General features: G+C 37.3%; 1 protein-coding gene and 1 long non-coding RNA gene across 2 annotated transcripts; both read right to left on the reverse strand.

Annotated features, from left to right (window-relative positions):
* Positions 1-97,725: 97,725 nt before the first annotated feature.
* LOC139032454 (uncharacterized) lies at positions 97,726-228,103 on the reverse strand. Its single transcript, XR_011485006.1, has 3 exons — positions 227,709-228,103; positions 226,927-227,001; positions 97,726-97,830 (listed from the first exon to the last, which is right to left on the reverse strand). It is a non-coding gene; the product is annotated as an uncharacterized lncRNA (long non-coding RNA).
* On the reverse strand, positions 200,992-201,817 carry LOC139032453 (small ribosomal subunit protein eS6-like). The gene has a single exon (XM_070459597.1). The coding sequence runs from the start codon at positions 201,790-201,792 to the stop codon at positions 201,052-201,054; it is 741 nt and encodes a 246-aa protein (XP_070315698.1). The 5' UTR covers positions 201,793-201,817; the 3' UTR covers positions 200,992-201,051.
* Positions 228,104-288,358: the final 60,255 nt, after the last annotated feature.

A 288,358-nucleotide genomic window follows, 5' to 3' on the forward strand; every position in this document is an offset into this window, starting at 1 on the left:
TGGGTTGGGAGCCAAGGTTCATATTTTTGGCCTGAAATACCTACAAAGTGTGTGAAATTAAAAAAAGTATTTAACCTCTCTATTGTTTAGTTCTTGCATCTGAGGAAATGTAAATGTAATGAATTGTTATAACCATTTCACATAAGTATCATCACAGATGTTGTGAGAATTAAAATAATACCTGGCATGGAGTAAGCATTGCTGAAGACTATGGTCATAGTCATTATAATAGTAATTACTCATATTCTAGTCCAACCTACAGTTCTAAAATTCTCATTCTAGTTCAATATTTCAGCAGCTTTGTTTTTTTTTTTTAAGAATCCTCTACCATGTGTACTCAATATGCCAGCAAATTTGGAAAACTCAGCAGTGGTCACAGGACCAGAAAAGGCCAGTTTTCATTCCAATCCCAAAGAAAGGCAATGCCAAAGAATGTTCAAGCTATAGGACAATTACACTCGTTCCACACGCTACCAAAGTAATGCTTAAAATCCTTCAAGTTAGTCTTCAACAGTATGTGAGCCAAGAACTTCCATATGTTCAATCTGGATTTAGATAAGGCAGAGGAACTAGAGATCAAATTGCCAAAATCCACTGGATCATAGAAAAAGCAGGAGAAGTCCAGAAAAACATCTACTTCTGCTTCAATGATTACGGCAAAGCCTTTGACTGTGTGGATCACAACAAACCGTGGAAAATTCTTAGAGACATGGGAATACCGGACCATGTGAAACCTATATACAGGTCAAGAAACAACAGTTAGAACTGGACATGGAACAATGGACATGTCACCCTGCTTACTTAACTTCTATGCAAACTCCATCATGTGAAAGGCTGGACTGAATGAAGCACAAGCTGGAATCAAGACTGCAGGAGAAATACCAATAACCTGAGATATGCAGATGACACCACCCTTATGGCAGAAAGAGAAGAACTAAAGAGCCTCCTGATGAAAGTGAAAGAGGAGAGTTTAAAAGCTGACTTAAAACTCAATATTCAAAAAACTAAGATCATGGCATCCAGTCCCATCATTTCATGGCAAAGAGATGGAAAAGCAATGAAAACAATGAGAGACTATTTTCTTGGGCTCCAAAATCACTGCAGATGGTGACTGTAGCCATGAAATTAAAACACACTTGCTCCTTGGAAGAAAAGCCATGACAAACCTAGACAGCATATTAAAAAGTAGAGATGTTACTTTGCCAACAAAGGTCTTTATAGTCAAAGCAATGGTTTTTTTGTATGGACCTGAGAGTTGGACCATGAAGAAAGTTGAGAGCTGAAGAATTGATGATTTTGAACTGTGGTGTTGGAGAAGATTCTTGAGAGTCCCTTGGACTGCAAGGAAGTCAAACCAGTCAATCCTAAAGGAAATCAGTCCTGAATATTCATTGAAAGGACTGATGCTGCAGCTAAAGCTCCAATACTTTGGCCACTTGATGCGAAGAACTGGCTCACTGGAAAAGACCCTGATGCTGGGAAAGATTGAAGGAAGAGAAGGTGATGACAGAGGATGAGATGGTGGATGGCATCTCTTACAAAATGGACATGAGTTTGAGTGAGCTCTGGGAAACAATGAGAGACAGGGAAGCCTGGCACGCTGCAATTCATGGGGTTGCAAAGAACAGGACACGACTGAGAGACTGGACAAAAACCATGCATACCATGTGCACTAGCTTATGATTTAAAACCTAACATTGAAAAACATATTTTCTCACATAAAGCACTTAAGATAAAGTGACAAGCAAAGGAAATGCCTTCCTGCCCTTATAAAACTTTCAACTGCTCAGAGAATGTAGGAATTGAGATAAAGAAATAATATGCAGTATTGCAAATGTTTTTGGTGGAGAGTATAACTGTGGTGTTGGGGTTGAGGAAAGGCTCCCTGAGGAGGTGGTATTTAAGTTGAAACCCAGAGGACAAGTTAACCAAGTGAGCAGAAGTGATTCAAACAGAATAAAAGGCATGTGTGCAAAGCCAGAAGGAAGAGAGAATGCCAGCTAAGCATTCATTATGACTGCAATGCAGACAGAGAAGGAGAATGAAGTGGGGACTGAAAACTGACAAAATGTAAAAACTATACACCTTGTTTGCCATTTTAGGAAGACGAGATTACATTATGAGGATCATGAAGAGTCACTGAAAGATTTTTAGCAAGGGAGTGACAATCCATTTGTTACCAATAGAAAGCTAGAATTTAGTTTATGCTCATTATCAGAGACACAAAAAGAGCTGAAAGGAATTTAAATGTTTGCTTAAGTTTCTTTTAAAAAAAAATTGTTGTCAGGGGATTAGCTTGAGTAGAGTACAGAAGATCCTAGCATTTGCTTTTACGATCTATCTTTCTTAAATCAAAGGCATTCCAAAATAAATGCTACATTTTCCATTTCTCATGCCCTTTTCAAAATTGCTCCTATATCTCCATTTTCAGGACCACTCCAGGTTTTCTCTCTGTTCCTCTCCTTTCATTCTACTGATCCTTTACAAGATGAATTTGGAGATACATGGTCCAAATCCCCCTTTGTGGAAGTGCCTGATGACAATTTAGGGGAGTGTGGTAAGCAGGCAGCCTTCAGCTGCAGGCTCGTTCTGGGGCTGCCTCAGCTTCAGAGAGCAATCTCTTCAAGTTCTCACCTTTCCCAAAGAAGCTCGTAGTTGGTGTCTGAGAGAAGCAGGGATACAAAAGCCCCAAACATTTCGGCTCAAAGTGGGACAACTCTGTTTGTCCCTAGAAACCCTAGAGATTTGTCCCGGTGGGGTTCCTTAAGGCTTTGTCAGGCCTACCTGGAATTAGATTTTACCCCTTTGCCCAATTCTTCTTTCTCCCCTTTCCTTTCATGGCTCTGATGCTAATAAACCTTTCTCATTAGACATGGAGTTGAGAGAGTCCAACCTGTAAGACTGTGTGTGTCTATTTTCCTCTTCAGGAGACAGCTCTATGAATTCACATAGAAATGAATCCAGTTTTCCAAACTGAATTTAACTTTTCTCTGCACATTGCTCTGATCAAAAGAAAGAAATCCAAGTCTTGTAACTTGACCAACAAAAAATAATCTCTCTTATAAGTTCATGTGAATGGGAGGGAAGGGGGTGGGGCAGGGCAAACCTTTAAAGAATGACATGGACAAAGGACGTGACAAAAACTGGCTGAAACCAACGAGATCCAGGACTTCCCTGGTGTCCTAGTGGCTAAGACTCCCTGTTCCCAAAGCAGGGAGTCCAGGACCTGGTCAGGGAACTAGATCCCACAGGCTGAAGTGAAGGATTTGCAGGCCTCAACTAAAAAGATCCGGCATGCTGAAACTAAGATCCAGTCAGTTCAGTTCAGTTCAGTTCAGTTGCTCAGTCATGTCCAACTCTTTGCAACCCCATGAATCGCGGCACACCAGGCCTCCCTGTCCATCAGCAACCCTTGGAGTTTACTCAAACTCATGCCCATCGAGTCGGTGATGTCATCCAGCCATCTCATCCTCTGTCGTCCCCTTCTCCTCCTGCTCCCAATCCCTCCCAGCATCAGGGTATTTTCCAATGAGTCAAATCTTCTCATGAGGTGGCCAAAGTATTGGAGTTTGAGCTTCAGCATCAGTCCTTCCAATGAACACCCAGGACTGCTTTCCTTTAGGATGGACTGATTGGATCTCCTTGCAGTCCAAGGAACCCTCAAGAGTCTTCTCCAGCACCACAGTTCAAAAGCATCAATTTTTCGGCACTCAGCTTTCTTCACAGTCCAACTCTCACATCCATAAATGACCACTGGAAAAACCATAGCCTTGACCAGATGGACCTTTGTTGGCAAAGTAATATCTCTGCTTTTTAATATGCTATCTAGGTTGGTCATGACTTTCCTTCCAAGGAGTAAGATCCAGTACAGCTAAATAAATACAATTAAAAAACAAAACAACACAACGAGGTCTAAGATGATGGACTATTTGACTTGCAGTAGACCTTGGGCCTCATTATTTGCTCATTATAATATATTAGCATAAACTAGTGACACACCCACCAGTGCCATGACAATTGAGGCTGACCATCAAAGATCAAAAAAGCGAGCAGTGGCCCAATTCTTGAAAGTCTCTGCCCCTTTCCCAAAACACTTGGAATAATCCTCCCCCTCATTAGTCAGTGAAATTACTCAGCCCATAAAAACTGACCATGCCATATTTTGGTGCCTCTCATCTTCTGAGATGGTCCACACTCTGTGGAGTGTGCGTCTCTAAATAAATCCACTTCTTACCAATAACTTTTCCTCTCACTGAATTATCTCTGTAATGAGACATCAAGAACCCCATATTCACTACAAACACATGGAGTTAACTTACACAGGGCAGTCAGAAAGGTAGAGTGAGCCTGTGAATTTTCATATATTAATTGTTTGGTTCATGTCTCTCAGAATCTGAGAACAGTTTCTTCCATGAGGTTGTTCTCAGTCACTGAGGTTTCTGGGGCTGGGCAAAAGGCATCACATCCATTACCCTCTGCCTGTTGTCTGTCCATGTAGGCAAATCCATTTTTGTCCTCATATGTCTTGGGCACTTGTGACTCACTACACAGAACTGAGAGATAAAAATAAAGGAGCTGAGAAGTAAGGGATGGACACTGAGAGGTCGATTCACATAACCAAGAAAGGAAGGTGGGTGGGGTCAGCATGTTTATTGTTTGGTGAGCTTGCTGGGTGGTGGAAGATGTCAGTGGGGAATGAAAAGAACAGAAATGAAAATATAACAGAGTTGGGAAGAAACAATGGAATGTTTAAGAAATATTACTAGGAGTTATGAACTGAATCTCCATTAATATGCATACTAAAAGGAAGGACAAAGACTGTGGTTTCTTCTTATATTGCTTTTTTGTGTTTGGACTAGAACAGACCACCTGTATCAGGATTACCTGGGCCACATTAAACCTGATTCCATGGCCTCAGCTCTAGAATTAATGAATGGAATTTGGATCTAGATCCTCAGTGTCGTCACTCTTAACAAGCATCCTAGGTATTTCTAGGGTACATGATCTACACACCACATTACCTGAAACACTGATATAGTCTAGAAGTCAGTCTTCAAGCAAAAGAAGTTGCCCCCTGAGGATGCACAGACTTACAGGTGATTCACAGGCCTGTATAAACGCATGTAGATCTCTGGTTCAGGCGATCTTCCTGAAAAAATCTGTTGACTACTAGTTCTCCACAACTACCTCTGCTTTAAGTACTTCTCCTGTCTGATAAATCCTGCCAACGTGCATTGTCCTTAGGTATATAACACACAGGCACTAAACAGGGACAATTTTAGAGTACACAGTTGCTAAGGAAGAAACCCAAGAGAATAAGTAAAATATCAGTAAATCCATGAGAAATACTGAAGTTTTATTCCTGCAGAGTCTCAGTAGGATTTTGACTTTCCCTGGCTCCTGACTTGAGCCATCTGTCAGTCTCTCTGACTACCTATTTTTCATCCATCCATCCATCCCTACATATGTCTCTTTCTCTTTCTCAAAATTCACACTGAAAAAGTGGATATGGTATGTGACAAATTAATCTGACTTAAACATTCTCTACTACTCAATTTACATGACAAGTATCTCCATAAAGTGAATGAGTAAAATATGCAAATTCAGAATTTCAATTAAAATATTATTAAAAGTCAATATACTATAAGCAATTAACTAGAAAACTGATGTTGAAACTACTAAACTTGTGTGAAAAACTTTAGGTGACAATTTCTAACATATTAAGACTTAAATAATTTAAAAGTTGGTGCTGGGAAAACTGGTCAACCACTTGTAAAAGAATGAAACTAGAACACTTTCTAACCATACACAAAAATAAACTCAAAATGGATTAAAGATCTAAATGTAAGACCAGAAACTATAAAACTCCTAGAGGAGAACATAGGCAAAACACTCTCTGACATAAATCACAGCAGGAATTCTATGACCCACCTCCCAGAATATTGGAAATAAAAGCAAAAATAAACAAATGGGACCTAATTAAACTTAAAACTTTTGCACAACAAAGGAAACTATAAGCAAGGTGAAAAGACAGCCCTCAGAATGGGAGAAAATAATAGTAAATAAATAAACAGACCAAGGTTAATCTAAAAAATATACAAGCAACTTCTGCAGCTCAATTCCAGAAAAATAAATGACCCAATCAAAAAATGGGCCAAAGAATTAAACAGACATTTCTCCAAAGAAGACATGCAGATGGCTAACAAACACATGAAAAGATGCTCAGCATCACTCATTCTCAGAGAAATGCAAATCAAAACCACAATGAGGTACCATCTTACGCCAGTCAGGATGGCTGCTATCCAAAAGTCTACAAGCAATAAATGCTGGAGAGGGTGTGGAGAAAAGGGAACCCTCTTACACTGTTTGTGGGAATGCAAACTAGTATAGCTGCTATGGAGAACAGTGTGGAGATTCCTTAAAAAACTGGAAATAGAACTGCCATATGACCCAGCAATCCCACTCCTGGGCATACACACCGAGGAAACCAGATCTGAAAGAGACACGTGCACCCCAATGTTCATCGCAGCACTGTTTATAATAGCCAGGACATGGAAGCAACCTAGATGCCCATCAGCAGACGAATGGCTAAGGAAGCTGTGGTACATATATACCATGGAATATTACTCAGCCATTAAAAAGAATTCATTTGAATCAGTTCTAATGAGATGGATGAAACTGGAGCCCATTATACAGAGTAAAGTAAGCCAGAAAGATAAAGGCCAATACAGTATACTAACGCATATATATGGAATTTAGAAAGATGTTAACGATAACCCTATATGCAAAACAGAAAAAGAGACACAGATGTACAGAACAGACTTTTGGACTCTGTGGGAGAAGGCGAGGGTGGGATGTTTAGAGAGAACAGCATCGAAACATGTATATTATCAAGGGTGAAACAGATCACCAGCCCAGGTTGGATGCATGAGACAAGTGCTCGGGGCTGGTGCACTGGGAAAACCCAGAGGGGTGGGGTGGGGAGGGAGGTGGGAGGGGGGATCGGGATGGGGAACACATGTAAATTCATGGCTGATTCATGTCAATGTATGGCAAAAAACCACTACAATGTTGTAAAGTAATTAGCCTCCAACTAATAAAAATAAATGGAAAAAAAAAAGCAAAAAGAAAAAAAGAGTTATGAAGGTTCAGTTGTCTGAATGTTCACATTCATCTGGAGAAATAAAAAGTTTTCATGAAGACATTGTCACCTAAGACATGCTGAAAGGATGCGTGAGAAATGAATAGCAGATATTCTGATTAAAAACAAAAAAAAATATAAATACTAAAAGTCATTATGGTGAAGGATATCATGAGTATGTTGAAAAAATATAGACAATATTCAAGGAATAGGTTTGACCTGAGTGGCTGCAATGCAGAATTTTTAAGAGTAGAAGTAAAGTAAAAATAGGTCAGAAGCCATTTACTGAAGGAACATAAAGATCAAATTAGGAGGATCTACCAAAACTGAGTGAAGCCATTGAGGAAATGATATCATGAGTGTGTTTTCTGCAACTTTTCCTGGATTACAGATCCACAGTTATACATTAAAACTAACACAAAAGAAGCTGTGGTATATATACACAATGTAATATTACTCAGCCATAAAAAGGAATGCATTTGAGTCAGTTCTAATGAGGTGGATGAACCTAGAACCTATTAGGCAGAGTGAAGTGAGTCAGAAAGAAAAAGATAAATACTGTATTCTAACACATATATATATGGAATCTAGAAAAATGGTACTGAAGAATTTATTTACAGGGCAACAGTGGAGAAACAGACATAGAGAATAGACTTATGGACAAGGGAAGAGGGGAGGAGAGGGTAAGATATATGGAAAGATTAACATGGAAGCTTACATTACCTTATGTAAAATAGACAGCCAACAGGGATTTGCTGTATGGCTCAGAAAACTCAAACAGGGGCACTGTGTCAACCTACAAGGGTGAGATGGGGAGGGAGATGGGAGGGAGTTTCAAAAGGGAGGGGATATATGTATACCTATAGCTGATTTATGCTGAGGTTTTACAGAAAACAGCAAAATTCTGTAAAGCAATTATTCTCCAATAAAAATAAATTAATAAAAAAAAATAAAAAGTTATTTCTTCAATAAAAATAAATTAATAAAAAAGTTATTTCTTCAATAAAAAATAAATTAATAAAAAATAAACAGTTATTTCAGTGAATACTTGTCTGTATGTGGGTATGTACTACTCACGTAAATATGAATAATTTTTCGTCTATCATGAAATCAAGTTCAGACTAGCAAAAGGCTCTGCTTTAATCATTTGGAGACATCCATTTCTTGAAATCAACTTTGCTTCAGCATCCCTTATAACTTTGCTCTTATTTGCCCAGGCTAGCTGGGTCCTTGACACATTTAGGGGAAGAAGAGACAGTTATTACCTATAGACCCTGGCCTGATCAGATCAGCCCATAATCTATTGGCAAATACTTGGCCACTTAATTATAAGAAAGAGTGGGAAATGTATTGATAATTCCTAGCTAACATGCTACATCCCAGCTACAAATTCAAGTCAAAAGAAAAAAGAAATAAAACAGACTTCAAAAGACATCTTGAAGCCATGCCACATGAATGAAATTTATTAATAAATTTTTATGGAATAATCATCATTTTACACAGTGAACTTTAATACATTACTAAATTCTGTTTACTATTGCTTTGTTTTTAATGTTTCTCAATATGTTAATTGACATTGCTATGTAATTTTTCTCTCTCATACCATGCTTATCTAGGTTTCATATGAAGACTTTTATATTTTCACAAATGAGCTAGAACATTCCTTTTTATAGTAACTTGGATAGTTTGTTAATTTCTTAAAAATGAACATGATTTAAAAGATGATCACCTATAAAACCTCTGGAAACAGATTGATTTTTCAATATTCTTGAATTGTTTTTAAACAAATAATTCTATTGCTTTAATTAAAATGGGTATTTTTTGGGTTTTCTACTTCTGAAATGAATTTTGGTACATTATAAAATTTTCAAGGAAATTAGGCATTTTGTTAAAATTTTAAATGCATTAGAATAACATTAATTTTTGAGATGTGTCTGTGATTCTTAACATGTTTGCTTGCTTAAACAAAGACCCTGAAGCTGGTCTTCTCTACAAAGCAAGCTGCTCTTCTCCTTTGCCTGTATGACTTGACTCAGTAAACGCGATCTTGCTACATGTGTAGGTGGCCACTGTGGACGTTCTATAGACCCTCTGTGTGCGTGTGTGCACGTGTGTATGTGTGCTAAGTCACTTCACTCGTGTGACTGTGACCCTATGGACGGTTTGCCACCTGGCTCCTCTGTCCATGGAATTCTCTAGGCAAGAATACTAGAGTGGGTTGCCATGCCCTCCTCCAGGGGATCTTCCTGATCCAGGGATTGGACCTGTGTCTCATGTGGTTCTTGCATTGCAGGCAGACTCTTTACCACTGAGCCACAGGGGAAGCCCACAGACCCTCTACCAAGTTTTAATAAGAAATACATGATATACACTGGAAAGTGCTGAGCAGTCATGAACATTTCTATTTTTTTTTTAACACACGCAAAAAAAAAATCGTTCTGGCTTGCTGTTGGACTTTGATAGTGCAAACATAATTGTGGAACATCACGTGACTCTTCAATCTGAGCTGCCTATCATAATCAATAATCCATAAGGCAGAAATTCACAGCAGAGCTATATCACCCAGGTGAAGTGGAAGATTTGAAAATGCATGCAGTATGATCAGGTTTTTAGGGCTTGAGTAGTTGCATGGTACCTGTGGTTCAAACTCCTTGCCAATAGGGCTCTGGTTTAGTTTTTGCCAGTAAGAGACACTCATATGAGACCCAGATGATAACATAAAAAGGGGTGCGTCCTTCTGTAGCCATGATTAATGATACCACTTCCCTGCCTGGAAGTCCATATGCTAACACTGAATTCTTCTAATAAATATACTGCTTTTTCTAGATTAATCTAATTTGAACAGGTATTTCACACTTGTCCCAAGTTACACCACACCTAATACATAGGCCAAACAACTGAGAGAAGAACATTTAAATCTACCGAGGAAGAATGAAAAAGGCCCCCTAAAACTACTGCTAAAGTCTGGAATTCTAAACCAACAGCATCCACCTAATTAGGATACTGAAATATCATATATTCCAAGGCTTTCACTGTATAGATAAGGAATCTCTATATAGTTGCATTTTATGCAATTCAATAACAACTTTGAAAGGAAATATTCTTGCCCTGAATGAAAAAAAGAACACACACCTTCACATGAAACAGTTAAAAGGAAAGTCACCACTCCGTATAGTCTGATATTACTCTGATTCTGTTTATAACTGAGAATGATTTATATTTGGGAGAGATTTTTTTGCCTTAAATATGCTTGTGTTTCTCACATGCTGCTTCAGCAATTTAGTTATCTAATCACTTGCATGTATTCAGTCCCAAGATAGGAGCCTTAGGTTAAAACCCACCTTGTGAATCTCAAATCTAGTCGCCATGGTAACTGTTCATTTTCCACCAGCTCTGTACTCTTAGCTAACTTCAGTATCATGGATTTATTTCTGATGCCAAAGAACTGTGACAGATCATTATGGAATTTTTATGTATATCATAGTATAGTTTAATTTCTTTTCAAGAACTGTTTAATAGGCTACATCTTATAACCCAAAATTCTCCTATTCATTTGGAAAATGTTTTAAGTTTTGAACTTTGATTTTGGTGTAGGCTGATAATCATTTCATGCTTTTAAAACTCCTCATTTGGGCCTTGTGAAGAAGACTTCAAAGAAGAAATTAAATTCTGGGAACATTATTTTACTGCACAGGATAATATTTTTAAAGTTTATAAATTGCCTGTAAACTCACAGTGGTAGAAAATATGCTCACAATCTTTGAATCATTCTGAGTAACTAGAACAGCGCTTCCATACATACTTATTGAAACTGGACATGTCGTATCTCAAGGAAATACTGATGAAAACCCATATAACATTCTCCCAAGTTCAAAGTATCTCTTCTCACTACTTGCTTTAAGTTGCTTACAATCCCCATTATAATCAGCACCCCTTGGAAACATACCAAGTTTCAAGGAAGACAAAGATGCAGCAAGTCTGAGTAAAACATTAATTTAATTCCAATCCATCAACAGCATAATGCTAATACTTTCTACTGTTTTCTGAGCATTACAGTGATAGCATCCTATCTACCATCCAAAACTTTCTACCTAAGTTGTTCCATTTTATACAAGACAACAGTATGTACACACACTTGAACACACATTTATTAAGACACACAGTCTGCACACAATTCCTGTTTTGCTCCATCCCTCCCCTCCTGCTCTCTGCCCCAGGAGGTTGCTTTCCATAGAACATATCAGAGCTCCTTTCCCCTCTTACTTTACAAAGGATTGACGTTTTACTACTTGATTTTAGAAGAAAAGCATAAGAAAACAAGAAGAGAGAACTGTCTTGAAAGTAGCCTTGGTTTCTTTTCTTTACAAACATTCCAAGTGTTTATCATATCATATTACATAAGGGCCACAGAATAAAATGCATTTTAAGAGGGCTGGTAGAAATATGTGTTTTGAAGAAACAACAATATTATACAGACTGAAATATCTTATGATATGCCTCAAAGAATGCTATAAATATTACTAAATCTTGTCTTTAGTTATTTACACAACATTTATTCAGTAATTATTTTATGAGATCTAAATGGCTTTCCAGTCCATTCTGCTGAATTATAAAGTCCTCAATTCTAAAGTGACTTATAAGGTCCTCTATAATAGGACTCCTGACTGCATATTGAGGCTCTTCCCTATGACTTACCTTTGTCTTTAGTTCATGCATTCTTAATACCTACAGATTTTTTACTATTCTCAAGAATGCTAAGCTTTCTCTTGATTCTGGGCTTTATACACAATCCTTTTGCCTAGAATTATCTCCCTCACCCTCAACATGTATTCTTACTTAACAGTTTCTACTACCTTAGAGAGATGCCATTGCTTTCAGAGGAAGCTATTCCAAACTCTCCAGTACTTGCTAAATCCAGCTAAATTTGGGGTTTTCCCAATGGTAGACATGACTGAATCTATTCAATAGCCACACTCCCCTGCCTTTCAATAAAGAGAACTGTTTCGCTGTGGATACCCATCATGATTAATGTAACCTAATCATTAACGTGCTAGAACCCTTCAGTTACCAAACTAAAGAGACATAAAGGAAAAATTAGCTGGAAATGCCAAAGAGGACATCCTTCCTTGTTCCCAGCTCTGGGTGTAGCTGTAGGTAGTTGTGATGTTTATTTAAAGCTGAAGAGCCACCTTAAAACCATGAAAGGAACATTCTACCGAGGGAGGTAGAACAGAAAGATCAAAGGAGACAAGGTCACTGACAACACTCAGAGCCAAAAAGTAACCTGATGCTGCCTACTTCTGAATTTCTTCTTAGGTAAACAGTAAATATCCTCAGGGAGTAAGCCAGTGTTAATTTGATTTTTCATTGTTTGCAGCTATTTTTTTAAAAAGTCCGAATTCATAAGCTTTCCAATATCAATCTGTACTTTCTCTTACATAAGTCACTTTGTACACCCAACCCCATGAGTACAAATTATCATAAGATTCTGGAAGATTTCCAGTGATTACTATAAGACATCATGCGAAGAGTTGACTACAAGACATAGAAGATGGCTAATGCTAAATAAATACTTGTTGAATGACAGTGCAATAGTGAAGAGAACAGATTCTGGAAGTAGACTTTTTGAATTCTGATTCTACCTCTTAAGGACATGCCATGTGGATTAGTTAATTTTATCTCAATAAGCTTTAAATTTGGCATTTATAAAATTCAGATCAATATAGTACCTATCTCTTTGTTTTTAGAGAGTTAAATGAATGAATAATATTATTAGATATTTTTAGAGACATAGTAATATTCAATAAATGTTTGCTATTATGAATTGCCAAGTAGTGGGGTAGCTGTAGGTCATTTCAAGATTAAGAAGATTAGCATTTGGCCTACAAAGAGCTCATAATCTAGTAGAGGACACGGGTATGACAGAGTGAGTTAACTGTTATTACAGAGGTCCTCGTGATGGTTATAATATTAATGGGAATAAGAGCGATGTATTTCTACCAGGGAATTTTGACAAGACCTCCCCAAATAGAAGAGAAACTTTATACTGTAGCCACAACCTCAGCCTATTTTTCTTCTATGTCCAAGTGTAGATAATGAAATAAAAAGAGGCAGAATATCTGAAAGTTCCATCAGAAACCACATCACTTAAAAGTCACTTAAAAGCCCTGTCATTTCTAACTGAAAAATATGAACAGAAAGATAGACAGTGTATAGTGAGTGGAAGGAATTGCCAGAGGATTCTACCCTTATATTTGGCTCTCCCTGCACTTAGCATTTTCCAGCTGGGAAAAAACGGACGGCCATCCTTCTTGAAGATTGTTAACCTTCTTCAAAAAGACTACAATGAGAGACGCCATGTAAACACACAAAAAATAACCCAGACAGCTGAGCCCCTCCAGATCTCAGGGGTGTGAGAATGGGAGACTGACTTAGCAAAGCAGAAGGGTGAAGGGTGGGGGGAGGAGAAGAAATTCAAGGGCCATCTGTCAGCTGAAAGGTTACGGAAAACAGTAACAGCGAGACATCCTGAATCTTGTCTTTTCCTTTGGCTGATTATCTGAATATAACTTTAAACTTGGAGGTAAGAATTGATGCGTTTCATTTCTTTGAGTAATGCTAAAACCACTCACTCACTCAGAAAACAATTAGGATCAATAGTGTCTAAGAGAGCTGCCTTTGCATTTTGGCTTTGCTGCCCTGTACAGATACTACTAAGGGAGCTGCACAGTGTAAGACATTATTCATATGAGTAATTTTTAAGACAGTATGTTCATCTCACAATCTAGAAAAATTAAGGTGTGGGAAATGTCCTAGTTAGTGTTATCCACATGTCTATGAGTTGTTTCTTTTTACTTATTAAAGACCATGGTATCTCACTGCTGGCTCAGACACCACCATGGCTTCCCCTGTGGCTCAGTTGGTAAAGAATCTGCCTGCAATGTGGGAGACCTGGGTTTGATCCCTGGGTTGGGAAGATCCCCTGGGGAAGGAAATGGCAACCCACTCCAGTATTCTTGCCTGGAGAATCTCCATGGACAGAGTAGCCTGGCGCACTGTAGCTCATGGGGTTGCACAGAGTCAGACATAACTGAGTGACTAAACACAGCACATGGTATCTCCCAGGAGCTTTCTCCCACTGGCTCCCTGCCATCACGACGGATGATGCCCTGTACATGTACATGTGCCCACACACTTAAACAACCTTTCCAGCACACTTGCTTCTCAGTTCCATTTCTTCCTCCTCTCCAAACTTTCCTTAACACCCCCATGATCCATGTCCATGAATATACCCTGAGTCTTGTCATCCCTGAAGCCACTCTACTTCCCAAATCATTTGCTCAAATAGCCAAATGTCAGTCTTTTTAGCTTGATTGCTCCACCACCGCCTCTATTTTCAGTTTGTATTTTAAATGTTCTCTACTCAATAACATTAATTTCATTATATCTTGGAATTGTAGATACAAAGACAGAAAGGGGGAAAAAAAGAACATGATCCCTACCTTTCTGATATATAAGATTTTTTAAAAAAAGAAGACTTAGAAAAGTAAATAATAAATTGCAATAGATTCTCTAAATTAAAACAAACAGTTGAAACAGGAAATAATGGTGAAGGGGGACTTAGGTGAGATAAATAGTCATGAAGAAAGGCCATGATGGGAAAGTTGATTTTGTTATGAGATCAAGACAAGAGACAGAAGAAAGTACAGAGTCATAAGGCAAAAAACATCGCTCTGGGTTCTGATTATTTGTTGAGTTTAAAACTCAAAGGATGAGAAGGATTCAAACAATGGACAATTGGCCTTTTGTAAACCCTGATGCAATCAAGGTGACGTCCTCAGCCAGTTTGAGGAGAGAAGCAGATTTTGCCCTTTTCAAGCAGTACGTATGCCAATACCTCCCAACGGTATTTGATTTTCACCTTTTAGAAAAAACGCTTTAGATTCTTTTATCATCCATGGTACTTGGAGACCTCTCACATTGTCTTCATTTTATTCACCAAATGGAAATCAACAATGTTGAGTGGCATCCAACTAATTTCTGGGAATAATATTGTAGATTCTGTCACAAAAGCTACAGATGCCAAGATTTTCTAGAAAACTAGGTTAGTTATGTCCAGGCAAAATCACTCAAGTCACAGTCCTATCCATGTTCTCTAATTTGTTTTTCTAATAATGAGGTCACAAAATACACATTCATGCAAGTAAATATTTTCATTGTTTCACCGATCTTGTCCCTAGTGACAGTTTCACAAAAGGAGATAAGGGCGGTCTTTAAAAGAAGGAACCACATTCTTTAATCTTAGCAGTTGTGCTCCATGCTAACAAATGAGAGGAGGAATTTGGAATTCATCTTGGGAGCTTTCAGGTCTCTGAGTGTTCTGAGTCATGTTTTTCTCATTAGTGAGAGACAGAATTTTAATACAACAGTTTCTGTAGATGTTCCCTCCTTGCTACAGCCAGAGAGCATGCCTTTGTTATGTCACCCTGCTCTGGGGAGAACACAGAACAGACTCATTTATGGGACAGACGTGTGTAGACAATGCTCTGTCTCAAGAGTTCAAAAAGCTCCAGATGTTACTTTAATATTCAAACCAACTTATGGCATTAAAATACAAATCCACATCATAGCAAAATTATTTAAAATGTTAGGTCTTGTAAGGTCTATTAAGCCCAAAAGGAATGCCTCTAGGATTTTCACACATTTATAAGGTGTGTGTGATTTGTTTCCAAGTTCATTAGTTCATTCATTTAGTCATTTAAGAAATAGGTGTTTTTGTGCCTCCTGGGTGCCAGGCACTGTGCTAAGCACTGTAGTTTCACCATCAAATGATGCAAATATGTTCAACATCCTGGAAGAATTTAAAGAACTAACTGGAGAGGGAGGCAGTTTTATTAAACAAATAATTCAATGAAATATTTAATTATAGATTTTCCAGTTCTTTGAAGAACACAGGTTTTTTTGTTTGTTTGTTTGTTTGTTTTGTTTTTTTGAGAGATTAACCTACTGAAGGCAAAAACTGGCTATCAGAAAAGTCATTTTCTAAGGAAAGGGCATTTAAACACCTACATGGAGATCAATAAGAACTTGCTAGGAAAATGTAAGTAGTGATGGGGATAAGGCATCAAGCCTTTGCAGGCTAGCCAAGTGACCAGCTTTTACATGTCCCTGCAAGGAGAGAAAGAACCTGTGCAAACCTAAAACTTGAAAGACATCCTGTGCAGTTGATGCTTGGTGAACAAGTACATGATTTGACAAATGGTACAAGGTATGTTAAAAATTCTGTACCTTATCCTAAGGGCAGTTGCTACCAAACATTTTTAAGTAGGGAAGCTACATATTTTGAAAACCATTATATATTTTAATGAAAGATCACTCTGAGTGTTAAGTGAAAAACAAACGTGGGTATAAAATCTGTGCCAAAAAAAAAAAAAAAAATTACCCCTGCAGTATTTATACTTAACCATGTGGTAAAAGGTCTCCTGCTAAAAGTCAGATAATTGAGCTTAGAGTCCAAGCTCTCCCGTTACATAAGGTATAAAAAAATCTTAGTATACTTTTAAATAACACTAAGAAATAGGGCATTTATTCTGGAAACATTTAATAAAAGCAAGTTTGCAATCTCAATCCCAAACAGGTCATTCACATAAAAAACATGTACGACCTTTAAAAGGACAGATACACATTTCACCTGGCTTGCTTGCCCTGTATTTATACTAGTGCTTGTCAAAGTGGGTTCCCAGACTAGCAACATCAGCATCAAGTGGGAACTAATTAAAAATGAAAATTCTCAGGCCGCTTCCAGACCGACTGAGTGAAGCCCTCCAACTGGCTCTGATACAGGCTTCAGTTTGATAACTGCTACAGTTTGAGAATAATCAATTTATAGAAATGGTGTTCACAAACAAATATCGCTATTTTCCAAGACAGAGATGTTTGGTTATAGTCTATGAATTAGTATCCTTTAAACATTCATAGGCATTAATGTTGGAGGGAGGGACTTCATGTCTATTTTAAGTGATTCATCCTAACTGAAATACCAAATGTTGGTGAGGATGTGAAGACAAGGGAACACTTGTACCATGTTGGTGGGAATGTAAATTGGTGCAGCCACAGTGGAAAAATGTATGGAGGTTCAAAGAACTAAAAACAGAACTATAATATGACCCAGAAGTTCCACTCCTGGGTATATATCAAAAAAACCACAAAAGCACTAATTTGAAAAGATACAGGCACGACAATGTCCACTGCAGCATTATTTACAATTGCTAAGATATGGAAGCAACCTAAGTGTCCTTCAACAGATAAAGAAGATGCAAAAAAAAAAAAAAAGAAGATGCAGAGGATACATATAATGGGATACAACTCAGTCAAAAGGAAAAATGAAATGTTACTATTTGCAACAATATGGATGGACTTAGAGAGCATCATGCTAAGTCAAGCAAGTCAGAGAAAGACAAATACTGTATGATGTCACATATGGAAACTAAAAAACACAACAACCTAGTGAATATAACACAAAACAACTAAATGCTCAAATAAGAGAACAAACTAGTGGGGAGAAGAAAGGAGCGAATGACAATATAGAGATAAGGGAGTAAGAGTACAAACTAGTGTGTATAAAATAAGCTACAAGGATAAACTATATACAGGGAATACAGTCAATATTTTATAATAATTATAAATGGAGTATAACCTTTAAAACTGTGATCACTATACTGTACACCTGTAACTTCTATAATATTGGACATCAACTATACTTCAATAATGAGTGTGTAAGTAAATCAAATGACTCATCCTGCTGATTACAAACTGATTGAAGCCCAGAGAGGGTGAAAGGCTTGGTCTGGTCACAAAGTATTTGAGGGAAAAGATGTTGACATAAGACAAAGTTTGAGTTCTTGTCTGTCATTCATCAATGTGTGACCTTGGGCAAGTTTTTTAACTTTTCAGGACTCAAGTTTCTTCGCTGAAAACTAAGGATAACAAGGTATTTATTCCATACTGGTGCTGTGAAAATTGTTTGAAAGAATAGTGGTGAAGCCTTTCACTCAGTGACTGGCACATAGTAAGCATGCTAATAGATGGTAGAAATTTACTGGTTCAAAGAATGTTTTCCCTTCATACTTTGAGGTTTCTCTGAGTGGAATGTCTTCTAAATGAATGTATACAATTGTTGCAGGCACGATTATACTCATCAGGAAAAGATACATCTGTATCAGTGATACCTTGAACAACTGATAAAATCCTAGAATTGAGTATTTCTCTTCTTAGGACATCAATTCCAATACTCAAGACTCTTGATGACTAGTTCAAATTCCATTTTTAAGCAAGGGAAGATCAAAGGGTACATCTTAGGGGACTGTTGCTAGGTCCATCTATTTGGTATCTTAAGTCTCTTCTACCTAAGCTCCTTCTACTAAGGTGCTTCCCTAGATATGTATGTAGCTGACTTCTTCTTGTTACCCCTACTTTTGCTTAAATGTCCACCTTCTTGTAAAGGACTTTCCTGATGAAATATTCTCAAACAGTCACTATAGAAATTCTTTTAGTTTTATTTTTGTACAAACACCTTATCTCTTAGCTATTGTTTGCTTGTTGCTAGTCTCCTGAGTTGGAAAGTAAGGTCCCTGAAAATTCAAGACTATATTCTCTTTACCTGAAACAGTAGAAGATTAACAGATATTTGTTGAATAACTGATTTGGACTAGGAGCTTACAGGACATTGATAAATTCACCACACAGTGAAGGACTTGATTTGGATCACAATTACTAGTGAGTCTCCAGTGAGAGTGATTGTTAACAACTTTGACTTTACACTCACTCCATCAGATGCTATGGTAAGCACTCTATATGCCTCATATCATTTATGCAGTCTTACAATTCATTAATCCCATTTTACAGATAGAGGACCTGGGGCTTAGCAATGTAATGTTACCTGCTCAAATTTACAGAAACCAGAGGAGGCAAAGTTTCATTTTCAACAAAGACAGTCATACATATACAGATGCTATGTTTTTATCCACTGCATTCCAATTCTTCCACAATACCCCTAAAAGGAGAAGTAATAATAAGATGAATAGTGAAAAAGGAAGAGAGTGGAAACATGTGCTATGACGTATTCACTTTTTTTTTAAATTGAAGTATAATTCACTTACAATATTATATTTGTTTCAGGTATACAACATAGTGATTGAATATTTTTATAGGTTATGATCCATTTAAAGTTTAAAATATTGCCTACATTCCCTGTGCAAAGTATTTACTTTTGAAACAAATTAAGTCCCACCCAGAATTAAGACAAAATATTGACAGCTGGAAACTTGTGTGATGCTCACAGGTTGGGCCCAGTGTTATAACAAGTGGGTCTGATGCTCACACCAGAACCATGTTTCTCCTCCATTGGACATAAAATGTTTCAAAGAACATCAGCATCAAAGAAGGTCATTTTGAGGCCGTCAAAAAGTGACAGTAAAACATAGCCATTATACAACTCACACAATATGTGCACCTCTCTCTTGGCCAAAATGAGTGAGTGGTATTTCTTCATGATTAATTCCTTTATTCTTTTTTATTTTTTAGGATACAAATTTCATTTAAGTTCCCACAGACTATAAATGAGAAGACACTGGAACATATCCAGGGACATAAAACAAGGTACAAAAATTTCACAGTCTGCAGCTACTGAAATCATACAGAATCTGTTTTCTTGTCACCGTGGAATTATGTTAGAAATCAGTATCAAAAGTTACTTGAAAATAACCCATATATTTTTTATTCTCTTGATAGTTCCCTTATAAGTAAATAGGATTTATGGAAATATTTAATCATAGTCTCTCGCACTTTCTGATAGACTAACTTTAGAGCAAATCCTTGCTCTTTTAGATCACCCAATACAAGCCCAAGCCCTTTAATAAGTTATCTTTTACATCATCTTACTGAGACACCTCATGATGCCTTATACTGTGTCTTCCCCTGGTTGCAGTAAGTAATAAAACCACTGGCTCAGCCACAGGCACACTCCTGCGGGTCTTTGGACAGAGGGCACTGAGAGTCACGGTGGCTGATAGAGAATTAGGAGATTAAGGAAAGCGAGTTATTTTTAAGCAGCGGTCTGGGCTTCCTGGGGAGCTCAAATGGTAAAGAACATGCCAGCAATGAGACAGACCTGAGTTCGATCCCTGAGTTGCCCTGGAGAAGGGCATGGCAACCCACTCCAGTATTCTTGCCTGGAGAATTCCATGGGCAGAGGAGCCTGGCGGGCTACAGTCCACGGGGTCGCAAACAGTCAGACACAACTGAGTGTCTAAGTTTTTTTTTCTTTCACCTGGATAGTGTCGGTTTATCTACCCAGTTAAGGAGATTGCTCACTCCAAAAATCCCTTATCTCATATATGTCAGGTTCTTCAAAGCAAGATGTTAGAATTTTCTTTCTTGATCAAGTCACATTATCTGATTAACAGCTATCAAACTGTTTCCCAGATGACTTTGGGAAGTCCATCTTTATGCCTTTGGAAACTCTACTGAATACAAAATGAAAGCTATTAAAAATACACATCCCTCCCACAATGAATTTAATTTCTGCTCCAAAAATTTGAAAAGATTTTTGTTACTTCACTTTGGAAACTGCTTAGCACTAATAAATTAATTTCATTTATGGTTGACTGATTTTTTTTTTTTTTGCAATTATTGCACAAGCCTCGGAGATCATTCACTGTAAGAAATCAAACCTGCAAGCTGCTTTAAAACGTAGTGAAAATTTTACAGATACTAAATCTAGCAGTTAATGATGTTGACATAATATGCTTACTGAAATATTTATTAATTTTTATTTCATGGCTTATTTCAAGTTCATAATTTTGTCTGTGTATTTTTCACATCTCAGATATCTTCCAAGATCCTAAACATTTTCTTTTTGTTTAACAGCTGAAATGACCCTGTATTTGGTTATATGTGTGTATATATATATATATATATATATATATATGTATAGTTGGTTGTTCTTGCAAGTTGTTCAACAGATAGTTCTTGCTATTAGTCCTTAATTGGTGCAAACAGTTTCTCTCATATATGTTTATTTGTTTATCTATTACTTTAATTTATATATACATACAGTTGACCCTTGAACAAGGCATGGGTTGCACAATTGAAGATCCACATATAACTTTACAAACAGCACTCCATATCAGTCGTTCCCCATTCACAGATTCAACCAACACTGGATCATGTATTACTGTAGCATATTTCTTGAAAAAATTCAAAGTATAAGTGGACCTGCACAGTTCAAACCAGTGTTGTTCAAGGTTCAACTGTATTTGATGTGGTATATTTATACAATGGGGTATTCAGTTCGGTTGAGTTCAGTCGCTCAGTCATGTCTGACTCTGTGTGACCCCATGGACTGCAGCACACCAGGCCTCTCTGCCCATCACCAGCTCTCAGAGTTCACCCAAACCCATGTCCATTAAGTCGGTGATGTCAACCAACCATCTCATCCTCTGTCGTCCCCTTCTCCTCCTTCCCTCAATCTTTCCCAGCATCAGGATGCTTTCCAATCAGTCAGCTCTTTGCATCAGGTGGCCAAAGTATTGGAGTTTCAGCTTCAGCATCAGTCCTTTCAATGAAAACCCAGGACTGATCTCCTTTAGGATGGACTGGTTGGATCTCCTTGCACTCCAAGGGACTCTCAAGAGTCTTCTCCAATGCCACTTTCTTTATAGTCCAACTCTCACATCCACACATGACCATTGGAAAACCATAGCCTTGACTAGACAGACCTTTGTTGATAAAGTAATGTCTCTGCTTTTTAATTTGCTGTCTAGGTTGGCCATAACTTTCCTTCCAAGGAGTAAGCGTCTTTTAATTTCATGGCTGCAATCACCATCTGCAGTGATTTTGGGGCCCCCAAAAAATAAAGTCAGCCACTGTTTCCACTGTTTCCCCATCTATTTGCCATGAAGCAATAAAAAGAATGAAATGATACTATTTGCAACAACATGGTTGGACCTAGAGATTATCATACTGAATGAAGTAAGTCAGACAGAGAATGACAAATGCTATATCTCTTTTAAGTGGAATCTAAAAAAATGCTACAAATGAACTTGTATACAAAACAGAAATAGACCCACAGAGGCAGAAATCAAACTCATGGTTACCAGAGGGGATGTGGGGAGAGAGAAATGAGGAGTTTGGGTTTAACACATACACACTACTATATATAACACAAATAATTAACAAGGACCTACTATTTAGCACAGGCAACTTTACTCAGAATTTTATAATATCCTATAAGGGAAAAGAATCTGAAAAAAAGATATATAAATGGATATATAACTGAATCACTTTGCTGTACACCTAAAACTAACAATATGTAAATCAAGTAATACTTCAATAATTTTTTAAAGTAATTAGAACTCTGAACACAAAAGAAGAAATCTCTATGTACAGAAAGTTGCAAGTAGAATGTAAAGTACACTTTTTTTCCCCCAAACAAGCTAAGATCAAGTTGTCAACCTGATGGCCTACCAACTCCATCATCCTTTCAGCGTGTATTGACTACAAATCAGAACATCCACCTTTGCAACCCCACACATCCATCAACCTAGGAAATTAACACTGATGCATTACTACCATCTAATTCTTAGATCTGGTTCAAGTTTTGTCAGTGTCCCAGTGACAACCTTAGTGGCACGGAAATTCAGTTCAGAATTATGGTTTGATTGCCTTTTGTTAGATCTCTTCAGGCATTCTTTACTTTGGAGTCATTCCTCGATCTCACTAACTTTTATGAATTTGTCACTTTGGTTGATTACAGACCAGGTGTTTTCTAAGACTTTCCCTTGATTTGAAGCTGTGTGATATTTTCTCTTCCTCGACACTAAGGCTGCCTCTTTGTGAAGGTTAGCACAGAAGTGAGCTTTGTTCTCATTGCATTGTATGTGTCAGGTAACATTTAATTTACCCCACCACCAATAATGTATACTTTGTGAGTATATGGCTAAGGTGGTATGTGCCAGGCTTTTCTACTATAAAAGCTCTACTTTTTCCACTATAAAAGCATTATAATTTTATATTTGTTACTTTATGTACCTTGTGAGGAGGTATTTTCAAACTCTGTAAACATCCCAAACTTTATTACCTTTTGTTTATCTATTAAAACTATAAGTTCACATTGATACCTCAAATTCCAATTCAGTACCACAGAGGTTGTTCCATTTTTCTCTTTTCTATACTTGTTCTTCCATTGTCTGTCTGACAAGAAGCTTGGCTTTCATTATCCTCTGTATGCATATTATTTAAGCAAATAACTCAGTACATAACCATCTCTATCATTTCAGCTGCCTCAGGCTGGCCTCCTGACCCTGTCTGGGCACCAACCTTGACACTGCGTAGACTCCTACATGGACAGCCTCCCTCCTCTGGTTCAGCCTCTGATTCCTGAATCTGCAACAATTGGCTGTAATACTCTTTCTGCCTTATATAGTTCCAGGAATGGAAGAGAAGAAAGAGGGCTGAAGATAAAAAGGAAGAATAAGAGGAAATGTGTGAAGAAGGGCTATCTGGCATGTTTGCATTTGTATCAATAGGAAGCTTTGTCTTCTAGAACTGCTACCTCCTTCTCACTTCCCTCCCCCACGATTAAAGAAAAGGTTAGCAATATATACTACCTAGTCAGAAGGTCCTTACTTCAGGAGAGGCTTATGATATTTAATTGGCATACCAAATAATTATAAACATGTACGTACCTACCAAATAATTGTTCTATGTTATTATATTTTATATACTTCACTGGGGAAGGACTTAATTATCATAAACTTATTAATACAACTGATATATCATACTCAGTTTTAACATGTTCCAGAGATAATTTGCTATCTCTTATAAAGGAGCACATTTTATGAATGACTTAATTAGATGGATTCAAAATTACCTTCATAAGAAAGTCACTTTCAATTACTTACATTATGTTATCTTTTCTTGAATGGGAGAAGATGGGGGACTTTCAGCTGGACTATCACAAACTGTCATTAAGCTTTTATTAACTTTACAACAACTTCTTACCTCTTAGTCTTGGAGAAGTATGTCATCTATGTTGTCTCTTGCAGTGAGTTTGAAAGATTGAGACAAGTCATAAAGTATCAATGGTGTTCTTAACTTTTGAACTCATTAACACACTTTATTTTAAATACAGATAAAAAAAGTGTACTGCATTTCTTATAGTTACTGTATTAAATTACATAGCACTTGTAAATGCTTACCAGTACCTCGTAAGTGTTTATCAAACTGGAGTAGTATATTCATTACTTGCATAATCATCTCACTACTGAAGGTGAAGTAGGGGGTGACAGAACATAGGGTTTTTGAATTCTAGTTGTATGCTTCATTTTTAGTTCCTTGTTTCCCTGTTTTGGTTTTGTTTTTACATAGCCTAGTTTAACAGTGCCCTTGTCCTCTGTATAACACAGTAGTAATATAATAAAGTACAAACTCTTACATATAATATATAAGCTATAAAAATATACATACTCATTTTAAAAAGAAAAGACATTTAAACTTACAGTCCTTTTCTTAGGAGAAACTTCTTGTCTCGCTTGGATTTCTGCACATTTTGTGAAGAGACACTGACACCTTCCATTCCAAGCTATCTTTTAAAGATATTTGTATAGAAAACAACACTGAAAGATACAGAAAATATCTTTCTGTAGAGTAGAGGGCAGATGTATTTGTAGATCAGGGATTAAAAAAACGGTATCTCCCTTTACGGCAAAAGTTGGGAATGTTTGCCAGCAATGTTTGCTCTCTTATTAAGTCTAGTGTTTCCTAAACTTGGTTTCTCAGCAGTGACACTGACTCATTGGACATATACTGCATTTATCCAGGTCCCCCTCTGCATCACGCTCATGGCACTGGGGAGACAGGGACAAAAAGAACTGCTGTCAATACTGAAACTCGTACCACTTGCTGTGCCATGAGGAACAGCCTTCAGTCTCTGACCTAGGAGTCTTGGGTCCTCTCCATGATCTGTAAAGGTGTGACAGGCTTACTTCTGAGGTGGCAAGTAGGGTAAAATCTTACACTGTCTACAATTATTGACACGTTTTTGCAATATTTTTGATCTTTGTCATATTCTCAGTTCTCACACTGTAGTATCATAAGCTTTCCCATACAAAATCATGGAAAACTATCTTCACTGGCTTTAAGATCTTGCTTTTTCAAAAAATTCACATAATGGACCAACAATAGGTCCATTAGTAGAGAGGATATTTGAGGCAATTGCTATTAATCTAGCTGATCCAAGTGGTGAAAAGTATATAAGTAACATCAAGGAAAGAGAAATTCTTTTTGAGCTAGAAATCTTGTGTCCTCTCTGCATTTCTGGCAGCTTAGCTCTTTGTAATAAACTCACGATGTTGAGATGATCACCTGCCCACTCCAGATGCTCTAAGTGCTTGCTTTAGAAGACCTGCTTGTAGCAAAACTGTCACATTTCTAGGAGACTCACATTTTCAATGATGATCTCTACAGAGCCTAAGAGTAAACATTCTTCAGAACTCTCAGGTTCATTCTATCTGCAACTAAGAACTCCTTCAGAAGGTTTCCACTTTCTAAAAAGATCAGAGAATTTATAACTCACCATTGCTACTAGAAATCTCATGATTTCTATTGAATGAAAGGCTTGGTCACCACGGATTTGAGACTTTAATAAAATATTATATGTAGACAAAGGTCCTCCAAATATAAACTCATTTCATCAACCCAGGACCTTCTGTATACTAATTTCCAATTCATATAAATTCTCAGTAATGTAACTGAGTGCCTCTAAGGATGCAAGTGAAAAAAAATACAGCCATATAGTGAATTTTATAAGAGTATGGTCACTGACAAAGTGGAAGTTGACTGCTTTAATGCAGATATAAGATGCCATTTGTTTTCAGTGATATTGATGGGTCATATATTTTAAGTCTCCAAGAGTAAAGTTCCACATTCTTGGCTAAAAAGGAGTTCTTTGCAAAATTATATACTGCCCTTGGCAGGGTGATGGCAAACATTCATTTCATGAACTCTTTCTGCATGTCTGATGCTGTGCAAGGCCTGAAAGCTACAGCAATATATATAAGACAGACTCATACCCTGCTCCCATTGAGTTCATCAATGGATGAACTAACAATTATCAACTCTAAAACTGTAGTTTCGATAAGTGTGATGTGTGACAGTATGTGATACAAAATTAGACTGCAGGGTGATGAAGAAGTCTTTTGTCATGTTTCAAAGAGCTCCTATTCCAGAGGTCAGCTATTAGTAGGCACTGTTCCTGGAGAGGTTACACAATCACCATGATTCTTCAAGATCAGAAACATGACTGCTGCTCTCATTGCATTTCTTACAATCCTTTTCCACTTTTATCCAAATCTCATCCTACCCAATTCCAGCACACATCATATGTAAGTATAAAATCTCAATTGTGCCACTGTCACAGATTGAATTCCCTAGAAAGCAGACTCTGAGTTTAGGAGGTTTGTTTATCAATACATCTCTTCGGATTAATACATATGGAAGGTAAGGAAAGGAGGCAAGATTGGACAGATGATTAAATTGCACTGCAATACAATCTCAGTGAGGGCTGTAGCTAACTCCATGGAGAGCTCTGAAGATGGGACTGTCCTTTAAAATTGCTTTGAGTTAGAGAGTGGTGGTTAGTTTCCCAGTTGATCAGTCACTGCATGCAGTCTGCTCTAGAAAAAAGGTGTGACCTTGAACAAGGAAGTTCTCTCTAATAAAAGCATCTCTTAAAAACAGCTGTTTGCTGGCATCTGTCTGCTGTAGCACTTCTAGGAACCAGAGGGCAAAATTCTTCATTCTCAAAGGATGTGTGTCATGCATCAAGGCATCCACCATAGCTTATCTCTCTTGTATACAAGTTTCATAAACAGTTTCCTCTATATGAAATAGCCATACACACCATTTCTCTTAGTATCTTTTAACTCCCCATTCAAGTCTTAACTGAAACTTCTTGAAAGTTTCTCTTGATAGACTCTCCCCCATAGAACTCTATCCTTTTCCTACTGTAGACCTTATCATAGTATATTCTAGATGTTTGCTTACTTTCTGGATTCTCTTCAAAATTTTTTGCTACTTGAGGATATAAATTATTCATCATTGTATCATTGATGCTTGAAATCATGGTTACTACAAGGCAGACCATCAATAAACAATGGTTGACGAAATGATTAACAGAGAAAAGGAGGGAAGGAAGAGGGGAGAGAAAAGGAGAAATAGAGTAAGGGATGTGAAGACAATCAAACTACTCTTTAAATTCTGATCTTCTAACATGCTAGCTACATGACTTTGAATAAATTATTTAATCTAATTTTCACTGTCCTTCGTGTATAAAATGGAAATAATAGTTCCCACTACTAGGGTTGTAATGTATCTGTTTCAGAAGAGATGCCAAATGTATTTTGGTTCTTTTTCTCCTCTTCTTCCCTGTGAGCAAGTATGGTAATAAACAAGTGTCTTCTCTAATGCTGAGTCTATGCAAAGAATAATGCATTTTGTTCATACCACATAAAAAATAAAATGTCAACTGAGGAATATTAAGAAGTTAATGTGGTGGAAGTCTGACACATGTGAGGTCTGAAATTAATTATAAAGAAGCAAGTAGTTTATTGAATTGAAGTGACAAAATTAGAAAGTAAGAAAATATTACAATACTGGGTTTTATAGAATCTGTAAAGTCTCCTTCCCTGGGTCTGGGTACTAGGACAACATCTGACTTTTATCACATGAGAACACCATAAAGTTCACAGCATTAGATTTTCAAGTTGAATTTTTTATTTTGCTTGCTTCCCTCAAGTACATGTCATTACGCAGATTTGAGATCCAAAACACTCTTTGAAGGGTAAATAAAAGTCAGATTTTAAAGGCTTCGAATTGTATATCTAAATATTTTTGTTTTATTCTGTAGTCAACTTGTTGAAAGTTATCACCGAACTGTATAACTGGATGCAGAGGAATCTAAAGAGACAATACTGATGAGTGTGCAAAAAGATCACACGGGGCTAGGGTGATCAGGGAAAGATTGACAGCTTGCCCTTCAGAGACCCTCCAGACTTTAAACTGCATCTCATCTAGCTCCTTGAGCAGCTCTTTGCCATCACCCACAGCGCCCCCTGGACCTTGAGGAAAGAGAAGGGTGAGTTGTGGCTGAGGTCCAGAATGCAGCCCGCCTCACTGGTCGGAGAGCTCCTCCACCAGTCTTTTGGACTGGGCACGTACAGAGGATGGATGGTCTCCGAGCCTGAGGAAAGCTGTTGTGAAGAGAGCTTGAGTAGAGCAACTCAAGACCAGCAAAGCAGAAGACTTATTTTTGTCATCCCCTGACATTCTGTGAAACTGCCTGAGATCCAGCTGGCCCTTTATTTCTCACTCTGACTTCACATTGACATCAGTCTTACTCTGACCATCTATTTTTAACATAGTACCAAAGTGATTTCTTTTTAAAATAATATAAGCCATATCATGCCTCTCTTCTATACAAAACCCTCTAATAGTTTCCTTTGTGTGCTGTGTTTAGTTGCTCAGTTGTGTCTGGCTCTTTGCAACCCCATGAACTGTAGCCTGCCAGGCTCCTCTGTCCATGAGGAGTCTCCAGGCAGGAATACCAGAGTGGGTTTCCATGCCCTCCTTCAGGGGATCATCCCTACCCAGGGATTGAACCCAGGTCTCCCGCATCGCAGGCAGATTCTTTACCATCTGAGCCACCAGGGAAGCCCAAGAATATTGGAGTGGGTAGCCCATCCCTTCTCCAGGGGAATCTTCCTGACCCAGGAATTAAACTGGGGCCTCCTGCATTGCAGACAGATTCTTTACCAGCTGAGTTACCAGGAAAGCCCTTTATCACCCATAAAAAAACAAACAAAAAAAAAAACACCTTTATCACTGCTCATGAGACCCTTTTGTGATCAGCCCCAACTCCCTACTCTCTCTCCATGAACTACCTTCCTACCACCTTCATTCTATGCTAACTACACTGGCCTTTTTGTTTTTCTTAATATACCAAACATATTTCCACCTCAGGATCTTTGCATTGACTCTTCTTTCTGCCTGCACTGCTCTTTTCTTGAATATTTCAGTCTTTTCTCATTTCCTCAGTTTCTTCTGTTCTCAACCCAAATATCTCCCTGCCACAATGTTTTTCATTAACTACTAATTAACACTATTATACACCACCTTGCCCCTTATCACATATCACTTTCAAGCCCCATGCTCTTTTTATTTTTCTTTTGACACTATGCACCATCCTATACAACATGTTTTGTTATTTGTAAGCATGTATATTAAGTTTCCCTTTAAAACCAAGAGTCTTGGAACCACAGACTTCATTTTTATATCTCCACCTCTAGCATACAACAATATACTTGGCATAGAATTGGGCCTCGAGGTAATCTTACGGAATGATTACATAAATGAATACACAGATGTCAAATGTTCTTCCCTCCTGCGCATTTGCTTAGGTTTTCATTTCCCATGCATGCAATGCCCTTCCCTTCTTATGCTAGCCTTTACTTCTAATCTTGTCCAAGTCCCATGTCTCCTGTATAATCTGTAGTGATAGTACTATTTGTGGTATGCTTTGCCTCGTAGGAGCCCTTATCTAAAGAGTTTTGAAGGTCAAACATATTTGGCAATCATGAAACACATTATTATTATTTACTAAGAATAAAACTCTAAGGTCCTTGAAGGCAATGACATTCTTCTGTTTTTTTTCTGTATCTCTAGTTTCTTCTTTATCTCTAAAGTTTAATAATATTTTACAGAATCTGATTAATTCTACATATATTTATAAGATCACTGTCTTAACTAATCTTTCCCCAAACAGTACTATAGATATTATCAGCCATGGCTTATTCTGTTCAGGTAAAATAAATTTGGTTTTTGTTAACATAGGGTATTCAGTGTAAGTTTATTTCAATTAAAATGTGCAGTTATTCTGATCCTAGTTCAGTTCAGTCACTTAGTCATGTCCAACTCTTTGCGACCCCATGGACTACAGCACGCCAGGCTTTCCTGTCCATCACAAATTCCCGGAGCTTGCTCAAACTCATGTCCATCAAGTCAGTGATGTCATCCAACCATCTCATCCTCTAGATCAGTCCCAATAACAATTGCCTGGAATTTGAATAACTGAAAGTTTTTCTTATGTATGAAATATTTATAATGATACTTTAGGCAAATCTAGGCCCCTTCTGTTATGTGAAAATGCAGAAAGAAGATAGCTTTCTATGAACCAGTATGCAGGTTCATTAGACATGAAATCTGTCAGTTCCTTTATCTAGGACTTCACAGTCACTAGAATTATGAGAAATACACTTTTGTTATTTGTAAGCCACCCCATCCATGGTAATCTATTATAGCAGCCTGAACTAACACACAGGACTGTGAAGAATTTGACCTTTTTGTGAAAAGCTTTTGAAAATTGTAAGTAGGTGACAATAACTACACCATGGATAACCATTGCCAACTCATTATAATTTATGTTGTAAATATTCAAGCAATTCCTCCTTCACTAATATATTCTGATATTGGTGGTGGTCATATCTTAACACAGGAAAAAGATGTCCAGTACCCCAAAAGCATGCTGTTAAATAAGCGTGTCACATGGATAGGTAAGGGAAGAGGACGAACAATACTTTTATACCAGAGCAAGAGACAATTAGAAAGCATCATTTTCAAGGGTGCCGAGAAGGTGAGCTAAATAAAGGCACACTAAATTAAATATTAATTAGGAGCCTGGCAGGCTACAGTCCACAGGGTCGCAAATAGTCAGACACAACTTACTGACCCCACACATTAAATTAAGTATAAAACAAAATAAAGCACATACTTATTGAATGTACATGACAGACATATAGCAAGATTATAACAAAACTGATGATTATCACTGCTGTACTTATATATATTTCAAATAGATTTTATTGATTTATTAAATAGAAACTGTATACAATTTATTTTTAAAAGGCCAATTTCCAGATTGAAAGGCAGTGTTCTCTACAAATATAGACTATTTCTTGCCTATAAATGGCCAAAGTTGAGCCATGTAATCCCAATATAATTCAGAAGTAGAAAACACAGAATGCCATTTTAACCAAGCAGCAATTGTTTTCTATATTGCTTACAACTCATATTTGGAGCTACATTTTGGTCACGTTCACCCACACATCTTTCTGGGAAGAAACAAAAATTGGACCCCTGATTAAATGTGGTAAAGTAACATGCCATTTGTATCCTCTTTTCTAAGTGACAGAATGTGAGAATATATAAAAAGTATATACACTTTCAATAACAGAGCAGAATACAAAACAACAGAAAGTTGGAAATTAATTGAGTAGTGACTGACTTAGAAGTTCCAAAAAACTTAATCTTAAAATAGAAATGAGAAAGGCATTCCCAATTCACATTTCAGAGCTTTAAATGGCTTAGCAATTGATTGCATAAAGTCAGTGGATTTACAAACAAGAGACTGTTGAAAATCTGTTTAAGAAGTAATTTGACTCCCCAATCCCATGCCCATATCTATCCAACGGTGTATTGGTTCTCCCATTCTCCAGGAGAATGCTGCCAGGTTTCTGGAAGGGCTATGATGCTCACCACGCAGGAGGCTGGCAGTCTTTTCACTGGCAGTTATCACTTGACTCCCACATACACCTTGGGTATAGAAACAATCCAAAAAGTCACTGACACTGGAGGCTCACCAAGGAAATTACACATTCAGACACCCTCACAGTAAGGATGACAGTTGATAAACACCTCCTTCCACAATGGCAGAAATCCCAGTGGGTGTTTCAGTGCCTCTGCTCTCAAGTATGAACCAGGTATCACCAGACAGCTAAAGAAAGCATCTCACACGAAATGCAGATAAAAATGAACAGGAAAATAGACCAAAACCATTAAAAAAAATCTACTAGAAGATATTTGCATATTTAGGGAAAATAATTATTACGTTTTGGAAAAATATACTCATTTATTGATTGGTTTAGCTGAGAATAGTAGTTTAATGGCCATAGTATCAACACTGATAATCTAGGGACAATATAATGTAGTAGATAAAACATGGCTTCTGGAGACAAACTTCTCGGGCCTGCAGTTTAAAAGACTTTGAGAATGTCATTTACTAATAGAACACCACTTACTTTTATCCAACCCCTCTGTGCCTTGGTTTCCCTTCTGTAGAATATAAGAAAAAGTAGTACTTATGTCCTAGACTAGGAAATAATGTTTGGAGGATTAAATAAATATTTTTGAAGTTTGTGGACAATGTCTGACACATAAAAGGCACACTAAAAATGTCAGAGATTTAGCATTTTTGGCCTAAACAAAATGATGATGTAAGTATAATACTAAGAATAAAGGAGTAGAAGTGTATGTGTGTATGATGGAGATGAAGGTGGAAAGAAAGGGACCTAAATATTCATTTTCTACACTGGGAAAGTCATCCCTAACTGTAAAAATACAAGCAGCAACCTACATATGCTCTTTCAAAACACAGTGGTATCGCTCACATGAAAAGGAAAAATGTTTTTCAAGGGACCAAAAACTGGGGATAGGAGTAATTGAAGGAATACTAATTCTGAAATAAAATTTGAGAACTATGTGATTTGTTTAAACATAGGCAAGCATGACTTTGATAAATTTACTTAGAAAGTGCATGTATAATATGAAAAAGAAAGTAGCCCTGGCAATGTTTAACTTCATATTCTGATATGATTATTTGTCATCTTAACCATTTGTCTGAAACTTGTGAATTGCATGAATTTTTCTTTGGGCATGAAGCCCTCTTGCTACTTTTAGACCCTGTATTGATCTCTGCACCTCTGAGTGCTAGTCACAGCAGCTGGAAAACAAACACTTATGGCAAAGGTTTTCTGCTTTACAATGTGAGCAGTGACACCTGTGCACTCTCTCATTGAATTTTAAGTGGTTGAAAACTTCATTGCAGAACAAGCTAAACTATTTCCAGGGTATGGTATTACAATAAACAATCCCCTTAGTTGAACAGCAATAAATTTTCTACCCACTAAACACCATGACCCATAAGACAATGGGTGAATTATGACCACTTGCATTTAAAGGAAGGAGAACAAACAGCGCAGAAACATTAAAAAGGAATTACGTGGCTGAGTCTTTGCCTTTCACCCAGGAAGGATATTATGACTCAGATGGTATTATCTATAGTCATGGAAAGCATATTCAGAGAAAATTACTCAAATTACCAAAAGACAGATTTACTTTAGAAAGTTTGGCACTTCAAGACCCTAAGGAAAGAAAGGATGGAGGAGAATATGAGGAAAGCATGCATTTTTCTTGAATAATTCTTGGAAGCAAGGTATTAGATGGGCTCGGACATCGAAAACTAAAATCTGGGAGAGAAGCAACAGGAACATAAACAAGCAAAGGTGTCCCTGGTGGAAAGAACGGCTGGCGCTCAGCCTTGGATGAGAGTGGTCATACAGAAACATGGGTTTGAAGAAGTCAGAAATAAAAAATTTACATCAAAAAAGACATTTTGAAATTTTTGAGTATTATTTAAAGGAAGAGAGGCTTGGTGAAAGGGAGGGAGAGAGGGAGAGATGTTTGGGGCAAACACTATGGTCCAGCCCCACAGGCCTCCTTTTTTGGTCTCCAGGCACAATGGACTCTTAAAGAAGTTTTCAGCTATTGTATTTTAGCATAACTTCATAGGCTTACAAAACAGTAGGGATGTCTCTTTCTCTATGCCCATTACTAAGTTCTAGTAATACCATCTCCATCAATAAAGTCAACTTTGCAAGTGGGGATACATAAGAATTAGGTCTCCATTTTCTGAAGAACTACAGAGAGTTTTCAAAAACAAATTATTTTATATTCAAAAGCTAAGAGTTCTAATTACCATTCTTGTTATAGCTTAACAGATTAATATTTACTGGGAGAAATAAATATGATTTGGGTAATTTGTACAGTGGCTTTCTGTAGAGGCAAGGAGGGCATTTTATTTCTATTTATTCTTACCTGGACAAAACCCAACAGTAAAGCTGATGGCTTCAAAGCAGACACTCTGATTGGAATCTGAAGCCATGTCCAGTGCATTAGCTGCCGGAGACTGCCTTTTACTCAACACATTTATTTTCTTGTTACTATAAACCATTTTAGAAATTTTGGTTTGTATTAGTCTTGTTATAGTTAATTAAAATGGGAAGAAAGTAAAAATGTGAATTATGTGTTTTGTTTAAGAATACTTATAAACAGTTAATAGGATATTGTAACCTCTACATTCTCAAGTTAAAGGAAACAAAGTCTTACTGAATGACTGCTGAGAACTCTCCTACTTTCAGAGGAAGGCAGTCATATTTTAACTACTGCAATAACAAAATAACCCATGTATTTTACTTACAGAATTGATTATAATCATTAGCTTAATTTAAAAATCAGATTTCTTTTTTTTTATTGTGTATGCTTTTCCCACAGCTACTGACTATTGTGATACTGGCAAATTGATGAGTTTCTGCTATAATTTGTCTGGCTAAGTATCAGTTTCCACTACTGAGAAATGTAATCCATATCTGATGCTCTATGGGGCTTTCCAGGTGGCGCTAGTGGTAAAGAACCCACCTGCCTGTGCAGGAGATCTGATGCAAGTTTGATCCCTGCGTTGGGAAGATCCCCTGGAGAAGGGCACGGCAACCAATTTGTACTCTTGCCTGGAGAATCCCTTGGACAGAAGAGCCTGACGGGCTATAGTCCATGAGGCTGATAACTTAATAACGGTAATGATATGCCAATTTTATATCTCATGCTCTTTGTAAATGGATTGACTGTGAAACAATACAGATATCTGCTTCACAGTCACAGGACAGTACATTATTCATTTTAATGTAGAGTCAGACCCTGAACCTCATACAAGAAAGGCTGTACTCACTGACCCCTCCGCACCTGAAACATAATAGTTCACATATAGCTTCACCTAATGAGTGTAAGGAACATGAGGAAATGGGGTTTGTTTTGAGGTCATCTAATCATTTTCTTTGATATGCAGATATTTTAAGACAATATAAAACTACTAAGGTCATCTTATAGTTGTGTGTGTCCGTGCATGCATGTGTGTGTGTGTAGCTGCTTGATCTCTTTGTGTTTAATCAGAGCAGTAGTAGACAACTGATGCTGTTTTGATCACTATTATGAAAGACTTTCCTATGGGACAGGCATTAGAATCCTGGGGCTATCCTTGATAATGATGAGAGAGTGTGAAAAAAATATAGCTTCTGACTTTCAGAAGTTGTCCTGACACTCACAACTATGTCATATTATTCTATTAGACACAAATATTTTCACAAAATACCATCCTCACACAAGGGTATTCTGAAACTATGATAAAATTGAGATCACTTAATTTTGTCTAAGCACAATAAAAATAATGTCAATAAACCACCCATAAATAAATGCTGCTTCTTCACTAATCACTTTTCCCCAGTCTCATCATTCCTCCCTAGAGATAACCCAAGCATATCACCCTTTCTGGCAACACCCAATCCAGAGAAAATCCCCACTTCTTTAGACCTTCCTCCAATTACCTGACCAAAGCTCAAATCCTATACAGGTTCATTCTAACACCCTCTTACTGAGACAGTCCACAGTTCCCCGGGGTTGTGTGTTCTCCCCTGTGGAAATGAATAATAGGTCCAATTTGTTCAGCTACAGGTATGTTCCTGGAGGTCTTTGGCTAGAGGGCACTGATAATGACAGTAACAACAGCAACAAAAATTATCTATCGCTCACTTTACTACAGCCGCAGTCCTCCTTGCTACACTGAATGCAACACACACCCCCTCCTCAGAACACTGGTTCTCATTTTGCCTGGATAATTATTTACTAGACATCTGCATTGTTCCTCTCTAATTTCTTCCGTATCTATCTAAAAATGATCACTGGATAATAAGCTGTTGCAAAACTTAGGGGTTTGAATAGCATTATTCCATTCTCACTCATGAGCATGTGGATTTTCTGGGGGTCTAATGAGCTAGAATGGGCTTGTGTATGTTTCCTGCTTCAAGCTATGGGCTCCGCAGGATTGCGAGTCCCACTGTGCACTGCGCTCACAGTTTCATGTATATTGATTCTGTATGGAAGGGACAATAGTTATCTACAAGAAATGGTCTTATGCAAATAGTAGAGCCACAAAACAGTATTCCTCACTGCACAAGCACATTTCAAACTTTCTCCATATCTGCTAACTCTCCATTAATCAAAACAAGTCACATCGTCGAGGCTAAAATCAAGCAAGAAGCAGGGTAGTGGACTCCTCCTTTGGTGGCAGAACTATAAATTTATATGACAAAGGACGTGGATATAGGGACAGGAGAAGAATTGGGACTAGTATCAATTAACTCAATCTACCGCAAGATTTCTGTATAAATTTTATATTTAAAGAGAGAACTTTCTCAATCACTCTAATGAATATCACAGCTCCTCCGTCCTCACTGCTTCCTTTCATCAAGCTTTATTTCCATTTGAAGTATTTATCACACTCTGATCTATGTGTGTGAAATATTGTATCTGACTGTGTGTAACATATACAGAATTTGTCAACCCGCCCCAACACCACCCCTAAACATACACACAGGGTTGCAAGCACCAAGGAATACAGAATTTGGTCTGACTTGTTAACTGCTGAGTCCTCAATTCTGAAAATGCACCTGATACTTATAAGATACTACATTACTATTGAGGACTCTGGGATCTTAAAGCCAAGAGATTTTACAAAGACAGACTCTGACACTTCAATAAGTAGATGATACTATTCCTTTATTGGCCCAAGGTGGAGATCACTGGGATTCTATAAAAAGAGTAATAATTAAACTATGTATAAAGTGAGACTATTATTATAGCCTTATATATTGAATTATCATTCAGTAGAAATGAATATTTTAAGATGATAGAAAGAGAAAGGTTAGATGACATTTATTAATTAAATAGTGAAAGTTAAAGTCACTCAGTCGTATCTGACTCTTTGTGACCCCATGTACTATACAGTCCATGGAATTCTCCAAGCCAGAACACTGGAGTGAAAAGCCTTTCCCTTCTCCAGGGGATCTTCTCAACCCAGGGATCAAACCCAGGTCTTCTGAATTGCAGGCAGATTCTTTACCACCTTAGCCACAAGGGAAGCCCAAGAATACTTGAGTGGGTAACCTATCCCTTCTCCAACTGAGCTATCATGGAAGCCCTTATTAATTATAAGAGGTCTATATTTTATTTACACAGACTATTTCCAATTTAGAAATTATAATACAGAAGCAACAAGGATTGACCTAAATCTAACAGAGGACTAAAATAGAAAAACAAATATGATTTTCAAAATAACTATATAACAACTTTACTCTAGATAAGGTTCAATTTATATTGTTTTTCTCATAATGTCCAACTATCTTTCTCTTAATGACTATAAGGGCCATTTGTTTCTGGACATTTCACTGAAAAATAATGATAACTCATAACATTCACACACCCTGCTATGTCAATATGCATGATAAATTTGACAATGAATGACATTCTTTTTCTCTCTGAAATTTGTTGAGATCCTTTTCTTAATATAGACAAAAATGTAGGTCTAGCTACATTATAAGAAATTTCAGTAATATTTAGAAGTCTAGCTTAAAAATTATAAATTTATTATTAATCATTTGATACATCATGAGAAATGCTGGACTGGATGAAGCACAGGCTGGAATCAAGATTGTTAGGAGAAATATCAACAACCTCAGATATGCAGATAACACCATGTCATGGCAGAAAGTAAAGAAGAACTACACAGCCTCTTGATCAAAGTGAAAGAGGAGAGTGAAAAAATTAACTTAAAGCTCAACATTCAGGAAACTAAGATCATGGCATATAGTCCCATCACTTCATGGCAAATAGATGGGGAAACAATGGAAATAGTGAGAGACTTTATTTTGGGGGGCTCCAAAATCACTGCAGATAGTGACTGCAGCTATGAAATTAAAAGATGCTTGCTCCTTAGAAGAAAAGTTATGACCAACCTAGACAACATATTAAAAAGCAGAAAGATTACTTTGCCAACAAAGGTCTGTCTAGTCAAAGCTATGGTTTTTCCAGTAGACAGGTATGGATGTGAGTGCTGGACTATAAAGAAAGCTGAGCACCAAAGAATTGATGCTTTTTGAACTGTGATGTTGGAGAAGACTCTTGAGAGCCTCTTGGACTACAAGGAGATCCAACCAGTCCATCCTAAAGGAGATCAGTCCTGAATATCCATTGCTGAAGCTGAAACTCCAATACTTTGGCCACCTGATGCGCTGACTCATTTGGAAAGACCCTGATTCTGGGAAAGACTGAAGGCAGGAGGAGAAGGGGACGACAGAGGATGAGATGGTTAGATGGCATCACCGACTCAGTGGACATGAGTTTGAGTAAACTCCGGGAGTTGGTGATGGATTGGGAGGTCTGGCGTGCTGCAGTCCATGAGGTGACAGAGTCGGACATGACTGAGTAACTGAACTGATATAAAACAGAACTAAAATAAAGATGAAAAATTTACTTTAAAAAAATTCAATCTTTAAGAAATCTGAGTCAATATATTAAAACTATTTGGGGACTGAAATTTTGCTAATATTTCAGAGGAGAAATTAGATGCATTTCAAGAAAAAAAAAGTGTTTGAATGCTTATAGATGGCATTTTAACTGGTCTGCACAAAGTGAAACAGTCGTATTTGGAAATATAGTCATAGGATGAAAATAACACAAATAAATTATTTTTTTTCCATTTTGAAATCAAGATTTCTTGGCACCAATGAAGATTTTGGATTGTCCAAGTTGCTGAAATATAGGATCGGGGTTAGATATGTTTTATTTTATTTTTTTACATGGAGATATTTTTATTAAGAAATTACTGTTTTTAAATTATAATATTGATGAGCAAAGGAGCCCATACTAAGATTCGCAATGTCACAAACTCCAATACAGATTCAATGCCTCTGAAATGGTCACCCGGCCTCTCAGCACTCCAAACACAGTGAACTCCCTATTTCCCAAGACACTCCATGCTAATTCTGCTAATCTCATTCGCTGAAAAAGTCTTTCTAGTCACTCCCCTGGAAAATGAAAAATAACACACAAACTGCAAGGAAGTCTCCTCTATGTTTACAACTGCAAAAATAAATAATTAAAATCAAGACTAGGGTTCCAAAAGCTGGTCCCCTCAATTTATTTGATTGTGAATATTTGCAAAAGTTTTCTTTCAGAGTTTTTGTTAACAGTATGATTTAGACCTCTTTTTAAAACTATAGAAAGATCCAGAAGAAGAAAACAATGCTGGCAAGTATGATCAATAAAAAGAGCTTATACTATGAATCTAGGATTTTAGACCATATTTGAGGACACCAATTCAGTTGTTGTATTACATAAGAATCATGACTGAGGTGTCTACATCTACAAACTGAAGAATATACACTATTCATAAAGAAGATAAAAATGAAAGATGGTAATTTTATTCATGTCATTTATTCATTTATTATGTATTTCCTTATCAAGCATTTATTACATGTCAGATCCTATGTTAGGCACCTAATATTTCACAACAACAGGCTTTTATAAAATCACTATAGCTGTATAGCAACAGAGACTTTCCATCTAAAAGGTCTTGATACCAACCTAGTCAAAGAGATATAGGTACAAAATTGACTTTTACTAATAGGAACCCTGATGCTGTTGCAGCATCTCAGATTAAGAATGAGATTCATTTGCTGGTGCAATAAGTTGCTGAAGGCAGCGGTACGGAAAATGACTGCAGAGCTAAGTAAAGCCCTGGTGACTGAGCCATGGCATTAGGTTCTACTCAACCGAGTTGATGGGCACAGAATCCAACACTGGCTCTTGATAAAATCAGCAATTTTTCAACCAGTTAATCATGAATCAGACAAACACTGTCTGAAAAATATACCTTAGTGTAATCTACAAGTATTAACCTCTGTTTAGCTTTGAGATACAAAATTAACTGGACAGTCCAATATTTTGTCTTTTGGATGACTTGTTTTTCTGAATATGACACCATCTGTTACTTTACTGGGAGACATAGGTAAAGGTGGCAAATATTTATTTAAAATGGTCATCCTTTTCTCTTAGACTTACTAAAGATAAAAAAATTACAACTGTAAGGAGCCCTAACAGAAATTCCAATCCCAGAAAACCCAGAAGGGAAACCTTTCCCTGAGCAATGGCTCTTTACTACTTTGAAAGAAGAGAGATTTTAATTAAAATAATGATCTTGCAAATCTTTCACCTACATGAAATTTTTTTAGTTAATAATTTGTGTTACATAATGGGCTGTTTGAAGCTTAATTGACTATGTAGAAACCATGTGTTCAGGGTCCCTGGAACTATCTGATATTCACAGTTGTATACATTTTTCTCAATATACTGGTAGATGATCTGTGTTAAAATAATATCCTTGGAGTGCACTATCAAAAAGAGACTAATACTTTTATGAATATGTTGTACTGCATGAGGTATCTCTTTGTATACTTCTTAAAGATATATTAACATCAGTCATCTACCTCTTTTAAAGTATGGAAAATTTGCAGATAAGATAAATAAAACTTACTAACATAACAATCATTATTAGAAAATAAGCTAACACCTTGCATAAACTCAATGTACCCCATTATCCAGCTATCTATACCATTTTTTTCACCACGTAAGGATCCAGAAGATGATGTTACCCATAATTTTGTCCTCTAAAACTTGAAAACTTTGAACTGCACTGATTCTACCCAAATACCCTTAAGACTTGCAAAACTTTTTTTTTGTCAATTATTGTTCAATAAATTAGCAAAGATCAAAACCTGCATCTTTGTTTAGACCAGGAATCAACAAACTACTCTAGCAAGTTGAATTTAGTTTGGTGCCTTCACTGAGTAAATAAAGCTTTACTGGACTACAACCATACCTATTCTTGTACTTACAGCCTATTACTTCTTTCATGAAAAATGACACAGTTAAATCGTTGCAATAGGGTCCTGGCCTATAAAGCCTAAGATATTTACCATCTGGCTATATACAGAAAAAAATTTTGATCCTTGGTCTAAACTGCTTACTCTATTTCAATACTATTCATCAAACCTTGTAGCCCTTCCTTCTAAGTAAATGAAACTTTATTTCATTTATAAAGGAGAAGAGAGATTTTAATTAAAATAATGATCTAGCAAACCTTTCACCTACATAAAGCCTTTTTAGTTAATAATTTGTGCTACATAATGCGCTTTGAGATACAAAACCCATTCTCCCTTACTATTGCCTCTGGTACAAAGCTAATTCAGTTCCTTACTATACATAAATGAATGAATATGACATCTTAACTGGCCTCATGTAGTCCAGTATGTATTCATAATGCAACTTGTGAATAAAAATGTCTATTTCCATATCTCAGCCTACTGAAATGCTATACTCACTTCAAGACCCCACTCAAATGCTTATTTTTGTGTGAATTCTCTAGTTCTCCTACCTACTCTCTGACAGAGTGATTTTGCCTATTTTCTGTGATCTCACAGATTTAGTTCTTAAGTACATTACGGGATTCATCATATTGTATTGAAACTGTTTATTTACATCACTGTGTCATTTATCATATCCCAAGATTTTGGTGAGCACTATTTCTTACTCATCAGCAATTCAGTTATCTTTTATTTAAAAATGCTTATTAGATACCAACTGTGGCAGTTTTTCTTACAGGGAATAAGCATTTTTAATTGCAATTTGAAAGATCCATGAAAAAGTAAAATAGAGAGTAAGTAAAAAGCATGCTTAGAGTCTGTTTTAGCTAGGGTAGTCAGAATAGGCCATTTCAAGTTGGTGATACTGAGGGTATTTTAGGATTTGAATTATGAGAACGAGGTGGGCAAAGCTCTGAGATATAGCATACTATCTCCCCATGGCTCTCCCTTAGAGCAAAAAAAAAAAAAAAAATTAAAATAACAAGTGTATAGTCCCTGAGATTAAATTGATTTTGACAAGTTATATAACTAGAAATAAGGACATTACAGTGTAAATGATCAATTTAAGAAGCATATAGGAACCAGATAATAAGGAATCTTGTAATTACCTTGTACAAAACTGTTATTTTCCAAAAAGAGTTACAACAAATACCGTCTCACAGGTTGTTCCAGAACCATGCTGCTTTCCCCATCAAGAAATGACATCCGGCAGTGCTATTTCCAGTTTTTAAGAAATCTCCGCACTGTTCTCAATAGCGGCTGTACTAGTTTGCATTTCCACCAACAGTGTAAGAGGGTTCCCTTTTCTCCACACCCTCTCCAGCATTTATTGCTTGTAGACTTTTGGATAGCAGCCATCCTGACTGGCGTAAGATGGTACCTCACTGTGGTTTTGATTTGCATTTCTCTGATAATGAGTGATGTTAAGCATCTTTTCATGTGTTTGTTAGCCATCTGTATGTCTTCTTTGGAGAAATGTCTGTTTAGTTCTTTGGCCCATTTTTTGATTGGGTCATTTATTTTGGAATTGAGCTGCAGGAGTTGCTTGTATATTTTTGAGATTAATCCTTTGTTTGTTGCTTCACTTGCCTTTCTTTTCTCCCATTCTGAGGGCTGTCTTTTCACCTTGCTTATAGTTTCCCTTGTTGTGCAAAAGCTTTTAAGTTTAATTAGGTCCCATTTGTTTATTTTTGTTTTTATTTCCAATATTCTGGGAGGTGGGTCATAGAGCATCCTGCTGTGATTTATGTCAGAGTGTTTTGCCTATGCTCTCCTCTAGGAGTTTTATAGTTTCTGTTCTTACATTTAGATCTTTAATCCATTTTGAGTTTATTTTTGTGTATGGTGTTAGAAAGTGTTCTAGTTTCATTCTTTTACAAGTGGTTGACCAGTTTTCCCAGCACCACTTGTTAAAGAGATTATCTTTTTTCCATTGTATATCCTTGCCTGTCACATGACCCAGCAATCCCACTTCTGGGCATACACACCAAGGAAACCAGATCTGAAAGAGACACGTGCACCCCAGTGTTCATTGCAGCACTGTTTATAATAGCCAGGACATGGAAGCAACCTAGATGCCCATCCGCAGATGGATGGATAAGGAAGCTGTGGTTCATACACACCATGGAATATTACTCAGCCATTAAAAATAATTCATTTGAATCAGTTCTAATGAGATGGATGAAACTGGCGCCCATTATATAGAGTGAAGTAAGCCAGAAAGATAAAGACCAATACAGTATACTAACACATATATATGGAATTTAGTAAGATGGTAATGATAACCTTATATGCAAAACAGAAAAAGAGACACAGATGTACAGAACAGAATTTTGGACTCTGTGGGAGAAGGCGAGGGTGGGATGTTTTGAGAAAACAGCATCGAAACATGTGTACTATCAAGGGTGAAACAGATCACCAGCCCAGGTTGGATGCATGAGACAAGTGCTCAGGGCTGGTGCACTGGGAAGACCCAGAGGGATGGGGTAGGGAGGGAGGTGGGGGGGGATCGGTATGGGGAACACATGTAAATCCATGGCTGATTCATGTCAGTGTATGGCAAAAACCTCTACAATATTGTAAAGTAATTAGCCTCCAACCAATAAAAATAAATGGGAAAAAAAAAAGAAATGATATCCATGTCAACTTCACGTGTATCTAGCTTGGGCTTTCTGACTGCCTTGAGTAATACAAGCACAAGTGACACTCTACGAACACTCAAACCACACAAAGTGATAGAATTTCTGCCTGGTCCTTCCACAGAATGCTCACCCTTGGAACTCTGCTGTCACAACAGAAGGAAGCTCAGGCCACATAAAGAGCCCCTTGTGGAGGGACACTCGGCTCCTGGCTCTCAGAAACGATTCTTCCTAGCCAACAATGAGCACCTAACTGCTGTCTTAAAGAGGTCTGGTTGCAGCAATAGATAACTGGAACATTTATTTGGGAGTTAACTTCACTTCAAAAATCTGTGCCTGGGACAGATCAATGAGTGAGAGTTGCTCAGCTATGTCCGATTCTTTGAGACCCCAAGGGCTATACAGTCCATGGAATTCTCCTGGCCAGAATACTGGAGTGGGCAGCCTTTTCCTTCTCCAGGGGATCTTCCCATCCCAGGGATCTAACCCAGATCCCCCTCATTGCAGGTGGATTCTTTACCAGCTGAGCCACAAGGGAAGGGCAAGAGTACTGGAGTGGGTAGCCTATCCCTTCTCCAGAGGATCTTCCAGACCCAAGAACAGAACCAGGCTCTCCTGCATTGCAGGCGGATTCTTTACCAACTTAGCTATCAGGGAAGTCACAGATAAGGCCATAATTAAATCAACATGGATATTAATGGAATCACAGAAGAAAACACAAATAAGCAAGCAGTAATTGCAGAAAATTTTTGCTCTGGGTAAATGAAATCAGGTAATCTCAGTGATGCTAACCTTAGGCATTTCTAAGTGAAGTTAAATTTAAACATTTATCATTATATTTATCATTTTGCAATAGACTTCATTTTTTAGAGAAGTTTTAGGTTCACAGCCAAACTAAGTAGAGTGTAAAAATATTTCCCATATACCTCTTGCCCCCACACATGTGGAGCTTCCTCCTCAATTATCAACCTCATTTCCTTAATTTTACATTTGGAGACATCAATTTATATTTTATAATTTGGTTGCTATAGAAACAAGTTGAGTTACATTACTGAATATTTCATACATTTTAAGTACATTCTTATTGAAGCATGACACACCTAATAAAATATGCACAAACAATAGATATACAGCTTACAGAATTTTACAAAGAGAACACAACTGTGAAGAGATTAATAAAACAGAATATAACCAGCAGTTCAGAGGCCTCTTCATGCCACTCCTACCTCCCAAATAACATCTAAAGTTGATTTCTAACACATAAGTTAATTTTGCCTGACTTAAAATGTATGTAAATAGAATTGTACAGAACGTACTCTTTTATGATTTTTATTTTGCTATAGGTATGGAGATATTTTACATTAACTCTCATCACTGTACAGCATTTCACAGCATGTAATTATCAGCATTGATATACCATGGTATTCATGATGAACATTAGGGCCATTTCCAGCATTATTTAGAAAGGATTGCTACTAGAAATATATCTAGGAATAGAACTGCAAGATTGTAGGCTTCATATATATATTTAAAAAGATATCACCAGAGTGGTTGTACCAATAGAAATATTTGTCTATCTCCAGATAATGAAAATTATCTGCTATGCTTCCTCCTAGAAATAGTTTGCAATTTGATTCACAATTCATCTAAAATTGATTTTATGTATCAATATCTATTTTTCCCATGTGTATCAAATTTATTCTATGCCACTCGTGTAATGATATCATACTATATGTTCTTGTGTGTGTGTCTGACATTTCCCATGCAAATGCTTATGATATTTATCCATACTATATTATTTAATTATAATTCACTGATTAGTAGTTGGATAATATTTCAATGCATTGTTTATCTATTTATTCATTCATTCAATTATACTGTCATTTATTTATTCACTCTAGTTAGAAACACATTGGGTCACTTCCAGTTTCACTGTTGTTCAGTCACTAAGTTTTGTCCGACTCTTTGTGATCCCATGAACTGCAGCCTGCCAAGTTTATTATAAATATTGTTTCTATAATCACTTTTTTCTTTAGTGAGCATATACACACATTTCAGTGGGTACATCGTCAAACTGATGAGTTCAACGTCATGCACATGCTCTGATTTAGTAGATACTGTGAAAGAATTCTCATACGGTTGAGTAGTTTTACAGTCCAAACACCACTGAACAGGTATTTTGCAAATTTATAATTCATCAAATGACTTTTCATTTATCCTGTCTTAAAGTTGCTCCTATAGTGGTGAGTTATGGTATTCCTTGCCATTTCAATTTGTATTTCCCTAATAACTAGTAGACTTGAGGATTTTTTTAAACATATTTATTGGTGATTTAAATACCTTCTTTTGAGAAATGACTATTCAAAACAATTGCCCAATTTTCTATGAGGGTATTTTCCTTTTTCTTATTAAGTTTTAAGATTTTTAAATATATTCTGGATACAAATCTTTTGAGTTATGTGTTATAAACATTCTCTTACCAAGTAGTTTATACTTTTTTTCTCTTAGTGGTGTTTCTTGATTAGTAAAATTTTTAAATTCAATAGAAATATATATATGCATATATTTTTATTCTATTTTTTTTACTTTTTAGCACTTTTATAAAATTTAAAAAAATATGCTAATCTCCAAGTTGTACATATTCTCTTTATTTTTTATTTTAAATAGGCCACATATTTATGAGGAATAAAATCTTACCTGACACTTTATAAGAGCCAGAGTATGCCATATAGTTTTGAACTATATAATTCTGAAAACATATACAATTTGTGAGGGTCTACATCAAACTCAGCTATCATCTTTTCACCAGTAAAATATCTTGAAGCCACCCACTCCTACCAAGTTCCTAGAAGAGATGATCATTTATTTCATGTTTAGCATTTGATCAAACTTTCAGATGATCTTCAAATTTGAAGGAGCTGGGATGGCTAGTTGTATAATGATCTTTGTATTTCTGAGATTTATTTTGCCAAAGAAGGACTAAAGATCCAAAACTGTACAGTAAAAGGAACTGAGAAGTAAAAACAGACTATGATTTCCTAAAGGTTTTGGATTGCTTAAATGCTTCCACAGGGTTTTAGTCTCACTAATTAAAAATCCACCTTAGAAATGTAAACTGTATTCAAAGATGAGTTTGACAAAAATTAAAAGTATGCTCCCCTTCTCAATGACAGATGCATGAGAGATTCACATAGAACAGATGCCTGGTCACTCACACACATTCCTTATCATTTTCCAACACTTCACACTGAGTGATTTTGACTGTCATTTGTTCCGGACCAAAGACTTTAAGGCCAGACACAAATGTCTTTTAAACTGCATCTGATTAATATCCCTCAACAGCATATTTGTCACTTCCAAAGACTCCACATGTTGTTCTCCAAGGCAAACCTACTCTGGACTGATCTGAAAATGAAACGAGGCATGGTGAATAAATACTAACAGAGTTAAATGTGACTGAAACTCAGTAATCCTCAATGATGGAAATTCAACATTAAGTTCCTAAAGCAGAAACATAAACTAAAATTTTACTTTTTCTGTTTGCTTGTTTTCAAACTCCGGGTTCACTAAGTAAGGTGGTATCACCAATGTATAGAATTGATCAATGAATAATAAACAATGTGTTAGGTCATATGGAGTCCTACTTGACTATTTCCATTCATTACTAAGAGAAACAAGATCAAGGGTATAATTTGGCAATGTTTGGCATAGGCAACACCTCAGTTTTTTATTACTGTTTCAAGGTCTCAATTCTATTCTTCTCAGAAAGAGTTTTGTGAGAACTTAAGCACAAGAACTCTTTCAGCCTTAGAAATTACATTTTTTCTTTCATGAGTTATCTTTGACCTTCAAGTGAAAATGGATGCTATCCACTAACATTTAAATACTATACAGATTCATCTTTATAAAAATCACTTTTGCCTCATGATATTATGAAAAAACAGTTTACTCAGGGAAATGAAGGAAATAAAAATAAATTCCCTGGAACTTTTAAGGCATTTTCCTAAGTTCACCCTGTAAATATTTCCTATTTGAAAAGATAACAGGAAAGCATTTTTAGTTGATATTGTCAGATTCTGAGGCTCTGGATAGAGCAGAAGTAAATTCTCTAGACCATTGCCAGCCTACAGAAATATAATCCATGCATCCATGAATAGATCTTCAGTCGTGTCTGACTCTTTGCAACCCCATGGACTATAGGCCCACCAGGCTTCTCTGTCCATCGGATTTCCAGTCAAGAATACTGGAGTGGGTCATCCTTTCCTTCGCCAGGGATCTTCCCAACCCAGGGATCAAACCAACATCTCCTGAGTCTCTTGCATTAGCAGGCAGTTTCTTTACCACTGAGCCACCTAGGAAGCCCATGCTAGCCACAAATATGAGCAACATAGATCATTTTACATTTCTAGTAGCCACACTAAATAATATTTTTTAAAACAGGTAAAATTAATTTAATATGTTTTATCTAGCCCAACATATCAAAATATTATCATTTCAGTATGCAATCACTATAAACTATTAGTAAGATATTGACATTTTTGGATACTATTTAAAATCCAGTATGTTTTTACACTCCAAGAGCAAGTAATTTGGATAAGCTACATTTTAAGTCTACAGCAGTTACAAGTATCTGGTTACTACCAAATTGGACAGTGCAACTGTAAAATATTTGCAGCAATACTTGGCATAAAACCTAGTCTTTTATATCCATTTATATTCTCTTTATGTCTATTCTTTCTAATTGTTCTTTCTGCCTTTCTTTTCTTTTTTGAGTCACCAGTCTTTCTTAGCTCTTTTTATTTTTAGATTCACTAAACTGATTTTCCTTCAAAAGAGACTATTGCAATTATAGAATTTTGATAGAAACACATGGATTCTAAGACACATATAGAATTGCTTAAAATTAGTGACAATTAGTTTGCTATAAAGTTTTCTTTTAATGGTAATTATTTTTGCCTGGGATAAAGCTATGTCCGTCATTCATAAACTATTCAAACTTAGGCAAATTAACTTTATTCATTAAATTTCAGGTTCCCAGTCTTTATAATAGAGGGAGACAATATTTCCTCATAGAACTGTTAAGAATTTCATAAAGTCATGCTTATATATGTAGTTAAAGACCTCATACATTATAAGCACTTAACACAAATAGATAAGCTTGCTGTCATCTAGGAATTTTTCATAAACTGGAAAGCACAGGTGTTTTCTTTGTCTGACTTTTTCATTTACCTTGAGAAGCAAAAAAGATAATAAGCTCCTCCAATTCAAAGACATGCTAAACAGAAATCTCATTTATTCAAACTATTTCTCATTCAAATAGCAATGCCTCACTGATGTTTTTAAACATAATAATTTCATTCACATTCAGAAAACTGATATTTTCTAACTCATTCTGAATATTTTCATTGCATTATACAAGAAACTCAACTTTGAGATAAGATTTTATGGTCTTCCGATCCAATAAAATCTGATTGAAATGCTATATAAAATTTCATTTTTAAAAATTTTTTAGTAAAAGAGAAATAATATTTAAAATACATGCAAGTTCTCAAGTAGTCAATAATTTCAATTAACTTAAGATGTTTTCCTGATTACACTAGAGATATGAAAGTATGCAGTGCAATCTATTTCATTTGGATCTTATAAAGATTATTTTTGCCATTTTTATCTAATTATGCTTATACATCCTTCTACCCCACTCAACAAATCCATTCTTCACAAGGTACTTATTTTTTTCAAAACTTTAAATCAGATCTCATTTGTATAGCAGAGACCTCATGTTATTTTTAGAATGAAATCCAAAGTCTCTAAGGGGTCTTACTGATCAGACTCTGTCCTGCTGAATTCATTTCTCATCAGTCATCACTATGGCTCATTCATTATATTCATCCATACTGGTCTTTCTCTTCTTAAAAATCTCCATGCTTGATGCTCAGTTGAGGCATTTGTACCTGGCTATAGTCTTTGCCTAGAATATTCAGCTCTATCTTAGTTATCATGGTGTTCTAGTTTCAAATTTCACCACTGAAAAGAATTTTTCTCTGACCAAACTAACTAAAGAAACAACCTAATTCAAAGTTAAAGTATCCTTTACCCAGAATCCATCATTCTCTAATCAACTGCTGTTCTCTTTACAGTTACTTTCACTTAAGTATTTGCTGACCTATTTAAGGGATTCAGTCCTCTACTTATACAATATAAAATTAAATATAAATATTCAATTAAATATAAACCCCTCAGGTGAAAGACCACATCTATCCTATTCACCACTGAATCCCCACACCTAGGGGTTGAGTAATTAATAAATCCCTTACAAAGGGACAGTGCTGATTTGGATGGTCTCATTCCAAACATTTAATGGGTGACTCCTTGGGGGATAAGAATTTTTAAGGTGATGGATGATCTAGTAAGCACGGAGGAAGTAGGAGCCCCGTCTTGCTCGTGTTCCATACAGCCTGAGGACAAAGAACCCTAGGAAGCAACCTGAGACATTGCTTTACTTCCTCAAACACCCTCTTCATCACTCTTCCAGGGTTATCAGCTCGTTGGGGGCTACTTGCCCCTAAATGAAAACTGAGTGGCAAAGAGAAGGAGTGAACAGTAAAATATAGTGGAGGAAGATGGACAAGACATGGATCTAGGCTTTAGGTTAAATGAATCTAAACAAACTGCATAAACTCTGAGCTTCAATTTTCTCACCTATTCCATAAAGGTAACAGTCATACTTGACTCATAATGTTGCTGAAGGGAGTAAGTTACATAGCCATGTGAAGTGCCCAGTACTCGTTAGCCGTCCATCAGAGAAAAATGTTTTACCTTGCTTAGTTTCTAACTACTTTTAATCTGATTCCAGGAGGTGTGACTTGAAAATTTTATCTCAGTGGATTTGGGTAATGGAAGGAGAGGATTTCAGATACATTTATATAATCTATGTTACAATCTACATCTAAAATCCCCAAATGAAAACTTAAAGTAGCTTTATTTTCCTTTGCTCTTTTTTTTTTGCATAAATCTCCTTTAGGTCTTTGTATAGAGAGGCAGTGAATTAGCCAAAGCAGAATTTATATATTCCACAATTTTCTTTCAAAATTAAATTATAATTCATTAACACTGCATTATGATAATTTCCAAGAGCTATTTCATTATGGAAAACCAGTAAAGTAAATGCATACCATTAAGTTTTCATGCATGAATACATATAAGTATATATTTTGTCACACAAAAGCAAAAGGTAAAATAAACAGACCTCTGATGAAGAGGGAAGTAAAAATTATTTCCTTAAAAATTAAAGAAAATTATAAACTTTAGGTGCCACTGTAGAAGAATTTCATGACTCAAAAGATTTTTCAAACACAAAAGCAAAACCATTTAGTCTTCAGAATCTCTCTCTGAAAGCAAAACCATTCTTAATAACTGACAATCCTTTAGATGTACTTTGGATGGTAAGAAGGCGCTATATTAGTTTATGATTTTATAACAGGCAAAATGGTTAAAAATTCTCTGGAGCTAGAGCGTCTCTGTCAACTCTTTCCCCCTGAGTTGCATCTAAGACATTCACGAGGTGTTAGCCACAATGTCAATGTGCAGATTAGCTGAAGGTTTATACACAAAGCTCCTTCTTCCTTTGTGTACATAAACTGAAGGACAAAACTAATCATTCAAATCGCCATTTCAATTATATGGAAGAAAAAATAGTTGAGAAGGCTAAACAATGATTAAAGAGAACACTGTTAACCAAGAAAGTAAAGTTTCAATTTTAATATGATAGCAGATACAAAATAAAAGTGTATCTGTTTTTAAAAGGACATTCTGTCAGTGCATATGAAGAAGCTATAAACTCTTAAGAGTGGACCCCCAAATATGTTTACCTATAGATACGTATATAGGACATAGATAATATTTCATGAATTATTACTAAAATCAAATGTCAAATACAGCACATTAAACATTGTTTTTCTATTTATATAATTTAAAACAACCAAGGTGATTATCCCTCTACTTTCCAAGCCAGTGTGTGGGCATCCTGTAGAATTAATTATAGGTTCCATTTGCAATGATGGAGCCAAGGACAAAGTATTGAACCTTATTGAAGTTCTTAAGGTTCTTGCTATAGAAATAGTTTTCAATTTATACCCTTCCATCACTTTAAAACACAAAGCACCTTTGGAAAGTGTTAATAATTAGTCCAAAATTTTGTAATACGCCACGAAAACGTGGAGCTGTAGCAACGCGGTCCCATGGGACTTAGGGTCCACAGATAAGAGCTGGAATTGCAGCTCTGTTGCAGACAGCTGTGTGATACTACTCAGGATAATTAAAGTAAGTTGTCAGTCGTTTAAACAAAAAGTAGGGATGATAAAGGAAACTAATCTGAGGTTGGTAGTAAGGATTTGAGAGATTACGTACTTGTGAGGTTTTGGAGGTATATACCAGATTTACACAGAGAGTCCTATAAATGGTAGTTTAAGAAAAAAAGATGACTGATGTATAGCATACATGCCAAATGTGCAAAAATCATACATTTACAGTTTGATGAATTTTAAAAAATCTTTCAACAATTTTTGAAGGTTACTTTCCATGTACAGTTACTACAAAATATTGGCTGTGTTCTCATGTTAGACTCTACATCTTACACCCGATAGCCTGTGCCTCCTACTCTGCCACCCCCGTGTTGTCCCCCCAACACAGGTAACCACTAGTTTGTTCACTGTATCTGTGAGTATGCTGCTTTTTTGTTATATTCAATGGTTTGGTGTACCATTTAGATTCCCATGTAAGTGATATTATACAGCATTTGTCTTGGTCTGACTTATTTCACTTACATACATTTGATAAATTCTGAGGATACACTCAAAAAATAATTTTATCCTTGTTGGTATCACTATTTCTGTTCTTAAAATTTACATGAATGAATTATGGATTACATGCTCTTTGTGTCTGGCTTCTTTCATTAAACACTATGCTTACTGTAAATAAATAAAGTTGGTGAAGTCCTTCACACCTTACACAAAAACAAACTTAAAATTGCTTAAAAACTTAAATATAAGACAGGATGCCATAAAACTCCTAGAAGAGAACATAGGCACAAAGTTCTCTGACATAAATCATTTCAATGTTTTCTTATGTCAGTCTCCCAAGGTAATAAAAATAAAATAAAAAATAAACAAACAGGACCTAGTCAAACATTAGCTTTTGTACAGTAAAGGAATCCACAAACAAGACAGAAAGACAACTCATGGGCTGAGAAAATACCTGCAAGTAATGTAACTGACAAGGGCTTAATTTCCAAAATATACAAATAGTTCATACAACTCAATAATGACAATAACAACAAAATCACCCCAACAAAAAATGAGATGACATAAACAGACATTTCTCCAAAGAAGATATACAGATGACCAATAAGCACATAAAAAGATGTTCAACATCACTATCAGAGAAACATAAATCCACACTACAAGGAGGTATCAGCTTATACTGGTCAGACTGGCCATCAATAAAATGTCCACAAACAATAAATACTTGAGAGGGCATGAAGAAAAGGGAATCCTCCTACACTGTCTGTGGGAATGTAAACTGGTACAGTCACTGTGGAGAAGAGTTTGGAGGATTCTTAAAAAACTAAAAATAGAGCCTCCATATGATCCAGTAATCTCACTCCTGGGCATATATCCAGAGAAAACCACAATTTGAAAAGATACATGAACCTCAATATTCACAGCAGCACTACTTACAGTAGCCAAGACATGGAAGTGACCTCAATGTTCATAGACAGATGAATGGATAAAAAAGGTGTGGTACCTATGTACCTGGAGAAGGAATTGGCAACCCACTACAGTATTCTTGCCTGGAGAATCCCATGGATAGAGGGGCCTGGTGGGCTACAGTCCATGGGGTTGCAAAGAGTTGGACATAACTAAGCAACTAACACACACACATATGTACCATACCGGGAGAAATACCAATAATCTCAGATATGCAGATACCACCAACTTTATGGAAGGAAGTGAAGAGGACCTAAAAAGCCTCTTGATGAAAGTGAAAGAAGAGAGTGAAAAAGCTGGCTTAAAACTCAACATTCAAAAAACTAAGACCATGGCATCTGGTCCCATCACTTCATGGCAAATAAAGAAACAAAGAAATTAGTGACAGACTTTATTTTCTTGGGCTCCAAAATCACTGCAGATGGTTACTGCAGCCATGAAATTAAAAGATGCTTGCTACTTGGAAGAAAAGCTAAGACCAACCTAGACAGCGTATTAAAGAGCAGAGACATTACTTTGCCAACAAAGGTCCATCTATAGTCAAAGCTATGATTTGTCCAGTAGTCATCTATAAGTGTGAGAGTTGGACCATAAAAAAGCTGAGTACTAAAGAATTGATGCTTTTGAACTGTGGTGTTTGAGAAGACTCTTGAAAGTTCCTTGGACTGCAAGGAGATCAAACCAGTCAATCCTGAAGAAAATCAGTCCTGAATATCCACTGGAAGGACTGATGCTGAAGATGAAATTCCAATACTCTGGCCACCTGATGCGAAGAGCTGACTCATTTGAAAAGACCCTGATGCTGGGAAAGATTGAGGGCAGGTGGAGAAGGGGACAACAGAGGACGAGATGGTTGGATGGCATCACCAACTCAATGGACGAGTTTGAGCAAGCTCAGGGAGTTGGTGATATACAGGGAAGCCTGGCGTGCTGCAGTCCATGGGGTCACAGAGTCAGACACGACTGAGCAACTGAACTGAACTGACATATGTACAATAGAATACTACTCAGCCATAAGAAAGAGTGAAATCATGCCATTTGGGTGACATGGATGGACCTAGAGATTCTCATACTATGTGAACTAAGTGAGGCATACAAATGTCATATGATATCACTTATATGTGTAATCTAAAGTATGATATAAATGGACTTACAAAACAAAAACAGACTTACAAGACATAGAAACCAAACTTAATGGTTACCAAAGAGGAAGGTTGGGAAAGGATAAATTAAGAGTTTGGCATTATTATATGTTCATCTGTCCATGGACATTTAGGTTACTTCCATGTCTTGGCTACTGTAAGTAGTGTTGCTATGAACACTGAGGTGCAGGTATCTTCTCAAATTCTGGATTTCTCTGGATATATGCCCAGGAGTGACATTGCTGGATCATATGGTAGCACTCTCTCCACACACACACACACACACACACACACACACACACACACACACACGTATACAAGAGATAAACCACAAGGCTCTATTGTATGGCACATTGAACTATATTCAATATCTTATAATAATCTATAAGGAAAACTAATATTAAAAGGAGTATATATGTATATGATATATAACTGAATCACTTTGCTGTACACCAGAATTGAACACAACACTATAAATCAACTACATTTCAATTAAAAATAAAAATAAAAATTTTTAAAGAAAAAATAAATACTATGCCTATGATGCATGTTAATGTTAAGCAGTAGCAGTTCTTTAATTCTTTCTACTTTGCAACATTCCTTTGCATATTTATACTGCAATGTTATTATCCATTTCATCACTAATGGACACCTGAGTGATTTCTACTTTTAAAATTTTTAAAAAGGTACTTCTGTTTACATATTTGTATATCTCTTTTGATGAAACTATGTATACATTTATATCAGATATATATATAAATTAGAAATAAAATTGTTTTATCACAGGGTATATGTATGTTAAATATAAATACATAATTCAGAAGAGTTTTACCTAGAGGCCATGCAAATTTACATCTCCACCACCAGAGTATGAAAATTCTAGTTACTCCATATCCTCACCAATATCTAGAAACAGTAATCTATTTGACTTGAGTAATTCTCCTAAGTATAACTGATGTACAGTAACAACATATATTGAAAGTACAATTTGGTACCTTTTAACATATATAAATGCATGTATATTATATGTATTTGATATATATATGTGTGTATATATATACAACTATCATGACAAATAAAACAATAAACATCACTATGACCCCTAAATTTCCTTGTGCCTTGTATCCCTTAGTAATCTGTACTGGCCTATCCACTTTCTCCTACCTCTTATCCCAGAGCAAATAGTGACCTGCACTCTGTCACTATAGATTGCATGTTTTAAAACTTTTATAGAAATGCCACCATTCCGTATAAGTCTATTCTGTTTGGCTTCTTAGCATAATGATTGTGGGTTTTGTCCATTTTACCGTGGGAATCACTCACTCATCCCCTGTTATTGCTGACTAGGAGATGCCAGAGTTCTCTACTCATTTACCTACTAATGGATATATGACTTGTTTCTAATTCTTGGCTACTGCTGCTATAAACGTTTATACACAAGTTACTGTGTGAATGGACACTTTCATTCCTCCAGGGTAAACGCCAGGGAGTGAGATGGCCAAGTCCTCCTATAAGTGAATGTTTTATCTTTAGGAATGAGCCAAATTATGTTCCAAACTTGTTGTGCCATTTTACATTCCCATCAGCAACATGCAAGAGTACCAGTGACTCCACATCCTGGCTGACATTTGTTATGAACCATCTTTTAATTCTAGCCATTTTAATGGGTGTGATTTATCATTGTGATGATATTTTTATCATTGTATAACATCTTTACTGGGATATAATTCATATGCCATGAGAATCACCCATTTAAATTGTGGAGTTAAGGTATTTTTAGTATATCAACAGAATTGTCCAACCATATTGCTATCTAATGGCAGAACATTTCCATCACTGGAAAAAAAAATGTATACATTAACAGTAACTAATAATTCCCCCATTTGCAGCCACTAGAAACTGCTAAGCTTCTCTTCATTTCCATGTATTTATCCACTGTGGACTTTTCATAAAAATAAAATAAAACAATATGCAGACTTGTGTGACTGACTTCTCTCACTGAGCATAAGGTTTTCAAGATGCATCTATGGCAGAGCAAGCTCTGAATCAGGTCAAAGACAAGATCTGTGAATTAAGTGTTTCCAGGGAGTTTGCAGATGAGTCAAACAGTGAAAATATTCCAGGGATGGGATTTCTTGGCGAGTTCTATACCTGATCTGTGGTTTCCAATGGTTACTAAGCAGCTCGCTTTCACAATTGCCAGTGTTGTAAGGGTGTTGGTGTTCAAAGCTACCAGTGGAGCTGGAGAGAGAGGGAGAATAGGGCCATTTACAAAACCACAGTGTTTGCTATTCCTACCATGATCCAGTTGTTTCTCTTGGACAGAAAAAAAGAATCCTATGATGTTGCAAGTATTTGGATAATTTCCAGACTTCTGAAAAGTTCATTCTGGTAATTCTGGCCAGTGTCTATATCACTTCCATGGAATAACAAATTTTGGGATGTCCTTACTCTGTCAGTTTGAAAGTACTTCTTTAACCAACTGATTCTATTGTGTGAAAGTGTCTCTGAAGTCCTAAGTTAGTTGCCCCTATTTGGCTGTTCAAATTCACACAGGCTCCAAAGACTATTTTTAAAATGCACATTCACACTGTTGCCTCATATTCTGACATATATTTGCACAGTATGGTGGACACAGAATGTATGAAAAAGCCACCCAATTTTACAATACTCTTTCTGACAAGTTTAAACATGAAGTTGCCACATATATTTGAAGACAAGTAAGTTTCAAGCTACTTAGAGCAATTCTTTGATTTGTGAGCTAAAGTTTTATTAGGATTCCTCTACATATGGAATTTTATTTCCCACCTGAGGCCTGTCTGTCCTTTTCAGTCTACTACAAAAGTTAAATGTACAAGTTTTGGTGGCCCTGTTTGGGGGGATGGAGGAGGGCATATTTCAAATAGTTGGTACAGATTGATGGTACCAGAGACAGTTGTTTTTTTGTTTTTGCTTTTTAGCTTATTTAAGATGACATAAAACAAACATTTTATTTACCACTTCTCAGGTAAAGAGTCCTTTTTTTTTTAGTTGCCAAAAACTAGAAAGTAAATTGAACTATATATAAAATCTAGCTACTTTTAAATGCTTTAAATTGTCCATCTGACCTAAGTTAGACTAGTCTTGCTCAGTTTCAGAATTTAAAGGATTATATACTCTTTAAAGAAGAGAGGACAAAGTTCTGATCTTTCTTCCTTCAGTGAGTTCTAGTTATAGATCATATTTCCTGTGGTGCCTATGACAAAAGCAAATAAAGTAGAACCTCTTTGTAACTGACATCAGTACCCATGAGAAAAGATCAAAGCATATTCTAGATCCAAAGGTTTCTATACACAATATTTAGATATTAGAAGATACACTTATGTAATAATAGTCCACCAATAACTCATAGCAGTGAAGCATTCAAATTTTATAAGGCATTCATATTCTTTAGCAACTTTATATTTCTTTGGGTTTTCATGGCCAAAATATTTTATAGGGGAAAGAAAATATTTCATGGTTTTATTAATAATGTTACTAATATTTCTTTAAAGTTTTCTGGTCTTTTTCTCATAGACATTTTTAAAAAATGGAGACAGGGAGTGATTGATAGAGAGGAAATGGTGACGGGGAAACTAGAAGTCATTTTTAGTACTGAAATCTTTTTCTCTATTCTTTAATCTTTCCATCTCAATAAATATAAAACATGACTTCCATATTTAACTTAGAAAAGACGTTTAAATTGCAGAGAAGAACATACGATAGAAATACAAATATACATGAAACCACCATCAAATGTACAAATTTTCTCACATTTATTTCACATCTCTCTCTCTTTCCTTATGTATCTGAAATAAATTATTAAAGATGAGATAGACATCCTTTTTGTACTCCTTATCATCTTATTATCCTCTCTATTTTTTCCAGGTATAATAACTCTCACAAATTCAGTGTTTATCCATAGTTGTACACCTCACTCCAATTCTGTTTTCAGGACCATTGCATAGTATTGTCTTTTTTTTTTTAATTTACCAAAATATTTTCTTATCTCAAACCTTTTTCAATGGTTTTCTTATATGTGTATATGTATCTGCAGTTTTCTTTTCATTTGTTTCCAACGCAATATGAGAAATGAGAAAGAAAAAAATGACATTAACATAAAAAGTATTCGTTCTGTATAAAAAGTAATAAAACTGAAGAGATTGATCTCAAATTATACTTAGGAACACTAAAGTGCATTAAGTTGTACAAGTCAAAAAAAAAAAAACAGGAAGCAGAAAAATGCTTTGGCAGAGCATATTATTTTTATTTACCATCTTGGAAAAGAAAAGAGCATGTCTGACTCCAGGCATCAATATTCTACATATAAAAGAAGTTAATTTGTTTACCTTGCAAAAAAACTGGGAAAATACTAAAAAGCTTAATAATTTAAGCTTTACAAATTTTGCCATTAATATATGTTTGCCATTAATATTTATTTTTAAGGATATTCCTTGGAAGAAGTTGTCTCTGTTAGTACTGGATAAATAGCTTATCTATTCACCTCCAATTAATTAAAATATATTTGAATATTCATGTCATTTATTCTAAAGTGGACCATGTAATAACACTGCATTTCTCAAAACCATGGACACTAATGAGTATTTCTTGAGCACCTATTATTTGGCAGTAAGTAAGCAAAAGGAATTAAAACAGTGAAAAATAACAGGGAAAGTCTTTCCCTTGAGGAAGTTAATATTTTAGTGAGATAAGAGCAATGATAACCAAAGACATAAATTTTTAGTTGTTGTCATATATTCCAAGCTAAAATAAATTTTAATGAAGCAGCTAGAGAGTTGGATGCCCTCTTTAAGAAGAGGTGGTCAACCAAGGAAAGTCATTCAGACAAGAGGACTTTTGAGTTGAGACTTCAAGGAACTGAAGATTAAGCCATGTTACAACTGCATACATAAATCTAAATATTCGTATAATGAAGAAGAAAAAGAATTACTAAGATAGATAACATAGGAATCTTGAGGTCTAAGTAACTAGTAGACTTCCTAAGATAAACCCCTGGTTTTATGTGAGTGTTAGTAGGCTATGTGTTCTAATTTATCCTGAATCCTACTGGCCTGGTTCCTGTAATTCACATTTTGTATGAAAAATAATTGAAGAATACGTTTGAACAGAATCTGAAAACAACATTCTATGGGTCATACAATCAATACCTTCATTTTACAAATGAAGAAGGTGAAGCTCTATTAGGTAGATTACTGACCCAAAGAAACAAAGCAGAAACCCAACCAGTCCTTGCTGGCCCCAGAAGGCAGTAATCTTGTCACTTCTATTAAAATCTAAAATCGACCTCAGCTTGGCATGACTGGCTTCCTGAACATTGTAGAACGTGCTGCTTTAATTTCTGCCTCAATGCTCTTGTCCCCGAGGTGCCCTTGCCAGGACTGCCTCTCCACTATCTGTGAATTTACCCACGACAGTCTCAGCCTCTTAGGCAACCACTCTACCTTCAGGGGTCTCTTTCTGTGATCAGGCTTCTGCGAAAGGGCTTTGAATCCTCCCCTGGAAATCCTAGATTTCATGTGTGGTTGAGACAGTGCTGACTAGGCAATTCTAGAATTCTTAATTTTTCCTGTTTTGTGATACTAGCCTTACCTCTGTGTCCTGAACATTTGGACAAAACTGTTGTTCTGAGTTACAATCTAAGAAAGCTCATTTCTAACCCTTATTACTATCTTCACCTCATTTTTCACCTTCACTTCAATAATAATAATATTTTGTGTGTTTAATTTTGAGACAGGTGTAATGTGTACATATTATTCTTATGAGTTATATCAAACTTCAGTGTTCATTTCCAATGGAAAAATATATCCAGCCCCTCATTTCTACTTTTATTTTAACATTGAAACATCTTGTGACCCATTACTTAACACTGAAGGCTAAATTATCAGTACAGTAACTGGCTATTCTCTCAGCTTTCTCACAGAATGAAAGTTTGACTTTTATTCGCATTAAAAGTTAGTGTCCAGTTAACTGATTAACTAATAATTTTACATATTAAGTACAATTTGTGAATGGCAATTTGGAAGCAAAAGCAGTATGACAACTTAGGAGTGGAATACAGAAAGGTATTTTCATAGAAGTTTTTGATGCTTTATACTTATAGCCAATTTATTTTGGTTGGAAGATTATTCTTATTAATAGTAATAGTAACCTGACACAGTGATGAAAATAATTTTCTCACCGTTTTAGATAAAAATATACATCACCTCTAACTGTCTGGAGGCAAAATTAGTATAATGTAGTTACTGAAATTTGTAGAGTTTTTCACATATGTTAATTCATAATAATTTGGATTTTAAAATGGAAATATCAACTCTCATAAGGTATATCATTAACTAGAGTAAGTTTTATCAAACTCTGTAGTAACTACATAGCAGATGTTCATTACATTCTAGTTCCTTCTCCTCATTTATGCATAGAGTAGACACCATGGAGACTGAAATATGATAGTCAGATTGTTGTATTTAATATTGCAGGCTCTGGCATCCCAGCACCAGCAGTGGCTAGCTCAACACACTAGAAAAGTCTGTAAACATATAGTTGTGAGACAAGCATAATTATTACTTAGAAACAGAACTCTAGAATTTCTAAAAGGATTACAGATGGGACCTAACAGGTACACAATTCAGGAAGTTCTGGAATAAAAGACAGCAGCAAAGTTACTTAAATTAAACTAAGAGGAATGAGCACTGTTTTTGACCAATTTGTAGAGGCTAATAAGGACATACACAAAAAGAATATTCCTAAACTCCCAAGAAAATAAGTTTGATATCTAATGCTTTAAACACACAAGATTAAGGAAATATTTTTAAAAACCATTTAGAGAATCCCAATTCATATAATTTAGGTAAATCTTTGGCAAATGAGACTATTTAATAATTTGGGTTTAACAAAATATCTATGATTTCTCTGATTTATCAATGTTAAATGTGATACAAGACTTTAAAACATTCTAAGTATGCTTTCTAAATTTATAAAGGTTTTCAGATAAAATAAACTAAAATAACACCAAATTAATGCTGAAGATAATGAAAGGCATAAATGTGTATCTCACTAGATTGAATAATTATTCAAAGAACTATTTCAACAGCAATTATTTTTTACAGTATATCAGCTTGAATGTAACTCCCAAGATCTTTAGGTAACTTAAATCTTGAACTGATGTTAAATTAAGTGAATGGATATTCATTAGATGCACAGATCATTTCCAAGTAAGAAAAAATACTAAAACATTGATTTTTAAGTATGATTTTGTTTACATGCTTTTGCTTCTCTATTTTTATATACTACACAGAGGTATCTTTGAGTGTGCTACTGAATATAAGTGTTTATTTATTTGCTATTTTGTCATCTCTGCCATTTTAAGAAATCATACAGTTCTTTATGACTATAGAAAACTGTTTTACATGTATTTATCAGCTCTGCAAGTCTGTTAAAATAAAAATGTGTGACAAGACATTCTTAATTATGCACATCATATCTTCCCCTAAACAAAACAATCATAAACTGGGTTTAAAATTCTCTTTTGTTGTTTTCTAAATCTCTTTACACTTATTGATGATCAAACTTATTGATGATCCTAAAGAACTCTTCTTTTTATGTGTGGATGGATAATGATTAATGATATTTACTGATTGCATTGGAAATTAAAAGTGAGAAGTACACTAAACATTTATTGACTTGAAAGTAGAAATAATAAATTACTGATATTAATAACTAATATTATGGGGTTAGTTCTAAGCTCACAGATACCCTGAGATCTGTCCTAAATGTATGTTTGTTTCAGAATACAAGTCTGGAAGCCTATAAAATGTGCTAACATCTTAGGAAATTTGTTCAATTTTTAAGGGCTTGTCCTCTTGGTTTGCTGTTTATTGCTTTAACTAATTATGCAAGGTCATTCTTTTCTTTGCAATCTGGCATGACAGCAAAGGTTCTATAAATTTTTGGATATTGACTTTATTAAGTCCTTGATTATTTGAGAAAAATAAAGCTTCCTTAATTCTAAGATTATTTACAATCATGTTACTGTATATGTTTATTTTTATATTTCATTATTACTTTCAAATGGGCTTCCCTGGTAGCTCAGATGGTAAAGAATCGGCCTGCAATGCAGGAGACTCGGGTTCCATCCCTGGGTCAGGAAGATCCCCTGGAGAAGGAAATGGTAAGCCATCCCAGTATTCTGGCCTGGAAAATCCCATGGATGGAGCAGCCTGGCAGGTTACACCCCATGGGGTTGCAAAGAGTCAGACATGACTGAGCGACTAACACACACACACACACACACACACACACACACACACACGTACATTACTTTCAAATAGGTAGCCTATTATGATTCCTCAGGCACTTATGGCTCTAAATTAAATTTTTAAGCTACATAAAAAATTGATTTAAACTTTCTGAATTCAAACTTTATGTAAAATAAAATACAATTTTCAGGCTATCTTTTATACCCAAAACTATCTTTGACATTTCCCATAGAAATACCCTGGGAAACTGCAGATTTATGTTTTTCACCTTGTGAAAAGAGAAGTTCTAAGCATAATTAGTGAATTTGATTTATTACTATTTATGAGTTTCATTGAAAGCATTGTCAAGTGGAAAAGCTCCTCAGCCTTCCATAGGTTAAATTTATATACTTAAAATGTTATCAATATAACTAACTTAGAGAGGGCATGTTTCACAAGACATTTCCAGATATTAGTCAATGTCCTTGCTTTCTAGTATGTTTTATCATTAGAAATACCGAAAAAATAAAACATAGTGAGAAACAGTTCTGTCACACTCTCCTGTATGCATCAGAGTCTTCGTGGTGGTTTGTCTGATGGTATTAGGCAAACAGTATGGTGTCACCAATACTTGGTCTAGCCTCTTCTAGGCCAGTAATTTTCAGTTGATCATGCACATCAGTATTAACAATGAAGTTTTTGTTGCAGTTGTTGTCTGATACTAATATTAAGACTTCAGACAAATTGAACCTTTTAATAGTCTCTATATGCTTTATGGTGTTGATATATTCTTAGTAAAGACTTGATAAGTAAATAAATATATATTTTTGAGTTATTATGTTATATATAAAATTTTTTCTTTATAAAAATTTTGTCTTCATTTTTATAACAGATGTAATGTTTCCCAGATTCTTTGAAAACATCCTTACTCATTATGCATAGAAGATATTTTATCTAAAACTTTTTTGAACTGACCTTATTATCTACTTTTACCCCACATGCCACAACATCAGTCTAATTTTGTCAGATACAATATTCTTGTTATGAACTGTCATCAAACTTTTCACTTTTGAAAATTATCAGTAATAAACCACAGCCACTTAAAATCTTTGTCATCTACAGATAGATTATATTTTACTTTGATCCTTTCCTGAATGTTTTGCAGTTATAAGCCAGAGTTCTTATTGTACTCAAAGACAAACTATTCCAGAGTTACGTGAAAAATACCTGGAAAAAGTTCCAGGTATTTCAAAATTGGAAGAATGGACTCTTGAGTACAAATATCTGTAGCCTCTTGCAGACATTAACATCATCTAAGGATGCTGAATAAGAATTTCCAGAACTCTGTAGTTAAAAGTGGTAGAATTCACCAGACTCTAACACAAGGTACACTGGAAAAAGTTAACTACATAGGACTAAATGAATGTTATCTGTTACACATACAAACACATATAAAGCCTTTAATTTGGAGCTATCTGTAAGTCCTGATGATTTAATATTTTAATAGATACATTGGTAGGCTGAAATGAAACTTTTAAAAGTGATACATTTTTACTGACATCTAGAAATTCAGAAACTCTAATTACATCCCTTTACTTTTCATGGTAGTATAGTTATTTCCAGAGGTTCTTTAAAAATCTGTCCTCCTTATTTCCAAGATATAATTGGAAATGTTGGTTATGCAACCAAAGACTTGCCTGGAACGTCATGTTTAAGAATGATACTCATATAATTGGGTTTGCCCAGCCACTTTTTTTTTTTTTTTTGGTTTTATTTTATTTTTTTTTCCATTTATTTTTATTAGTTGGAGGCTAATTACTTTACATCAGTCCTATATGCAAAACAGAAAAAGAGACTCAGATGTATAGAACAGACTTGTGGACTCTGGGAGAAGGCGAGGGTGGGATGTTTCAAGAGAACAGCATCGAAACATGTATATTATCTAGGGTGAAACAGATCACCAGCCCAGGTTGGGTGCATGAGACAAGTGCTCGGGCCTGGTGGACTGGGAAGACCCAGAGGGATCAGGTGCCCAGCCACTTTTAAGGCACTTTATAGACCCAGTGCTTACAAAGCCCTCACAGGAAAAGTGGTCTGGTATCTGGTTATAGGATCCAGTCTTACAGGAGGTGAGCAAGGTTATTTCCAGGAAGGCCAGAAGCAATGGGATATTTTGGATCAAAAAAACAAAATGTGCCCCAATTCATATATATATATTTATATATATATAAAATAAATATATATGTGTGTGTGTGTGTGTGTGTGTGTGTATACACATACATATATATACATATATAAAGCAGGTGAAATCTGGAGCATTTATGTCCTAGCTTCAAAGGGTAAAAAGCAAATTTAAAAGTCCAATATGAGACTGTTTATGAAAACATCCAGCACAGCAAACTTAAGAAGGCCTTCATGGTAAATGAGTGCTTTTTCTGCTCTTATGCAAATAACCAAGCCAAAACTAAGAAGACTGGTAGCTTTGTGATCAGACAAAAACAACTTTCTATGATTTTTTTTTTTTATCAGAAGGGGAAAAGACTATAGGGAAAATCCCATTCTTCAATGGAAATTATACACTGCCTGAAACAAATCTGTGTCCTCTCATTCTGTTTCTCCGGGCTATCACACAGCACTGTAAACTGTAATTAACTAATAGTGGTTTGGAGGAGCCCTTCTTCAGGAAGAGAAGACAGGCACTGAGGACAGATGCCAGCTATTGCCACCAAGAGCAACAGGAACATAAATTTCTCCCCCATCTTCAGAATTCATCTTAGCCTCCCCACACTTCCAATGTTCTCTCTCCTAATATGTGAGGCTACTTGTTTCTTAGCTTTCCAAGAGCTCTTGTCAGGAATGTTGCCTTCTACCAGGTCAATTTAACCTTGCTAGCTGAAGCTAGATAGAGTACAGAAATTGGAGAATAGGTGAAGGGATTCTTGAGCCAGGCTCTGGGACTCAGCTTTATTATTTGTTAAATTTTAAAAGATCTGAGGCTTTTATAGCAATTTGCCCATCTCTATATTTTCCCTAGTAACAAATTATATATTATGAGTATACTCTTCATTTTTAAAAAGGATATCTGAGAACCTGAGAACCTACCATAACAGAACCAGGATGGTAGTGGATGTGAAATGTTCTTGTCACCCTACCTCCTTGGGCAGGGTCTCCTCTTAGAAGACAAGAAACTTAACAGTAGCTGAAACTAGCACCTTTCTGCTTTATTATGTCTGAGCTACTTAGATGCTGTAAACCTCAACCCCAAACTATGGCAGAGACATAAAACACCATCGTTCTATTAGAAGAAATAAATCTATTACAAAGGAAAATATTTGTGGTTAGGTTAAACAGTAACCAGTCTTTTTATGGGATTTGCTAACGTAGCATGCTTTTTTTATGTGGTTTAAATTTTTCTTTGGAAGATTTTTTTTTTTTTCTCTTCAAGAGTAAGACTTACAGGCAGATTATAAGTGACACAACCCAAAGCACACTGTCCAGAGCAGTAGCAAAGGAAACTCGAGGAACCTAGCATCCAAGGACACTGGTTCTCTGGAAGCATAGAAGGACAGTTACTGGTTCTTGACTTCTCCTATGTTTTCAGGAATCTGCACTTGTATCTAACCCGCTTTCTGCTTGCTTAGGAATTTCAGGCCCCCAGAGCATGCTTAGTTCTGAAAGAACTGGCCTCTGTCTCTCTCCCTTGCAGGAGGAAGGAAGGGGACCTGCAATCACAGCAATATTTAGCTATGGTCCTACCTGGGCCTCCCCAGATAGCTCAGATGGTAGTCTGCCTGCAATGGAGAAGACCTGGGTTCAATCCCTGAGTCAGGAAGATCCCCCGGAGAAGGAAATGGCAACCTGCTCTAGTACTCTTGCCTGGAAAGTCCCATGGATGAAGGAGCCTCGTGGGCTACAGTACATGGGGTCATGAAGAGTCAGACATGACTGAGCGACTACCACCACCTGGGCCTGATGGACTTCTCTGTGTTGACTACGTTCCCTTGAGGTCAGCTCCAAGACTAGGATTGGTCCTGACCTTCAGCATCTCCACTATCACAAGACCAGACTATCTGGATCAGGGCCTGGGCTCTGATCAGAAGGTAATACTAGTTCGTTGTGAAGGATCTGTTGACTCTTCTTTGTCCTGAGACAAACCCACTGTAATAGGTATCTCTCCCCTCAACTGGGTTCACTTTTCTGAAGATCTTAGTTCCTATGGGGAAGGATCTGATATGTCTTTCTCAAGAGGGTCTCTGTCCTGGGCAAGGGAGCTTATCTGCCCTCTGGTAGGGGAGATCCCCAACCCTACATCCCCTACTGAATTCTCTTCTGATTGGAGTTCTCTTTTTGTTCTTTTGGGTCTAAATCAGTGTCCTTTTTCTCAGAAACTAAAATTTAGGGACTAATACTTTCACCTGTTGAGTCAAAGTGAAGTCGCTCAGTTGTGTCCAACCCTTTGTGACCCCATGGACTATAGCCCACCAGGTTCCTCCATCCATGGGATTTTTCAGGCAAGAATACTACAGTGGGTTGCCATTTCCTTCAGAGGATCTTGAAGGTCAGGGGATCTTCCTGACCCGGGGATCGAACCTGGGTCTCCTGCATTGCAGACAGACTGTTCACCATCTGAGCCACAAGGGCGCCCTCTCTATTCTCCACCTGTCTAATTCAGTCACACTCTGCCAGACTGTATTTTTGGCATAAGGAGCGAAGATTGAAAAATATGTTTTCTCTGTTCCCCAGCCTCATGTGCCTCTGCAAATCCATGGCCAGTATCAAAGGGAGGAGATCTACCTCAGAACTGCCCCCGCTTTCCATCAACAGGTATGGTTAGTGAGAATACTACCCATGGCGTGCAGCATTTGTTTTGTGATCACTTATCTATGAACTAAATGATGTCTGAGGAGGGAAAGGTTATTAGGTAAAGAGGCCAGGATTGTACCTTTCTCATCTGATACAACTATACAGATTAAGACCCTTAATAGGACCTATTGTTTCTTCCACACACAGCCATATACTAGCTAGGTGAAGCTTTACTCGGAATTCTTGGAAATGACCCTGTCACTTTCAAGGTCATCAAAGGCTGGAGTGTTTGCAGGATTTTTTTGCTCATCCCCAGGTCTTTACTCTCAGAATTTCCTCTTTTAATCTCAGATTGTCCACAAAATCTGGTGTTATGATGGATCAACCCAAAGAATCCAGCTCCAACTTGAAGTTTGCCCTCAAATTCCGCACAGACACACACACCCCCACATACACAAAAGCGTGACTGAGCAATACATCCTCAAGTAAATACATCGCAAGAGTGACAAAGCAGGAGAGAATGTGCTAGCATTCTCATGGAAAATTCTTTAGCAACCTAAGAAATTGTTTTCATGGCCTTTTGAGGTGCTCCACCTCTGAGAACACCCTGGGGGCTATCAGGTCACCTTATCTTCCCATGAAGTACCTACTCTGCTGACTCCCTTTCCCAAGGTCTCTATGACCCCTAACATTTTTAATTCTTCTCCCATATTCATACTGAGCAGCCCAAGTCTCCTACATCTTACCCTAAGCCACACACTCAAACACACCACAGTGTGGAAAGTGACTGAGAATTTCTCCTTAGCAAAATACAATTTCTTATGAGAGAACCTGGGATTACACACAGCAGGACTTATGGTTGTGTTGAGTTACATATAGAGCTATTTCCTCTGTGAATGGTTGTTTGATTTTTCTCTTCTATAACTTCATGCAAACAACTGCTTGCTTTCTAATATTTTCAAAAGTAAATATTATTTTTCTGTGTGTATATATTATATACATATGTCTACACATGATCCATACATAAAGCAGAGTTGGATTAATGGCAGTTTCATTATTAAGATTACAAACTACCGAAATCAAGAACTATCTCATTCACTTACTTTGATTTCCTCAGTTCCCCTTCAATTTTAATGAACCTTGGTCTAGGACACTGCACTTTCCACCTATTTGATCAGGTTTTATCAGATTTGACAACTGCTTTCTTTTGGCCATTCTTTCCTGTAGCAAAAGCTTCTCTATAGCCAGCTCTCCACAAAAGTTCAAGACTTCAACTTGTGCCCTGCTTCTCATTTACTCTGGCCCTACGGCAGAAAGCTTGTCTGTTTAGAAAATTCCCTCATACATCTTAGGATCTTATGTATGTTAAAGACTCAATGTTTAGATTTGGAAGTAAGACATCACTGAGTTCAAATCCCAGTTCTGGCACTTATCAGTTATATGAATTAATATAAGACATTTTATCGCTTTGATATTCGGTTTTCTTATATACAATATGGAGATTAACATCTTTATCTAAAAGGATCTATATACACACACACGTACATGTGCACAAGTATATAGTCATAGGATAAAGACTTCTAGAAAAGAGAAAAAGAGGAAAACCTAGCAATATTGTTTAAAAATATAATAGAAAACTACCACAGTGAGAGTAGTGTGGTTCCAAAGCAGAACAAGATTTAAAAAAAATAAATGAAACACAAATGAGTTCACAATCAATTTAAAGATCCTCAGAAATTCTGTGTTTGATTCAAGTCATTTCAAGTAACTGGAAAAAATTTACAGTCAATATATTCCATTGAGGAAGATGGGATTTTCAGAATGATGAAATGTTCAGAACACCTGGGTACTGACCTCTCTCTTCTCCCCCTGGTGAGAAAAGAGACCTATTTATTTTCATAAATTTTCTTTTACTGATAATAAAGGCCACAAACAAACGGCAGCTTTGTTATGGCAATAACTCAGCTTTCAAGGAACAGCAGGCCCTGGAGGGTTGAGCAGTGAATCACCCACAACTGCCTGACATAGTCAAGACTCTGAGGGAAGAAGGAGGCTCCCATGGGAAGTGCTGTGTCCAATCATGGCATGGAAGGGGAATCTTCTTTTCTATATTGTGTGAGCATCTCTGAAAATGTGCTATTTCTTCCTATGAATCATTTGCCCACCATACTAGCTGAAGAATCCATCTATAGAATGTTAAATTAATTCTTTACCTCATTCGTTCTATGAAAATTAGTATCAGTCAAATCAGATTTGAAGATAAAGAAAAAAGCACAAAACACTGGAGATTTTGTTCTTAAGCATCAGAGTGGGAAAGCTTTTCTAAATAAACTATTTTCAAGAATTACTGATCAACTCAAATACATGGGGAAAACATTTCTTTACATGGAAAAAGATACATATATACACATACATACTAAATAAGCCAAAGACACTGCACAAACTGAAATAAACTATTTTCTACCAAATATTAAAGGATTTATCTCCTTAATGTATAAACACCTCTTATAAAACAAGGAAAAGATAAAACATTCACTAGGAATAAATGACTATATGGCAGGAACACAGCTCAAGAAAAAGTAATACAAATAATTTTAAATCTTTGAGAAAAATGTTCAGCCTTACTCATAACGCAAGAAGTCCAAATCAAAACCACAAGTTGATATTTTTAAAGTGCCTGACTGGCAAAGCTAAGAAAGTTTAATAAATAACCATAGCAGTTAGCATGTAGGTGATAAGGCGCACTCACTTATGATCACTATGGAAGATAAATGGTCCCAAACACCACTGAAGATAACTCCATGGTATCTTTAAAAATCTGAAAGGCGTATGTCTGCATCAACAATTTTATTCCTAGTGAAAGTCACTCAGTTGGGTCTGACTCTTTGCGACCCCATGGACTATACAATGCATGGAATTCTCTAGGCCAGAATACTGGAGTGGGTAGCTGTTCCCTTCTCCAGGGGATTTTCCCAACCCAGGGATCAAACCCAGGTTCCTCCATCTGCAGACAGATTCTTTATCCCCTGTGACACAAGGGAAGCCCAAGAATACTGAAGTGGGTAGCTTATCCCTTCTCCAGTGGATAGTCCCGATCTAGGAATCGAACCAGGGTCTCCTGCATTACAGACGGATTCTTTACCAACTGAGCTCTCAGGGAAGCCTGTTTATTCCTAGAAATGTATCCAAAAGAGTCACTTGTAAATGCAAATTGAAGAATTTAATCATAGTAGCTCACTGCTGCAAAAGGTTGGAAATAACAAAAATATTTACTAAGAAGGACCTAGTTAAGGAGAGGATGCTCATGCTGCATTAAGCTGTGCAGGAGTCCAGAGGACGAGGCAATTTCCACGGAGGGATGTAGAAGCTCCAAAAACATACGAGAAGTTCAAGGTGAAGGCAAGTGTTTATGTAAGTTACAGCTGTTTCACACGCTAGAGGCCCTGTATCTCTATGTTTATATATTTATCTATCTATCTATATATATATATATATATGCATAGCCAACTTCTGGCAGGGTACCCAAGAAACTAGGAAAGTTAGTAGTCAATGGATAGTGTTACTGGAGGGATAGGGAACAAAAAGTAAGAGGAACTACTTTTTTAATTGAATGACTTTTTGTTTTCAAATTAAACACTATGAGCACCTATTAGCTTTTCAAATAAATGAATAATGAAATAACAAACATATATAGTAAATAGAATAGTCATCCATAATAATTTGAGCATAGAGGAAAATGTCAGGAGATGCATGGGTGCTTTTTCACCTATATAAAAAAATATATTAATTCCAAATGTTGTGTGTGTGTGCATGCATAAATACGTCTCTCTGCTTAAAAAATATTTTTTCTGAGACTGCTTTCTTATATATCATTTTATCTTGGTAAATTAAAATTCAGGCAAATGAATTATCAACACTAAATGAAACAAATGCTTTGTTTTGAAAAAATGCTAAAGAATAACAACACCAAAAATTATATTTAGCTTTTTTATTATACTGATGTCTTATTAAAATTTGTTTTCTTCATCAAAATTTGTAAAAGGTTTGGATTATTATCACAGTTGTTAATTTTCTGAATAATACTTAAAGAGCTAGTGATTAATTTTATGGTTATACTCTAGATTTTACACTATTACTTAAGAAAAATCTATTGAATACAAATTTAACCTGATAATTAGAAGTATTCAAAAATTATCTGCTCATTTTTCATATTTTTATTTAACTTATTTTATAAACACTTTGACTACTTGGAGAATAAAATTATCCTCATGAGTGTTATGATTAGAATTACCAGAGTTGTCACTGTACTCAATTAGCAAAGATTTCAAGTAGATCTTTAGTAGTGAGTTAACTGAATTAAGCCATGTCTTATTCAGTGGCCAAAACAATATCATTTAAATGCATGTATATAAAGTACCAGTTATTTTATTTAAAAAATATTCAAAGATAGAATTATTGTTTGTAGCAGCGTTTAAAGAAATTTGACTTATTTTATAGCCAGATCTACATCAAAACCTTTGTAATTTCTTTCTTTTTTCTCTCTCCTTATATCCTCCTTTTCAAGGGAGGAATCACAATAGTTAACTATGAAAGGAAAATAAGACTGGATATTCAACTTTTATATTTTTATCTGACTGTACTATTTAAATTTTCTATCTATAGTAGATAGAGTAATGGTATGTCATTTGTATTTGTTATGGGAAACATGTTGAGTGGATTTCTGGGAAAGAGGTTATGCACTCCTCTCTCCCTCATTTTTTATAGTTTTATAAGAAGATTATGACAATGAAAGCAAAGCATTTTGCAAAAATATTGAAAAGCCTGGATCCTATATGATCACTGTCTATGTGATGATTTGAAGATCTCAAGATAATGGTAAAGACAGGCAGTTTGTCGGAGAAGAGGTGACCCTGGGAGACACTGACAGAGGAACAGTAAAATAAATGAGACAGAGAAGGAAAGACAGCCCACAAAGGGCACTTTCTCATGTCATCTACCTGAATTTCAATCCCCAATAGGACAGGGCCAGGGCTCTGCCTGACACGTCTCAGGATCATTTTACCAAGACATCACTAGTTGAGCGTTAATTCTCTGGCTAATCAAGCTTGCAGCAGCTTGGGGAGAGCAGGTTCTGGCTGCCAGAGAGAACCCTCAGTGAGTAGGAAGCCAGGGCAATTGTGCATGGTGGTGGTATGCCTAAGGAAGTACAGAGGAAGCTTCAGCACTAGCTTTAATCCTTGACACTTACTTAGAGTGATGGTGCACTTGATCATCACCACCAGTACCCTCAAGTTTCAAGGGAGTCTTCCCTCTCTAGTGCCCAGTCTTATGACTCCTGAGCCTTGGGTGCTGGTCAGGTTCTCTGGACAGGACTTGCCTGGAAGGTAAGTGAGCCAGCTGGACGAAAGACAGACCTCAGGTCCATCAGAGGTGTGGTGTTTCATTCACGTTTGCCTCTATGGAAGGTATTCTGCTTCTAGAAATATTCTCATCTTTTGTTTGGGGATGCTACTCCACAGACTTTCAGTTCATATGAATCAGGATGAGAACACGCCTATTTAAATCAGGACAGTTTAAATAAGGGCAGATTAAATATGGAGATCTTTGCTAAGAATACCAGAAAAAATATTACATCTTTGCTGTGGAACTGAAGTTGGAAAGATTTTGCCCTGGTACCTCTGTTTGCTATTATGTGATCACAGGAAAAGATCCTCTCAGAATGGGTGAGCAGAGCTGTGAGCTCAAGAGAAAGAAAAATTAGGTCCTGAGCCATCATTCAGAGGTACATACAGTCCCTTTCATAGCCAGTCTAAGTGACAGGAATCTCTTTAAATAAGTCAGTTGGAGTAAGACTTTTGGATTTTGAATTCAGAGATTTCTAAATGCAATATTAGATTATCAGATGATTATAATATCTAAACTAATATTAACATCCTATTTAAAGAATTTTTGGCAATAAACAAGTCTTAAATAAACAGAAACAAGTGTGACCTTCGGTAAGTTTTTAAAACCTTTTAGTGTCTTAGTAACCTTAGTAGTATACTGAAGTAAATCACTATGATGACATTATAGAGGGGATGTAAGTAAAAGCAAAAAAAACAAACAAAAAAAAAAAATACAACTAATAAAAGTGTCAGCTGTAAAGTTTCTGTCACATCATTTCATGAGCTCCATGAGCTCTGGTATCTGTTTGTTGATCACTGTAAGCACCAATCATGCTGCTTGCACATAGTAGAAAGTTGAAAGTGTTAGTCACTCAGTCGTGTCCAACTCTTAGGAACTCCATGGACTGTAGCCTCTTCTGTCCATGGAATTTTCCAAGTAAGAACACTGCAGTGGACAGCCATTCCCTTCTCCAGGGAGGTCCTGCACATAGAAAGCCATCAACAAATGCATGGATAGCAGAAAGTAGAAGTGACAGTCAGAAACTGAACAACCGTCATGATACTAACACCATCAGAAGACACTGGACAGCCACGGACAACCAAGACAGCCCTGCTGGTAGGTGTGCCTGCTGAAAATGAGCTAGGAAGAGTGAGGAAACAAATAATAAAATGAGACTTATACATAGATATTTTCTTATATACAGTATATGCGATATCATATTCTAAAGTTTTGACATCTTTGGTTATTACCTTCAAAATAGCGTATATGGGGTAAGGTTGCCCACTGGTCACTATTTTATGAAAAAAACATTGCCAGACTATATTTCCTTGATTACATAGCTCTTTTAAATAAATGTCTTTACTCCTGAAGAAAGACTCATGACTAAACCCCTCCAACATTTTCCCTTGGAAGCAGTGTCTTGTCTGTGCTACATAACTCTGCTGTTAAAGGGACATTTGGGGATTATATGCTGAGTATATGCATGACACTACCTTGGAAGTAACTTCATTTTATGTCTCTCAATATGAGCTGGCTAGTTTTACCATTATTTTTGAGTCATGACTCAAAATTAAATACCATTTTTTAATGTTTCCCTCCCTCCACCAATCCTAAGGTAGAATACCACTGAGAATCAGTGTTGAAGGTGTGGCCTTATATCACATGGAAAGTGCAGGATAGAGCCAGGGTAAAAACCCGCATCTCTATAATCTAAAACATTCAAGGACTAGGTCTGTCCCTAAGATCAAAAACACAGTAAAACTGAAACTTCTATTTTGATCAGGTAGCCAATTCAAGTATTCAAGAATCTACTCATCCCACTATACCAGATTCTCACCTCTTTAAGGGCTATTTCTTCCTTTTAGCTCTGCTTCCTCTTGTTACGTTCTCAGAAAACAGGAACTAATTTCAATATATGTTCAGTGATTCACTGAATAAATATTTGTTTAGAGCCTAAAACAACAAGCCACTGGGCTAACACTGATTAAAGTAAAACATATATAATGAAAATCATAAACGGCCTGCAACAGGAATACCAATAATAAAATTGCAACACCCACTTTTTGATTTGTCAAAGTCAATAGAAGAGTATTTTACATCAGTCACCTGGATGACTCAAATTGCTATTCCCAGAATAAACACTTCGTTTTTTCAATAGCAGGCCTTTGATGGAGCAAAATGGGATCATATTTGACATTCATGGGGTTTGGCAACTGCCATCACTATTTAATCAGATACTTATAGGCATTCTTCATTTGTTATTACTGTTTCAAATTACAAACAAGACAAATATCAACAAGTATTCAATACTTTGGGCTAAAATCAAAATGAATTCAATGGATTATATCAGTCGTATACCACCACACAAACTTCTGTGTCACTATACTCTCAATAATACTTGCTCCAACACAGTGGACAAAATTCTAAAAGGGTAACTTTCCTTTCTTATTTACTAATAATCACAAAGACCACATTTCACTGCAGATGAACCATCTATCTTCAACTTCTGACTTTTTTTTTTCCCTTTATGTATGAAGGAATTGAGGAGGAATCAGAAAATAAAAGTTAAGCATTCTAGCAAGAAGAACAATTATTCTATTGATTTTCTATTTAATCTCATAAAATACCTTTCTTTTTCTAGGAATTCCCTTTCTTACTCCAAATGACACAAGACTTTTGCAATACTTCAAACTAAAGTGTGGATTATAGTATTACAATTGTTTTATAAAAGGTCAAAAATCATTTTCTCTTGTAAAGACTGCTGGCCCAGAATCAACATAAATTTTTAAATTTATACTGTTTAAAATCAATGAATATATATGTGAATATACATATTATAGGATTTCATATATTCATATGCAAGATATTCTTTCTTTCTGAAATGCACTAAAAAACACTTAAATTTCTCAAGGGTACTGACTAAGTCTTCTATTTTATTTTCAGATTATTACTACAGTACTTATATTAGAGATAAGGAATACAAGAGTGGCATTCAATTATAGCTTACTAACTATATATGATAAAGGAAAATTTAAAGGCTCTATTGTCCACAGAACACAAACTACTTAACAGTGACAATCTGTATAGGCTTGTATAATAATACTAATTTAGAAATGCATAAAACAATAAAATACTATATAAGTATTGATATTATAAAACACCTAGTGCAATATAGGGCTTGCCTTGTGACTCAGATGGTAAAGAATCCTCCTGCAATGACCTGGGTTTGATCTCCAGGTTGGGAAGATGCCCCGGAGAAGGGAAAGCTACCCACTCCAGTATTCTGGCCTAAAGAATTCCATGGACTCTACAGTCCATAGGGTTGCAAAGAGGCAGACATGACTGAGCGACTTTCACATTCACATACTATGCCCCTAAGACTCAAGTAGAGCATAATACTAAGAAATTGTCCAAATATACTTTTATTCATCTATATATATATATATATATGCATATACATAGATAGTTACTTTACAAATAGCTTAAAAAACTGATGAAAATGTAGAAACAACCAAGTTGGAACAATGAAGTTACTTCTCAGAGAAACCTCCAAAATCTCTATTTCCTTAATTATAGATTATAGAAAAAAGAGCAAGGCATTATGACTACAACATTTTAAGGAAATGAAAATATATCTTCAAGATCCCATGTGAAAAACTCCCTACTACTTAAATTATTTTTCTCAGTAAAAATGATAGGCTTTTAAAATGATAGGAAATAAAATATGTAGGTTTTTGAGGGAGAAACTGGTATGTAAAATATATCAGAGCTAACTGGAGGTAATTCTAACCATCAGAGAATCAAGAATCTATTTGTGTGAGAGATACATTTTAAGTGGTATAAATACATGACCTACTTTATTAGCTAAGATACATTTATCATCAAACAATAGAAACCAATGGTAGCAGCTGCAAGTGGATGGATATCTTATTCGAGTAATACTGTAAGTTCATAGGGCACTGGGAGTTTACAGATTCAGACAGAAAACAAAGGTGCATGTTAGGATAGACAGATATTGAACAGAAAACATGACTTTTTTCATTTTATGAGAAAAAGTTTGGGTACCCCTGCTGTAGCTGATGCAGTGAATGATTTCTAAAAGTCTCCTACAGAATCCTTGCATCATTTGTTCAAGATTAAAAATTCTGGGTACTCTTAGCAAGTAAGGTAAGTACTTAGGTACTGCAGCCTACCAGGCTCCTCCGTCCATGGGATTTTCCAGGCAAGAGTACCAGAGTGGGTTGCCATTGCCTTCTCCGAAAAATTCTGGGTAGGAATATGCAATTAGCTAGGCTAAGTCATCTTTCTATGCCCTGACTTTTTCATGTTGAAGTAAGAATCTGATCCTTTTAATTTACTTCTAGAACATGCAGTACAACCTTACACCAAAGCTACATGAAATGCAAAATCCCTTATCTAAAGGAAAAGGGGGGTGAATACTATAGAGACACTTTTTTTGAAAAGCAAATATTCACTATACTTAGACAAAGTAGTAAGAAAACCTTTTTTCCATTTTATAAAAAGATCATTTTATAATAATCTTCTAAAGTTACACCATTTGTTTATATACTTGCTTATCTATTTGTTTAATTTGTACTTTGTCAATTTAACTTGCTTGTTGTCATCAATGGCTAACACATAGGTCTCACAAGAATCAGAACTTGTCTCTCTGGTTCAAGGCATTGAGATCAGACTTTGGTAAATCGACATTTCGGTTCAGTTCAGTTCAGTCGCTCAGTCGTGTCCGACTCTTTGCGACCCCATGAATCGCAGCATGCCAGGCCTCCCTGTCCAGGATCAGTATTTATTTGTTGAACTATTTGATCAATAAAGGGACACTAATGTGTGGAAAGTATCACTTCCCCAATTTCTTAGCCCAATTCAATCCTTCTGAGTCACTTTTGACACAGTTCTGTGGTGCACTTTCAACCTCAAATAATTGTTATGACATAGAAGCCTTGACTAAAGAGATGGAGAGCTTCCCACACTGTGTTTTAACAGATTCAGCAGTTTTATTTATACATCCTCTTATAGAAAGTGAATTTCTGACCTACTTTCTCTAATGATTAGTGTGCTGAAGTTAACAATGAATTTGTGATGTTGAAAAATCACATGTAAAATAGATGCTTTCTCCTGGTCGCTCTGACATTATTTTGAGTTTCAAAAAGATTATTCAAATACCAATGATATTTGAAAGATAAATGTAAACTGGACTTCTTGCAGTAGCTTCCACACTGAGAAGTTTCTAACATCTAATTCTGAAGAAAGAGTCAACAGTAAAGATTTGAAAAGGGTAATGATATTTATTGTGGCAAAAATGTCAGAAATATTCGATTTTTTTTTTTGTTTGTGGGTAGACATGGGAAGATAAACAGATGTCAAGATTTAGGATCCGTATTCAATGAATTCTGGTGATGTTTTCTGTCTAAAACTCTTTTATCCTTTAATACCCAGTTCCAGGTTCAGGTATGTAAAAGGCTTACCTGAACTTTCAAGGTGACCTCCATTCCATGCTTCCATTACATCCTACTTTATTTGTAAATTTACCATTTTATTTTTACATTAGGTTTATTTTCTATATTTCTCTACTCAAATGCTATCATTCCAAATGCACAAGCCCCATCTTATTGTTATTTATGTCCTTAGAACCTAGTTCAATATTATACAGTATTTACATTTATACAGTACTTACAGTTCAATACATTATTCTTAAAATTAACTGGTCTAAGGTACATATAGTCATGTAACTTGCTGCAAATCAATGATAAGCCTCTTCCTAGGTTATCTGAAGAAATGTAATATGTTAAATAAGACCATGATTTCTACTCCTGAACCTGAAATTAAATTCTCTTTTATTTAAGTAGTAAATATTACAAAGTGAAAAAAATAAGTAGTATGTAAATAATCAGCAAGGACCATCTCCTAAATATGAAAATAAAGTTCACAAACAAGATAACTGTCACCTTTTCTCTTTTAAAGAGATAAGAAAGTTAGCACACAGATGTAGTCAGGCAACAGAAAAAAAAAATGGAAGGAAAAAGAACAGAGGGAGTGAAAGGTAGAGAAAAAAATAAAAGTTCATCTTTGCCAATGCACCTCAAATGACTCAGGAAAAAATGGATAAAGGCAGAAAATCCCAGTGGCACCTTGTTTATACCATGGTACTTTTAGATCATTTTAAATGAGGCTTTCAGAGTTCTCCAGAAAACAAACTCTGTCCTTCTCAAGGTTCCTATATTTTCAAGATGCTTCAGGACATCTAGTAATTTTTGTAAAGTCTTTGCCCATTAGTAATTTACACACATCATAGTCTTTATAAATGTAAAGAAAAAAAAAGTATTCATAATTTAAAATCTTTTTCAAGTAATTTTTATATTTTATCCTACTCAAGGCTTGGAAAAATATTTCTTTTATTTACAAACTAGTTATTGAGTACTCTGTGTATCCCATGTTAAATGTCATATTGAACAAAAGTACACAGTTTAAAAGTGAACATTCTCTTTAACCCCAGGCCCCAGTGTTCTAGGTCCTATAGTGAGGGCAGCAGAGTTTCCTTCTGCTCTCTGGTGGATGTGAGGCATGAGGGAGAACTACCATTGTTTTAATTTACTGAGATGATGAGTTTGTTGATTTGCAAAGTATAACCTAGCCTATTGCTTTACATGAGAGTTACATCTCCCATAAAATAAAAAAAAAAATTCTTTTATTTTATAATTTTGTATCATTCAAATTCATGCCACCATAGATAAAGAATGCCTCCTGCCATATCAGTAAACAAAGGATGTTGTGGCCATAACGTCATCAGCCACTGCAGTCACGCCTCCTCCACCCCCATGGATGACACAACCTGAGGGGATTCCAGATGGGGAAACAAGGTATCGGCCCCTGATGCTTAAAGGAAGATTTCAGTGAGCCCAGACTCTTCCATCTCACCATATACAGAAAAGGGTTAAATTCATTAACTTGAGAAGTCTGCTTTTCTGTAATTAACAGTACCTGGGGTGTGTGTGTGTGTGTGTGTGTGTGTGTGTGTGTGTGTGTGGGGTGTGTGTGTGTATGTCTGGGGGGGGTGTGTGTATGTCTGGGGTGTGTGTGTGTGTGTGTGTGTGTGTGTGTGTGGGGTGTGTGTGTGTATGTCTGGGGGGGGTGTGTGTATGTCTGGGGTGTGTGGGTGTGTGGGGGGGGTGTGTGTATGTATGTCTGGGGGGGTGTGTGTATGTCTGGGGTGGGTGAGTGTGTGTGTGTGTGTGTCTGGGGGGGGTGTGTGTATGTCTGGGGGGGGTGTGTGTATGTCTGGGGGGGTGTGTGTATGTCTGGGGTATGTGTGTGTGTGTGTGTGTGTGTGTGTGTGTGTGTGTCTGGGGTGTGTGTGTGTATGTCTGGGGGGGGTGTGTGTATGTCTGGGGGGTGGGTGTGTGTGTGTGTGTGTGTGTGTGAAAACTCTCCTGTACATCCTGGCTCTTTCTTTCTCTCTTTGGAACAACCCCTCAGAGCTGACTAAGAGGCTGCCTACCAAGTTTCAGTCATCAGCATGCCCATCAAGTAGTAAAACATAATTTTCAACTAAATCATGCCTTTTTTTTTCAGTTGTCATTGCTTTGTATTTTTCTATATCTTCTTTTTTTGACTTGGAAAATCACTGATGTTAGTCCATTTTAACTCACTTTATTCTTTTCAACAGATTTATGATATTTTACAAAATTAATGTAACATAACTGATACAGTGAATTGACTGAAAGAATATAACATATAGTAGAAGAGGACTCCATATAGACTCAAACTTCCATAAAAAAAAAAAAAAGGTGAGTGAATAGCATGGAAACTAAGGAAGATGGAGGATTCAGAAACAAGCCTAGGGTAAACCGAAGATCAAAAGTGGTACACTAAGACATGAAGTAAGTCTGCTAAAATGTAAAAGTTAAGAAAGAAACATAGACAAAAGCAAGGGAGAGTTACTAATTACCTATGAGAGAAGTTGTCTTTTTGAAATTTATATTGACACTTATTATATAACCAGATAGAGTCACCTATTTAGGGTTTAAAACATACGTGTAGAGCAATGATAATAATACAGATAAAAGCAACCCCTACTACCAATGGAAACCTAGTATGTGCCAGACACCGTGCTCTGCACCAAGTACTGGCGCTGAAGCTTGAAAAGGTCTCTACAGCCAATTTCATCCAACTCACTCAGTTGGCGCACATTTTCTAGATTCCTCTTTCACAACCACACGTAATCTACCAGTGAGGTCTATGGTCTCTACTTTCAAAATAGATTCCAAATCTGACCATCTCTCATCACTTTCATAGTTCTCCTCTAGTCCAAGCCATCTTCATTTTTAGAAACAATTAGTATCTTTCTAAATAGTTTCCCTGCTCCCACAGTAAATGGTTTCAGCATGTAAAGCAGATCATGGTGGTGCCAAGTCCTGTCCGACTCTTGCAACCCCACGGACTGTAGCCTGCCAGGCTCTGTTCATGGGATTCTCTAGGCAAGAATACGGGAGTAGGTTGCCATTTCCTTCTCCAAAAGCAGAGATGTACCCCTCTTTTTCAAATAATTCTGATAGATTCTCAGTTCGGAACTATGATTCTAATAAAGAAGTATTACTCAGAGGAAAAACGAAGAGAAAGATGATGCCAAGGAATCACCTCAAAAGCAGTCACAAAATCCTAATAGTCAGGTTGTCCCATCAAAAATGATAGAACTGCTGACATAGCTCACTAGATACAAAGAGTCAGACAGCAACGCGAGCTGTTGGGATTTGGGGGAGCTGTGACGTGGGCACATGAACTTTGTCTGTACCGAAGTGTTATCACCTGCCACAGGCAGCCACCCAGGTAACCCTAGACTCGAAAGGCTGATGAAAAAGTACCTGCCTCAGGACAGCAGCATGGTTCAATTAACAGCAAGAGAATCACAGAGGAGACAGACAGGGAAGACTTCAGGAAGCTCATCAGAGGACTACGGCACAGGAGACAACAGCAGATCAGAGAGCTGCTGAGACATATATTAAGTTGACCAGCCAGCAGCACTAATGGAGGGTCAGAAGGAATTGATGGTGAGTCACTCGCAGGCGCTGTGCACAGCTGCTAGCAGCAGGAAGAGCTGGCAGGGTGAGAGGAAGGCGCAGCTAATCAAACTGTCCAACGTGCTGATCAGACAAGCGGTGGGATCAGACAGCAGGGGCAGGAGATTCAACTGCAGGAGGATCAGAGGGATGGGAAAGGCAAAGACAGAACAAGGTCAGTCAGGGATCTGGAAAAGGAGTGCCCGACTGGGCGGCAGGCTGACGAGCCAGCTGTGACAGCTCCCTGCACAGTAAAGGGAGCCAACCGTAGGAGTGAGGAGGGCTGAGGGACAGGGCGATTTTTAGAGCCCAGGAATCTCAGAGTCAGAAGAGCTAATCGGAGCTGACAGCAGCTCTGCAGAGCTGGGGGTGGGGCTGGCTGTGGGTCTGCCCGTGCTTGCCGGCCAAGGGTTTATTCTCCACACCACAAGCAGAGCATTCTGCTCAGCTCCTTTCTCCACTCTCCCAGGGCTCTGGGGACTGTGATTTGAAGTCTCCTTGACAAAGCAGGGCAGAGGCCAAGTCTCAGCTCCTGTCAATAAAGTGCCCTGGACGAGAAACAGAGGCTCGCTCTGGAACCCTGGCCAGCCTGACCCACCAGGGCAGATAAACACACAAACACTCCTTTTCTTGTTCATTCTTTCTTTCTTCATTTTGAAACATAAAATCATGCATTATTGGAGAAGGTGCATAAAGGATTCGGAAAGTAAAGGTTTAGGTCAAAAATACAACACATCTTAAATGTGTCAGGAACTTCTGTTCCATGGCCTTTAAGCTTCAGGTATAGTCACTCCCTACACATAAGCATTATGTTCCTTTTTCCCTCCATCAAACCACTGCAAATAATTTTTTTTTTCTGTTAGAATACACCATAAGAAACACACACAACCTTAAAACTGCAATCTTGTGGAGTGCTTTATGCAATAGATTTTGTAAAAGGAGAAAATATATGTAAAGTTTGAAAGCCTATTTTCTTACTATTTTTTTCATGTTGATGGCTTTTAACTTTCTTCTAATATAAATCAATCACCTTCACACCTATCTAGAATGTTTAGACAGCAAGCTGGCTTCCTCTAACCTATATTTTTCTTATTTGTGACAGCTTGAGAATTCAAATGCACATAATATAGTTAACAATAATATCTATCTTTTTTGAGTGATTAATTGGAAAAATGATATGAGGTTAAAAACTATTCACATCCCCACTTTGCTGGGGAATGAAGCTCACAGGTTAAGAAGTTTAACCAAAGTTACACACTAGCAAGTGGATAAGCTGATCTCAGCTGCCATCCATTTGCCTACTACGTTGCATGGCCTTTGTGTTTCCAACAAAATTAAAAGATGCTGGATGAAAACTTGCATAGATTTTACTATTCTTCTCATTTTTATTATCTTCAAGAAATAGACTAAAGGAACCTTCTTTGCCAAGGCTTAAAATTTCTGTACATTATGGAAAATAGTCTGCATACATTGAGAATGTGGTAGGTGACATTCTTACAAGAAGAAGTGAGACTGCTATATTTGGAAGGTGTGAATTAAAGAATGTCCTTATTATATCACTTCTGACCTCCTGTATCATCTGGATAAGAATCTGACCAAGAAAGAAATTAAAAATGTTATTTTAATATATGAAGTAATTTATTCAATATTAACTGGCCTTGAAACTGTATAACTAAAACAATGTGTTCCTAGAACAGGGACAGACAGGTTGATTAATGAAACAAAATAGAAAATTTAGATTCAAGTAAATATAAGATTTAAATTAGTATAAAGGTGACATTTCAGATGGCCAAGGAACAATGAACTTGCTAGTGGTTTGGGGTTAATTTTCTGACTATTAAAAATAGTAAGATTCTTGTGTCAAAAACAAAAACAAAATGTATTTCAGATAGATTAAATTTAAAATTGGTAGAGTCTATGTTGGAATATGGGCTTCCCAGGTGGCTCAATGGTAAAGAATGTACTTGCCAACAGAGGAGACACGGGAGATGCGGGTTTCAATCTCTGGCTAGGGAACATCCCCTGGAGGAGGAAATGGTAAGCCACTCCTGTATTCTTCCCTGGGAAATCCCATGGACAGAGAAGCCTGGTGAGCTACAGTCTGTTGGATTGCAAAAGTGTTGGACACTACTGACCATATGTGCATGCTTGTTGGTATTCACTTTAGCTGATAAGTATAAAAATTTTTATAACGTTCTTGACTTCTCACTTAACACTTTTACTTTCAGGGACTGTTCATCACATCATTGTTTATTCTAAGAAAAAGGAAAGATTTATAATAATGTAATATCAAACAATAGGTGAATCATATAGTGTATACTCATAAAAATGGGCTACACTATCATCACTACTAATAATTTGTGCTGCCAGACTCATCTATTACCTTTGTAACTAGAAAACAAATGAAACCATATTTTAATAAAATATACAAAATTTATTATACATATATATATTATACACACATATATATACATACACATACAAGTAAATTACAATAAACTACTTGAATCCAGATAGGGCATTTTTGGTGTTAGGGTCAGTTTGATTCCAAGAGGGGCCTAGAGTGGTTAACACTGTAACTCACACTCAGTAGATACACAGTAAATATGCGATGGTGTCAATTATCACTATCCTGAAAGCATTCCATAATTTTCCAAAGTTAATTAAAAAACATCTTTGTATCATCATGATCCTCTTTGATTATGCCTAGTTAAATGTTTTTACCATCCAAATTGTTAAGCTTTAATACACCATATAATTTTTATATACTGTAGTATGTACTATTTTCAGTCCAAATGTAAACCAATGAGTCAGAATGACTAAGGAAAGCTAGGAAACATGGGGTGGTTTTTTCATCTTTCCAATGTCTCTTTCCTGACAAATGGAGTCCAATGAGAATTTCTTCCCATATGGACTTCTGAAGGATCTGTTATTATCTCAAACATAGCTTTAAGTGAAAATCAGTCTCAGTATGATTCTATTCCATTATACATGAGTTTTTCAAAGAAGCAGCATATTTTATTTGCTTGCTTTTTCTATAGGAGATACAGAGAAAAAAGAAATATTATTCCTTCATGGTTATATGACATGAATAATTATGACTATTTTAGTCAATGACTCAAATTTCAAGGTGCTATACATGAGTCATACTTTGGAGATCTTGAACAACAACAAAAAGAATCCTGAACATTGGTCTAAAGGATACATTGATTTAATTGTTTTGAAATATGAATGGTATCATTAATTACTAATTCACAAGCAAGCGGGAGGAAACACAGTCAAACTCGTTTAATTATAAGCAGTGTGCCCATTTCCGAAGAATATTGATCATTAGAAATAATGTGATTTGATAATCTAACTTGGGTGTATTCACTCAGAAGATAGCTAATTTCTAAGAGTATAATGATAGGTTTAAAGACAGGAAATCACTATCAGTGTGGCAGACCTTTCAGTTAATTTTTGTTTGCTTATTATTTTGTCATTATTATTATTTTTCACTACGAGAATGGAATAGTGTGGAGGAAATTCATGATCTGTAATACTGATGGTTTAGGGAAATAATGCAAGGACATGGAATAACTGATTGAGTCTGGACTGAATCCAAATTATCATTAAACCAAACAGACTAACCTATTAGAGGTATAACACATACATTTATAGTTAGGTTAATGGAGGAATATCTACAGAAGGAGTAGCAGACTCAAATACTTGCAGGTGCTGGGAAAGTATCATAAATGTGCATACTGAGTTGCAATCATTAAGAATGGTGAACAGTGTCAGAACTTACTTAAACCTTCAAAATTCAATTAAAGTAACTGTGTTTGGGAGGAGAGGGGTAGATACAAAAGACCACTTTCAGTTTAGAGATTGCTATTTCTGATCTGACAACATGTCTAGTGAATGTAAATATATCCTCAAAATGAGGGACCCAGACACTGGAATCGCTGTGGCATGATAACCATTCTGTGACCAGTTACTTTGTTCTTTACACAAGAGGTTGGGCATTTTGACACTTGCTGAGGAAAGGGGTAAGATATACATAATTCCCCAGAAGCTGATCGTTCCAGGAGTTTATAAGTTAATCTATATTAGATTGCAATTAATTAGGATAAGTGCTATAATAAATGGAAGTACAGAGAAGAGGGGCATCTACTGCAACTAGGACTAGTGAAATTTGCCTCACGTCATTAAGGATATATAAGAATTACTCAGCAATGAATATGAGAACCATGATATTGAATAGTTTGCCTTGGAAATGAACAGAGATCATTCTGTTGGTTTTTCAGATTGTATCCAAGTACTGCATTTTGGACTCTTGTTAACTATGAGGGCTACTCCATTTCTTCTAAGGGATTCCTGCCCACAGTAGTAGATATGATGGTCATCGGAGTTAAATTTACCCATTGCAGTCCATTTTAGTTCACTGATTCCTAAAATGTTGATGTTCACTCTTGCCATCTCCTGTTTGATCACTTCCAATTTAGCTTGATTCATGGACCTAACATTCCAGGTTCCTATGCAATATTGCTCTTTACAGTACTGGACCTTGCTTCCATCACCAGTGATATCCACAACTGGGTGTTGTTTTTTCTTTGGCTCCATCTCTTCATTCTTTCTGGAGTATTTATCCACTGATTTCCAGTAGCATGTTGGGCATCTACCAACTTGGGTAATTCATCTTTCAGTGTCCTAATTTTTTGCCTTTTCATACTGTTCATGAGGTTCTCAAGGCAAGAATACTGAAGTGGTTTGCCATTCCCTTCTCCAGTGGAGCATGTTTCGTCAGAACTCTCCACCATGACCCGTCTATCTTGGGTGGCCCTACACAGCATGGTTCACAGACAGTTTCATTGAGTTAGACAAGGCTGTGGTCCATGTGATTAGATTGGTTCATTTTCTGTGACTGTGGTTTCTGTCTGTCTGCCCTCTGATGCCTTCTCTCAGTGCTTACCACCTTACCGGGGTTTCTCTGACACTGGACGTGGGGTATCTCCTCATAGCCCCCACTCCTGACCTTGGACATCAGGTATCTCCTCTTGGATGCTCTAGCGCGGTGCAGCCAAGGCAAACCATTGCCTGGTTTCCAAGGCAAACCCTTCAACATCACAGTGATCCAAGTCTATGCCCTGACCAGTAATGCTGAAGAAGCTGAAGTTGAATAGTTCTATGAAGACCTAAAAGACCTGTTAGAACTAATACACAAAAAATATTTTCAATATAGGGGACTGGAATGAAAAAGCAGGAAGTCAAGAAACACCTGGAGTAACAGGCAAATTTGACCTTGGATAAGAACGAAGCAGGGCAAAGGTACATAGAGTTTTGCCAAGAGAATGCACTGATCATAGAAAACACCCTCTTCCAACACCACAAGAGAAGACTCTACATGTGGGCATCATCAGGTCAACAGCGAAATCTGACTGATTATATTCCTTGCAGCCAAAGATGGAGAAGCTCTATACAGTCAGCAAAAACAAGACTGGGAGCCAACAGTGGCTCAGATCATGAACTCCTTATTGACAAATTCAGACTTAAACTGAAGAAAGTAGGGATAACCACTAGACTATTTAGGCATGACCTAAATCGAATCCCTTATGATTATATAGTGGAAGTGGAAAATAGATTTAAGGGACTGGATCTGATAGACAGAGTGCCTAATGAACTATGGACGGAGGTTCGTGACATTGTACAGGAGAGGATCAAGACCATCCCCAAGAAAAAGAAATGCAAAAAAGCAAAATGGCTCTCTGAGGAGGCCTTACATATAGCTGTGAAAAGAAGAGAAGCAAAAAGCAAAGGAGAAAAGGAGAGATAGACCCATTTGAATGCAGAGTTCCAAAGAATAGCAAGGAGAGATAAGAAAGCCTTTCTCAATGGTCAGTGCAAAGAAATAGAGGAAAACGACAGAATGGGAAAGACTAGAGATATCCTCAAGAAAAACGAGAGATACCAAGGGAATATTTCATGCAAAGATGGGCTCAATAAAGGACAGAAATGGTAGGGACCTAACAGAAGCAGAAGATATTAAGAAGAGGTGGCAAGAATACACAGAAGAACTGTACAAAAAAGATCTTCATTACCCAGATGATCACGATGGTGTGGTCACTCACACTTACCTAGAGCCAGACATCCTGGAATGTGAAGTCAAATGGGCCTTAGGAAGCATCGCAATGAACAAAGCTAGTGGAGGTGATGGAATTCCAGTTGGGTTATTTCAAATCCTAAAAGATGATGCTGTGAAAGTGCTGCACTCAATATGTCCCCAAATTTGGAAAACTCATCAGTCGAAAAGGTCTGTTTCCATTTCAGTCCCAAAGAAAGGCAATGCCAAAGAATGCTCAAACTACCACACAGTTGCACTTATCTCACACACTAGTAAAGTGATGCTCAAAATTCTCCAAGCCAGGCTTCAACAATACGTGAACCGTGAACTTCCAGATGTTCAAGCTGGATTTAGAAAAGGCAGGGGAATCAGAGATCAAATTGCCAACATCTGTTGGATCATCAAAAAAGCAAGAGAGTTCCAGAAAAACATCTATTTCTGCTTTATTGACTATGCCAAATCCTGTGATTATGTGGTTCACAACAAACCATGGAAAATTCTTAAAGAGATGGATATACCAGACTACCTGACCTGGCTGTTGAGAAATTTGTATGCAGGTCAGGATGCAAAAGTTAGAACTGGACATGGAACAACAGACTGGTTCCAAATAGGAAAAGGAGTACGTCAAGGCTGTATATTGTCACAATGCTTATGTAACTTACATGCAAAGTACATCATGAGAAACATTGGGCTGGATGAAGCTCAGGCTGGAATCAAGATTGCTGGGAGAAATATCAATAACCTCAGATATTCAGATGACACCATCCTTACAGCAGAAAGTGAAGAAGAACTAAAAAGCCTCATGCTAAAAGTGAAGCCTTTGACAAAATTCAGCATCCATTTAGGATTAAAACTCTCCAGAAAGCAGGAATAGAAGGAACATACCTCAACATAATAAAAGCTATATATGACAAACCCACAGCAAGCATCACCCTCAATGGTGAAAAACTGAAAGCATTTCCCCTGAAATCAGGAACAAGACAAGGGTGCCCACTCTCACCACTACTATTCAACATAGTTTTGGAAGTTTTGGCCACAGCAATCAGGGCAGAAAAAGAAGTAAAAGGAATCCAGATAGGAAAAGAAGAAGTGAAACTCTCTCTGTTTGCAGATGACATGATCCTCTACATAGAAAAACCTAAAGACTCTACCAGAAAATTACTAGAGCTAATCAATGAATACAGTCAAGTTGCAGGATATAAAATTAACACACAGAAATCTCTTGCATTCCTATACACTAACAATGAGAAAACAGAAAGAGAAATTAAGGAAACAATACCATTCACCATTGCAACAAAAAGAATAAAATACTTAGGAGTATATCTACCTAAAGAAACAAAAGACCTATACATAGAAAACTATAAAACACTGATGAAAGAAATCAAAGAGGACACAAACAGATGGAGAAATATACCGTGTTCATGGATTGGAAGAATCAATATTGTCAAAATGGCTATACTACCCAAAGTAATCTATAGATTCAATGCAATCCCTATCAAACTACCAACGGTATTTTTCACAGAACTAGAACAAATAATTTCACAATTTGGATGGAAATACAAAAAACCTCGAATAGCCAAAGTAATCCTGAGAAAGAAGAATGGAACTGGAGGAATCAATCTGCCTGACTTCAGACTCTACTACAAAGCCACAGCCATCAAGACAGTATGGTACTGGCACAAAGACAGAAATATAGATCAATGGAACAGAATAGAAAGCCCAGAGATAAATCCACGAACCTATGGTCACCTTATCTTTGACAAAGGAGGCAAGGATATACAATGGAAAAAAGATAACCTCTTTAACAAGTGGTGCTGGGGAAACTGGTCAACCACCTGTAAAAGAATGAAACTAGAACACTTTCTAACACCATACACAAAAATAAACTCAAAATGGATTAAAGATCTAAATGTAAGACCAGAAACTATCAAACTCCTAGAGGAGAACATAGGCAAAACACTCTCCGACATAAATCACAGCAGGATCCTCTATGACCCACATCCCAGAATTTCAGAAATAAAAGCAAAAATAAACAAATGGGACCTAATGAAACTTAAAAGCTTTTGCACAACAAAGGAAACTATAAGCAAGGTGAAAAGACAGCCCTCAGATTGGGAGAAAATAATAGCAAACGAAGCAACAGACAAAGGATTAATTTCAAAAATATACAAGCAACTTCTCCAGCTCAATTCCAGAAAAATAAATGACCCAACCCAAAAATGGGCCAAAGAACTAAACAGACATTTCTCCAAGGAAGACATACAGATGGCTAACAAACACATGAAAAGATGCTCAACATAACTCATTATCAGAGAAATGCAAATCAAAACCACAATGAGGTACCACTATACGCCAGTCAGGATGGCTGCTATCCAAAAGTCCACAAGCAATAAATGCTGGAGAGGGTGTGGAGAAAAGGGAACCCTCTTACACTGTTGGTGGGAATGCAAATTAGTATAGCCACTATGGAAAACAGTGTGGAGATTTCTTAAAAAGCTGGAAATAGAACTGCCATATGACCCAGCAATCCCACTTCTGGGCATACACACCAAGGAAACCAGATCTGAAAGAGACACGTGCACCCCAATGTTCATCACAGCACTGTTTATAATAGCCAGGACATGGAAGCAACCCAGATGCCCATCAGCAGACGAATAGATGAGGAAGCTGTGGTACATATACACCATGGAATATTACTCAGCCATTCAAAAGAATTCATTTGAATCAGTTCTAATGAGATGGATGAAACTGGAGCCCATTATACAGAGCGAAGTAAGCCAGAAAGATAAAGACCATTACAGTATACTAACACATATATATGGACTTTAGAAAGATGGTAATGATAACCCTATATGCAAAACAGAAAAAGAGACTCAGATGTATAGAACAGACTTGTGGACTCTGGGAGAAGGCGAGGGTGGGATGTTTCAAGAGAACAGCATTGAAACATGTATATTATCTAGGGTGAAACAGATAACCAGCCCAGGTTGGGTACATGAGACAAGTGCTCGGGCCTGGTGCACTGGGAAGACCCAGAGGGATCCGGTGGAGAGGGAGGTGGGAGGGGGGACTGGGATGGGGAATACATGTAAATCCATGGCTAATTCATTTCAATGTATAACAAAAACTACTGTAATGATGTAAAGTAATTAGCCTCCAACTAATAAAAAAAATAATAAAAAAATTTTAAAAAATTAAAAAAATAAATATAAAAATAAAAAACACACACACACAAAAAAAATAATAAAAATAAAAGTGAAAGAGGAGAGTGAATAAGTTGGCTTGAAGCTCAACATTCAGAAAACTAAGATCATGGCATCCAGTCCTATTACTTCATGGCAAATAGGTGAGGAAACAGTGGAAAGAGTAGCAGACTTTATTTTTTTGGACTCCAAAATCACTGCAGATGGTGACTGCAGCCATGAAAATAAAAGATGCTTACTCCTTATAAGGAAAAGTTATGACCAACCTAGATAGCATATTAAAAAGCAGAGACATTACTTTGCCAACAAAGGTCTGTCTAGTCAAGGCTATGGTTTTTCCAGTAGTCATGTATCGATGTGAGAGTTGGACTATAAAGAAAGCTGAGCACTGAAGAATTGATGCTTTTGAACTGTTGTGTTGGAGAAGACACTTGAGAGTCCCTTGGACATCAAGGCGATCCAAGCAGTCCATCCTAAAGGACATCAGTCCTGAGTGTCATTGAAGGACTGATGCTGAAGCTGAAACTCCAATACTTTGGCTACCTGATGCGAAGAATTGGCTCATTTGAAAAGACCCTGATGCTGGGAAAGACTGAAGGCAGGAGGAGAAGGGATGGCAGAGGATGAGATGGTTGAATGGCATCAACAACTCAATGTGGACCTGAGTTTGAGTAAACTCCAGGAGTTGGTGATGGACAGGGAGCCCTGGCGTGCTGCGGTTCATGGGGTCACAAAGAGTTGGACATGACTGAGCGGCTGAACTGAAGTGAACTGAACATGAGAACAACCTCCCAGGCAGGCAGGAACACAGCATGTTAGTTAGTGGTTAGTGATTATTTAGTAATTAGTGTTTCTTATCTTTCCCTTCCATTCTTCACTTCTCAACCTACAGTACTTACATATGTAAATAGATAGATTAGATAAAGAGAGAGATAACCCCTCAATAAATTCCCATTATTATTACAATGGGACTGTAAAAATTGATATTTGGAATTAGTCAGACCTGGGTTCAAACCCTTAGTAGGCAACTGAAAAGTGGAAGTGAAAGTCACTCAGTGGTGTCTGACTCTTTGTGACCCCAAGGGCGTTATAGTCAATGGAATTCTCTAGGCCAGAATACTGGAATGGCAGCCTTCCCTTCTCTGGGGGATCTTCTCAACTCAGGGATTGAACCCAGGTCTCCCACACTGCAAGCAGATTCTTTACCAGCTGAGCCACAAGGGAAGCCCACAAGGTAACTGGAGCTGAATTCACATTCTGCTGTCTGAGTTTACTAGTTATGTGACCTAGATTATGTCACAATAACTCACTAGGCTTCTTTCCTTATCTGTGCAGTGATGATATTACTACATGGGGCTATCGTACGGATTAAATGAGTGATGCACATAAACCCCAGTGCCTACTATATAGCACATACATACATTCTTAGAAATTTTTTAATTGCCAAGGAAAACAAAACTCAGTACCAAGAGTTAAGCAAAAGAAAGAAAGAAAATTAGAGCAAAGGAAGTGGTATTAATTCATCCACATCACTGCTGTGTGTCAAATTTGGTAATAGTCATTTCTTTCTCCCTAGAAAGTCAGGGGCACTCAGACGTGACTCACAGATGCCAGTCCTAGGCTCAGGAGAGGAAGGTGAGTGAGTTGGTGGCAAGACCCTGAGTGGGAGCGTCCCTGAGTGTCAGTGAGCCTTGAGCTGAGAACAGAGCAGCTTTTCCTTGCTGTAGATCTTATTTACTGAACATCGGCTGGGATGATGGGTTTGGGTTTCCTGCACTGTCTTTCATCAGAGCTCTGGCAGGCTTCCTCATCACCTGCCCTGTGTTTTCCAAACGGGCTTTTTTTTTTTTTTTCCTGTGGCATCATTTAAAATTAGAGCCTTGGTTCTTGCCTCATGGAAGAATGATTCAGAATACCACAGCTGCTTTTTTAAAATTATTATCTTAATTTGTTTATTAGAGATCACCTTCCATCAGGGTACTTAAAAGAACTGGAGGAAATTTTTAAAATCTGAAATGTAGAAAACGTTCTGGGAAAAACAACTTATGTTTATTTTTCAGGTAGCTTAAGACAGAAATGCCAATGTGAGCCTTCCAGGATAATGCTTACCTTTCCTAGAGTGTGGCCACTCTTAAAATCTAAAAGGTAAATGCTATGCACACAGTGTTCAATAATTGATATTCTGTGCTATTTATCATGGAATCCAAAGGGTTTCCTTCCTTCCTACCCTCTGAGTCCAGAAAACTAACGGTTCCAACCTTGTGATAAAACAAATCACTCATTCTTGTTGAACTGGGGCTAATAATAAAAATTGTTAGAAAATCATGCTATGCATGTAAGTTCACATCTGAGAACTTTAGCATTTTTTCACATGCCTAGAACACATTGGCATCTTTAATTCTTCCATAATTAGTAGAAAAATATTACTTATAAATAGCATGATAGTGTATATATGAGGAGATTTTTTTTTTAAAGACTAGAAATAAGATAAGATGGCCTGGATATGTATTGAACTTTATGGACACTCATTAACAAATGCTTATTGAGTACATATTATTCCAGATCATGATCTAAGTACTGCCCTCACGTTCCGTCTTTTAAAATGAGCATAAAAGTCACAAGGTCAAGTACCGGTCACTATGACAATATAAATGTGTATTTTAAATTGGAAAATCATATAGAAAATTAATCTGTCAGTATTCATTGTAGCTATTTTTTGGACTGTGTACACTGTAAGGCAAAAAGTGCCTCCTGCCTTATGAAAGATGAAAACGGCAGTTTCTGTGAAGCCTCTTTCATAGCCATGAACCAGGCACAGCAGCTAAAACGCCACCAGGGGGATGAACTGGCCCTAGAGCTAAAGGGGCCAGGAGGGCTTTTGTTCAGTTCTAGTGCTAAATGCAGGAGGACTCGCTTCCCCAGGGCCGGGGGATAGGAGTGGGGCTGGCACTGCTAAGGGTTCTGAGCCTTGGGACCAGTGTGACAAGCTTCAGCGAACAGGACTTGGTGATCACAAGTGCTCCTCAGTTCTGCACTGGCCTAGGACACACAGTCCCAAGCCTTATCCTTCAACTTGCTCAGTTATGCTGTTACCCTAAGCTCTTCAATATCCTGTCAGTGCATTTGTTTTCTGCATTAAGTAACTACAGATGATTTCTGCTGCTGCTGCGTCCCTGGTTGATATAAAGGGAGCAGTTAAGTCTTTGATGGTTTTAAAATGCCCTAAACCTATGGAAGATGCCACACAGGTACCACCCCGGGCCAAGCAGGAAACAATAAAAGAGCTCTTCTCTCCCCTCAGAGGTTTTCTGACCTCTCGTCAACTACCATGGACAGTACCATTCTGACCTCTGGTTCTTTTACGGTGAAGAATCAAGTTCAAAAGACAGAACAGTGTGCTGGGCAGCACATACTAAGGTGTCTTCTGAAGAAAACAGTGATCTTTGTGATGCTGCATGAATCAGGTAACTCTTCAATCAAATAACTTTAGAAAATGATGCATACACATACACAAAACAGATAGACAATTTCTATAAACAGATGCAGCAAAAAGATATTTGTAACTTTGTACCTTGTACCCAAGCTTCTTTTCAGTACACTTATGGAAACTTATCTCCCAAGACATTAGTAACATTCCATCATACAGCATTCTTGTTGAATACATTTTTAGACACAAGTCTAAAAGTCATCTTATTTAGTCATCTTACTTTGGAGGAGATAATCCGAAAGGAATGCTATGCATGTTTGCCAGGAAAAAGAGCATGGAAACAGGATGTATATCACATATAACTAGGGACATAAGGCACGTTTCTAAGCTTTAATTCCCTCTTCTGTAGAATGGGGTTAATGACTCCTTTTTCCCAGGGCTGTGGTAAAGAGTGACTGAAATAATGTATATGCTGCTGCTAAGCCACGTCAGTCGTGTCCGACTCTGTGCGACACCACAGAAATGATGTATATAAAAGTCAACATACTGTCTAGCACATTGTGGGACATTTGTGTTGTACAAAAATTAAATGAGGATTATTAAAATTTAAATTATTTAATGTTTGAAAATGCCTGAGTATAAACTCAACCACCTACCAGGTGGTTAATAAACGGTACAAGCTAAATTGCTTTTCCCTCATTGGTAAAAGTGAATTTGGCCAAAGAAGATCACTACAGTGTATTGTCGAATCTCTCACTAGACTGTGAACTCCAGGAGCATAGGGGTTGTGTCTGCTTCTCATCAGCCTATTTCCCCGACCAAGCATCTAAAACATAATATGCATCATTTTTTGTACATTGTTGATTAAATGTCCCTCTGTCATGGATTTACATGTGTTCCCCATTCCGATCCCCCACCCACCTCCCTCTCGACCAGATCCCTTTGGCTCTTCCCAGTGCACCAGGTTCGAGCATGCTAATTCATGTCAATGTATGACAAAAACCACTAAAATATTATAAAGTAATTAGCCTCCAACTAATAAAAAAAAAATGTCCCTCTGTCTTAAACTTCACAGGGCATAGAATCGAGATGCTTCACTATCTACCCTGTAGATATAGTGTCAAAATTAACTATCATAGAAAGCACATTTTCTAAAATTTACATTACTCAGTCAGGTTCCAAAAGCATTTACCCATCAAAACTTTCACTGATTAGCAAAAGACAAAGAAATGAGAACATCCTATTTCTGATTGAATTAAAGAGGCATATATTGGCATCTCAACAAAGGTGGAGATTGAAAACTTGATTCTGAAACATTTGAAGACTTTCCCATTAAGCAACGATACACTCTCAAATCCATAAATACCAAATTGCTATCGACAGCCAGGCAGAACAGCCTAACCAGTTTCATGGAATTACTTTTCAGTATGTGGAGTACAATCACACAGAGAACAGCAAATTGATCAAAGATGCTGAGTTCTAGGGCTAAGGAAAAGCAGCAGCTCAGACCACAGGGTCAACACAAAAGTTCAGAATATCTGTTGATGGTTTGCATTTTGCAAAATTCCAGATTGAATTTTTCTTATTTGGACTCTACAATATTTCTGTGAGGATGAGAATACCAGCTATGATCCTTAGTTTATATTCATCAGCATGAGTAAATAAAAAATAAGAATTTGCTATGTTAGGCCACTGACATGTCTTGTTTTTGTTTCTTTTTTTTACTGTAGCATAACATAGATTAACCTGACAAGGTCTCACAGATGAAATGACTAATTTGGGTCATTTTTCTGAGGCTAATGGGGAAGTACTGAATTATATTCAAAAGAGCAGAAATTCTCAGGTATTTTCCTTTGGGAAAATTATTTTGTAGTAAATACTTGAAGGAATGATGATGAAAGTGAGGTTAAGAGAGAAGTCTTCCACAGAACCATTCATCCTTCCAGATCACTGATCCTCCAGACTGTAAGTTACATTCAGGCCCCGTAGCTTCAGAGGCTTTGCCATGTCAATGCAAGGTGTCCTCATTCATCACAGGACGAGAAGAGGAACGAGGTAATTTTGCATGGACTTTAATCCCTCAGCACAAATGTAACATTATTCATAGAGCTCACCCAACTGGAAGGGAGGGGAGGTATGTAGCACATGTGTAAATGAACATTTGAGGAGAACCACTGTCTTCTTCATCTCCTTACCTGTATCACTCTTCTACAAGCACTGAGCTCTCAGCCCTACACATTTTCTTGGAAAAAAAAATCCTCCTTCCTCCCTTGGGCATTGAGATACCTTTTACCTCTGTGGAGAGTAGTCTTTCCCATTCTATTCCATTTCCCTCTCCCCCAACCTTTTTACCTAGTTGGTTTTCATTTGCTTGTAATCTCAGCTAAGCATCATCTCCTCAGAGAGCATTTCCTCAAACTCCTCCCCTCCCACAAGTACCATTATAGGAATATTCTCTCTGGAAAATTTACTATACTTTGTAGATTTACGTTTCTTGTTGAGAATATCTGACCAAGTCTTTCCTATCTGACTAGAATGGAGACTGTAACAGGTCATGAAATATGTTGATTTCTTATTAGCATTATTTCCTTAGCAGATAGAAAAATAATTGGCATATAAATGAATTCAATAAATATTTGTGAAATGAAAAAATAAATAAGGAAGACTTTGATGTGCAGAGGCATTATAACAGATGATCAAACCCACAACAAATTAGTAATAAAGTCAAGACTCATACCTGGGTCTTCTGACTCTAAATCCCATTTTTTTCTGCTGGTTCCCAGTTGCCTAAATTTGGAAATGTGCCATTTCTTGGAAGGAGAGCACTGGAGACATCTCACAGACTTTACTGTCAAAAAGAAAAAAAGAGATATATTTTCACCATCTGCTTTCACAGAGCCCACAATTTGGGGTCCTGAGATATCTTTGGGTGTGTGAGTTAATTACAAAGCAACCTCTATCAACTTAAAAAAGAAAAGGAAACTGCAGTTAGAATGGCAGCCAAGAGAGCTTTTAAAGTGTGAAGACAAACAAGTATTTGCATTGTGGCTTCTATTGTCCTTCCATGTTTATTTTCAGACTGTGGGGACAGACAAATAGCATAGCTTTATCGTGAGTCACCCTTTCTAAAAACAGAATTGTATTTACATGAACAATAGTTATTGGTCCAACTTGATAGTCAGTAAGGTTGAAAACCAGCCTCAACTGAGTGGATAACTTTTTCTGTTTTTGTGGATCACCTGGAGTGACATGAAATCTTGCTATTAATCAGTCACTTAAAATATACTATTTTGTAAAAGCAGACACAGTCAATGGGAAAAGTATTTCAAAATATTTTAGAAGTACAGAGAGGAAACCACATTTCATTTGAAATTCTACCTCCAAAATATCATAATCCTGCTAACATCTGGGTAAACATCCTTTCCTAAAACTCTCTCTCCATAACCTGTATGCTTACAAAACTGTTTTCAGATGCACAGTCAAGTCAGGCAGGGCTGGAAGAAGAAGCCTCTGGTTTGAACACTAACTCTGCCACCTACCAGCTGTGTGACCTTGGACAATCACTTAACTTCTTTAACTTCAGCTTACTCCACTTGTAAAATTATGCCAGTATTTGCATGGCAGAAGAGTTATAAAGGTACAATAAGTTATGCCCAGTACCAAGGACAGTGCTAGACATGCTTAGGTATCTTAAGGAAAAAACCCACAATTTCCCCCAATGGGGGAAAGATAGATAGACAGTGGTATCGGACACAAGGTTTGATGTACACAACTAATTAGAAAGTGGGATGTGGAGACCACAGACACCTTACAATGAGCATTGCAAAGCCAATGCCCTCAGCTACTTTGTGATCAAAACTGGTGAGTGCTGAGGCTCAGCTGGCTTTTAGACAATTCGGAGGATTAAACCCAATGAAATTATATGGAAAGTGACTTTGCAAAAATAAAATGTATTATAGAAAGACATTATTTATTGAGCAGTGTGAGGTAAGGAATTATGCTGAGTCCTTGACACCCATTACTTCATTGAATCCTCTCAGCGTGAAACATGGAAGCTGCCATAGCCAGCACATTTTGCAGATTAAGTAACTTGAACCTAGCAAATTTAAGGAATCTTCCCAAGGATTTACAGGTGATAACAGAGGACCCAAGTCTGCAAACTCCAAATGTGAAGCCCCGAATCACCGGTCAGCACTGCTTTGAGAGGCAATGAACGTCAGCAATTATTGTTTAAAATCCTGTAAAAATGTGCTTATAAAATAAGTCACAATTTTAACAGAAAAATATAATATTTACTTCATAGACAATGAATTTGAGATCTGAAAGGATCCATTGTTTGCTATTGTCTGATAACATGCACAACAGTAGAATGATAAAACTGGGTGTGATCTTCCATTCCTACACTGCCCCAAATAAACTGATTTTTGGAAGGAGCAATTCACAACTCATCAGTTAAGAATTGTTGCCCAGAAAAACAGTGAAAATTATTTTGCACACCTAAATTATACTATATACTCTTTCAAAAGTCATATGATACTTATGAAAATCTTTAACATGGAGGGCAGATGTTACAATCTCTACTTATAGAAGAGTTTAGATCACAGATTCAATTAGTATTAGAAGAAAATCTAGACTTTTCCTATTTAAAAACCAGTGTTCTCTTCATAATATCTGATTTTCTCTCTCATGGGAAAAAATCTTAAAGTATTTTAAAACCCTTTCACCTACACTGTCAAGTCCTTAAGCAAAAAATTTAAAAGACACTTTAAAAATATTTTATACCTAAGCTACAGAAAGTTTTGGTTTGAGACACTACCATACGTACCTCAAAGAGCTCTGCTTGGTGAGTTTCAACAAAATTCTAAATGAGATTTATGACAAGGCTTCTCTGGCTGTAATGGAGTCTTCCTAAATGAAGAACTTTTCCTATAACTTTGTGAGATCTACACTTGAGGCACTTAGGGACTATTTTTTCTGAGTAATCAAAATGACTGCCTTCAGCACAATGAATGATATTTGACTTTAGAAAGAAAATGCAATTAACTGACTCAAAGTACAATCATTCTAAATTAATCAAGAGTAGACAGACATTAATTCAGAAGGGGAAAATCCATCAAAAGCAAAGCAAGTTAAACACTGTAGAATCATTAATATCCATTTCACAAGACTGAATGCCATTAGCTTTAGTCAGCCAACAGCCTAGCACAATCACTTTCTCTTCCTTCTACCACTGGTCCATGGAAAAACAAAGCTTACTGACTTTGTCTTTAAACAACTTAATTTGCTTCTCATTAAGGGCTGTGCTAACGCTCATAATGGGTTGATCTTTAAATGAAAAGAGCTTATTAAAATAAAAAAGGGCTTTTATTAGAAATATTTAACTTTGATGTAAACTTTTGTTTTGATGTGAACAACTTATTTATAGTTTTTCCCCCTTAAATCTTTATGCCCAGTTTGATTTACTCAAAGAAATACTTAGAGTTGCCTGTGACATTCCAGGAGTAAAAGTTGTGGATCCAACTGAGCTTTGTGGAATAACGTGTGTGGATGTCTGTGTGTGTGCGCACACACACAGGTTCAGGAGTCTCTGGCTCTTTGTGACCCCCTGAACTTTCCCTTGTAGCCTGCAAGACTCTTGTGCCCATGGGATTTTCCAGGGAAGAATACTGGAGTAGGTTGCCATTTCCTTCTCCAGGGGATCGTCCCAACCCAGGGATCGAACACATGTCTCCTGTCTTCTGCACTGGCTGGCAGGTTCTTTACCAACTACACCAACTGGAAAGCCACACAGCTAAAAAGAAAACGTGGGATAGAACACAAATTCTACCATCTCTCATGTCTATGTTATAAGGAAGTCACTGTTCCTCTCTGAATCTCAGTTCTTTTTATCTGTACAATTGGGTAACTATATAACATGCCAAGAAGCTGTAAGGTTTAAATGAAATAATGCATGTAAGAGTTTTGTAAACTCTGAAATGATACAGTAAGGAGTTTCTGAGACAGAGTGCCATAGACTGGAATCTTGGTTTCTGCAGCATATAAGTTGTGTGGTCCTGAGTAAATTGCATACCACTCTGGTAGCCTATAAAAAGATAACAATAATACCTAATAATCCTGTTGTGTGAGATACTAATAAACACTCAGAAAAGTTACTATCATTATTATTATTAGGCTTACTAAATCATTATACTTTCCCACCCCAACATAATGAGATTCTTAGACAGTGAGGGGACGATAATAATGGAAAGTATAAAATATAATACAAGAAATCCTGGCAGAAACAAAGGCAAAGGCATAGCAGGGATGAGAGATGAACACTCTCTGCTAACTAATGTGATTATCTGCAATTCATAAATTTATATATTTAATTATTTTTATGGAGTAGTAACTGCTGGGAATAAAGAGACAGAGATTTGCTGTTGGGAACCATATCTACTCAGATAGATAAAAAGTTAGGTGACAGAAATTCATATTTATATACAAATATGCAGATAATAGCAATACGTGAACTGTGAACTATCCAGATGTTCAAGCTGGTTTTAGAAAAGGTAGAGGAACCAGAGATCAAATTGCCAACATCTGCTGGATCATCAAAAAGCAAGAGAGTTCCAGAAAAACATCTATTTCTGCTTTATTGGCTATGCCAAAGCCTTTGACTGTGTGGATCATAATAAACTGTGGAAAATTCTGAAAGAGATGGGAATACCAGACCACCTGACCTGCCTCGTGAGAAACCTATATGCAGGTAAGGAAGCAACAGTTAGAACCGGACATGGAACAACAGACTGGTTCCAAATAGGAAAAGGAGTACGCCAAGGCTGTATATTGTCACCCTGCTTCTTTAACTTCTATGCAGAGTACATCATGAGAAACGCTGGGCTGGAAGAAGCACAAGCTGGAATCAAGATTGCCGGGAGAAATATCAATAACCTCAGATATGCAGATGACACCACCCTTATGGCAGAAAGTGAAGAGGAACTAAAAAGCCTCTTGATGAAAGTGAAAGAGGAGAGTGAAAAAGGTGGCTTAAAGCTCAACATTCAGAAAACTAAGATCATGGCATCTGGTCCCATCAATTCATGGGAAACAGATGGGGAAACAGTGGAAAGAGTGGCTGACTTTATTTTGGGGGGCTCCAAAATCACTGCAGATGGTGACTGCAGCCATGAAATTAAAATATGCTTACTCCTTGGAAGGAAAGTTATGACCAATCTAGGCAGCATATTAAAAAGCAGAGACATGACTTTGCCAGCAAAGATCCATCTAGTTAAGGCTATGCTTTTTCCAGTGGTCATGTATGGATGTGAGAGTTGGACTGTGAAGAAAGCTGAGCACTCTAAAATTGATGCTTTTGAACTGTGATGTTAGAGAAGACTCTTGAGATTCCCTTGGACTGCAAGGAGATCCAACCAGTCCATCCTAAAGGAGATCAGTCCTGGGTGTTCATTGGAAGGGCTGATGCTGAAGCTGAAACTCCAATACTTTGGCCACCTCATGCCAAGAGTTGAATCACTGGAAAAGACCCTGATGCTGGGAGGGATTGGGGGCCGGAGGAGAAGGGGACAACAAAGGATGAGATGGTTGGATGGCATCACCGATTCAATGGACATGAGTTTGAGTAAACTCTGGGAGTTGGTGATGGACAGGGAGGCCTGGCGTGCTGCAATTCATGGGATCGCAAAGAGTCGGACATGACTGAGCGACTGAACTGAACTGAACTGATGCGAATAACAACTATATTATATACACATTTGTAGCTTATATAAATAGGTTTGTTTACACACCATATTAAATAGTAATTTTTAAATTAATCAATAACATATTGCAAGGTAGCATACAGTAAAACTGAAACTATGATGGTAAGTATTTAAGCACAGGAATGATGCCTGTACTAAACTGTACCGAGTGAATTATTTCACCCACAGCACGTCCTTAAATATATGAATATCAATGCAAGTTTCATTTCAAAAACTAGATTCTGAGGACTAGAGTTTAGCATTCTGCCTTTGTTTTCTTTGCTTACCTGAACTAAAGATAAGGGAGATTTCCCTAAAGAAAGCTGTCAGTAAACGTCAGCAAACTGGATTTCACTCAAGCTTAAAGTCCTTTGATTCTAACCCCTTGGTATATTACGTGGCTCAGGAGTCTTTGTCTCCAGCTACTCTGGTATACACACATGATCTATGGACAGTGTTATATGGAATGGCTTCCATTTCCCAGACATCCCATTCTGTCATACCACCAGCCCCATGCATAAGCTGTTCTCTCCACCTGGCACATCCTTGCCTTAGTCATCTAGTGAGCCTCTACTCAACCTTTGACCGCTCATGTAAATTCTCCTTCTTTGCATTGCAGGAGACCTACACTAATCAGATGAATCATCAATTCCTTTGTCCAACTGTACTTTGACATCATGAATTATCATATTGCAATCCTCCAATTACCTACCTATCTTCTCCACTGGCCTTCAAGTGTTTCAAAATCAGAGACTGTTTTTTTCTGTCTTCATGTTCCCAGGACTAGCAAATAGTAAGTACTTTACAAATAAATGTGTAGTTGATTCTTTCAAATAACCCTAGTCTTAAATCTGTCTGCTGAGTTACGTGAGATTAGAAGGAAACCATGTGTGTTGAATAATGTCAGCTAATATCACTGAGTATTTATCATATGTCAGGTATGATACTGTTATTAACCCTGATTCATAAGTGAAAAACCCTTAGCTTAGAGAAGTAATGAGATAGTCCCAAGGTTATTCTGGTTGCCTATATAGGACAGAGCTGGGATTTAAACATTGATCCATTGACTTTGAACCATTAAATGGTCAAATGAGAACTGATTTAGGGTGATCTACCCAACTGTCACTCTGTTTAGGAAAGGGCACCGATGTGATGATTCAGAACTGTGCAAGCTTTGTGCTATGGAGAAGAAAATAAAGGTGAACAGAACCACCTACACGGCTGCTCTTAACAACACATGTGCTCATTTTATTAATGGAAATACAAGGGAGTTTGCTCTACTTGGCAAGGTTAAGACAATCTGGTTAGCTTTAAGAAATTAAGATTCTATTCTGTCTGTTTCACAGAAAAGAGCTAAAATAGAATATTCAATTGCCAACACAACCGAATAAGGGAGATAATTATTTTTGTTAAATGTCACTAATAACTAATGGGGAAAATTCCATTTTTGTTAAACATGGGAAAATGTGTGACTAACAGCTGAGTGACAAAAGTGCTTAATCATCACTTATTAACTGATGACTTTTTAAAATCAGAAATGCATCTCGTTTATTATTTTAAAAGGAAACATATATTTGAAAATAAAAGACAGAGCCCCATTAGAAAGGACAATGAAGAAACCCTAGAGCCTAGACCAGAATATTCTTACTGAGTAAAAAGGTGCTTCAGGAGAACTGAAGACATCACTGGAAATTCCATTTGTTCTTTATTTGCATCCCCTACGTTTCCATGTAAAGAGAGTGTTGATCTCATCCTCAGAAGTTCTGCTTGACAATCACATGCATGGCAAGCATCAGGAAGATTACTGAGGACTCTCTGAAATGCTGTGGCTAAAGGCTTCAGCCTGTGGCTATTTAACAACTTTGAAAAGTGTATCTGTTTTGTTTGGAATCAAGCTTCCTCTTTTGGAATAACAACACTGCAGAGGTAGCCAATGATAAGAACAGCAACTGCCAAGGAATTATATGTCTACAATACCTACTTAAATACATAAATGCCCATGTGCATGTGTATACGTTCATACACACACGTACATACATCTGCTTGTTCTAGAATTCCTACTTAGTATACTATCATTGAATGGTATTAGTTGCACTGATTTTTTGAGAATGGTCTTTTTTTCTTGTTATTGAAAAGACTGGCAAGATGCTCACTGGTCCCATTTTGTCTTCATGGAAAAAGAAAAAGACCACATTTCCCAGCCTCCCTTGTTAGGTTATATGGCTGGGTTCAGGTCAAGAGAACACGAACAGAGGCGATACCGTGCTGCTTACAAGTCTATCAGAATATCTCGTCCCATTTCTCTCCCACCCCCACCACACGCCCACACCCCTTTACCCTGTCTGCCTGGTGATGGCACAAGGCTGGCCCTGAACCTCAACATGATGGAGACATAACAAGTGAGCAGCTTGGGTTCTAGCATCGCCACTTGGAAAAGAATCCCCAACCTACCTCAGGTTTCCATGTGAATGAGAAAATAAACTTCCTCAATAAGCTACTGAGGCCTTCAGAATTTACAGCTTCACCATCGACTGCCTATTCTGACTAACAGAAAATCTGGCACAAGGTGTGGTGCTGCTTTCAGAAGAGCCTGAATTAAATAGCATTTCCTTATCTGTTGGTCAGCAGTCATTTAAAAAAATCAATTATCAGATGTTATAAATATGTTGATCAATGATACTCACAGACAAAGCTTTGCTAAAATTGTTGACCCAGAATAGCACTTCTATGTCCCCAGCACTTCTAAAAAAGGAGGACTGAGAATATGATGCAAGTATTTGGTGTAATTTTTTCTTTAATGTTTAATTGGAGGGTAATTTCTTTACAATGTTGTGTTGGTTTCTGTCTTATGACAACATGAATCAGTCATAACTATTATATATATCCCCTCCCACTTAAGCCTCCCTCCCACCCCTCACCCCATCCTGCCCCTTTAGGTCATCACAAGGTGTCAAGCTGGGGTCCCTGCCCATTTGGGAAGGTATTACAGGAATGAAGAAAACTCCCAGGAAAGAATGGGTCAGTTTACAAACACAGATGAAAGTGAATCAACAGCACGGGAACTGAGGGTTTCTCAGACTACACATGAGAGGAATAGGATATGAAAAGACCGAGAGATGAAGACCCAGTGGAATTTCTTAGTGGCTCAAAGAACACTTCAAACTAGAAATTATGCCTTCCTATTAAAACAAAGAAAAAGGAGAGGCATGAGATTTAGAAAGCACAGAAATAAACTAGATATGTGAACTGTGTTTAGAAAAGATCTCCAGGTACAGTTTCATTGTATAAAGCTGAGTAGATTTAAATATATCAGAAGTCTTCTATTTAAGAAACTGTATTGCCAGAACAACTATATACCTGATGCTTAAAAAACGATGACTATTTGAAACTTAAGAAATCTTTGTTATCTGTCCTTCAGTATCTAAACTTTTAGAGCAAGAGCTAGTCTATTCAAACTTCCACAGACCAATGATTGCTTTACTTTTCACATTCTTTCAGTTTTTGAATGAAAATACTTATTGCCAATATCCTGATCCAGTTTTCTTTAACATTGAAATATATGACAGTGGAGGGCAGATCAGTTTTATTTTTATTTCATAGGTTACCAGTCCCTAGGTCACTAACTACATTCAGGCCTTATGAAGAGGACTGAGCAACACTGTTGAGGGCCTGGTTAGGATTTAGAACTGTCATCCTTGTGAAGAGGTAACTTTTTATATATATGGAAGGAAGAGAAATGGTTGGGATAGGATTAGAAGGGTGTACAGGGTACTATGGCTGAGACTGGCTAGATACTCACTGTATCATTTCTTCTTCTTGGATATAAGGAAGGCTATTTCCCTGCAGTTGAGACCATACGACTGATTTCTGGCAAATCCAATGTGGTCATAAATGATTCATAACATCTGGACATGATCATAACACATACTGATTGATATTCAAGGTTATCTCTAAGTCACCCTTACATTTCATGTCTATTACTGATGACTGGATAAAGTCAGAGTGAACTGAGACCCACAGGATGCAAATAGCTTGTGTTTCTGCATTACTATTGGGAGAGAAACACTTAACCTACATCAGACTGATCTTAGCAATAAAAACACTTTTGTTGTATTACGCCCCTAAGGTTTTTGCAGTGTGTTACTGCAAGATGGCTTAAGCCTAGCCAACTTGTAAACTTTCACTATGTGGGGGGAAAAAAAATCACTAATCACCTATACTCCATTATAAAATAAAAAGTTAAAAAATACTTAGTCATGATACATTATGCTGTCATTATTCCACTGGACTGAGTTTCTTAATATTCTGTTTATTAAATCAGTAAAATTTTGACAGTTGTTTCTCATAGCATCTCATTAGGAGATGGAAATAATTTTAATTGACCACTATATTGTTCCAGGCACTGCACTAGGCATTTTAAAATCCTTTCTAGTTTCATTATTTCTACTTTAAAGATGAGAAGCCTGAGAAACAGAAATGCTATAAGACTTTTTACTTGACTGGGTACTTCTATCTTATACCCAATCTTCCTTTTTAAAATCTTAGACTTCCTTTAGGGCTATGTTCCATTGTCTAAGTAGGGTTTTATATTTAGACCTCAATCTAAGCTCATCCCCATGTCTATCAGTACAATTAAGATGTAATCCAGTCCGATCACAACGAGTTTTTAATTTTAGAAACTTTCATTGAGATCAGGGCAATTAAGACACTCTTTATTCTACATCTTAACTATGGATGGGTCACTGGTTAAACATGCCAAAAATGGTTTTTCAAACATAGAGAAAGAGTATTTACATATGAGAAGAGGCAGAATGAGAGATGGAAAGGGTACTTACGACGTCATTTGAACTTTTATATCTTGGGGTCTTTTTAGATATATATGTAAATATATCCAAATACTCTTGTTTGAAACAGTAAACCTCCATTCCACTTTCTGAAGCATGATGTTGGTTTACTCTTAATGTTCAATCTTATGCATCCTAAAATTTAACTAATCTCAGCTAGTGAATTAAGTATTAATCTTCAGAGCACCATTTTTCTTCTCCTTTCTTAAAGTTGTCTTATCTTCAACTTGATGAAATTATCAGTCAGTCAGTTCACTCACTCAGTTGTGTCTGACTCTTTGCCTCCCCATGAACTGCAGCACACCAGGCTTCCCTGTCCATCACCAACTCCTGGAGTTTACTCAAACTCATGTCCATTGAGTCAGTGATGCCATCCAACTATCTCATCCTCTGTCATCCCCTTCTCCTCCCACCTTCAATCTTTCCCAGAATCAAGGTCTTTTCAAATGAGTCAGTTCTTCACATCAGGTGGACAAAGTATTGGAGTTTCAGCTTCAGCATCAGTCCTTCCAATGAACACCCAGGACTGATCTCCTTTAGGATGGACTGGTTGGATCTCCTTGCAGTCCAAGGGACTCTCAAGAGTCTTCAACACCACAGTTCAAAAGCATCAATTCTTCAGTGCTCAGCTTTCTTTATAGTTCAACTCTCACATCCATAAATGACTACTGGGAAAACCATAGCTTTGACTAAACAAATTATTGTCGCAAAGTAGTGTCTCTGCTTTTTAACATGCTGTCTATGTTGGTCATAGCTTTACTTCCAAAGAGCAAGCGTCTTTTTATTTCATGGCTGCAGTGAGCATCTGCAGTGATTTTGGAGACCAAGAAAATAAAGTCTCTCATTGTTTCCCATCTATTTGCCATGAAGTGATCGGACTGGATGCCATGATCTTTGTTTTTTGAATGCTGAGTTTTATGCCAACTTTTTCACTCTCCTCTTTCACTTTCATCAAAAGGCTCTTTAGTTCTTCTTCACTTTCTGCCATAAGGGTGGTGTCATCTGCATATCTGAGGTTATTGATATTTCTCCCGGCAATCTTGATTTCAGCTTGTACTTCATCCAGCCTAGCATTTTGCATTATGTACTCTGCATATAAGTTAAATAAGCAGGGTGACAATATATAGCCTTGCCGTATTCCTTTCCCAATTTGGAACCAGTCTGTTGTTCCCTGTCCGGTTCTAACTGTTGTTTTCTGAAATATGGTTTGTATTAAATGAAACTGTTTGTTCACATACAGACATTTATAGAGTAGCAATTATACACTGGGCATTATATTAGGGAGGAAATACAAAATAAGCAGAATCAAGAGCTTTCAGTCTTGATAAGACATAAACAATAACCATGAAGCTTTAAGAGAACTGCTAAAAGCAAAGATAACCAAGTGCTAAATTATGAATTTGGTATTGATCAAACTCAGAGAACATTAAAAACCTTAGGACTAATTGGTTCAAAACACTTCTTTCATTGCAGTATTTCATGATTTCTGCTCAGTATATTTTCCTTCCATAAAAATTTCAAAATTCCCTTCTTAGTTCTCTCTTATTTTAATCACATGCTGTCATTATCTCTATGTCTATGACAAAAAAAGGAAAGTAATTTATAAGAGACACTTGATTACATGAGGAAATATGATGTGTTGGTAAATGTTTAATAACTACCTCTCTCATTTTTAGCACATGTCCATTTCCAAGGCATAAAAGCTACCACCAGGAAAGATTTCAATCTACCAACATGAAATCACTAAATCCAGAGTTAGAGGGGAAAAATGCAAACAACAGGGTCTTGACAGCTACTAGAAGCCAACTCTAGAGTAATACTGAATATAGTGGTTAAATTTTCTAAATTGTTTTAATGTTGTAACTATATCAACTCATCTTCTCAACTGACAAACATTCTTTTTAAAAAGTTCTGTGTATGCATATGTGTGCCTGTGTGTATGTATACATGTAGATAAACAGAAAAATGAAGGGAAAATACAAGTCAAAATGCTATTACTGGTTATTGCTAAATATGAGATTATAGATAATTTTTATTTTCTCTGAGGTTTTTACTTCTATTTTTCAAAGATTCTGCTATCATTCTATATTACTTAATAGAAAATATATTTCTTTAATAAAAGAGAAACAGCTTTAAGCCTGAATTTTATGTTTCCCTATTGAAAATGTTCATCTGACCAAAAAAAAATCTACAGCATAATCTTTGTACAAAGATGACAAAGTTACTTATGATACATGTGATATTGAGCATCTTGCCTGACCATTTAAAACTAATACTTTTTTTTTCAAGATCTGTTTATTTTTGGCTGTGCTTGCTTTCCTAGTTGCAGCAATGGGGCTACTCTTCTTTGAGGTGTGCGGGCTTCTCACTGCAGTGACTTCTGCCGCAGGGCACAGCTCCAGGTGACCGGGCTTCAGCAGCCGCAGCGTGTGGGCTCAGTAGCTGCGGCTCCCCGGCTCTAGAGGGCGGCCTCAGCAGTTGTGGTGCATGGGCTTAATCACTCTGGGGCATATGCGGTCTTCCTAAAGCAGGGACTGAACCCGAGTCCCCTGCATCGGCTGGCGGTTCTCAACCACTGTACCACCAGGGAAGCCCAAACGAATATATTTTAAAATGTAATTCATATACAGTCTACCTGGATTTATGCTAAATATGAAGATTTTCATGTAGGTATAATAAAAGCAACATCATACTGAGGTTGAGTCTGGTAATTACAAAAAAGCTATTAGAAAATGAATAATCTGATCCACATAACATTTTTGCTGTCACAGAATCAAAAGACTCTAAGGAAAGATTAACAGCAAAGATATATAAAATCTCACAAAACTATCTACACCACAGCACCATCGTCTTATCATAGCACTCAGATTCAAGGAAACTAATTGCTTGGTGGCACTTACATTTTAAAAAGACTCTCGCGTTAGGCTAGTAACGAGATAAAACCAATGGGCTCACAACTGAGTTTAATTAACATAATGTTATATATGAGGTTTTGCCTGTAAAGTAAATACAGTAAGTTACTCTGCACATATTTACTTAGGAATTTCCTTCAGAATTGATTGCCAATGAAACTTGTTAGTTAGTAGCAAGGGCATACAGGTAGGTCATTGTATTCAGCAGATATTAATAGGAAAACAAATTGCCAAAAATGAAAACTAAACAACAAAGGAAAAAGACATTGGACAATCCTTCTAAATTAAAATATGGAAAGATAATAAGGGGTGAAAAGTACTACTTATGGCAACTTCATATCAAAGAATAAATTGCTTTAGTTCTGAAGATGAATTTTAAGGTTGAATTAAATAGTTGCTCTCATTAGTTGTGACTGGCAGTTCAAACATGAGGTAAATTTTTGCAAGAGGCATGTTTTCTATCTGGCATTTGAGATTGCTCAGTGATAAATACCTAGTGAGGGCCATAATGAAATATCAGACTTCTAAACAATAAAGACTTCTGACAAAATAGTCATGAAATTCTATGTTACATTAATCCTCTGATACTTATTTCATAATACCTTGTCAAGTGATTTTTGACTCATTTCAAGTACTTTGTATTCCTTCAAAATTAGTCTAGAAAAGTAGGACATATGCTTTATTTCATAATTAAAAGGTGGGTTCAGAGTGGGAGAGATATTTATAATTGTATTCAGAATATATTAAATATTTTCCTTAAATATCAATAAGAATAATGCAGAAAACACAATGGATATATGTCAAAGACAGATTATTCACAAAAAGCACATTCAAAGGGGTAATGTAACAAATAGATAGAAAGAGATTTATCTTCATTATTTATCAGGAAAAGTCCAAGTAAATAAAATTAAATAAGAAAGCATTAGTTTCTGGGTCATGTTTGACTCTATTGCAACCCCATGGACTATAGCCCACGAGGCTCTTCTGTCCCTGGAATTCGCCGTTTCCTTCTCCAGGGGATCTGCGTGACCCAGAGACTGAACCAGGGTCTACTGCATAGCAGGCAGATTCTTTCCTGTCTGAGCCACCATGCAAAGACTAACAGAGTTTTACCAAGAGAACACACCAGTCACAGCAAACACCCTCTTCCAACAACACAAGAGCTACACACAAACATCACCAGGTGGTCAATGCTGAAATCATACTGATTATATTCTTTGTAGCTGGAGATAGAGAAGCTCTATACAGTCATCAAAAACAAGACCTGGAGCCGACTGTGGCTCAGATCATCGGCTCCTTAACTGCAAAATTCAGGCTTATATTGAAGAAAGTAGTGAAAACTGCTAGGTCATAACCACAGCTATGACCTAAATCACATAGCTTATGATTATACAGTAGATGTGACAGATTCAAAGGATTAGATCTGGTAGACAGAATGCCTGAAGAACTAGGGGCAGACATTTGTAACATTATACAGGAGGCAGTGACCAAAACCATCCCTAAGAAAAAGAAACACAAGAAGGCAAAATGGTTGTCTGAGGAATCCTTACAAATAGCTGAGAAAAGAAGAGAAGTGAAAGACAAGGGAGAAAAGGAAAGACATACCCAACTGAATGCAGAGTTCCAGAGAACAGCAAGGAGAGATAAGGCATGTCTTAAGTGAATAATGCAAAGAAAGAAAGGAAAACAATAGAATGAAAAAGACTAGAGATCTCTTCAATAAACTTGGAAATACCAAGGGAGCATTTTATGCAAGGATAGGAAAGATTAAAGGACAGAAATGGTAAGGACCTAACAGAAGCAGAAGATACTAAGGGTGGCAAGAATATAGAGAAAAATGTACAAAAAGTTCTTAATGACCCAGAGAACCATGATGGTGTGATCACTCACCTAGAGCCAGATATCTTAGAGAGTCAAGTCAAGCAGGCCTTAGGTAGCATTACTATGAACAAAGCTAGTGGAAGTGATGGCATTCCAGCTGAGCTATTTCAAATCCTAAAAGATGAAGCTGTTAAAGTGTTGCACTCAGTATGTCAGCAAATTTGGAAATATTAGCAGTGACCACACAATGAGAAGAGTTCAGTTTTCATTACAATCTCAAAGAAGGGCAATGCCAAAGAATGTTCAAACAACTACACTACTGTGTTCATTTCACATGCTAGCAAGGTAATGCTCAAAATCATTCAAGTTAGGGTCCAAGAGTATGTGACCCAAGAATTTTCAGATGTACGATATGGATTTAGAAAGAGGCAGAGGAACCAGAGACCAAATTACCAACATTTGTTGGATCATACAGAAAGCAAAAGAATTACAGAAAAACACCTACTTCCGCTTCCATGACCATGCTAAAGCCTTTGATTGTGCTTTTGAACTGTGGTGTTGGAGAAGACTCTTGAGAATCCCTTCAGCTGCAAAGAGATCAAATCAGTCAATTAAAAAGGAAATTAATCCTGAACATTCATAGGAAGGACTGATGTTGAAGCTCCAAAACTTTGGACACTGGACACGTGACACGAAAAGTCAACTCATTGGAAAAGACCCTGATGTTGGGAAAGATTGAGGACAGGAGGAGAAGGGGGTGGCAGTGGATGAGATCATTGGATAGCATCACCGACTCAATGGACATGGATTTGAGCAAACTTCAGGAGATGGTGAAGGACGGGGAATTCCAGCGTGCTGCAGTCCATGGGATCGCAAAGAGTAGGATATGACTGAACGACTGAATAACAACAACAAATGAGAAAATCATCATGAGATAGGATGTGCACACTAAAATATCTAAACAGGAAATAAAATGATGGAAAATGCCAACTATTAGTGGAGATGTGGAACAGTAGAACTCTTACACACTGCAGGTGGGCACGCACATGATAAAAACACTAAAGCATAAATGTGGCATACTGTAACCTAACAATTACACTCTTTTAATTCATAAGAGCAGAAATGCTTTCCAAAAGACATATATGAGATGGTTCAAAGACCACTCTATAATTTTCCCAACCTAGAAACTACCCCCAGTAGCCATTAATATCAGAATGGATAAATAAACTATAGCATTTTTACAACAGTGAGAATAAATCTCATTACATGCACAATTATGGATGCATCTCACAAGCATAAGGCAGAGTGAAATACACCAAAAAAATAAGGAATGCATATTATACACAGATTGTATGTTTTTACTTATACAAAAACTGAACTTCTGCTGTTGTAAGTCAGGAGACTAATTATCTTCGGATGGTTTGTGATCAGAGGGGAGTATAAAATTGGGTTGGAGGGAGCTTCTAAGGGGCTTGTAATGATCTGGGTGTTGTTTATATGGATGTGTTCATGTTCTAAAAGGGCATCAAACTGTATGGCTTGTGCATTTTTTCATGTTTATATTTCACTTCAATAATATATTTTTTAAGTAGAACAAAAATTTAAAGATATAAAAGAAATCTGCCTTGGTCACAGAGTAAGTTAGGAGGAGTCAAAATATAACCAAATTCTGACTTCCTAGCCCTTAGAGCTTGATTTTAGATACCTGAACAGAGAGCAAAGAATTTCTTTTTCTTTAGAAGCTACTATTTTTTTTTCTAGGTACAAACTTACACAGTATTTGTCAATATAAGCAGTATGATGTAGTGGGAAAAAGATATTCCAAACTGCAACAACCTAGATTCAAAATCTGTTCCTACTCTTATTATTTGTCTTAAATTCTCATGGTTTCTGTTTCCATAGAAAGAAGTGGAATAGGAATACATATCTCACAAGACTGTCATTGGAATTACCAAACACGTTCTGACATAAAAGCACACAATCAATAAATATAGTTATCACTCTTTATGTTGTTAAAATTAGATTCAATTAAGGAAATTCTGAGTTAGTCAACCCTAAAAAATTACAGCTTAATTAAGTAATAGCTCTACCATAAGCCCATGAGAGCAAGAACCCACTGTATTCCCAGGAGACAGTACAGTTCCTGGAACATAGTAGATACTAAGTAAATGTCTGCTGAACTATCAATGTCCCTTTGTCATGCCTTTGCCATGCTTCCCAGCTTGTAAGTGTTATACTATAAATACAATGGCTCAAAATAATTGAAATATAGTATGACCTCACAGCAAGATATTCTCTCATGTATGTTTATACTACTTAGAACAAGGCACAATCCTGTCTTTTATGCACAATCATGTCTTTTATACTAAAGAGTACACTGACAAATATGTTCTATATGGGAAACAAATCTATATAGAAATGGAAACAGTTGCTCTTTGGTGTGGGCAGTATATTTTATATTAAAATATTTTTAAAGAGTTTTATGGAGAAGAAGAGTAAAACATTTATTCTGCTTGAAAGTCTCATCCAATTGGTCTTCAGGCCTGAATTTGAAAATAACTTTTCTATTACTAATGACAAAAAACCATCAACTCTAATGGAAAACCTTTCAGAAGAACATGTAAAAAGATGTTCTTACAGCAGTTTCATTTAGCATTAAAGGATTCATAGTCAAAAATGTGTTGTACATGTCTATTAAACAAATTTCAAAACAGTAAAGTCTAAAAAATGTTATTACTATTTCCTACGTGTCTCCAACGGAGATCTATTGTATCGTGCCTTAACCAAATGTATATGATCTCTGAACTATCCCCATCCTCTCTGCACCTCTATGTGCAACACACACACATACACATGAATTATTACTATTCTGAAGAATGTACTTTGAAAAGAAATAATTTAGAAATACTGCAAATGTATTCTATTATAATGAATATTGGACAATATTCTAATGAGATGATGCTGGTCTAGTCTTAGGTGATTCAATTAGTCAAACCTGAAATTCTTTCCCACTTTGAAATAGGAAGGACTACAGAACCTCATTTAATCACACTGGTTGGAAAATGTATATGTTCTACAGAAATTTCTTTTTGTTTATTCAGTGAAACTTTTCCAAGGCATAGTTATTACTACTGAGATAAAGAGAATTTTCTCTGAAATTCTGTTTCAGTGCACACACTTGTGCTAGCTTAGGTCCAAATTATATAATTTTAGAAAATCCAGAACTTCACCTACCACAGACCTTCAACATCACTCCCTACACAAGTGGCCGCAATGTCAATTTTTGAAGGAAACTTTGCAAAAAGGATAGTTGCCTCTGATTGACTCTTTTAAGCAGAATAAAGGTTGAAGAAAAGAAAAACAAATATTTTACTACACTCTATAGATGTTTGAAGACAATGACAGGTGTTTCAAACTCATCTTTTAATTAGTAATGTAAGAACCAGTGGTGGCTCTAACAGCTGGGTAATTAAAGTACTTATTGACTAAATTGATTAATTAGAATGTAAAATTCAAGTAGCTTCTGTTTGCAAGCAAAATAAGTCTCCCATGTATCTAGGCTATATCAGTTTTTTTTCTCTTTTCTTATCCAATCTTCAGAGTCACAATGGAGAAAATGTCACAAATTCTAAGAAAATATTATACTAATGTCTTAATTTGAACCATCTCTCTGGCACTGGGGATGGAACAATTTCTATCCCTAGAATATTATGAGACTTTCACTTGCCATGATTTTAGAATGTAGGTGACTAAAAGGATGGGGGGACAGGTACTTTCCTGGCAGTTCAGTGGTCAGGACTCACATTTCTACTGCTAGAGGCACGGGTTTAGATACCTGGTCAGGGAACTAAAAACCCACAAGCCACACAGTGTAGCCAAATAAATAAAAAAAAATAACACATGTTCGGGAAAAAATTTTAAATAAATAAGTAAAAGGATATGGGAAGAAAGCCTTGGATCCTCTAAGACATGGAAAACAAAACAAGGAAATCTCTCATAAAGATACCAATCACTAAAATCCAAAGAGATTCACTGAGATAGAATCTTTCCATAACACTGTACTCACCAACTCCATCACCACTACCAACCACCACTAACAGCATTAACAAATTAGCAAAAGTTCCTAAAAAGCTGGTCTCGTGTTCATTTAATATGGTGGTTGTCAAAGTTGAGTATGTGCCAAAATCATCTGGAGAATATATTACAAGTTTTTAGCCCTACCCTGAGACTTTCTGGTCCACTAGATGTGGGATGGGTCACAAGATACTTTCTTTCTAACAAGTTTCCAAGTGATGCTGTTGTGCCTGGTCTGGAAGCACACACTTGGAAAGAATCATTTAAAATATTTTAATATGATTTCACTCAGTGAAATTTAATGCAGATCTAATTATGATGTAAATATAGTTGTTCTGAGTTTATTTTTCAAAATTCAAAATAGGATAGCATGACAGTCAAATGTGGTAAAAGGAATAACTACATTATAATGGATGCACATGACTACAGTGTCCATGGGTACAGTATAACTCAGCCCCGACAGTGGAGACTATACTTGGTTTGGCGTCCCTCTAGGCCAGTTCAGTTAATTAAGAACCTAAGAGCAATCTATTTCCTACTTGTAACCCTCACTATATCTACTCTTCTGCCTCTTTCTGATAGACAGTTTATATCTTCTTCCTTTGTCTGAAATACACTCCTTCAACACACATGATTAATTTCTACTGTAACTATAATTACAACTGGAATTGAGAGTTCACCTCTAAATTCACCTTCTTCAAGAGGCCAGTCTTGAAATATTTCTTTGCACCTCTAAAATATGCTGGGTGCTCTCCTTTCTTCATTTAGAGCATGCTGTGTTCATCTCTACCACAGCACTTGCCAGAGAATATTATAACTTTCTAAGTATCTGTCCCGTGCATGAGACTGTGAGCTTCTGAAGAGCAAGAATCTGAATTTACTGGAGTCTGTATTTCCAGGCACTAGAATACATCCTTGACAAAGTTTCTGAATTAAAACAAAGTTTCTTTTATTTTAAAGCTAAGTCTGGAGATTCTGTCTTATTTTATGACTTCAGTGAAATAGCTTTGGACTATGAATTTACTTGTTCATTCAAATTTTAATTGTCTGATCTCTATGTGCAAAACATGATAGATATATTGATGAAGAAGCCCGTGAGATCTCTATGTCTCAACATTTGGTGGAGATGAAAATGAACAAAAGGAAAATTACCAAATAGTATGACAAAAGTTTTGATAGGGGTAGTAGACTCCCACAGAATTATATATGAGGACAAATTAACCCAAGCATGAGTTAAGAAAGGATTCCTAAGAAAAGTGATTTTCTAAACTGGTGATTATTGTGATAATCTGGTTCCCTTTGGTGTTTTATGTATTATTTTTATATGCTCACATTGAGCATAATCAATTATCTATAGGTCCACTGTTTGGGCTTCCAGAAAGTTGTACTTAATGTACAATGAAAATCAGAAAGCATAAATTAATTATGTGATATTACATATTTTAACTTTTTACATAAATAATTCTGGTCCTTTGTATTAGGAATTTTAAAATATTTTTCCCTTTGCCTACCCTAGATTTTTGTTAATTCATTTGGCATGCAAATCGGCAGATTTGAAACACTGATTGCTTTCGTTATAACAGTTATTTCTTCAAGCATGTTTAACTGTCAAACCATGCTATTTTGAACTCTGAAGAATAAGATTACTTGGAAAAACTGTATTTGCATTATAATGGGGTTCACATTAATAATAAGGTGATTCATTACTCCTTTACAATCACCTTTACCTTTGAATTGTCACTTTAAAGCTTAGACATCACAGTGTGGTCTTCTGCATCAAAAGTATTGGCATTTAAGATCTTTATCAGGCATCTAAAACAAGGCAGGGGCTAGAGGTACAGAAAAGGGTGAAGAGCATAAGAGCAAAAAATAAAATGGAAAGCTTCAATTCACATTATGTGAATAATTCACAAATACCAAATTGGTTTTTGAACGTTCTCCCATCATCATTCATTTTCCTCACTTGGAATTTTTTTCTCTTCAGTTCATTTTATATCCAGTATATCTAACAGGAACAAAGCAAGAACATATTAAAGAAGATATTTTATTTCCTCAGGCAAAAAGAAATACACATATATTATTAAAGCAAGAGATATAAGACAAGTGTGAAAGGTTAAATCTACCTCCTTTCTAATGTCTCTAGGTCATTTTTTTATTTCTTTCTGGTCTGATTTAAGAAACAGTGTTCTTTTGGTTTCTATCCCTGGCTGCACATTAGAATCACATGATGTGGTAGGCAGATATCTAAGTACTAGTATCTATGTACTACGTATCTCCTGAAGATATCTATGTACTAATCCTTGGAAACTGTGAATATGATTGTTTACAGTGTAAAGGTATATTAAATTGGAAAATGGGATTAAGACTGCTAATAAGCTAACCTTAAAATGAAGAGATTGCTCTGCAATATCTGGATAGATCCAATGTAATCACGAGATCCTATAGAAGTTCAAGAGTGATTCTAAAAAGAGAAAACCAGAGAGATGACACCATAAGGAAGATTTGGCTTAATTTACTGGCTTTTACTGGGCCACCAGCCATTGAAAGCAAGCAGCCTCTAGAAGCTAAAAATGGCAGGAAAACAGATTTCCTCTGGGGACTCCAGAAAGGAATGCATCCTTCCAACACCTTGATCTCAGCCTGGTCAGATACCTGTCAAATTTATGACCTAAAGAGCTGTAAGATAATAAATTTGTAAATTTGTGTTCACCACTATGCCTGTGGTAATTTGTCACAGCAATAACAGAAATTTAATAAATCTAGGGACCTATTAAAAATCCTGATGTCCAGATCACACCCCATATCAATTACATGAAATTCTCTGGGGAATGTGGATGGGGGAAAGGATGAAATCCAGGCATCAGTAATATTCTAAAGCTCCCAAAAGGATTCCAATGTGCAGCCATATTTCACAACTGCTGCTTTAAGTATTCTCAGTGGTTTCCACAGAGTCCTAAAATGCCTCAGAATGAACTCTTCATTGTCTGTAAGGCTGGGCCCATATGATGCAATGACTCACCACGTGTGCTTCCAGGAGCATCAAATATCATCTTGAAGCTTATTAGAAACATATATAATCTGGACCACAAACGGCCCAGCGAGTCAAAATCGTCATCTTAATACCAAATGTAGATGATACATCAGCAGATTAAATTTTAAGAAACAGCATGCACTGGAAGTTGCCTTCCTAATCTGGAATGGCTCTACTACTTATAATGATCTTAAGTTACTACCTAAATAAAACATTTTACAAGAGGCCTGCAAGGCTATCAGTTCCTTGAAGAAACACTGTTTTACTCCCTTCTTTCTTCTTTCCTCTTTTTCCCTGCTTACTTTTCTTTTTTCTAAATTATTTAAGTGGAGGCTAATTACTTTACAACATTGCGGTGGTTTTTTGCCATACACTGGCATGAATCAGCCACAGGTGTACATGTATCCTCCCATCCCGGAACCCCTCTCACTTCCCTCCCCAACCCAGAGGGATCTCTGGGTTGTCCCAGTGCACTGGCTTTGAGTGCCCTGTTTCATCTATCGAACTTGGACTGGTCATCTATTTTACATATGGTAATTACACATGTTTCAATGCTATTCTCTCAAATCATCCCACCCTCATCTTCTCCTACAGAGTCCAAAAGTCTGTTCTTTATATCTGTGTCTCTTTTGCTGTCTCGCATATAGGGTCATCATCACCATCTTTCTAAATTTCATATATATGCATTAATATACTGTATTAGTGTTTTTCTTTCTGACTAACTTCACTCTGTATAATAGGCTCCAGTTTCATCCACCTCATTAGAACTGATTCAAATGTGTTCTTTGTAATAGCTGAGCCATATTCCATTGTGTATATGCACCACAACTTTCTTATCCATTCGTCTGCTGATGGACATCCAGGTGGCTTCCATGTCCTAGCTATTGCAAAAAGTGCTGCAATGAACATTGGGGTACATGGGTCTCTTTCAATTCTGGTTTCCTCAGTGTGTGGTTCTACATCCAGTTTTTTTTAAGAAATCTCCACACTGTTCTCCATAGTGTCTGTACTAGTTTGCATTCTCACCAACAGTGTAAGAGGGTTCCCTTTGCTCCACACCCTCTCCAGCATTTGTTTGCAGGCTTTTTGATAGCAGCCATTCTGACCAGTATGAGATAGTACCTCAATGTGGTTTTGATTTGCATTTCTCTGACAATAAGTGATGCTGAACATCCTTTCATGTTTGTTAGCCATCTGTATGTCTTCTTTGAAGAAATGTCTGTTTAGTTATTTGGCCCAGTTTTGGATTGGGTCATTTATTTTTCTGGTATTGAGCTGCATGAGCTGTTTGTATACTTTTGAGATGAATTCTTTGTCAGTTGCTTTGTTTGCTATTATTTTATTCTATTCTGAAGGCTGTCTTTTCACAAAGCTTATAGTTTTGTGCATTGTGCAAAAGCTTTTAAGTTTAATTAGGTCCCATTTGTTTATTTTTGTTTACTTTGGGATGTGGGTCATAGAGGTTCTTGCTGTGATTTATGTCAGAGAGTTTTCTGCCTATGTTTTCCTCTAGGAGTTTTATAGTTTCTGATCTTACATTTAGATCTTTAATCCATTTTGAGTTTATTTTTGTGCATGGTGTTAGACAAGTGTTCTAGTTTCATTCTTTTTAAAGGTGGTTGACCAGTTTTCCCAGCACCAGTTGTTGAAGAGATTGTCTTTTCTCCATTGTATATTTTTGTCTCCCTTGTCAAAGAAAAGGTGTCCATAGGTGCACTGATTTATCTCTGGGCTTTCTATTCTGTTCCATTGATCTATATTTCTGTCTTTGTGCCAGTACCATACTGTCTTGATGACTGTAGCTTTGTAGTATAATTTGAAGTCAGGAAGGTTGATTTCCCCACTTTCATTCTTCTTTCTCAAGATTTCTTTCGCTATTCGAGGTTTTTTTGTGTTTCCATACAAATTGTGAAATTATTTGTTCTAGTTCTGTAAAAACTACCACTGGTAGCTTGATAGGGATTGCATTGAATCTATACATTGCTTTGGGTAGTATACTCACGTTCACTATATTGACTCTTCCAATGCATGAACGTGGTATGTTTCTCCATCTATTTGTGTCAACTTTGATTTCTTTCATCAGTGTTTTAGAGTTTTCTATATAAAGGCCTTTTGTTTCTTTAGGTAGATTTATTCCTAAGTATTTTATTCTTTTCGTTGCAATGGTGAATGGAATTGTTTCCTTAATTTCTCTGTTTTCTCATTGTTAGTGAATAGGAATGCAAGGGATTTCTGTGTGTTAATTTTATATCCTGCAACTTTACTATATTCACTGATTAGCTCTAGTAATTTTCTGGCAGTGTTTTCAGGCTTTTCTATGTAGAGGATCATGTTATCTGCAAACAGTGAGAGTTTTACGTCTTCTTTTCCAATCTGGAATCTTTTTATTTCTTTTTCTTCTCTGATTGCTGTGGCTAAAACTTCCAAAACTATGTTGAATAGTAGTGGTGAGAGTGAGCATCCTTGTCTTGTTCCTGAATTTAGGGGAAATGCTTTCAATTTTTTGCCATTGAGGACAACGTTTGCTGTGGGTTTATCATATATGGCTTTTATTATGTTGAGGTATGTTCCTTCTATGCCTGCTTTCTGGAGAGTTTTTATAATAAATGGGTGTTGAATCTTCTCAAAGGCTTTCTCTGCATCTGTTGAGATAATCATACGGTTTTTATCTTTAAATGTTTTAATGTGGTGTATCACATTGATTCATTTACGAATACTGAAGAATCCTTGCATCCCTGGTCATGAATATGATCTTTCTAATGTGTTGTTGGATTCTGTTTGCTAGAATTTTGTTGAGAAATTTTATATATATGTTCATCAGTGATATTGGCCTGTAGTTTTCTTTTTTGTGCCTTCTTTGCCTGCTTTTGGTATTAGGGTGATGGTAGCCTCACAGAATGAGTCTGGAAGTTAACCATCCTCTGCAATTTTCTGGAAGAGTTTGAGTAGGATAGGTGTTAGCTCTTCTCTAAATTTTTGGTAGAATTCCCCTGTGAAACCATCTGGCTCTGGGCTTTTGTTTGTTGGAAGATTTTTCATTACAGTTTTGATTTCCATGCTTGTGATGGGTCTGTTAAGATTTTCTATTTCTTCCTGGTTTTGGAAGGTTATACTTTTCTAAGAATTCATCCATTTCTTCCAAGTTGTCCATTTTATTGACATGTAGTTGCTGATAGTAGTCTCTTATGATCCTTTGTATTTCTGTGCTGTCTGTTGTGATCTCTCCATTTTCATTTCTAATTTTGTTGATTTGATTCTTCTCCCGTTTTCCATTGACAAGTCTGGCTAATGGTTTGTCTATTTTATTTATCTGCTCAAAGAATCAGGTTTTAGTTTTGCTGATTTTTGCTGTAATATTGTTTTTTTATTTCTGATCTGATTTTTATGATTTCTTTCCTACTACTAACTTTGGGGTTCCCCATTTTTTAATTTTTCTAGTTGCTTTAGGTGTAAAGTTAGGTTATCTATTTGATTTTTATCTTTTTCTTGAGGTAAGTTTGTATTGCTATGAACCTTCCCCTTAGTACTGCTTTTACTGAATCCCATAGGTGTTGGGTTGTCATATTTTATTTTCATTTTTTCCATGCATATTTTGATTTCTTTTTTATTTCTTCTGTGATTTGTTGGTTATTCAGAAGCATGTTGTTTAGCCTCCATGTGTTTGTATTTTTAATAGTTTTTTTCCTTTAGTTGACATCTAATCTTACTACATTTTGATAAAAAAAAAAGATGCTTGAAATGATTTCAATTTTTTTGAATTTATGAAGGATAGATTTATGGTCCAGGATGTAATCTATCCTGGAGAATGTTCCATGTGCACTTGAGAAAAAGGTGAAATTCACTGTTTTGGAATGAAATGTCCTATAGATATCAGTTAGGTCTAACTGGCCCATTGTATCATTTAAAGCTTATGTTTCCTTGCTAATTTTCTGTTTGGTTGATCTGTCTATAGGTGTGAGTGGGGTATGAAAGTCTCCCACTATTATTGTGCTACTGTTAATTTCCCCTTTCATACTTGTTAGCATTCACCTACATATTGAGGTGCTCCTATGTTGAGTGTATATATATTTATAATTGTTATACCTTCTTCTTGGATTGATCCTTTGATCATTTTGTAGTGCCCTTTGTCTCTTTTCATGGTCTTTATTTCAAAGTTTATTTTATGTGATATGAGTGCTGCTACTCCTACTTTCTTTTGGTCTCCATTTGCATGACATATCTTTTTCCAGCCCTTCACTTTCAGTCCGTATGTGGCCCTTGGTTTGAGGTGGGTCTCTTGTGGACAGCATATATAGGGGTTTTCTTTTTGTCCAATCCACCAGTCTTTATCTTTTGGTTGAGGTATTGAATACATTTAAGGTAATTATTGGTAAGTATGATCCCATTGCTATTTACTTTGTTGTTTTGGGTTTGAGTTTATAAACCTTTTCTGTGTTTCCTTTCTAGAGATGATCCTTTAGCATTTGTTGAAGAGCTGGTTTGGTGGTGCTGAATTCTCTCAGCTTTTGCTTGTCTGTAAAGCTTTTTATTTCTCCTTCATATCTGAATGAGATCCTTGCAGGGTATAGTAATCTGGGTTGTATGTTTTTCTCTTTCATTACTTTAAGTATATCCTTCCATTCCCTTTTGGCCTGAATAGTTTCTATTGAAAGATCAGCTGTTATCCTTATGGGGAACCCCTTGTGTGTTATTTGTTGCTTTTCCATTGCTGCTTTTAATATTTGCTCTTTGTGTTTGATCTTCATTAGTTTGATTAATGTGCCTTTTCACTTTGGTTTTATCCTGTTTGGGACTCTCTGGGTTTGTTGGACTTGGGTGGCTATTTCCTTCCCCATTTTAGGGAAGTTTCCAAGTATTATCTCCTCAAGTATTTTCTAATGCCCTTTCTTTTTGTGTCCTTCTTCTGGGACTCCTATGATTCAAATATTGGGACATTTAACATTGTCCCAGAGGTCTCTAAGGTTGTCCTCATTTCTTTTAATTCTTCTTTTCCTTTTTTCTCTCTGCTTCATTTATTTCCACCATTCTATCTTCCACCTCACTTATCCTCTCTTCTGCCTCAGTTATTCTACTGTTGGTCCCTCCAGAGTGCTTTTGATCTCAGTTATTGTGTTATTCATTATTGACTGGCTCTTCTTTATTTCTTCTAGGTCCTCGTTAAACATTTCTTGCATCTACTCAATCCTTGTCTCTAGTCTATTTATCCATAACTCCATTTTGTTTTCAAATTTTTGGATCATTTTTACTATAATTATTCTGATTTTTTTTCAGGCAGAGTCCCTATCTCCTTCTCCTTTGTTTGGTTTGGTGGGCATTTATCATGTCCTTTTACCTGCTGAATATTTCTCTGCCTTTTAATTCCGTTTAGATTGCTGTGTTTGGGTGTCCCTTCTGCAGGCTGGAAGTTCATGGCTCCTCTATTGTGGAGCCTGCTCTCTGTGGGTGGGGTTGGACTAGTGGCTTGTCAAGGTTTCCTGGTTGGGGGAGTTTGCGTCTGAGTTCTGGTGGGTGGAGCTGGATCTCTTCTCTCTGGACTGCAATGAAATGTCAAGTAGTGAGTTTTGGGGGGTCTATGGGTTTGGCATGGCTTTGGGCAATCTGTCTTTTAATGCTTATGGCTGTGTTCCTGCTTTGCTGGAGAATTAGCATGGTGTGTCTTGTACTGGAACTTATTGGCTCTTGGGTGGAGCTTGATTTCAGTGTAGGTATGGAGACTTTTGGGTGAGTTCTTGTCTATTAATGTTTCCTGGAATCAGGAGTTCTCTGATGGTCTCAAGTTTTGGAATTAAGCCTCCTGCCTTTGGTCTTTCAGTCATATCTTACAGTAGCCTCAAGACTTCTCCATCAATACAGCAGAGATGATAAAACATCTAGGTTAATGGTTAAACAATTCTCCACAGTGAGGGAGACCCAGAGAGATTCACAGAGTTACACAGAGAAGAGAAGAGGGAGGAGGGAGATAGAGGTGACCAGGAGGAGAAGGGGGAGTCAAAAGGGGAGAGAACAAACTAGTCAGTAATCACATCCCTAAGTGAAAATGGATACTGAAGATTAGATTCTTAAATGTACAAAATTGATAACAAATAACAAGAAGCAAAGATTAAAAATGTAGAATAGAGATTAGACTCTCAAAAATACAGTAAAAAAATACAAAACAAAATCAATCACTAAAATTAAAAGATATAAATTTATATGAAATTTCCTTTAAAAAAATAGGGTCTTTTTTTGGGTAAGGCAATAGGTTATAAAAATTAAAATTAATGGAGTAATAAAGAACTTAAAAACTTTTTAAGTGATCATAGTAAAAATATATCTAGGAATTTCTCTGGAGCTGTTGTGGGCAATGTGGGGTCAGTTTGGTTTCAGATAATTCCTTGTTCCAGCTTAGGCCCCCTCCAATGCATGGTCAATGTTAACGACAGGATTTTCATCTGTGCACCTGTCACTTCCAGAGCAGTTCCCACTTCTTCCTCTGTCTGCAAGTCTCTTCAGTGTCTAATTTCCACCCTGACACAGGGGGCAAAGGTGGTCACTTACTTAGGCTCACTTGTTCAATCTGTTGTGAGGACGGAGGGATGGTGCAAACAAATAAAACTGCCATATATGGGGAGCGCTTGCATTGTATGGGCCACACTGGGTTTGCCCCAGCTCGAGGCAGTGTGTGCTTTCTGGGCCTACACTGCTCAGGCTCCAGGGTGCGCTGCAAGGGCGCTGTCCGAAGTGGGCCTTGTGTTTCATACACTCCCCAGGCCTAAGTCACTCAGGCTCTCAGGTACCCTGCAAGGGCACAGACCTGGCTGGGCATGCGTTTTGTGCCCTTCCCAGGTCCGAGCAGCTTAGGAAACCAAGCGCTTGGCGAGCGCACTGTCCCAGGTGAGCCATGCATCTCAGTTACCTCCCTGGTGCCGGCCACTTGGTTTCCCAGGAACACCTTGGTTTCCTGGGTGCACCGCAAAAGCACCATCTCAGATGTGCCGTGTGGCTCCTCTGGGGAGCTGATCTCAGGCTGCAACCCTCCTGGTGGATGTCAACCATCCAGGACCCCAGGAAGATGTAGCTAGCAATTGGGAGCCTGCTCACAGTTTTGTGGAAGATACCATCTCTGGGGCTGAGATTGCAGCAGCCCCTTGCCTTCCAGCTCTAGCTGTCACACATTTGCCTCTCTGCCCCAGGGGTGGGTAGGGGATAGGGGCCTGTACACAGCCAGCTAGCTCTCCTTTGGTATTCCCTCAATCCTTTGTTCTGTGAGTGGGCCAGGCTGCAAGGTGGAGTCTTTCATGGGAACTTTCTCTTTTCTTTTTTTCTCTCTGATGATCCCTCAGTTTGGGTTGCTATCTCACATAGTTCCCTCAGAATGTCCACAGGGCATTCAGGCCCAATCCTTACCCTAAGCACCGATGATGCAGCCGGCACCTCCCTGCCCAGCCCCCAATCGCTGGTGGCAGATGCGACCATCTGGGCTAATTCTCCACTGGCAGTTGAGATTAGGCGTGTAGTCTATCGTTTTTTGTGGGTTTTTTTTTTTTTTTTTCCCTCATGGTTATGTTGCCCTCTGGTATTCTAAAACTCCCCACAGACCTGCCTGTGAGAGGTTTTCCCAGCGTGGAAACTTCTCCATCATGACTTCCTCCCCAGGATGGGTCTCCATCCCTAACTCTTTTGTCTCTTTTTGTCTTTTATATTTTGTCCTACCTCCTTTCAAAGAGAATGGGCTGCCTTTCTGGGTGCCTGGTGCCCTCCGCCAGCATTCAGAAGTTGTTTTGTGGAAGTTGCTTAGCATTCAAAGGATCTTTAGATGAATTTGTGGGGGGAGAAAGTGGTCTCCCCATCCTATTCCTCTGCTATCTTGGGACCACCCTCTCTTTCTCTTAATCTCTCTACCTTTCTCTCTCTTGTTTATCCTCAGTGCCCAAGACGCTTCCTTTCTGACTAACTGCCTGAAATAAAAATAATTGTAACTGCAGCAATGATAAAAATAACACGTGTGCCACTATGAAATAAAAAAGTAACAAAATGTACTCTCAGACTCTACCTCTTTAAATTCAATATTCTATTTCTCTTTGCCACAGCCTAATTTATCTTATACTCTGGAGATGTGGATTTCAAGGTTTATTAGCTTATGTTAAAATTCCTAAATAATTTCAGACCTCTCTTGGAATTTTATTCCCATGAACAAATAGATTCAAATATCAGAAATCTCTTGCTACATAAATTTACATTTCTTTCATCATAAATTACAATTATTTAAATCCAGCCTCTGTGGAAAGAATCATCCTATATTGGTAGAACTGTATCATTTAATTCAAATGTTTATTCTCCAAAATGGGGCTGAAGAAACCAGTGACAATGATATAGCAAGATGTGAAGGTAAGAAATATGAGACCATAAATTGTGCTGCCATCCCCTTTCCTATGCCCAAAGAAACATCATCAATCCCCCAGGAGTCTCTCCCAAGTCTGACCTCCAGACTTATTTCTGAAGTTTTTCAACACAGCACTTTTGACAGCACCACAACTACGTGTTTTTGTTTTTTACCTTAATCATTTTGCTTAATCACTACAAAAAAACAAGGAACTAGTTGTTACTATTCCCATTTCACAAGAGAGAACGCTAAAGCCTAGAAAGTGAAAGTGTTAGTCACTTAGTAATGTTTGGCTATCTCTTGGAGAAGGCGATGGCAACCCACTCCAGTTCTCTTGCCGGGAGAATCCCATGGACGGAGGAGCCTGGTAGGCTGCAGTCCATGGGGTCACTGGGAGTCAGACACAACTGAGCGTCCTCACTTTCACTTTTCATTTTCATGCACTGGAGAAGGAAATGGCAACCCACTCCAGTGTTCTTCCCTGGAGAATCCCAGGGATGGGGGAGCCTGGTGGGCTGCCGTCTGTGGGGTCACAGAGAGTTGGCCACAACTGAAGTGACTTAGCAGCAGCAGTAGCTGCAACTCTATGGACTGTAGCCCTCCAGACTACTCTGTCTATGGAATTCTCCAGGCAAGCATACTGGAGTGTGGTGCCATTCCCTTCTCTAGGGGATCTTCCTGATCCAGGGCTTGAAGCTGGGTCTCCTGCATTTCAGACAGATTCTTTACTGTCTGAGCCACCAGGTAAGCCTCATAAAGCCTCAAGGGCATCAGTAACTTAACCAAGATCATAATGCTAATAACAAGGTGAAGGTTTTCCTGGATCCAAGGCCCATGCTGTGAAAACTCTGTTGGCAGCAGTGATATGACATGATTTATTGGCCCTTGGAATAATAAGAAGCCACATATAAAAGGAATTTCCCTTGAGAAGTCTTAGAAAAAAACTTGGTGGGTCAAATTGACCACCAGAATGCATTTAAGCAGACCATGCTGATGTACTGCTTATGTGATACCCAGCACTAAGAAACAAACCATGCTGGTTTCAAACCACTGGTCTATTAGGCTGAATTCCAGTTATTTGCTGAAACCAAACCAGAAATTCCCAATTACCAGGGAATCTTTATAATGTGTTTACACATACTCTGCCACTTGCATAGCACTGCTTTTTCACAGCATCCAGTATAATTGAGGAGCTAAAATGAACAAGAGGAGGCATTATCCCAATAGCCATCATCTATCTGTTTCTTTGGAGGGAGGGAAGGGGAAAATTCAGAGTTAACCTGCTACACTTAATATGCAAGTATGAACACATGGCTTCAGCTCTGGGATCATTATCTTGCACAGTTCCTCAAAGATAGGTCTGCCTATTAGCTAGTTGGCAAGGCCCTCTGTCTCCCACTAAAGATATATCTGAAAGGCTGCTTCCATAGAAAATGCCAAGCAAGCTTGACGGTCTTATATCCAGTAGATGCTATAAGTCATACCCCTGACCCATGCACAGGGAGACAATATCTGTGGAGACAGAATGACGCAGTCTGTTCAGCACGCCACTGATTTCTAAGATGCCCCCAAACAGGGAAAACAGAAGTTAAAGATCACTGTCAGTTATGTGATAATTAAAATGGTTTTATTAAAAGGCCAAAATTAAAATTCAGCAATGCCAAGCTTTGGATCAGCCCTGGGTTTGAGCCCTGACTCCAGCAGCTACTAGTTTTGTGATATTAAAGTCTATGCTTCAAATTTTCCTTCTATAAAATGAAACAATACCTAAGTCTCAGGGTTACTATTTTTTTTAAGTAAGTTAATTTATGAAAGTACTTAACATGCTGTGTGGAGCAGAACAGACCCATAGAAAACATTAGCCTTGTTAGCACTTCCTTTTCTGGGAGCCAGAACTTCAGATTATTCTTTTCCCATCCTCAGTTGCATATATTTCATGCCCTGTAAGTCAACATGTTCAGGGCCATGTATTTTCACCAAGTACCTCATGGAACAAATTCCTAACTACAGTTAATGATTAATGCCCACAGCTATAGCCTTATATGAAAGATTTTTGTTGCCACATAATACAGTGAAATACATTCATTAAGGAGTGACAAACTTCCACAGAGTTCCTACTGTGAGAAGTTTCTGTATAAACTGATAAGGGAAAAAGATTAAGACATAATGTCCACTCTAGCGGCACTAACATCCAGCAGGAAAAACCATGTTAACTGAACCATGTACGACATACAGCCATATGAAAAGGCATGTGGAGTACAGAGGTGTGATCAGGAAATGAATTGTGGACAGGGCAGTATATCAGCTTGAACCATAAGTAGGATTTTAACAGGAGAGTAAGGGACAGATCAGGCAAATAACCTGGACACAGACTAACAACTGAGAACACCAACATTTAGATGGTTAATGTTCTGACCGGTAGGAATTTAATAAGGTGTTTGTACCTGTCAGGAGGATGACAGAAGGGTATCAATATAAATATCTGTTCAGGAAAAGATTAAAGTCTGCACTTAGTCAGTCATGCCCAATTTTCTATTCTGCTAATATTAGTGTGCAGAGGCTGCCAGATCTTCCACTACTCGTCGGCAACGGTATGAGGGTGCATATGCATTACAAATGCATTTCAGCACATGACTTGCATAAGCAAAGACTTATAGAGGAGGTATGCTCTCTGGAACAACAGTGTGAGGAGCTCTGAGGTACTCTTGCCAGCAAAACAAAGATTTTATTGTAGAAAAAGCAATCATTTCAAGTCTATGGAAATAGTCCTAAGAACATAGAGCAAATGAAGAAACATTGCCAAGAAAAAGCTTGGTATGAAGAGTGAGAATCAGTAGTATTTGAATCAAGACTTCCTTTCTCCCCCAGCCAACCGAGCCTGATGAAAGCACCACAGCAAAGCCCTGCAGCCAGGAATGCAGGGCTCACCGTCTCCCCTCCCCCATAAGGAGATATCCAAGAGTACTTCTGGAAATCACAGTCAACTCTGGGGTGCACAAAGTCTGAGCACATGCACGAGCCTGGACTCACTCAGGAGCGACCTGAGTAGGATGTGGGGCTCACTTGAAAGCATCCCCCAAGCCACAGAGCCATCAACCTGGGGAACACAACGCCGTGTCACAAAGGCTCAACTCAACTTCTGACCAGAACCCAGCTATAAAAATAAAACACACCAGCTACTAGGATTCTGGACAAGTAGGAATGACCAATGCTCTACTCTCCCAAGACTGATTAGAGAGGTAACCACCAAGTTTTAGGCTGAATGCAGGTCAAAAAGAATGTAAACATCCTGAACAGTGGTAAAAGCCTATACACTAATAGCCAGTATTAAAGGGTAAAACTCTTAGGGACTGAGGGGACTTGAGCATAATCTGTGACCAATAAATGGTTTAAGCTGCTCACGACTGACCTCTAAGGAACCAAACCAAAAGATTAAAGTAAAGAAAAAACATCTGAGCAGGGATATCAGAGGCTGCACGCTGCAGAATAAACAGACCTCACAGAATTTGTCACTTAAAAAGTTTAAATTTTAGCCAGTTAAATAGCAACAATAACCTTCCATCCCTCCTGTAGGGGATGTGTATCCACTGTTGCTATAATACACTATCTACAAGGTACAGTTTTCAATATAAAGTTAAGAGACATCCAAAGAAGATGAACATTTCCTATACATAGGAAAAAGGCAGTAAAATATAAGCACATAAACATGCTCAAAGAACCTAGAGAAACTGTGCTTAATGACAAGGTAAATGTAGATGACAAAATAAAAAATATCAGCAAACTAAATTCAGTAATATATAAAAAGAATTATACATTGAGGCCAAGTAGAATTTATCTCAAAAATGTCTGGTTAGGTTAGGTTTCTTCTTTTTTTATCGAGGTATAGTTGATTTACAATACTGTATGAGTTTTAAGGTACAGCACAGTGATTCAGTTATAATTTTATATTTTATACTCTATTTATAGGTTATTAACTTATACTGAATATCACTCCCTGTCATTTACAGGAAATCCTTATTACTTCAACATAGTAGTTTGTATCTGCTTATCTCATACTTTCAATCTGTCCCTCCACCCTTCCCTCTCCCCATTGGTAATTATAAGTTTGTTATCTTTGTCTGTAAATCTGTTTCTGTTTTGCACATATGTTCATTTGAATTACTTTTAGACTCCACATATAAGTGATATCACACAGTATTTGTCTTTGTCTGACTTATTTCACTAAGTGTAACATTTTCAAGGCGTAACCATGTTGCTGCTAATGGCAACATTTATTTTTATGGCTGAATAATATTCCACTGTGTTTTGTGCGTGTGTGTGTGTGTGTGAGAGAGAGACATCTTTTTAAAAGTCAATTATCTGTTCATGGGCACCTGGATTGTTTGCATGTCTTGACTACTGTACATAGTGCTGCTATCAACATTGGGATGCATGTATCTTTTTGAATCAGAGCACTCCTGGGATTCTGGATCATATGGTAGTTCTATTTTTAGTTTTTTAAGGAAACTTCATAATATTTTCCATAGTGTATCACTAGTTTACACCCAGAATCAATTAGAATAACTATATCAACTGAATAAAGGACAAGAACAATATGATCATGTCAGCAAATATAGAAAACATTGTATAAAATCTGGTAACACTTCATGATTAAAAACAAAAAAAAAACTATAAATAGAAGCCTCAAACTATTAAAAAAGACTTCTATAAAAACCCCACAACTATCATAAAAATTAATGGTGAAAGACTGAATGCCTTCTCTCAAGACCATGAAAAAAAGTAAGGATGTCTACTCATTCCATTCTACTCAACACCGTACTATGGGTTCTAGTCAGGACAATTAGGCAATAAAAGGAATCGGAAAGAATTCAGGATAAAAGGTAAGATGTAAAGCCATCTATATTTACAAATTGCATGGTTTTGTACAGATTATTTTTAAAAATGCACAAAAAATATCAGAACTAATAAGTACAACAAGGTAGAAGGAAACAAGGTCAATAAGCAAAAAGCAACTGTATTTAATAGATAAACAACAAGGACCTACTGTATAGCATAGGAAACTATATCCAATTATCTTTTAATAACCTATAATAAAAAAGAGCTGAAAAGTAATATATATATGTATGTGTATGCATCACTTTGCTCTACACCTGAAACATAGTAAGTCAACTATGTGCTGCGCTGTGCTTAGTCGCTCAGTCGTGTCCAGCTCTTTGCAACCCCATGGACCATGGCCTGCCAGGCTCTTCTGTCCATGGGGATTCTCCAGGCAAGAATACTGGAGTGGGTTGCCATGCCCTATTCCAGGGGATCTTCCCAACTCAAGGATCGAACCCAGGTCTTCCCCATTGCAGGAGGATTCTTTTACCATCTGAGCCACCAAGGAAGCCCATGAATATGGGAGTGGGTAGCCTATTCCTTCTCCAGGGGATCTTCCCAACCCAGGTATTGAACACAGGTCTCCTGCATTGGAGGTGGATTCTTCACTAGCTGAGCTGCCAGGGTAGCCCAAGTCAACTATACTTCAAAAAATCAATTGTATTTATATATGCTAGTGATGAACATCCCCAAACTGAAATTAAGAAAGCAATTCTATATACAATAGATCAGAAAGAAAAAAAATATGTAGCTGTACATTTATAACAATAAAAATTGTATACTAAAAACTACAGAAAACACTGTTCAAAGTAATTAAAGGTTTAAATAAATTGAACAACTTTTCATGTTCATGTGTCAGAAAATGCAATATTTTAAGACATCAGTAGTATTCAAACTGACCTACAGATTCAGCACATTTGGTATTCAAGTTCTAGCTGGCTTTTCTGCAGACATGACAAGTTGATTCCAAAATTCATATGGAAATGGGAGGGGTGAAAATAGCCAAAACATTCCTGGAAAATAAATTGAAGAACTTACATTTTCCAACTTTAAAACTTCCTAAAATTCTATGATAATAAAACAATGCAGGACTAGGGACCTCCCTGGTGTTCACTGGTTAAGACTCCACGCCTCCAATTCAGGGGATGTGGGTTTCATCCCTGGTTGCAGAACTAAGATTCTATATGCCACATGGCATAACTAAAACAAGACAAAAACAAACAAACAAGACACAATACAGTATTACCATAAAATAGACTCATAGATCAATGGCTAATTGAGATTGGGAAAAGGGCCAAGACAATCAAATAGGGACAGAAGTCTTTTCACAAATTGCACTGAGTTTCTACTTGTCAAACAGTGAAGCTGAACCTGCACCTCACATCATATGCAAAAGTTAATGTTAAGTGGCTCACAGACAGAAACGTAACAGCTAAAATATGTAAATCTTGGAAGAAAACAGAGTAAATATCTCCTTTTTTACTTTAGGATAAGCAATGGTTTCTTAATATGATACCAAAAGTATAAGTGGCAAAAGAACATACAGATACATTGAACTATAACAAGATTTAAAACTTTTCTTAGGTACCACTTTTATGGCAGAAAGTGAAGAAGAACTAAAGAGCCTCTTGATGAATGTGAAAGAGGAGAGTGAAAAAGTAGGCTTAAAGCTCAACATTCAGAAAACTAAGATCATGGCATCCAGTCCTATCACTTCATGGCAAATAGATGGGGAAACAGTGGAAACAGTGGCTGACTTTATTTTTCTGGGCTCCAAAATCACTGCACATGGTGACTGCAGCCATGAAACTAAGATGCTTACTCATTGGTAGGAAAGTTATGACCAACCAAGACAGAAAATTAAAAAGCAGAAACGTTACTTTGTCAACAAAGGTCTGTCTAGTCAAGGCTATGGCTTCTCCAGTGGTCATGTATGGATGTGAGAGTTGGACTATAAAGAAAGCTGAGCACTGAAGAATTGATACTTTTGAACTGTTGTGTTGGAGAAGACTCTTGAGAGTCCCTTGGACTGCAAGGAGACCCAACCAGCCCATCCTAAAGGAAATCAGTCCTGACTGTCCTTTGGAAGGACTGATGTTGAAGCTGAAACTCCAATATTTTGGCCACCTGATTAGAAGAACTGACTCATTTGAAAAGACCCTGATGCTGGGAAACATTGAAGGCAGGAGGAGAAGGGAAAAACAGAGGATGAGATGGTTGGATGGCATTACTGACTCAATGGACATGAGTTTGAGTCAACTCTGGGAGTTGGTGATGGACAGGGAAGCCTGGTGTGCTGCAGTCCATGGAGCCGCAAAGAGTCAGATATGACTGAGCAACTGAACTGAACTGAACGTAGATGAACCTAAAACTATGCTGAATGAAAGAAGCCAGTCACAAAAGTCTACAAATTACATGATTAAATTTATATTAAATGTTCAGAATAAGCATATCTGTAGGAAGAAAGATTAGCAGTTGCTTTGTGCTACACGGGACTGTGGTACAGGGAAGAAGGAATGACTGCTAACAGGTACAGAATTTCTTTTGGGGTAGGTAAAATGCTCTATGGGTAGGTTGTTATTGGTGGCACAGTCCTATGAATATACTAAAAACAGACTTTTATACTTTCAATGAGTATTTTTATAACATATCAATATCTCAGTAATCTGTTTGTAACATATATAATACTAAATATACTTCTAAGTATGCATTTAATACATTTTAATTATCCATATCTTAGATATATGCAAATAGATAATGTATAAGCTATATTTATCTGTACATACGACATGCTTATAAATTTAAGTATGTATTCATTTAACTTCTCTTCATTTTATTAACACATTTAAAGGTTATTTTAACATAGATAGCATGATGATCTAGTCTATTGTTCTGAAAATTAGCTTAAAACATAATAACCATAATGAGCTTTCCCATCCAGAACATATAATTCTATTTAATTTCCTTTTTGGCACTGTAGTATTACATATTACTGATTTACCATAAACTGTTGAACTATTCCCTTATTGATGGACTTTAAGTTGCTATTCGTTTTTATAAAAAAAAAAGTCATTTTGTACTTATTTATCTGTACAAATCTATCCATTAATATATTCCTAGAAATGGACTTCTCATATGGTTCATACTGTTCATGGGGTTCTCAAGGCAAGAATACTGAAGTAGTTTGCATTCCCTTGTCCAGGGGACAACGTTTTAACAGACCTCTCCACCATAACCCATCCATCTTGGTTGGTCCTACACAGTATGGTTCATAGTTTCATTGAATTAGACAAGGCTGTGGTTCATGTGATCAGACTGGTTAGTTTTTTGTGACTGTGGTTTTCAGTCTGTCTGCCCTCTGATGGAGAAGGATAAGAGGCTTATGGAAGCTTCCTGAGGGGAGAGACAGACTGAGGGGGAAATGGTCCTGTTCTCATGGGAGGGGCCATGCTCAGTATACACTCAATATGCCAGCAAATTTGGAAAACTCAGTAGTGGCCACAGGACTGGAAAAGGTCAGTTTTCATTCCAATCCTAAAGAAAGGCAATGCCAAAGAATGCTCAAACTACCACACAACTGCAATCATCTCACATGCTAGCAAACTAATGCTCAAAATTCTCTAAACCAGGCTTTAACAGTACATGAATCGTGAACTTCCAGATGCTGAAGCTGGTTTTAGAAAAGGCAGAGGAACCAGAGATCAAGTTGCCAACATCCGCTGGATCATCAAAAAAGCAAGGGAGTTCCAAAAAAATATCTACTTCTGCTTTATTGACTATGCCAAAGCCTTTGACTGTGTGGATCACAACAAACTGTGGAAAATTCTTTAAGATATGGGAATACCAGATGACCTGACTTGCCTCTTGAGAAATCTGTATGCAGGTCAGGAAGCAACAGTTAGAACTGGACATGGAACAACAGACTGGTTCCAAATAGGGAAAGGAGTACATCAAGGCTGCATATTGTCACCCTGGTTATTTAACTTATATGCAAAGAATATCATGAAGAATGCTGGGCTGGATGAAGCACAAGCTGGAATCAAAATTGCTGGGAGAAATATCAATAACCTCAGACATGCAGATGACACCACCCTTATGGCAAAAAGTGAAGAAAAACTGAAGAGTCTTTTGATGAATGTGAAAAAGAAGAGTGAAAAGTTTGCTTTAAAGCTCAACATTCAGAAAACTAAGATCATGGCATCTGGTCCCATCACTTCATAGATGTGGAAACAGTAGAAGCAGTGTCAGACTTTATTTTCTTGGGCTCCAAAATCACTGCAGATGGTAACTACAGCCATGAAATGAAAAGATGCTTGATCCTTGGAAGGAAAGTTATGACCAACCTAGACAGCATATTAAAAAGCAGAGACATTACTTTGCCAACAAAGGTTCACCTAGTCAAACCTATGGTTTTTCCGGTAGTCATGTATGGATCTGAGAGTTTGACTATTAAGAAAGCTGAGCACCAAAAAATTGATGCTTTTGAACTGTGGTGTTGGAGAAGACTCTTGATAGTCCCTTGGACTGCAAGGAGATCCAACCAGTCTACTCTAAAGGAAATCAGTACTGAATATTCATTGGAAGGACTGATGCTGAAGCTGAAACCCCAATACTTTGGCCATCTCATGCGAAAACCGACTTATTAGGAAAGATCCTGACACTGGGAAAGACAAGGCAGGAAAAGAAGGGGACGGCAAGAGGATACGATGCTTGGATGGCATTACCAACTCAATGGACGTGTGTTTGAGTAAACTCCGGGATTTGTGATGGACAGGGAGGCCTGGTGTACTGAATTCCATGGGGTCGCAAAGCATCGGGCACGACTGAGCTACTGAACTAACAGATTGTGAAGTGGACTTATTAGGTCAAAGCTTATGCATATATGAAATTTTGATAAGTGCTGTAAATTTACTAAAATACTATAAAAAATCTCTATTCCCAATAATATTGGAAATGAACTACAGTGTTTAAAAGAAAGGCGTTTGTGACTAAACCATGTGGATTTATATCCAAGCTCTACCAGTGTTAATCTGGATTATTTTGTGAGAAATGTTTGACCTTTTAGGTTCCATAAAGATCATGTTAGGATTGACAATATGCTGCCTAGTTCACTGTAAATCTTCAATTTAAGTTATGTACTATTTTTAAATTCATCATGATCAAGTTTCCTATTTCTCCACATTGTACCGATAGAATATCACTTTATTAATAGATTTCCACTTCTGATGGAAATGAAATTTCCATTTCCATTACTGATGAACAGTAAAAAACAATCTTATATTTAGATAGTGGATCCTGCAATCAGAATACCTGAACATCCATCACTATCAAAGTATGTGAACTTGGTCAGACTAATTTTTTTATTTTTTTTTCTTCAGACCACTTTTCTGGGTAGCAATGTCTGCATCTCTAAAATAAGGATATAATTTTATATGAGGAGCATGAGTTAATTAAATGCTTAGAAAAGTACTTTTAACCACAATTAATAACTAATAATTTTTATTTATTTTATTGTTATTTTTCTGATCACTCTCACCACCAAAGAGGTTAATATTCTATTAGCTAATTTTCTTCCTTAGTAACATGCTTATGGAATATTGCTATTTTCTTATTTATGTGTTGGAGCTCTATTATAACTACCAACACTTTTCTTGCTATAAATGTTTTAAATGTTTTCCCCTGACAGTTCACTTGTCTCTTCACTTTGTTTAATTTTATTCCATTTCTTACTTTCCCCTATACTTTGTTTGTTTCAAACACCTGGCTTCCTAAATGTACTTTGAACAGATTTTGCAGTGGCTGTACCCCTTGCCAACAGTGTTTTTCCCCAGATGTTCACCCTCCACCTTCTCTAGGTCTTTGCTCATAAGCCCATATGTCACCTCTTGGTGAGGCTTACACTTGTAGTGTAAATAATTTCAACACACTTCCACTCCTGCCAAAGCAAGGCAAATCAGCCTTCCTATACTGTTCTTTTATCACAGCACTTATGAATTTCTAACAGACCATATTTTTTTTTCTCCTTTATCTTTTCTTTTCTACTAAAATTTAAAATTCACAAGAGTAGGTACTTTTATTTGCTTTTATTATGTTCCCTAGGTATCCTCCAAACCTAAAACAGTGGTTTGTACAAGTTAGGTATCTGAAAATACTTGCTGAAATGAATCAATTATGGTTACTTTTTTCAAATAAGCTTTTAATGGTATATGTTATCAAATTGGAAAAGAGATATCTTCATGAATACATGTATCTTTATCTCATATTGGCAAGGTATGTATACTCCAAGATTGAGCAAATACTGTCTTTTCTTATTATACTTTCATAATAATTATCACTATTGATTTATACTTATATTCTAGCTCCAAGTAGAGTTTAGTTTGGGCAAGCAGAAAATGTAAAAGCTTTTTTACTGAAAAATTAGGTGAACTAACAGCAATTATCAAACAGTTCATTCTTTACTCACTGATAACCAGCAGGACCTTTATCAATAAAATGTTCAGTCTCATTTATACAGATTTCTGAACTCTATTTTCTTTTACTCTACAGTAAATTTATTCATTTTATACCTAATGTTGTAACAAATGTGTAGATGTTTTGGGAGACAGCTGTTCCATATTTACTAGTTGAATCCTTTTTGATTTCTAAGAAAATTCATCCCCTAAACTTCATTCAGCTCTTCTATTAGCTGATATTACATCCCCCATCTGTATATTCTGCATCACAACAGTTTCATAATTTCTTTTATTTATTTGATATTGTGAGGTTTCTTTTACTTAATCATTCAAGTTTATCTTCTGTTTGAGTCTAATCAATTACATAAAACTTTTACTGACATATTTTAAGGTTTCATATTTCTTAGGAGCTCAAAAGCATACATGGAAACTAAAGAACATTATATAGTAAAATTAACAGTTGTGATAATTCCAACCAGAAAAGGAAATAAAAACATTTCTCAAAACATTTTGAAAATTTGAAATATTTCAGAATTTTTTCTGAAATAATCTTTAGTTAGTTAGTTAGTTAGGTCACTCAGTTGTGTCCAACTCTTTGCAACCCTGTGGACTGTAGCCCACCAGGCTCCTCTGTCCATGGGATTCTCCAGGCAAGAATACTGGAGTGGGTTGCCATTTCCTTCTCCAGGGAATCTTCCCCACCCAGAGACTAAACCCAGGTCTCCCGCATTGCAGGCAGATGCTTTAGCTTCTTCTTATGTATGCTATTAAGCTCACCCATTTTTTAAAAATTAATTTACTCAATTTCCTTTCTAGGAGTGCTATTTGATACTTTTAAAAATGTGCCAGGTCATTTTTATGTTTTCTTGTCTCATATACATAATTTTCCAGCTTGTCTTCTATTTTTTTTTTTTTTTTTGGTCTTCTATTTCTTTAAATACAAAAAAAGCCTAATTTTACAATAGCTGTTCTGGTAATACTAATAATCTGAAATCTGAGTTTGTTATCTCCATGTATTCTTATAGAGGGGTAGAGTAATGCACTACCCAACGTAGTCACACCCTTTTTCCTGAAACTGTGAGTATGTGCCTTACATATATGACAAAAGGAGCCTGGTTAAATTTAAAATTCTGAGGGGAGGAAGCATGATTAAATTTGCACGACATGATTAAAATTTTGAGAGGAGGAGATTATCTTGGATTATTGCTGTGGGCCCAGTTTAATCACAAGCGATCCTTATCACAAGAAGGCAGGATGGTCAGAGACAGAAGAGAAGATATAATGATGGGAGCAGAGGCAGAAATGATATGAAGGTGCCATGACCTAATGAATGCAGGTGAGCCTCTAACTGTTGGAAAAGGCAAGGAATGAGATTCTCTTTTAGAGCCTCCTGAAAGAACACAGTCCTATTGCCTCCTTTATTTTTAGGACTCAACCTCCAGAACTATAAGATAATAAATGTATGTTGTTTTAAGCCACCAAGTTTGTGGCAATTAGCAACAGTAGGACACCAATACAGTTATCTGACAATTTCTATTTCTGGCCCCCTTTTCTTATGTGTTTCATTATTTTTTCATCATGATTTCCCTATAAATATTTGTTTTCCCTGAAATTATTTGCAAGACATTTTCATGACTTCCCTGATGGCTCAGAAAGTGTCAGCCTAAAATGCAGGAGACCTGGGTTTGATCCCTGGGTCGAGAAGATCCCCTGGAGAAGGAAATAGGAACCCACTCCAGTACTCTTGCCTGGAAAATCGTATGGATGGAGGAACCTGGTAGGCTACCATCCATGGGGTTGCAGAGTCAGACACGACTGAGTGACTTCTCTTTCTTTTCTCTTCTTTTCTTCTCTTTCTCTCTTTCTTTCTTTCTTTCTTCTCATGGCAGAGGGTGAAGGTGAGGTCTTCTGAAGAACACTTACCTCTATCAAATCCAGTCTACTGTAAAGCATTTTCATGTTGTGACTTTGTATTTGGAACAAGTAAATTGCCTTGCTTATATTTTTGTGCCTTCTCTTTTCCATAATATCATACTTTTTCCTCCCAGATCTTACTTTCTGTCCTCATGTCTTTGGTTGTTTGTAAAATAAAGCATCAGTGCAGCATGATAAGATAGATGGAATGGTTTGTGAGTAGGAGTACAGTGCTCTGTAAAAGACCATTTTCTCCAAAGTGATGCCCCAAAACAGTTAGGAAGCAGAAAGGTTTCTAATAGGTTGCTTGAGAAAAGAGCAGGGGTGGTCTCTAGGCTTTCACATAGTTATCTGTTACTTTTATACTTATCTTGCTCCTGCTTTATGGTCACTTCCCCCCCTCTTTGTTGCTGTCTTTGTGTTTGTTGTTGCTGTTATTGCAATGTCCTCTGCATTTCATTTTACCTACACTATTTAAGAAATCCAAGGATTTAGAGGAAGTAGTTTGAAGTTAAAATCAAGAAAGAAATGGTGGCTACATGCAATGTAAGTTTTATGGATACCTGAGAATATTATGTCATCATTAAGCAAATGCCAAAGGATGGCAGTACTTTGCTTTCCACAAAGAAGTGGATTCCATATTCATACCATTTCTAAAGGCATACGCTAGGATGACTCGGAGTTTTTTCAGGCTTAAAGATTATAAACTTTCTCAAGAGTCCTCAACCAAAGACGGTTGCTTCCTTACTACCACCTGTGTAGTAGCAAGAGGCCAGAAAGAAATCAAGCTAGGGTATGGTAATTATGCTATGGATATCTTGGTACCCTAAAGGACATTGATTAGTCAGCATTATGAAACTACCAGGCAAGTGATGATGGTGGCTTGGATCAGTGTGGTGAAAGACGTGGTAACAGATAAACGAACTCATTTCTTAGAAGGTGAGATTTCAGTATATTGTGATATGGAATAGAAATCTCTGCCAAGTCAATTCTGTGTAGAATCATTTCTGCCTGTGTAAAGATAAGTTCTATAACACTTACGCTGCTGGAGGAATACCTATGCCCAATAGGCAGATCAATTCTGAATATGACTTAGTGTATCACCAAGGACATCAATTTATTCTAGTTCTAGCTCATAAAAGTGACCTCCTGACTTCCTAAATAAATACTTTTAGCTAAGCACAATAACTAACATCTTCAATACCAGAGATACATAGCTGAACTTTTAATGCACTTCTGAATTTTAAAATAAACGAGCAAATATTTGCTTCAGTTTCCACAGTAGTTATGGATAACATCCTAAAGGTGTGGTAAGAAAGGAGAAAGCACAGCAGGGTTTAAGGATTTTCAGAAGTAACAGTCCTATTTCCTAGACCAGATTCAAAGTGGGAACAGAGAGGAGAGTGATTGAGCACAGTGACTTCAACATGACTTAAAATGTAGAAAGCAAGAGAAGTATTGATCTTTACTCCTTCTATCAAAAACTACAGTCATAATTTACTGTTCTGCCTTCTGAGTAAGCACCATGGCAGGAAAGCAAGAAGGAGGGCTCACTGAAGCAAAGCCAGAAAGACTTTTTAGCTACAGTTAAATTAGGCACAGTTATGTGTTAGTATATTATAAATTTATCATTCACTTCTGTGTGCATCAGACATGGAGTCAAAGTCAAATACAAACTCTACCCCTTAAGGAAATGGCAACCCACTCCAGTATCCTAGCCTGGAAAATCCCATGGACGGAGGAGCCTGGCAGGCTACATTAGTTCATGAGGTCACACAGAGGCTGACACAACTTAGCGACTTCACTTTCTACTTGCTTTTTCTTTTTTTCACCTTAGCTAACGTAATCTCAGCCTGTTTTACCTTCCTTATTTTTAAAACAGATATAAAATGAATGAATACCTTGGTAAATTTTTTTGAGGATTATAAGGTAGTGTGTGCCAAGCATACAGCACAGTGCCTGTCATACAAGAAGAATTTAACAAAAGGATCTATTAAATTTTAATATTGTTATTAAATTTTGCATAGTAAAAAAATGCAGTAGGCAAAAGATCCATCCCACTGGTTCCATGGAATCCTGAAAAATAAAACATTATGTCTGAATTTGCATCTTTTCACATAGTCAATGAAATGTTGTGCAAAGATAATAAATCTTCTACCTCCCTCATACCAAAAAAATAAGGGTCTAGGACATATACTCATGAATTGTGTCATTACACAGATTAGTAACAGTACAGTTTTAAAATTCAATGTATATTAATTTTGTGACAATATATATTAAAGAAACTTAGTAATATTTTATGAATAGCAATCAATATTATGATAGCAATAAATATTACCAAAATGTATAAACTGGGATCATTCTTAGTTCACAAATCCCAGGGGAGGGAAGAGGCAAATTTACTTATTAATTTTACACAGAAATATTTTACATTTAATGATTGAACCTAATTCAAGTGTTATTCTGAGCATCACCTTAAATCATATAAAAATCTCATGACTGTGATCATCATTTCATCTTCCTTTAGTAGCTATCATTTAGCCTTGTTTTGTTCATCTACTGAAATATTATTACATAAAATTGGATCTCACTGTCCCCTATGCTCACTTAAAAAAAAAAAGGTAACTAAGATAACCCTCAGTGTACATCATGTATACTTTCTGGAACAGGAAAGAGAATGCCTAAAGTGCGAAACTGAAGAGTTGGTATCCTGTTGGGAGGAACTTTTTCCCAGTTGCAATAGTAACTTGATGAGGTTGCTATTATTTTCCACAATTTTTGTTTATTAAAATGATTTTGAAAGACAATGGAGTGGACAGTGTATTGACAATCAGGTTAAGTGGCTACATAATTTAATTCTCTGAGGGGAAGGGCAAAGCATAGAGAAGGGCTTTTCGAATGGCACATGCTAAAGCAGACAAGCTTGGAAATCTGAACAAGCCTCCTCTGCATTTGACTTAGTCCTCTTCCTAACAGCCATGTGACCACTCAACACTGACTGAGCACTGCGAAGGAAAGGGAAGTATCAAGTTGTTAACTTTGTACTATCAGTGGTCAAGGTGGCACACAGGAAAAACAGTAACAAAACAAAGACATGAGTGGTGTGGCAATGTTCACAGAGCCAAATTTTCACTTCAACATAAGTCACAGAGCTAACACTACCTCAGAGTGTGAGAGAAACCTTTATGGATGGATATGAGACTCGTTTTGAGTCTTGAAAGATAGGAGAATCTGATTATGTAAAAGAGAGTCAGACAAACTTGTGTTTAACTTTTTGTTCCACTATTTACAAGGTAGTGACCCTTGGAAAATCTAGGTTATGTCGTTACATGTTGGAGTAACACTGGAATCACTCACGTGAGTTCCTTGCGAGATTGCAGGAGATGTATGTAAAGTGCCTCACACACATATAGACTGTCACATAGCAAATTCTCAATAGATGGTGGAAACCGGCTGTTTCTTTTATCTAAACTATTATCATCAATTAAACAAGGACAACAACCTCAGAAGATTATGAGCTGGAAAGCATCTAACAGAGTAACCAGTTCTTCCAAATTTAATACAAAATATTTGCAGATGCATCTGGAGATGGGCTGAAGGTCAGTGTGTTTATAAAGGCTTATGAGAGAAAAGCATAAATGTTGAAGGAAAGTTTAGTGAAACAAATACAAAAAAATTCTTAGTACTGAAAGATGTTGGGTAAATGCTTTGAGGCCTGTAGGTACTTTGTTTTTGTATTAGATTAGCAATGTGGTTAATCATTTGTAGCAATTGTATTACAATAATATAATGGCCCCCACATGAGGTGTAGACAAAGATTCTGAATATACAAGCCTGCGCACCGGAGTGTAATGGGGGCATTATTTCCTTTGGGTAAGATTAATTTCTCTTGCATGAAAACATCCTAGTGCTTTTTGTTTCTCAATTCGACATTTCTAGTGGAAATAATTTATGGTAATACAGGCAGATAGCACAGAGCATGTAAGGAACTGAAATAAATTTGAGTCTCAAATGAGAAAGGTTGGAGTGTTGACAATAGCAAGATGGTTCTTAGGAAATGGAGCAGTTCTCATTATTTTTCCTCACTGATCAACAAGGGACTTGGCTGAAAAGGATGGTTAAGTGGCTGAAGTTTTAGTTTTTACTTCTTTCTCCTCCAGTGAGACAATTACTGACAAGGTCAATTAGTTTTTCCAAATCCACAGATAAAATTCCATGTAGTTTACAGCATAAGGTATTGTTAGAGCAAGTTTCAAACACAAGTTTATCTGTCAGCTCAATAAGAGCATTAAAAAGAGGCCATGACAATGTTGTCTTTTGGTTTCAGTTTCAATTCTCTTTTTTCCTTTCCTGGATTTGAAGTCACTTGAAATTAAAATGAAGAATTTGAGACATTTTTGCACACTATATATTTTGAGATACATGTTATTAATAAGGTATAAACTCCAGGCAGCTGAGCTAAAATAGTTTTGCTAGAAACAAATCATGACATTCAAGTTAAAATTTCACCTATATATTAAATCTGTATTCCTCCACAAGCGAGGTTATATTCAACCTCTAAAAATTATTGATTTTAATGAATAAGAACAACTGAAAAATTCAATTCTAAAATTATATTTAATATATAATTCAATAAACAGAGGGAAAAACCATTTTGTAGACTTTTCTGATTGTTCATATTTTGACTTAAGCAGGAGCTGGTTCTAACGGTAGCAGCTAAGATTAGTCACATATGCCACAGGTATCTTTAGCCCAACAGAAGCAACCATCACTAGCTGATCATGGAACATTTAATCCTGTTGAGTCTGGATCCACCCATAGAATCTACTTTAACCCAGAACTCCAGTCAGTTGCAAAAATTCATCCTTTAGCACCTATTACTATTACCTGCCTTTGCCAAAATAATTTTTAAATTGGAGAAGAAGCAAACACAAATGGTCACTACAACCATGTTTAAATTGTCATAATTCTGAACAAAACAACAAAATAAACTTGAACACCACATATTCCCTCATGCGAGTTTTGAGTATTGTATTTTATGAAGATCATCATCCAAATGCTTCCCATGATTAAGGATGCAGTATCAGTGCCCTGTAAAGATGCTCTGTGACTCTGTGATGTTTTATGATAAATATTACCAACAATTTAGTGTGCATCTAAACAATTTCTGAAGAAACAACAACAACATGCTCAGTTTCTGTTTCTGAGACAAATAAATACAATAAAGCAAATGCTTTTGGATGGATCTTCTTCCTGCATCCCACATAGAATCCTGTCAACATTGAGATACGGTCTGAAAGAGACTTCAAAGGGAATCATCCATGCCTAACAACAACTGACAACCATTATCTTTAGCATAAACTGAATATGTTTCAAACAGATACACTTTTTTCAGAGCAGTTTTAGGTGCACATCAAAACTGAGAGGAAGATATAGATATTTCCCATACAGCTCTTGCCCCTACACATGCATAGCTTCCCCAATTATTAACATCTCCCACCAGAGTGGTACATTTGTTACAACTGACGAACCTGCATTTACACATCATAATTATCCAACATCTATAGTTTACATTATGGTTAACTCTATGTTGTATGTTCTATAGGCTTGGACAATTATATAATGGCATGCTAGCAAGGTTATGCTCAAAATCCTTCAAGCAAGGCTTCAACAGTATATGAACATGGAACTTTCAGGTGTATGAGCTGGACTTTAAAAAGGCAGAGGAGCCAGAGATGAAACTGTCAACATTTGCTGGATCATAGAGAAAGCAAGGTAATTCCAGAAAAAATATCTACTTCTGCTTCTTGACTATGCTAAAGACTTTGACTGTGCAGATCACAAAAAATTGTGTAGAAAATTCTCAAAGAGATGGAAATACCAGACTTTTTTACCTGCCTCCTGAAAAATCTGTATGCAGATCAAGAAGCAACAGTTATAACATTACATGGAATAACTGACTGCTTCAAAATTGGGAAAGGAATGCGACAAGGCTGGATACTGTCACTCTGCTTATTTAACTTATATGAAGAATAAATCATGTGAAATGCTGGCTGGATGAATCACAAGTTGGAATCAAGACTGCTGGGAGAAATATCAACAACCTCAGATATGCAGATGATAACCACTCTAATAACAGAAAGTGAAGAGGAACTAAAGAGCCTCTTGACAAAAGTGAAGGAGGAAAGTGAAAAAACTGGCTTAAAACTTCACATTCAAAAAACTAAGATCAAGGCATCTGGTCCCAACACTTCATGGCAAATACAAGGGGAAAATGTAGAAGCAGTGACAGACTACTTTCTTGGGCTTCTAAATTATTTTTTGCAATGTGGGAAGATCTGGATTTGATCCCTGGGTTGAGAAGATTCCCTGGAGAAGGGAAAGGCTACTCACTCCAGTATTCTGGCCTGGAGAATTCCATGGACTGTATAGTCTGTGGGTCGCAAAAAGTCAGACACAACTGAGCAACTTTCACTTTCCAAAATTATTGTAGATGGTGACTGCAGCTATGAAATTAAAAGATGGTTGCTCCTTGGAAGGAAAGCTATGACAAACCTAGATAGCATGTTAAAAAGCAGGACATCACTTTGCCAACAAAGGTCCATCTAGTCAAAGCTATGTTTTTTTTCCAGTAGTCATGTATGGATGTGAGAGCTGGACCATCAAGAAGGCTAAGCACCAAAGAATGATGCTTCTGAATTATGATTCTGAAGAAGACTCTTGAGAGCTCCTTGGACTGGAAGGACTTGGACTGGACTGATTTGATCAAATTAGTCAATCCTAAAGGAAATCAACCTGAATATTCACTGCAAGGACTGATGCTGCAGCTCCAATACTTTGACCACTTGATGCAAAGTGCCAACTCACTGGAAAAGACCCTGATGTCGGCAAAGACTGAAGGCAAAGAAGAGGGCAGCAGAGGATGAAATGGTTAGATAGCATTACTGACTCAGTGGACACGAATCTGAGCAAGCTCCAGGAGATAGCAGAGGACAAAGGAGCTTGGCATGCTCCAGTTCACGGGGTCACAAAGAGTTTGACACAACTAAGCAACTGAATACACACACACACATGCACACACATACATTTTTACATTCATAAAAAGATGCCATCAGTTGATAATTCAGGTTTTCTTAAGCACTTCAATATCACGTTAAATACTACTTTATGTATAATGAGGTGGGAATCCTTAAAGTATCTATGTCATAGATTGCAAGATCACAGGTATTGAGATTTGGAGAACTATAATAAAATTTAGAAATAATTTAAATGAGTAATTATAAGAACCACTAAATGTAACATTAGAATGCAGATCTCCTGATTCTCTGATCAGTGTAATTATTCACTACTTTTCTGAAATCTAACAAATAACTCCTATTTTAAGTTGGTAACAGTCTAAATTATACTTAAGTAACATTCTTTATGATGTCATCGAACACTAGATTAAAGTAGAGCTTTACTTGCTGTAGTTGGACTCATCAGCAGAAATTTTGTATTTCCTATGCCATTTTTCCTTGAAATATTCTGAAAATTATTTGATTGGGCCAATCTTATTTTAGAATAAAATATAATTAATCTGTTTGGAATATTTGCTTTATAAATTGCTAGGAATCCTTCTGACTAAGCAATGAAAAGTTCATTGTCTCCACTTCTACAGCTAGATTAATACCGAGAAAATATTCTTCCTCACCTCCAGCTGTATCTCCTAACAGGAATACCTGAATAGCATCATAAAACAAAGGAGGTATGGTATGATCACACTGGTATAACAGTTATTAACTAGCCAAGAGTGAAGGTAAGAATCTAAATAAGGATTTTATTACTCTTTAGTCATGAACTATAAACTTAGACTTGAAAAATAACATTAATCACCCCCTTTTTTTAATTCCTATAGATCTTTAAACTAGGTTGAGAAAATAGATGCATAAGACTTGATCAGAATAAAAGGAAAGGCTTGGTTTAAGAGAAACTATACAATGCTTGATTATCTGAAAATTACTGAGTGCATGCTACAAATAAGACAATGCATCTGTGGCTACAGGGCACCTATTAGAGACTGTAATGGGTCTCAAGCCAGGCATCTAGTCTCCTTTCTCTTCATCTCAGGCTGCCACTGCAATGACTGGAGATAACTGGCTCCACTGTAGGTTAGCGTCCTCAAAACAGTTTCACAGTCCTCTTAGTATTTTTGTAGTTCCCTATTTCATTTTAGACATGTATGACTTAGACCTTTCCCATTTTCTTCAACTGACTTGCTCATTCCTGGTTCCTCTTCTTTTTGTTCTAGACAAAGCAGTGTCTTCACAGAATCCAAAAAAGATACCTGGGGTAAATTTCTACAATATAAAACTACTGCCTTGATATCTAAAGCTTTCTCTGTTCCAGGCTTCTGTTTATTTATCAAATATACCCAGCATTCATTTATTTATCAAATATTAAGTAACACTGAACACTTATTATCTACCAATTACTATGCTACTCCAGATATACAATTTCGTTTTCTAGCCTTATGCCAGATTATAAAAATGTTTACATCCATTGATCCCCCCTGATTCAAAAGATGACTGGGCTGTGAAACTGGCATGCTGCAGTCCCGGAGTCTGAACACGACTTAGCAACTGAGCAACATAATGGCATGCACGCATCATTACAGTGTCACACCAAGGAGCTCCGCTGCGCTAAATGGACTTAGTTTGTAGAGGGCTGTAAAAGATAAGTAGTACAATGGATGGGGAAGGAAAAACAACATCAACAATTCTTCACTGCTAAGAAATTATTATTTACTCTTGAAAAATGCTGCAAGGATATGGTGGATTCAATGGAGAAGCTGTGGACATCTGAAGAAGCAGAATCCCTTTGGTCTTTACAATCTCATACAGCAGAAAACTCTCAGAATCTCTTTACATTGCAAGATAAATAAATATAATGAGAACTTGACAGATATAAAGGGTCAAGCCTGGGAAATGAGAGTCAATTACAAAAACGTTATTTATTCATAGAGTGGAATACTGCTTAGAAGTTACAAAGAATGAACTACTGACACATGCTAGGTTAAGAATTCTTTAGATGGACATGCTATCAAGATTTTTTATGACCAGATCTTATTTTTACACATTTTATTTGGTTGATCTATAACTGACAGTGATGCAGTAACATGACCCATCAGAATTCTCAATTTTTCAACTCTTCCTATAGCTTTATTGACTATTTTCTTTGTGTTTTTGAAGCTACTAGGATCACACAAGATAAAACTGTTATGTTTCCCTTGGGAATTTATTCTATTGTAAATGAAATATTATAACTTTATTATGTTATGACTACTTATATTCCCAGTGACACATTTTTGCTGGTAACTTTTTATATTAATAGTTATTCAAATTTTGTTTTGTTTATCATTTTCCTGTGAGATTTCTTTCTATTCTTGTACATTCAATATTCTGTCCTTGTGTTTCAGATGAATCTCTCATAAGCAACATGCTTGATTTTTAATCCAATGTAATAATTTCTGTCACTTAGTTACTGAATCTATTTTTTTTACAACCATTGTGATTATGGGTGAATCAATTTCTTTCTAACATATTTTGTGGGATTTTTGTTGTTCTGTTGTTGAACTTTTTTCTGTATTTCCCTTGCCTTCTTTTTTATCTGTTACCAACTCAGAAGTTTTAAAATATGATTTGTGTTTAACTTCTAAGATTTTACAGACATATATCATTTTGAAGTTACTCAGTTTCTTCATATTCTATACAAATGAGATATGTTTTAACTCTGTTTGCCTCTATGCTAACATGTATGTTATTTTTCCCCAATATTTTAATTATTTCATTGTTTATCACCAAAAATTAAGGATTCTAAGTACAGACATATCTCATTTTACTGTGCTTTGCAGACATTACATTTATGAAAAAATGAAGGTTCTCAGTAACCCTGTGTATAACAAGACTACTGATGCATTTTTTTCCCAACAGCTTTGGCTCACTACCTATCTCTTTGTCACATTTTGGCAATTCTTATAATATTTCATATTTTTTGGTTATTAATATAATTGTGAGGGTGAACTGATCAGTGATCATTGGTGTTGCCATTGTAATTATTATTTTTTATTTTTAGTTAATGTATGCACATAATGCTATCACACATTTAACACAGTATAGTGTAATCATAACTTTCATAAGTACTGGGAAATCAAAAATTTCATGTGACTAGCTTTACTGTGATATTCACTTTATTGAAGTGGTCTGGAACTAAATCTGCAATCTCTCTGAAGTATGCCTATTCTGTTTCACAAAAAAACTGTCTATATGTATCCCATGTTCACCAATTTCTGTACTTATTTTTCCTCCATGCAACTGTCATCTTCATGTTACTTCCCCTATATCTGAAGCTTTCTTTAGCAAGAATCTGTAACTGTTAAACATTCTCAATTTTTGTTCATCTAACAATATCTCTAGTTCATTTTCATTCTTGAAAGATAACTTGCCTAGACACATAACTCTATAACGACCAATTCTTTTTCTCAAAATATTGATTAAATTTTGTCAGTGTTTAATAACTTCCTTTATTTTCAGCTGGGGGCAGAGATTGCTGTACTGTCAGAGACATTTATTTCATGCTACAATTATTTTCTTGGCCCAACATTTTCCAGAATAAGCTTTGCAATTAGGGTTAGGTGAAGGCTGAAAATTTTTGTTTCAGATTTTTTTTAATGTTTAATGTCTTAATATTATTAAATACATATCTTCTGACTTGAGGTCTCTAAATAGCATTTTTATTATTTTTTTGGAGTATAGTTGATCTAAAATGTTCTGTTAGTTTCTGTTGTACAGCAAAGTGAATCAATTATTCATATGCATGTATCTACTCTTTTTTAGATTCTTTTTCCCATACAGGCCATTACAGAGTACTGAGTAGAAATCCCCGTGCTAGACAGTAAGTCCTTATTAGTTATCTATTTTATTTATAGTAGTGGACAAGTTCTGAAGGAGAAATAAGATAAAACATAGTTATTTATCATCTTATTTAGAAACACATCAGGGAACAGAACTATTCCTTAGAGACCACAATGCCTGATATAGTATCTGATATACAATGCACTTTCAATAAATATTAAGACATTAACAAAATAATAGATAATTGTGTCTTTTCACTTTCCTTCTGTAGTTGATTCCCTTCAGAATTATTTGTTGTCATATTAAAAAAATAAATTAAGCCTAACTCCAAATAAATTTACAATAAACATGCACTGAATATTAATGATGTTATATGCTATTCCTCCCTTTAGAATTCCCACTTTTACAGATAAAAAGAGTAAGAGTTTCTTTAATGATGAAATTTTAGGCATTAGGCAAAGGGTAGTGGGTAGATAATTTCAGGACAAATTATCTGTCCTGCCCAGGGATCACCATTTAATCTGCCAAAGTATAAGTTCACTCTCCTATATTCAAAATTTGTCTATCATCAATAATCAGCAGCACTTCAATTTAAGAAATGCAAGAAACTGGGAAGAAACAAGAACCTAATTAAATCAACACAGCAACCAGATGGACGAGAACAACTGTTTATTCCTTGATAGCCAAATATTAACAGGTACAGAATATGCTTTCAATAAATGCTTGTTGAGGAATGAATGAATTAATGAAACTAATGGATAAAAATCTTATTGCATGAAACCAAAGCATTTTCATAGACAACAAATAAAATAAAAAAATCTAGCGTTCAAGCGTTGGTTTAGGCATGTCACTCCCAAATGGAAGCTTAATTTGTAAAGCAGATCAACAGAACACTCCAGCTCTCCTCCCAGGTCATCCCTGAGCTGTCAAATCTCTATTTTTGGACAGAAGGAATCTGAGACCCAGAGAGAAGGTCTTGCCTGTGGCCGAACACAACAACTAGCGTGCACTTTGCTGGACTCCTGCTCCTCTCACCCTAGCCCAGTGCTTTTGCTCTTTCACCTTAATGCCTCTGTAATGTTACTTGAAGTGTTCTCCTGGGCACTGGGATCTGAACAGCTCTTTATATTTACTATTACAATAGCACTGCAAGTGACTCCTTGCAAAACTAAAATCTCCATGGGATAACAACTTCTCCTGGTTCTTTTCATTCTTAGCTAAACTGAGCTGGAATAATCTTTAAAAAAATCCCCAAGACAGCAAAAACACTCTGTAAACAAGGGTATAGAGGGTGGTAAAGAATTACTTTTTTCACTTGTCTGTAAAACTCTAGAATTAAAGGTATTTACTGTTTGGATTAGGACATTCAAAACAGTCTGGCCTCGACCTATCTGAAACATTAAAGAAAAAGGCAAGTTCGTTCACAAAAGAGCATATACTGAATCATCATTTCCCCTTCTGTAACCTGAGGATTTGGGTTGTTGTGGGAATATGTTTAGAGAGATGAAATAGATTTCAGGAAACTTGAAACATAACTATAATTTTAGAGTTCATAAAATATTGCAAATGCATTTATTTCTTCTGAGTTCAACAAAGACCAGATGTTCCTTTGGTTTCAGGGGCATAGAGTACACTGTATGAGCAATAAAAATCTCCTAATAGTCTGCCAGACAAATAATATTTGTCTTAAATTATGCTCCTTAAGACCTTAAAGGATACAGTCACAGGAGAAATGAATCCTAGATGGCTGCAACAAAGTCCAAAGCAATAACTTCTACTGTGACCATCATCGACTATCCTGGGAATCTGGAGTCCTCTGGCAACACAGGAGGATGGTACTGATCTCAATTTCTTCTGAGATTGAATTGATACCATGATTCTTGTCATATTTGCAAAGCTAGGCTATGGTATTTTCACCCTAGAACACACAGACACACAATTTTTGATCCTCACAGTCTTTCACAGTTCTTATCTAACTTCAACCCCCAACTTCCTTTATGAAAGAAACAAGACACAAAATAATGGTGGCTCCACCTGAATAAAGGATAGATTTTTTGGGGCATTTTATCTCCAGAACAGAGATCTGATACTGCCAAAATTGATCCGTAATTCCCTGCCTTATAGTCCAATGTTAGGTACTGAAATAAATGGCCTTCTAGCATGCTGAATGAATCTGACAATCTTTTCCTATTTTAATCACCATAAAAAAAACATATGGCATAATAAGCTGCTTGTGCATTTTCAGGAATGATTGGGATATGAGATCAGTGAGGAATTCATTCTCAATTTAAAATGTGTTGCCCTTGATATTGTCAAATTACATTCTTTAAGAGTTCTATGTACCTTCTGTACTTGCTCATGAGTACTTAAAATTTGCCAGGTAAATCTAGATCTTACTCAATTACTTGGCATGAAGAGTGATATTTGGGTACTCCCCACCAATATATCAGATGAATAGTGAATTATACAAATCTTATATTTCAGTTAGGAGATTAAAAAAATGAATTCTAATAAAAATGAGGGTAAATTATTACTATGATTAATAGATTAATATATTGCAGATGACAGAATGCCATATCTAATATGCCTGATTATAGATACAAAATGAGAATAATTATTAACCAAATTTGACTTGCCTCCACTATCCTTCCCTATGAATGGTATCTCTTAGAATAGCTAAATCCAATTAAAGCAATTTTTATTGTCTCCTTTTTTCCTTTAGCTGTTTTAGCAAATAACACTGTAGAGGATATTCCCATTTTACTTCTGACTCTACCTAGATGTGAGTTACATATAATAAAGCTTGCACGATGAATTTCTTGTATATAATAAACAGTGGTTGTGCAAACTCCATTTTGAACTTTACTTATTCTCTGTTCTGGGTAATATTTTGCAAACCCACTTGGGTGGCTGTGTGAAGTTGTCTACATGCTCATATGAATTATTAACAATAGGAAAGATATCTACCTATTAAAATTACACACCTAAAAAAATGGTAATTTTAACAATTTGAATTTAACATGTTAAAATAGAGGGGAAAACTTTCAAATAAAAGCAGTTATGATATTTGGACAGACAGCTTCTTCTGTATTCAAGTAAACGTAGCTCACTGTGGTAGACAGAATAATGACCACCACCTCTACACGCCACCCCAAAATCCACACAAAATGTCCATACCTGAATCCCTCAAATCTGTCAATATGCTATGGTACATGGTAAGGGTGAATTAAGGTTGCAGATACAATTAAGGTTGCCAATTAGGTGATCTTAAAATAGGATTACCTAAGTTGACTCACTGGAAAAGACACTGATGCTGGGAGGGATTGGGGGCAGGAGGAGACTGGGACGACAGAGGATGAGATGGCTGAATGGCATCACCGACTCGATGGACACGAGTTTGAGTAAACTCCGGGAGTTGGTGATGGACAGGGAGGCCTGGTGTGCTGCGATTCATGGGGTCGCAGAGTTGGACACGGCTGAGCGACTGAACTGACTGACTGACTGAAGTGGATCTTCCATAATTCAAGGGTCTGAAAAGGTGGAAGAGGGAGACAGAAGAGCCTGTGTTAAAGTGATTCAACATGAGAAAGACTTGATTTGTCATCATTGGTGTGTGATGATGGGAAGCAGCTAAATATGAAGGAATACAGGCAGCCTTTTAAAACTACCAAAGCTAAGAAAATAGATCATCCCCTAGAACCTCCAGAAGGAAGACATCTTGATTTCAGCCTGGTGAGACCCATTTCAGACACTACAGAACAACAAACTAATAAGCTCATAGGTAAGTTTTTCTAGGAACTGATCATCTTCCTACCTTTCCAAAAGCCTTCCAGACTTCCAGACATGTACTAGGTTAAAATAAGAAATTTTGACTGCTTGGGCAAAAGCTAGTGCTTTATTGCTTCCATTACTCTTTTCATTAGTAGCATTTAACACCAACTGAAATGACAATATTTTTTGTTTATTGCTGTTTCCATTGATATAATGTTAATTGTAAGAGGACAGGTCTTTAACTCATTGTGTTCATCAGGTCAGTGCCTAGAACAATGCCTATCACATATACTATTCCTATTATTTTACTTTCCTTGCCTCAAGAGTGAACTTGGTGTTCTGTGCATATTCAGTATGTACATGTACTTACCACCCAGATATGTATACTCACTGAGTTCCTCCCAACAAGCCCCCTTTGTGTGTGCATGCTAAGTCGCCTGAGTCATGTCCAACTCTTTGTGACCCCATGGACTGTAGCCTGCCAGGCTCCTCTGTCCATGGGATTCCCCAGGCAAGAATACAGGAGAAGGTTGCCATGCCCTCCCTCAGGAGATCTTCCTAACCCAGGAATCAAACTCACAGATCTTGTCTCCTGCAGTAACAGGCAGGTTCTTTACCACAAGCACCACCTGGGAAGCCCAACAAGTCCCACAGGGAATTTTTAATGTCAGCACAGCTGGAAATATATGCGATCAAGATTTCATTCTGAAGAAAACAGTGACCATCTGATGAATAAAGATTTTCTTATTTTTTCTTATGGAATGTCTTCTATTTTAGTGAGTTGCTATAAACTCCTACCTCCCCTGACCCATTGGTACCTCCTAGGAGATGATCTTTGAGCTTTTGGAATGCTGTCTGATAAGAGTGTTTCTGTATACCTGAGGCACTGGACCACGTTATACCTATCTGACCACAGAAGTTTAACCCAAATATGTGATTATGGTGAATACATGATTTTGCTTTAGGCAAGCGAATTTCTGAGTAGATAGAGGAAAGACAGAAGGATGCTGCATGCCTGCATTACTGAGCCTAATAAAAACCCTGGTAACCAAGGCTGGGGTGAGATTCCTTCATTGAAAATACTCTGCATGTGTTATCTCACATTCTTGCTGAGAGAATTAAGAGCATCCCCATGGTTCTCCTCCAGGATGAGAATCTTTGTGTCTGGTGTCTCCCAGACTTCACCCTATGTACCTTTCCCTCTGCTGATTCTACTCTATGGTTGACCCTATAGACTCTAGACTGTCAATAAATAACAGCATAATTTTAAAAAAAAATCATATTTTCACATATACTGCAAAAGACAAACATGTAAGAACATTATTCAAATAATTCAGATAAAAGTCTGCCAAATTAAAAAACAAAAGAAAAACAGCAAAGGAAAACTATTTGGCTAATTCACCAACAGTAATTGCTACATCAAAAGAGACTGAAATAATATATTTAACTTATTGAGAGAAAATAAGTATCAGTACTAAAGACCACACACATGCCTCAACTAAAGATCCCACATTCTGCAATACAGACTGAAGATCCCACATGCTAAAACGAAGGCACAGCACAGCCAAATAAATAAATATTCTTTTAAAGAAGAATAAGGATAAAATAAAGATAACTTCAAATTTATGACAAATAGATGGGGAAACAATGGAAACAATGAGAGACTTTATTTTCTTGGGCTCCAAAATCACTGCAGATGGTGACTGCAGGCATGAAATTAAGACACTTGCTCCTTGGAAGAAAGCTCTGACCAACATAGACAACATATTAAAAGGCAGAGACATTACTTTGCCAACAAAGGTCCGTCTAGTCAAAGCTATGGTTTTTCCAATAGGCATGTACAGATGGGAGAGCTGGACCATAAAGAAAGTTGAGCATTGAAAAATTGATACTTTTGAACTGTGGTGTTGGAGAAGACTCTTCAGAATCCCTTGGACTGCAAGGAGATCAAACCAATCAAACCTAAAGGAAATAAGTCCTGCATATTCATTGGAAAGACTGATGCTGAAGCTCCAACACTTAGGCCACCTGATGTAAAGAACTGACTCCTTGTAAAAGACCCTGATGCTGGGAAACATTGAAGGCAGGAGGAGAAGGGGACAACAGAGGATGAGATGGTTGGATGGTATCGCCAACTCAATGGACATAAGATGAGCAAGCTCCAGGAGTTGGTGATGAACAGGGAAGCCTGGCGAGCTACAGTCCATGGGGTCACAAAGAGTCTGACATGACTGAGTAACCAAACTGAACTTCAAATAATTAAAAACAGCGTTTCCCATAAATCTACCCTTCTTAAATAAACTTTTAAAAAATACTCCAGAAGGAGGACTGATTTAAAAAAAAGGAAAAAATTTCTGAAATGCAAGAAAAAAAAGTGAAAAATGAAAATTTAAAATATATGATCAATACAAACAAATGCAGTATGCCCATAGGCAAATTTAGTAGAAATAGGACTTGACTAAATTCTAGATTTTACTGTACAAGTACCAGAGACATATGTAGACAAATGCAAAAACTGCTCACTTTCTCTATTGGTAAGATAAAGATGTTCATAACTCTCTATCCCAAGGGTTGTCCTGAACATATGAGAGATCGTAGACATGATTCCACTTAAAATCTAGAGAAGGATACTGTAATTATCCAAGTTAGCTATGTTACTTTGGTCAGTTTCTAAATGGGAGGGAGATCACATTGAACATTTAAACAACTACCATAAATAATTTTTAAACAAATTCTGAGGTGAAGGAAAGGTGCTCTCATTCTCAGCACTAGCAAATCTTAAAATGGACTAATAAACCGAAAATTCTGAATATTTTAAACCCAGGTGGTGCAAAACAGTGATCTAATAAATGGGTTAGAGAGAAGGAAAAGGGAAATAACATCATTGATAGAATCAACAGACATTTTTACCTTTCATAAAAAATTCAAAACAGCATTTAACTGAAAAGTTAAATCTTTCATTTTCCCCATTTTTGGTTTAATATATATTTTGCATTTAAAACAGAATCACTATCCTCCTGTGGAAATGAAAGTAAAATAGTTTGTAAATAGCCTTTTGGATGTTCTGATAGTCATGACAAAACAGACATACTGAGGCATCTACTGTTGTTACTCTGGTAGCATTTCATGGTAAGCTCATAAATTAGGAGGGATATTTCAAAACAGGAGGAAACCAGAGCATTGAACAGAAGCATCAGAAAGCATTAAGCAGTATCAGGCCCATTGCTTGAATTATTCACAGTGAGGAGGTGGCTGTGTGTGTTTTTATCTGACTGAAATTAGAGATAAAGATGAGTGTTTAACTCCTTTATTTTATATGATAAACCATACACTATGTGGTTGAGAATTTAAGAAGCTTAAAATTAATGTGTTGAGGAAGAGGGAAGGACACATTTTAATACCTAGTATACAGCAGAAACCTGAAATGTGTTAAAATTACACATTATTCTTACCATCTGTTCTGTTTACATAACATCAAATGGCATATCATTTTCTTTTTTCATATTTGAAAATGCCCCCTCCCCCACAGTGAGTTCTTAAAGGCAAACAGAAAGAAAAGAGGTTTTTTCCTTTTAATTTTAGTGAAACTGTAACTCCAATTGGATTGTTATAGCTTTACATGTGAAAATATTTACTGCATCTTTGTTTGTAATAGGAAAAAAACCAAAAGCTGAACAAAATGGCAAATGACTTAAGAGTTCATCAGAAGGATGTAATGTATCAATATAATGACAGTATGTGCATTATTTCAGTTCAGTTCAGTTCAGTACTCAGTCCTGTCTGACTCTTTGTGACCCCATGAATTGCATCATGCCAGGACTCCCTGTTCATCACCAACTCCCGCAGTTTACTCAAACTCATGCCCATCGAGTTGGTGATGCCATCCAGCCATCTCATCCTCTGTCGTCCCCTTCTCCTCCGGCCCCCAATCCCTCCCAGCATCAGGGCTTTTTCCAATGAGTCAGCTCTTCACATGAGGTGGCCAAAGTATTGGAGTTTCAGCTTCAGCATCAGTCCTTCCAATGAACACCCAGGACTGATCTCCTTTAGGATGGACTGGTTGGATCTCCTTGTATTCTTTAAGAAGGGTGAAATAATTCTGTACATTTTTATTTGCAATGAATAAGTCAATAAGTGAAAAGATAATTAGCAAAAGAAATCATATGTGTATTTCGAAACTTGAGTTTATACACTCTCAAACATATAAACGCAGGTTTGAAAAATACACATATGACTTCTTGCTTTTGTTAATTGCTTTCCTAGTATCCACTCACTATCTCTTTGCAATAGTATCTTAAATTTTATCTGGAAAACAGGGACAATGAGTAGCTTAAGTCTATAGATTATATATATATATATCTTAGACTCCTTTCCTACTGTGATTCAAGACTGAATACAAAATGCATAAAGATTCAATATCAGGATTTTTGCTGGGAATATTGGGAAGTAGGCTTCCTAATTTTGACCAGATATATGCTTGACTATGAGTGTATGTAGCTCCTAGAGCTGTTAGTCACCATTTCATTCTCAAGAAGTCAAAGTCCACAAAGAATGGGACCAACCAGAGGAGCTAAGAAATACAGAAAGAAAACAGTCTTGGACAATCCACTTGAGCCATGGACCAAGCCTCCCCTGAAGCCAGTTTGTGTTCCCCACTTTGCTCCTGCCACACCCAGTTCACAGATAAGTATGGCCATGGAGGACAGAATGAAGCAAAGCAAAAATTAGAGATCACTTCAAGAAAATTGGAGATACCATGGGAATATTTCATGCAAAAATGGGCACAATTAAGGACAGAAATGGTATGGACCTAACAGAAGCAGAAGATATTAAGAAGAGGTAGCAAGAATACACAGAAGAATTATACAAAAAAGGTCTTAATGACCCAGATAACTATGATAGTGTGATCACTCACCTAGAGCCAGATATCCTGGAGTGTGAAGTCAAGTAAGTAGGCCTTAGGAAGCATCACTATGGACAAAGCTAGTGGAGACAATGGGATTCCAGGTGAGATATTTCAAATCCTAAAAGATGATACTGTGAAAGTGTCCACTAAATATGCCAGAAAATCTGGAAAACTCAGCAGTGGCCACAAGACTGGAAAACATCAGTTTTCATTCCAATCCCAAAGAAAGGCAATGCCAAAGAATGTTCACACTACCACACAACTGCACTCATCTCACATGCTAGCAAAGTAATGCTCAAAATTTTCCAACTGAGGCTCCAACAGTACATGAACTGTGAAGTTCCAGATGTTCAAGCTGGTTTTAGAAAAGGCCGAGGAACCAGAGATCAAATTGCCAACATCCGCTGGATCATTGAAAAAGCAAGAGTTCCAGAAAAACATCTACTTCTGCTTTATTGACTATGCCAAAGCCTTTGACTGTGTGGATCACAACAAACTGGAATATTATTCAAGAAATGGGAATACCAGACCCCCTTACCTGCCTCCTGAGAAATCTGTATGCAGGTCAAGAAGCAACAGTTAGAACTGGACATGGAACAACAGATTGGTTCCAAATTGGGAAAGAGAGTATGTCAAGGCTGTATATTGTCACCCTGCTTATTTAACTTATATGCAGAGTACATCATGCAAAATGCAAGACCAGATGAACCACAAGCTGGAATCAAGATTGACAGGAGAAATATCAATATCCTCAGATATGCAGATGACACCATCCTCATGAGAAAAAGTAAAGAGGAACTGAAGAGCCTCTTGATGAAAGTGAAAGAGAAGAGTGAAAAAGCTGGCTTAAAACTCAATATTCAAAAAACTAAGATCATGGCATCTGGTCCCATCACTTCACAGCAGATAGATGGGTAAACAATAGAAACATTGAGAAACTTTATTTTCTTGAGCTCCAAAATCACTTCAGATGATGACTGCAGCCATGAAATTAAAAGACGCTTGCTCCTTGGAAGGAAAGCTATGACCAACCTAGGCAGCATATTAAAAAGCAGAGACATTACTTTGCTGACAAAGGTCTGTCGAGTCAAAGCTATGGTTTTTCCAGTAGTCATGTATGGATCAGAGAGCTGGACTATAAAGAAAGCTGAGCACCGAAGAATTGATGCTCTTGAACTGTGGTGTTAGAGAAGACTCTTGAGAGTCCCATGGACTGTAAGGAGATCAAACCAGTCCATCCTAAGAGAAATCAGTCCTGACTATTCAGTGGAAGGACTAATACAGAAGCTACAACTCCAATATGTTGGCCACCTGATAAGAGGAACTGACTCACTGGAATGGACCCTGATCCTGGGGAAGACTGAAGGCAGGAGAAATGGATGACAGATGATAAGATGGTCGGATGGCATCATCAACTCAACTCAAATGGACATGAGGTTAAGCAAGCTTCAGGAGTTGGTGGTGAACAAGGAAGCCTGGCATGCTGCAATCCATGGGATCACAAAGAGTTGGACACAACTGAACGACTGAGCTGAGCTTGTGATATGGACACCAGGTAGGAAGAAAGTCTTCTTTCCCCATTCAGTCTTCTCTAACACCACCCAGGCTGGCAGGAGAGGGTTTTTTCATTCTAGTCTGGTAAGGGTTTGTCTAGGCTCCCACTGATAGCCTTGGGAGAGGGGCTGCAGATTTTTCTGTGGCCTTTGAATGAGGTAGGGCAATAACTGTCTAAGTATTTTCTTTCCTACTAGGCTAACCCTTTTTGGCTTTTGGCTGGAGAGAACAGGCATTTATTGGGGCTTTTTTTGTCCTCACTCATTGGAATTTCTGGGTTGCTGTCCTTCCAGCACTCCAATCTGTGATGTTGGAGCAAAAGGAAACTGAGAGAATGGCAGCTCCTTTCCCTGGAGTCTCCTAGTAGGTGTACCTTCTTTCCTCCTTTCAGAGTCTTCTTACATTGTTATATACATGTAACATTTAGGTTCTTTAGCTACATTTAGCAGGAGGACAGGTAAAAATTGCATCTGTATCTTGAAGTGGAAGTCCCCACCTCGTGTGGTTTTTACTTCATCTACATTTGCTGGGGCTGTCTTTATTGCCCAGTGTGTTGTCTGTCTTCATGATTTTTTCCACGGGTGTATGGTAAGTTGCTTCAGTTGTGTCTGACTCTTTTGAGATCCTATGGACTGTAATCCACCAGGCTTCTCCATCCATGGGATTTCCCAGCAAAAATACTGGAGTGGGTCACCATGCCCTCCTCCAAGCGATCTTTGCAACTCAGGGATCAAACCTGCATCTCTTTCATTTCCTGCACTGGCAGGTAAGTTCTTTACCACTAGGACCACCTGGGAAGTCCATAACTTAAGTGGAGTGTGTATTCTTTGATTGTTAGTTGGAGTCCATTCATACCAATTACGCCAATTTCACTTGTAGTTTTGTTTAGATCTATAGTCTTACAAAACACTATCTAATGATGTGACACAGAGTCTTTCAATCAGAAATAGGGCTTCTAACAACCTAAATGAACATCAAAAATAAATGGATAAAGATCAACAAAAGATGATATGGTGCCATATATACTATGGAATATTACTCAGCCATAAAAAAATAATGAAATGCCTTTAGGAACAACATGGATGGACCTGGAAATCATCATACAAAGTCAGACAGAGAAAAATATATTACTTCTTTGTGGAATCTAAAAACAATGATATGAATGAACTTGTTTACAAAACAAAAACAGACAAGACACAGAAAACAATCTTATGGTTACTAAAGGGGAAAGGCAGGGCTGAGAAGAGATAAATTAGAAGTTTGGGATTAATAGATACACGCTACTACAAAAGATATAGATATATACAGATATATACATACACATATACATATATAAAATAGCTAAACTAGGACCTACTATATAGCACAGGATGCTATATTCAATATCTTATAATAACTTATAATGGAAACCAGTCTGAAAGATAATATATACATACATATATATGTATGCACATGTATGTATTTTTACTGAATCACTTCACTGTATACCTGAAACTAACACAATACTGAAAATCAACCATACTTTAAAAAAAAATTGAAAAAAAAAAAAAAGCAGGGTTTCCAAGAATTTTAAGGGTGTTGCCCCTTAGGAATGGGTTATGGTAGAGAAGTTTTTATCCAGAAGACATATGTCTTCTGTGCCTTTTGTCTGCTGCAGTGAACCCCATTAATCATCATAGGAGATGCATAAAAATCCTTTAAGAGAATCATATATGCAGTGTCAGATATTCCAGCTCAGAGGAAAAGGGACAAAAATATTACAAAAAAAGGAAAAAACCTGTGGAACACCAAACTTTTACAAGCCAGAAATAGGTTGAGGAATCTACTTAACTGAAATCCTGTGCTGCCTTTCATGGCCAAGAAAGGGTGATTCAAAGTTAAACAGGAGGGAAGGTGACAGGGCAAATCTTTGAGAGAATGACACAACATGAACTAAGACTCAAATGGGTCCAAGATGGCAGAAAAGTCAACTTCAACTAGACCTTGATCCTCAGTAAAGCTCATTTTAACATGTCAACAATATAAATGACACATCCACAGCACCATGACAGTTCCGAGGCTGACCATCAAAGACCAAAATGTGGGGGTGGTCCAATTCCGAGAAATCTCCACTCCTTCCCCAAATGGCTGGACTAATCCTCCCACTTACTAGCCTGTGAAGTTACTCAGTCCATAAAAGCTAACAAGACCACCTTTCCAGGTCGCACTCCCCTTCTGAGGTGGCCCATATTCTGTGGAGTGTGTTTCTCTCTAAAGTAAACCCACTATTTACCTATCACTTTTGTCTCTCACTGAATTCTTTCTGCATTGAGACATCAAGAACCTGAGCTAATTAGGTCATGAAACTAGGTCTGTGATCTCATCTGGAAGACCATGTGTTTTGGCTGGGTTTGAGCCCCAGTCATGTGGGTGAGAGTTTCAAACTGGGTTTCGGCTTGATAGGAATCCCAGCCATGTGAGCTCAAGCCTCAAGCGGGGTTTTGGCCAGGTTTGAATCCCAGCCTTGTGGGTTCAAATCTCAATCTGAAAAAAAATGGTTTCAAGACAGCAAAGTGTAATCTACCAAGAAGCACCAAGAACTCTGACAGTGGAGTAAAGGCTTTGGAGAATCATTTCTAGGAAGCAGTCGGAAGTTCTCGAATTTACCCTTTTTTCTTTCTTTCTTTTTTTTCTTTTTAATAATTTCTATGAATCTGTGATTCTTTTGTGCTTATTATTTTCTCTTTCCTGGGACAGGAATGTCTTATGTTGGGCATGGAGCAGCTATCTCTTTACTCCACAGGCCTGCAAGTTCAAAGGAACCTCACTCTAGGTATATAGCAAGTAAAAAATTGCATGCAAGAAAACTCATCTATACCTAGACTTGATTTACAAGAGCTAACACTAGAGGTCATCTAATGCTGTGATAGAATGAGACTTAGGCTTCCCTGATAACTCACTTGGTAAAGAATCTGCCTGCAAACTCTGGGTTGGGAAGATCCACTAGAGAAGGGATAGACTACCCACTCCAGTATTCCTGGGCTCCCCTCGTGGCTCAGCCTGCAATGTGGGAAAACTGGGTTTGATCCCTGGGTTGGGAGGATCCCCTGGAGAAGGGAAAGTCTACCCATTCCAGTATTCTGGCCTAGAGAATTCCATAGAGTATATAGTCATGGGGTCGCAAAGAGTTGGACACGAATGAGCAACTTGGAGAGAGAGAAAGAGAGGAAGAATAGGAGGGTGTGAGTGTATTTTGCATGCGGTGGGGGGAGGAGTTGAACCATTTGAGCTGGAGGGTAGACTCTCATAAGCAACCTGCCAGATGACTACCAAACTGGGGTCTATTTCTCTCCTTCCTCTCCCTACCCAGTCTCCCTTTCCTCGACTTTCTCCTTTTTCCTCTCTCCTCTCTCAGATCCCATTCTCTGGAAGAAGCTTTGTTATGAGCAGCCTTCATAAGAGCCCCACAAGGTAAGCAAATGAAGCCTCCTGCCAATGACTCAGCTAACCTGGTCCTAGATTCTCAAACCTAAGAAACCGTGAAATAAAAATTGTTGCTCACACCAGCCAAATTTTAGGTAATGTGTTACATAGCAATAAGTAGATAATACTCCAAGCTTTCTCAATTTATATAACCAGAATAGTTTGCAAAGAAGGCATGAATTTTATCCACATATTTATTTCAATGATATTATTCTTATAAATGCATTAAAAATGTGAATTGGTCTCACCGTCACTACATCTATAATTATGGTTGCTTCCTGAGCAAAAGGCAAGTTTTTCCTCATGTGGTGGCATGATTCTTTGGGTAGGACATATGATTATTGCAAAAGTCTCGATAGTATTATAATTTATGCGCCAAACTTTCCTGTGCTTCTCGTTGGCCTTCGGGGGAACTGGTGACTGACTAGAGAGAGGAGATGTTCTCTCAATTCACTGTTGCCATGCGACATGGAGCATGGGTTTTGTCTTATTATCTTATACTGCTGCACATACACTCTCAACTGTCATGCTAAGCTCAGTAGCAATCAGGTACCCTTATATGCAGTCACTCGTCTGCTTTTGTTGACAAGTAATAATTTGGGTTTGTGTAAGATGACCCATGCAAAGCAGCCCTCATAGGGTAACAGGTGATTTAAATGGGGTTTGTTTGAAACAAATCCTTGGTTTCTAATCAGTATGCAGCTCGGAATGACATGATTTACAGCATTTCATACTTTCATCCTCCATCACTTCTTTCTTCCTTGTTTGCAATCATAACAAGTACTACGGCATACTGTAGAGTTTATAAATAATTCTGGTGTCTTTATGGGGTTTAAGGAAAAGGTGTTTCTTCCCCCTACTTTTGCTTTAAAAAAGTAGAGATTGTTACCATTATGCCTCATGCACTTTGATTAAAACTTTAAAGCCTAAACTAAACTATCTTTCTGGCATATATTTCAACAAACTCTTAATGTTCAGCTTGGCAGAATATGTTTTATGGACATATACTGCCCTCTATAAAGATGTGGTGATTATGTGTCTAGGGACAGAGGAATGGAAGCCCTCTCTGCAAGGCATATACACTGAGAAAATATATCATTAATTGAGCATTCTGCCACCTATTTAAGAAAGAAAATAGACTGTCAGATATTCAATGTTTTTTGTTCCTATTTATGCTTTTTGTCCTTGTACCTTTAATAGAAACATTTAATCTTCTACGTTGTGTCTTTCTCCAAATCTGTCTTTTGTGCCATTTATATTCAGAATAGATATGAAATGAACTTATAAATCATTTAATATTTTTTTGCTGGATATCTTTCTGAAATGTTATGTATTAGCTGATCATACACTAAAAGGCTTCTACAACCATAGAAAAGGAAGTACCTGTTCAGTTGAGATTTCAGAAAGCAAGAGGGGCAGTTATTCTAGATATCAGAAACATAAAACGAGATGCTTGAATATATTTACATATGTAATTATACAGCTATTACAATACTTTTAAATTTTATTAATACTTAAAAAACTTTACACCACCAGGATGAACATCTTTCTCTATTTTTTCTTGACTCCTGAAGTCTCTCAGGAAATATATTTATCTATATTTCTATTACAAATAGTGTTCAATACAGAAACTTGTCAGGTGGATGTCAAAAAACTTAGAGCATTCTGAGATGGTACAGATTTGCTCTTCCATCCAAAGTAACACTGTGAAATGACAGAAGCAGAGGGAGATAAGGCTCCTCCTGGTCAGAGTAGATTTCAAGGTAATGTTGACAGTTCTCATTCCACTTTTCCAAGTCTGATTCTCTTCCAGGTATTTCCCAAATCAGACAAAAATGACCATGAAAAAACACATATTAATAATCAAACTATACCATAAGGAATTATAAATAAGCCCATAAATCTATTCCAAATCTGTTCTTCATGTTCTGAATAAAATCTAATAATACATTTGGTGTACTGTACATGTTTAAAAAAACCCATAGTAATATTAATAAAAGGAAAAGAATTTCTAATACCAAGAAAAAGCATTTTTATATATATACTTGCTCTCACTTCTTATCAAATTATCTGTAGTAAAAGATCAGTGATTTTTAGTTTATTTTTAATTTTCAATTCATTGTATATGTATTTTAGTGAGATATAATTTTAAAACAATTAATTGTAACACAAAATACAAGTAAAATACAGAAAATACAAAATTTTAGATCAGGCAGATGTCAAGGTAATATCCAATACAAGGTTTCTAAACGCTGTCTCTCAATTTCTATAAGCTGCAACCTCTTGAAGAATTTGTGGAGTGACACTGGTACACAGCAGACACTTTGAACAGTGAGGCTGTAACTGATCTAAAAGGATGACTCAAGGCAGTCCTAGGGTAGGTGATAAGGTACAGACAGTACCTATCTCTTCTCCAGGATCTCCTTTTGCCACAGATTTGTCTATGAAAAGAAAAGTTACTTCTACTTAGCTTTTGTTTCAGATAAATGGAATTGCCTTCCATTATTCATTTGAAATAAATGTTTAATGATAAGCTACATTTTTTTTTAATGGGAAGAGCAGAGTAAAAAGACCCTGAGGTCACCTCCTCTCTCAAGTCACAACTGTCTGTAGAACCACCATTAATGCACATGACTGGAAGATAATGCAAATGACAGAAGATCTTCTACAACTAAAGACACCAAGAAGGAACCACAGTGAGACAGGTAGAAGAGGTAGACTCGCCATATATCAAATCACATACCGCCCCGCCCTCCCCCTCCACCCCGGGTCATTGACCCACAGACTGGAGAGTAATTCTATTGCAGAGGTTCTCCCATAGGAGTGAGAGTTCTGAGCCGCATGTTAGGCTCCGCAGTCTGGGGGGGGGGGGGGGGGGGGGGGATTCAGCAGCAGGAAGATGAGACCCCAAAGTATTTGGCTTCAAAGGACAGTGAGGCATAAGTACAGGAGCCTCACAGGACTAGGGGAAATACAGCTTTCATTCTTAAAGGGTGCACACAAAGTTTCACATGCAGTGAGACCCAAGGGAAAAGCAGTAATTTGATACTAGGTGCCTGGGCCAGACCCACCTGTGGACTTAGAGAGTCTCCTGGGTAGATTAGGGGGAGGCTGTGGCTTAGCCATGGAACAACAGACTGGTTCCAAATAGCAAAAGGAGTACATCAAGGCTGTATATTGTCACGCTGCTTATTTAACTTATATGCAGACTACATCATGAGAAACGCTGGGCTGGAAGAAGCACAAGCTGGAATCAAGATTGCTGGGAGAAATATCAATAACCTCAGATAGGCAGATGACACCACCCTTATGGCAGAGAGTGAAGAGGAACTAAAAAGTCTCTTGATGAAACTGAAAGAGGAGAGTGAAAAAGTTAGCTTAAAGCTTAACATTCAGAAAACTAAGATCATGGCATCTGGTCCCATCACTTCATGGCAAATAGATGGGGCAACAGTGGAAACAGTGGCTGCCTTTATTTGGGGGGGGCTCCAAAATCACTGCAGATGGTGACTGCAGCCATGAAATTAAAACATACTTACTCCTTGGAAGGAAAGTTACGACCAAACTAGATAGCATATGAAAAAGCAGAGACATTACTTTGCCAACAAAGGTCAGTCTGGTCAAGGCTATGGTTTTTCCAGTGATCATGTATGGATGTGAGAGTTGGACTATGAAGAAAGCTGAGTGCTGAAAAATTGATGCTTTTGAACTATGGTGTTGGAGAAGACACTTGAGAGTCCCTTGGACTGCAAGGAGATCCAACCAGTCCATCCTAAAGGAGATCAGTCCTGGGTGTTCATTGGAAGGACTGATGCTGAAGCTGAAACTCCAATACTTTGGCCACCTCACGCGAAGGGTTGACTCATTGGAAAAGACCCGGATGCTGGGAGGGATTGGGGGCAGGAGGAGAAGGGGACGACAGAGGATGAAATGGCTGGATGGCATCACCAACTCAATGGGCATGAGTCTGAGTAAACTCTGGAAGTTGGTGATGGACAGGGGGGCCTGGCATGCTGTGATTCATGGGGTCACAAAGAGTCGGACACGACTGAGCAACTGAACTGACTGACTGACTGTGGCTTAGCCTGGGGACATAAAGACTGGTGGCAGACACTCTGGGGAACATTCAGTCTGGTGAAAACTGCTGCTGCTGGAGTCTATCTGGAACTGCCCAAAAGCCTGCATGCACCAGTGCTAGGACATTTCAGGCTAAACAACTGGGCAGGGACCCAGTATAACCCATCCATAAACAGGCTGTCTAAGGGCCACAAGACAGCCTAGACTCAGCTCCACCAACCAGGGGGCAGGTACCAGCTCCTCCCACCAGGAAGCCTGCAAAAGCCTCTAGACCAGCCTCACCCAGCAGGGGGCAGACACCAGACACAAGAAGACTCTAGACCTTATCCTGGGAGCAGCTGGGCCCTGGTCTTGCACACTAACAGGCCAACTCAACCTTTGGGAAACCATGGACCCAATACCCAACTGTGTCAGCATCCCACCACAAACAATCTGAAATGAGATCTAAAATTCTTATACTCTATGTCAAGATTCCAGCAACCACTACCACCTGAGAGTATAATCAAGACTGAGCTTAGGATCTGGCTTCACCTGTCACTGGATGGACAATAGACCCAGAGTCCTCAAGACGCTGACTCCACTCAGCAGGGAGCCAGTACTAGCCCCAGGACCCACTAGGGTTCCATAACCAGTGCCTCCTGACCAGACTTCCCTTAACAGCACCAAGCAGCATCCACACAAGGCCTGGTAACCAACAAGACTAGGGGCAAACTACAGGACTGCCCGCATAGTCATCCCACCATAACAGAAAGACCTACAGAGCCCTCTTAGGGGGAAGCCCTAGAGCATAAAGCTTGCGTGATGAGAGGGGAATGTACTGCTGGGACACACAGGATTCCTGCTATAGAGATACAGTTCTCCAAGATCGAGAAATGTAACTAAACTACCACATACAGAAAAATACAAATAGCAGTTTCAACAAAATGAGGTGGAAGAGGAACATGATCCAGACTAATGAATAAATTAATGCCCCAGAAGAACAAAGTGAAGTGGAGGCAGGCAAAATATCCAAGAAAGAAATCAGGACAGTGATTATAAAGAGGATCAAAGAACTTGGGAGGAGAATGGATGCACAGGGCAAAACACAGAAAAGCTCACCAGTAAAGGCAAATACAAAGGTAAGAAACCAACCACACAGGAGGATAGTAGGGTATTTAAAAGACAAAAGCAGTAAAATCATCTATATCCACAACAAGCAGTTAAGGGGTACATAGAACAATTACATGTAAAACAAACTATCAAAAATACTTTTTTAGTCATAGAGGGAGAAGAGTACAAATGCAGAGTTTTAAAATTCATGTGAAATTAAAATATATTTATATATGTGTGTGTGTGTATATATATATTCATATTCTCTGGTAGCTCAGTGGTACAGAATCTGCCTGCCAAAGACCAAGACAAGAGCAATCGCTGGTTAAGGAAGACACCCTGGAGAAGGAAACGGCAACCCACTCCAGCATTCTTGACTGGGAAATTCCACAGACAGAAGGAGCCTGGCAGGTTATAGTCCAAGGAGTTACAAAAGAGTCAAACAGAATTTAGCAACTGAACAACACTGCTGTTGCTGCTGCTGCTGCTAAGCCACTTCATTTGTATCCAAATCCATGCAACCCCACAGACGGCAGCCCACCAGGGTCCCACGTCCCTGGGATTCTCCAGGCAAGGACACTGGAGTGGGTTGCCATTTCCTTCTCCAATGCATGAACGTGAAAAGTGAAACTGAAGTCACTCAGTCGTGTCTGACTCCCAGCGACCCCAGGGACTGCAGCCTACCAGGCTCCTCTGTCTGGGGGATTTTCCAGGCAAGAGTACTGGAGTGGGGTTCCATTGCCTTCTCCTGAAAAACACACACACACATACGTATATATATATACATGGAAAACTCAGCAGCGGCCATGGGACTGGAAAAGGTCAGTTTTCATTCCAGTCCCAAAGAAAGGCAATGCCAAAGAATGTTCAAACTACCGCACAACTGCACTCATCTCACAAGCTAGGAAAGTAATGCTCAATATTTTCCAAGCCGGGCTTCAGCAATATGTGAACCATGAGCATCCAGATGTTCAAGCTGGTTTTAGAAAAGGCAGAGGAACCAACATCTACTGGATCATCAAAAAAGCAAGAGAGTTCCATAAAAAAACATCTATTTCTGCTTTATTGACTATGCCAAAGCCTTGGACTGTGTGGATCACAATAAACTGTGGAAAATTCTGAAAGAGATGGGAACACCAGACCACCTGACCTGCCTCTTGAGAAATCTGTATGCATGTCAGGAAGTACAAGTTAGAATTGGACATGGAACAACAGACTGGTCCCAAATAGGAAAAGGAGTATGTCAAGGCTACATATTGTCACCCTGTTTATTTAACTTATATGCAGACTACATCATGAGGAATGCTGGGCTGGATGAAGCAGAAGCTGAAATCAAGACTGCCGGGAGAAATATCAATAACCTCAGATAGGCAGATGACACCACCCTTTATGGCCGAAAGTGAAGAACTAAAAAGCCTCTTGATGAAAGTGAAAGAGGAGAGTAAAAAAGTTGGCTTAGAGCTCAACATTCAGAAAACTAAGATCATGGCATCTGGTCCCATCACTTCATGGCAAATAGATGGGGAAACAGTGGAAACAGTGGCTGCCTTTATTTGGGGGGGCTCCAAAATCACTGCAGATGGTGATTGCAGCCATGAAATTAAAACATACTTACTCCTTGGAAGGAAAGCTATGACCAAACTAGACAACATATTAAAAAACAGAGATGTTACCTTGCCACCAAGGTCCATCTAGTCAAGGCTATGGTTTTTCCAGTAGTCATGTATGGATGTGAGAGTTGGACTATAAAGAAAGCTGAGCACTGAAGAATTGATGCTTTTGAACTGTGGTGTTGGAGAAGACACTTGAGAGTCCCTTGGACTGCAAGGAGATCCAACCAGTCCATCCTAAAGGAGATCAGTCCTGGGTGTTCATTGGAAGGACTGATGTTGAAGCTGAAACTCCAATACTTTGCCCACCTGATGGGAAGATCTGACTCATGTGAAAAGACCCTGATGCTGGGAAAGACTGAGGGCAGGTGGAGATGGGGATGACAGAGGATGCAATGGTTGGATGGCATCACCAACTCAATGGACATGGGTTTGGGTAGACTCCAGGAGTTGGTGATGGACAGGGAGCCCTGGTGTGTTGAAGTCTATGGGGTCACAAAGAGTCAGACACAACTGAGTGACTAAACTGAATTAATACATATTTATACATATATACATATGTGTACATACACATATGTATATATGTGTGTGTGTATATATATATATTCTGTATAGCAGACTATATATTTTAGTCTGCTATTATAGTCTGCTATTGTAGTCTGCTATATCATCTGCTATTCAAAACCTCAAGAAAACAACAAATCTAAAATCTATAGTAGATACTTACAAAAAAGAATCCACATAACACTAAAAAGTCATAAAATAAGAGAACAAAAGAAAAAAAAACTAAAAACAATTAACAAAATGGCAATTAAAAAATATATATCAATAATTACCTTAAGTGGAAACAGACTAAATGCTCCAAACAAAATACACAGACTTTCAGAATGTATTAAAAAAAAAAGCAAGACCTGAATATATGCTGCCTATAAGATACTCACTATAGATCTAAAGACAAATACAGTGTCTTTAGAAAGTGTCATTGAAAGTGAGAGGATGTGAAAAGGTATTCCAAACATAAGAAAAAAAATGCCAGAGCAGCAATACTTATATGAGACAAAATAGCCTTTAAAATAAAGACTATTTCAAAAGAAAAAGGATACTACATATGATCAAGGGAATCAATCCAAGAAAAATATACAACAGTTGTAAATATATATGCACCCAAAACAGGAGCTCCTCGTATAAGGCAAGTATTAACAGACATAAAAGGAGAAACTTACAAAAACACAGTAATAATGTGGACTTTAACAGACCATTTACCTCAATGGACAGACTGAGCAACTGAGCATGCACACAGAGCACTTCATATAAAAGCAACAGAAAACACATTCTTTCCAAGTGCACATGGAACAGTCTCCAAGACAGACTATGTGCTAGGCCACAAAGCAAGCCTCAGGAAATTTAAGGAAAGTGACATCATATCAGACATCTTTTCTGATAACAATGCTATGAGATCAGCAATCAGATACAAGAAAAATGCTGCAAAAAAGCACAAACACATGGAGACTAAACAATATGCTACTAAACAACAAATGGATCACTGGAGGAAATAAAAAATACCCACAGACAAATGAAAATGAAAACATGACAATCCAAAACCTATGGGATGCAGGAAAAGCAGTTCTACATGGGAATTTCATAGTGATACATGATTACTTCAGGAAACAAGGAAAATTTCAAACAACCAATCTAAACTTATACCTAAAGCAACTAGAGAAAGAAGAGCAAAACCCAAAATTAGTAGAAGGAAAGAAATCATAAATATCTGAGCAGAAATAGAGGCTAAAAAAAAAAATAGAAAAGATCAATGAATCTAAAAGCTAGTTCTTTGAGAAGATAAAACTAAAATGATATACCATTAGCAAGACTCATCAACCATGCAAGGGAAAGGACCCAAACCAATAAAATCAAAAATGAAAAAGAAGACAAAATCAAAACCATATAAAGGATCATAAAAGACTACCAACAAAAAGAATTTCAGAACCAGGTGACTTCAAGGGGAATCCTGCCAAATCTTCACATAAGAATTAACATGCACCTTTCTGAAACTACTACAAAAAACCACAGTGGAAGAAATACTTAAAAATCATTCTATAGGCCAGCATCACCCTGATACCAAAAGCAGACAAAGATATATTTGGACACACATATCAAACTTACAGACCAGTATCACTGATGATGACAAATGCAAAAATTATCAAAAATACTAGCAAACTGAATCCAGCAATACATTAGAAAGATCAACACCAAGATAACTGAGATTTATTTCAGGAATACAAGGGTATTTCAGTATCTACAAATCAATCAGTTGAAACATCACACTACAAAATAAATAATAAAAACCATATGATCATCTCAATAGATGCAGAAGAAGCTTCTGTTAAAACTTAGCATCCATTTCTGATTTAAAAAAAAAAAAAAAAAGAATCTCCAGAAAATGGACATAGGGGAAACACACCTTAAAATAAAGGCCATATGACAAACTAACAGGGAACATCATACTCAATAGCAAACAACTGAAAGCACTCCCTCTCAGGTCAGGAGCAAAATAAACATGCCCACTCTTGCCACTTTTACTGAACACAGTTTGAGAGGTCCTAGCCACAGAAATCAGTGCAGAAAAAGAAATAAAAGGAATCCACACTGGAAAAAAAAATGTCACTGTTTACAGGTAAAATGATACTATACAAAGAAAATCCTAAAGCTGCTACAAGAAAACTACTGTAACACATAAATAATTTAGGTAAAGTTACAGGATACAAAATTAATATTGTTGTATTTATATACACTAACAATGAAAAACCAGAAAGAGAAATTAAGAAAAAGGTCTGATTCACCAGCACATCAAAAGGAATAAAATACCTAGGAATAAACCTACTTAATTAGGCAAGACACCTGTACTTTGAAAACTCTAAGATGCTGATGAAAGAAATTGAAGATGACACAGATATAAAAATATAACATGTTCTTAGATTGGAAAATCAGTATTATTAAATATCCGTACTACCCAAGGCAATTACAGATTCAGTATAATCTCTAAGAAATTACCAATGGCATTTTTCACAGAACTGTAACAAAAAAATTTAAAACTTGTAAGAAAATACAGGAAACCCCAAATATTCTTCCTGAGAAGGAACAGAGCTGGAAGAACCATGCTCCTTGACTGCAGACTAGACTACAATCATCCATCCAGTGTAGTACTGGCATAAACAGAGACATACAGGTCAGTGAAACAGGATAGGAAGCCAAGAAATAAACTCAGACACATATGATCAATTAATCTATGAAAAAGGAGGCAAGAATATACAATAGATAGTCTCTTCAATAAGTGGTGCTAGGAAAACTGGACAGCTACAAGCAAAAGGATGAAATTAGGATATCATTTAACACCATATACAAAAATGACTCAAAATGTATTTAAAAAATTAAATGTAAGAATGGATACTATAAAACTCCTAGAGGAAAATACAGGCAGAAAACGTTTACATAAATCACAGAAATAGTTTTTATATCCATCTGCTAGACTAATAGGAAAAAGAAGCAAAAATAAACAGGACCTGAATGAACTTAAAAACGCTTGCACAGCAAAAAACCCCATGAACAAAACACAAAACAATAACATATGGAATGGAAGAAAACATTTGGAAACTATGCGACCAGCAAGGGATTAACTTTCAAACCTCACAAATAGCTCAATATCTATAAAACAAATATCCAATCAAAAAATGGATAGAAGATCTTTACAGATATTTCCCCAAAACAGACACAGGTGGCCAGGTAGGCACATGAAAAAATGTTCAGCATCCCTTCACATTAGAAATATTTAGATTACTTTTAATAGATGCCATGGCAATGTATGAACTGCAAATATCAAATGATGTGTAAATTTCATACTTGATACAGTCTCATTATATAAAATTTAAATAGTTAAATTTATAAAATTTAAATAGTTAAAGTAGTTCTCCCCAACCAAATTCATTTGTAATACTTCCAGGCATAAAATCATTTAGTGGGATTTATACCTCTGAAAAAATTAGAGTAAAAAGCAACTCCTCACCAGAGCCTTACTGAACTACTTGAACATAACTTTCATCTGGGGAACCAGATCAAGATGGCAAAATAGAAGAGTATAGAGTTCACCTTCTCCCACAAAGACATCAAAAAATATATCTACATGAGGAATAATTCTCACAGAATACCTGCTGAACACTGACAAAAAAATCTCATAATACCAAAATTTGAAGAAAGCTCGCCATGTAACTTGTAGGCTGAAAGAAGAAAAAAAGAATCAGGATAGGACCTGTAGCCCTGGGATGCAGTTGTGAAACAGGAAAGGTTCCCTGATTCTGAGAAGCCCCTTCACCAGTGGAGAGATCAACCAGGACAGAAAGGGAACTTCAGAGACTCAAAGGAGAGTGCAGCAGCCAGTATGCAGCAGGCAGAACAGAGAAAAACCAGCACAGAGGGTTCCTGCCACCTTGCTACCTTCCCCAGGCCAAGACACATGTCTGCAGGGACCTGTCAGGCTGGGTGCTAAAACTCAAGCTCCACAGGACGGACCTGGGGGGAAGACTAGGATCAGCTGCATGGAGATAGTCTAAGGGGGCGGGGGTTGCTGTCTGCCACAACCTGGGGTGTGTACAGAGGAGCCTGGTTTGGCCACTGAACACCCACAGTTAAAGTTCATGCCTGAAGGGAGGGCTGGATCTCACAGGAGCAGGTTCATTTCAACATGTACATAGTGTCTGTTCCTCTGCCTCTATCAGCTCTAAGAGGGCATAAGTGCCTTTGAGTTGCCCACATGTGGGGGCAGGGCTGGAAACTGAGCCAATCCACAGGGGCCCTGCAACTTCAGAAGCAGTACAAAAATTTGAGTGTCGCAGCCTCTGTGGGATCCATGGATTCACACACAGCACGTGGCGTTGTAAACTCAGTGCCTGCAGACCCTCAGAGCAGAATACTGGTGATTCCATGGCTAGAGAGGGTCCAGCTGCAGGCTCTATGAGCCAACGCCCAACGAGGTGAGGACAGAGTCCAGGCTGACTCAGTACTCCCCTAGCGGTCCAAGTGTGTGACTCCAGAAGTCTCAGTGTCTAACCTGCACCAAAGGATATGCACTAGTGGCTTTCTGAACACAATGGCTAAGGTGTAACCAGGCTGACTGCCTGAATTCCCATGGCTGAGGCAGGGCCAAGACCAGTGCCAAAAACAGTATACTTTATAGCCCAGACACGGTGACAGGTGGTACCACACAGCACACTTACCAGCGGATAACTTCTGTGGAGGAAAGCTTACGACTTCCTCTCCCAGCAGGAGCACTCCAGTTCCATCTACCTCATACCACAGTTCAGAAACAGATCTGGGGGCATCTACAGCAAAAACTTGGGAGCAGGTCCTACCCCCAACAGAGCTGTGATAACAAAGAGCAAGGAGGAGGCCCCGGACAACATTCAGTGCAGACAACATTTCAACGTACACACTGAAAAAATGCCCTGGAACCAAAAACATTTAAGTCAAGGAAGAAGAGGCGGCAAGAAGACACAGAAGGACTGTACAAAAAAGATCTTCACAACCCAGATAATCACGATGGTGTGATCACTCACCTAGAGCCAGACATCTTGGAGTGTGAAGTGGGCCTTAGAAAGCATCACTATGAACAAAACTATTGGATGTGATGGAATTCCAGCTGAGTTATTTCAAATCCTGAAAGATGATGCTGTGAAAGTGCTGCACTCAATATGTCAGCAAATTTGGAAAACTCAGCAGTGGCCACAGGACTGGAAAAGGTCAGTTTTCATTCTAATCCCTAAGAAAGGCAATCCCAAAGAATGTTCAAACTACTGCACAATTGCACTCATCTCACACACTAGTAAAGTAATGCTCAAAATTCTCCAAGTCAGGCTTCAGCAATACGTGAACCGTGAACTTCCAGATGTTCAACCTAGTTTTAGAAAAGGCAGAGGAACCAGAGATCAAATTGCCAATATCCACTGGATCATCGAAAAAGCAGAGAGTTTCAGAAAAACATCTATTTCTGCTTTATTGACTATGCCAAAGCCTTCAACTGTGTGGATCACAATAAACTGTGGAAAATTCTGAAAGAGATGGGAATACCAGACCACCTGACCTGCCTCTTGAGAAACCTGTATGCAGGTCACGAAGCAATAGTTAGAACTGGACATGGAACAACAGACTGGTTCCAAATAGGAAAAGGAGTACATCAAGGTTGTATATTGTCACACTGCTTATTTAACTTATATGCAGACTACATCATGAGAGACGCTGAGCTGGAAGATGCACAAGCTGGAATCAAGATTACCGGGAGAAATATCAATAACCTCAGATATGCAGATGACACCACCCTTATGGCAGAGAGTGAAGAGGAACTAAAAAGCCTCTTGGTGAAAGTGAAAGAGGAGAGTGAAAAAGTTGGCTTAAAGCTTAACATTCAGAAAACTAAGATCATGGCATCTGGTCTCATCACCTCATGGGAAATAGATGGGGAGACAGTGGAAACAGTGTCAGACTTTTATTTTTTGGGCTCCAAAATCACTGCAGATGGTGACTGCAGCCATGAAATTAAAAGACGCTTACTCCTTGGAAGGAAAGTTATGACCAACCTAGATAGCATATTAAAAAGCAGAGACATTACTTTGCCAAAAAAGGTCAGTCTGGTCAAGGCTGTGGTTTTTCCAGTGGTCATGTATGGATGTGAGAGTTGGACTGTGAAGAAAGCTGAGTGCCGAAAAATTGATGCTTTTGAACTATGGAGTTGGAGAAAACTCTTGAGAGTCCCATGGACTGCAAGGAGGTCCAACTAGTCCATCCTAAATGAGATTAGTCCTGGGTATTCATTGGAAGGACTAATGCTGAAGCTGAAGCTCTGGTACTTTGGCCACCTCATACGAAGAGTTGACTCATTGGAAAAGACCCTGATGCTGGGAGGGATTGGGGGCAGGAGGAGAAGGGAATGACAGAGGATCAGATGGCTGGATGGCGTCACCAACTCGATGGGCATGAGTCTGTGTAAACTCCAGGAGTTGGTGATGGACAGGGAGGCCTGGTGTGCTGCGGTTCATGGGGTCGAAGAGAGTCGGACACGACTGAGTGACTGAACTGAACACATAAACTCTTCAAGAACACAATGGAAAACTGTTTCTCTTAAACTCATAGTTAAAGAAAGATAAGTAAAATGAAGAAGCAGAGGAACTACTCCCAACTCAACAATTAAGAGAGTTCCCTTAGAGAATATCTTAAATCCACAAGATCCCCAAGTCCAAAAAGGAGGTAATAAAAACACTGAAGCAATTAAGAAAGGCTATCATTAGAAATGTAGATCACAGTTAAAAAAAAAAAAAGAAGCAGTAGTAGTAGGAAATATAGAGGTGCCAATTAAAATTAGGAAACTCATTTGCAGAGACAAAACCTCCCCTAAAGGACATAAATGGTGAACTGCATGATGCATAAAAATAAGAGATCTGCATTACAGAGTAACAAAAACATCACATAATCAGAACAACAGATAGAAAAATAAGTGAAAAAAAAAATGAAAGCAGCATATGCACTTTATGGGATAAATCCCAACACACATAATAGGAATCCCAGAAAGAGAAGAAGCAGAACAGGGGATCAAAAATACATTTGAAAAAATTATGGCTGAAAACTTCCCAAAGTCAAGAAACGAAACAGATACCTGGGTGGAGGAAGCACTGAGAATTCCATATAAAATGAATCCAAATATAGCTACATTAAGACATATTATAATCAAAATGTGTGTGTCAGCCACTCAGCTGTGTCCAGCTCTTTGCAACCCCACGGACTATAGCCCACCAGGCTCCTCTCTCCATGGAATTCTTCAAGCAAGAATCCTGGGGTGGGTTGCCATTCCCTTCTCCAGGGGATCTTCCTGACCCGGGTATTGAACCCAGGTCTCCTGCATTGCAAGCAGACGCTTTACCATCTGAACCACCAGGGAAGCCCTAAATTAAGTATCTGTTACTAGATATGTGTTGTCTCGTGGCAGTGGTGGTTTCATCACTAAGTTATTCTGACTTTTTAAACTGCCAGGATCCTCTGTCCATGGAATTTCCCAAGCAAAAATACTGGAGTGGGTTGCCATTTCCTTCTCCAGGGTACCTTCCTAACCCAGGGATCGATCCTAAGTCACCTACACTGCCAGTGGTTTCTTTACCACTGGGCCATTCTTACCACCACGCCCCAGGATATAATCAAAATGGCAGATGTAAAAACAAAGAGTCACTTATTAAAACAAGGAAGCCTCCATAAGGTTATCAGATGATTTCTTAACAGAAATGCTGCAGGCCAGAAGGGAATGGCAGAATATATTCAAAGTGCTAAAAGGGAAAAGAAAACCTGCAACCTAGAATAATATACTTAGCAACATTACCATACAGAATAGAAGGTGAGAGAAAAAATTTCTATCAAACAAAAACCAAAAAGAATACAGCAATACTAAGCCTACTGTAAGAGAAATAGTGAAAAATCTTCTCTAAATAGAAAAGGAGCAAGAATATATTGAAAAGAGAAAATCACAATTAAAAAGTAAATCACTTATAGCAGTACACAAATTTTTTAAAATTTAAAACACTGTAAAATCAACAACTACAATGAACAGCAAAATGATAAATATTTAGATGGAAAAGAGGACATCAAATATGAAATATGGGGGAGGGAAGCAAGAAAATGTAATTTTTTTTAACTCTGTGCTTGAACCAATATAACTACCAGTGTAAATGTATATATAGTAATAAGTTAGCATACTTGAAAAACACGGGAACCAGAAATCAAAAACATACAACAGATTCACAAAAAACAAAAAGAAGAAACAGAAAATAGAAAAGGAAAACATCAAACCACAAAAGGAAAAAAAAGTAACAAGGAAAACAAAATCCCCTGGAAAACATACCTTAAAATAGCACTAAATACATATGTATTAGTAATTACCTTAAATGTCAATGGACTAAATGCTCCAATCAAAAGACACAGAGTGGCAGATTGGATATAAAAATAAGAGCTTATAATATGCTGCCAACAAGTGACTCAATTTAGGACAAATGATGATGCACAGAGACTGAAAGTGAAGCAATGGAAAAAGAACTTTCATGAACATTGAAATGACAAGAATGGGGGTAGCAAAACTCATATCAGTCAATATAGACTTTAAAACAAAGGCCACAAAGAAAGCTAAACAAGGACACTACATAATGACTATAAGGGGCTTTCCTGGTGGCTCTGTGGCAAAGAATCCACCTGCCAATGCAGGAGACAGGAGTTTGATTCCTGGTCTGGGAAGATCCCGCATGTCATGGGACAGCTAAACCCATGTGCCACAACTATGAGCCTGTGCTCTAGAGCCCAAGAACTGCAACTAGTAAGCTCATGTATCACAGATGTTGAAGCCCATGGCCTAGAGCCCAGGAAAATCCGCCACCTGAGAAGCCTGAATACTGCAGCAGAGAGTAACCCCGCCTGCTGCAACTAGAGAAAAGCCCCCTGCAGCAACGGAGACCCCGCACAGCCAAAACCAGATTATTTAAACAACAAAAAGGATCAATACAAAAAGAGGATGTAATATTCATTAATACATATGCACCTATTATAGGAACACCTCAATTAAAAAAAAAAGTCTTAACAGACATAAAGAAAAAAAACTGACAGAAATACAATAAAAGCAGGAAACTTTAACACCCCACTAATGTCAATGGATAGATCTTCCAGATCAAAAAATCAGTAAGTAAACAGAGCTGCTAAATAACACAACAGAGAAATTGAACTAATTTGATATTTTCAGGACATTATATCTGGGGGGGCGGGGTGGGGCGGGAAATAACATTCATTCCAATGCACATGGAACATTCTCGAGGACTGACAACATTCTAAGACACAAGACAAGCCTTAAGACATTTAAGAAGATAGAAATTATTTTAAGCATTATTAGTATTTTTTAAACCAAAATGTTGTGAAACTAGCAAGCAACCAAAGAAAGCAAATTAAGGGGGCAGTGGGGGATAAAGGCTACATGGAGACTACATAAATGTTACTAAAAATAAGTCAATAATGAAATCAAAGAGACAATTTAAAAATGCCATGAGACAAATCACAATGAAAACACAATTTTTGCTGGGATGCAGCAAAATCAGTTCTTCACAGGAAATTCATAGCAAAAAAGATCTCCCTCAAACATTGAGAAAAATCTCAAACAACATACCATCTAAATCTATTAGAAAAAGAAGAATAAACAAAATGTGAAGTCAGAAGACGCAAGAAAATAATTAAGACCAGAGAGGAAATATACAAAATAGACATCTAAAAAATTAGGGAAAAGTCTCCAATGGAACCAAGAACTGTTTCTTTGAAAGGATAAACAAAATCTAGAAACCTCTGGCCAGACTCATGAAGAAGAAAGGAGGACCCAAACAAACAAAATAAAAGATGAAAGCAGAAATACAAAAAGCCATAGGAGAATACTATAATCAATTTGTATGAAAAAAACTGGACAACCTCCGAGAAATGAATATATTTCCAAAACCATGGGCTCATTGAAACTCAATCGAAGAAATAGGTAATTTGAAGAGACCAATCGCTAGAAGTGAAATAGAATCTGTTAAAGAAACAAAAAAGAAAACCTCTGGAAATAAACCTCCAGGACGAGATGACTCACTGGGGAATTCTACAAAACATACAAAGAACTTACACCAATCTTTCCCAAACTCCTCCAAAAAACTGAAGAGGGAAAAACAGTACCAAAATAATCTATAAACCCACTGTCACCCTGATACCAAAATCAGACAAACACAATACGAAAAAAGAAAATCATAGGTCAATATCCTTGTTGATAAGCCAATGTAATCAACAGCACAGAAAAAAGGTCATGCAAGACAATCAAGGTGGGTTCATAGTAGGGTCACAGAGATTGGTTCAACACATGCAAATCAATGTGACGTACCATGCCAACAAAAGAAAAGACAAAAACCACATGATCATCTCAACAGAAGCAGAAAAAGTGTTTAATAAAATTATATACCCATTCATTATAAAAACTATCAAAGTGGGTATAGAGGGAACATATCTCAACACAATAAAAGCTATTTATGACACACCTTCAGCCAACATTAACACTCAACAGTAAAAATCTGTAAACATTCCTGCTAAAATCTGGAAAAGGACAAGGATGCCCACTATTACAACTTTTAGTCCACACAGTATTCAAAGTTCTTGCCACAGCAAACTGACAAGAAAAAATAAATAAATAAATAAAGTTATCCAAGTGGAAGGGAAGAAGTAAAATTATCATTGTATGCAGATGACATGATACTATATATAGAAAACCCTCTAGACTTCACACAAAAACTACTAGAACTGATAACTGAATTCAGTAACAAGATAATTAAAATACATAAGATACATAAATTCGCTGTACCTTTGTACTAACAATGAAATATCAGAAGTTTAAAATCCCTTTTAAAATCACATTTAAAAATACTTAATAATAAACATGACCAAGGAGATGAAAGGCTTATATACTGATAACTACCTAACACTGATAAAGGAAACTGAAAATTATTCAAAAACAAGGAAAGATATCTGATCCTCTTCAATAGGAAGAATTAATATTGTTAAATGATCATAGTACCAAAAGCCACATACAGATTTATTATTATCCCTACTAAATTACCAATGGCATTTACTACATAACTAGAGAAAATGGTACTAAAATTTATAGGGAACCAAAGAAGACCCAGTATTGCCAAAATAATAATAAGGAAAAAAAAAAAAACCTGGGGGCATAACCCTCCCAGACTTCAGATAATACAATAAAACTACAGTAATCAAAACTAGCAATAAAACTACAATAATCAAAACAATGTGGTATTGGCACAAAAACATACATGCATCAATGGAACAGAAAAGAGAGCCCAAGAATAAGCTAACACATATGTGGTCAATTAATCTGATAGAGGAGGCAAGAATATAGAATGGAGAAAACACAGTTTCTTCCAGTAAGTGGTGTTAGTAAAACTGGATAGCCACATGTAAATCAATAAATCAAGGATGTCAGAACATACCCTCTCTCCACACACAAAAGCAAACTCAAAATGGAATCTTTTAAATAAAAGAAATGGCACCATAAAACTCCCAGAATAGAACATAGGCAAAACATTGTGTGACATAAATTGTACCAATGTTTTCTTAAGTCTGTCTCCCAAAGCAATAGAAATAAAAGTAAAAATAAATAAATGGAATCCAATCAAACTTAAAATCTTCTGCACAGGAAAGGAAATCATAAACAAAATTAAAAAACAACCTAAGGACTGGGAAAAATATTTGCAAACAATGAGACAAACAAGGGCTAATTTCCAAAATATAAAAACAGCTCATACAATTAAATAACAAAAACCAATCCAAGTAAAACATAGGCAGAAGACATAAGTAGACATTACTCCAAAGAATAAATACAGATGGCCAATAGGCACATGAAAAGATGCTCAACATAATTAATTATTAGAGAAATGCAAATCAAAACTATAATGAGGTACCACATCATACCAGTCAGAATGGCCATGATTAAACAGTCTACAAATAACAAATGCTGGAGAGGATGTGCAGAAAAGGGAACTCTACTACACTGTTGGTGGGAATGTAAATTGGCGAAGACACTATGATCAACATTGTAGAGGTTTTTTGAAAACTAAAAATAGAGTTGCCATATGGTCCAGCAATCCCACTCTTGGGCATCTATCTAAAGAAAACACTCATTCAAAAAGATAACTGCACCCAATATTCACAGTAACACTATCTAACAGAGCCAAGATATGGAAGTAACCTAAATATTCATCAACTGAAGGGATAAACAATTCATCAGATGAAAGGATAAAAAAGATTCTATAAACACAAACACACACATATACATACATACTACTTGTCCATAAAAAATGAAATAACGCCATCTGTTATTTATAGCAACAAAGATGAACCTAGAAATTATCATATTAAGTAAGTCAGAGATAGAAAAATATATGATATCACTTATATGTGGAATATAATACATAACACAAAGAACTATTTATGAAACAGAAACAGATTACCAGACATAGAAAACAAACATATGGTTACCAAAGAGGAGAGGGTGAGGGATAAATGCAGAGTTTGGGATTAGCAGATACAGACTACTATTTATAAAATGGATAAATAACAACGTCCTATTGGATAGCACAGGGAAGTATATTCAATACCCTATAAAAATCATAATGGAAAAGAATATGAAAAAGAATATACATATGTGAATCATTGCTCTACCCAGAAACTAACACAACACTGTAAATCAACTATGTATATACAAATAAATAAATAAAACTTGCAAGTATCACCTTAAATACATTTTGCTCCCAAAACCCACCCTTCCTGCTTCCTGTGTTTGTCTGAGACTTGCAAAGATCACCTGATATCAATGCCAACTTCATTCCTTTTCAGACAACCTAATCCTAACATATGTTCATCAATATCTTTATCTTAATCTGTCACAGTATGCTTAATGTTTAAAATTTATTTGGCAATGCTTTAATAATTCCCATGATTTTTTTCTGAACTTGATACTTCCCCAATGGCTGAGCAGTAACCAGTCTACCTGAAATGCAGGAAACATGTGTTTGATTCCTGTGTCAGGAAGAACCCTAGAGAAGGAAATGGCAAGCCACTACAGTATTCTTTCCTGGGAAATCCAATGGACAGAGAAGCCAGGTGAGCTACAGTCCAGTTCAGTTCAGTTCAGTTGCTCCAATTCTTTGCACCCCATAGACTGCAGCATGCCAAGCCTCCCTGTCCATCACCAACTCCCAGAATCTACTCAAACTCATGTCCATTGAGTCAGTGATGCCAGCCAATCATCTCATCCTCTGTCATCAAATTCTCCTCCTGCCATCTATCTTTCCCAGCATCAGGGTCTTTTCAAATGAGTCAGTTCTTCACATCAGGTGGCCAAAGTATTGGAGTTTCAGCTTCAGCATCAATCCCTCCAATGAATATTCAGAACTGATTTCCTGATGGACTGGTTGGATCTCCTTGCAGTCCAAGGGACTCTCAAGAGTCTTCTCCAACACCACAGTTCAAAAGCATCAATTCTTCAGCACTCAACTTTCTTTATAGTCCAACTCTCACATCCATACATGACTACTGAAAAAACCATAGCTTTGACTAGACCAACCTTTGTCTCTGTTTTTTAATATGCTGTCTATGTTGGTCGTAACTTTTCTTCCAAGGAGTAAGTGGCTTTAATTTCATGGCTTCAGTCACCATCTGCAGTGATTTTGGAACCCCCAAACTATAAAGTCTCACTGTTTCCATTTTTTCCCCATCTATTTGCCTTGAAGTGATGGGACCGGATGCCATGATCTTAGTTTTCTGAATGTTGAGCATTAAGCCAACTTTTTCACTCTCTTCTTTCACTTTCATCAAGAGGTTCTTTAGTTCTTCTTCACTTTCTGCCATAAGGATGGTGTCATTTTCGTATCTGAAGTTATTGATACTTCTCCTGGCAATCTTGATTCCAGTTGTGCTCATCCAGCTCTGCATGTCTCATGATGTACTATGCATATAAGTTAAATAAGCAGGGTGAAAATATACAGCCTTGGCATACTCCTTTCACAATTTGGAGCCAGTCTGTTGTGCCATGTTGCTTACTGACCAGCCTACAGATTTCTCAGGAGGCAGGTCAGATGGTCTGGTATTCCCATCTCTTGAAGAATTTTCCACAGTTTGCTATGATCCACAGTCAGTTGCTTTGGCATAGTCAATAAAGCAGAAATAGATGCTTCTCTGGAACTCTCTTGCTTTTTAAATGATCTAATGGATGTTGGCAATTTGATCTCTGGTTCCTCTGCCTTTTCTAAATCCACTTGAACATCTGGAAGGACACAGTTCATGTACTGTTAAAGCCTGGCTTGGAGAATTTTGAGCATTACTTTACTAGACTGTGAGATGAGTGCAACTGTGCGGTAGTTTGAGCATTCTTTGGCATTGCCTTTCTTTGGGATTGGAATGAAAATTGACCTTTTCCAGTCCTGTGGACACTAGTGAGTTTTCCAAATTTGCTGGCATATCGAGTGCAGCACTTTCACAGCATCATCTTTCAGGATTTGAAATAGCTCAACTGGAATTCCATCACCTCCACTAGCTTTGTTCGTAGTGATGCTTCCTAAGGCCCACTTAACTTTGCATTCCACGATGTCTGGCTCTAGGTGAGTGATTATACCCTCATGATTATCTGCGTCATGAAGATTTTTATTGAACAGTTCTTCTGTGTACTCTTGCCACCTCTTCTTAATATCTTCTGCTTCTGTTAGGTCCATACCATTCTGTCCTTTATTGTGCCCATTTTTGCATGAAATATTCCTTTGGTATCTCTAATTTTCTTGAAGATATTTCTAATCTTTCCCGTTATATTGTTTTCCTCTATTTCTTTGCACTGATCACTATGGTAGGCTTTCTTATCTCTCCTTGCTATTCTTTGGAACTCTGCATTCAAATGGGTGTATCTTTCCTTTTCTCCTTTGCCTTTTGCTTCTCTTCTTTTTAGAGCTATTTTAAGGCCTCCTCAGACAACCATTTTGCCTTGTTGCATTTATTTTTCTTGGGGATGGTCTTGATTCCTGCCTCCTATACAATGTCATGAACCTCTGTCCATAGTTCTTCAGGCACTCTGTCTATCAGATCTAATCCCTTGAATCTATTTGTCACCCCACTGCATAATCGTAAGAGATTTGATTTACATCATAGCTGAATGGTCTAATGGCTTTCCCTACTTTCTTCAATTTATGTCTGAATATGGCAATGAGGAGTTCATGATCTGAGCTACAGTCAACTCCTTGTCTTGTTTTTGCTGACTGTATAGAGTTTCTCCATTTTGCCTACAGTCCATGGGGTCACAAAAGAGTCCAACAAAACTTAGTGACTAAATAACAACAGCAAATGTATATCCAGATTTAGCACAATGCTATGTCCACAGTTAAAGCACTTTCATGTATTTCAAAGACAAATGGGAAAGTAAGAAGAATGAATAAGAGTAGGGCCTTATGGGAAGATTAAGATAATGAGAGAAAAAAGTAAATAATGAGGAAATGAAAGAGAAGTAAAGGAGGAAAGAGTCAAAGGAAAACCAAAAAGGAAAACTGAGTCTTAAAAAAAGGCCACAAAACTAACTTAGAAAATGAGCAGTACCCGATAGTTACCTCACACAAGAACAGAACAGTGCCTGTTCCCACCACCTGGACTATAAAATCTTTGTGGAGTAGAGAGGAGAGTATACTCTATACCCTTAGAAGGGTATTATATCAGGAATGGAGGGTAATTAACCATAGACTAATCACGTCTTAAGTTCAAGACCCTAAGAAGCAAATCATACCAAAGTAAATTCATTCAAATTTATAGGAAAGAAAAAATATTTGCTGGCATTTGGTTAAAAACAGGCAAACAAAGGAGCAGGGAAATGATTCATATAAGGAGAAAAATGAATCAATCAACACTAACCTGGAATTGAAAGTGATATTAGAATTTTCATAAAAATAACAATGTGTAAGTTATTATAATTATTTCTATAGTTATTAAAAAGGTCAAGTAAAGAAATGGAAAATATTTTTAAAGACATAAATTAAATTTCTAAACATAAAAACTATTATAATATCTGAGATGAAAAATATATGGATCTGGATTATGGCAGATTAGATATTGCAAAAGAAAACATTAGTGAATTTGAAAATTATTCAAAATATCACTCAAAGGAAAGCCATAATTTAAAGAATAGAAAGTGGATTAGGGAACAGTGAGGCAACTTCAATAGGCCTAACATATATGTTCTGGGTTGGCCAAAAAGTTCGTTTGTTTCTGTAACATCTCGTGGAGAAACCCAAATGATCTTTCTGGCCAATCCAATAACTGGAGTTCCCAAAGGAAGAAAACAAAGGTATCAGAAAAATAATTGAGAAAACAATGATCCCAAATTTTTCAAGAAGCTCAATGAACCCCAAGCACAAAAAATATAAAGAAAACAACATGAAGGAACTTCATAAACAAATTGATCAAATCAGTGACACAAATATTTTTACATATTTGAGAATTTTTTTTAATTTTAAGAAATAAAGCAAGTACAGAGAGCAAAAAAATAAATAAAAATAGTAGCAGATTTCTCATAATCAATGTAAATGGGAAGACAGTAGATTGATATAATTAATGCACTGAAGCAGTATATCTGTCAGCTTACAAGTTTATTTAACATATGCAGAGTACATCATGAGAAACGCTAGGCTGGAAGATGCACAAGCTGGAATCAAGATTGCCGGGAGAAATATCAATAACCTCAGATATGCAGATGACACCACCCTTATGGCAGAATGTGAAGAGGAACTAAAAAGCCTCTTGATGAAAGAAGAGAGTGAAAAAGTTGGCTTAAAGTTCAACATTCAGAAAACTAAGATCATGGCATCTGGTTCAATCACTTCATGGGAAATAGATGGGGAAACAGTGGAAACAATGTCAGACTTTATTTTTGGGGGCTCCAAAATCACTGTAGATGGTGATTACAGCCATGAAATTAAAAGATGCATACTCCTTGGAAGGAAAGTTATGACCAACCTAGATGGCATATTAAAAAGCAGAGACATTACTTTGCCAACAAAGGTCCGTCTAGTCAAGGCTATGGTTTTTTCAGTGCTCGTGTATGGATGTGAGAGTTGGACCATGAAGAAAGCTAAGTGCAGAAAAATTGATGCTTTTGAACTGTGGTGTTGGAGAAGACTCTTGAGAGTCCCTTGGACTGCAAGGAGATCCAACCAGTCCATCCTAAAGGAGAGCAGTCCTGGGTGTTCATTGGAAAGACTGATGTTGAAGCTGAAACTCCAATACTTTGACCACCTCACGCGAAGAGTTGACTCATTGGAAAAGACCCTGATGCTGCTGGGAGGGATTGGGGGCAGGAGGAGACGGGGACGACAGAGGATATGTCTGGATGGCATCACCGACTCGATGGGCATGAATTTGAGTAAACTCTGGGAGTTGGCGATGGACAGGGAGGCCTGGCGTGCTGCGATTCATGGAGTCACAAAGAGTCGGACACGACTGAGCGACTGAACTGACTGACTGACTGACTGACAAGTCTATACACAGTGAATGTGCAAAAACTTGATCAGACATAAAAACATTGAAAGAATTTATAAACAGCAAACTAGACTAACTGTAAAGATTACAGGAAGCTTTTCAGGTGGAAGAAGAATTATATACATATGGATACAAATAACTGAAGAAAAAATACTAGAAATGTTAACTACTAAATATGTATGGCTTTTCATGTTTAAAGCTCTTTTAAAGGTAAATAAATTTTTAAACAAAATAAAACAATGATGTATAAGATTTATAACATATGTTAAAGTAAATGATTGACAACAATAACAGAAAGGCTCGAGAGGAGAATTGAAAGTATATTCTTTTAGGATTCTTATACTGTGCATGAAAATGCATAGCATCATTTGAAGATAAATTGTGATTTAAATCAAGTATACATTGTAAACCCTAAAACAATAACTGAAGTAAAAGAGCTGCAGCAAGTCAAAAATGTAAAGAAGCTAGATATATTTAAAATTCAAAAGAAGTCAGAAAAAAAGAGTAAAATGGAAGCAACACATGACACATGTAGAAAACAAATACAAGAAGACAGATTTAACAACCACATCAACAGTCACATTAAATATAAGTGGCATAAATATCCCAATTAAAAGTAAAGGCTTATCACGTTGGATAGACTCTACTATGTGCTATCTATTGGAAACCTGTTTTAAATGTAAAGATATACTCTAGCTAAAAGGATAAAAAATATATTTCACTAAAACTAAAAGTTAGAAGTGGTTTTATTAACATCAGATGAAATATCTTGCAGAGAAAGAGGAGTACCACATATAAAAATTATTTCATATTAGTAGTCAATTTGTCAAGAGGACATCAGTATCTTAAAAATGTTTGTACCTAGTAACAGAGCTTCAAATTACAGGGACAAAAACTGGTAAAATTTCAAGGAGAAAAAGACACAAAGAGAAAAAAATAATCTGCAACTGTAATAATAGATTTCAATACTCCTCTCAGTGACAGAAAAGAAGGAATATATAGAAAATAGGAAAGGATATAGAATATTTGAAAACAATAAATATAGATTGAAGGAAACAACACCTTATTTGCAAATCTTAAACATAACACTTGAGAGTATAAATAGTAAACTATTTAGAAACCTTTTTAATTCAGAGAAAAGAATGAACACACTGTTACCAAATTCATTCCACAATGTTAATCTCCTTGCAGAAAAGATTATATGTCACAAACTGTAATAAAAATAGTAGCTGAAGAGTGATAATTTAAGCATTTAAGACAAAACACCTTTACTAGTTAAGATAAAATGCTTGTAAGGCTGTATTTTTCACTTTATACATCTTTATACACAACTAACCGTGCAATATTACTCAGACTTTACTCTGGTCTTCAAATTCCTATTCTATTCCTTCTTGTCTCTCCTCCCATCATCAATGCCATGGCCCCATGTATTTTTCAATGAATCAATCTGTATAATTCATATTTTTGTAATCAGACACAAATGAGTATTACAGGGTTAATTTCCTGAAGCAATTACCTAGAAAAATACAAAGTTTCCAATCTGGGTTTTGTTAGCAAAAAGTTTTTGAATTTACATGTTTGTATGTTTATGCATATATCTGTACATATTTTTGTATAGACTAAATCTGAAAACATTGACAAAAATCTCTTAATAGTGCTTACTTTTATTATATTTGGGTACTTACATAAGTTTGCCAACTCTTTTTTTGTCAGTTTGCCTTCAGAAGTGAGTCAGTGTCTATATTTAATTCCACAGTCCAATAAATAAACCGAGAAGTTAAATATAAAATGTTCTAAAATTAAAGGTTTCAGCTTTGAGAAAATAGTAAAGCAATATGATTTAATTGTGATACATATAACTTTATTTTTGAAATAAAGTATGCACACTAAAATATTAAACCTATAAAACTAATAACATGAAAAATAAATCTACCATTGTCCTGCCCTCGGTTTCCCATTTTTATATGAAGAAGCAAAAACTTACCTTATCTAAGCCTCAAAATTTTCAGCTATACAACTGGTATAATAATCACTAATAATTCAATGCCAGTAACTGGAAATTAACATCACTATGGTAAGACAGAGGAGACAAAACTCACATCTGTGATGCTCAGTATTATTATATTATCTCAAAGCTCACCATTTATCTTTTCCACATGGGTTAGATCAACTCTGTCATGTTAACTAATCATAGTGATTATTACTGCTACTTAACACATGTATAGTCTTTGTCATATTCCATTAACTATCAAAGTATTACCATTACCTCATGCATTTTATCATCTCATATAAAATATAGGAGAAGCTTGCAATATACCTTATTTTTTAGGCTATTTTATCATATATACTTTATAAACATGCAGTTATCTGTTGTGTTATACTATTTGCTTGAAGTGATCATTTATTTAAAATAAATAAATAAATAATGAAAGAGTGAGACAGAGGTTCTTCTCTGTATACACTTCTGTATACACTCTACTATTTATTATTTCTGGTGACTCCTATTTAATTATGTAAATTGAAATTTCCTTTAAGGCAGATATTCTGGTAATGAAGTACTCAATATTTAGCTGAAAATGCCTTTATTTCATTTTTAATTCTGAAAGAATTCTGTGAACATGGAATTGTCTCTTTAGAGCTATCTTTGAATAGTTTGAAGCAGTTGTTTCACTGTCATTTACTCAACAATTGTTTCTGTTGAGAAAGCAACCACATTTTGGATCACTGTACTCTTTATATGTAATATCTAAATGTTCTGTGGCTACTATCAATATTTTATCTTTATTTTAAATTTCAGCATTTAGTGATGTGTATAAGTATAATGGCTATTGTATTTATGCTCCTGCACTATTGTATTTTTGGAGCTATACATTGGGATATTTCACTCATTATTTCTCTGATTTTTCTCTTCTTCATTACCCATTCTTCCTCTTCTCTCCTTCAGGAATTCTAGTTATACATATAATGCAGCATTTTATGTTTATACATGTAGCATTTCATACAGGTTTATAAGATATTTTTTTCAGTTTTGTCCTGTGTTCTTCAGATTATATAATTTTTAATCATGTATTCTCAAGTTCATTGACCATTTCCACCACTGCTATTCTTCTCTAAACTGTTCTAGTTAGTATTTTTTTAATTATTTATTTATTTATTTGGCTGCCCCAGTTCCTAGCTGCAGTATGTGAGATCTAGTTCCCTGACCCCTAGGGATCGAACCCAGGCTCTCTGCATTGACAGCACAGTCTTAGCCACTGGACCACCAGGGAAGTCCCCTGTTCTAGATAATATCAGTTACTGTACTTTCTAGTTTTAAATTTCTATTTTTTAATAGTCTTTCTTTTTAATGACATTTGACCTCTGTTAACTCACTGTGGTATGTATTTGAATACATTTGTAGAAATAGATCTTGAGTTCTTACATGTTAATTATGACCTCTGGTTACCTCAGTTGTTTCCTATCAAATGTTCATTTTTTTGAATACAGGTCACAAAATTCTGAATTTTTACATGTCTAGTAATTTCTTGCTATATATATTTTGAATTTTATGGATGTTAAGCTTTAGAAAATTCAGAAACTGAACTTAGAAAATTTACACTGTGTTAAGTTCCTCTGAAAACTTGTTTCTGTAGGCAGTTAACTTGGCTGTATTCATATTCCAATTTGTGTTCTTTGAGAGGTAAGCCTCTGAACTCCGTAGAGTTCCTCTAGCTTCTAAGGGCTAGAGTTTTACCACGTCCTGTTAAGTCTCACTTAGATACACAAGTCGGACATGACTGAAGCCATTTAGCAGCAACAGCAGCAGCAGACAAACATAGTTGAGTCCTCATCCAATGACTGGGATGAATTAAATGTAGATTCTTTGGTATCATTCCTTCTGTCACTCTCCTTCCTGGACCTGACCTACACTGGAATCTCTTAAAACTCCAATACTTTCTAACCTCAACCTATTTCTTTTTGCTATTCTAGATATATTTTGCTCTGGTTTCTCCCAGCTTTTGATCACTTTTTAGTACCTTCAAAGAGCAACTTCAGATATTTTGCTGAGATTTTATTTTTCTGCAGAGAGTAAGTCTGACCAAGTCCCTTCCTCATTTATAGAATCCAGAAGTTACTCTTCCATTCCTAGAACCAGAAGCTTGTTATTTATTTTAGAATTAAAAGTCAATCTTTTCCAACTTTGTTATGTGGCTTGTATATGTAACTGTAAGAATTTCTTAACTGCTAGAATTTGAACTCTTATATGATGTCTTAAGTGTGTGTGTGTGTGTGTGTGTGTGTGTGTGTGAGAAAATGTTAAATTTTGCAAGGTAAAGAGTGTATTAGTTAATGAAATGTATACATTTCAGTATACATTCAGTAAAACTGTAGTTTTACTATTATTTCTTCATCTTTCGAAGAGCTTTCTTAACTATTTCCTGCTACAGTCAATGACATTTTTCTGATCTCTGGCATATAGATTTTACTGATGATTTTACTAACATTTTCCCTGGAAAAAATATAAATTAGTCAAAACCAGGCTATTAGAATAGATTTAGTGTCTAATAAAAATGGAGATTTTCATATGGTCCATTGGTTTTAGTCCAGCCTGCTTTTCTCATTCCTGACTACAGAATTAATGTAATTGTATGAAAATTTTTAGTTATAGATTCCAGACTTTTAGCAATTCTAAAGGGAAAGAGAAAGTAAAAAAGAGACATGAAAGTGAGTTTTTAGACAGTAGCTCTGTGAAAAGAACACAGAAAATATAGAAGAAATCTTTGCCTAGTTCAAACTTTGCTAGTAATTTCAGAATTTTATCATCTTCATGGTCTTCAAGAATTGTCAATATTTCATTAGAGAAAAAGAAAAAAGCAATGTGTACATATTTTAAAAAATAAAGCAAACTAAAAAATATAACTATCATCAATTTGAGTTCCATTTCTCCATATAAATTTTCAATATTAGTCTGAAGGTTATGTTGGGCTAGGAAAAAGTCAGCTGGGCTCCCTACGAAATTTTCATTTTTACATACATGCTATCCACAGATATAAACATATCTGAAGGAAACCATTTTGCCATCAATCAACAATCACATAGAAATTAAAGATTTTACTAAAGTAAATGAGAAAATATGTCAGAGGATTTCATTTCAGAAGCTAAATGAGTTTATCATATATACTTCAAGTATTTTTGATCACTATATATATTTTTCACTATTAAGTATACTCATTTCTAGAGTGAGAAATTCAGCATATTTGTATATGTACCTATGGAATAATAAGTGATGATAAAATGATTTACACTGAAGACATTTAGATTAAAATTGTAAAAACTTGTTCTGTAACTTCACAATTAGTTGAGGAGACAGTTCTAAATCTTAGTGTTCAGAAAATAGACACTTTATTAGAAATTAAATATGATAAAAAATTCAATTTGCCTAGATAAAATTTAGAAACTCAATGATAACCAGTTGCAATGTCCTAGAGATGCAAAAGGAGGTTTAAGAATTTTGGTATAGACTTTCAGAGTTTGGGAGTTGGGGCAAAGCTCTGCCTAATTTCACCTTTAAGAAAAAACAAGATTATAAAATGAGACATTAGCCCCCAAAAAACTGGTAATGAGATGCTAAAAGAACCATAAGGAAAACTTAAATATTGAGGAATAAGTTAATCTATAGATCATCATTTGGTCTTTTGAAATTGGGATTCCTTACATAAAAGAAAAAATTTGGCCTTGAAGGATGCATTTTTTGATTGTTTCAAGCAGTGCCCTTTGGCCACTCTTCAATTATCTATTTCAGTTATTCTCAACAACAAAAGCTATAAAAAAAAAGATCCACAGGAGACAGGTTGAAAGGGAAGAGATGAGATCAGGTACTGAACTGAGACCCTAAGAGGGGACACAGAACAGGAGGGTGATTATACAGGCCTGGAGATCTTGGCGAGTGCACAATCTGAGCCACATACTGGACATCTCAGCCCGGGGTCTGACACTAGGAAGACGAGTCTCCTTTCCTGGTTTTGAACAAGTGGGACTTAAGGAAGAGCTATAGGAACCTAGACTTCTCTTGTGGAGAGCTCACCATACCTGCTGACTCCTGGGAACAAGCAGAGGGAGCAGACTGAAGCACCTGCCACTCGGGACAGGTTCTCAGGATCACCTCGGAATGCACTCTGGCCCACGTCAAGTGCCCCTCTGACATCTCTAGCTCTGCGGCAACTTCCCCCAGAGCAAAGACTAAAGAGTGAGCAGCTGAGGCGAACGAAACCAGCTCAGACCTGGCACTGATCTGAACAGGGCGAGGGTGGCCATTATTGCTGCTTGCAGAGGTGATGGATGGGCAGTTGTCTGTAGCTCTGACTGGTAGGACCACCCCAGTGAGCACCTAGCCTGCATCAGGAACCAGCTGTGGCCCCTCACTTCAGTACTGTTCCCTTCTGAGGCAAAGGTGTCACTTCTGTGAGTGGTAAGAATGCACACTTACAAGAAGTGGAGTCAGCTAATCTCCAACCCTCAGGGCCACAGCTTCAGCATCTTGGGATCTGACCCTGCCCTGAGGGCAGTGATGGCCACTGAGAATAGGAGAAGCCCCGGGTCACACCTGGCTGTGGCTCCATCCCCTACATCTCCAGCTCTGCCTCATATCAAGGTGACAGCTGCCAGCACACCCTGGGGGAAGGTGTGAACTTTGCTCATTTCAGATTCACCTCTCCCACCAAAGCCGCTGGGCACACATAAACTACATAGAGACTCTCACACAGAAACATATCTCTTACAGACTGGGACTAGTTAACTGCTTCACCAAATTTTATAAAGTTAAACAAAATGAAACAAAAGAGGGATTTGTTTCCAATGAAAGAGCAAAGGGGGAAAAAAAAAAAAACCTGAGAAAAACAACTTATGAAAAAGAGAAGTAATTTACCAGATAAAGAGTACAAACTATTAAGGATGCTAACTGAACTTGGAAAAGGATAGATGAACACAGTGAGAATTTTAACAAGGACCTAGAAAACATAAAGAAGAATCAGTAGGAGCTCAGACAAATGAAATTTTGGTATCAGACAATGTGAATGTTTTATGGAATCTGAGAATTTAGATTAGATAAAACAATGCCAGAAAAGGAGAGACAAACTCAATTTGTTTCAGAGATAGCATCATTTGGAAAAAGGAAAAGCTTCTCTAAGAATTCATAATCTGCTCAATTACAAGTTTCTCATTTCTTTTGCCTTTATCCTTATGGCCTCAGATACTAAGACATGTCTACAGGTATTTTTAAAGAATTTAACAGTTCTCTGAAAATATTAAAAGCAGATACAGGTAAACAAACATCAGGAATACTACATCAATATATCATAAAATACAAAAGACACATAAAGTGGTAAGTTCAGTGGGTATAGAATACATTCATAAATATGTAGAACAGAACATTATCATTTTAGTAATTGATATTTTTAGATATTTATAGAATGCACACTCAATGATGTCAGAATACACTTTCTTACCACAAACATTACAGAATCCAGAAGTAGTCCCATACCTATGTGGAAAGCAGACTTTTATCAAAGGTACAAAGGCAATTACATGGAGAAAAAAATAGCCATTTCAACAAATAGAGCTGGAGCAACTGGATATCTTTAGATTTAAAAAAGGCTCAAAACAGACATACACCTAAGTCTAAAATCTAAATAAAACTATAAAACTTCTTGATCAAACGTAGCATAAAATGTTTGTGACCTTATGTTAGGCATAAAGAGAAAAATAACTCCTCAGTAAAGAAGAACATCAATATGATTAACAGCAGATTTCTAGTTTGATATAACAAAGCCCTGAAAGCAGTGGAATGACTAAGAAAAAGGGACGTGAACCAAAAAGAATTCTATATCTAGCAATATTATTCTCCAGGATTGAAGGTGAAATAAAGGCATTCATAGATAACCCAAAACTAACAAAACCAATTGCTAACAGACTTGGTTTATAAGAAATAATAAAGGAATTCTTTGAAAAGGATATTCTAGATAATATCTTATAGTAACTATTGTTTCTGATTTTTATCCCCCCATCCCCCAGAAGGTTATTGCTCTTTTTTCTTGGTTTATTTAGTAACATGGCTGGACTACATTAATGAAATCTCTCACAATGTGTTACCTGAGGTCTTTGCTTAGTTTAGTTTTATTATTGTTGTTGTTACTCTTATTTTAAATGGGGCTAGCTAGGAGTAGCCTGTGTGACTGCACTGCAGGGCCAGGACGAAGGTGAGATCAGTAAGGAACCTTGAGGGAAATGTAAGGAGGTATTTGCTCTCAGTATTGTGCAGAGCAGGACTGATGGATGGGTCCACGCGTAGTTTTAGTAGCACACTCAAAGTTAAGTACTTTTCTGTCTGCCCCCATTTTATTTTTGCGAGAACTTCTCATGTGTGCTTTACATGTATGTGCAGCCTCCTCATGCTGGTAATATTTGGATATCTTGAACTATATGGATTGTTTGATGCAAATCTGCACAGCCTTTTGTCCATATTCAGATATACTTAGTGTACCAAAGCTGTCCGTGGCTAGCTCACCTCCCAGATTTTCCTGTTAAATCCCTGTTTAGTCTATGGCTCGGCCATTTACCTTGACTGGGACTGAAATCTCAGTCTAGGGTATTTTCAGGCCTTTGTTTTTCTCTGCTGGGTACAGGGTTTCTGCTTTCTACTCAATTAATTGATCCTTCTCCAGCATCAATACTGCTGATTTTCTCAGTTTGTCTCTCTCTGATAGAAGCAAACTGACTGCTAAACTGGAAAGGAAAGCAGATGGGAACAGCTCCAGGCAAGAATGCTACAGACACCCACTATTCTTAGCTGAAATTTAGTAGTTTCTCATGAAAAAAAACAAGCAAAAAAGGCATTTCCATTTGCTGTATGCATTTGGCTAAATTCCAGAGAACCAAAATGGCTGTTTTTGGCAGTTTGGTCAAACTATATATTTACTTTTGAGGAAGATGATTTGTCAGCCTCATTTGGACAAGCCAGAAGTAGCCTTGAGGGCTCCCCTGGTGGCTCAGAGGGTAAAGAATCTGTCGGCAATGCAAAGACCTGGGTTCAATCCCCGGGTTGGGAAGATCCCCTGGAGAAGGGAAAGGCTACCCACTCCAGTATTCTGACCTGGAGAAATCCATGGACTGTATAGTTCATGGGGTCACAAAGAGTCAGACATGACCGAACAACTTGGCTACTATAAGTAGCTTATCTTCATTTGATCATTAGGACATATTTTCTTAACCCATGATTTGAGCCTAATGTTGCTTAATGTGTTAATTGCATATGACTTTTACAGCAGTCAAATGATATATTTATGATTTTACCAGCAAGCATTTATGGCTGCCTCTATAGTACCTAAAGCTATTTTTGAAAATTTGTTTAATTCTCAAAAAATCCTCCTTGGTTATGCATCCTAATTATTAATTTCAGAGATTATAAAAGAATTTAAGAGGTTAAGCTGTCCAAGCACACAGTAAGAAAAAAAAAAATATCCAAAGCCTAAACTTTCAATACCCACATTTTGTCACTGACATTGTAAAGTATGAGAGTAAGATGTTTTTCATAATGTCTTCCATATTCTATCTCATTCTCCAGATATTTAGAGGAGTTTTCAGTCACTGATTTATCTACTGGGTCTTTGTTATCTTTATCAGCTCTGTGTCTCAGAGTAGATGGATAACCTGTAGATATAAATAGGAGCAGAATTTTCAGGGCAAAGGGCAACAAGCCAAAGAGATTTTGATTAGGAACCTCAAGAGCTATGGCATAGAAATCACAGCACAAAAGAGCGCATGGCCTATATAGCTGTCATTTTGATAAAGGGATTTTTTTTTTTCCCTTTGGGAGTGGTCAGAGTTTATGAGTCATCTCCCATCAGCTGTCTGGAATTTCTTTCTGATAAAGAGTCTTTGATGTGTGGAGAAGCAAATCATATTTTCCTTTCCATGCCACTGGATCTGCAGAATTGAGGCTGTATCACACAGTGTTTTATTTTCTTATTGTTATTTTTTTTTACCAAGGTCTTAACAGACATACAGAACAGATATTACTGGGAAGAATGCAAACAACAACCACCACATAAAGCCTGAGTGATGAAATGAAAACATTTTTCACTAGAGGTAGATAAAACACATGGAAACAACCCTCCCACTTCATCAGCTTATGTCAAAGCTTATTCCCACGCGGCCACAATGAGCCCACACACTTGAAGCCTCATTTGACATACACAAATACACTCTGGATCCTTTGCAGTAACAATTGTTTACCCTACACTATTCAGTCTCCATTATGTCAACATTAAATAAGCATTATGTCCAGCATAAAGAACAATGACTGCCCTTTAATTCAAATGCCATTGATCCTCTACTTGTTTCTGAGGTAAATGTCAGTCAGGACAAAAAAAAGAAAAAAAGATGCACCAGTATTAAAAGTGGATGTGATTGGGTTGCAAAGCACTTCTTTTTTTTTTTTTTTTTTTGATGTCTGATCTTATTTATTTGTTACTCTTGGAACATCTCATTTTTGACTGGACTCAGAAGTAGAAGCTCTCAGAGAGGACAGCCTCCGTCTCTTGGCAATCTGTTCCTGCCGTTTTTCTTTGGCCTCCTTCATCCTCTTGGCCAAAAGTTTAGCATATTCTGCAGCCTCTTTGTTCTTCTTAGTACGCTGTTTCTTCAGAGCAACACGCCGGCCTTTGTATTGCAGAACTCGTGCAGTCACGAGACACTGAATCTTGGGTGCTTTAGTCCTAGGTTTCTTACCTTCTTTGTTTAGGGGCTTTCGCACAACATACTGGCGGACATCATCTTCTTTAGAGAGATTGAAAAGTTTGCGAATTCTGCTAGCTCTTTTGAGACCCAGGCGAGGAGGCACTGTAGTATCAGTGAGTCCAGGAATATCCTTCTCCCCTTTTTTCACCATGACCAAGTTGACAACACTCAGATTGGCATCCACAATGCAACCCCGTACAGATTTGCGCTTTCCCTCTCCAGTCGTCCTTGGTCTGTAACAGGAATGCCCCTTACTCAGTAGCAGGCGAACTCGGCCATGGGTCAAGACACCCTGCTTCATGGGGAAACCCTGCTTATCGTTCCCGCCCCTGATTCGGACCACATAACCCTTCCATTCTTCACCCAGAGCGTCAGCAGCAACTTCTGTGGCCATACGCTTCTCGTAGAAGGTACGAAGTTTTCGTCCATCGTCCACTTCAATGAGCTTCTGGCAGCCAGTGGCCGGGAAAGAGATGTTCAGCTTCATTCTGAAGTGGCCGGCAGCCTCCGAGGCGCCACGGAAAAGAGGTAAAGCACTTCTTATTTCTTGCTTAAAGTGCTTGGGCTTTATTAGTGATGCCCTAAAGCACACTCCCACAGGGAGGCAGCGTGGGTTCAAATTCAGCTCTGCCATTGCTACTTCTCCAGCACTGTCCTAACTCTGTTAACTCCCAGGCCTCAGATTCTCCACTGTCCTGTCTACTCTAACCCATCTCACAACATTTCAGGGGTTCAAAATGATAAAATGTTTATAAAATCTAATAATAGTAAGTGCAAAATCACTATATAATTACTGGTTCCTGTTATTTTGTTAATGAAGATAATTCATATGAAAATTCTGATTTGGTTCTCACACTGAGACCCTGATAATCATTTTTAAGTATAACTTTCAGAAAGAGCTAACTAAAATCCTGCATTTGGAGGTTTGACTTTATTTTTTTAAACTGGTGATCCACAATTAAAATATATTGTACAAGAAGGTAAGTCACTGTAGGATTCAGACATATCAGGATACAAAGAAAAAACTCCATTAATGGGGAAAATAAATCAGCTGACTGTGAACTGTTACATGTTGTAGGAAAAGAGTATTAGTTTTAGAGTTGCACAGAAGCAAATTCAAATTCTGATTCTAATTTATACCTAATTTGTACCTGTGGAAACATAGGCAAGATACTTAATTGAACCTCTGTTTTCTCATTAGTTAAGTGAAAATAACAGAAATGCCTATCATCTACTGAGTATTCACAAAGTACAAAGCACTATATTAAATATATGTCATTTAATTATTCAGGAATATGCAATGAAGCAAATTATATTAATATGCCCGTTTTATAGAGGAGGAAATTAAGGCTTTCAAAGTCTGAGTGTCTTACCAAATTTATAAAGTTGGTAGATGGGAGAGCCATTTTTATACCCAACTGGCTTGTTCTAAAGGCTGTATATTTAACAACTATATTAAAATGTCTGCTTACCTCTTTAAAGTGACCATATATGTGTTTGTCTGTTATTACTGTATACAGTATAATTATTTGTAATAATATACTTATCACTGTATGGATATTTATTATATATATAAACTAGATATGTTACCTATTCAGTGTCTTTCACAAGCATTAATAGATAGCCATTCTTACTGATAAACTCTTTTAAAAAGACTTTAAGGATTTTAACAAATGTATTATTAATTGGGCTTTACTCCTTAAACTCATTTAATTCCAATGAAAAACGTTTTGAAGCAAATACAATGATATATTAATTAGATTAATTTTTTACAAAAAGAGAGCCCAAGCAATTGAGTGAGTTTCTCTGGATTATATAGCTACTAAGTAGGAGAGCTGGAATTTAAACTTGATTTTCTAGCTCCAGTATACAGATGTCACTGTATCACACTGGGGATTAACCTATGCTCCATGGTTTATAAATGTATTTTTGACAAATGTTTTGTTATCAAACTATTAGCTTTTTCTTCACTTTTTAAAAAAATTGTATTTTTCATTATTTTTTGAACATACACCAGGAGTATGATTAACACATGCCAGGGAAGGCAGAAAAATACCTTAGCTATTAGCAGACATTTTCCTCTAAACCCATGAATAGTTTTAATGAGACATATGACACACGATAGACATCCCAGTTTCCAAGTGTCTACTACTGAAGACGTCCTGTAATCATAACGTTCCCACCTTATTCTTGCATAAAAGGATACGTGTATACTACAGATGAAGCTGTCAAAAACTATAATTGCTAATGCAACATCAAAGTAAATTGGTGTGATCCTAGGTAAATGAGAAAATCCAGAAATACTATATGTCACAATATATTCTAAGCTATTGAACTTATTTGAGAGTCATCACAGTTTTGACTTGTGAAGGTAAGCTGACCCAGACAAGGAATCAGAATCCACAAGCAGACATTTACCATCTCATCATATATAACCCTGGGTTTTTCTGCATTGATAAAGATGCCAGCAAAAGCATGACTTTCTGAAGTGGTTTAGAAATCAGAAAGACCTGGTACAAGTCAGATACCCATCCCTACTTAGCTGAAAAAACAAAGGCAAGCCACTTAACAATTCAAGTCTCGTTTATAAGATATGAAGCTGAAATACTGTGAGAATCACATGAGACAAAGCATACGTATAAAGTGCAGTACAGTCCCCGTTAGCTTCTTATTAACAGCTTCTCTTACCTGTCTGGGGTAGATTTTTCTGAATTTCTCTGTTTGCTAAACATAACAAGATATTCACTGTTAATATTACAAATCTTCCTGACAATGGCAATGAATTTCAGTTAGATAAAGGATTATAAAATTTTTAAACTTTTTAAAAGGATTTCTATTTTTTGGCTTAGACTTTTAATATTTATTGTTTGTCTTGATATGTGGCAGACCTTTACAGCATATATGGGGTATAGAAGTTGTGGAGAAGGTAACTAAAATGGTTAAGAACTACTTCCCAGAAACTTATAATTTACAAAATTACTCCAAAGGGAGTGCACTATGGTAAGTTCTAAGTAACAGATAAATAATAGCCATGTTACAATATTCTGAGAGAAAAAAAATTGTCTCTTTGAAAGAATTCAGAGCAGAAAGCAGGCTTTGAAGAGTTGAACATGAAGCATCAGAAGGATATTAAAATGGAGGAAATGACCAAGTAGAACATGAGCCAAGTTCTTGGGAAGGGATAGATTACAGGCACCAAATGAGAACCAAGAGTAGATAGTAAATGCTGAAGAACTGAGTGCAGTGGAGACTGGAAAAAGCATCAATTTGTGCCATATCCAGGAGTATATGAATCAAACAGGTCATTTCCCATGGCTTACGGGGTGTACTCTTGCTTGGAAAATCTCATGGACAGGAAACCTGGTGGGCTACAGTCTACGGGGTTACAAAGAGTCAGATACAACTTAGCAATTAAGCACACATGGGGTAAAGTCATAAAATCACTTTAGGAAAATAACTACCAAAAAACTCAAGACAGGGCTCGGTTACAACCTAGAAGGTAGGATGGGGAGGGAGGTGAGAAGGATGTTCAAATGGGAAGGGACATGGGTTAAACCTATGGCTGATTCATTGTGATGTTCAGTAGAAAGCAATGCAATACTATAAAGCAAAAGATCTGTACTCTTAAGACTATAACACAATGATGAAAGACATCAAAGATGACAGAGAAAGATATACCATGTTCTTGGACTGGAAGATTCAATATTACCAAAATGACTATACTACCTAAGGCAATCTACAGATTCAATGCCATTCCTATCAAATTACCAATAGCATTTTTCAGAGAGCTAGAAAAAAAAATTAAATTCATAAGAAAACACGAAATACCCTGAATACCCAAAGCAATCTTGAGAAAGAAAAATGAAGCTGGAGGAATTAAGACTCCCTGGCTTAAGTCCACACTACCAGTATGGACCATATTGTTTTGATTCTGGCACAAAAACAGAAATATAGATCAATGGAATAGGACAGAAATCCCAGAGATTTACCCACACACCTATGGTCAATTAACCTATAAAAAAGAAGGCAAGAATAGACAATGGAGAAAAAAGTCTCTTCCTTAAGTGGTGCTAGGAGAACTGAACAGCTACCTCTTGGTGTTATTCAAAAGTATAATGGCACACATTTATCATTAATTATCATACAGAGTATAGTTAAGAGGCGACATTGTCTTAAGAGTGCTCATAGGCATTAATTTCCCCATATTTTTTCAAATAAAGTCAGTTGATATTGTGAGAGCTTTGTAATCTCTTTTCCTATTGATTGTTCTTTCCCCGAAGCAAGCTTTCTGAGACACTATACTAGGCTATGGGAGGAAAAATAACTTTTTGTCTTCTTGCTTTGTGTCTTCCTACATGGAACCTTGACCTTAAGCTGGGGCAAGGGTGGTTAGGTTGCAAGATTTTCAGTCTTCCACGCATGAGGTAGATCTCCTGTCTTCTAAATAGGGCCAGAAGGGGAGTCCCTGAACTCTCAGTTGCCTTCCTCATAAACTTAGCCCCTTCAGCTTGAAGGAGATGAGCAGTGGTTGGGAGCCTGTCTCTCTCAATGATCTATGGTAAGCCCTGATTGGGAGCTGAGGGGACAGGAAGCCCCATCTTCTTGACCACATCTGCCCATATACATCGGTGGAGTGCAGCTTCCAACAAACAGTTGGAAGAAGAGGTAGAGAATGGGTCATGGCTCAAATGTCAGACTCTTGCTATTCTTACTGAGTTTTAATACATTTTCTTATATAAGTGTTTCTTCACTTTGGTATGTACTTGGTACAGTTTCCAAAAACTTTAATGGATTGCTTTTTAAAAGTTTTCCCCAGGTTTGCTTGCTTTTCTGGGGAGTTGGTATACTGCCATCCTGGAAAAGAAATCCCCTTCCCTTTTGAACTTACTCTGTATTTTTTGCTCCTTTTTCTGTAATATATTACAGTATTGCTATGTATATGGAGCTAGAGGCTCAGGGGTTCACATATCAGACCAAAAACAGGCTTAGAAGTTTTGTACCTTAGAGCTAATTCTCCCAGACATTCATGCCATAATATGCATATGTTAATCATTTATGACACTACATTGATATAGAGTATAATTGCCACATGCCAAAGGTTAAAAGAACTAGTTGATAAGGCAGTTAGGCTTAGATTCCAGAAGGTGTGACCCCTGGTCAAGCCATTATTTCTTCAACAGTTCCTAACATACCAGTGTTTGGAAGGATCTAATAAGTATTACTCTAAGGATTGTAAACAGTCTAGATGTTAAATATCCAGTCAATTCTCAGAGCGTAGCTCACTTACAAAGGTATATTATAGTTGGTTGAAGTCTTCCAGGAGTACTGCAGAGTCACCTTCATTACTCTGCTTCCTGAGGCTTCCTAGCCAGCAGGCTCTCCTTCTGTGCCTGCAACTCATACTTGAGTTAGGAGAAATTCATGAGCCCTTTATGCCTGTATCTCAAGCAAAATCTTAGAAGAAAACCTTATAAAAATGTCCTAATATGCTCCTGATCTCATAAGTTCCCTAACATTTGAAATCCTTCCCCTTATCTAAAATAAATTTCGACTGCAGCATTCCTATTACGAAGGATACAGTAAAAAGAGATAATTGGTAAAAAGGATACAACATGGACATACACAAAATCCTCATTTATGAAGTTTTGAAAACTAGAAAAACAGACACAAACAAACAAATATAAATCTATTTTCACAGGCAATATTCAGGTGATCTAAGATCACCTATACCTCTTATGATGTCTCGGTTTTTCAATACAGCCAGGCTCTTTTAAGAAGCAGCTACACAATAAAAAATAATTCCTTCACTCTTCAAACCTAATATTCCAAACAGTCATAGTGACTCAAGTACATATTTAAGAACTTTTTTAGTATATTAAATATACTCAATAAAGCATTCATTTGTTTTTAGATATTCTGTGAAGTATATTCAAAGGCACCATTTGATACCATTTTCTATGAAACAAGTTTCCACTGTCACTGATGAAGAAATGATCTCAAATTGGAATACAGTTTAACAGATTGGTTCTATTCTGAAATACCCACTGTCCCTGAATGGATTGGTAACTAGTGAGAAATAACCAAGCTTTACATAGTAAAAAACACATCTCTTAAAAAATTTTCTGCCAGAGAAATTTCTCTGTCTTGGAAAGATGGTGACACTATTCAATACAGAGGTGAAATAAAGTATTTTTGATGGGCAACTATGGAACAGATAATTGAAATGTTCAAGACAATACAAATTCTGACAAAAAACACTTTTCTGGGAGAGAAAGTATTCATTTAGTTCTTGAAGTTATTTTAGTCTGAAAAGTCTTTGATTAACATGTAAGTTTCTCTATTCAAAAAAAAAAAAGAAAGAGAAGTAACTCAAGCTCATCAGTTACTATGTTAGAAAGGGTTCTCTAAAGATAAGGTACTTCAAAGTATCACAAAATAATCAACTAGAATCAGCTGTCCACAAAACAGAAAACGGGTTTTGCCTCAACAAAATTATATTGTATACAGTGTGAGGTCAGATACGAAAAAATGATGGGAGAATTCATAAAGATTATGAACATGCAATTGGAAGGTTGGTACAACAGTGATGACAAAAATAGAAATAGTGTGCAGGAGGAAGCAATAAAGGTTTAAGGGAAGGTGATGGGTTTGGTACTAGAACTCTACCTGATTGTGAAAATTTAGGAAATTATCATGTACATATACACAAAGATGTAGAACTCATTTTATATACTCTCAGTAATTCATGTACAATTCACATCAATTATATAACTGTACATATGTATTCATGTGTTATTTCTGTGTAAATATGTGTCTATATATACATATATGCATATGCCCATGTCTATGCATGTGTGTAAACCAATAATCGCTGGGGACAATACAGTGTTCCTCAACAGATTTTGGATTGTGATGGAGATAAAATAAAATTCTGGATCTGCTGCCTACTAAATGTGGGTAAATTATTTAAACTTATTCGTCTGCAGAGGCCTCATCTAATATTACAATCCAAATGGAATTACTTGTGAGCAGAACATAGTAAGCACTTAGTGCAATGTATGACACAAAAGTATTCAATACATGTTAGCTACATGATATAGATAAATACAAGTTAAGGACATGAGTGTGTTATCAATATATTTATAGCTACTGAGCTAGTATTAAAAAGTCTTAATCACTGATTATGAAAATAATTTATTTCTCATATTCCTTTAATACCTATGGGGAAAAAAGGTAAACAGCCTTTATTATTTGAGTTTTTACATATATACTTTAGAACTATTTATAAGATATATATATATATATACACACACACACACATATATAAATGAGATAGGTGAATAATGATTTGACATGATGTTTTTTACAGCCCTGGGTATGAATATAGACCTAAGTCATTTTTCTTCTTAATAACATACTCCTTACATGTTCATCTATAGCCAGAGTAAAAAGCACTATTAGTGACATGGTTCCATAATTTCACATTTGACCTTTGACACAAAACAATTAATCTAATTCATAAGATCAAAGCTTGTGACAGTAGAATTTTCTAGAGATTTTAAGATATGATTTAGTGAATCCTGAAAGTATGTGAAATGGAACATTCCAGGTACATAAGCATGAAAAGTCAAAGTGTCAGTTGCTCAGCCTGTCCGACTCTTTGTGACCCCAGGACTGTAGCCCACCGGGCTCCACTCTCCATGGGATTCTCCAGGCAAGGATACTGGAGTGGGTTGCCATTCCCTTCTCCAGGGGATCTTCCCTACCCAGGGATCAAACCTGGACCTCCCGCATTGCAGGCAGATTATTTACCATCTGAGCAACAGGGAATCCCATTCCATGTACATATATAGTGATTATTTGAACACCTAGGTATCAACTCTGTATTTTACACATACAGACTTGTATAGCTGTGAATATACTAACATTAATTCTGATAAAGTTCTAATGAAATTATTGACTAGCTGGTGCAATTTATAATCAAGAGGACTTGAATGACACTGATGTTCATGTTTGAAAAGGCCTATGTAGTGGGTTTAGATACTGTGGTTACAATAAATGTCAGAGGTACACCTAACCTACAAAGATAACATTTGAAATGAGCCTGTTTTTACTTTGAAATTTGTCACCTTTCTAAAGGACAATCCTGGGTCCACTGGCTAAATTCTCTGTTATTTTTTTTTACAAGAAGAGGATAGAATAATGAACATTATTTAGTCCCTATAAATGGCAGAAAGAATCTCAGAGATTATTGTTTCTACCTCAATAGGCTCTCAAAAACATTGACAGCAAACTCACAGATTTATTTTGATCATTAGTTACCCTCATGCATTAGACAACTGAACATGGTTTACACCCAAGAGTTCTTTAGTGTTGAGCTCTTACAAACATGGGAAAGATAACATATATATAACTTTCAAATCATAGAAACTTTTTTCTTTTGTTTCATCAAACTAGTCTCATGCCCTTGGAAATATAAAACTATAAATGTGGTGACTTGGGAAATAACTTATTTTTAACTCAATTCAGATTAAAAACGATCTACTAAAATTATCTTAAAAGTGAACATTAGTATAAACTGAATCTCAATCTGGAGTTTTGGGTGATGATTAATTAGATTTTTTTCTCCTCCTCTCAACTGATTGTTATTATAGCTTAATCAGGCATTTATCAGTATCATGGAACTAGATGTAAATTTGCCTTCAATGATTTACAGTGATTTTATTACTTCATTTCCACATTAACTGTAATTGTTGCAGTAGAGAGTGTCTCAAGCCCTGACAATGACATCTGATGTAGTGCCACTAGAGGAAGGAAGAGGCTGCTATCTTCAGTAGTCCTCTCTTCTTACATTATGCTGTGATTTCACATAATTCAACTGTATAGAGAAAAGGGAAACAGGGAAAAAATGTTTTTGACATTTTACTTAAAACAGAATACTTGGATACATCATTTGATTGGGTTCAAATGCAAATGTCTAAAGAAACCAGACAGATTGTCTCTAATAACTGGTTTATGGGAACAGGGAAATCAGAGTGTTATTACTTTTAAGGGGGCATTTCGGTTCAGTTCAGTCGATCAGTCGTGTCTGACTCTTTGTGACCCCATGAACCGCAGCACGCCAGGCCTCCCTGTCCATCACCAACTCCTAGAGTTAATTCAAACTCATGTCCACTGAGTCAGTGATGCCAACTAACCATCTCATCCTCTGTCTTCTTGTCTCCTCCTGCCTTCAATCTTTCCCAACATCAGGGTCTTTTCCAATGAGTCAGCTCTTTGCACCACGTGGCCAAAATATTGGAGTTTCAGCTTTAACATCAGTCCTTCCAATGAACACCAAGGACTGATCTCCTTTAGGATGGACTGGTTGGATCTCCTTGCAGTCCAAGGGACTCTCAAGAATCTTCTCCAACATCACAGTTCAAAAGCATCAATTTTAGGGTGCTCAGCTTTCTTCACAGTCCAACTCTCACATCCATACATGACCACTGGAAAAAGCATAGCCTTAACTAGATGGATCTTTGTTGGCAAAGTCATGTCTCTGCTTTTTAATACGCTGTCTAGGTTGGTCATAACTTTCCTTTCAAGGAGTAAGCATATTTTAATTTCATGGCTGCAGTCACCATCTGCAGTGATTTTGGAGCCCCAAAAAATAAAGTCAGCCACTCTTTCCACTGTTTCCCCATCTATTTCCCATGAAGTGATGGGACCAGATGCCATGATCTTAGTTTTCTGAATGTTAAACTTTAAGCCAACTTTTTCACTCTCCTCTTTCACTTTCATCAAGAGGCTTTTTAGTTCCTCTTCACTTTCTGCCATAAGGGTGGTGTCATCTGCATATCTGAGGTTATTGATATTTCTCCCAGCAATCTTGATTCCAGCTTGTGCTTCTTCCAGCCCAGCGTTTCTCATGATGTACTCTGCATAGAAGTTAAAGAAGCAGGGTGACAATATACAGCCTTGGCGTACTCCTTTCCCTATTTGGAACCAGTCTGTTGTTCCATGTCCAGTTCTAACCGTTGCTTCCTAACCTGCATACAGGTTTCTCAAGAGGCAGGTCAGATGGTCTGGTATTCCCATCTCCTTCAGAATTTTCCACAGTTTATTGTGATCACACAGTCAAAGGCATTGGCATAGTCAATAAAGCAGAAATAGATGTTTTTCTGGAACTCTCTTGCTTTTTTGATGATCCAGCGAATGTTGACAATTTGATCTCTGGTTCCTCTGCCTTATCTAAAACTAGGTTGAACATCTGGAAGTTCAACGGTTCACGTGTTGCTGAAGCCTGGCTTGGAGAATTTTAAGCATCACTTATACTAGCATGTGAGATGACTGCAATTGTGCAGTAGTTTGAGCATTCTTTGGCATTGTCTTTCTTTGGGACTAGAATGAAAACTGACATTTTCCAGTCCTGTGGACACTGCTGAGTAGTCCAAATTTGCTGGCATATTGAGTGCAGCATTTTCACAGCATCATCTTTCAGGATTTGAAAAAGCTCAACTGGAATTCCATCACCTCCACTAGCTTTGTTAGTAGTGATACTTCCTAAGGCCCACTTGACTTCACATTCCAGATGTCTGACTCTAGGTGAGTGATCACACCATCGTGATTATCTGGGTCGTTAAGATCTTTCTTGTACAATTCTTCTGTGTATTCTTGCCACCTCTTCTTAATATTTTCTGCTTCTGTTAGGTCCACACCATTTCTGTCCTTTATTGAGCCCATCTTTGCATGAAATGTTCCCTTGGTATCTCTACCTTTCTTGAAGAGATCTCTAGTCTTTACTATTCTATTGTTTTCCTCTATTTCTTTGCACTGATAGCTGAGGAAGGCTTTCTTATCTCTTCTGGCTATTCTCTGGAACTCTGCATTCAAATAGGTATATCTTTCCTTTTATCCTTTGCTTTTCGCTTCTCTTCTTTTCACAGCTATTTGTAAGGGGGCAGCAGGTCTCAGACTCCAACTCAATGGGGCCATCAAGAATGGAGTCTTATGTGTTGATGTAGCTACCGAATGCTCCAGAGAAACCAGATATCTGAATCTGTGTATGTGTGTGAATTCTTCCAATTCACAAAGTACTAGCTCAATTTTTTTAAAATACAGCTTACTTTTCTTCCCTTATCTCCATTCCATTTCCCCCTCAAAAAAAGTTATAGGTATATCTTTTTCAGAAGTCACCAATTTGCAATCTCTATATATCATTATTATTATCTATATTATGTTTCTTATCAACAGATCAGTAATTTAATCAAGGTTTGTTGTGAAAATAATGAATAATGTATTATAGAGTTATGATGGATTTATTAATAGCAGTAAAAGTGGGAACATTCTACACATAGGTTGCCTGGTTTAGTGGAAAGAGCGATGGTTTTGAAGACAGTCCCTCTTAGTACTCCCACATAGGACTATAGGAGTTTGATTTTCCTAGAGTTCTAGACTTGGGTTTTTCCATCTGCAAATAAAGATAATACTACTGACATCTCAGAATGACTGTGAAGAACAGAAGTGATACATATTCTAAGTTCACAGAATAATAATAGGTTTGAGTACTATGTGTTAATCATCCACTCATCCATTCATTCACACAGCCACATTACACTCATTCATTTATTAAAAGTATCTATGAGATGTGAATGTGAACTGCATGCCAAGTACTGTCTTAGGCAAACTGTATTTAAGAACACAAATAAATTTCAGTTATTATTTGTTATAGAAATATGGGAAGAAAGTAGCAACTGAGATAGAATGATGGCAGAAGTGATAATGGGGTTGGCAGGAAGATGCAATTTGGATTTGACTTCTAAACCAAAATATGAAAATGAAGCATTTTCTAGCAAAACAGAGTTGGGATAGGATTATTTTTTATGTTGAAAGGCTCAAGAAGTTAAAAAAGGCTCCAGAAGCCTCCAGAGCTTAACTCATTAAAGAGGAATTGAAAGGATGACAGAATTATATTAATATTGCATGACAAATACAAATAATCTCAACAAACCTTCCCACTGAGCTGGGAGTTGACCCACAAATCTTCTCAACAACCCATTCTCAATAGAATTATATTGGCATACAACATAGAACCTATTTGTATTTATCTCTTCTTTTTTTTTTTACTTTTCTAATATTCTGATTTTATTTCTAAAATTTTATCATGAGGATATAGATAATGCTTTATTGTGTGTGTGTGCTTAGTCACTCAATCGTGTCTGACTCTTTGTGACTCTATGGACAGTAACCCACCAGGCTTCTCAGTCCATGGGGATTCTCCAGGCAAGAATACTGGAGTGGGTTGCCATGCCCTCCTCCAGGGTATCTTCCCAACCCAGGGATCAAACCCAGATCTCCTGCACTGCAGGCAGATTCTTTACCATCTGAGCCACCAAGGAAGCCCAAGAATACTAGAGTGGGTACCCTATCCTTTCTCCAAGAGATTTTCTTGACCCAGGAAACCAAACCAGGGTCTCCTGCATTGCAGATAGATTCTTTTCCAGCAGAGCCACCAAGGAAGTCAGAACTAATAATAATACACCACTCTGATGCAAATGGTGATAACAAATTTGGGCAAATATAAGATTCAATGTAATAACCAAAGTGAAATTGGAACAGTACACCATCTACTAAAATGATGGGAGCTAGAGAGTCAAATAAGAAAGAACTGTACTAAAGAAAATAAAGCAAAAACATCAATGAAAATTAAACACTATATAAAAATGCCCAAAGATGATGTATTCCTAGACTGAAATCACCATAAATAAGATCTAGCTACCATTACAAACACTAATACACATACTCTACCTCCTTTCACAGGTAAGTCACCCTCCTTCCTTTGTCCATTTAAATTTTTTATGAAATTAAATCACTTTTAATAAGATCAAATAATTTCAAATTGTAACAGTAGTAATTTATTTGTAATCAGCTCATAATATGAAATATCATGCTAGCATTTTATTTTTTCATTTATAAGTTCTTCACCTATGATGTATAAGATGGTCTGTTTACAGCTGGGAAGACAAATATAAATAAGAACAATCTCTATTCCAAAGAATGAATAGAATATGGCAACATGGATGGACCATGAGATTATCATATTAAGTGAAGTAAGTCAAAGACAATATCATACAATACACTTACACATGGAATCTAAAATATAATACAAATAAACTTACTTTAAAAAACAGAAGCAGATCCAGAGACTTAGAAAACAAATTTATGATTATCAAAGGAGAAAAGGGCAGGAGGGATAAGGTAGGAGTTTGAGATTAACATACACACTATTATAAATAAACAACAAGGACCTGCTGTATAGCATAAGGAACTGCATTCAATATCTTGTAATAACCTATAATAGAAAAGAATCTAAAAAAGAATATATATATAACATATTTTATATATATATATAATATATATACAAGCAAACTGATCTCTTTGCTGTATACCAGAAACTAACACAACATTATAAACCAACTATACTTCAATAAAAAATAAAATAAAATTTTAAAGAATATCCAGATAAAATAATTATGGTACTGAAAAAAAAATTGTTGTCAACAGGAGAGATCAATAGGAATATTTGCAATAGAAGTTTGATATTTTAAAGATATGGAACAAATATGATAGAGGCAAAAGGAGGTAAGGATTTAATTCTTGCAGAGAATTCACAGAAGGTTTTTCAGAAAAATAGTGATTTAAGAAAGGTCTTAAAAATGCACACGAGCTTACAAGTTGATTCTGTAATATACTACCGAGATCTTCAGCTTTTAATATAGAAATGTAGAAACAAAAGACAAAACAAAGCATTATATGTTAAATACTGAAGTATGCTGTATTAATTACTAAATATTATTGGTGTTCAAGAAAGTTATGAGCAACTATTACTGAAGAAACCTTCTGAAAAATTGATTTGTGTCTTGTAAGGTGTTCATTCTAAGATAGAAAAACCATGGGAAAATCACTGAAGGTTACACAGTTTATACCAAATGAAAGAATGACTCACAATTATGGGGACAAAAACCACCTCAGCCCACAAGTTCCTCCTGTTTCCTCCTGCTTTTACAGATGAGCTGTCCACACTGTTATGAAAAGCTAACCCTTCCATTTATGTACCAGATCCCACAATCTTTTGCCTAATCAAGAGCACTGATCCTGAAGTTTCCTCTCATCATCTTGACACTATTTCTTCTCTCTTTGCCAGATGTCTTCTCTTGACTTACATACATACAGTAATTTCTATCATATAAACAAGGCCTCTATTTTTAAAATTTTTTTAACAGCATCATCTTTTATGATTTTATTTTTAATTAATTTAACTGGAGGATAACTACTTTACAGTATTGTGATGGTTTCTGCCATACATCAAGATGAATTGGCCCCAGGTATACCCATGTTCCCCCCAATCCTGAACCCTGTTTGATCTCCCTTCCCACCCTATCCCTCTGGGGCTTTAGGTGCCCTCTTTCAGGCATCGAACTTGCACTGGTCACCTATTTTACATATGGCAATGTACATACTTCAGTGTTATTCTCTCAAATCATCCCACCCTCACCTTCTCCCACTGAGTCCAAAAGTCTGTCTTTACATCAGCAAAGTGTCTCCTTTGCTGCCCTGTGTGCAAGATCATCTTTCTAAATTCCACATACATGTATTAATACACAGAGCATTTGTCTTTCTCTTTCTGACTTACTTCTCTCTGTATAACAGGTTCCAGGCTCATCTAACTCATTAGAACTGACTCAAATGTGTTCCTTTTTATAGCCGAGTAATATTCTGTTGTGTATATGTACCCCAACTTCCTTTTCCATTCATCTGCCAATAGACATTTAGGTTGCTTCCATGTCCTACCTATTATAAACAGCCCTGTAATGAACACTGGGGTACATGTGTCTCTTTCAATTCTGGTTTCTTTGGGGTGTATGCCCAGCAGTGGGATTACTGGGTCATATAGCAGTTCTATTCCCAGTTTTTTTAAGGAATCTCCACACTGTGCTCCATAGCAGCTGTACCAGTTTGCATTCCCACCAACAGTGGAAGACGGTTTCCTTTTCTCCACATCCTTTCAAGCCATTTATCATTTATAGACATTTTGGTGATGGCCATTCTGACCAGCATGAGATGATACCTTGTTGTGGCTTTGATTTCCATTTCTCTAATAATGAGTGATGTTGAGTATCTTTTCATGTGTTTATTAGCCATCTGTATGTCTTCTTTGGAGAAATGTCTGTTTAAGCCTTTTGACCACTTTTTGATTGGGCTGTTCCTTTTTCTGGTATTAGCTGCATGAGCTGCTTTAAACAAGTCCTCTCTGACCTTGTTTCCCCTTTCAAGTAATACCAACATTCCATTTACTTTACATCAAAACTCTTCCAAAGTCCTAATATTCCTTTTATCCAATGTTTCTCCACCAATTCAGCCTGTTGTCTCCAATCCTCCATCATACCTGCTGTTATTAAAGTGACTGATGACTTCAAATTATCAAAAGGAATACCTAAGCCTCAGATGTCATCATTGTTGAACTTTCTGCACATTTAACATTTCGTATGTCCTTATTAAATAACTTTCTTCTCTTGGCTTTCAAAACACCATGTACTCCTGGTTTCCCCCCTTCCTTATTGTCAACTCTTCTTTGCTCATTTAATCTCATATCCTCAACCACTAAGCAAAGCTCAGTCCTAAATTTTCTACTCTTATCAATGCAAATTACCTTGTTGATTTCATCTAATCTCATTGTATTTAAATCCAATCTATAAGATAACCCTTACAAATTTAGTATCCTAATCCAAATTCCACTTCTATGAGCTTCAGTTTTAAATGTTTAACAATTTATTTGATGTCTCCACTTACATGCCCAATAACAGACATTTTGAAATTATTATATTTCAAACTGAGTTTTTTTTTTAATTTCACCCCATCAGCCTACCAAAATTTTTCATTATCTTATCCATCTTAGTAATTGGAATCCTTTCAGTTCCTAAGGCCAAACCATTTGGATTTATTCCTGATTTTAAATTAACTAGCAAAATCTATTGCCTGTTCTTACCAATACATTCAGAAAACTCATCACTGATAGTACCACTCTGATCCAAATCAACAGTATCTCATGCCTCAATCATTACAGCAGTATCTAATTGTTTTCCCATCTTCAGGGACTGTACATTCTCTTAATGGTAGATGATCCATTATCTACATGATTATTTAAAATGTACCTCAGAACATAATCCCATAACCCCCACATAACCACTATTTCACTCAGAGGAAAAAGCCAAAATTCATGCAGTGCCTTCCATAAGCCGACATGGTCTAGCCCCTCACTGCCCCTCTGATTTTCTCTTCCCCTCTACTCCATCACCCTACTCCAGCGGCACTGATAACCTTGCTGTCTCTTCATACCTAAGGGCTTTATGTTCACTCTTCCCTTGCCTGGGATATTCTTCTCCAAGGTATTTACCATCCGTGGATCAATACTACTGTTCATTTCATTCAGGCCTTAGATCAAATATCATCCTTTCATTGAGCCCTTTCCTGCCCATCCTTCCCTGTCCCCTTTTCCAAGGTCATTCCTTTTTAACCCTGATCACTATCTATGTCTATCTACCTACCTACCTATTTATCTGCTGACTGCTGGTTTTCACGAAGACAGGGATTTCTTCTTGTTTGTTTTGTTCATCTACTGAATCTCTGGTACCTAAAAAAAGTTTCTGGCTCCTAATAGAAAATTAATATTTGTTTAATGACAATGAATAAATGAATGGACCAGTTTTAGGGAGGTTAAAATGCTATGGAGTTTTAATAGTGAGATATAACTATAATAATCCTATAAAAGTTACTTAGTATATAAGCTATCGATGTCAGTGTGGAGAACGTCAAATTTAAGTCTCTACAGAACTTGTGGCACGTGCAAAATAGAGCTGTGTCGCTGTCTAGTTGGAGACCAACAGGCTCGCATTACTCTAGCTGTCTTTTCTTTTCCCTGCTGTCTCACCGTGTCCATGGTTAGCCAGATGGCTCTACACAGTGCCTAGACACAGCACGAAGTAATACCAAAGCACATCATGAGAAACTCATGCTCTTTTTATTTTGTCATTCTTCCTTTCACAAATCTTGCTTTTTAACTAAGAGAATAAGGGCTTCTGAGACAGAATTTTCAGGGAGCAACCATATTTACAGGTAGGATTTTGGTTTTATTATTTCTGCCAAATACATATTTTTATACAGAGCAAAGAATACTGGTCTTCCATTCGTATTCTTGGCATAAAGTCCACCTCTAAGATGCAGTTATTTAATAAACAAAAAATGAATTGAGGAGAAATGTTGAGTGATTAACAATTTTTTGACCTGTAAATATGGCAAAAATAATTAAGGCAATAAAAGAGTAAGTATATATTTTAAAATGTCAGTGGAATAGGCAAATGACTATGTTTGAGAAAATGGTGGTTATTTATCTATCCCAGATTGAAGTATTTAAACAATAATATTGTTTGGGGCCTAGCATAAAACTTCAGAAAAAAGGACAGACAGACATAAAATAAATCTCTTTAACTTCTCTGTGGATCCCTTGAGGCACAGCAAGTGGTCTTTAAAATTAGTTAATACATGTCTAATTAATGAGGCTTGGTACTTGAACATCTGCATTTTGCTCATTTATTTTCCTTCTCCAACAGAATAAACCTCTGAACAAATTGTATATAATAGGGTCAATTAGTAGAGAAGAAGCCTGAACATCTTTAGAGAAGATGTGAGAAGGTATGGTTGGCTTAAGATTAAAACTAATTGTCTTACTTCATTTGTTCTCATTTCTTTTTCTCTGCAAGTTTAAATAAAGTACTCATAAATTTCAGATTAAAACAAAGAAAAAGCCAAGGTAAATTTATGACAAAGATAACAGCACTGTGTTTTGCAGGCCATTTACTTCATTCCAGCCTTTTCCTTATCTGTGGTGGTTAGGAAGCCTGAGCAAAATTTCCAAGAATTAAACATATTTCTAGATATCTCGTCCACCCAACTCCCCTTGGAGACAGAAGTTATCATTGTCTCCCACTTTTCAATATGGTCGTGCTTCCTATAATCTTCTTATGATACCATTTCTCTCCTCTGAAACTGACACCTCCATTGTTCTCTACCACACTGTATTTTGAAGCCCAAACAAGTCCAAGCTCCTCACGCAGACTTCCTAGATGATTCTCGCCACCAGGACCTTATTGAGCTCTCTGCATTATCATTTTCAATAACAAAATTAAAATTTGGTTATGAACAGGCTATTTTCTGTTGCACAAAATTAGCAATTTATTGTATACAGTTTTGTTCTCAACCATCACTTCATGTATCTAACATGTGTCTTTTAATTACTAGGTTATATCATGTTACTTTTGATCCCTACAGAACTTTGTGTGTGTCATGCACAATCATCCCATAAATTCATGATCTTGTAAACCATGTGGAACACAGATGTCAGTAACTTACATGTCCTAATTATGTAAGAGAATGCCTGCATGTATTTTGAAATTCCTGTTCTTGCTGATGAAATGCTTATATTTAATAAATGCCCAGCTGTGGCAGCTAAAATTAACACATCTTCCTTTAACGTTAAGTAGAATTCTCTGTAAGCCTGCACTGGAGCGGAATGTAGTATCTGCCAATTTTTAGAACCTCTAGGAAAATAGGGCACCTTTTAGCACAACTGACAGAAGCATCAGTGTGTCTAACACTGGAGGCTTCACCTTCCTAAATTTGTAAGTATTATATAATTATATTCATAATAATGAAACTTACCATTTAGTGATACATTTACTGGGTTCCAGAAACTTAAGAATTTTACATGTGTAAAAATTGTATCATCCTCCTGACAACTTTATCAGATGGTATAACTGTTTCCCTGATTTTACAAATGAGTAAACTGAGGCCTGCATATCACATAAAAGAGCCAGAAATAAAACTCAGGCTAGTCCATTCTAAAGTTAAATGCATTAAAATATTAAGACCTTAGTCAATTAACAAAAGACAACAAGGTAACCTCAGTGAGCGAACATATCAATAATTCAGAATCACCTATCACGTCCCAATCAACCAGTTGCCACTCTACCTTAAGGAAGACTACCCCCAAGCAGAGCTTCTATCACCAGGAAGCAAGCGATATCAAAGAGCGCCTCCTTCTCCTCTCTGTTTCTAACACACTTGTTCTGCCTTGGATGATCCTCTTTCAGTCCTCTTGCTCCATCCCACCATCTTCCTTCTTTGCTAGATTTTAGCTGTATCTTAGAACCATTACTTACCAATATGCTTCAGAAACATTCCCTACTAAGTACAGATGTGCCTCTCTACACATACCCAAGTCACCACACTCCTTCAACTGAGTATATTAATAACATATGGAGTGTCCTTTTTCTATGGGAGACAACTACTCACTACCAAATTCACTAAATTTCTTCTGTATGTAAAACATAATCCCAGCAATTGTGAAAGCCACAGAACATCATGACAGAGCTTCTATCATCATGGATTCTAGACTCTGCATTTGAATCTATGAAGGAATATTCGTTTCCTATCGCCGCTACGACAAATTATCACAAATTTACTAGCTTAAAATAACATGAGTTGATTATCTTACAATCCTGCAGGTTAGAAGTCCAACACTAAATTCAAGATGTAGTTAGGGCTGTGCTTTTTTCAGGGGATACACCATTTTCTTGCACATTGCAGCTTCTAGATGCTGCCCACATTCTTTGTTTCATAATCCCTTCCTCCATTTTCAAAGTCATCATCTTTGCATCTCTGTGCCTTTCTTCTATAGCCACAGATCTCTCTATGCCTCTCTTCTTCTGTATCTTTCCTCCAATTAAGTACCTTTGTGATTATACTGTGGTACCCTGGATAATCCAAAATAATATCCTTATTTTAATGTCAATTGATTGAAGGTATTAAGTCCACCTGCAATCTCAAGTCTACTTTGTCAGGTAACTGGTGTATATATATATATATATAATATATGTATAATATATATATATATATATATATATATAGAGAGAGAGAGAGAGAGACGTTACAGGAATCAGGACAAAGACTTTTTTCTTTATGGAAATAGCTCTATTCTGCTCATCAAGAAGGGTAAAGGAGAAGAACATCAAAGGGAAAAGGATCCACAGGAAAAATAGGACAGAAAAAAAGAAAAACACAGATTTTTCAGGGAACAGTCAAGGATAGAATTCCCACCTACTGTTCCTTCAAAATATCTTGCAGACCTTACAGATTACTGACAAGATTGCAAGAACATGAATATTTTCTGTATGGCGGTCTCATTTTTGAAACTAAGTTATAAAATATTAATAAATAACTAGAGGGGAAGAGAGAGAGAGGTGAGTGAAGGAAATCCAAGAGATCAGTCTTAAATGCTATTAAGTTAGCAGATTTACTCTAGCCAAAACTTTAAATCCTGATCTTTCTCTTGTAGTTTTAGCACATCAATACAACTCTTAGAAAGTAGGCATTACTCAGTCATTAAAAAGAATACATTTGAATCAGTTCTAATGAGATGGATAAAAGTGGAGTCCATTATACAGAGTGAAATAAGCCAGAAAGATAAACACCAATACAGTATACTAACACATATATATGGAATTTAGAAAGATGGTAATGATAACTCCATATGCAAGACAGAAAAAGAGACACAGATGTATAGAACAGATTTTGGACTCTATGGGAGAAGGCGAGGGTGGGATGTTTCAAGAAAACAGCATCGAAACATGTATATTATCAAGTGTGAAACAGATCGCCAGTCCAGGTTGGATGCATGAGCAAGTGCTCTGGGCTGGTGCACTGGGATGACCCAGAGGGATGGGATGGGGAGGGAGGTGGGAGGGGGGTTCAGGATGGGGAACACGTGTAAATCCATGGCTGATTCATGTCAATGTATGGCAAAAACCACTACAATACTGTAAAGGAATTAGCCTCCAACTAATAAAAGTAAATGGAAAAAAATTTAAAAAGAAATAAATAAGAAAGTAGGCTATCTTCAACCAATACTCAAGCAGTGCATGAGCGAAAGAGACAGAAAGAAGGGGAGGAGTGGGATGGGGTAAGTGTTGCCTACTGAGATGCCAGCTTCAGCCCTCTTGATGTCCAGGCACAGAACACTTGTTTAGACCCGCTAAGGGCCTCTGACTGGAGTCAAGATATAGAATGTTGGGTTCTAAGATGAAGAGCATGGAGTTATACTTGTGATGGACCACACATCTGCACAGTACTTTTGGTGAGAGATCATACAATCACTTTTAAATAGTGAGAGCATCTGAAAGAAGTCCCTGGACAGAAAAAAGTTCATCAATATTATTAACAGTTTTTCTTTATCTCTTTAAAATAAAATTACCTAAATTATCATCAAGCTCAAAGACCCAAGCAGGCTATGTCATACTGTTTAGCATTTGGTCGTACATCATTATCTACTATTCTATAATTGTTCTGCAACCTTGACATCTTCCCAACTCACTTACATGCTCTTTAAGACCACCTTTTAAAAAAGTTCTCATGCTTCTAGCCATACAGATTAGTACGCAATGGATGTAAACGAATACAGCTGAAAGGTCCTGGTCAAAAATACTACCCTTGAATCAATTTATATTTCAAATGCAATCATTACTCAAATATGTTTGAACTTTATGGGGGGCTTCACTGCAACTACTGCAGATATTTATGATCATATTTGACATCATAGTACAGCCAGAAATTACAAAAGGAGTAATACTACCATATGCTGCATAATGACCGTGTGGTAGAAACCATTCATTTTAAGTATTCTGTAGGCATTATCTCCTTGTATCTTCATCAAAACTCTAGATCACAAATCACTGTAAAATTTAAATGAAGGATTTACCTAAAGTCCTAAACACAGAATCTTACCCACCAATGATCAGTGAAAGGTGGCAGAATATATAACACCAGAACATGATTGCAGGAGTTTAGGACATGCTACCCCCAAAATATGCCACTTTGGTATACTGATTATTTTGCACTGGAAGCACTAGCAATTCAACAGCAAATTCAGGGAAAGGCTTTCTGTGAACTGCTCTTGTCTGTCTAAAAACATAGTCTCCAAAAGAAAACCAGCGGTCACAGATCCCCTCCCCTGGAGTTTCATCCCCCAAGAAAGATGGACTCTTATCAGAGGAGAGATGACTATAAATTGACACCATATCCAGACAAACTTTGTCTCAAACTGTCACACCTCCCATCTATTCTTCGAAGATCCTGTTTAACTTTCCCTAGAAGTCATTCACTCTCCTCTAAGAGGCCTGTATTTCCCCTTCCTTTTATTAAGATGATATTTAATTCTGAATACTAAGCCACTTCAGGAAGTTAATAATTTTTCCCTGGGTATCTCTCATAGGTACATGAGCTACACATGTTAATAAACTTCTGCTTGTTTTCTCTTGTTAATAATCTTTTAATGCAGGGGTCTCAGCTAAAAATTCAAAAGGGCAGATGCAAATTTATTTTTCCTCCTTTACAATCGGCCGTCAAAAACTGTCAGCTACTTTTTAATTTTTATACTATATCTTTCGTGAAAACAACTGGAATTCAATAATTACAGTGACCCATTTCTGGGTATTTAATAAAAATTAACAACACAACAACTAACAAGACATTAACAACGGAATAATAAGTTATTCCAACCTGGTATGGCTCATTTTCTTGCCCCTGGATTCTTCCTAGTATGCATAAGCATTCGCAGTTTTTCCCAATGAGAGCAGACAGCTTGCTTAATTTTATTTCTGTGGAATCAAAACTATTCCTTAACTAAAGTTTTTAAGTGAAAGGCCTTGGTTGACTGAATTATAACAACCAGTCATTTCAAAGCATCAACTAAAGCAATGTGAGCCCTCAGAAGAGCTGAATGTATTAATGAAATGGCCTCCCCATGGAGAGAAATACAAAAGAGTCCTATTTTCTCTGTTTGAAAATAAAGCATGCAGTTTTCAGGGGTCCAGACCATTAAAAAAGGATGATGCTTTTGCTCTTTGGTTTGGAGGACAGAACAATTAGGTGGTGGGAAGCACACCTACATATCTCGGGTGAGGGTGTGTCAGAAAGACCTACTTATAGTTTTGGAAGGGTGAGCAATCCATGCAGAACCTGAGGCAAGTAACAAATGAGTCTGAGTATCTTTGAAAAAATGTTGCATACTATAGCAGAACTTGAAAGAAAGTAGGCTTTTCTTTAATTTTTGGAATTAAGTACAGTAGTAATTGCCATTATAATTCATCTAGCATCAAAGCAAGCTTGTGGAAAAGAGCTTGGGGTGCTGTTCTTCAAAGGGCTTCTTTATTTCTCAGGATTTAGCATTGCCCTTCAGCCAAAACCACCAAAGAAGTCTCACCTGCTATTTCAGTGTAAACTTAAAATATTAATGGTGCTGAAGAGCAGTACTGCCTCTGGAAAGGCATCTATCATTTTGCAACCGTATTTTACTGTCCAGGGAACTGAGATACTTCAATGCTGAAATGGAAACTGGTGGGGGAGGAAGGGCAGATTTTCTACTCCTTTTCAATCCATATTTTTCATGAAAGTAGAACTATGAAACTCTTTTCCCCCCCAGACTTTAAGACCCCAGGGTACATTTCAAGTCTTGAATATCTCTACCTTGTTCCATTTTGCTTTCACAGCTCTTCTTCACCATCTCTGCAGTATGAGAGCAAAATTTTAGAGTCTCATTTTGATATACTTCCTATTAGGACAAGTAATAATTTCAAGTAGTAGGAAAATCACCTGGGTAATAAAATACCTCACTTTATATATTTAAATAAAATGATATTAGTTTTGAGATGATTGAAAAAGAAATAATTTACTTTTTAGATTGTTTTTACATCCATTTTACTTCATTCTTTCACACTATTCACTAAATTCATAGGTGTGCCAATAATGAAAATATGTTGGAAAACCATTCATTAAACCAAAAGACATAAAAAACCAACTTTGGTGAAAAATATTACCCTCTTTCATATACTGATTTAATATTTTATTGAGCTGTCTGCAGTAACATACTAGCAATAATAATAAAAAACAGCATCATTGAAAATTTACAGTGGCATTGTAATGAGTAAGTCCTTAGCAGCCATTATTTTATTTTATCCTCATAGCAAACTCTATGTGGAAGGTACTATGTGTTATTTCACAAATGAGAATAACGAAGCATAGTATGGCTTAAAGTCCTTACCTAAGATCACACATGTACATCGAAGTCAGGATTTGAACCCAGGCAGGAAGTGTGACAACCAATGACCACACTCTAAAGCTTATCATTCAGTTTGAAGAGGATGTCTATGTCTTTTCTTTTCCCATATGGGAAAATGGAATGAGGAAACGGAAATCTGGTATTTAATAAAAACTAGTGTGCACAAAAGGCTTTCCAGGTGGCTCAGTGAAAAAGAATCCTCCTGCCAATGCAGGACATGCAGGTTTGATCCCTGGGTCAGGAAGATCCCCTGGAGAAAGAAATGGCAACCCACTCCAGTATTCTTGCCTGGGAAATCCCACAGACAGAGAAGCCTGGTAGGCTACAGTCCACAGGGTTGCAGGAGAACCAGGCATGACTTAGCAACTAAACAACATTGAGATCGTATCGTTTCATCCTGGTGCCTTTGTTTTTGTATAGCACAGAAACAGTGAGATGTTTCTAAAATGTTGGAGGTGTTCAGGTGCTTTACAGTATTAACTCACTTAATCTGCATGATAACCCAATTAAGTAGATATTGTTTTTATACCCATTTTCCAATGAAGCATCTTCAACACAAAAAATTTTGGTAATTTACTGAAGATTATGAAGCTGGTAAATGGCAACATATATTCATACATACTTCCCCATAGCCAATGTGAATCTCATTATCAGTTCAATGAAGTGGATGTTTCCTACACTGAGAGGAGACTCTTTTATTAATACCTATGCCCTAACCAAGGCAGGCTGGTATGTGACTCAGAAACTAGGTATTTCTGTTTTCTATCCTCTGGGACTCTTATTGTTTTTTCACAAGGTTCACTGGACTAATTCCAGTTTCTTACATAATTGCTAAGTTACTCCTAACTTAGTTCTCCTTACTTACTCCTAACTCCTAAGTTAGTTCCTTGTAAAACAGTGGCCTTCATAGTTGTCTAAAGAAAGAAAAGCCAGTTAAGCAGTTGTATATAAGTGAGCAATGGTGGAACAGGTTTTTCTCCCTGGAAGGTTTCATACCAACTTCTCCAATGCTCTAAGGAATGCCTTTGACAAGCTGCAAAATCATACTCTTCAAAACTCACTATTTGTATGAACTGCATGACAGTATGACAGGAATTCTGAAACTGGATATTACAAATAATACTGTTAATACCAAATTTATTCCTTAAATATGTATTTTCTCACATGTTTTTAAAACTAATAAATATTTCTGACATATTTTTATAACAAAAAATTGTGATTATCTCTGGAAGTTATCTTAGTAGTTTCAAAAGGTGCAAATAAGCAAGTGAATAGAGGTAAGTGGAGAGAAATTCTGAGTGAAACAAGAACCATAAGGGTAGTTTAATTGGCTTAACTGGGTCATCAGCCATAGTTAAATACACCTGGGGCTACTGACCATCTTGACACAAGGAAATCGTTTCTACACAGTACCTTTAGGAGTCTTGTCTTCTCTCTTTTCTTTTTCCAAATGTCGATGAGAGACGAATGATCAACCAGTCCTGCCAACTGAAATAGTCATCTTTTCAGTTTATCTCCAGAAGATTAAATGTAGTTCATGAAAGTTAATTTTATATAATCTAAAAGTCCGCATATTACTGAAAATGTGATCAGCGACTTTTCATGATGAATTTGGAAAAGACCAAACTGAAGTCCTTTTTTATATAATTTCCTACTGAAAATTATTATACTTTAAATAATTTGACTTAATTACAAACACTTAAGCTGATACATGTGCCATGGTAATGGATTACATGACCACATCATTTCCTGAGAGAAAGTAGTATCTCTTCAATAAGAATTGAACTGAAACTGTAACCCCACTAGTAAGTATGGTTATTTCCTTACTCACAGCTGCGTTTCTACTAATAGCATTCTTAAAATCACTAATATCTTATGCCTTTTAAATTAATTTATCCTTTCCATGCAACAAACAGCTCACTAAAAAAAGTCTAGATGCCAGGAGTTACTCACCCGTTCACCATTTAAGTCCACCATTCCTTTTTCTGTAACTGCAGAGTTCAGTGCTACAACTTGTTTCTAAAACTCACAAGTATCTTCTTTGGAACGCAGACCTGCGCTCTACAGAACTACCTACTTGTCCTCTGCCTCAGTGAACTTTCAATCATAAGAAACACCTGTTGGAGGAGGCCATCTAGAGGCTGTGCTCACTAGTTGACCCTCAAGTTGAATCCAGGCAACTGGGGGCTCCTCACCTTCTCCCTTGTCCTTAGAGTGTGTGTTCTGCCATCATTCCCACCCGAGGAGCTGGTTCCGGGAGTAGTCTCGAGAGAGAGAAAGGTGATGTTGAGACCATTTTGAAGCTAAGGCGACTGAACGCTACTGAAGCCTCTGTATAAACTTTAAGACTCTGGCAGGTGGGTGTAGAAGGTGATTTCTTCCTCTCGCGGGGGCCCAAGACAAGCGTTATTCGTGTTTCCTTGCTTCTTAAACCTGCCGCCAACACAGAGGCAACCTCACGCTGCCTCTATCCTGCTTCTAACCAGATACTGAACTGTTTTTAAGCTGTAACAGAACGAAACTGCGACTCACGCAGTAGACATGCGCAGAGGAGAGAGTTTTTACCTCAAAACTCTCCCCTCTCACGGAACCAAAGAACCCAGGGTATGACCCGGAACCTGAACGTCCCGGACCCTTTTTAAAAGGACGAATCTATTACCCAGAAATCTGTGCTGCTGAAGCCCTTTCCCCACACCTTCCCATAAATCATCAAGTTCCAGAGCCCTCCAGCAGTGAAATCCTGCCCTGCCAGGACCTCAGCATACGAGCTGTCCTCTCCTGATTTATAGAAGTTTGACAGATTTGAGCCTGGCCTCCTGTCTTATTGCCAGCCGAACTCACAATACTTTTTCTTAAATCAAAAGCTTGTGCCATAGTACTGGTGCCGATGGGTATCAGACTTATACGGCCACCTACCAATCTAGAATGGTCGCCCTCTTTCTTCGCTGTCTCCGTGCCCTGGGGTATGGGAGCCATTCTGTGAACCTCCAACACCCTCACTCCCTTGCCCTGCCTCTTCAGGACTCAACCTAACAAGGCTAGCTCATCCAAGTTTCATGTCAGTCAGACAAAACGGGATCAATAGTTTATTCTCAGGAAAAGAGGTATGGTCGTGGGTTATGGACTTAAGCAAAAAAGAAACTTGCAGAAAGGAACAAGAGGAACTTATTTTGTTACTTACGCTATGAAGTGAAAAGAAAACATAAAAATTACTTGTGCTTCATGAAGATCACAGCTCTACCGCTGCAGTTCTCATCTTGGACAGAATTCTGTTGTACTCATGATGCCACTTACTCTGGTCCCACCTCTCTATGAAGCAAGTTACTATGTCTGAAATTGCATCCCATCTGTGACAAACATTCTTCTTCAAAGATTCCATTATACTTTGAGTTTGGAAAAATCCACTTTACATATGTAATCCTTATGCAAGTGCAATCTGTGCACTGCACATGAAGACTCTGCTTTCACACCAAAACCCTGATTCTGTTTTCTTTTGCCTCTGATTTTCAATCAGTAATTTTCCTCCTCTGATTCCAAGAGAAAGACCAAAATTCAAAAATGTACATAGCCCCTCCATAATTTGTATGTGTGTTATGTATAATCAAATTATGGGCTTCTTCCCTGCAGAAGCTTAACTTTCAGAGGTCAGATGTGTGTCATAATCTGCAGGAACACCCTGGTTTTCATGCTGGTGAAAGTGAAAGTGAAGTTGCTCAGCTGTGTCCGACTCTCAGCGACCCCCTAGACTGCAGCCTACCTGGCTCCTCAGTCCATGGGATTTTCCAAGCAAGAGTACTGGAGTGGGTTGCCATTGCCTTCTCCACTGGTACACATATATTAACCCTAAACAGTTTCCCACTTAAAATGTTCCACCAGAATCATGTACAAGTGTATGTAGACTTGGACCTCCCTATCCCCAAAAAGGAATAAAATAACTTGGTGTTTCGCAACCAGCTAAGACCATAATTTGGCCATCTGATGTGAAGAACTGACTCATTGGAAAAGACCCTAATGCTGGGAAAGATTGAAGGCAGGAGGAGAAGGGGACACAGAGGATGAGACTTTTGGATGGCATCACCAACTCAATGGATGAGTAACTTTGAGTAAGCTCTGGGAATTGGTAATGGACAGGGAAGCCTGGTGTGCTGCAGTCCACGGGGGTCACAAAGAGTCTGACACGACTGAGCAACTGAACTGAACTGAAGAGCATACTGTGATATGTTTCCAATGGAGTATCTCTCTGTAAGACAATTCTTGTTGACTGTAAACAATGACATCAACCAATCACCACTAAAAAAAGGTCACATGGTAGTTGATATTTCTCCTAGAGTGACCAAGGGAAAGACTTGACTATATTTGTGAGAATTAAAAACAAATTGCAAGTTCCCAATCTATCCTTTGTCCTTATAAAGAACCAACAACGTTTTGTTGTCTCTCAGTACCCCATTTGGTGCATCTTGACCTGTTTTTTTATGTCTTAGTTTATTAAAATAAATGTTGTACATTCTTGGTGTGGCCAAAAATAAACGATGGTTCATATTGTGCGTAGGTTCTTGCTCATAACAGTCCAGACTGCTAACAGATTGCTAATGTGTTAACAGCTCTATTATAAGATTCTTAAGTATGCATTTTTTTGTGCCATTTGTGAAGTCAAATTCTCCATGTTAAAGGAGTACTGCACAGGAACACTGGGATAGACGCCCAGACTCTTTCTGCATGCAGATATCCACAGTCAGTGCAATATATCCAGATGGCAGAGTGTTCTTACATTCTTCAAGGTGTGCTGATTATTCAGGTGTGCCCACACTGGAAACCAGAATATTGAACTGAAATTCTCAGATAGGCTTTCTGCCTCCTGCTTCAGACCTGCATATAATAGAATTAAAGGTACCTTAAATGTAGAAGCTTCTGGAAATGATGGCAGTTAAAAAAAAATTAACAATGGGTGGACTCCGTAAAATCAGATAATTTTTCAGTTTCTCCTTCCAAAGATACCGGTGAAAAGCTTTACACAGATGTGATTCAGAGTATCTCTAATTCTTGTGTGATTCAGACTTTTAAAACTGTAAATTATTTGCATTGGTTAATATCCATTTATAAATTTTATGCTGTTGTCCCATGGAGTCTAGGTATTGATATTTTCAAGAGAGATTCTGACTTTAGATTGGAACGTGGATGGTGGCTAGGAGCATGAATACATGTCTGATACATGCAGTGTGCTACATAAAGGCATTTCAGGAAAGTTGTTTAACATAATTAGTTCTAACTTTATCTGTTCTGTTTTACAAAGTTGCTCATTAGTGCCAGGAGAATATTCTGCAGAAGACTGTCATGGTCCCTCAATCTTCAGTTCAGTGTCAGTGGGGTTCAGTCATTGATTTAGATTGACTCAGGTTGTTGTTGTTGAGTGGCTAAGTCACGTCCAATTTTTGTGACCCTGTGGACTGTAGCATGCAAGGTTCCTCTGTCCACTACTATCTCCCAGAGTTTGCTCAAATTCATGTCCATTGAGTTGGTCATGCTATCTAACCATCTCATCCTCTGCCACGCTCTTCTCCTTTTGCCTTCAATTTTTCCCAGCATCAGGGTCTATTCCAATGAGTAGACTCTTCACAGCAGATCGTCAAAATATTGGGGCTTCAACTTCAGCATCAGTCCTTCCAATGAATATTCAGGGTTGATTTCCTTTTGGATCGACTGGCTTGATCTCTGTGCAGTTCAAGAGACTCTCAAGAGTATTTTCCAGCACTAAAATGTAAAAGCATCAATTATGGTCCAACTCTCCTCACTGCCTTACATGACTGTAAAAACCATAGCTTAAGCTATATTGACCTTTGTCAGCAAAGTGATAAGTCTGCTTTTTTATATGCTGTCTATGTTTGCCATAGCTTTCCTTCTAAGGAGCAAGCATCTTTTAATTTGGTGGCTGCTATCACTGTCCACAGTGATTTTGGAGACCAAGAAAAGAAAATCTATCACTGATTCCATTTTCTTCCCTTCTATTTGCCATTAAGTGGTAGAATTGGATGTCATGATCTTTTTTTTTTTTTAATTTTGAGTTTTAAGCCAGCTTTTTCATTCTTCTCTTCCACCCTCATCAAGAGGCTCTTTAGTCCTCTTTACTTTCTGCTATTATAAAGTGAATAGGAACTCAGATATGCCATTTCTGCATATCTGATGTTGTTGATATTTCTCCTGGCAGTCTTGATTCCAGCTTGTGATTCATCCAGCCCAGCATTTTGCATGATTTACTCTGCATATAATTTAAATAAGCAGGATGACAATATACACCCTTGTTGTACTGACTCAGGTAACACACAGACAAATCATATTGAGTACTTATTTACAGTCATTATGCCAAAAACATAACTTTATATGCACAAAATTCCTATAAGAATATAAATATTACAAATCTTACTCTGTATTCAATACTTTTGTAATACTAATAATGGTAATAAATGAGATTGATTTGTTCATGAAACTGAAATTTTAAGGAGGAGATTCTGTGCTCAGGCGCAGAGGGTTAGGATGACCAAACAATGTTGCATGGATTCTCTGTACCCTCCAGCTGTTTTGTTTTCCACTATGCTGACTTTGGTGGCTCAGATCATAAAGAATCTGTCTACAATTCAGGAGACCTGGATTCGATCCCAGGTTTGGGAAGTTCCCCTGGAGGCGGGCATAGTAACTCACTCCAATGTCCTTGCCTGGAGAATCCCCATGGAAAGAGGAGCCTGGTGGGCTACAGCCCGTGGGGTCCCAAAGAGTCGGACACCGCCGAGAAACTAAGTGCAGCATGTGCTGACTTAACCCAGAAGCAGATTATTTAAAACAAAAAAATCCTACTACCCGTCTGGTTTTTACATCCTATACATTTTCCAATAATTCCAACTATGATCCTGGGCTGTTGCTTGATACCATTGATATTCTGTGGTTGTGCCTAAATCATGTGCCTGCCTCTGAAGCCACATGGCACATTCAGCATTGTCTGAAATACAAACGCTGGATCCAAGGGAGGGTAGTTCACAGAAAAAAAAATGTGTGTGCATGCTGAGTCACTCAGCCATAGCTGACTCTTTGCGACCCCATGGACTGTAGCACACCAGGCTCCTCTGTCCATGGGGTTTCACAGGCAATAATACTGGACTGGGTTGCCATATCCTCCTTCAGGGGATTTTCCCAACCCAGGCATCTGTGTCTCCTGCATTGGCACCTGGGAAGACCAAGAAGAAACTCAGGAAGCTGTTATTGTAAGAGAACTAACAGGATGTTGTGCTGACTAAAACAGTAAGTATCCACTGTATGTTACCTTGCCGTTAATTACATTGAAGCTTTGGTAATGTACTATGTAAGGAAAACCAAAACTCGCATGCAGGCCTACTAACCTCAGAGTCACTCTTGATACTCATTCCTTATTGTCTATCAGAACCAATTAGATGAGCTCTGATATCAAACTTAGGGAGGACTGTTTATTCTGATCCAATCTCTAGAACTCAAACAACAGTAATTTAACAAGTGAAAGTAACTTTTTTTCCAGTTTTTATCTTTAAAAATAACATTCGTTAAAACTCAGATTTATGTATGAATATCAAGAACTTCAGACATATATCCCACTAAGATCATGCTCTGCTTTAAGGACAATTTATAAAGGGCTTCAAAATCTCAGAAATGATGAACTATTTGTCAAGCACATTATGATTTTTTGCTGTAGCCTGGATTTTTAAATTAAAATTAAATAATTTTAATTTAAATTAAATAATTGTTTTAATATAAGTAATTAACTCAAAATTGATTTTCTATTAGCATAGCTCTAATATACAACAAAGAGCTAAGACAGACAAAGTAGAGAGTGATTCCAAGACCTTCCTTTCAGTATTCTCTTTAAAATCTCTGCCACCCCTCATCTTTTTTAATCCTTGACAATCATTTTCAAAAAGGCTTTCTGAGATCATAAAACAGATCAAGTTTCACAGAAATGGATACGTCTACTCACATAAGAATGCAGCCTTCTATCCTAGTTCTATTTCTTCTGCTCTAAGTCAGCTAACTAGCCTCGCAGTATGACTTCTAATAAAAATTCTCATTATACCACAGCATGTTTGGCAGAACTCACACTGCTTTACATAAAACAGCTTCAAAAGTGAGGAAGAAAATATCCATCGCCTCACATGGGAGTTTTGTTGATTATGACATTATCATTTTCAAGATGAGAAAACACAGAAAGGTTAAGTGACTGTGGAAGGTCACACATTTCCTCCGTGTGAAGGAGGATGACAGTTGTGTTTGCAAAATTTGGAGAACTGGAAACAACATTATCTAAGCAGTCACAGATTAACAGTCACTGCACCTTCTGGCTGTGGCACACTATTAGGAATGCATTTATCCTCATATATCATGTGTCATTGTTGTTTTGCTTCTGCATGAGTAATTAATTAACCGTTACAGTGATGCTTAACTTGCTAGATTGTTTTCAGTTTTCACTTAGTTTTACATAAAAGTTTACCAATTTATTTAAAGTTGGTTCTTCTAAATCTTATGAAATGTTGGCCTTTTTTACTGTGTAGGGTAACTGAAGCTCTATAACATTTACCTTTAAATAATTTAACATGAGAAAACATGGAGGGAAGATAAAGATATTCAGCTGATTCAACTAAAATCTGATTCTTTTTAAATTACTGTAAGTTCTTTCACAGATTTTTCCAATGGCACAAATCAGAATGTCATCAACACCAAACCGTCTAAGGGAATCAACAGATGGGTTAATCTGAAGGGTGAATTTTACGAGTAGAAGCCCAGGTGACACTAATTACATAATGTAGCCTTCCAAACCCACATACTCTGTAATCACATCAACTGTTTTTCTTCTTAACTTTTACACTGACAAATTTTGAACCTCTGGTTTCTGTTTTACAGCATTCCAAAAACATTAACAAGCCATTTCAACTTTCTTAATACATGCAGGTCAGCTCATATATTAATATTAAAGGGATTACTTTTATAGATTAATTGATCAAAACCCTTATTCATGGAACATAAATAAAAGACCTTCACCTGTGATTATAATTATGAAATTATTATTATTCATCAGCTCAGTTCAGTTCAGTTGCTCAGTCGTGTCTGACTCCTAGTGACTTCATGGACTGTAGCACACCACACTTCCCTGTCCATCACCAACTCCCAGAGCTTGCTCAAATTCATGGCCATCAAGTCAGTGGTGTCATCCAACCATCTCATCCTCTTCTCCTCCTGCCTTCAATCTTTCCCAGAATCAGGTTCTTTTCCAATGGCATCAGGTGGCCAAATTGTAGGAGCTTCAGCTTCAGTATCAGTCCTTCCAGTGAATATTCAGGATTGATTTCCTTTAGGATTGACTGGTTTAATGTCCTGGTAGTCCAAGGGACTCTCAAGAGTCTTCTCCAACACCACAGTTCAAAAGCATCAATTCTTCAGCACTCAGCTTTCTTTATAGGCCAACTCTCTGTTCCATACATGATTACTGGAAAAACCACAGATAGCTTTGACTAGACGAACCTTTATTGGCAAAGTAATGTCTCTGCTTTTTAATATGCTGTCTAGGTTGGTCATAACTTTTCTTCCAAGAAGCAAGTGTCTTTTAATTTCATGGCTGCAGTCACCATCTGCAGTGATTTTGGATGCCAAGAAAATAAAGTCTGTCACTGTTTCCAATGTTTCCCCATCTATTTGCCATTAAGTTATGGGACAGGATGCCGTGATCTTCCATTTTTGAATGTTGAGTTTTAAATCAGGTTTTTCACTCTCAACTTTCATCAAGTGGATCTGTAGTTCCTCTTTGCTTTCTTCCATAAGGGTGGTTATTGATATTTCTCCTGGCAATCTTGAGTCCAGCTTGTGCTTCATCCAGCCCAGCATTTTGCATGATGTATTATGCATATAAGTTAAATAAGGAGGGTGACAATATACAGCCTTGACATATTCCTTTCCCAATTTGGAACCAGTTTGTTGTTCCATGTCCAGTTTTAACTGTTGCTTCTTGATCTGCATACAGATTTCCCAGGAGATGGGTAAGTTGGTCTGGTATTCCCACCTCTTGAAGAATTGTCCACAGTTTGTTGTGATCCATACAGTCAAAGGCTTTGGCGTAGTAAATAAAGCAGAAGTAGATTTTTTTTTTAAAACTCTCTTGCTTTTTTGACGATCCAAAGATGTTGGCAACTTGATCTCTGGTTCCTCTGCCTTTTCTAAATCCAGCATGAACTTCTGGAAGTTCTTGGTTCACATACTGTTGGAGACTCGCTTGGAGAATTTTGAGCATTACTTTGCTAGCATGTGAGTTAAGTGCAACTCTGCAGTAGTTTGAACATTCTATGGCACTGCCTTTCTTTGGGATTGGAATGAAAACTGACCTTTTCCAGTCCTGTGGCTACTGCTGAGTTCTCCAAATTTGTTGGCGTATTGAATGTAGGACTTTAAGAGCATCATCTTTTAGGATTTGAAATAGCTCAACTGGAATCCCATCACCTCAACTAGCTTTGTTCATAGTGATGCTTTCTAAGACCTGCTTGATTTTGCATGTACTGCTTACATATGAATTAAAAATCATTATGGTGCTATATCCTAATGGCTCAGCAGGTAAGGAATCTGTCTGCAATTCAGGAAACACAGAAAACTTGAATTTGGTCCCTGGGTCAGGAACAACCCCTGGAGAAGGAAATGGAGTGGGTTGTTTAACCAAAATAGTTTATATGATAGTAATGGAAGGGTCAACTGAGAGAATGTAACATAGTACAGGTGTTACCAAAACTGCTGAAGAAACTGAAACAGTTCTATACTTAACTGATAGAAGAAGAATAAAAGAGTGATATATATGTAAAACTGGGGGATATGGTAAGAGGAATGTGTACATACAGACACACACACACACACACACACACACTTTATATCAAAGAGATTCTGAATCAGTAGTGGAGCCACCATTTCAGAAGTAGAAAAGAAAGGCAGACTTAAAGATACTTTTCTGCCACTGCCAAGGCCTAGGCAGAGAAGAAAAGAATGCTTCGCTTCTCAGTACTGCCTCAGAGACACATTAGGCTTAAAAATCTGAACTAGGGCCTTACTAGTTTTCCAGGTGGCGCTAGTGATAAAGAACCCGCCTGCCAATGCAGGAGACATGAGACATGGGTTTGATCCATGGGTCGGGAAGATCTCTTGGACAAGGGCATGGCCACCCACTCCAGTATTCTTTCCTGGAGAACTCCATGGACAGGGAAGCCTGGCAGGCTACAGTCCATAGGGTTGCAAAGAGTAGGACAAAAGTGAAGCGACTTAGCACACACTCAGGGCGTTACTAATAGGGCAAATAGCATTTATTCAACATGAGATAAGTTGCTCTGCTCAGTTAAAAACTTAAAATTTTATTAGAAATTACATGTTATCTAATGGTTCAAGTATTAAAGGATCCAGTAAATCCAGATATCACCTGTTGGGAGCTTTAAATAGAACAGAAAACTCTACTAATCCTTACTGTTAGAGAACATCTTTCTCCTTCCCTTCCTTTCCCCTTTTCAAAGAGTAGAGACAGTAACAAGCATCTGATTAAAGTATGAGATGTTACTCAAGATTACAGAATGCATTACAGACGCAAGATAGACACCAGGAGGAAATCTCTTTTTGAGGAAGAAAGTAGTATTTTTCCTGTGGAAGAGATGCAGTGGTAAATAGGTGAGTTCTGAGGAAGGAGAGGTAGACCAACAGGAAAGGGAGCTTCTACAGGACTATGAGTCAAAGCAAGAAAACTCAACTTCTGTGCCATAAATTAATCAATAAAATTAAAAGAATAACTCAAGAACATGAAAATGCTTACTTGACTTCTGCTTATATCAATGAAGGATTAGCTTGTTGCCAGCCAACACAACAGTAAACAGTGTATGATAATCTCTATACATAACTCTAGAAAACGCAAACTAATTTATAGATTTTAAAAAAGCTGAGGTTGGCCACTGGAAAAGATAGGAGGGAAGGATTACAGAAAGGCATGAGAAAACTTTTGGGGCAACAAATATACTCAGTATTTTATGGTAATGATTTCATGGATAAGCACATGTGTCAGCTATACATTTTAAATATGAGTTTACTGTTTACTGTGTATAAATTATACCTCCATAAAACTGTTTTTAAAAGATAAATAAGAATAATAATAACAATTATTTTTGTCTCCATATTCTACAAATGTTTATTGAGTGGGTTTCCTGTGCTGGGTTTGAGCCTCTCTGTAGAGATTAGATCAAATGTAGTTCTTGCACCATGGAGTTTAGTTTAGAAAGAGCCGCAGACATTCTTTAAGTGTAATATGCACTATAAAGTGTGCTGTGAAACTGCACAATAAAGAATTTAACCTAGTCTGAGGTTTAATCTGAGTTTTCTGAGATTTAAAGGATGAGAATCACATGGCCAGGCTAACAGTGGAGGAATGACCTTTTCCAGACAAAGAGAATACCATATACACAGCTTACAAGTAGTAAGAAGTTTCTCATGTGGCATAAAAGGTCCATCTAACTCAAGGAGCCACCAGAGAATAACTGAGAAGTATAGCGGATAAAGAAGAGTGAGTTATTGGTAAAGCTCTAACTATATGCAATACTGGAAAAATACTCAAAATTGTTCATGGCTTATCTGAAATTCAAATGTAACTGAGAATTCTTTATTTTTTACTTGCTAGATCTGGCAACCCTTGTTACTAGGGATGTCAAGAGTAGAAAATATTTCAAGGAAAGCACAACAATTACAAATCCTATTTACGAAGCATTGTGCCAAGTGCCGTGCATGGATTATTTAGTTTTATATCCCTGCCTCTGCCAGTTCCACCGGCCACAGCTGGATGGCCTGATTTGAATTTCCTGATAAACTTAATCTGTTGCAGGCAGACACAGAAAGTTTCAATATCTTTTCTATTACTCTCAAAAACCCATTTATATGTGCCTAGCATCTTTGTACTAATGTAATCCCTACTTTGCCAATAGCAGGATTATTTGGGAACCACAGTGTCTTTCTAGAGCAAAGCACCTGCCCTTAGAAAGTAAAAGTGTTAGTTGTTCAGTCATGCCCAACTCCTTGTGAATCCATGGACTGTAGCGCACGAGGTTCCTGTGTCCATGGAATTCTCCAAGCAAGAATACTGGAATGAGATGTCATTCCCTTCCCCAGGGGATCTTTCAACCCAGGGATTTAACCCAGGTCTCCTGCACTGCACGCAGATTCTTTTCCATCTGAGCCTGCGCTTAAGCCCTGTCTAGTTAGATTTATTCAAGTGCTACTTTCCCCCTAAGTAACAATGGGTCTCATTCTTCATATTTTCTAAACCCCCAGAGTTCTGAAACACAACTGGCAAACATTATCTTAATCATAATCATTATAATATTTAACATTTGCTTGTTCTTATTGTACACCAGGTGCTCTGCTAAGAGTTCTATATAAAGTATCTCATTGCATTTCACAACAGTTCATTAACATTAATTTCATCAATTGTTCCTCATACACATGAAGAAACTGACATGTCCAGCTATGTCACTTGCCAGGATAAGAGAACTGAGGCTCTCAGAAGTCACTTGTTTAAGTCCAAAGAGAAGTCCTTGACCAACACCACTCAATTATGGATTCAAGATTCAATTTACGTGATTGTCAATCAGGCCCAGTCTCTTAATAAATACCCTTTGCTCACTTTGCAGCTTCCCACATCCTCTCTCATCAGCTGACACATTTCCTTGTCATTTTTAAAGCCTGACATTGGTCTCTTGTCTTGGTTATTTCTCCAAATGTCCCTGTTAGAAACAAGGACTTGGATCTTTTGACAGGCTGGCCTTTATGTCAGTGCTCCCCTTTTCATCACCCTGTTTTAGCATATCTTATACTTAAAGCAACTCTTATTACCTCCAATGTACCAACTGTACTGTACCTCTAAAAAGCACACTTACCATTTGGGTTTAGGATTCTCTTTTACATCTCAAACTATGTGTGGAATTAAGAGAAATGATAAATTATGTATCTGAATTAGATTGTGAATATACAGAAACATTGTTTTGTTTCTTTTAAATTATGAATGCAATATAGAAGTTAAAAAAAAAAACTCTTAATCATACAATTAGCTCTCAGTATAGGCTCTGCTTCACTAACTCTCCTCATTTTGATTACATTAGTACCTTCATTCCTGTTCCAGTTAGTTATTCAGATCTATAAAGTACAAAAAAAAAAAAAAAAAGATGCTAATGAAACTATTTGAAATGGTAGGCCAAATAACCTGGAAGATATAAGGGAGACTATGTAGGCTCCAGGTAATCATTTGAGGAAGTTAAGTCTCCTTAGAAAGATGCAAAAATTGCTTAATATTTTGGACTATCAGTTGAAGGATATAAGAATGTTTATAGAATAACCAAAATGATAATGCAAAAAATAAAATATGTACTGCAGGACAGCATAGAAACTGAAATGAAATTTTACCCAGCAAGGATTTTTTTGTTTACTACACATGATTTGGGGATAGAAATGACACTCCAATATAGGATACACATCTATTCTGAGGTAACATAAGTTCTAAATGAAAAACAAAGCAAAACAAAAGTGGAATTATTTTCTTATTATAACTCAGAAAATGTAAGTCAAACATAATAAAACACTCTCAACTCAGTTCATTAAAATTAAAGCTACCTGTGGCATGCTACTGAAATTAATCCAAGGATCCCCAGAATCATCTGATATTTTAGATTCAGGCCAAGAAAAGCTTTGCCAAAAAAGGTCCATATAGTCAAAGCTATGGATTTTCCAGTAGTCATGTATGGATGTGGGTGTTGGACCATAAAAAAGGCTAAGTACTGAAGAACTGCTTTCTAACTATGGTGCTGGAAAAGGCTCTTGAGAGTCCCTTGGACTGCAAGGAGATCAAACCAGTCAAATCCTAACGGGCTGGAAGGACTGATACTGAAGCTGAAGCTCCAATACTTTGGTCAACAGATGTGAAGAGCTGACTCATTGGAAAAGTCCCTGATGCTGGGAAAGATTGAAGGCAGGAAAAGAAGGGGACCACAGAGGATGAGATGGTTGGATGGCATGACTGACTCAATGGACCTGAGTTTGAGCAAACTTCAGGAAATGGTGATGGACAGGGAAGCCTGGCATGCTGCAGGCCATGGGGTTGCAAAGAGTCGGACACGACTTAGTGAACAACACCAACAAGAAAAGCTTCCCCCACTAAACTGCATATTATTCAGGATGCTTTCATTGCAACAACAGACATCCAACTCAATCTTACTTTATGTAAAGCTTCCTTTATGTAGCTCCCATAACTGAAAGGCCTATGGTGTGAGATATGACCGTGTAACCAGAGGTTCAAATAACACATGTGCTAGCAGTTTGCTCTTAAATTTACTGTGTCAGGCCTTCTCCATGCCACTTGTTAAAGCTTTCACCTCCCATTCCATTTGAAAGAGAGATACTTTATTCCCAAGAGACTGGGAAAAGGTTCTAGAAGTAAATAAGTCAATCCCTGAACCAGTCACTTTGGTGAAGGAGATATATATAACAGATGGTTAAGCATGCTTAGATCCAGAGGTGGATTCAGTTCCCACTCAAACCAGTGAGGCCTTATGATATTTGAAACTGGAATAAGACACTATCACTGGGTGGAGCAGAAGTGGGTACTGGAGAGACCAAAGCCACAATTGTTTCCTTTCTTTTGAATCATTTTCTTTCTCTAAATACTACAATAGTTGTCAAAACATCCTTTTTTCCTCAATATTTATGCTTCATGGTAGCTCACACAACTAACAATAGTTCTTTGAGTGGATTACAATGTTTTAATTCTCTGAGACCCCACAGAGACTGAAATAGAACTGTGTTTGAGCTTCTCCTGTGGAGGGATGGGTCAGCAGTGGCCTGCCGCAGGGACAGGGACTCTGGGTGCAGCAGACCTGGGTATGGCATAAGCCCTCTTGGAGGACGTCACCATTAACCCCACCATAGAGCTGCCAGAACTTACACAGGACTGGGAATAGACTCTTGGAGGGCATAAACAGAAACTTGTGCACCAGAAACCAGGAGAAAGGAGCAGTGACCCCACAAGAGACTGACCCAGACTTGCCTGTAAGTGTCCAGGAGTCTCCGGCAGAGGCCTGGGTCGGTGGTGGTCTGCTACCGGGTTGGGGGCACTGAGTGTAGCAGTACATGCATAGGATCTTTTGAAGGAGGTCACCATTATCTTCATTACCTCCACCATAGTTTGGGCCCAGGTAAATAGCAGGGAGGGAACACAGGTCCATCAACAGAAAATTGGATTAAAGATTTACTAAGCATGGCCCCGGCCATCAGAACAAGACCCAGTTTCCTCCTCAGTCAGTCACTCCCATCAGGAAGCTTCCATAAGCCTCTTATCCTTCTCCATCACAGGGCAGACAGACTGAAAACCATAATCACAGAAAACTAACCAATCTAATCACATGGACCACAGCCTTGTGTAACTCAATGAAACTATAAGCCATGCTGTGTAGGGCCACCCAAGACGGAAGGGTCATGGTGGAGAGTTCTGACAAAATGTGGTCCACTGAAAAAGGAATGGCAAACCACTTCAGTATTATTGCCTTGAGAACCCCATGAACAGTACAAAAAGCAAAAAGATATGACACTGAAAGGTGAACTCCCAGGTCGGTAGGTGCCCAATATGTTACCGGACATCAGTGGAGAAATAACTCCAGAAAGAATGAAGAGAATGAAGAGATGGAGCCAAAGCAAAAACAATACCCAGTTCTGGATGTGACTGGTGATGGGAGAAAGGCCTGATGCTGTAAAGAGCAATATTGCATAGGAACCTGGGATGTTAGGTCCCTGAATCAAAGTAAATTGGAAGTGGTCAAACAGGAGAGTGAACATCAACATTTTAGGAATCAGTGAACTAAAATGGACTAGAATGGGTGGACTTAACTCAGATGACCATTATATCTACTGTTGTGGGCAAGAATCCCTTAGAAGAAATGGATATCCATTATAGTCAACAAAAGAGTCCAAAATGCAGTGCTTGGATGCAATCTCAAAAATGACAGAATGATCTCTGTTCATTTCCAAGGCAAACAATTCAATATTATGGTAATCCAAATCTAAACCCTGACCAGTAATGCTGAAGAAGTTGAAGTTGAATGGTTCTATGTAGACCTACAAGACCTGTTAGAACTAACACCCAAAAGAGATGTCCTTTTCATCATAGGGACTGGAATGCAAAAATAGGAAGTCAAGAAACACCTGGAGTAACAGGCAAATTTGGCTTTGGAGCACAGAATGAAGCAAGGCAAAGGCTAACAGAGTTTTGCCAAGAGAACACACTGGTCATAGCAAACACCCTCTTCCATCACCACAAGAGAAGACTCTACACATGGACATCACCAGAGGGTCAACAGCGAAATCAGACTGATTATATTCCTTGCAGCCAAAGATGGAGAAGCTCTATACAGTCAGCATAAACAAGACTGGGAGCTGACTGTGGCTCAGATTATGAACTCCTTATGGTCAAATTCAGACTTAAACTGAAGAAAGTAGGGAAAACCACTAGACCATTAAGGTACGACCTAAATCAAATCCCTTATGATTATACAGTGGAAGTGGGAAATAGATTTAAGGGACTAGATCTGATAGACAGAGTGCCTGAAGAACTACGGATGGAGGTTCGTGACATACAGGGGACAGGGATCAGGATCATCCCCATGGAAAAGAAATGCAAAAAAAGTAAAATGGCTGTCTGAGGAGGCCTTACAAATAGCTGTGAAAAGAAAAGAAGCAAAAAGCAAAGGCAAAGGGAAAGATATAGCCATTTGAATGCAGAGTTCCAAAGAACAGCAAGGAGAGATAAGAAAGCCTTTCTCGGTGATCAATGCAAAGAAATAGAGGTTAACAATAGAATGGGAGACTAGAGATATCTTCATGAAAATCAGAGATACCAAGGGAACATTACATGCAAAGATGGGTTCAATAGAGCACAGAAGTGGTATGAACCTAACAGAAGCAGAAGATGTTAAGAAGAGGTGGCAAGAATACAATGAAGAACTGTACAAAAAAGATATTCATGACCCAGATAATCATGATGGTGTGATCACTCAGAGTCAGTCAGACATCCTGGAATGTGAAGTCAAGTGGGCCTTAGGAAGCATCACTATGAACAAAGCTAGTGGAGGTGATGGAATTCCAGTTGAGCTAGTTCAAATCCTAAAAGATGATGCTGTGAAAGTGCTGTACTCAATATGCCAGCAGATTTGGAAAACTCAGCAGTGGCCACAGAACTTGAAAAGGTCAGTTTTCATTCCAATCCCTAAGATAGGCAATGCCAAAGAATGCTCAAACTACCACACAGTTGCACTCATCTCACACACTAGTAAAGTAATGCTCAAAATTCTCCAAGCCAGGCTTCAACAGTATGAAATAGGAACTTCTGGATGTTCAAGTTGGACTTAAAAAGGCAGATGAGCCAGACATCAAATTGCCAACATCTGCTGGAACATCCACAAAGCAAGAAAGTTCCAGAAAAAATATCTATTTCTGCTTTATTGACTATGCCAATGCCTCTGACTGTGTGGATTGCAACAAACTCTGGAAAATTCTGAAAGAGATGGGAATACCAGACCACCTGACCTGCCTCATGAGATATCTGTATGCAGGCCAGGAAGCAACAGTTAGAACTGGACACAGAACAACAGGCTGGTTCCAAATAAGGAAAGGAGTATGTCAAGACTGTATATGGTCACCCTGCTTATTTAACTTATATGCAGAGTACATCATGAGAAATGCTGGGCTGGATGAAGGACAAGCTGGAATCAAGATTGCCGGGAGAAATATCAATAACCTCAGATATGCAGATGATATGACCTTTATGGCAGAAAGGGAATAAGAACTAAAGAGTCTCTTGATGAAAGTGAAAGAGGAGAGTGGAAAAGTTGACTTGAAACTCAACATTCAGAAAACTAAGATCATGGCATCCGGCCCCATCACTTCAAGGAAGATAGATGGGGAAACAGCAGAAACAGTGGCAGACGTTATTTTGGGGGGTTTCCAAATCACTTCAGATGGTAACTTCAGCCATGAAATTAAAAGATGCTTACTCCTTGGAAGAAAAGTTATGACCAACCTAGACAGTATATTAAAAAGGACATTGTTTTGCCAACAAACATCCATCTAGACAAGGCTATGGTTTTTCCAGTAGTCATGTATGGACATGAGAGTTGGACTCTAAAGAAAGCTGAGCACCGAAGAATTGATGCTTTTGAACTGTGGTGTTGGAGGAGACTCTTGAGAGTCCCTTGGACTGCAAGGAGACCCAACCAGTCCATCCTAAAAGAAATAAGTCCTGAATATTCACTGGAAGGACTAATGTTGAAGTTGAAACTCCAATACTTTGGCCACCTGATGTGAAGAACTGACTCATTTGAAAAGATCCTGATGCTGGGAAACATTGAAGGCAGGAGGAGAAGGGGATGACAGAGAATGAGATGGTTGAATGGAATCACCAATTCAATGTACATGAGTTTGATAAACTCTGGGAGTTGGTGATGAACAGGGGGGCCTGATGTTTGCAGTCCATAGTCGCAGAGTTGGACACAACTGAGTGACTGAACTGAAATGAATTCTCTGAATCTTTGTACATGCCATTTCTCACTTCCTGGTATTCCTAGCTCTCCCTTACTCTTTCTCATACTTGTTGCAGGACCAGCTTCATTAATTCCCCATGTAAATATCAGTTCCTCAAAGAAGCCTTGGAATAAAGGTTCAGAGACTTTGATGTACCATTGCCCTGTTCAAGTAAATCCAAATGAAAGCCTCTGCCCCATGGCACATGAGAAAACATCTGCATCACTGGAGACCTGAAATCCAGATCTCATGAATGTGCTATAGTGCAGCATAACCAATGTTGAATGAGAACAGAAATGTACTGAAAATGGAGATGGGAAGAAAGGAATACAATCTGACAAGAGTGAGTTATTATGGCTGGAGGGTGATAAATAGAAAAGTTTGTTGAAGAGTGAAAAGTTAGAAAGGCAGCAACTACACATTGGGCCTTTGTGTGTCTTATAGTGTTCTATAGCTGCACTGATCCAAGCATAAAATGACATTTGAAAGTTCAAAAACCCCAAGAGCAATAAACCCATGAAATCAAAAGTGACTATATAACTTAAAAATAACAGCAAAATTAAATTCAAACAATGTTCTGATGACTGTTTCTAAAATATCTTCAATTCCCTCTTAAGAAAAATTTTTGAAAGACAGAGGAAGAAATCAAAAAAGGAAAAAGAGGATATTTCAGGCTGTTAACCTAAGAGTTTCCAAACCATCACTTTTGGTTTTATTCTGAAATTTTTTATATCTTTTTTTTTTATTGAGGAATACCTTACATATAACCTCATGTTTGGTATAGGTATACAATGGAATGATTTGATATTTGTATATATTGCAAAATAATCAAAACAATAAGTCTAGTTAACATCTGTCAACATACATAGTTTCAAAAAGAATATAGTTTTCATTTTTTTAATAACAATGCGTGGTGTTCTGAAAATTTTTTACTACCACAGTGTTCAGAGAAGGCAATGCTTTAAAATGTCTTTTTCATTTTTTGGTTTGGTGATTGTTTCAGAGCAAAATTTTTTCGAGTAAAAGAACAAGATGGCAGAGGAGTAGGTGGACATGGAGTACATCTCTCTCCACAGATACATCAGGAATACACCGTCAGACACCGTCAGAAGTGCATGCAGAACACCATCGGAGAGAAGACAGGAGTACCTGACCAGGGGAAAAGAATATATAGAACCATGCAAAACTCAGTAGGATGCAGGAACAAGGGGGAAAAACAGGAGTGTTACTAGGACTGGACCTGCCCTCAGCTGGTTGGGGATACGAGGCAGGGGGTCCAATCCCCACAGCAGGGCAATTGTCTGAGTCAGAGGAGAAACATTTAAGGCTGAGAGTGAAACAGCTGATCTGTGGCATCCTAAATAGAATGAGAATCAGACAGTCCTTGCTGCAGCCATACATACCCCAGACGGGGACGCAGGTCCCTGAGAAGGCACAGTGGCTGGGAGCTGGAGCTTAGTGATTGTGGAGCAATCTCACGGTGAGGGCTGTTGTTGACTGCGGAGAGACAGATTGAGGGGATGTGAGGGGGGAGACTGTGGTGGGAAATGCCTGTGGAGGAAAGCCAGGAAGCCAAGGAAGCAAGGCAATACTGCTGAGTCACGTGTAGGGGGTGGAACCATCATCACAGCCTCTCTCTCCCGACATGCCAGCATCAGCAGCTGAATAATAGAGAGGCTGGCCTGTCAAGTGCCTGACACACAGCACTACAGAGAAGGACCCCACCCAGGGCGCTGCATTAAGTGACTGAGGTGCCAAACCACAGAGTAGGACCCCACCCAGGGTGCCCCGTTAAGTGCCTGATGCACTGATCTACGGAGTAGGACCCCCGCCAGGGTGGCCCCTCTATGTGCCTGACACGCCAAACAACAGAGAAGGACCTCAGGCGAGGGAGCCCTCTCAGTGTCTGAGTGGGGGAACTATGGAGAAAGACTGGTCAAAGGGGCCTTCTGATCGCCAGCCACCAGAGGCTCAAAGAAAGACTCTGATAGGGCCTTACTTCTTGCCGCTGAGGCGGGCCATGTCCCCGCACAGCTGGTGCCAACAGGGTCCCCACGACCCAAGCAGCAGCGTCACCTTCACACTCAACCCTCACAGGGGCAGAGCTGCCAAAGGCGAAAAAAAAAAAAAGTCTTGGATCTATGCACGTAGAGATGCTTCAGTCGTGTTCAACTCTTTGTGACCCTGTAGATTGTGGCCTGCCGGGATTCTCTATCAGCGGGGTTCTCCAGGCAAGAATACTGGAGCATATTGACCAATACTGGTTGCCATAGCCTTCTGGAGCACTATATTTCCTGCTTCCCTAGCTTCCAGTGCTCCTGAGGACCTGGTGCTGCCAGAACCCCTGTGACCCAAGCAGCTGCACCACCTCCACACCTGGCCCTCACAGGGGCAAACCCAAGTCCTCCAGGGCAGCCTCAGGAGCAAACCCCAGTGTACGACCCACATGCAGAGGTGGAAGTAAAACCACAATTGAAATCCAGGGGCAGTGTGGCTAAGGGAGAACACCCAAAACCTTCCCACCAGCTGTAGAAGCAACAGATTAAATCCACATGATCAACTAGGCAGACTCTGGGTCTACGGAATATGTAAAAGACCATTGAGAGCTCCCACAAATAAAATGCACTAGTTCTGATAGCTGTGGATATTGGAGGCAAGAATACACAGGAATAGGACCAGAATAGAATCTGAGCTGCCCCCACAAGAGGTCCAGAGATCAGAACATTGTTTGAGGGCTATAAGATGGACTGTGATTCCTAGTGAGGGAAGGGCTCAGACAGCAGTGACTCAAGAAAAACATTTATTATTCTTATGTTTTGACTGTGGAAAATGCTTAAAGAGATGGGAATACCAGACCACCTGACCTGCCTCCTGAGAAATCTGTATGCAGGTCAGGAAGCAGCAGTTAGAACTGGACATGGAACAACAGGCTGGTTCCAAATCAAGAAAGGAGTGCGTCAAGGTTGTATGTTGTCATCCTGCTTATTTAACTTCTATACGGAGTTCATCATGAGAAATGCTGGGCTGGATGAAGCACAAGCTGGAATCAAGATTGCCGGGAGAAATATCAATAACCTCAGATATGCAGATGACACCACCCTTATGGCAGAAAGGGAATAAGAACTAAAGAGCCTCTTGATGAAAGTGAAAGAGGAGAGTGGAAAAGTTGAGTTGAAACTCAACATTCAGAAGACTCAGATCATTGCATCTGGTCCCATCACTTCATGGCAAATAGACAAGGAGACAATAGAAATACTGACAGACTTTACTTTGGGGGGGGCTCTCAAATCACTGCTAATGGTGACTGCAGCCATGAAATTAAGAGATGCTTGCTCTTTGGAAGAAAAGTTATGATCAACATAGACAGCATTGAAAAGCAGAGACATTACTTTGCCAACAAAGGTCTGTCTATTCAAAGCTATGGTTTTTCCAGTAGTCATGCACAGATGTGACAGTTGGACTATAAAGAAAGCTGAGCACAGAAGAATTGATGCTTTTGAACTCTGGTGTTGGAAAAAACTCTTCAGAGTCCCCTGGACAGCAAGGAGATCCAACCAGTCCATCCTAAAGGAAATCAGTCCTGAATATTCATTGGAAGGACTGATGCTGAAACTACAATACTTTGGCCATCTGTGTGAAGAACTGATTTATTTGAAAAGACCTTGATGATGGGAAAGACTGAAGGCAGGAGGAGAAGGGGATGATAGAGGATGAGATGGTTGGATGGCATCACTGACTCAATGGACATGCGTTTGAGTAAGCTCCAGGAGTTAGTGATGGACAGGGAGGCCTGGTGTGTTGCAGTTCATGGGGTCACAAAGAGTTTAACATGACTGAGTGACTGAACTGAACTGAACTAATGGAGAAACAGACATAGAGAATAGACTTATGGACATGGGAAGAGGGAAGGAGAGGGTGAGATGTATGGACAGAGTAACATGTAAACTTACATTACCATACATAAAGTAGACAGCCAAGGGGAATTTGCTGTCTGGCTCAGGAAACTCAAATACATGAGCTCTGTATCAACCTAGAGGGGTGGGATGGGGAGGGAGATGGGAGGGAGGTTCAAAAAGGAGGGGATATATGTATACCTATGGCTGATTCATGTTGAAGTTTGACATAAAAACAACAAAATCCTGTAAAGCAATTATCCTTCAATTAAAAAATAAATAAATTTTAAAAATTCTTTGAGTAAAATAAAGGAAATTTTACTACCTAGAATGCTCTTTTCTGTCGCTGACCTAACTTCTACTCCACTTAAGGTGTCAACTCAAGTATCATTTTCTCTAAGAGAGGCTTTCCCTGAGCAATTTATCAACATTTTGGTCTATCTGCAATGTTCTTTTATTGAATTTTCCTCGCTTAGCATATATTTTATTTGTTTTATGTCTGTCCCCTTCACAGGCTATGAGTTCATGATGGCAGTGTTCATGTTTGTCTTTTTCCCCATAGTATATTCAGAGTGTAGCCTAGTTTCCTTAAAAGTCACTCAGTAAATATTTGTGGGATGGATAAATGCAACTCAACCTCAAAACTCAGCACAAGTATCTGCAACTCCAGGTAGCCATCCTTGATCCCATTGTCCTGTAGATGCCCTTGTTTTTACTTCCAGTGCAGTCAGCATATATACCAGTATCATAGAGTATAACATTTTACTGAATCCATCATTATTATTGTCTCTCATCTTCTAGAGGTTGCCTAATAGTTTCTGGAATAACAAAGAATACTAGAATGAATGTTGTTGAAAGAATGAATATATAAATGAACAAAATATTATATATGCCATACATCCACCTGCCTCCCAGGTGCCATATTTGGTATTTATAGCCATGCTGAGGATCCAACGAACTGCTATATCAAACACCTTTTCTCTTGAAAAGGCTATTACCCAGAGAGAACAGATGCAATTATAATAGCCTCATCCTTTAAAAACAGTTTTAAAGGTAAGCTTTTAGTGTCTTTACTCCCTTATACCATAAGAAAATATTTTTAAACACTTGATTCTAAAGTGTTTCAATGTGACAATGTAACAGTTTCATTAACTACACTTTTCATCATGTGAATGAAGACAAATAGCTGACACATTCCTTATGAGGCAATGTGATTGCAGCATGATTCGACTGTTTTTCACGTACATTAAGTGAGAGTGATTCATAACACCTGAGGAGTGATGTGACCCTCTTGAAAAGAAATACTAATAAAATATCTTAATTAAGACCTCTGGGTCCCTTTCAAATAAAAAAGATGAGGCGATCTATTCAAGATTTTCAAACCCTCTTTTTATTTTGGACTTATAGAAGATTCCTATGCCTTTTTTTTAATTTTTAATTTTTTTTCCATTTATTTTTATTATTTGGAGGCTAATTACTTTACCTATGCCTTTAAATAAAAGAACTTTCATGACTAATAAAATGAACGTTTATTAGCATCTACAATATTACACAAATATTGTGTGTGCACATGATTGGGTAATATGTCAACCTTATATATGCATACATGGCTTATTTAAACAATGGCATGTATGTACACAATACAGGATCTATAAATTCAACAAATATGTACTGATCCCTATTATGTACCAGTCACTATTATAGGGCCTAGGAGTGCATTGATGAATGTATCATAGAAAGTTCTTATCCTTTTGGAGTTAACATTCTATTAACAGAAGACATAATAAACAATTTTTTAAAAATTCAATACTTTATAAAGGATTGAATAAGACAATATGGTAAATAATTAGGGAAGCCACTTTAGATATTTCATTTGTATACATATATGTATGAGTAATATATAAAATTTTACTGAATATCCCAGTATAAATTTAGTATATTTTTTAAACAAGAGTGTAATTACTTTATTTTTAAAGAGTGTATAAGTAATTAAGGGTTGTTCCATGTTTAGACATTTAAGAAGTCAAATATTTTAATCAACTCTAGTATAGTGAAAAACATCAGATGATTGCCAAGTCCAGATTTTTCTAAAACTGTTGAATACTGAAGATGAAACTGCTATTAATGTGCTTTAGAAAGTCATCCCAAGTGTGGCTTTGATAAGAATTATATGAGGTGTTTTTGTAAAATACGGATTCTGGTTGCCCATCTTAAGATCTACATAATCATATTTTTGTGGATGAGAGCTGTGACTGTAAGTGCTTAAATGCTCCCAAGGTGATTATGATAACTGGCCAGATTTAAGATATGTTCATCTAAAATGTTCAATGTATGCAAATTCAGAAAACATTCAATAAAGAGCTTTCCAGATTCAGAGAAATAAACATGCTCATTTGGTAAAAATGCAGCCTACAGTTTCCAGCCTAGAGATTTGGACTCACTAGACAAAGCATGCTGTTTGTCCAGCTTTTATCAAACTCCCTAGAGAGTTCTGATGTACAAATAAGTTTCTGGAAATCATTGTTTTGAATAAAATGTATTAGACAGGAAGAACTGCCTACAGGTACAAGTATGGTGATTCTTGGAACCAACCTGGGGCAGCCTACCAGCAAAATTTCAAATAACTTCTTCCTATGATGAAATGCCATACAGACCACGTCAACAACTACTATGCCTTCATAAAAAATGTTGCTTTGGAAAAACACAGGAATAGATGTGTATTATATCTGAAAGTAAAGGATATTTGGCTGGTTTTCATGAGCATCTTCTGGTTATTGCATTTAAGTGACAACAAGGTTTTTTATTTACAAATGAAAAAGGAGACTTAAGGATTTTTCTGACATGGTTCCTTATGATAATTATTGGGCATGATGACCATAATCATAAACACAGCGTTCATTCAGACGTGAAAACAGTCTGCTTTGGGTTACTTTTCTCATGTTTACTTTCCTATTACTTGAAAAAATAATTCTGCTCTCCATCCCTTTTCCTTATTCATCTAGCTTCATCTTCTAATGAATTTTTACTCCTCTCAACTAATGACTCACACCTATTAGAACAAGACATTCCTATCCTGATCTTGGAATTAGAGAGAAGGAAAGGGTTTGAAGAAGCATCAATGTTGGACCAGATGTAAGAAATAATGAGGGAGAAACATGTAGATGGTCAAAGAGCATCTACAAAGCCACCAAAGATGGCTTCCTCAGATCACTCAACTGGGAACTGTCTTAGTGGGAAGGTATATCACAGTGGCTTACTGTGAATCTAAGAGATTTGTCAGGCCTTAGGTATCAGGATTTGGAAAAGGCAGGTGACTACAAGATGCTCAATGAAAAGTAAGAAAAGAAATAGAGTGTAGCACACCCTATAATCACTGAAAAGTAAACACATCATTAACTTACAGTAATTTAAACTGTATGGCACTAAGGATTTACCCACAACTTAATGAAAGGAATTAGAGCTTTTAGAAAAAGAAGCAACAACATGTAAAATAAAGGAGTCATTTCAATTCAACTTAATATAGATTGCTATAAGAATCAGAAATTGGGTGAGTAAAGCAGCATAATTCAACATGTTGCTATTGTTAAAAATAATACCAAACATAAGGAACTGTGTAACAGCCCTGGGAGAGGAACATGGAGAAGAATTTGGAAACTGTAGGTCCTTATCCCATTCTTTTATCTTGGTTTGGGGACTATACATCTTGAACTCACCAAATAGTTCACACCTTTGATGGCAACTCCCGGCCATTGTTTATTCTTCAGGCTTTCTTCTTTTTCCAAAGCTCCATTCCAGGAAGCCAAGTCACTATTTTGAGAAGCACACTGGTTTCCTTGATGTAGAACCAAAGAATAGAAAAAGAGGTAAGGATTAGTATACCCTTTCCCATTACACAGTCACTTTCAGAGGGGAAAAAAAAAATGCTTGCATTGACCTAAGGTCGACAATTATTAATAAAAAAAAAATCTCAGATTATTAGTACATCATATATTTGGTTGAAAAAGCTTTTAAAGATTATCATGAACATGAAATAAATTATAAAAAGTGGTGTTTACTTACAATATACATTAACATATTTAATGAAGTAAAATAGTCTTAAGTATGATGTATGATGCACCTATATATAAATGAAAATGGTGCGCACAAAGACACTTTACTGTGGGAACTGAACTGGAAGATTTATGAAAGCATGTGAAATTGCACCTAAAATTGTGTTGTTAGTGACTATGCTAAATTTATTGTACTTGATGAATGAATGTATTTAGTCTAGTCAAAGTTACTTTGGTTTAAATGTCTAAACAATGTCTTTTTTTAAAAAATGTATAATTTGTACTATTGATGAGGGGGATATTCTTGGACTGCAGGGGTTGTTGTCAATGTGTGATTTGTGTTTTTATAGAGTCATCTAATGTGATATACCAATTTTTATATAAGTGATATTTAGGTAATTCTAATAACTGTATATTTGACCACCTATTAAAATGTTTTGCATTGGAAAAAAAAAAGTCACTCAACATATAGCATGCTGCTTGATTTCTCTCAACCACACCACCTTTAGGTTTGCACTTACACTGAGCAACAAGTGAACTTGATGTTGCTTAGCTTAAAATAGTAGCAATTCTGTCACATATTCAAGAATGCTGAGAATCATTGCATTTCTTGGACACAATTTTGAAAAATGGCAAGAGCATGATGTTTCTAAGGAAGATGCCTTTAAGTGACTCTGAAGCAATCACCATTTCTAGTTTTGTACTGAAATGAAGCCAAAAATATAATTTTATTGTAGACGCTTGCCAAATAGCAGAAAATAATCCTCTGCAAAAAAATGAAAGAAAAAAAATCCTATTTGCTTACGTTCCTACAGCATCATATCAACGTATAAAGCCTGACACATTTATACATAATGTTTACATCTGAGCACTTACTCATTCCAGGCACCTATAAACATGTACAAACAGATTAAAGAACAATATTTATCCCGTTGCCTATTTTCTGGCAGATGCAAACATAACAAGACTTTCTTCTTATATCCTACATTATTACTTGATTTTAAAAACACACTTTATGATTTGTTGCAGGAAACTGCTGTGAATAATCCACAGTTAATTAAAAAAATTATTCAACTGGAACTTTTTAAAATGGTAATTATTAATGAATCTATAACTGATTTTTCCAAAATGGCTTAATGACAAAGGAGAATATATTTATAATTAAATAAATAGCTATTTTAAAATAGCATCCATTGTGTGACCTCATTTCTCCAGTTCTAACAAAGATGTTTCTCGTGATAGTGTTTTTCACAATGAACATTAAACACATCATTCCAACATAATTTCAAACTACTGTCCTGCTCTACTTAATCCTTTCACTTTTTCAAATATAAAAGCTGAATATACTAACCACATAGTCCTTCTCTCTGACAGATCCAACAAGCAAAACAAACTTTCTGAAAACTTTCTTACACATGAAAAAGAATCAAGCCTTCTATTTAGTTTTCTAAAATATTTTTCAATTTCTGCTTGGAAAACTTGGACAATTTTCAAAAACTTACTCTCTATATGATTTTTTCTCACTCCTTCAAAGCTCCTAAAAAACTAAGGATGGAAAATGGAAATCTGCTGCATTAGCTTGTGTACATATCAGCTGTTGCTATCCATACTGGGGGACATTGTTTCATCTATTTTACCAGGTTTAGAGTGCATTGAAAGTTAATTGAAAAAGTATTTCATCAGAAGGATAGTGGCATAAGGTCAAACAGGATTTTAAAGATATGAAGTTTCATACTTCTTAAAACTGAAATAGATGCCCCATTAAAGAAAAATTTTCTAGTGACTAAAGAACATAGGGGAAATTCTACCTATCTAAAAGATGACTATAATGTGGAAAAATCTGCAGATCCACTTTATTGAGTATGTTAAGAAGTGTTTATGATTATAACCTTCAAGGTCCCTAGTACATGAGCTTGATCTTTAAAGTGCCCTTCACAACATTCTTTACTAATAAATTAGGACCTGCTGTATTCTTGCTTGTATTTTTTTCTCTGTGTATTTTCTCTTATTCCTCATCTCCACATTCTAAAATGCTCCATATTCAAGGACATCATCTCAAAAACTTCCTCTCTCAGGTCACCTTCCCTAGCTGCCTAACTGGATATTATACTTTCTTGCTGATACTTACGGCTTAATCTATATGTGACCATGCATACATTTGTCCTATGTATTCATCAATATTTTGAGATTTTGAAGTCATTGATATATCTGAGTTATATAGCTTTTATAGTACAGTTATATGCACAAAATAAACATACTGTCTTAATGAATCTGAATATGATTCCTTAACCGGTGGAAAGAGAATGAAGTTATGACTAAATGTATTCTGTTCCCCAATGAGAGCCAAACCTATTATGTGTGTACCTTCAGGCTTAAATGAAGCTCCAACTTGGAAAAAAAATATCCTCAGTTATTATGATTCGATCCAATGTTGAAGTGTTTCATACTATTGTCAAATCTCTTTAAAGGGTTAAAATTGAGTGACCAAGAAGAAAAAAAGGCAGAGGGAAAAAAAATATCTGAAGTTCATGAAAATGTTTTAAGTGATCTTAAAAGTTAAAATGTATTAAAGTACATTTAGTACTATGAAGAATCTATGAGACTATAAGTAATGACTATACCAATAGTTACTTTTCTGAGAGAAAGTAACAATGTAATTATTTCTTTAGTACTTGCTCTATAACAAATGTGCTAAGCAAATTAGATCTATAATTTCATTTGTTATATAGTGGTCCAAGATTACTATATAGCACTAATTTGTAATAATCCTATGCATCATGGTGCACACACCTATTACAGAGACGAGAAGCTGAGAATGACAGAGAAATTGTATATTCACTGGATATGCCGCTCCCAATTCCCATTGTGCCTATAGGAAGCAAGGCAATGTGACTAGTTCTGGACCATGGACTTTGTATGGAATTGATGGGTGCTACTCCAAATAATTAGGATGGATGTGAGTTTGCATAGCTCTTTCTTCCCGGGGAAGCTAGCTCTTGAGATGATGATGTCACAAGATTGAATCTTATGGTGTTGCTGAGTTTCATGTGGTATTCAGCTGCCCTGGAGTCACCGATCTGCAGCAGATTAAATGAGCAAGAAATAAACCTTTATTATCAGTTCAGTCGCTCAGTCATGTCTGACTCTTTGTGACCCCATGAATAGCAGCACGCCAGGCTTCCCTGTCCATCACCAACTCTCGGAGCTTACTCAAAGTCATGTCCATTGAGTTGGAGATGCCATCCAGCCATCTCATCCTCTATCGTCCCCTTCTCCTCCTGCCTTCAGTCTTTCCCAGCATCAGGGTCTTTTCCAATGAGTCAGTTCTTCACATCAGGTGGCCAAAGTACTGGAGTTTCAGCTTCATCATCAGTTCTTCTAAAGAATATTCAGGGCTCATTTCCTTTAAGATTGACTGGTTGGATCTCCTTGCAGTCCAAGGGACAATCAAGAGTCTTCTACAACACCACAGTTCAAAAGCATCAATTCTTCGATGCTCAGCTTTCTTTATAGTCCAACTCTCACATCCATACATGACTACTGGAAAAACCATAGCTTTGACTAGATGGACCTTTGTTGGCAAAGGAATGTCTCTGCTTTTTAATATACTGTCCAGATTGGTCATAGCTTTTCTTCCAAGGAGCAAGCGTCTTTTAATTTCATGGATGCAGTCACTATCTGCAGTGATTTTGGAGCCCAAGAAAATAAAGTCTGTTACTGTTTCCATTTTTTCCCCATCTATTTGCCATGAAGTTATGGGAGTGGAGGCCATGATCTTAGTTTTCTTAATGTTGAGCTTTAAGCCAACTTTTCCACTCTCCTCTTTCACTTTCATCAAGAGTCTCTTTAATTCCTCTTCACTTTCTGCCATAAGGGTGGTGTTATCTGCATATCTGAGGTTATTGATATTTCTCCTGGCAGTCTTGATTCCATTGGATGGCAATGCTTCATCCAACCTGGCATTTTGTATGATGTACTCTGAATATAAGTTAAATAAGCAGGGTGACAATATACAGCCTTGATGTACTCCTTTTCCTATTTGGAACCAGTCTGTTGCTCCATGTCCAATTCTAACTGTTGCTTCCTGACCTGCATACAGATTTCTCAGGAGGCAGGTCAAGTGGTCTGGTATTCCCATCTCTTGAAGAATTTTCCACACTTTATTGCAATCCACACAGTCAAAGACTTTGGCATAGTCAAGAAGGCAGAAGTAGATATTTTTCTGGAACTTTCTTGCTTTTTCAATGATCCAGCACATGTTGGCAATTTGATCTCTGGTTCCTCTGCCTTTTCTAATTCCAACTTGAACATCTGGAAGTTCATGGTTCACATACTGTTGAAGCCTGGCTTGGAGAATTTTGAGCATTACTTAGCATGTGAGATGAGTACAATTAAACATCCTCTGGCATTGCCTTTCTTTGGGACTGGGATGATAACTGACCTTTTCCAGTCCTGTGGACACTGCTGAGTTTCTCATTTTGCTGTCATATTGAGTGCAACACTTTCACAGCATCATCTTTCAGGATTTGAAATAGCTCAACTGGAATTCCATCACCTCCACTAGCTTTGTTCATGGTGATGCTTTCTAAGGTTCACTTGACTTCGCATTCCAGGATGTCTGGCTCTAGGTGAGTGATCACACTATTATAGTTATCTGGGTCATGAAGATCTTTTTGCATAGTTCTTTTGTGTATTCCTGCCACCTCTTCTTAACATCTTCTGCTTCTGTTAGGTCCATACCACTTCTGTCCTCTATTGTGCTCATACCATGAAATGTTCCCTTGGTATCTCTAATTTTCTTGACGAGATCTCTAGTCTTTCCCATTCTCTTGTTTTCCTTTATTTCTTTGCATTGATTGTTAAGAAAGGCTTTCTTGTCTCTCCTTGCTATTCTTGGAACTCTGCATTCAAATGGGTATATCTTTTCTTTTTTTTCCCTTTGCCTTTAGCTTCTCTTCTTTTTTTTTGTAAGGCCTTGTCAGACAACACTTTTGCCTTTGTGCATTTCTTTTTCTTGGCAATGGTCTTGGTTACAGTCTCCTGTACAATGTCACAAACCTCCATCCACAGTTCTTCAGGCACTCTGTCTATCAGATCTAATCCCTTGAATCTATTTTTCACTTCCACTGTAAGGGATTTGATTTAGGTCATGTCTGAATGGTCTAGTGGTTTTCCCTATTTTCTTCAATTTAAGTCTGAATTTGACAAAACCACTAAGTCAGGGGCCTTGGGTTGGGAAGATTGCCTGGAAAAAGGAATGGCTACCCACTCAAGTATTCTTGCCTGGAGAATTCATTGGACAGAGAAGCTTGATGGGTTACAGTCCATAGGAGTGCAAAGAATCAGACACGACTGAGCAACTTTCACTGTTAGTTATCGCAACATAATCTACCTACCCTGACTGATACGATGATACTCCAAAACATAAGTTGGAATTCTGGGGAAAACGTTAATTAATTTTGAGGGACGTTCAGAGCTCACAATCTTGCACAGCATGCTTCTTTGAAGAGAGCAGCTCCAAGTGGCTCCTCTTGGACAGGACTGGTCATGTCATATGCACATCAAAAAACATTTCCTGGTTTTCTTTGGTGGAACCAGTGAATAGTGCCTAAGCCAAAGTCATTCTGTGAGCACTGGATATGAGGAAAGCCAATGCTCCCTGAGATGGCACACTACCCAATAAGATTGACACTCTGGGAGGTGTAAATTCCAGGGGCCCAGGAAGAAACAGATCACTGGCACTTGGATTGAATTCTTTGAACAACTCTGAGCTCAGCTGCCAGTTCTCCATGAAACCACCCCTACTACCTGGGAAGTCTGAGATAAAAAAAAAAAAAAAAAATGTTAAGGTGCTAAGCTGGTTTCCCCTCCTCCTTTTCTTTCTCTGTGTCCTTGTTATAAGCCCATAGCAACAAAACAGTCTGGGCTTGACTCTCCTTGAAAATCATAAAGAGTTTAAGTTATGAAAATACTATTCCATTTCTAAACAACATGTTTTCAAAAGCTGGAATGATATTTGCATGTTCATTTAGCCTAGATGTCCTACAAAGTCATAGTCTAAGTACTCTGCACTTTTAAAGTAGTGTTTCACAATTACATTTCCTAAGGCGAATATCGATTTGCAGTTAGTTGCAAAAAGATAGGCTTTCCTGTGGCTCAGATGGTAAAGAAGCTGCCTGCAATGCAGACTGACCCGGGTTCAATTTTTGAGTCAGAAGATCCCCTGGAGAAGGAAATGGCTAACAAATCATAATCTGGGGATTCAGAAATGTTATGTGTTGCATTTCTAACTTCCAAGTTTGCCTCTGTGTGCGTGTGTCGTGTGTGTGTGTTTATATCAGAAACCAAAATGAATGCTGCTGGTTCTTTTCACAAGAAAGCTCAGTTTATCTTTAAAAAGACAGCTTTGCAACTAAAATGACCGAGAAGGACATGTGCTTCTTAGCATGCTAATTGCTTTTGCCTGAGGTGGGATAAATACTTTGTAGCTGGCTTTACATTTCCTAAGCTACATATGTAGACACTCTACATTCAGGAGGGAAATTCACTTAATGTGCTTTGTAACTTTTAGAACTGATTACACAGTGGACCTGCAGGTACCACTATGCTTTCAGCATGCAGTTTTGCAAATGCAGTAATTATTTTTAAAGATATGTGACTGTTCTGTTGAAAAGTACTGAGAGAAGGGAGGAGAATTCAAGGTGTATTGGGGCCATGGCAAACTGGAAAAGTGATTCCATTTTTTAAAACTTTTAAATAACAGTATTTAGTTTCTTCAAACATTCAGATGAAAATCATAGATGCCAAGTCCTCATTAAAACAATGAGTTTACAGGGATTGGAATATAAAGTTATACACAATGATAAAACCATTAAAAACCCAACAGCTTATATTTTCTTTTATAAAAAAAGTAAGTACCCGCCTCAGGAAATTTTAAAACTCCCCCATACATTATAATCAAGAACATGGCAGGAGCTATCATCTTCAAGTAACTGATTTACCAATTTTTTCCATCAGAATCCACTCCCACTGCTACTGGTAACAGAATGAGTTTTATTTGAGAACATTCTCCCCCACTCTCAGTTAATGTAATTTACTTTATCTGACTAGCTCTTGTTCAAGGAGATAGTATGTGACCAAGGCTTATAAATGACAGCATAATGATCCCCTACTATAAATGGTTAGTTCAGGCATAGAAATAATCCAGCTCATACTAATGAAGTTCAAGACATTTGTTGCCATGAAGAAAAGAAACTCTATTGGAGAATGATTTGTCTCATTGAGAAGCCAACAAAAACGGAAGACAAAAGACAGAGAACTAGCTCTTGGTATCACATGAGCCCCTAGATCCAGATACTAATGGACCACCTGGAGTTTTTTAGTGACTAGAGGCAATAAATCCTATTTTTATTAACTCAGCTTGATGTCAGTTTTAGTCACTTTTATTTGTGTTTTGATTTGTGCAATTAAGAAAATCTGCAAGTAAAAGTACACTTGACTACCATGCTTTTTTGGATAGAATCTGAAATTCACTACTACATGTCAATCAACTTCTGAAAAAGCCCCACTGTTATTGATAAGACTGATTTCCTCTTGCTGTTTGTTGTTCAGTCACTCAGTCATGTCTGACTCTTTGCGACACCATGGACTGCACTGCCAGGCTTCCCTGTCCTTCACCAACTCTGAGAGCTTGCTCAAACTCATGTCCATTGAGAATGTGATGCCACCCAACCATCTTGTCCTCTGTCATCCCCTTCTCCTCCTGTCTTCAATCTTTCTCAACATCGAGGTCTTTTCCTGTGAGTCAGCTCTTCACATCAAGCAGCCAAAGTATTGGTGTTTCAGCTTCAGCATCAGTCCTTCCAATGAATATTCAGGATTGATTTCTTTAGGATTGACTTGTTTGATCTCCTTGCAGTCCAAGGGACTCTCAAGAGTCTTTTCCAACACCACAGTTACAAAGCATCAATTCTTTGGCACTCAACTTTCTTTATAGTCCAACTCTCACATTCACAGATGACTACTGGAAAAACCATAGCTTTGATTAGATGGACCTTTGTTGGCAAAGTAATGTCTCTGCTTTTTAATATGTTGTCCATGTTGGTCATAGCTTTTCTTCCAAGAAACAAGCGTCTTTTAATTTCATGACTGCAGTCACCATCTGCAGTTACTTTGGAGCCAAGAAAATAAAGTCTGTCACTGTTTCCATTGTTTCTCCATCTATTTGCCATGAAGTGATGGGACCAGATGCCATGATCTTCATTTTTTGAATGTTGCGCTTTAAGCCAACTTTTTCACCCTCCTCATGACTTGCTATAAATGGTCCATCTCCTGTTGTTCTTTCCTTCATTCATTGAGGAAATAAATATTTGAAGTCCCTTACACACTAGGTACTTATACTATCACAAGTAATAAAAGTCTGTGAACAATGCCTTAGAATGCAGCCCCTCACATAGTTTTATACCTAGTGAGGGAGGCAGAACATGCTTAACGATAAATCAGACTAGATAGCAAATGTTGTTGTGGGAGCACGGAAGCATTTAGGAGAGTGGTCAGCAAAGGGACTGATACTTGCACACTACCAAGATCGATAACAAACGAGAACCTTCTATGTAGCACAGGGAACACTGCTCAATGCTCTGTGGTGACCTAAGAGAAGGAAATCCAGAAAAGAGGGGCTATATGTATACATATAGTTGATTCATTTTGCTGTACAGTAGAAGCTAACACAACATGGGAAAGCATATTCTAATAAAACTTAAAAAAAAAAAAAAGGTTCCAGGAGGAGGTACCACATAAGACCAAAGGATGTATACAAGTTGTCAGTAACTGTATGCAGGAGACAGTTTTGAAAGAGAAAATATAAAAGAAAGAGCAGGTTTGAGGGGATTCCAGAAGCAGGGAAGGAATAATGATAGGGAAAGATATCCAAGAGTAAATACTGGATATTTAGCTCTAGAGTTCCAGAGATGAGGAGGGTGAATCATCAGCAAATCTTTGGAATCTGAGGCCATGAGAGTAAAGGCGTTTTCCTAGAGTGTAGAGACGGAGAAATGTAGAGTGTAGAGTCCCAAGATTGCAGATAAACACGATCAAAGGGCACTGAAAAGAAAGGAAAGAATTATCCACAGAAGGAGATCCAAGAACAAGGGGCCTAGCATCACAGGGATCAAGAGAACATGTTTCAAGGAAAAAGCAGTTGTTCTTAACAGTGACAAACAGTGTAGAGAAGTTAAATAAGTTAAGGCCTGAATAGTGGTCATTACATTTAATACCTAGAGAATGGTTCATATCTTGGATGAGATCAGTTTCAATGGAGTTGTGAGTACAGAAGACAAATTATCATGTGTTGAATGTTTGGTGAATAAGAGAAGAAGCAAAGACATTGTTTCAAGTAGTTTGACCCTAAAAGGGAAGAATAAGAGATTTTGGTGGCTTGATGGGGGCAGTATTAGATTGGGAAAATTAAATATGAATATGTATTTGTTCAAGTTGATAGTTATTTGAGGATTTTTAAATTTTTCTTTAAAGAAGAAGTTGGCAGAAGGAGAGGTTTAAGATCTAGGAGAGAAAAAAAAAATTGTTAGTGGATAATTAGGCACAAGAAACACCAGATGGAGACACAGGGAAACTAGCTTACCTTTTCCTTTGTACTGAAAAATAGAAAGCATGGCATTTCCATGAGCAGTACTGAATCTTCACATATCTAAATATTCCAGCTCAACTCAGGTAATCATCCCTTTGTTGTATGCTTTGTCTTCAAAATTCCTGAAGGCTTCAGGCATCAGACATTGGTCCATTATGCCCTGAGTGGTTTTATTTGTTTTCTTAAAAGAAGAGAAAACAAAGAGAATCTAGGTAAGCAGAAATGCTACTTTCTCATCATACTTTCAGAATTTATATAGACATGCCTCTTTTTTTTTTAATAGAAAAATAAGTGAGGCAAGCGGTTAAAAATGCATGGTTCTTTTCAACTTAACCATACAAAAACCTTATTTCTTTGTTTTTATCTACTCTGTCTTTCTACCCTACCTATCATCTACATTTCCAACTATCATCCATCTACCTTTATACACTTATTTTCTGTTTCAGATGAGAAAATTTAACTCTAAAATTGCCCCATATTTTATGGAGCAATTGTGTTTGCTCAGTAAATCTCTATTCAATATATTAAACATAAAAATGTGGAAATATTTCTTCAGTTAAAGAAAAGGACAATCAGGAATGAAACCTTCAACAGATCCTTAAAAATATATTTGAGGAAGTTACTCTATTAAAAATATAAACAGGCAGATGTCCTCTGTAAATACAAGTATTTGACTGATTTTAGAAATATCCTTTACTCTCTTGGCAAAAACATTTGGATTCTGAATTAAAGCATTCAAGTACAGATGGATTAAATTCAGCAGATAATTAGCTCTTTATACAACTATCTCATATTCCAATCCACAAAAAATCATACAGAATGCAATGTACATTTAATTTATGAGTATCTCATTAATTCCACTGCTGTTTTAACCAGTGCTCAAAAAGAATATTGAAGACTTTGCCACTATATGGCTTAAAACCATAAGTATCTTCCACATTCAATCTAAAAGACATTTCATGACAGATGGAAATAAAAAAATGACATGGAATTGCAACAATCTGAAAATGACCTTATATTTCAGTAAATTTATAAGGTTCTTTCATTTAAAGTACTTTTTAAAAGCATCACGGACATTTTAAATTTCTTCATACATCTTTCTTTGAGCAGATGCAAGAAAGCCAAATAATCACTAACAATCCATCAACCATATAATGGAATTTATGTTTTAACAAATTGACTAAATAATGGCTCACATTTAGGAAAACGGACCTTTAAGTGGCCTAACTATAGTCCTCATCTATATTTTAGAGCTCTTTCTTCTGAAGGCTTTAAACACTGTATAATTGGGTTGATAAGTAATGCATTATATCATGTGTTTGCTCTAGGGCAAACAAAACAAACTTACCAACTAGTCTAGAAAAACAACTCCCAAGAAGAGTGAGAGAGAAAGAAGCTGGGACACTTCCTAGAAACAAAATGAATTTGGCATATTCCAGCCTCAGGCAGCCAAGGAAGCCACAAGAAAATCAGAGAAGCTTAGGACAGGTGGAACTCAGTTGTATAATAACTACAATTTAGCCTACTTGCAGGGGAATGTAAATTAAATGTCACAGGCTTTACAGGCAAAATTAAAAAGCACTGCAAAACCAGCCAACATTCTCTTCAGGCTAATTCATGTTACTGGAGTCTAGGAGGCACTATATACATGAGACTATCCACCCACAAAAATGGAGAAATGAGACTCAGTGCAGCAGATAATGTGTTCCTTCAAAGGAAATTAGAACATATAGTAGTAGCCAACACTGCTAACATGAAAGTGATAGTTTCTTTTGATTATAAGTTAATATAACCCTTGACTTTTATAGTCAGAGAAATATAACGACTTAGGTCTTATGTTATCCTTCATGACCCATTAAGACAGAAAACAAAGCACAAACCCCATATTGCAAGATAAGTCATATAAATTATTGCAATCATATTCCACTTTGCTTGGCCTTATTATGACAAATTTTGGTCTGGTTTTACTCTTAGCAGTTGCCTCTTTTTAAATAACCCACCAAGCTTACCACATATGAGACAGTTGTTCAAAAACAGTCTTGCCCTTGATTATTAACAATACAATTCAGTAGCCCATATAGTAATCTTTGAGGAAATTAAAGTCAACTTCAACTAAGCTAAAAAATCATCAGCATCAAATCAGCCAGATTCACAGATCAGCTAAACAAAAGGATTATTTTTTCACAAACAGGTCACCTTTCAGAATTAAAAAGCTTTGTGTGATATTGCAAAAGTAATCCAACTGGACTCATTTAATAATTTTTTCTTTGTTTTGAGGCAAAAGAGTTAAGAAACCAGTAATATTTTTCTTCATCATGGTTTTTATTTATGTACTGTAACTACATTTGGAAAGGGCTGTTGGGAAACTATGAACAGCTGAGGTAAGTCAACTGACACTTCCCTGGGGGTCGAGCAGTTAAGAATCTGCCTTACAATGCATGGGACATGGGTTTGACCCCTGGCTGATTAACTAAGATCCCACATGCTGTGGAGCAAGTAAGTCTACAGACTGCAACTACTGAGCCTACATTCAGAACGTGGGCGACATGACTAGACAGTCCATACACTACAACGAAAGATCCTCTGCAAAGATTGCAAATACCACAGCCAAGACCCCATGCAACCAAGTAAATCAATAACATTTTTAAAAAAGAAAAAAATATGAAGCACCAGACTTCCAAAAGGGCAGACCCAAGAGAAGCTTTAGGAATCTAGGGGGCAGAAACAATTGGATAATCACCTTAGTCCATCCTTCCATGAATGACTCAAGATTCAATTTCTCAGGAGCAAAACCTGTACTTAGGTTTCATGTCCATCTCTTGGCTGGTTGAGCATGGGATACTTTGTTTTGGTTGAGCATGGGTGTACCTATGGCTGATTCTTGTTGATGTTTGAAAGAAAACAACAAAATTCAGTAGAGCAATTATCCTTCAATTAAAAAATAAGTAATTTTTTATAAAAGTACCCCAGAGATTATACATAATGAAGATAGGCAAAGTAGAGAATTTATAATCAAATATCTGGCCTATAACTTACACACATTCTTGGATACATTAATTCTCTATAAATGTCATCCACATTTTCTTTTCCTTGAAAATCTGAAGAGAGAATAATCAGCTTTCACACTAGTAAGCCAATACTGTACTTGCCTACAAAGTACCAAGTAATATATAATATAAATGGGGAACTGGAAATTAAGTCAAATTAGGTTTTGTGAAAATCAAGGCATTAATAATAAAAATAGGAAAGGCAACTAAGTTTACAGTACAATAAGATCTATGCTAGATGCATATGAATAATGGAATTTTTTGATGAAACAATTTGTGATTATTCTACAAGAAAGAGAGAACAGATCTTTAGAGAGAGAAATGTTACAGGACCCACCATGCATGCCAGTGTGACACTTCATTGTTAGAAAGCAATGATAAGTGCTAGCAAATTGACTCTAAACTGAAATTTAAGGTTGCCTACCTTCTTTTGTCATAATATACCTGGTACACTAAGGGAATAGCAAAGCACTCCAGTATCCTTGCCTCAAGGAACCCATGAACAGTATGAAAAGGCAAAAAGACAAGACAGCAGAAGGGCATATAAATAGATCCAGAAAGGATGAAGAGGCTCGACCAAAGCAGAAATGATGCTCAGTGTAGATGTGTTTGGAGGTGAAAGTAAAGTATGATGCTGTAAAGAATAATATTGTACGGAAACCTGGAATGCTAGGTCCTGTGGACTGTAGTCCAACAGACTCCTCTGTCCATGGGGTTCTCCAGGCAAGAATACTTGAGTGGTCTGCCATCTCCTCCAGGGAGTCTTCCTGCCCCAGAAATCGAACCCTCATTTCTTGTGTCTCCTGCATTGAAAGGCGGGTTCTTTACCATTAGCACCATCTGTGAAGCCCCATATGCAAAGTACATCATGCAAAATGCCAGGCTGGATCAATCACAAGCTGGAATCAAGATTGCTGGGAGAAATATCAAGAACCTGAGATATGCTGATGAAACCACCCTAATGGCAGAAGGTGAAGAGCTAAGAGCCTTTTGATGAGGGTTAATGAGGAGAGTCAGCTGCATATCTGAGGTTACTGAGATTTCTCCCGGCAGTCTGGACTCCAGCTTGAACTACACCCAGATTGGGACTTCACATGAGGTACTCTACATATAAGTTAAATAAGCAGAGTGACAATATACAGCCTTGATGTACTCCTTTCCCAATTTGGAACCAATATTTTGTTCCATGTCCAACTATAACTGTTGCTTCTTGACCTGCATACAGATTGCTCAGGAGGCACATCAGGTGGTCTGATAGTGTATCTCTTTAAGAATTTTTCACAGCTTGTGATCCACACAGTCAAAGGCTTTGGCATAGTGAATAAAGCAGAAGTAGATGTTTTTTCTGGAACTCTCTTGCTTTTACAATGATCTAGTGGATATTAGAAATTTGATCTCTGGTTGCTCTGCCTTTTCTAAATCCAGTTGGAACATCTGGAAGTTCAAGGTTCAAGTATTGGTGAAGCTTGGCTTGGAGAATTTTGCACATTACTTTGTTAGCATGTGGGATGAGTGCAAAATTGCAGTAGTTTGAGAATTCTTTGCAATTGCCTTTCTTTGGGATTGGAATGAAAACTGATCTTTTCCAGTCCTGGAAAGCAAAGAAGAACTAAAGAGCTTCTTGATGAAAGTGGAACAGGAGAGTTAAAGTGTTGGCATAAAACTCAACATTCAGAAAACTAAGATCATGGTATCTGGTCTCATCACTTCATGGCAAATAGACGGGGAAATAATGGAAACAGTGACAGACTCTACTTTTCTGGGCTCCAAAATCACTGCAGATGGTGACTGCAGCCATGAAATTAAAAGATGCTTGATCTTTGGAAGAAAAGCTATGACCAACCTGGACAGCATATTAAAAAGCAGAGACATTACTTTGCCAATAAAGGTCCATCTAGTCAAAGCTATGGTATTTCCAGTAGTCATGTATGAATGTGAGAGTTGGACTATAAAGAAAGCTGAGCACTGAAGAATTGAAGCTTTTGAACTGTGGTGTTGGAGAAGATTCTTGAGCATCCCTTCGACTGAAAGGAGATCAAACCAGTCAATCCTAAAGGAAATAACTCCTGATATTCACTGGAAGGACTGATGCTGAAGCTGAAACTCCAGTACTTTGGCCACCTGATACAAAGAACTGACTCACTGGAAAAGACCCTGATGCCGGGCAAGATTGAAGGTGGGAGAAGGAGACGACAGAGAATGTGATGGCTGTATGGCATCACTGACCCAATGGACATGAGTTTGAGCAAGCTCCAGGAGTTGGTGACGGACAGGGAAGCCTGGTGTGCTACAGTCCACAGGGTTGCAAAGAGTCAGTTAAGACTGAGCAACTGAACTAAACTGAACTGAACTGAAAGAGGGAAGTGAAAATGCTGGCTTAAAACTCAACATTCAAAAAACTAAAATCATGGCATCTGATCCCATCACTTCATGGCAAATCAGTTCACTTCAGTTCAGTCGCTCAGTCATGTCCATCTCTTTGCGACCCCATGCAATGCAGTATGCCAGGCCTCCCTGTCCATCACTAAGTCCCAGAGTTTACCCAAACTCATGTCCATTGAGTTGGTGATGCCATCCAATCATCTCATCCTCTGTCGTCCCCTTCTCCCCCCACCTTCAATCTTTCCCAGTGTCAGGATCTTTTCAAACAAGTCAACTTTTTGCATCAGGTGGCCAAAGTATTGGAGTTTCAACTTAAACATCAGTCCTTCCAATGAACACTCAGGATTGATCTCCTTTAGGATGGAATTGTTGCATCTCCTTGCAGTCCAAGGGACTCTCAAAAGTCTTCTCCAACACCACAGTTCAAAAGCATCAATTCTTCAGTGCTCAGCTTTCTTTAGAGTCCAACTCTCACATCCATACATGACCACTGGAAAAACCATAGCCTTGACTAGATGGACCTTTGTTGGCAAAGTAATGTTTCTGCTTTTTAATATGCTCTCTAGGTTGGTCATAACTTTCCTTCCAAGGAGTAAGCGTCTTTTAATTTCATGGCCTCAGTCACCATCTGCAGTGATTATGGAGCCCCTAAAAATAAAGCCTGCCACTGTTTCCACTGTATCCCCATCCATTTGCCATGAAGTGATGGGACCAGATGCCATGATCATAGTTTTATGAACTTTTTCCACTGGAAGAAGTTTTTCTCAGTCTTTTTTATAGTCCAACTCTCATATCCATACATTGACTACTGCAAACACTGTAGATTTGACTATATGGACCTTTTTCCACTCTCCTCTTTCACCTTCATCAAGAAGCTCTTTAGTTTTTCTTTACTTTCTGCCATAAGTAGCCAACTTTTTCCATTGTCCTCTTTCACTTTCTTCAAGAAGCTCTTTAGTTCTTCTTTACTTTTTTGCCATAAGGGTTGTGTCATCTTCATATCTGAGGTGGTTGATATTTCTCCCAGCAATCTTGATTCCAACTTGGGCTCCATCTAGCACAGCATTTCACATGATGTACTCTGCATAGAAGGTAAATAAGCAGGGTGACAATATACAGCCTTGACATACTCCTTTCCCTATTTGGGATCAACCTGTTGTTCCATGTCCAGTTCTAACTGTTGCTTCCTGATCTGCATACAGATTTCTCAGGAGGCAGGTCAGATGGTCTGGTAATCCCACCTCTTAAAGAATTTTCCACAGTTTACTATGATCCATACAGTCAAAGTCTTTAGTGGTGAAAAACTGGAAACATTGACAGACTTTATTTCCTTGGGCTCCAAAATTATTTTGGATGGTGACTGCAGCCATGAAATTAAAAGACGCCTGCTCCTTAGAAAGACAGGTATGACAAATCTAGACAGCATATTAAATGTCAGAGACAAAGGTCCACATAGTCAAATCTACAGTGTTTCCTGTAGTCATGTATGGATATGAGAATTGGACTATAAAAAATACTGAGAGCCAAAGAACTGATGCTTTCGAACTGTGGTGCTGGAAGCTGGAGAGGACTTTTCAGAGTCCCTAGGACAGTAAGGAGATCATACCAGTCAATCCCAAAGAAAATTAACCCTGAATATTCATTGGAAGGATGATGTTGAAACTGAAGCTACCATACTTGACCACCTGATGTGAAGAGCTGACTCACTGGAAAAGACTGATGCTGGGAATGACTGAGGGCAAGAGGAGAAGGGGACAGCAGAGGAAAAGGTGGTTGGATGGCAACACTGGCTCAATGGACCGGAATTTGAGCAAACTCTGGGAGACAATGAAGGACAAGGAAGCATGGTGTCCTGCAATCCACTGGGTTCCAAACTGTTGGACACAATGTGGTGACTGAACAATAGCTAACTCTTCCCGTCTGTCAGGTTACTTCTCCATCTATTGCAGAAGAGATCACTTCATTGCTAAATCATGGAGAAAACAATGACAAACACTCTCTTGACTTTTGGAGGACACTGAAGAATTCCCTATTGCACAATGGTATGTGTGGGTGTGTGTGGTGTGTGGTGTGTATGGAATGAAATTTCTTCTATGTAAATATACCCTCTGAGATTTATCTAAAATTATTTAGCTATGCAAAGCCTCTAAACATTTGCAAAACAAAGTCTGGATTACATACAAAAGAGGTAATATTTTAATACTTTCAGTGCAATAAAGGAACTCACAGTCTATTAAGCTTCAAAACTTGTTCTAATCTGGGGCATCCCCTGTGACTTTTTAAATAAATCTTAAGTATATATTTGTGTTTAAAAGTAATAACATAGCAGAACATATTTAAAACACAATAAAAGGTTTGTTAAACATCAGTAAATTGCTTGGGATTATTCAGGGAAAATTCTTAACCTTCTCCTGAACTACTGCTCTCCTTCTCTGCAGAGTTTCATCAGCTTCTCGCCCCTTGAATGGGATTAGAATTCCTGCTGCTACAGTAAAAAGCTTCTCTCAAGGTGTTTTTCCATAAATGGCTAGTGTCCCAATAGAATAAATTGAAAAGGTCACTGAGAAACCTTTGGAGTCTCAGCAGAAAAGGCAGCAGTGAGGCAACAGAATCCTAAGAAGAATCTGACCATTTTGGTTCACACTATTTTTCATCCATTCCATCAGGAAAGTTAACATAGCAACAATATTTTCTTTTTCTTGGAGGGTGTTACAACTCCTCTAAAAAACACACACATTTTCCTCCTGATGAAGCCAGTTTGCTAATCAGCCAAGGTGCACTAAAAAGTCAAGTGCAATCAGGTATTAAGAGACAAGTGATTACAGAAAGTATTTAAGAATCAGAAGCAGAAGTCATATTAAATGTAAATGCTTCTGTTTCTAAACTTAGCAAGTTTGTCTTTGTGACATTTAATTTCTGTTCTCGCCTATATTACCCATCTGCTTTTCTACTTAACATTTTGCATTTAGTCCCAGCATCAGCTTCTCCTATTGGTTTATGTCAATATGAAGCTGGTTCCTCTCCAGCAAAGTTGGTCTTGAAGGAGTTCTAGTGAATCATAGCTGGGTAGAGATGAGTTATTTAGCCACTAGTCAATATGCTTTATGTTCAGTTCATTGATTAGAAAATGGAAATACCACTTTTTAAAATATGAATCTTTAATATGGTCAAATCAGGGTATATTTCATGGGAACCAATCTATGTTCAATAAGTCTTCAAGCTAACACATGATAATAATGATTGAGCCAGACATACTTAAAGACTATTCTGATATGGAACCATGGGAACTACATGTGGATCATGTTCATAGGCTTATTCTTCCATACAAACAGCATGGGTTTGAGATAGGCATTCATCATACAGGGACTTCACAGTACCTTGCCTCTGACAATGCAAAGTACAGAGAAATAAAATTCATCAACATTTTGGAAAGTTTTAAGGATTTCAAAGCTAAATGAAAATTGTTTTTTCTTAAAACACTGTTTCTCAACCATAATAGAATATATATATTTTTTAAATGTGGAGGCTTTTGAAGAGTACTCATATCCAGAGTACAACAAACAGACAAACCTAAAAGTTAAGGTTTTCTGGAGATGAGTCCCAGGCCCTGATATTATTAATATCTCAAAGTCCACAGGTGTCACCAAAGTGCTACTAGGATTGAGGTTCACTACCCTAGAAAGCACAGAAACACACTCAGCATCCAAAGTAGTAATTTTAAGTTTCTGGTGAAGGGGATTTAAATATTTTCCCCTGAGTTTCTAAGAATAATAGACATAGATGTATCAAGAATTAATAACAGTGAACTTTCTCATCAAATTTTTGTTGAATAAGAAATGTTTATACATTTTCCAAGATACATTAAGTGGCTAATATACAAAGATGAAAAAGTCCACATTTTCACAAAATATAGAGTAAGCACAAGCATTTGTCAGTTTAGGGCCATTAGGGGAAACCCAATACATCCTCAAGAACCAAGGGATTTGTGGAGCAGAAACACGTGGCACTAGTGGTAAAGAACCTGCCTGTCAATGCAAGCGACATAAGAGAGGTGAGTTTTGTCTCTGGGTCGAGAAGACCCCCTGGAGAAGGAAATGGCAACCCACTCCAGTACTCTTGCCTGGAGAATCCCATGGACAGAGGAGCCTGGTGGGCTATGGTCCATAGAGTTGCAAAGAGTCACATACAACTGAAGCGACTTAGTACACATGTGATATTATAGTTGCTTTCATTTTCTCTTAATACTTTCAGATATTTTCCAAATATTTCTCAAAATGCTACTTAAACACAAAGCATTATATTCTTGGAAGACATCTGAAATATGTTAAATAGTAAATTTATCCTACCATTAAAAGAAATTAGAATATTAATTTTTACTTGTTATTTCTGTCAGAGTTTTCTCCATCTATCATGAATTTGTTATCAGAGGTGTTTTCTAGATGTAATTTTTCTATTAGCTGAATGAATTATTCATTTAGAATACTTCTTTTTCAGTTCTCTTTCCTCTCTCGTGATTCTCCTTCATATAACACTGTCACTTGTATCTGTTGTCCTCATTTTCACTATTTCCAAAAATTTTTTATAGTATCTAAAGTCCTATCCCATTGGTCTGTGTTTGGATCTTTTGTGATTCCTGGTGTGGGTGAGGAAAGCAGGAATGGTTCAGATTATTTATGGCACATTTTCCAAAAATGAATGTCTAATGTCATTGGAATACTAATGAATACAATGAGACTCAAGTGGCCCAGATTAGCCTAATTCACAATAAAGGAATCCACAGGTGTGAATGTGAAGATAAGGACACAACCCATTAATTGTAATACTTTTTTAAAAATTATCTTAATGTTCCCACATCCCATTAACTCTTGAACATATTGGGTTGGCCAAAAAGTTTGTTCAGATTTTTCTGTTAAAATGTTATAGAAAAACCCAGAAGAACTTTTTGGCTAACCCAATACTACCCAATTTTTGCTGGCTCCAGACCCCCTTTCCCACACATGGGATACAGAATCCCTTGCAAAATCCAACCAAAATAATTTTTGATGTTTCCATGCACTTATATTTACTTAAAAATAATTTTTGGATTTTGATGCTGCTGATGTACCTCATTTATGCTTCAATTTTATATTCCATAATAATCCAACAATCTTTAGTTAACAAAGATTCCCTTCACTGGTTACCCACAGTAAAGTTCTCAGGGCACTGACATGTCCCAAAAGATTAAGATCTTTTAACTAACGAACTCTATTTTCCCCACAAGATGAAAAATTGTTTATCATTTTTCTTGATCAGAGCAGTGTTAGTCACTGTAACACATCTAAAAATCTGCTTACTTTTGAAGATAATGTTCTGTTGTGAAATCTAGTTAAAGCAGACCACATATTCTTTTAGTCTTTTGCCATATAAATGACACTGTCTCCCTTCTCCCCGGTCCACAGTACAATAGTTAAACCTATATCTGTTTGTCACTGATAGAGTTTGAGTTATTATCCTTATGTAAGTCATTGGATGCAAATAACTATGAGAGAGTTGATAGGGGTTGCCTGACTCTACCTTTGAGTTATATAAATCTGAATTATGATACCAGTAACGCTGCTACATGTGATTTTCTTTCATACACAATAGCAACTCCTTAAGAAGAAGGACTGTACACCCAAAGTTTGACTCCTTACTATAGCTCAGTAAAGATGTATGGGATAGTCATACAAATGAAATACCAGAGGATTATTAAGAACTAGGAAAAGGTTAGGTATATCTGAAATATACTTGTCAATGTTCCATAGCATTCTTTTTCACTGAGAACCTGGTTTCTCCCCTAGCCTAAAAAAATACAAAAGATATAAAAAAATTCATAAAGTCTTCTTTATTCTCCTCTACTTCAGCCAACACAGAGGGCACAGCTGCTCTTGTTTCCCTTGGAAGAGGATTTCCCTTAGATCCAGCTTATCAGAGCAGTTCTTCCAGCAATAAAGGTTAAATTTATCTAATGCTAAGTCGCTTCAGTCGTGTCTGACTTTTTGTGACCCTGTGGACCACAGCCCACCAGTCTCCTCTGTCTAAGGGATTCTCTAGGCAAGAATACTCAAGTGGGTTGCCATGCCCTCCTCCAGGGGATCTTCCCAATGCAGGGATTGAACCCTTGTCTCTTTATGGCTCCTGCATTGGCAGGCAGGTTCTTTACCACTAGCACCACCTGGGAAGCCCATCTATCTTGAGTAGCATCAATTCTGCACAAGTAGGGCCCACTGTGGAACGCTTTACTGTGCAACAGTTACCTGTTACCAAAAGAACATTGGAAAGGTTGATGTGATCATTTTGTTCAGTCTGATTGCTAGATGCTAAACCTGATAACCTGATATACAGCCTCTCTTCTGAGTAAAAGTATGACTCATGAAAGCATATCCAAGCTCCATTCAATCAGATTCATGCTTATATCCTTTCTTTTCAGGAGGGAGGGGGAAATGATATTTTCTGACATTATAGCAAAGACAAAATTAGTTTTTCTCTTCTTAATTTGCTTTGCAGCTCCTGGTTTCCACCTCAAACTCAGCCAGAGTCATTGATCTTTTAAAATATAGGCCTAGCACAGTGTCCTGCACATTTACATTTTCTTTTCTTCAGTAAGTATTTATTGAGATTCTACAAATTGCTCAATAAATATTTATGACAGTCACATAACTCAAAGTTGGAAAGAAAATAAATAAGACTATAGAAGTATAAGCATAAGGATAACATTACTCAGTACATGTGGAAATTTTCAGAGCAAGGACCATTTTTAAGCATCTAGCAAGGTGACTGTACTCAAATCAATATTTGCAGAAGTGAATTGTGGACCAATCAGGAAATAAGATCTAAACTAAGAAATGAGAACAAAATTAATTTTATCTGAAAATGAGTAATAAGGGTAGTTAAGGAATAGAAACCTTTAAAGAAGAACATAGCTATCCTATTTGTCTCCCATGTTTACAATTGGAATTCTGTAGGAACATGAGGAACTATGTCCACTTTCTTGCCCGTATTACAGTCTTCGTCATAGAAGCAAGATGTAAGAAGGATTTGCTTTGGTTAAACAGTGAGCACATTTGCATAGGGCACTATTAGAGAATTCAGGGCTCAGTATCAAATTAAATACTGCAGACACTTTAAAGTACATAGGACTGTAATATTACTGTTGGTTTCATGAATATGATAAGATTTGGGCTATTTTCATTTAATAAATTATCTAAGTGTTTCTCCTAAATATAGATCTCAACATACTTCCATCTCTAAAAATACAAATAAAATATTCCCCATGAATAATATAAACTCTATGTGTGTGTGTGTTTCAGAAACACCAAATATATTTTAGGTGTTGATCATAATTTGTCTGCCAACCTGTGAAAAGTTCTACAGGACATGTAATGCTTGTCCAAAATCACTGATTCAATTTACAACTCGATTGGTAAAACAGTTGGTAACTCATAAAATAAGTTCTAAAATGTTAATTGCTCACATTTCTTCCACATATGATTATTTTGCGATGACTGTAATATAAAATATCTGAATACTGGTAAAACTATTGATATATTTTTGCTTACAAAGCAGTCTCTGGTATGATGTTTAGGAATCTACTAGTTTACATAAAGATATTAACTGTTGGACAATCTGAAGCTATCTAATCTGATTTCTAGGTAAGCAGATATTTAGGAACCTACCTAGAAAATTCCAAGAGTAGAAGAGGGAATATTTAGTTTTCTATACATAAAAATCTCAATGTTTTTCATAAGTTGACTCAAAAGATTCTAAAACTGCACAACTTCTGCTGGCCTGGAAATCATGATAAAAAAGATGACAATAGGGATTACTATTCAGAATTTGGATGCTTGAAATTTATTAGATTATTTCAAACTTTGCTCTTAGCAATTAGCTTTACAAATATTTAGAAAATTTAAACAATTGTAGGTATGAATTTTTTTAAGATTTAAATGTGACTGAAGCAATACTGAATTGATCTGCTTTACAACATTGGTAGAAAATAATTTTAAATAAAAGAGCTAGGACTAAGCACTGAAAGAGTAAATGAGTCACACAGGAGTTAGTCAAGTCAGCACAGAAGGCAAAATCGATTATGAAAAAACTGCCTTAAAATTAACTGGAAAATACAGTAGACACAATCCTGTGTACCCAATGCAATCCAGAAAATTGTTTGCACACTAAAATTCAAGAAATATTGAACTAGAATAAGGAAAGAACAAAATAAATTCTACATATCACTCTGCTTTAAATAATGAAATCTGTAGAAATAAGCTGGGGTAAGTGGGGATTGCAAAGTGTTTGACCTTGCACATCAATTCAACCAATTTTAACATTAAGCCCTTATCTCAGTTTATTTTAAGAGATTTATTATGTGGTGTGAGAGGTTAGATTCTAAAGTTAGCATATCATGTAACTGTACCCTAGTCTATGACTCCACTGATCTAAAAGGACCTCCTGTCCCCAAATTGTTCCTACTGCCGCTTCAGTGTTCCTGACTATCTCACAGGCAGAAGATGCTTGAAGATCAGAGGAAAGGCAAATGTTTTATAGGCAAGGTAACCGCATCCTTTTTGGCTAGGTAGCTAATCTCTCTGGATAGTTTAATTCATACTGTCCAGATCTCTATGTATCAGAGAGTCAGTTCGGTCACTCAGTTGTGTCCAACTCTGAGACCCCATGGATGGCAGCATGCCAGGCCTCCCCGTCCAGCTCCCTGGAGATTACTCAAGCTCATGTCCACTGAGCTGGTGATGCCATCCAACCATCTCATTCTCTGTCATCCCCTTCTCCTCCCACCCTCAATCTTTCCCAGCATCATGGTCTTTCAAATGAGTCAATACTTCACGTCAGGTGACTAAAGTATTGGGGTTTCAACTTCAGCATCAGTCCTTCCAATGAATATTCAGAACTGATTCCTTTAGAATGGATTCGATCTCCTTGCACAGTCCAAGGAACTCTCAAGAATCTTCTCCAACACCACATTCCAAAAGCATCAATTCTTCAGCACTCAGCTTTCTTTATAGTCTAACTCTCACATCCATACATGACTACTGAAAAAACCTATAGTTAGTTCCATTAAGGGTATTGTTAGGACTTCCATGATAGCTCAGTTGGTAAAGAATCTGCCTGCAATGCAGGAGACTTCAGTTCGATTCCTGGGTTGGGAAGATCTGTGGAAAAAGGATAGGCTATCCACTCCAGTATTCTTGGGCTTCCTCTGTGGCTCAACTGGTAAAGAATTTGCCTGTAATGCAGGAGACCTGGGTTTGATCCCTGGCCTGGGAAGATCCCCCAGAAGATCCCCCTCGAATACTCCAGTATTCAAGCCTGGAGAATTCCATTGACTGTATAGTCCATGGGATCACAAAGAGTCAGACATGACTGAGCGAGTTTCACTTCACAAGGGTATTGTTACCTACCTGTGCTGTCCAATGTGAAAGCTACTAGCCACATGTGGCTACCTAAATAAAGATTATTAAAGATAAGTAAAACTTAAAATTTAGTTCCTCAGTCATACCAGCCACATTTCATGTGCTCAGTAGCCACATGTGTATAGTGGTTGCCATTTTGGACAATACAGATTCAGAATATTTCCATCAGCACTGAAACTTCTACTGGGTACCACTGGTATACCATGGATATCAATGAAAGTGTTAGTCACTCAGTTGTGTCTGACTTTTTGCAGACCCCGTGGACTGTAGCCTGCCAGGCTCTTCTGTCCATGGAATTCTCCAGGCAAGAACACTGGAGTGGGTTGCCATTCCCTTCTCCAGAGGATCTTCCCAAGCTGGGGGTCAAACCCCAGTCTCCCACATTGCAGGCAGATTCTTTACTGTCTGAGCCATCAGGCAAGCCCCATGGGTCTCACTGCCTCATGATATCATTTCTGGGGAAAATTCAACAAGTAATTGGGGTAAATATCATACTATAACTAAAAGACTAGTAATTTAATTACCTATAAGAATTCATTTACATATACTTTGAGTAATACCCATTTACAATCAATAATGTCATTTTGCTGATGAAAGAAATGTTTTGTTTGTATTCCAGAAATAGAGAAATATTGTGCTCAAGGTTATGGAAATAGCAAGATACAATCCAGCATGTTAAGCATTATAAAACATTTATTTCTCTCCTCTATATGCTCTTTGGGGAGAGGGTATACTTTCTATATAATGCATTATTATAAACTGACCAGAGTATTTGAGCCAAAAATAAAATTAAGTATAATGTCTGCTATTGACAGAAATTGCACAACCCTTTATCCTTCACCCTTGGTGGTTGTTCATTTCTGGGAAAGTGAATTTGAGTACAAATGTCAAAAACATGCTAATCTCTACTGCAGGGAATTCATTTTCAAACACAAAGCTTTCTTGTTTGATTTTCATATTGAATCTGTGGGTTCAGAGAGATAGAACTACATAAGTATGACAGTCTATTGCCTTTTTCCATCCAATAACACACCCACAGGGCTTTGTGTCTCCCTCAGTTAACTGGTTTCCCACTTGTATCCAAAGCATAAAAGTAAATACACAAGGGCAGAGAAATAAATACTAGTAAAAGGACTTAAGTCGACTTTTCATGCTGGGTTCATTATTATTTTTTTTTTTTGCAACTCTAGTTCATTCATTTAACTATTATTACTGGGCACATACTGCATGTCAGACACTGTTGTATGCATGGGAGAGAAACAGCTCCTGCCCCTCATGGGCCTTTAAGTCTATGGAGCTTGAGTAAGTGGAAGGTAAGGGAAACAAGATAAAAATGTAAATAAATGCATAAATAAGATAATTCCAGTTAATGAAACAAATTCTGTGAAGAAATTAAAACAGGCTAATGGAGAAAAGGGCTTCATTCCTGGCTCAGATGGTGAAGAATCTACCTGCAATGCAGGAGACCTGGGTTCAATTCCTAGGTTGGGAAGATGCCCTGGAGTGGAAAACGGCAACCCACTCCAGTATTCTTGCCTGAATCCCATGGACAGAGGAGCCAGGCGGGCCCCAGTCCTTGAGGTGGGAAAGCGTCAGATACAACTTAAGAACTAAACAACAACAATGGGAAAAAAGTAACTAACACAAGGGACTACTTTAGGCAAGGTGCTCAAAAGGTCCCCCATAGTGGGTGATGACAGATGGCAACTGAGTTGATATCAGCTGTGCCGACACAGAGGCAGAGGACTTCAAGAAGACAAAACAGTATGTAAAATCCCTGAAGCAGAAATAGTCTCAGGGTGCTTAAGAAAGAACATATTTTTATAAAGGCTAGGATTGCTAAAGTGCAGGAGAAAAGACAATAGGGAATGAGTTTAGGCATAGGTAGAAGGAAGATATTAAACTCTTACTGGCTTGGTAATAAGCTAGGAATTTATTCTAATTGCATTACAGAGCCATTAGAAGCACTTTAAACATGGAAGTGATACCTTTTGTTTTCTATTTTTAAAAGATCATGATGACATCTTTGTGCAACTAACAGAAAATGGCAACATGACTAGAATGGTAACAGAAGAGATGGGAAAATATAGAACCAGGATGTATTTCAGATGTAAAGTAAACATAACTTTTTTAATAGTGATGGGCAATGAGGGAAAAAGGGTGGTTAAGGTTGAACCCCAGTTCCTGTCCTGAGTAAATGTATGGATGGTGGTTCCAGTGAAAACAAATGCAGTTGTAATAGACTATGCTGCACAAGCTTATGAATCTCTGTCCACAGTTCTACATGCACACTGTCTATCAGATCTAATCCTTCGAATCTACTTGTCACTTTCACTGTATAATTGTAAAGGATTTGATTTAGGTCCTACCTGAATAGTCTAGTGGTTTTCCCTACTTTCTTCAATTTAAGTCTGAATTTGGCAATAAGGAGTTCATGATCTGAGCCACAGTCAACTCCTGGTCTTTTTTTTTTTTTTTTTTTTTGCTAACTATATAGAGCTTCTCCATCTTCAGCTGCAAAGACTATAATCAATCTGATTTCAGCATTGACCATCTGGTGATGGCCATGTGTAGAGTCTTCTCTTGTGTCATTGGAAGAGGGTATTTGCTATGAACAGTGCATTCTCTTGGCAAAATTCTATTAGCCTTTGCCCTGCTTTATTCTGGACTCCAAGGTCAAGCTTTCCTGTTACTCTGGGTATCTCTTGACTTCCTACTTTTGCATTCCAGTCCCCTATGATGAAATGATGAAAAAGACATCTTTTTTTGGTGTTAGTTCTAGAAGGTCTTGTAGGTCTTCAAAAAACCATTCAACTTCAGCTTCTTCAGCATTAGTGGTTGGGACATAGACTTGGATTACTGAGATATGAATGATTTGCCTTGTAAATGAACAGAGATCATTGTCATTTTTGAGGCTGTACCCAAGTACCGCATTTCAGACCCTTTTGTTGACTATGAGGGCTACTACATTTCTTCTAAGGGATTCTTGCCCACAACAGTGGATATAATGGTCGTCTGAATTAAATTTGTCCATTCTGGTCCATTTTGGTTCACTGATTTCTAAATTGTCAGTGTTCACTCTTGCCATTTCCTATTTGACCACTTCCAATTTACCTTGATTCATGGACCCACATTCCAGGTTCCTACTGAATGTTGTTCCATACAGCATTGGACTTTACTTCCATCACTAGCCACATCCACAATAAAGCATTGTTTTCACTTTGGCTCAGCCTATTCATTCTTTCTGGAGCTATTTCTCCACTATTCTCCAGTAGCATATTGGGCACCTATTGACCAGGGGAGTTCGTCTTTCAGTGTCATATATTTTTGTCTTTTCATACTGTTCATGGGATTTTCAAAACTACCACGTAATTGCACTCATCTCACACACTAGCAGAATAATGTTCAAAATTGTCCAAGCTAGGCTTCAATAGTACATGAATCGAGAACTTCCAGATGTTCAAGTTGGATTTAGAAAAGGCAGAGGAACAAGATATCAAATTGCCAACATCCACTGGATCATCAAAAAAGCAAGGGAATTCCATAAAAAATATTTACTGTGGCTTCACTGACTACACTAAAGCCTTTGAATGTGTTCAGTTTTTCAGTTCAGTCACTCAGTCCGACTCTTTGTGAACCCATGGACTGTGTAGCATGCCAGGCCTCACTGTCCATCACCAACTCCTGGAGCTTGCTCAAACTCATGTCCATCAACTCGGTGATGCCATTCAACCATCTCATCATCTGCCGTCCCCTTCTCCTCCCGCCTTCTATTTTTCCCAGCATCAGGGTATTTTCCAATGAGTCAGTCCTTCGCATCAGGCGGCCAAAGTATTGGCATTTCAGCTTCAACATCAGTCCTTCCAATGAATATTCAGGACTGATTTCCTTTAGGGATAACTGGTTGGATTTCCTTGCAGTCCAAAGAACTTTCAGGGGTCTTCTTCAACACCAAAATTTAAAAGCATCAATTCTTCGGCACTCAGATTTCTTTATGGTCCAATTCTCACATCCATATATGACTACTGGAAAAACAATAGCTTTGACCAGATGGATCTTTGATGGTAAAGTAATGTCTCTGCTTTTTAACATGCTGTCTAGGTTGGCCATAGCTTTTCTTCCAAGGAGTAAGCATCTTTTAATTTCATGGCTGCAGTCACCATCTGCAGTGATTTTGGAGCCCAGGAAAATCAAGTCTGTCACTGTTTCCCTTGTTTCCCTATCTATTTGCCATGAAGTGATGAGACCAGATGCCACGATCTTAGTTTTCTGAAAGTTAAGTTTTAAGCCAACTTTTTCACTCTCCTCTTTCACTTTCATCAATAGGCTCTTTAGTTCTTATTCCCTTTCTGCCATAACGGTAGTGTCATCTGCACGTCTGAGGTTATTGATATTTCTCTTGGCAATCTTGGTTCCAGCTTGTGCTTCATCCAGCCTGGCATTTCCCATGATGTTCTCTGCATATAAGTTAAATAAGCAGGGTGACAATATACAACCTTGATGTACACTCCTTTACCAATTTGGAACCAGTCTATTTATCCATGTCTGATTCTAACTAGTGCTTCTTGACCTGCATACAGATTTCTCAGGAGGCAGGTCAGGTATTCTGGTATTCCCATCTCTTTCAGAATTTTCCACAGTTTGTTGTGATCCACACAGTCAAAAGCTTTGGCATAGTCAAGAAAACAAAAGTAGATTTTTCTGGAATTCTCTTGCTTTTTCGATGATTCAGCAGCAGTTGGCAATTTGATCTCTGGTTCCTCTTCTTTTTCTAAATCCAGATTGAACATCTGAAAGTTCATGGTTCACATACTCTTGAATCCTGGCTTGGAGAATTTTGAGCATTACATTACTAGCATGTGAGATGAGTGCAACTGTGCTGTAGTTTGAACATTCTTTGACATTGTTTTTCTTTGGGATTGGAATGAAAATGGACCTTTTCCAGTCCTGTGGCTGCTGCTGAGTTTTCCAAATTTGCTGGCATATTGAGAGTAGCACTTTCACAGCATGCTCTTTTAGGATTTGAAATAGCTCAACTGGAATTCCGTCACCTCTACTAGCTGTGCTCGTAGTGATGCTTCCTAAGGCCCACTTGACTTCTCATTCCAGGATGTCTGGCTCTAGGTGAGTGATCACTCCATCATGGTTATCTGGATCACAACAGACTGGAAAATTCTTCAGGAAATGGGAATACCAGACCACCTTACCTGTCTCCTGAAAAATCTGTATGTAGCTCAAGAAACAACAGTTAGAATCAGACATGGAAAAATAGACTGGTTCCAAATTGGGCAAAAAGTATGTCAAGGCTGTATATTGTCACCCTGCTTATTTAACTTATATGCAGAGTACATCATGTGAAATCATGGGCTGGATGAAGCACAAGCCAGAATAAAGATAAACTGGAGAACTATCAATAACCTCAGATATGTAGATGACACTACCCTTATGGCAGAAAGTGAAGAGGAACTAAAGAGCCTCTTGAGGAAGGTGAAAGAGGAGCATGAACAATCTGGCTTAAAACTCAACATTCAAGAAACAAAATCATGGCATCCAGTCTGATCACTTCATGGCAAATAGATGTGGAAATAAAGGAAATAATGAGATACTTTATTTTGGGGGGCTCCAAAATCATAGCAGATGATGACTACAATGATAATATTAAAAGATACTTGCTTCTTGGAAGGAAAGCTATGACCAAACTAGACAGCATATTAAAAAGCAGAGACATTACTTTACTGAAAAGGTCATATAGTCAAAACTATGGTTTCTCCATTAGTCATGTATGGATATGAGGGTTGGATCATTAAGAAAGCTGAGCACTGAAAAATTGTTGCTTTTGAACTGTAGTGTTGGAGAAGATTCTTAAGGGTCCCTTAGGGTGCAAGGATATCAAACAAGTCAATCTTAAAGGAAATCAATCCTGAATATTCATTGGAAGGACTGATGTTGAAGCTGAAGCTCTAATACCTTGTCCACCTGATGGGAAGAAATGACTCACTGGAAAAGTCCCTGATTCTGGGAAAGATTGAAAGTAGGAGGAGAAGGGGATGACAGAGAATGAGATGGCTGGATGACATCAACAATCCCCGATGAACATGAGTTTGAGCAAGCTCCAGGAGTTGGTGATGGCCATGGAAGCCTGGTGTGCTGCAGTCCATGGGGTCACAAAGAATCAGACAACACCAAGCAAATGAACTGAACTGGTATAGTGGGTTTAGTCACTAAGTTGTGTCCGGCCATTGCGACTTCATAGACTTTAGCCCTCCAGCTTCCTCTGTCATGAGATTTTCCAGGCAAGAGTATTGGAGTGGGTTGCCATTTCCTTCTCCAGTTGATCTTCTCAACCCAGGGATTGAACTCTCTTCTCCTGCATTGCAGGCAGATTCTTTACCAATTGAGCTACTTGGGAAGCTCTAACTGAACTGAACTGAGCACAATCTCTCATGGAAAAAGACTATCAATGTCTATTTTTCTCAGCATACCACAGAAAGAGATGTTTCTTGGTCACCAATTTGGCCATGGCCAAAAAGATTCTCTGACCAGAGATTTGATTTCCTATCAGGATTGATGCAGTTGCTTTTTAGCAAAAAACCATTGTATCATAAATAATTTTATCTCAGCACATCATAATAACCTTAACATGTGCATAAACATATGAAAGTATTAGTCATTCAGGCATGCCCAACTCTTTGTGACCCATGGACTGTAGCCCACCAGGCTCCTCTGTCCATGGAATTCTCTGAGCAAGAATACTGGAATGGGTTGCCATTTCCAATTTGAGGGGATCTTCCTGACCCAGGGATCAAACCCAGGTCTCCTGCATTGCAGGATATTCTTTACCATCTGAGCCTCCATAAACTTATATGTATGATCTTAGGCTACCAGAACACTCAGATTGGAAAGAAATTGTATATATAACCCATTTCAATATCTCACATACCTGAATTCAAAATCTTGCTTTGACACTGTGTAATCTTAGACAAGTTACTTAACCTCTTTAAGTCTCATCTGAAAATGAGGGAACTAACATCGACTTTAGAGGATTTGTGTGAGATTACATGAGACACTCCATGTAAATCACCTTAAATACTGCCTTTGATATGAGAGATGTTTGATAAAGAACAGAGCCCCCCTTTTCATTTCTTCTTACTCCTCCACTTCTAGGAATTGCCAGGATGTCCCTTAGCCGCATCCGTCCCATCAACTTAGCAAGCTTAGCATAAAATAGTGTCTCCTTCCTGGTTGTTTCAGCAAAAGTTCTAGATTTGTCTTATTTTCATGTGTGCATCCCAGAACTAAATACTGATAGTTGAGATATAGAATATGGCCAGATATGGCTCACTTGACAACTCCTGGAATAATAGAATGGGCTGAGAATTCCCCAAAGCATGTGTAGTGAACATGAGAGAAGGGTGGTTCCACAAAAGGAAATAAAATTGAGGATACAAAAAGAGAGCAATGAATGCTGATCAGAAGAAAAACACATCCACTATGATGTATATACATTTATTTCTTGAAAATATTTATAAATATTAATGATTTTTGCCCCAATCCTATTTTAAAAATGCAAATCTTTCAAACCTCCTGTCAAAATTGCACTGCTCAGAGGACTCAATATCATACTGTAGGACTGGTTCTAGAGAACAGGTTTGTTGTTCAGTTGCTAAGTTGTGTCCGACTCTTTGCAACCCCATGGATTGCAGCACATCAGGCTTCCCTGTTGTTCACTATCTTCTGGAGTTTGCTCAAACTCATGTCCATTGAGTCAGTGATGCTCTCTAACCATTTCATCCTCTATTGTCCTCTTCTCCTTTTGCCTTCAATCTTTCCCAGCATCAGGGTCTTTTCCAGTGAGTTGGCTCTTCCAATCAGGTGGACAAAGTATTGGCACTTCAAGTTCAGTATCAGTCCTTCCAAAGAACATTCAGGGTTGATTTCCTTTAGGACTGACTGATTTGATCTCACAATCCAAGGGACTGTCAAGAGTCTTGTCCAGCACCACAATTCAAACAGATTACTAGTGCATTTCTATTACAATCATTATTCCTAACAGCTCATAAAGTGGAGGCAATAGATGATTTTGTTTGCTACATTCTCAGGATGACAGAATAGCAAACTCAGTTTAAAGACATACTCTTCCCAGACATCTTCCTTTCAAATAGAACAAGGCATGGGATTCTCATGCTTTATTCTACCTAGTACTAAGCTCACTTAGTATATCTTTAATTGGACCTCTCTCTTTTTTTATTACTGTTATTATATTGAGGGAATCAACTTTTTACAGGCAATGTGAACTGGAAATTCAAACGAATTCAGTTGAATTCATCCTTGTCTTCTCTTACACTGTTCTTTTAAAAGGATAGCTACCTGCTTTGAATGCTCAATGACATTTGAAAGAACATCCTTTAAAAGTGGGCCCAGATTCAATAGCTTGGAAGATTAGATTATATTTCTGTTCAGCTACTTACTGGTGCAACTTTAGGCAAGTCAGTTTACTCTTCTCCGCCTTGGTTTCATCAGCAGCATATGGGAAATGATTCTTGAGCCTCAAGTATGATAGTTAGATGAGACTATATTTTGGAAAGTAATTTCTAAGCTTTAAAGATGTACACATGTGTGACAGATACTCTTATTCATCTACTCAACAGACATCCCACCTGTCTTCTTTGCTAAGAGAATTTTAATTATGTTCTGCAAGGCAATGTACCCAGCTCCTAAAAATAACTTCTTATTGATCTAATCTAGTCATGTATAGACACTAATTCCCAGCATTGCTTGCATTCAAGGGTTTCCATGTTACTCTCTTCTGGATGAATGAACAGAACAGGAAGTCTGCTAGGATGTAAATAGGAAAAAAAAATCTCTGCTCTCTAATGTGAGGTGAGAGATATAAGGTCCTTACTTTCCTAGTCAATCACTGCTTCCCTTCTTTGAATGAAGTCCTACAGTCTGAAGTCAATACCCTTTCTAACAAAGGGAGAGAATTTAGTTGAAAGGGGTTGGGTCTTAGAAGAAGTCACTGAAGAACTGAAGAAATCCCAGCAACTTCCAAAATCTACAATTAGTTTTAAGTGAGAAAGACTAACCTATATTGGTTAAGGACAGTATTACTCAAGATTTCTATTATCCACTGCCAAATGCATAAGACAGGTATCATTATAAGTAAACTTATTACTCATAATAATGAGAAAACAGAAGCAAGGTAAGTGCTACATGTAAAACGGATTACCAACAAGGGCCTATTGTATGGCACAGGGAACTCTGCTCAATATAATGTGGCAGCCTGGATGGGCGGGGAATTTGGGGGAGAAGGGACATATGTATATGTATGGCTGAGTTGCTTTGCTGTCCACTTGAAACTACCACAACATTGTTAATCGGTTATACTGCAATACACAATAAAAAGTTTTTTTCTTTTTTAATGATAAGTAGTTAGAGAATCTTAACCAAGAGTACATGAATCTCTGGGTTCTATGAACTCTGTGGAATTGTGTGCTAACCTGTGTGTGCAAATGTATCATTTTAGAAAATTGCTGGATTAATATTCAAAAAGATATGTGATCCAGCATATCTTCTCCCATCTGCTATATTGGTTGTGTCTGTACAAAGAAGGCTCTCAGTAAGTATTTGATGACTAAATGAATGAATAAATGGATGATGTCAACACGTTGCGGTTTATGGGCTGGACAGTGTGCCTTTTAAATGCTTGCCTAAGGTTTTGAAGGTGCCAGCTCATGCTCCCTCTCCTGAAAAAGCTTATATTCTCAAAGAGAAACACAGAATAGAAGTGGCTTTTTCTTAATATTAATAGCTGATAAGGTAGATGTGTACAAAGATGGGGTCCAGGCAGAATCTGTGTACCCGCAAAAAAAGGACAATATACTTCATACACTCCAGATTATATCAGTGGTAAGAGGTAATCCACTCCAGAGAAATGACAAGAGTGTGAGTTTTGTTGAACTACGAAGAAGAATCCAATACATTGTGTAACAGGTTGCATAATGCTCTCCCCTCCAAATTCATGAACACCAGGAATCTCAAAATGTGGCCTTGTTTAATAGTTAAGATGAGATCATATTGGGTTAGACATACTCATTTCAGTGAGCCATATACTTACAAAGAGAATAGAGAGCACACAGAGAAATGCACAGGAAAGAAAGGCATTAGAGTGGCAGGGATCAGAGTAATGCAGTTATAAGCCAAGCAATGCTAAGGATTACTGACAACCACCAGAAGCTAGTTCCTCTGGTAGTTCATATAGTAAAGAGTCTGCCTGCAAAGCAAGATACCCAGATTTGATCCCTGAGTCAGGAAGATACCCTGAAAAAGGGAATGGCAAACCACTCCAGAATCCTTTCTTGTAGAATTCCATGAGCAGAGGAGCCTGGTGGGCTACAGTCCATAAGGTCTAAGAGTTGGACACAACTGAGTGGCTAACACTTTCACTTTTTTTTTTCCCCCACCAGAAGCTAGGCGAGTGGAACATAACAGATTTTCAAAGGCTTTGGAAGGAACTAATCCTGCTGGCATCTTGATTTCAGACCCCTATACTCCTGAACTGTGAGACAATAAATTTCTGTTTGGAGCCATTCAGTTTGTGTAATTTGTTACGGCAGCCCTAGGAAGTCAATACAGATGTAGGACCAACAGGAAAGCTCAGCAGAGTCCTCATAAAGAAAAAAATATGAGCTCAATTTAGAAAGTATTTCAAGATTTTTGCATAGGTTCATTCAAATTTAAAACAAAAAGA

Source organism: Odocoileus virginianus, chromosome 3 (assembly GCF_023699985.2).
Source record: "Odocoileus virginianus isolate 20LAN1187 ecotype Illinois chromosome 3, Ovbor_1.2, whole genome shotgun sequence".
Taxonomy (NCBI): domain Eukaryota; kingdom Metazoa; phylum Chordata; class Mammalia; order Artiodactyla; family Cervidae; genus Odocoileus; species Odocoileus virginianus.

Excerpts from the sequence above, each read along its gene's own strand:
- LOC139032453 (XM_070459597.1), bottom strand. The coding sequence starts at position 201,792 with ATGAAGCTGAACATCTCTTTCCCGGCCACTGGCTGCCAGAAGCTCATT.